The 288,358-nt window shown below is 43.8% G+C and overlaps 1 protein-coding gene and 1 long non-coding RNA gene across 6 annotated transcripts; one reads left to right on the top strand and one right to left on the bottom strand.

Annotated features, from left to right (window-relative positions):
• Window positions 1-65,681: 65,681 nt before the first annotated feature.
• ZNF236 (zinc finger protein 236) lies at window positions 65,682-220,382 on the bottom strand. Of its 5 annotated transcripts, none has more exons than XM_040432600.1 (33): window positions 219,895-220,382; window positions 213,472-213,611; window positions 211,723-211,887; window positions 208,306-208,484; window positions 207,143-207,267; window positions 199,656-199,828; window positions 193,030-193,170; window positions 190,308-190,379; window positions 179,957-180,163; window positions 178,127-178,340; window positions 175,340-175,618; window positions 165,274-165,477; window positions 160,178-160,322; window positions 159,748-160,008; window positions 152,439-152,680; window positions 145,648-145,749; window positions 145,407-145,558; window positions 142,916-143,019; window positions 142,584-142,735; window positions 139,090-139,308; window positions 135,965-136,250; window positions 131,581-131,684; window positions 127,537-127,944; window positions 125,698-125,843; window positions 125,365-125,608; window positions 119,953-120,132; window positions 118,840-118,998; window positions 113,767-113,948; window positions 91,349-91,504; window positions 89,885-90,079; window positions 89,076-89,205; window positions 75,508-75,684; window positions 65,682-67,365 (listed from the first exon to the last, which is right to left on the bottom strand). In XM_040432600.1, exons 1-33 carry the CDS (start codon window positions 219,944-219,946, stop codon window positions 67,229-67,231), a joined length of 5,832 nt encoding a protein of 1,943 aa, XP_040288534.1. In that variant the 5' UTR covers window positions 219,947-220,382; the 3' UTR covers window positions 65,682-67,228. The 5 variants fall into 5 exon arrangements, 4 of the variants coding, with proteins under 4 accessions (XP_040288534.1, XP_040288536.1, XP_040288535.1 ...); XM_040432602.1 differs by having other exon boundaries at window positions 91,376-91,504; XM_040432601.1 differs by having other exon boundaries at window positions 179,957-180,160.
• A 20,739-nt stretch (window positions 220,383-241,121) lies between these two features.
• On the top strand, window positions 241,122-250,413 carry LOC121001391. The gene is made up of 4 exons (XR_005779044.1): window positions 241,122-241,135; window positions 243,876-243,880; window positions 247,496-247,501; window positions 250,225-250,413. It is a non-coding gene; the product is annotated as an uncharacterized LOC121001391 (long non-coding RNA).
• The last annotated feature ends 37,945 nt before the right edge of the window (window positions 250,414-288,358 follow it).

Here is a 288,358-nt window from a genome sequence, read left to right as displayed (position 1 = left end):
CCATTTTCGAAAGAAGACACCCCAAGGTATTCAATGAGGGGCATGGCGAGTTCATAGAAATTTTTTTTTTTGGCACAAGTTAGCGGAAATTGATTTTATTTATTTTTTTCTCACAAAGTCTCCCTTTCCGCTAACTTGGGACAAAAATTTCAATCTTTCATGGACTCAATATGCCCCTCACGGAATACCTGGGGGTGTCTTATTTCCGAAATGGGGTCACATGTAGGGTATTTATACTGCCCTGGCATTCTAGGGGCCCTAAAGCGTGAGAAGAAGTCTGGAATATAAATGTCTAAAAAATTTTACGCATTTGGATTCCGTGAGGGGTATGGTGAGTTCATGTGAGATTTAATTTTTTGACATAAGTTAGTGGAATATGAGTAGTGTTGAGCGAACAGTTCGAGCATAGTTCGGGTCCGTACCGAATTTTGGGGTGTTCGTGACACGGACCCGAACCCGAACTTTTTCGTAAAAGTTCGGGTTCGGGTTCGTCGTTCGGCATGTATTTTGGCGCATTTTGAAAGGCTGCAAAGCAGCCAATCAACATGCATCATACTACTTGCCCTAAGATGCCATCGCAGCCATGCCTACTATTGGCAAGGCTGTGATTGGCCAAGTGCAGCATGTGACTCAGCCTCTTTATAAGCTTGTGCGCACGTCGGGACGTGCTCACTCCCGATGTGAATAGAACAGGGATAGACGCAGCTGATGCTAGGGCGAGAATAGGCAGGGATAATTGAATAACTGGAAGCAAATTTCTCTCCTCCACCTGTGATTCATCTGAACAACTGCAGCTGAGCTGCTTTTTTCATAGGGATTGGCTATTTTTAGAGTGGCCAGAGTGATTTTTCCATCCACATGTACCTGGGCTGACCGCCGGCCGCCATTTTGCGACTTGTAGTGCTGCAGCAGAAGCTGCCACAGTGTGCATTCCAAAGCTCCAAACAAGTCAGACATCTACACCTGGGATTCAGACCAATAGCGATTTAGCAGCACAGTCCAAGGCTATTTTTTTTAAAGGTTGTGCAGACCATTTTGTGGCACATGTTACTGGGCTGATAGGCGGCGGCCATCTTGGGACTAGTGCTGCAGCACAATCTCTCCCAACGTCCATTAATCACTTGTAATAGTGGTCTGTGCCATAGAAATCCTACATCCGGGACTTGGGTGTGCTTGTGTCACCCCTACTAATACCAGTCCACCTGTAATCCATACAGTGAAAAGCCATAAAGTATTCCAGTGAGGGAATTTTTTTTTTATTTAAAAAAGGCCAAGTTAGTTTATCTGGCGTTCAATATACTAGATACAGTTAGGCCTGCGTTTCATACATCTGGAATTAGCAAACTAATGTGCTGGGGTTGGGAAAACATATATGTACCCATACTAGAATCTGTCAAAGAAAGCGGTACTCACATATAACAGTCATTCCATCTGTAATCCATACAGTCAAAAGACTGAAAGTATTCCAGTGAGGGAATTTTTTTTATTTAAAAAAGGCCAAGTTAGTTTATCTGGCGTTCAATATACTAGATACAGTTAGGCCTGCGTTTCATACATCTGGAATTAGCAAACTAATGTGCTGGGGTTGGGAAAACATATATGTACCCATACTAGAATCTGTCAAAGAAAGCGGTACTCACATATAACAGTCATTCCATCTGTAATCCATACAGTCAAAAGACTGAAAGTATTCCAGTGAGGGAATTTTTTTTATTTAAAAAAGGCCAAGTTAGTTTATCTGGCGTTCAATATACTAGATACAGTTAGGCCTGCGTTTCATACATCTGGAATTAGCAAACTAATGTGCTGGGGTTGGGAAAACATATATGTACCCATACTAGAATCTGTCAAAGAAAGCGGTACTCACATATAACAGTCATTCCATCTGTAATCCATACAGTCAAAAGACTGAAAGTATTCCAGTGAGGGAATTTTTTTTATTTAAAAAAGGCCAAGTTAGTTTATCTGGCGTTCAATATACTAGATACAGTTAGGCCTGCGTTTCATACATCTGGAATTAGCAAACTAATGTGCTGGGGTTGGGAAAACATATATGTACCCATACTAGAATCTGTCAAAGAAAGCGGTACTCACATATAACAGTCATTCCATCTGTAATCCATACAGTCAAAAGACTGAAAGTATTCCAGTGAGGGAATTTTTTTTTTATTTAAAAAAGGCCAAGTTAGTTTATCTGGCGTTCAATATACTAGATACAGTTAGGCCTGCGTTTCATACATCTGGAATTAGCAAACTAATGTGCTGGGGTTGGGAAAACATATATGTACCCATACTAGAATCTGTCAAAGAAAGCGGTACTCACATATAACAGTCATTCCATCTGTAATCCATACAGTCAAAAGACTGAAAGTATTCCAGTGAGGGGATTTTTTTTATTTAAAAAAGGCCAAGTTAGTTTATCTGGCGTTCAATATACTAGATACAGTTAGGCCTGCGTTTCATACATCTGGAATTAGCAAACTAATGTGCTGGGGTTGGGAAAACATATATGTACCCATACTAGAATCTGTCAAAGAAAGCGGTACTCACATATAACAGTCATTCCATCTGTAATCCATACAGTCAAAAGACTGAAAGTATTCCAGTGAGGGGATTTTGCTTATAAAAAATAATATATTTCATTGTGGTGCGAGTTGAATCGCAACAATGAAGAAAAATACTATTAAGGGACGAGGACGCGGTCGTGGTGGTGTCCGTGGAGCCTCTGTTGCTAGTAGAGGACGTGGCCGTTCGGCCCCAGGCGCACACAGTAGGGAACGAACTCCCTCAACTAGCCGGCAGAATGTACCGCAATATCTCGTGGGGCCCAATGCCGCTCTTAGGATGGTAAGGCCTGAGCAGGTACAGGCATTAATCGATTGGGTGGCCGACAGTGCTTCCAGCACGTTCACCACATGGTCTTCCACCCAGTCTTCTGCGGAAAGCGCACAGGTGGCACCTGAAAACCAAGCCCATCAGTCTGTCACATCACCCCCAAGCATATCAGGGAAACGGTCTGAGCCACAAGTTATGCAGCAGTCTCTTCTTCTGTTTGAAGACTCTGCTTCCAGGGTTTCCCAGGGGCGTCCACCTAGCCCTTCCCCAGTGGAGGAAGACATACCATGCACTGACGCACAACCACTTATGTCTCCAGATGAAGAGGACATGGGAATACCACCACAGCAGAGTCACCGACTCTCTGATGATGACGAAACACAGGTGCCCACTGCCGCGTCTTTTTGCAGTGTGCAGACTGAACAGGAGGAGGTCAGGGAGGGAGACTGGGTGGAAGACGATGCAGAGGACGATGAGGTCTTAGACCCCACATGGACTGAAGGTCGTGGCGATGACTTTCACAGTTCAGAGGAAGAGGTAGTGGTGAGACCGAGACAACAGCGAAGCCAAAGAGGGAGCAGGGGGCCAAAGCAGACGAGCCGCCGCCCCCAGAGTTCGCCTGCTACTGGACATCGCCAACAGGGACCCAGCCCCACAAAGGCAGCTTCAAAGAGTTCCCTGGCATGGCACTTCTTTAAACAATGTCCTACCGACAAGACCCGAGTGACTTGCACGCTCTGCCATCAGAGCCTGAGGCGAGGCATTAACGTTCTGAACCTCAGCACAACCTGCATGACCAGGCATCTACATGCAAAGCATGAACTGCAGTGGGGTACACACCTTAAAAACCAGGCACTCGCTGAGGCTCCCCCTGCTCCCTCTACCGCTGCTGCCTCGGCTTCCGCCTCGAGAGGAATGTTGCCACCTGCCGAGCAGCAAACAGAGGATGTGCCACCGACACCACCACCACCGCCACCGTCAACTAGCGTCTCCACTATATCACACAGCAGCGTTCAGCTCTCAATATCTCAAACCTTAGAGAGGAAGCGCAAATTCCCCCCGAGTCACCCTCGAGCCCTTGGCCTGAACGCCAGCATTTCTAAACTGCTGGCCTTTGAAATGCTGTCATTCCGGCTGGTGGACACAGACAGCTTCAAACAGCTGATGGCCATGGCTGTCCCGCAGTATGTGGTTCCCAGCCGCCACTACTTCTCCAAGACAGCCGTGCCTTCCCTGCACATGCAAGTGTCCGATAAAATCAAGTGTGCACTGCGCAACGCCATTTGTGGCAAGGTCCACCTAACCACAGATACGTGGACCAGTAAGCACGGCCAGGGACGCTATATCTCACTAACTGCACACTGGATGAATGTAGTGGCGGCTGGGCCCCCGGCGGACAGTTCCTTGGCGCACGTCCTTCCGCCCCCTAGGATCGCAGGGCATCATTCTCTGCCTCCTGTAGCCTCCTCCTCCTACTCGGCTTCCTCCTCCACTGCTTCCACCAGCTCATCCGGTCAGCCACACACCTTCACCACCAACTTCAGCACAGCCCGGGGTAAACGTCAGCAGGCCATTCTGAAACACAGCGCAAAGGAGTTGTGGCGGGGTATTGAACAACAGACCGACGAGTGGTTTCTGCCGGTGGGCCTCAAGCCAGGCCTGGTGGTATGCGATAATGGGCGAAATCTCGTGGCAGCTCTGGGACAAGCGGTTTGCCTGGCGCATGTGCTGAACTTGGTGGTGCAGGTTCATTCACCACTACCCCAACATGTCAGAGCTGCTGCATAAAGTGCGGGCCGTCTGTGCGCGCTTCCGCCGTTCACATCCTGCCGCTGCTCGCCTGTCTGCGCTACAGCGGAACTTCGGCCTTCCCGCTCACCGCCTCATATGCGACGTGCCCACCCGGTGGAACTCCACCTTGCACATGCTGGAGAGACTGTGCGAGCAGCAGCAGGCCATAGTGGAGTTTCAGCTGCAGCACGCTCGCGTCAGTCGTACTGCCGAACAGCACCACTTCACCACCAATGATTGGGCCTCCATGCGAGACCTGTGTGCCCTGCTGCGCTGTTTCGAGTACTCCACCAACATGGCCAGTGGCGATGACACTGTTATCAGCGTTACAATACCACTTCTATGTCTCCTTGAGAAAACACTTAGGGCAATGATGTTAGAGGAGGTGGCCCAGGTGGAGGAGGAGGAGGAGGATGAGGGCTCGTTTCTAACACTTTCGGGCCAGTCTGTTCGAAGTGGCTCAGAGGGAGGTTTGTTTAAGCAGCAGAGGACAGGTTCACAAGTCGCCAGCCAAGGCACTGTACTGGAGGACGAGGAGGATGAGGAGGAGGAGGTGGAGGGGGACGAGGATGACGCAAGTTCACAGCGGGGTGGCAGCCCAGGCCCATCACTGGTGCGTGGCTGGGGGGATACGGTGGACGATGACGATACGCCTCCCACAGAGGACAGCTTGTCCTTACCCATGGGTAGCCTGGCCCACATGAGCGAATATATGCTCCAATGCCTGCGCAACGACAGCAGAGTTGCCCACGTTTTAACGTGTGCAGACTACTGGGTGGCCACCCTGCTGGATCCCCGGTATAAAGACAATGTGCCCACTTTAATTCCTGAACTGGAGCGCGACCGTAAGATGCGCGAGTACAAGCGCACGCTGATAGAGGCGCTCTTGAGAGCATTCCCACATGTCACAGGGGAACAGGTGGAAGGTGAAGGCAGAGGAGTGGCAAGAGGTCGCCAACGCAGCTGTGTCACGGCCAGCTCATCTGAGGGCAGGGTTAGCATGGCAGAAATGTGGAAAAGTTTTGTCTCCACGCCACAGCTATCTGCACCGACACCTGATACGGAACGTGTTAGCAGGAGGCAGCATTTCACTAACATGGTTGAACAGTATGTCTGCACACCCCTCCACATCCTGACGGATGGTTCGGCCCCATTCAACTACTGGGTTTCGAAATTGTCCACGTGGCCAGAGTTAGCATGTTATGCCTTGGAGGTGCTTTCCTGCCCGGCGGCCAGCGTTTTATCTGAACGCGTATTCAGCACGGCAGGGGGCGTCATTACTGACAAGCGCAGCCGCCTGTCCACAGCCAACGTGGACAAGCTGACCTTCATAAAGATGAACCAGGCATGGATCCCACAGGACCTGTCCCTCCCTTGTGCAGAGTAGTCCTTATTAACTGCCTAAAACATGTCTTGTTGTGCTACGGGCCACTTCTTTATTTGATACAAATTTTATGAAACCCACAGTTGAATGAAACTCTTCTCTGTCTGGGCGCCGGGGCCTAACCAGATGAAAGTGGCCGGTTAAACTAACGGGTGACATGAAGCCATAACCTCTGCCATGCTACCTCTGTCTTCTGTCTGGGTGCTGAGGCCTAAGTCAAATAAAGCGGTCTTCTGCTGTGCTGGGGGATATGAAGCTAATCTCTGACCTCTCTCCTCTGTCTGGGTCCAAAGGCCTAAATCACTGAAAGAGGCCTTCTCCTGTGGTGTGTGATATGATGCCAGAATATGTGCTGTGGGGCCTCTCTCCTCTTCCTGGGTGCAGGGGTCAAATAAACTAAATTGTGGCCTACTCCTGTGGTGGTTGATATGATGCCTGATTCTCTGATGTGGAACCTCTCTCCTCTGTTTGGGTGAAGGGGTCAAAGTAACTAAATGGTGGCTTCTCCTGTGGTGGCTGATATGATGCCAGAATATGTGCTGTGGTGCCTCTCTCCTCTTCCTGGGTGCAGGGGTCAAAGTAACTAAATGGTGGCTTCTCCTGTGGTGGCTGATATGATGCCAGAATATGTGCTGTGGGGCCTCTCTCCTCTTCCTGGGTGCAGGGGTCAAAGTAACTCAATGGTGGCTTCTCCTGTGGTGGCTGATATGATGCCAGAATATGTGCTGTGGTGCCTCTCTCCTCTGTCTGGGTCCAAAGGCCTAAATCACTGAAAGAGGCCTTCTCCTGTGGTGTGTGATATGATGCCTGAATATGTGCTGTGGTGCCTCTCTCCTCTTCCTGGGTGCGGGGGTCAAAGTAACTCAATGGTGGCTTCTCCTGTGGTGGCTGATATGATGCCAGAATATGTGCTGTGGTGCCTCTCTCCTCTTCCTGGGTGCGGGGGTCAAAGTAACTCAATGGTGGCTTCTCCTGTGGTGGCTGATATGATGCCAGAATATGTGCTGTGGGGCCTCTCTCCTCTTCCTGGGTGCAGGGGTCAAAGTAACTCAATGGTGGCTTCTCCTGTGGTGGCTGATATGATGCCAGAATATGTGCTGTGGTGCCTCTCTCCTCTTCCTGGGTGCGGGGGTCAAAGTAACTCAATGGTGGCTTCTCCTGTGGTGGCTGATATGATGCCAGAATATGTGCTGTGGGGCCTCTCTCCTCTTCCTGGGTGCAGGGGTCAAAGTAACTCAATGGTGGCTTCTCCTGTGCTGATTGATATAAAGCTGATGGTTGTGCCATCTGACATGGTTGCCAGGGTCTGATTCAATGGGGGCCTACTCCTGTGGTGGGTGATCTAAATGCCTGATTCTCTGCTGTGAAACCTCTCTCCTCCGTCTGGGTGTAGGGGTCAAAGTCTTTCAAAGTCGCCTTCTCCTGTGCTGATTGATATGAAGCTGATGGTTGTGCCATTTGACATGGTTGCCGGGGTCCCATTAAATTGTGGCCTACTCCTGTGGTGGTTGATATGATGCCTGATTCTCTGATGTGGAACCTCTCTCCTCTGTTTGGGTGAAGGGGTCAAAGTAACTAAATGGTGGCTTCTGCTGTGGTGGCTGATATGATGCCAGAATATGTGCTGTGGGGCCTCTCTCCTCTTCCTGGGTGCAGGGGTCAAAGTAACTCAATGGTGGCTTCTCCTGTGGTGGCTGATATGATGCCAGAATATGTGCTGTGGTGCCTCTCTCCTCTTCCTGGGTGCGGGGGTCAAAGTAACTCAATGGTGGCTTCTCCTGTGGTGGCTGATATGATGCCAGAATATGTGCTGTGGTGCCTCTCTCCTCTTCCTGGGTGCGGGGGTCAAAGTAACTCAATGGTGGCTTCTCCTGTGGTGGCTGATATGATGCCAGAATATGTGCTGTGGTGCCTCTCTCCTCTTCCTGGGTGCAGGGGTCAAAGTAACTAAATGGTGGCTTCTCCTGTGGTGGTTGATATGATGCCTGATTCTCTGCTGTGAAACCTCTCTCCTCCATCTGGGTGTAGGGGTCAAAGTCTTTCAAAGTCGCCTTCTCCTGTGCTGATTGATATAAAGCTGATGGTTGTGCCATCTGACATGGTTGCCAGGGTCTGATTCAATGGGGGCCTACTCCTGTGGTGGGTGATCTAAATGCCTGATTCTCTGCTGTGAAACCTCTCTCCTCCGTCTGGGTGTAGGGGTCAAAGTCTTTCAAAGTCGCCTTCTCCTGTGCTGATTGATATGAAGCTGATGGTTGTGCCATCTGACATGGTTGCCGGGGTCCCATTAAATTGGGGCCTACTCCTGTGGTGGGTGATCTAAATGCCTGATTCTCTGCTTTGAAACCTCTCTCCTCCGTCCGGGTGTAGGGGTCAAAGTCTGTCAAAGTCGCCTTCTCCTGTGCTGATTGATATAAAGCTTATGCTTGTGCCATCTGACATGGTTGCCGGGGTCTGATTCAATGGTGGCCTACTCCTGTGGTGGGTGATCTAAATGCCTGATTCTCTGCTGTGTAACCTCTCTCCTCCGTCTGGGTGTAGGGGTCAAAGTAACTAAATGGTGGCCTACTCCTGTGGTGGGTGATATGATGCCTGGTTCTCTGCTGTGGGACCTCTCTCCTTTGTCTGGGTGCTGTGGTCAAAATAATAGTAAGTGACCTTCTCCATTGGTGGGTGACTTGAAGCCTGATTCTGTGCTATGGGACCTCACTCCAATTAATATTGTTTAATTTTTATTTATTTTATGTTAACTCATCATTTCCCTATCTACATTTGTTTGCAGGGGATTTAACTACATTTTGCTGCCTTTTGCAGCCCTCTAGCCCTTTCCGGGTGTGTTTTACAGCCTTTTTAGTGCCCAAAAGTTCGGGTCCCCATTGACTTCTATGGGGTTCGGGTTCGGGATGAAGTTCGGGTCGAGTTCGGATCCCGAACCCGAACATTTTTCGAAAGTTCGGCCGAACTCGTCGAACCCGAACATCCAGGTGTTCGCTCAACTCTAAATATGAGACTTTGTAAGAAAAAAAAAATTTTACGCTAACTTGGGCCAAAAAAATGTCTGAATGGAGCCTTACAGAGGGGTGATCAATGACAGGGGGGTGATCAATGACAGGGGGGTGATCAGGGAGTCTATATGGGGTGATCACCCCCCTGTCATTGATCACCCCCCTATAAGGCTCCATTCAGATGTCCGTATGTGTTTTGCGGATCCGATCCATGTATCCGTGGATCTGTAAAAATCATGCGGACGTCTGAATGGAGCTTTACAGGGGGGTGATCAATGACAGGGGGGTAATCAATGACAGGGGGGTGATCAGCAGGGGCGTAACGATCGCGGTCGCAGGGAGTGCGACTGCGACCGGGCCCGGCGGGGGGAGGGGGCCCGCTGTACTAACATGTAATGAAGCGCTGTGAAGGGGCCCGGCATGAAGTATAGTGACAATGCCGGGCCCCGTCAGGGCGCTCCATTCAGAGGCGTAGCGTGGGGGGGGGGGGGGCCGGGGGGGCCGTCGCCCCGGGCGCCACTCTGCAGGGGGCGCCGTCTGCGGGGCTGGCACAAATTAAATCGCCGACGCTGTGTTTTTTTTTCTTCACACAGCGTTCGGCTGCAGAGCAGAGTGAGGAGGCGAGAGGGGGCGGGGCATGCACGGCAGTTCCCGATAGGCTCCGCCCACCTTCCAGGCGGGAAGTACAGTGCAGACTGCAGAGCCAGGAGCCGGAGGCAGCAAGAAGAAGCAGAAGATCATGGCTGCAGCTGAATCAGTAGGAGACTGTAGTCCAGCTATGAGCCTAGAGACAGTGATTCAACTTGAATTACTTAGTGGGGGCATTGTGCACTGTCTGTGGGGACAGTATTACTTTGTTGGGGCCCTGGGGCGCAAATTACGTAATGGGCAGTGCCCATTACGTAATTTGCCCGCCAGTGCCCCCACTAAGTAATACTAACTGCCCCCACAGACAGTGCACAACTCACTGCACACTGCCCATTACGTAATTTGCCCCCCAGTGCCCCCACTAAGTAATAGTGCCCCACAGACAGTGCACAGTTGTGGCAGTATTACTTAGTGGGCCACTGGGGGGCAAATTACGTAATGGGCAGTGCGCAGTGAGTTGTGCACTGTCTGTGGGGGCAGTATTACTTTGTTGGGGCACTGGGGGGCAAATTACTTAATGGGCAGTGCCCATTACGTAATTTTCCCCCCAGTGCCCCCACTAAGTAATACTAAGTGGCTGAACAAATGCATGCCCTCGCAGGGGCAGCAGTGCAGCACAATCCACCATTATCCGGCCGGCCAGCAAGTACAGGAACAGCCAAACAGGAGGAGTCAGATCGATGACAGCCAGGTAGGAATCAGGAGAAGATGTTAGAACTTAGATGGATGGATCACAAGTAGGGGGCGTGGAGCGGGCGGCGGCTAGTTGGGATTCGGACTCGAGAGCACCGGCGCTCCCAGGCAGAGTGCGCTCTGCGCGGTGGCCTACTCTGCTTATAGGTGGCGCCGGCCCTGGATTCAAGCGACCCTGAGACAGAGTGAGTGACAGTCAGTGTCACTGTCCCAGAGTCCCAAAGTCCCACCCTGAGTGTGTAATTAGGTCAGTAGTTTACTTTGTTGGCATTGGCTGAGGGCAGGCAGGCTTTAGGGGTAATATATGATTATATGAGTTAAGTGCCAGTAAGTGTCATGAGAGCCAGGCCAAGGCTGCCAAGCAGATGGCACCATGGCACTGCAGTCAGAGTGCTGGTGAAGGATGACCAGGGACACTGAGACAGTACTGCCTCTCTGGGATGCCATCTGCCCATCTCTGCTGTCCATATACCAGGCCTACCCTGGTATATGGACAGCAGAGATGGGCAGATGGCATCCTCTGGGCAGTACTGTCTCTCTGGTCATCCTTCACCAGCACCCTGACTGCCACGGTCCTGCTTGGCCTGGCTCTCATGGCACTTCACTGCCTCGTGCTTGGCTATCAGCGCTGAGTGACTCAGTCACACTGCAACATTGACTGAGTCACTCAGTGCTGATAGCCAAGCATGAGGCAGTGAAGTGCCATGAGAGCCAGGCCAAGCAGGACCGTGGCAGTCCGGGTGCTGGTGAAGGAAGACCAGAGAGACAGTACTGCCCAGAGGATGCCATCTGCCCATCTCTGCTGTCCATATACCAGGTCTACCAGCATTAGCCATTGATATACCACCTGCCTGCCTGGTCACCCCACCTAACACTCACGGAGACAAGTGACTCAGACTGTTAGGTGTGGGGGGACCAGGCGGTATATGAAGGGGTAATACTGGTAGGCCTGGTATATGGACAGGAGAGATGGGCAGATAGCATCCTCTGGGGGTTGTATCTTACATGGGACTGTATGCTGGAGGAGCTGAAGGGAGAGTGATGTGTTTTACATGGGACTGTTTGCAAGAAGGACTAAAGGCAGGGGGAGTGTTGTATCTTACACAGGACTGTATGCTGGAGGGGCTGAAGGGGGCCATAATTATTACTATAATACTACAGAGGTGGTCATTATAATAATAATACAGAGGGGGCCATTATATATTATAATTATACAGAGAGCATTATACTTATGGGCACTACAGGGGAAGGGGACTTCTGTTATCTGAGGATGATAGTAAAGTGAGGAATCTAAAACATTTTCTGCAAAACTTTGCAGAGATGAGACATGGCTGAAAGAAGGTGTCATGATGGTCCTATCTCCGAATGAGGACGTTGATGAAAGTCTACATCACAGGAGATGTCACTGGATGTAATAGGTATGGTGCGGTATTCTCCTGTATATTTCATAGCAATGTATGTTATGTCCATCCAAATATCTGTTTCACGGTAGGGGGGAGGGGGTATATAGAATTTGTCCCACACTGCCTCAGCCTGGCCCCAGACTTGAGGTCACACTGTGTGTGTTCTGAATTCTGGGGCCTCACACCCATCTACTACATTATCTGTACTCAGAGTTATCACCGTGTTATCTGTGGTGTTACATAGGACTGCAGGTGACATCTATTACATTATTTGTTTAAAAAAGGGGCGTGGTCACAGGTTGGGGGGGGGGGGGGGGCAATACTTGGCTTGCCCCGGGTGCTTGTTACCCACGCTACGCCACTGGCTCCATTACATGTTTAATATGAGGCAAGGTGGGGGAGGTTTGCGCAGAGGGGGTGGGAGGAAGAGGGAGGACGCGCGCACTCACTCACATACACTCGGCCCGGCAGTTCTTGTCACTGCCGGGCTGTCTCCAGATCATCAGTGAAGCAGGAGCTCTAGCGCTCCCTCTGCTGGCCGCACATCGGGCTGCTGGCTGTGGGAGGAGCTCTGAAGGCCCGGGAAACTGCCTTTAGTACAGCCAGCAGTGCGATGTCAGTGTGGCAGCGCAACATCAGGGAAGAGGGTAAGTATGTGTTTTATTTTTATTTTCCTAACACTGCAGACTGGGGGCAAAGGGGAAGGGGGGGGGGGGGGGTTGATGGGCACAACTAGAGTGAGGGGGCACAAAAGTGGGCATCTCTACTGAGGGGGCACCTAATCTGCCATAACTACTGTGAGGGGGGCACATAATCTGGCATAACCACTGTGAGGGGCACATATGTGGGCATATCTAATGTGAGGGGCACATAATCTGGCATAACCACTGTAGGGGGGCACATATCTGGCATAACTACTGTGAGGGGGGCACATATAAAGGCATAACTATGAGATGGCACATATAAAGGCATAACTACTGTGAGGGGGGCACATAATCTGGCATAACCACTGTGAGGGGCACATATGTGGGCATATTTAATGTGAGGGGCACATAATATGGCATAACCACTGTAGGGGGCACATATCTGGTCATAACTACTGTGAGGGGCACATAGTCTGGCATAACTACTGTGAGGGGGAACATATCTGGCCATATCCACTGTGAGGGGCACATATCTGGGCATAACTACTGTGAGTGGGCACATATCTGGGCATAACCACTGTGAGCGGGCACATATCTGGGCATATCCACTGTGAGGGGCACATATCTGGCATAAATACCGTGAGGGGGCATATATTTGGCATAACTACTGTTAGGGGGCACATATTTGGCATAACTACTGTGAGGGGCACATATCTGGGCATAACTACTGTGACAGGAACAAAGGTGGGCATAACTGCTGTGAGGGGCCACAAGAAGGACATAACTTTTGTGAAGGGACCACAAGGTGGGCTTAATTACTGTGAAAGGCCACAAGATGGGTATTACTACTGTGAGGGGCCACAATGTGGACATTAGTACTGTGTGGTAGCACTTAGGGGAAATGTCCTAAATTACCCTGCTATACATTGGCATAGCTCAGTCTACCAGGCCAGCAGAGCTCCCCCAGCTGGTAGTTTCACAGGGGTAGTCACCATCCCTTCCTTATGTGATTATTCTTTTTTTTTCTATCACCACAGGGACCTTGTTCTGGATCCAGCGGACATCACACCGACGCCAGCGACACCCTGGATGAGGTAGGACCAGATTTTATTAGGATTGGGTGAGTGTAGCCATGCATTGGGCTCTTTCACACGAGCGGATCCCGTGTGGCTAATCTGCTGTGTGAAAGAGAGCCAAGCCCCGCTCCGGACAGCAGAGACACCGAGCAGTAACATGATTGATAATGCTCCATGCCTCTCTATGATCGTTTTGCTACAAAATCACGGTGACCACTTTATCTCCCTGTGATTTTTTAGTAAAAAGGTCACAGAGAGGCACGGAGCATTATCAATTATGTTACTGCTCCGTGTCTCTGCTGTCCGGAATGGAGCTTGGCCCTCATTCACGCAGCGGACTAGCCACACGGGAAAGCCATTAGTAAGAAAATCTGCCGCTTCTTTATAAAAATCGGGGGGTAGGGGGGCCCCGATACAAAGTTTGCACTGGGGCCCATAACACTCTAGTTACGCCACTGGTGATCAGGGAGTCTATATGGGGTGATCACCACAGTCATTGATCACGCCCCTGTAAGGCTCCATTCAGACGTCCGTATGCGTTTTGCGGATCCGATCCATCTATCAGTGGATCCGTAAAAATCATGCGGACATCTGAATGGAGCTTTACAGGGGGGTGATCAATGACAGGGGGGTAATCAATGACAGGGGGGTGATCAGGGAGTCTATATGGGGTGATCACCACAGTCATTGATCACGCCCCTGTAAGGCTCCATTCAGACGTCCGTATGCGTTTTGCGGATCCGATCCATCTATCAGTGGATCCGTAAAAATCATGCGGACATCTGAATGGAGCTTTACAGGGGGGTGATCAATGACAGGGGGGTAATCAATGACAGGGGGGTGATCAGGGAGTCTATATGGGGTGATCACCACAGTCATTGATCACGCCCCTGTAAGGCTCCATTCAGACGTCCGTATGCGTTTTGCGGATCCGATCCATCTATCAGTGGATCCGTAAAAATCATGCGGACATCTGAATGGAGCTTTACAGGGGGGTGATCAATGACAGGGGGGTAATCAATGACAGGGGGGTGATCAGGGAGTCTATATGGGGTGATCAGGGGTGATCAAGGGTGATCAAGGGTGAATAAGGGGTTAATAAGTGACAGAGGGGGGGTGTAGTGTAGTGGTGCTTGGTGCAACATATTACTGAGCTACCTGTGTCCTCTGGTGGTCGATCCAAACAAAGGGGACCACCAGAGGACCAGGTAGCAGGTATATTAGACGCTGTTATTAAAACAGCGTCTAATATACCTGTTAGGGGTTAAAAAAAATCACATCTCCAGCCTGCCAGCGAACGATCGCCGCTGGCAGGCTGGAGATCCACTCTCTTACCTTCCGTTCCTGTGAGCGTGCGCGCCTGTGTGCGCGCGTTCACAGGAAATCTCGGCTCACACGAGATGACGCCAATCGGCGTTAGCGTAGCCTGGGAGCGCCGCAGAGATGACGCCTTTCGGCGTTAGCTTAGCGGTAAGTGGTTAAAAAAACGTATTAAGCTTTGGTGGAAGTTAGAGGTATAGATAGGGTTCAAATGGATTGTAGATGAGGCGATATCAAAAAACGCCTCCTGCAGCGTGAAACAAAATGGATAGTATTACTCAAAAGTGAGATCCCAAGAGGTTTAAATGAGACAGTTAGCTTCAAGTCTTTTTTGTAAATCGTGTTTTTTTAATTTTGTGTCATCCTTACGTAATATATTTACCATATGTTTGTTTGTTTCTTTATAGTATACATAATTGTACTATGATTATGTGAGGTGCAATTGAAGACATAGGAGATTTGGACCCTGTGAAGAAACACCACAAGTGGAGCAACAGAAACTACATGTCACTTTTATTTGGTAATCTATATCACCCAAGCACCTGTATATGTATAGTATGTTGGATTTTGCTGTAATTTACACTGATTTGTGACTTTATGTGTGCACTCCTTATGAATGCACTTATAAATGGTCATGCATCTCAGCACTTTACATAGGCACGTTATACATTGGTTAGCATCACATATGGATATTTGGATTCTTCACGCATAATGCGTTTTGTATCCTATATTGCACTTTATCATATGAACTATGTGTAATATTTCTAATATTTCTATTTATTTTTCATTAATTTTTGTATTTTTTTAATATATATTTACACATTGTATTGGTTGCACATTGTGTATTGATTTATTTTAGCACTAATTGCACTTAGCACTTTATTATATGTATTATGTCTCACAGGGTAGCACCTACTGCATCTATCCTGATGCTTGCTCACATTCAATGTATAGTCTGGCGAGTATCAGATATCATGTATATTTTTAGATTTTTATTTTATATGGATATGATGTATATATTGTAGATTTTTTAATATGCATTATATTATATATGTGAGTAAGTATATGAATGCAATGGATGATGTATATAGAGTAAAATTTTTTATATAAAATTGCATAAATTATTTGCACTAGCTGCATGGTATACACCATTGTGCCCAATATCTGTGGGGTACCGAGATAACATTGTGACAGTTGCCCCTCACTTGTTTTGTTCTTAATATCTCCACCAGGTACTAGTGCATCACATTGGTGCGCTGTGGTGCGATATCGTGGGGGCGCTCCTTTCTGCTAGTCTCCATGGGAGCCGGGTTATGCGCGATCCGTGGCTGTGAGATTGGGCTGGGGGGTGCTGTGCCGTGCATTGCTTGTGCGAAGCCTCGCCCCGCGGCTGAGTGTGCTGTGCGTGGTTCCCTGGCGGCGCGCTCCTATGATGTCGGATCCTCATTCACCATGCACATGCGCACTAACAATACCTGGCGTGGACCTCACTATATAAAATGGACACCTGTGTACATTCTCCACCTCCTGACGAAGCCTTTTCCTGGCGAAACGTGCGTCGAGGTACAGCTCTATCCAGATATCCGATGTTTCCACCCGTTATGGGTAATTGATGCATTCCTATGTTTGCTGATAGTGTCATTATGTATTAGTCATTTCTTTTATTATGCTACCGCTGCTGTGTCCTCGCTAAGTTTATATGTTATATTCGTGACCTAGCCTTGCTTTCTAACCACTGCAGGCTGGCCATCACTATTTTCATGGGCTTGTTTGACACGGGACTTGTGGCAGTTAATAATATGTACACTCTGGATATGCATCTAGCTATATGTTATTGAGGGTAATTTTATATTAGACCCACCAGATTGTAGTTTAGCATCCTTGGATTCTCTGGTTTGTTCCCGTCAGTACGGTGCATGTGAGGGTGGGGATTGTTCCCCCGATACACGGGGTATCCCTTCTTCCCATGACCTTGTGCCTTATGTTATTGTATATATATTTCATGTATTAATAAAACTACATATATTTTATATGACTGTTTTTCCTTATTCCTTTTGGGGCTATTGGTTTGTTTTTTTGGTCATAGTAAAGAAATCCTACCTGTATCCATGATCCCTTGCGTGCATGTTGTTTTAAGTAGTGATGAACGGCAGGGATCATATTCGAATTCGCGATATTTCGTGAATATTTTGTAGAATATTCGTCGAATATTTGTGAATTTGAATATTCGTTATATTAAAAAAATAAATTTATTCGAAAAATCGGCAATGTAATGATCGCGTAATATGTGAATATTACGCGATCAATACAGGCGTGGGTGAAAAAGGAATATATAGCACTTTAGAATATTCGTCATTTTTTTCCATCTGAAGTTATGATTCCTCCTGCTTAAGTTGCTTGCCAAGCATATTACACGATCATTACATTGCTGATTTTTCAAGTAAAAAAAAAAAAGGACGAATATAAAAAAAATGAATATATAGCACTATATTTGAAATATTCGCAAATTCTCGAAGTTCGCGATAAATATTCGTAATTCAAATATTCACGCTCAACACTAGTTTTAAGATCCCAAACACTAAAAATGTCAAAAAATAGATTTTTCAAAATTCAATACATAATGACACTTTTTACTAACTACTGCAATCTCAGAATTATTCAACCTCTCAATAGAATCCCTCATAAGACAACACATTTGCAAACCAGGTGTTGTCTCAAGCACACTTCATGCAACTATAAAGGGGTTCTTTTGTTTTACAAGGTGTACTTGAGATAAAACACATCAAATACCTGGACTAGCTAGAGGTTTGTTGACTGTGCTGTTTGATTGCATGTTATAAATACAGCTAAATGCCCCTTTACACAATCCAATGATCTTCGACAATTATCGAGGAAGAAATGCTCTTTGCCAAACTGCCCTGTGAAAAGGTGCCACTGAATACCTGATGAACAAAAAGTCTTGCCGCAAGATTTCGTGGCAGCGGGCACTAAGGCTTCAGTTTGCACAATAAGCCTAGGTGCCCAACTTCAAGATGTACTCCTCTACTGCCCGAAAAGCACAAGAAAAGTCAGCTTCAACATGCTCTAACCTAATGTAATATAAATGAGCCACAGAAGTTTTGAGATTCTGTTCTGTGGTGTGATGAAACAAAGCTGAAACTTTTCGGGTTTATGGATAATCGGTATGCGAGGAAGAATGAAGCATACACTGAAATAAATACAATGCTGAAACATGGTGGCGTTACAATGATGAACTAGGGCTACTTTGCTTCATTTGGCACTGGAAACTTGCAGCGTGTGAAGGGCAAGATGGATTCAATAAAATTATCAGGGAATCCTAGCAGAAAATATCATGCTTTCTGTGAGGAAGCTGAAGCCTGGGCATCGTTAGCCTTTAAAACAAGATAATGAACCCATACATCAAAATCCATCAAGGCTTGACTTTAGAAGAAGTCCTGGAAGATTCTGCAGTGGTCGTCACAGTCATCTGACTTAAACCCCATAGAAATCTTTTGTGGGATTTGAAGTGGGCGTTTGGAGCACGCAAATCCAAGAATATCATTGATGTGGAGGTCATTGCCAGTGAGGAATGGGCTAATATTCCTCCGGACTGCTGCCAAAAGCTGGTGTCTGGCTATGCATCACGTTTACAGCAGGTCATGACAGCAAAAGGGTGCTGTATTATGTACTAAAAACGCTTGTCATGAATGGGTTGAATAATTCTGAGACAGCAGCAGTCAGTAAAAAGTGATGTTTTGAGTTGAATTTGAAGAAACCGCTTGCTATATAATATTTGATTGATTTATTGCAAACAACTTAAAGTTTGTAACAAACCTAATTTACAATGGGGGTTGAATAATTTTGACTGCAACTGTAGGTGACCACATATTGACTTCAATACATAAAAATCATTATCACATACCATGTGAGACAACAGTTGAGTGTTCCCCTTTTAGGAAATAGTTGCAGACTATATTGTCTAAAATGTTTACTTTTCACACTTCATGGTTACAAGTTCTCATATGTAGCAAAGAAGAGGTTAGTACTTGCATTTCACTCTAGGCGGAGCTATAACTTGAATGTTCTAGCTTTAAGAATCCTTCTTAGAATACAACTGGAACTCTTGCACAGGCCACTGTTGATGTCACAGTGGTCTGAGTCTAGTGTAAACACAGACCTCAAGCCAGTTTTAATTTTTTTTTCCAGAACTTGTTGGCCTTAATGATTAAATCATATTTTTCAGCTGTACATTGACACTTTCTGTACCTAAACAAGAGGAGGGAAGCTACTTCTACTACATACCCCAAATTAGTGAAGACATCCAAGGAAGAGGCTAAGGAACATGTTGGCAGCCTGCAATCGTGGAAAAATCAATCTGACCTTTTCCATAGAAGACTAGCAGCATCTCCAGCCAATACCTCTAAGATGGTGTTAGATCCACCCATGGATCTCATGCAGGAAGACCACTCTGAGTTAGGGAGCACATGCATCCCTGAGATGATCGCCCATGAGGCACTGTCTAAAATAGTCCAATAAATATTCACAGCGCTTCTTGGTCATCCTGACAGCAGATGAGATGAAGATTGAGCACATATACTAACAAGAACGTCCATCTGAATCACTCAGGGATGTCCTATGTGGCATGACTAGCTATATACAGATGTAGCAGAGTTAACAATCATGTAGGTACTCGCAGTCTTGAAAAGAGTAAGAAAACCTGGTGAGTTACAATATGAAGGGTCCTGGGTGCTCATATTTCAGAATACAACTTTGGCTAACAGATGAGTGTTCAATGCTTTGCTGGATGCTCTCAGAGCTAATTGAATGTTGGCTTTTCCTGTTTGGTCTATTGATTAACAAAGATGGCAACCAAATTTACTGGCGGATCTGGAAGTTAGAAAAAAAAACGGAGAATCTGGAAGCTAGCTGGGACTTGTTGGAAATAGCTCTCATGAATATCCTAACCTGGCTTCCGACATCATCCAGTGCTGGACCTCTTTTGCCAGATCGAGGTCTGTGAAATGTGGTAGAAAAAGCATAATCACTGAAAAAGGCAAAAGTGCTGTTCAAAAATTACTCACCTGAAGAGAAACACACAACAGTAAAATTCAGCAATCTATTGATTCATTGCTGTTCCAACAGTGGGGCTTCTCACCAACCAGCTTCATGCAGCTGTTTTTTTTTTTTTTTAATAGCTCTACAAAGCCAGGCAACCATTAATATTAATGCAATCGCACTCTGCAACCAGCACTCTGCCCTGCCTCTATGCTGGATGTTGAATGAGGCATTGGTGTACATTTTGGCCAAAGCGTAATAAGCCACTCACCACGTCAAGGTCGCCTCATGAGTGGTCCCTAACACTAGTTCCTACCTGTATATGGGCCATGATAGCCACACAAAGTCCAGGGAGCGCAGGTACAGCATGCATACAGGGTTGTGCGGGCTGAACCCCCCACAACCATTAATATTACTTGAAGCAGAATCAGTTTCATGGGGACTCTAATTTACTATTCCACGTTTTTACAGTTATATGCATCTATTACAATTGTCTTCCCCTCCCACATTCTCTGACGTGGAGATGCATAATGGCAAACAGTTTTCACTACCTGTCATCTATATGAGAAACATTTACAAGAGCACTTTAATGCTGGTCAGGTTATTAGTTCATATGTTCGGTTATCCCATTGACACTGGTCCAAGACTCACTATACTGTATGTACTGGCACAGATGCATTTGAAATGATAACCCTGTTTTTAGTTTTCACTAAAAAGTTTTCAACAATTAAGGCTACTTTCACACTGGCGTTTTGGCTTTCCTATTGTGAGATCCGTTCAGGGCTCTCACAAGCGGTCAAAATGGATCAGTTTTGCCCTAATGCATAGTGAATTGAAAAGGATCCGCTCAGAATGCTTTGGAGGCAGACACCAAAACGCTGCTTGCAGCATTTTGGTGTCCTTCTGACGAAACTGAGCCAAACGGATCCGTTCTGACACACAATGTAAGTTAATGGGGACGGATTTTTATGACTTTCAATGGTGTTCAAGACGGATACGTCTTGGCTATGTTAAAGATAATACAAACGGATCCCTTCTGAATGGATCCGTCTGTGCAGATCCATGACGGAGCCGCACCAAACGCGAGTGTGAAAGTAGCCTAAGACAAAATACAGTAAGTCCAGAATAGTCATTGTGGGAAACACATTTCAAACACTGTAGAGTTCCACATTTCACAATAAGGGAGCACAATTTTTGGTACCATGAGACTGTCACGTGCCGGAGTCCAAGGCAGACCTCCGGGATGTCTTGCAAACAGGACACAGGCAAGATTCAGACCAGGGACAGAATACTTTATTATGCATGTGCAGGTTAGGCAATAGTGGTAGAACTACCACAGAACCAAGTGCACCGGCAGACCAGAGGCATTTCAAGTCTAACTGTTGTTTTGGGTTCTTTTTAATACTGTGTAGGGACAGTCGTGTTAAACATTTTTGCAATATACTTTATTAGGGAAAGATGTTTCTTTGTGCTAAAATAGTTTTTGTATTTCAGCCATGATATGCATTTGTGTCGTGGGATGTGCTGTTTTTGAGTTATGGCTGTCTCAATTTTGGTCGTGCACTCCTGACTAACCTGTCTCTCCCACAGCCTGATTTTAATTAATGCAAGTATAAAGCTGAAGCCTGCTCTACCTGTATTCAATGGAGGCCATTTGGGAAAGGTAAAATAAAGAATGAGTTCAGGATATATATGGAACCTGCCTTCCCTGAATTTATTGGAGGCCACTTGGTAACAAGAGAGGTAGCATTTAGAGTAGGTTCCCGTCCAAAAGAGATGCTTTACCGTGGTGGACAGGCACAAATCATTTTGTACAAAATGTCTTTGCCTAGAATCTCATATTTATATAATGAGTATAGCATTAGCACTTGTGTATTTTGTATATTGAGTATGGCACTATTTTATATATTTAGTTTTTTTTTGTGCTTGCAGAGTGCTGGTGCATTGTGTTTGTCTTTTTACCAGTAAAGTGGATGTAAAGAGTCTCCTTAGCATCCCTCTAATGGAGCATTGCTAAGGAGATCCTCCTGAGCACTGAAGACAACTAGATGGAACATACAGAGGAGGCTTCCATCATGACTCTTAGCTCATTACCCCAGCCCCTGTCTCCCTACATGTGGCCTTTCTCAGCTGTGTCCCTGCCTATGTGATTTGCTGCCAGCACTAACCATTGACAGCTTTGTACAAGTCTCTTTTCCCTGCACTTCCCTCTTAGTTAGCAAGGACAGGCAAGAGATTGGGGATCAGTACTGCCAGCACTAACCATTGACAGCTTTGTACAAGTCTCTTTTCCCTCTTATTAGCAAGGACAGGCAAGAGATTGGGGATCAGTACTGCCAGTGCTTAGCAATGACCGTAAGTGTGCAGTAACACAGCACACTTACTGCCAAAGAAGGATGCTGCAGCCCTGCTCCTCTACCTATCATCCAGCCCTAATAGACACACCGGGAAGATTTTCTTTGCTGGCAGTAAGAGTGCTATGTTACTTTACACTTACTATCAGTGCTAAGCGCTGGAAGTCCTGATCTCTACTCTATTCACTGAGCTTACTAAGAGAGAAGTGCAGGGAAGAGAGTTAAACTAGTTAGTGCTGGCAGCAAGTCAATTAGACAGGGACACAATAGAGACAGGTCAAATATAGGGAGGAAGCGGGTACTGACTAGAGACAGGCTGGAAGCCTTCTCTGTATGTTACACACAGACATCTTCTCCTTAGCAATGCCCAGTTTTGCTAAGGAGATTCTATACCCTGGTTTCTAGTACAAAAAAAACACATTTCCCTAATTAAGTATATTGCAAAAATTTCTAACATCCCTGTTCCTTCACTATATAAAAAAATATATTAAAAAATGAAATGACAGATACACTTCAAGGATATTCTCCTTCCTCACCTCACTTCCCTATGTAAAGCTCTGCTTTGAGGTGGAACACCTTCCACTGCAAGCCTTAGGGGCACATAATACTAGCTAGTTTGCCAAAACAGGAATAGCCTGAAACTATGTGGTAGTGTTAGAGCTATTTCTTTACTCAACTTGGACCTCAAATAGTGTTGCAAGGTGTTAGCATATCGGCTAAGTACTCCCTAGTTTACAGTATTAGCGCAGAGCAAACAGGTTGGTTATGGGTAGGTAGGAAAAGGACAACATCTCAAGGGTTATTAGATAGATTGAACATACTAGGTTCGGCCAAAATCTGAATAGCCATTCTTGGCATGAACGCCAAGATGGCATTTAATAGGGTCAGCTGGCTCTTTATATTAGCTACCCACAAAATCAAAAACAGGACATGACAAGTGTGGCCCCTCTCCCCAACCCTTCTAATAATTGTGATAGGAGATCTAATTCAGATCATCTGACAAGATCAAATCCCTCTCCAAAAAAAATTGTACAGCATTCGCTGATTATTATTATTATTATTTTTTCAGTTTGAACATGAACTCCTGCTCAGTTCCTCCCTCACCATACTCTTCTGTTTAATTCCTTTGGACAAGTTTCAAAGTTTAATATGAATTATAGCAAGAGATCTTAGAGAGGTTATCATAGGAAAAATATTACTATGGAATAAAAATGGCATTTCTAATGAAGTATTATTGCAATATACATGCAACTTCCTCTCTGGTAGTGCCCCCTGCTGTTTCTCCTGTGGCTGAAATTTTGGTTCAGGTCCTCCTTCATTCAGTGGTAGTCTAAAATGCTCACTGGATTCTCTGCTCCCTTGCTGCTCTCATTGTTGATTCATCCCTACTTCTACATTCATAGACACACAAATATACAGTTATAGATCTCTCATTAGACAGCAGAGACAAAAATTGGGGAAGGCATTGCATACCAAAGTGATATATATTAACTAGTGGAATTTCTGAGGCTATGTGTGAGGGACTATTTTTTTATGTAAGGGAGAAAGACCGGAGAAGAGGGCAATAAGAGCTGACTATAATGCTCTCCTGGAAGATGAAAGTGCTTGATGATCACATGTGAAGAGCTGCTGTTTACCGTCAGAAAGGGAGGAGACAAATCCTCCAAATAATGTCAGTAAACAAAGTGAAAATTACACTGGAATGCAGCATTTTTGCATTGATATACAGTCAGGTCCATAAATATTGGGACATCGACACAATTCTAACATTTTTGGCTCTATACACCACCACAATGGATTTGAAATGAAACAAACAAGATGTGCTTTACCTGCAGACTGTCAGCTTTAATTTGAGGGTATTTACATCCAAATCAGGTGAACGGTGTAGGAATTACAACAGTTTGCATATGCGCCTCCCACTTGTTAAGGGACCAAAAGTAATAGGACATAATAATAATCATAAATCAAACTTTCACTTTTTAATTCTTGGTTGCAAATCCTTTGCAGTCAATTACCGCCTGAAGTCTGGAACGCATAGACATCACCAGACGCTGGGTTTCATCCCTGGTGATGCTCTGCCAGGTCTCTACTGCAACTGTCCAGTTCCTGCTTGTTCTTGGGGCATTTTCCCTTCAGTTTTGTCTTCAGCAAGTGAAATGCATGCTCAATCGGATTCAGGTCAGGTGACTGACTTGGCCATTGCATAAAATTCCACTTATTTCACTTAAAAAACTCTTTGGTTGCTTTTGCAGTATGCTTTGGGTCATTGTCCATCTGCACTGTAAAGCACTGTCCAATGAGTTCTGAAGAATTTGGATGAATATGAGCAGATAATATTGCCGGAAACACTTCAGAATTCATCCTGCTGCTTTTGTTAGCAGTCACATCATCAATAAATACAAGAGAACCAGTTCCATTGGCAGCCATACATGCCCACGCCATGACACTACCACCACCATGCTTCACTGATGAGGTGGTATGCTTAGGATCATGAGCAGTTCCTTTCCTTCTCCATACTCTTCTAGTCCCATCACTCTGGTAGAAGTTGATTTTGGTCTCATCTGTCCATAGGGTGTTGTTCCAGAACTGTGAAGGCTTTTTTAGATGTCATTTGGCAAACTCTAATCTGGCCTTCCTGTTTTTGAGGCTCACCAATGGTTTACATCTCGTGGTAAACCCTCTGTATTCACTCTGGTGAAGTCATCTCTTGATTGTTGACTTTGACACACATATACCTACCTCCTGGAGAGTGTTCTTGATCTGGCCAACTGTTGTGAAGGGTTTTCTTCACCAGGGAAAGAATTCTTCGGTCATCCACCACAGTTGTTTTCCGTGGTCTTCCAGGTCTTTTGGTGTTGCTGAGCTCACTGGTGCGTTCCTTTTTTTAAAAAAATGTTCCAAACTGTTGTTTTGGCCATGCCTAATGTTTTTGCTATCTCTCTGATGGGTTTGTTTGTTTTTTCAGCCTAATGATGGCTTGCTTCACTGATAGTGACAGCTCTTTGGATCTCATCTTGAGAGTTGACAGCAACAGATTCCAAATGCAAATAGCACACTTGAAATGAACTCTGGACCTTTTTTCTGCTCATTGTAATTGGGATAATGAGGGAATAACACACACCTGACCATGGAACAGCTGAGAAGCCAATTGTCCATTACATTTGATAATTTAACAAGTGGGAGGCACAGATGCAAACTGTTGTAATTCCTACACCGTTCACCTGATTTGGATGTAAATACCCTCATATTAAAGCTGACAGTCTGCAGTTAAAGCACATCTTGTTTGTTTCATTTCAAATCCATTGTGGTGGTGTATAGAGCTAAAAATGTTAGAATTGTGTCGATGTCCCAATATTTATGGACCTGACTGTAGTTAACGTAATGTTATTTATTACTCCAGTTTTTTTTTTAATATATATATATAACGGCTTTATTTATGTATGCACCTGAAAAGAAAACTTATTTTCTTTAAAGAGAAATCCCCATACCTATGGCCTGAGACCTCCAATAAGTATCTTGGGATACTAGAGATCGCAGTTAGGGCTCATGCACACAAACATATTTTCTTTCCGTGTCTGTTCCGTTTTTTTTTTTGCGGACTGTGTACGGAACTATTCATTTTAATGGGTCCGCAAAAAAAAACTGAAGTTACTCCATGTGCATTCTGTTTCCATATGTCCGTATTTCCGTTCCGCCAAAAAATAGAACATGTCCTATTATTGTCCGCATTACAGACAAGGGTAGTACTGTTCTATTCGGGGCCAGCTGTTCCGTTCCTCAAAATACGGAATGCACATGGACGTCATCCGTATTTTTTGCGGACCGCAAAATACATACGGCCGTGTGCATGAGCCCTTACACTGACGAGCAAAAGGGTAACAATGTTTTGAACTTTTGACTTTCAGGCTCCATATCTCACCATCCACTACAGGTTTGAACGTGAGACTACCATCATTTTATAGACGATCATCTTGGCTATCTCATACATAAATTGGACTAGCATCAATTTAGCATATGATTAGTTATGCAGATTCTTGTCATGTACCTGGATTGTTACTGTTTTGCTCCTGGTGGTAGAACAATCTTTTTCTTCATGTATACTACAAATTACCTGTTCTCACATTACCTAATAGCTCAATGAGTTATTAGGTTGATTCCCAAGCGAAAGGTCACTGGTTAAATCCAGGAGAAGCCATGAAAAGCCAAGAAAAGCTCATCGATAGTGGTATCTCAGCCAAGAAAACTGCCAAACTGCATCATGTGAGTTCCACAACAGTTGGAAGAATACGAAAAGAAGTCCTTCCATCCATTCCAAAGCCAAAAGGTGGACATCCAGGCAAAATATCCCAGTCAACAAGTCGGATTATCACAAGGTCTATAAGTTCTGGCGCGACAAACAGGGCAGTGGAGGTGGCTCTTATGCTTCATAATCGTGACATCACAAACATCCATGCAAGCACTGTGCTATGCACATTACACAAGTCTGGAATGGTGGCCCAAACAAAAGTGAAGAAGCCAGACTTCAACAGTGTCATAAAAAGCGTCAGCTCAAGTTTGCAAAAAAGTATAAACAATAGACAGTAGAAGATTGAAAACAGGTGATTTGGAGTGATGAGACAAAAGTCAATAGACTGGGCTCTGGTGGGTGCAAATGGCTCTGGAAAAAACAAGGCAAAAGGGGGCTAACGGTTTGAGAAGTTCAAGGAACTGTCAAGTTTGGTGGAGGAAGCCTGATGATATGGGGTTGTTTCACAGCCAAAGGCGTTGGATACTTGACAAGGATCAGTGGTGGTCTCAATGCTAAACTATATGTGAGTATCCAAGATGAGTTACTTCGTACACTCGAGTACTATGGGAATGAAAAGGATGACATAGTGTTCCAGAAGGACAATGACCCGAACCATACGTCGAGATTGGCGAAGAAATGGTTCAATATCAATGAAGTAGAGGTGCTGGATTGGCCCCCCACAGTCCCCAGACCTCAACCCAATCTAACACTTGCATGTAGAGTCGAAAAAAAATACGTATTCGTACCGAAGTGAGTCGACCAGTATGCACCAACATTGGGAATGTGTAGAAGAGACCTGTGAACAGATTTGTGTCGAGACCAGATTGAATCTAATCTGGAGCATGTCCAGAAGGATTCAGGCAGTGTTGAAAGCCAAAGGTGGATTTACAAAATAATAAAAATTAAAATTTAGAATTTTAGGAGCAAAACAGTAGCAATGCAGTTACATGACAAAATTCTGCATAACTAATCTAATGGTAAATATTTGCAAGTACAATTTATGTATGAGATAGCCAAGATGATTGTCTATAAAATGAGGTAGTCTCATGTTTGAAGCTGTAGAGAATGGTGAGATATGGAGCCTGAAAGTCGGATTCAAAACATTGTTACCCTTTTGCGCGTCTGTGTATACCATTTGAACTATTTCGGCTTCTAGGATCTACTCTCTAAAATACAGTTTATTTTATGGACAGCACAGAAGAATCTACACTGCTCAAAAAAATAAAGGGAACACTTAAACAACACAATGTAACTCCAAGTCAATCACACTTCTGTGAAATCAAACTGTCCACTTGGGAAGCAACACTGAGTGACAATCAATTTCACATGCTGTTGTGCAAATGGGATAGACAACAGGTGGAAATTATAGGCAATTAGCAAGACACCCCCAATAAAGGAGTGGTTCTGCAGGTGGTGACCACAGACCACTTCTCAGTTCCTATGCTTCCTGGCTGATGTTTTGGTCACTTTTGAATGCTGGCGGTGCTTTCACTCTAGTGGTAGCATGAGACAGAGTCTACAACCTACACAAGTGGCTCAGGTAGTGCAGCTTATCCAGGATGGCACATCAATGCGAGCTGTGGCAAGAAGGTTTGCTGTGTCTGTCAGCGTAGTGTCCAGAGCATGGAGGCGCTACCAGGAGACAGGCCAGTAGATCAGGAGACGTGGAGGAGGCCGTAGAAGGGCAACAACCCAGCAGCAGGACCGCTACCTCCGCCTTTGTGCAAGGAGGAACAGGAGGAGCACTGCCAGAGCCCTGCAAAATGACCTCCAGCAGGCCACAAATGTGCATGTGTCTGCTCAAACGGTCAGAAACAGACTCCATGAGGGTGATATGAGGGCCCGACGTCTACAGGTGGGGGTTGTGCTTACAGCCCAACACCGTGCAGGACGTTTGGCATTTGCCAGAGAACACCAAGATTGGCAAATTCGCCACTGGCGCCCTGTGTTCTTCACAGATGAAAGCAGGTTCACACTGAGCACATGTGACAGACGTGACAGAGTCTTGAGACGGCGTGGAGAACGTTCTGCTGCCTGCAACATCCTCCAGCATGACCGGTTTGGCATTGGGTCAGTAATGGTGTGGGGTGGCATTTCTTTGGAGGGCCGCACAGCCCTTCATGTGCTCGCCAGAGGTAGCCTGACTGCCATTAGGTACCGACATGAGATCCTCAGACCCCTTGTGAGACCATATGCTGGTGCGGTTGGCCCTGGGTTCCTCCTAATGCAAGACAATGCTAGACCTTATGTGGCTGGAGTGTGTCAGCAGTTCCTGCAAGACGAAGGCATTGATGCTATGGACTGGCCCGCCCATTCCCCAGACCTGAATCCAATTGAGCACATCTGGGACATCATGTCTCGCTCTATCCACCAACGTCACGTTGCACCACAGACTGTCCAGGAGTTGGCAGATGCTTTAATCCAGGTCTGGGAGGAGATCCCTCAGGAGACCGTCCGCCACCTCATCAGGAGCAAGCACAGGCGTTGTAGGGAGATCATACAGGCACGTGGAGGCCACACACACTACTGAGCCTCATTTTTACTTGTTTTAAGGACATTACATCAAAGTTGGATCAGCCTGTAGTGTGTTTTTCCACTTTAATTTTGAGTGTGACTCCAAATCCAGACCTCCATGGGTTGAAAAATTTCCATTTTTTTATTTTTATGTGATTTTGTTGTCAGCACATTCAACTATGTAAAGAACAAAGTATTTCAGAAGAATATTTAATTAATTAATCTAGGATGTGTTATTTTTGTGTTCCCTTTATTTTTTTGAGCAGTGTATGACAAGCCTTTATCATCTGAAAAATTCTGTGTGACAGATGATACCTATATGTAGAGATGAGCGAATTTCTAAAAAATTTAATTCGGTCAGTTCGAATATTTCCGAAAAGATTCGGTTAGATCCATATTTATTTGTGGTGAATCGCGTTAAAAAACAGCTATTTCCTGGCTGCAGAGGTGTAGAACACTGTGCCTTGCAGTAACACACATAAGGAGTCTGCTGTGGTAGTGAAACAATACTGTGAGTCAGTATGACATGCACATGACAGGCGTCGCTCTTAGAATCACTGCACACTTCACTTATTTGGGAAGTTATGGGACCAAAACTGAACAAATAACTCAAGTGTGAAATCAGCCTTACAGGTCAATGTTAGCGCCTTGTATAATGAACCGTGCAGAGACCCAAGATCCTACTATAGCGTGAAAGAGCGCACTCCTTTTACACCGTTGTCAGCTGATTCCACAAAGATGTCTACAGAACCTGTTTTATTAAACGCTTATACAAGTAGAGCCCCCCTGACAGAGTGGAGAAGGTGTCAGCAGTAAGTTTGTGTTGAAGTCACAGATTATTTTGCTCTTCCTCTGATCTGTCAGAACAATAATCCCCAAAAAACGGACGCTGTCGGTTGAGCATCTGTCTTCCCTCGGTCAGCATTTGGTCAGTAATCCATCAGTATCGAAAAAGTCACACCAAAAAAAATAGGAGTGGATCCAAAACAGAGATGACATGTGAATGGAAAATTTGCATGTCTTCTGTGTTTTGTACCCACTCCTGCTTTTGGCTACCAAATCATAAGCCAATTATGATGCAAAATAGGGACCATGTCATACAGGCCTTACAGCAGATACATAGATGGGATCAGTTGTGTGTCTCATTTTTCCTTCCTTCTGACAGATCAAAAGAAGGGTCAAATAAATGGTGATGTTATCCAGGTCAAAAAGGCAAACTAGTGGCCCTGTCATGGAGTAGGGAGGATGGGAACAGCATGAGAAGTTCACAGAGTGGACCAGTGACTGAGTGATGAAGTTGCAGCAGCATGAGAAGTTCACAGAGTGGACCAGTGACTGAGTGTTGAGGTGGCAGCAGCATGAGGAGACTACAGAGTGGTGAGGTGACAGCAGCATGAAGAGACAACAGAGTGGCCCAGTGACATAGTGGTGAGGTGGCAGCAGCATGAGGATACCACAGAGTAGCCCAGTCACAGAGTGGTGAGCTTGCAGCAGTATGAGGAGACCACAGAGTGGCCCAGTGACATAGTGGTGAGCTGGCAGCAGCATGAGGAGACCACAGAGTGGCCCAGTTACATAGTGGTGTGCTGGCAGCAGCATGAGGAGACCAGAGAGTGGTGAGGTGGCAGCAGCAAGAGGAGACCACAGAGTGGCCCAGTGACATAGTGGTGAGCTGGCAGGAAGAGACTACAGAGTGGCCCAGTGACGTAGTGGTGAGGTAGGGGGCAATACGAGTACCAGCTAAAGATGGTGGGTGGCAGAAGGAGCACCTAGCAGTAGTGAAGAACGAACATGGGCCGGGACGATTCGTGAACGCGCGGTTCGCAATCAAATGTTTGCGGTCGCGGCGGGCCCCATTCACTTTAATGGCAGGCGAACCTGAAAAACCTTCAGGTCATATTTGCAGCCATCAAACACTTACTAAAAGTACACAAATAGTCCCACAACATGGACAGTGATATACCACAGGGGGATCATTGGGAAAAATTACCACAAAAAATATGTATCAGGGGCCATTTTTATGCGTCTTAAAGGGAAACTCTCAAAAATGTGCTCTGCTGGAGTCCATTAAAAAAATGGATACGTTAACGTAATTTTTTTTTCTACCATGAAACTGTATGGTGAACGGACGCCACTGTACGGCATCAGTGTGAGGCATCTGTTAACGCATAAATTTTTGGTTTCCATTAAATGGATAGCAAAAATAGGATGTGAACCCAGCCCTAGTGTCAGAATAAGCACCAGTACACATCGGAGCAGCGTATCGGAGAGGGGAGGCCACCATGTACTGACAGAGCGCTACCTGGTTCTGGTGGTCAGAGATGAGGACTGTGTTTCCCAAGGATCATTTTCTACTGGGAAATACAAAGCACAGTATAATACACTAGAATCTATATAATATAAAAATATTAGCCCTACCCCCGAATAATAATACAATTAGGTGGTCATTTATTATATAGCTGTCACGGAACCATGAACCAGACGTACAACAAGAGATAAGTGAAAATAAGAAGGCTTTATTGAAAATAAAGCTGTAAAGCAAAAGTCCAAACGGATGGTGAAACCGAGCAGAGTCTTTGCGAAGCCAGAGGTCAGGAACCAGAAGGGTAGTCAGACGAAGCCAGGATCAGGAACCAGCAGGGTAGTCAGACGAAGCCAGGATCAGGAACCAGAAGCAGCAGCAGTCTTAGAAGCATGTGAACACAAGAGGACCAAGCAAGGAACTGAAGCCACAGACCTCCTATATATATGAGCTAGGCATCCAGCTCCTCCCAGGGGAAGGAGGAGCCGCAGGGTGGAAGGCTACAAGACACCCAGAAACCAAGATGGCCGCCAGCACATGTCAAACGAAGGAGAGCAGCAAGCAGGTAAGACCATGACAGTACCTCCCCCTCAAGGGCCCCTCCTCCGCGGAGCACAAAACGGTTTCTGAGGGAAGCGTGCGTGGAAGGCTCGGAGCAAGGCAGGAGCATGGACATCTGCGGAGGGAACCCAGGAACGCTCCTCTGGACCATAACCACGCCAATGGACCAAAAACTGCAACCGACCGCGGACCAGGCGTGAGTCCAGGATATTGCTCACCTCATATTCCTCACGATTGCCCACTTGGACCGGACGAGGCCGAGGAACCGAGGAAGTGAAACGATTACACACCAGTGGCTTCAACAGGGAGACATGAAACACGTTGGAGATCCGCATGCCAGGAGGAAGCGCAAGGGCATAGGCTACCAGGTTTACCCTGCGAAGCACTCGGAAGGGACCAACAAAGCGAGGCGCCAGCTTGGGAGTGGGCACTCGAAGGTTGAGGTTGCGGGTGGACAACCATACACGGTCTCCGACCTGGTAGGAAGGAGCAGGCGCTCGTCTGCGATCAGCCTGGAGTCTCTGGCGCTGCGCAGAGACCTCAAGGGACTTCTGGATCTGTACCCAAGAAGCACGTAGGACAGAAAGGTGATCCTCCACAGCCGGAATATCCTGGGGAGAGAATACCTCTGGTAACACGGCAGGTTGGAACCCATAATTGGCCATGAAGGGAGACGTCCCAGAGGAAGAGTTCACCGCCGTGTTCCTGGCAAACTCAGCCCAAGGCAGGAGGTCAACCCAATTGTCTTGGTGATCGGAGACATAGCAACGAAGGAATTGCTCCAAGGCCTGATTGGATCGTTCTGCGGCCCCATTGGACTGAGGGTGGTAGGCCGAGGAGAAGGAGAGATGAATCCCCAACTGGGAGCAAAAGGCGTGCCAGAACTTGGACACAAACTGACTCCCCCGATCCGACACAATCTCCTTAGGCAAACCGTGCAACCGGAAGACCTCCCTGGCAAAAATCGTGGCCAACTCTTGTGCAGAGGGTAACTTCTTGAGAGGAACACAGTGGCACATTTTGGAAAACCGATCCACAATCATGAGAATGACCGTATGGCCTCGGGATGCAGGGAGGTCCACAATGAAATCCATCCCCAGGTGTGACCATGGGCGCTCCCCGGTGGCTATGGGTTGCAGAAGGCCCAACGGAAGGTGCCGAGGAGACTTACTCTGGGCACAAACGGAGCATGCCGCTACATATGCGGCGATGTCGGAACGTAGGGAAGGCCACCAGAACAGACGTGAAACAGCCCAGGACAGCTGATTCTTTCCAGGATGCCCCGCGGTCTTGGAGTTATGGTAGGTTCGCAACAACCGAGTGCGCAACTCCTCAGGCACAAAACATCTGCCGTTGGGTCTCCCAGAGGGAGCACCAGATTGAGCCGCCAAAATCTGCTCACCCAGGGGAGAGGTCAGGCTGGTGCGAATGGCGGCCAGGATCTGATTCGGAGGTATGACCGAAGTCGGAATCGACTCCTCCCTGGACAGCTCGGAGTACTGCCGTGATAAGGCATCCGCCCTGATGTTCTTGGAACCGGGTAGGTAGGAGACCACGTAATTAAAACGAGACAAGAAAAGAGCCCATCTGGCCTGACGTGGTGTCAATCTCTTGGCCTCAGAAAGGTAGGTCAGATTCTTGTGGTCCGTCAGGATGAGAACCGGAACCACCGAACCCTCGAGCAAGTGCCTCCATTCTTTAAGGGCCTGCACGATGGCCAATAACTCCCTGTCACCAATCTGATAGTTGCACTCCGCGGAAGACAGTTTCCGGGAGTAAAACCCACAAGGAAGCAGAGGACCCTCTGGTGTTCTACGCTGAGACAGAAGGGCGCCTACTCCCGTCTCAGACGCGTCCACCTCGAGGACAAAGGGCAACCCAGGGTTGGCATGTGACAGAATCGGAGCCGACACAAAGGCGGACTTTAGGGCCTCAAAAGCTCGGATGGCCTCGAGCGGCCAGACCTGGGAATTACTGCCCTTCCTGGTCAGATCCGTGAGAGGCTTGGCCAGCATGGAAAAGTCCCTGATGAACTTCCGATAATAATTGGCGAAGCCCAAAAAGCGCTGCAGGGAACGAAGACCACTGGGCTGGGACCACTGTAAGACAGCCGAAACCTTCTCAGGATCCATGGAGAACCCCTCAGCGGAAATGATGTAACCTAAGAAGGTTACCTGGGATCGGTGAAATTCGCATTTCTCAAGCTTACCGAACAGCTTGTTCTCTCGTAACCGTTGCAACACTCGTCTGACATCCAGAATGTGGGCCTCCATGGATTCAGAATATACCAAGATGTCATCCAAATAGACTACCACACACTGCTGCAACAGGTCACGGAAAACATCGTTGATGAATTCCTGAAAGACTGCGGGCGCATTGCACAACCCAAAGGGCATAACCAAGGATTCGTAATGACCGGTCCTGGTGTTAAACGCGGTCTTCCACTCATCGCCCGCCTTGATCCTTACCAGGTTATATGCCGCCCTCAGGTCGAGTTTGGTAAAGACCGTGGCCCCTTTAAGGCGATCGAACAGCTCGGAAATCAAGGGTATCGGGTAAGCGTTCTTGATCGTGATGCGATTGAGACCCCTGTAATCGATGCAAGGCCTCAACTCACCGCCCTTCTTTTTCACAAAGAAAAATCCAGCCCCTGCCGGGGACGAAGATTTGCGAATGTGTCCGCGTGAAAGCGCCTCCCTCACGTACTCCTCCATGGCCTCATTCTCCGCTACCGACAGTGGATAGACTTTGCCACGAGGAGGAACGGCACCAGATTGTAACTCTATGGCACAATCGTATGGGCGGTGCGGAGGTAGGGCAACCGCGCGCACCTTATCGAATACATCCCGGTACTCCTCGTATTCAGGAGGCAACAGAGAGTCCGAGGAAGTACACAGCAACTTGACAGACCCATGGATGCAACTAGCCCCACACTGCGGTGACCACGAGAGGATCTCGACCGATCTCCAATCGAAAGTCGGATTATGCTTCTGGAGCCAGGGGTACCCCAAGACCACCGAGTAGTGTGGAGACGAAATAACCTGGAGGCAGACCGACTCTCTGTGAACGGCACCAATGGCTATCCCCACTGGAAGGGTCTCATGAGTCACGTGTGGCGGCAGAAGGGGTCTGCCGTCTATCGCCTCAAGAGCCAGTGGGGAACCTCGAGCCTGCAGAGGAATGGAATTGGCGGCAGCGAACACACTATCAATGAACAAACCACCAGCACCAGAGTCCACCAACGCCTGGGTCGTCACCGACCCCCCGACCCAGGAGAGGACAACAGTGATCAGTGGTTTGTCAACACGGGAAACCGGGGACGAGGAGACTCCACCCAAGATCTGCCCCCGACAGGATCTCAGGGTACGAGCGTTTCCCGGACGGTTCGGACATGCCAACCGAAAATGCCCACCGAGACCACAGTACATGCATCGGCCCTCGCGTCTCCGGAGTGCCCTCTCCCCCTCGGACAGGCGAGCAAACCCCAGCTGCATGGGTTCACCCCCAGACAAGTCATCCCCAGGAGGCGTGGGAGGAGAGGGAGGCACGGGTGGGACAGCAAACGTAGGCACCAATCTGTTAGAAGACCTCCGCAGGTTCTCCTTAAAGGAAGGTCTCTCCCTGAGTCTGGTGTCAATCAAAATCAGGAAAGAAATAAGAGACTCGAGCTCAACTGGTAGGTCCTTAGCTGCAACCTCATCCTTCAAGGCATCCGAGAGACCATGAGAGAAAGCAGCGACCAGAGCCTCATTATTCCAGCCCACCTCTGCTGCCAGGGTACGAAACTCAATGGCGTATTCAGCTACGGATCGTGAACCCTGTCTGATGGACATAAGGAGCTTCGCAGCAGGGGCAGCACGAGCCGGCACATCGAATACCTTCCGAAGAGAAGCAACAAAACCGGAAAACTCGGCAACCACCGGATTGTTGTTCTCCCATAAAGGGCTGGCCCAGGCCAAGGCCTTGTCCGAGAGCAGCGAGATCAAGAAGCCCACCTTTGATCTCTCAGTAGGAAAGGCATGTGGCAGCAACTCGAAATAAATGCCCACCTGGTTAAGGAAACCTCGGCACTGAGTTGGCTCTCCCCCAAAGCGCTGTGGAAGAGGGGCAGAACCGGTCATACCCCGAAACACCGCAGGCGCAACAACAGGTGTCGGGGTAGACTCTGGCGCAACAACCGGAGCGGCAGTAGGAGCGAGCCCAGGAGCGACAACCGACCCATCGGCAATGGGAGCGAAATGAGCCGTGCGTTCAAGCAGGGTTTGCAACGCCACAGCGAACCGACCCAACAGGTGATCCTGCTGATCAAGTCTGGCAACCAGCGTGGGTAGCGAGGATGGCCCTGTACCGTCAGAATTCATGGCTTGGTCCTAATGTCACGGAACCATGAACCAGACGTACAACAAGAGATAAGTGAAAATAAGAAGGCTTTATTGAAAATAAAGCTGTAAAGCAAAAGTCCAAACGGATGGTGAAACCGAGCAGAGTCTTTGCGAAGCCAGAGGTCAGGAACCAGAAGGGTAGTCAGACGAAGCCAGGATCAGGAACCAGCAGGGTAGTCAGACGAAGCCAGGATCAGGAACCAGAAGCAGCAGCAGTCTTAGAAGCATGTGAACACAAGAGGACCAAGCAAGGAACTGAAGCCACAGACCTCCTATATATATGAGCTAGGCATCCAGCTCCTCCCAGGGGAAGGAGGAGCCGCAGGGTGGAAGGCTACAAGACACCCAGAAACCAAGATGGCCGCCAGCACATGTCAAACGAAGGAGAGCAGCAAGCAGGTAAGACCATGACAATAGCAATATGTCTATGTTGGCCATATTTCTGACACAGATTGGCGCAAAGGTCCTTAGCACCGCAATCTGCATATTTTTCCCGCTCATGCCAGGTCTAAAAAAGGATGGCGTGGGCAGGGAAAGGGATACGGTTATGGCCATCCAGTTATTGGATACCACCGCCATACATTGACTGGATAACACCTCTGTACAGTGACAGGATAACACCGCCATTCCATGACCGGATAAAAGGGTATAAAAGGGCACAGTACAGGGAATGACTAGGGGCACTGCACAGGGTGTGGTAAGAGGGCACAATGCAGGGTATGAGAGGGCACAGTACTGGGTAAGGGGCACAGTACGTCTTGGGGGGCACAGTCACATGACCCTGTAACATAAAAAAAAAAGGTCCTTCGGTTCATACGCCACCAGGATAAAAATGTAACTGTCGGCCAGTACAGACCCCAAAAATTAGGCATTCACCAGACATAAAAGGCCTTTTATGCTGCTGTATATAAATAAGGCAAGAACCATTCTTTGTTCTGGGTGGTGGCGGATATGTGTGAGCTGGTATGAGGAAATTCAATTACACGTGGTCATAACAGGTGTTGAATTCCTCCGAGATCCATGCCTCATTCATTTTTAAAAATGTGAGGTAGTCCACACTGTTGTGAGCTAGGCGAGTGCTCTTATCGGTCACGATCCCCCCTGCTGCGCTGAACGAGGGGCAAGCCAAGAGTTCCATGGCAAATTGTGCCAGCTCTGGCAACAGGTCAAGGCTGCACACCCAGTAGTCAAGGGGTTCATCGCTTCTCAGGGCGTCCACATCGGCCGTTAACCCGATGTAGTTGGGCACCTGTCGGTCTAGGGCAGTGTTTCCCAACAAGTATGCCTCCAGCTGTTGCAAAACTACAACTCCCAGCATGCCCGGACAGCCTTTGGCTGTGCGGGCATGCTGGGAGTTGTAGTTTTGCAACAGCTGGAGGCACACTGGTTGGGAAACACTGGTCTAGGGGTTCCCGGAGGCTGGATCCGGAGGGCGGCTGTCGATGGGTTGTTTGCAAGAATGATTCCATATCCTAGAGGAACCAAAGCATCTTCAAACCACCCTCTTTTTGCAGCCGCGGTAGGATTGCAGGGCTGGCTCTATAATAAGCCAGGCCAAGCGGCTGCCTGAGGGCGCAGAGAAGGGGGGCGGCGCCAGGGTGGAAATTATTATTATTATTTTTTATTTATTTATTTTAAATACATAACTTGCAGGTGTTCCGTGCGGCCCCGACCCTCACTTCTTCACAGAGCGGCACGCAGGCTCAGAAGCAGCACGGCATCGGCAACACAGACAGTCACAGGGTCAGGGGGGTGTGACTGCCGAGTGGCGCTGCGGCGGCAGCGGGCGGCATGCAGCAGCAACTGGTATAGACTGGGGAGCGGAGGTCTGGAGACTGGAGGCGGAGCTGTTGGTGGTGAGTAACTGTGTGGACAAATGTCTCTGAGTAGTCTGTCTGTGCGGCCCGCAGGGAGAAATGTATGTGGCATGGGGGGGATGAAATAGACATGATGGAGGGGGAAGAAATGTGACAACATGGATGGAGGGGGAGAAATATGACAACATGGATGAAGGGGGAGAAATGTGACAACATGGATGGAGGGGGAGAAATGTGACAACATGGATGGAGGGGGAGAAATGTGACAACATGGATGGAGGGGGAGAAATGTGAAAACATGGATGGAAAGAGAGAAATGTGAAAACATGGATGGAGGGGGAAAAATGTGGCAACATGAATGGAGGGGGAGAAATGTGACAATATGGATGGAGGGGGGAGAAATGTGACAGCATGGATAAAGGGGGAGAAATGAGGCAACATAGATGGAGGGGGGAGAAATGTGGCAACATGGTGTCACAAGGGTGTCAAGAACCACGCCTGACTCCGTTATACCCGGGGTCAGGAAGTCGCAGCTGTTGGCTGCGCGCTGTATGTAAGATAGGGCTGTTTCCTTATGGTAGCTTTCTGGGTTTGCTTTGCAAACCCTTTTGGCTCACTCAGGGATCCGTAGCTCCTTCTCCTCAGCTGTTCCTTGTCCAGCACTCCCAACCTCCTTATATTCCCCTCTCACACTTCTCTGGTTGCCAGATATAGAGCTTCCTGCCTGGACATCTATTCTGACCCTCTGGAGCTGTGTTGCTGCGTTCTCTGGTTGTTGGTCCAGAACGCTACCCTCCGGATCCCTGTTGGACCTTTGTGGTCTGCTGTGGTCGCCCACCTGGGTGTATGTGTTTGTCTGTATTGTCTGTCCTCTCCCTGGTGTTTCCCTCTTAGTGTCAGTGGTGCGGACTAGCGATCCCACCGGCCCGTTCACTATCTAGGGCTCATTTCAGGGAAAGCCAGGGTTTAGGCACGTGATCGCCGCACGGGTGAGGAACCCGTCTAGGGACATCAGGGCAGTCAGGTGCCATCTGCAAGGTGAGGTAGGGGTCACCACCTTTCCCTCTCCCTTGGGCAGGGCTTTCCCTTTTCCCTCCCTGTGCGTGATGCCGGTCATTACACATGGATGGAGGGGGAGAAATGTGACAACATGGATGGAGGGGGAGAAATGTGAGGGCTGATGTGACACAGGTGATTTGACATGGAGGGGGAGAAATGTGACATGGAGGGGGGAGAAATGTGACATGGAGACCTTGAGGGGGAGAAATTTGACATGGGGGCTGATGGCTGACATGGGGGCATGATGGCTGACATGGGGGCATGATGGCTGACATGGGGGCATGATGGCTGACATGGGGGGCTGATGACTGACATGGGGGGCTGATGACTGACATGGGGGGCTGATGACTGACATGGGGGGCTGATGACTGACATGGGGGGCTGATCTGAGGCATTGGGGGTTTGATCTGAGGTCTGATTAACATTGGGGGTCTGATTGCTGGTCTGACCTGAGGTGTAATGGAAAATATTTTTTTCTTATTATCCTCCTCTAAAACCTAGGTGCGTCTTATAAGGCAAAAAATACGGTCCTCAAACCAGCGATTGGGGTTTGGGGACGGGGGAGGGCTGGTCTTAGCGCCAAAATGTAGCTTCGCTTGTGTTGGCAAAAATCCTTGCATCGGCCCTGTAGGATTGGTACCCGCACCTGTTTCGCTGTGGGTGGAAATTCCTCTTCCAGTGCCTGCAACAGCAGAATGCAGCATCTCTTGCAGCAAGGTCTGGAAATGCTGCATTCTGCCAGCCCTATGTGATGCTGGTAACATGTCCGCCATTTTGTGTTTGTACCGGGGTCTAAGTACGTTGCCACTCAGTACAGGTCCTTGACCTTTATGCCTTTTATACGGGGGTCCCTCTTCAAACACTGGAGCATGAAGGCCCCCATTTGCACTTGGAAGCGGTGGAGCGCCCTGGCTCCTGCTCATCGCCCAGGAGAATGTCATCCTCGGTCTCTTACGCCCAGCCACGGAGAACACCAGGGATCCCTGAAAAGTTTATAGCCTGCTCTTCTTGCTCCTCCTCCTCCCCCCAGCCACCATCCTCTGACTCCTCTTCAGACTCCTGCTGACTTGTCTCAGATGGAGTAGCCCCCCAGGGAATTTATTCAGCATTGCGACTTCCTCATCTTCCAACTCCTGCTCCTCAACGGCTTGATCAATGACACGAAGCAATGCACGCTCCAGAAAGAAGGCATAAGATACAATGTCACTGATGGCGCCCTGGCTGCCTGTAATGACCGACGTCACGCACAGGGAGGATAAAAGGGAAAGCCCTGCCCAAGGGAGAGGGAAAGGTGGTGACCCCTACCTCACCTTGCGGCTGGCACCTGACTGCCCTGACGTCCCTAGACGGGTTCCTCACCCGTGCGGCGATCATGTGCCTAAACCCTGGCTTTCCCTAAAATGAGCCCTAGATAGTGAACGGGCCGGTGGGATCGCTAGTCTGCACCACTATCACTAAGAGGGAAACACCAGGGAGAGGACAGACAAAACAGACAAACACATACACCCAGGTGGGAGCGATCACAATAGACCACAAAGGTCCAACAGGGATCCGGAGGGTAGCGTTCTGGACCAACTACCAGAGAACGCAGCAACACAGCTCCAGAAGGTCAGAATAGATGTCCAGGCAGGAAGCTCTATCTCTGGCAACCAGAGAAGTGTGAGAGAGGAATATACAGTAAGGAGGTTTGGGAGTGCTGGACAAGGAACAGCTGAGGAGAAGGAGCTACGGATCCCTGAGTGAGCCAAAAGGGTTTGCAAAGCAAACCCAGAAAGCTACCATAAGGAAACAGCCCTATCTTAAATAGAGCGTGCAGCCAACCGCTGCGACTTCCTGACCCCGGGTATAACAGAGTCAGGCGTGGTTCTCGATACCCTCGTGACACTGCCACTGACCAGTTTGGTGATGTCATCAAATGGCCGCAGAAGTCTGCATGCGTCACGCATGAGCAGCCACTGGCGCATTGAAAAGAAACCAAGCTCCCCAGAACCTGTCCTGCCGCAGAGTTCATACAGGTAGTCATTAACGGCACGTTGCTGCTGGAGCAGCCTATCAAGCATATACATGGTGGAGTTCCAGCGCGTCGGGCAATCACAAATCAGACGTCTGACGGGCAAGTTGCGTCGCCGCTGAACGTCAGCAAGGCGAGCCATGGCCATGTAAAATGTTTTAAAATGGCCAGAGATTTTCCTGGCCTGCCGTAAGACGTCCTGCAACCCTGGGTATTTGGCAACGAATCGCTGCACGACTAAGTTCAGGACGTGTGCCATGCACGGCACGTGTGTCATTTTGCCCTGTTTCAGCACGCTCAGCAGACTGACACCGTTGTTGCACACCACTTTACCAACTGTCAAATTGAGCAGTGTTAGCCACTGATCGTCCTGTGACCGCAGAGCTGAAAGGAGTGCAGGAATGGTGTGGCTCTTGGCTTTCAGGCACAACAGCCACAGCACAGCATGGCAAAATCTCACCTGGCATGACGAATAGGTTCTGGGAGCTTGAGGAGTTCAGCGAAAGAGGCGGTAGCAGTGGAAAAGGAGGAGTCAGCCGAGGAGGCGACGGAGGATGGAGTAGGAGGAGGAGAAGAAGAGGCAGGCCTGCATGCAATCCGTGGCAGTAACACCAAATCCACACGGGTGCCATGGTTACATACTTGATGGCCATCAGAAGGTTCACCTAATGGGCAGTAAAAGTTATGTACCTTCCATGCTCGTGTTTGCCAGACCACGTGTCTATGGTCAGATGTATCTTGGCACCGACACTGTGTGCCAGAGATATAGTAACTTGCTGCTGAACGTGGCCATATAGTTCAGGGATGCCCTTCTGGGACCTTTAATTGCGGTGTGCCAATGGTCAAAAATTTTCTAAAGGCCATCGAGTCCACCAATTTATATGGCAGTAGTTGGTGGGCTAGCAGTTCCGACAACCCAGCGGTCAGCCGTTGGGCAAGAGGATTATCCGGCCTAATAATTTTTTTACTCTCAAACATTTGGGCCACGGAAGCCTGCCTTGTGCCAGATGAACGCAACGACAGCACGGTAGGTGGAGTGGAGAAGAAATGGGAGGAGAGAGGATAAGGAGAAGAGGCAGGACGTGGCGTGCCGGGAGTGTGGCTTTGTGGGTTCTGACGGCATTGCTCCCACTGGGCTCGGTGATGGGAGGCCAGGTGCCTTCTTAAGGCGGTCGTCCCTAGGTGAGTGTTGGACTTACCGTGACTTATGCTTTGACAGCACAGGCTCCAGATGGCAACACTATTGTTAGCAGCTGACACGTTAAAAAAAGCCCACACTGCGGAGCCATGAGCCAGCATCCTTGGAGCGCAAGATGTGACCGTGCATGGTGGATGGCTCGCTCCAGATACATTTGCAGTCTGCTTTTTGCCTCCTGTGCACTGCGAGTTCTGCCTGCTTCTCCTCCATCTCTCCCTCTGAACTCCCCTCCTCTTCCTCTCTTGTGGGCACCCAAGTGACGTCCATCGACACGTCATCATCGTCACCTTCACCACCACTGACATTAGAGATCTCGGAGTAAGCAGCAACAGCGGGGCTGACCTGGGTACTGTCAGACCGCTGAGTGGCGGCCGCTGCTACCTCCTCTTCCTCATCCGATGCCAAGAATGGCTGCACTTCGGTAAGGTCTGGAAATGGATGGGAAAATAAATCTCGAGGCTATGGTGGTGGTGGTGTCTTTGGGGGTGCACACAGCAGAGAGTGTGGAGGGTGCAGATACAGAGGATGGTGCAGAAGCGGAAGGCTGAGTGAACCACTCAACCAACTCTGGTGCGTCCTTTGACATCATCGCATGCACCTTCTCCAAAATCCCACTTAAACTCCAGCCTGGTGCACCTGCCCGATCCCTACCAACCCTGCGGAACGGCCTGCCTCTTCCTCTGCCTGTCATTTTCAAAATTACCCTGTGCCCTAGAGAAGAGCAGTATTTGTGGAAGCTGATATATGGCAGGCCTAAATCAGTTGTTAGTTGAAGCTGGTATATCACCCTCAAGCAGTAATTTTGTGAACGCAGGTATATGGAAAACCTCTATCACAATTTTGTGGAAGCTGATATATGGAAGGCCTCAATCAGTTGTTAGTTGAAGCAGGTATATCAAAACCCGCAATCTGTATTTTGTGGATGCAGGTATATGGAAAACCTCTATCACTATTTTGTGGAAGCTGATATATGGCAGGCCTCAATCAGTTGTTAGTTGAAGCTGGTATATCACCCTCAAGCAGTAATTTTGTGGACACAGGTATATGGAAAACCTCTATCACTATTTTGTGGAAGCTTATAGATCGCAGCCCTCAATCAGTATTTTCTGGAAGCATACAAATGCACTATAATATACTTTCTATGTTAGTAAGTATATTATAAGTATATCACACCCCTCTGTGTATCACACCAATCAATAGGACAACGTTACCAGTCCTTAAAAGGACTTTTGTGGCCCTATTAGTCAGCGTTTGGTGTCCCTAAGTTCCTAACAGCCTGTCCCTGCTCCAAAATGCAACCTCTCCCTACACTGGCAAAACAAATAATGTAAAATGGCTGCCAGATCAGGTTCTGTTATAGGGTTAGGGGTGTGTCCATGTGCTGAAATGTCTCAATTGGCTGTCCTGTTCAACCTGATGGATGTGTCATGGGTCAAAGTTCGGCGCAATGCAAAAGAATATGGCGCGCACGGACATCGCCATATGTTCACATGTTCGTCGGATCGCGAACGCGCAAAGTTCACCGTGAACCGGCCGCCGGGCGAACCGCAAGGCTATCACTACCTAGCAGCAGGTGTGTGGCATCAAGCGGGTGGCAGCATCAGAATAGTAGCTGAAGCAGGTAGCCAGAATAAACAGGTCTGACAAAGCTTAGGTGTGGCACCATGGATGATCTAGTCTGATCCATCAGGCACTGGTGTGTGGAAATCCTGGCTGATCCACGCCTGATTCATCTTCACAAAGGTCAGTTTCTCCGAATTTTGGGTGGACAGGTAAGTTCTCCTTGGGTTAACAATGGCCCCCACCGCACTAAACACCTGCTATGATGCCATACTGCTGGCCGGGGCAGGAAAGCTTGTCCAGGGCAAACTCGGCCAGTAGCAGCCACAAATCGAGTTTGGCTGTCCAGTAGCCATGGGGTACTTCGATGTGAGGTGGCAGGGTGCACTCCAAGTATGCCACAACCTGCTGGTTCTGCTCTATGTTCACCTACTGTTGCTGGTAAATAGTTTCTTCAGTAGGCGGTGAAGAAAACTGCTTATCAGCGACTCTAGGCTTAAGTTGCTGCAAGATGGAGCTGGTACTGCTCCTGCCCAGCCTAGCAGCCATGGCAGTGAAACGTGAGCGCAGAGGGCCGGTCAGACCTGCGAGCAGATGAGCGATGGCGCACATAGGCAATGGCCAACTGAATACATAGGATGTCTCGATAGTAGTTCAGTTTGTCCTCCCTCTCAGCGGGTATAAAAAAGGGCCCCATTTTGGAACAGTAGCGAGGGTCTAACATGGTGGAGAACCAGTAGTTATCCCTCTGCCCAATGGTGACAATTCAGCTGTCACTACGCAAGCAACTGAGCATGCATCGGGCCATTTGCGCAAGTGACTTGGAGGGACTCCCTGCCTCCAGCTCCACTGCATACTGCCACAGTGTGTCTGGGTCATCTGCCTCATCACCCTGTAGCTCCTTTGGCTGCTCATGCTCCTCCTCTCCTGTGAAGAAAAACCACCCATTTCTCTATGCATAGCTTGTGCTTGAATGTCCTCCTCCTCTAGTTCAGCCCCCACAAGGCTCATGTGGCCGTGAGATGTAGTCTCCACGTCTCCTGGCCAGCCAGATTTAGTAGCATCTGCTCCAGGACATGAATCAGTGGAATGACATTGTTCATCCCGTAGTCCTGGCGACTGACAAATAAAGTAGCCTCCTCAAAGGGCCCGAGCAAACGGCAGGTGTCACGCATCAGCTGGGCAACTTCAAAGTTACATAGGGGAGTACCTCTGTCTGCCTGTATCATCAAGAAATCGTTTATGGCCTTTCTCTATTCATATAATTGGTCCAACATATGAAGGGTGGAATTCCAACGGGTGGAAACATTACATATCACCCTATGTTGGGGACGCCATTCTGCCGCTGCAGCCCAAGGAGCGTGTGCTTTGCGGTTTACGAATGGCTGAAGTGCATGTGCAGGGTGCATGGCTCAGCCCTCCTTGACGCAGCGCCGACACCATGTTCTTCCCGTTGTCGGTCACCATGGTTACGATTTAGAGTTGTCGAGGGAAAAGCCAGGATTCGATTTCTTGAAGGAAGCGGAACAGTTCTTCCCCTGTGTGACTCAGTTCGCCCAGGCAAACTAGGTGCAGAACAGTGTGACACTGCCATGCCCTGCACAAGTGATATACTGGAGGAGCACTCTAAATTGTCCCTGCAGTGGAGGCTGAGAACACGGTGGAGGATGAGGAGGCAGAGGCGGACATTGTCGCAGGACCAACAGCGTGACAACGTGGAGGCGGAAACGGCGTCACCTGGCCAAGTTGCTGGTGTGGCTGGGCAGGAACCACATTTACCCAGTAAGCCATAAAGGACAGCTCCACACGTCGGCGCTGCCGTGCACTTTGGCAGACACCAACAGGCTCAAGGACTGGCCCACCTTCTGTTCTACATATGTGTGCACAGCTGGTACTGCCTTTTTTTTTGCAAAGAAATAACGGCTTGGGACTCTGCACCTAGGCTTTGCACAAGCCATCAGTTTTCTGAAAGGTGCAGAGTCCACCACTTGGAAAGGGAGGGACTGCAGCACCAGCAACTTGGCCAGGAGCACGTTCAGCTTCTGCGCCGTTGGATGAGTGCACACATGCTGTTGTCTCTTGGCAATCATTTCGGTGATCGATTGCTGAGGGAATGACTGACAAGGAGTAGGAGGACAAGGAGCAGGAGCATCAGGACCAGCAGATGATGGGAAGGCCAGACAGCTCCCTTCGGCTGAGGTGGTGGAGCCTTGACTGCATGAAATTGGGTGCGTGCCACTGGGTAATGCAGTGGTTGCTGCGGCAGAATGGACCACCACATCGGAGCCACGCTTCACCTTCTGCCCACAAATTCTGCAAATGGTCATGTTCACCTCCTCCGGCGGCCTAACAAAAAATTGCTACACCCCCGAGTATGGCATTTTCCCCCTCAACACTCTGCGCTGACTTCCTGCTACAACAGCCTCTATAAACCCCTGCCCCACTACTTTCCGGGCCAGTAGGCTCTGGCGAAGCTGATCGTCTACCCCGGCACGTTTGGCTCCTGACCTCCCCACTGCTGCTACCCTGTTGACTCTCAGCCGCGCTTCCACCCTCTTCATCTGATGACGATGCTCCTTCTTCACCCGGCTCCCAAGTGCGATCGGCTACATCATCATCATCCGCAACTGTCTGCAGATCACTGATATCCCCCTTAACGGTCTCAAGGCCAGGAGCCTGACCGCTCACAACACCTGCTCCCATGCGACTCTCATCATCACTACTTGCCAGCCTACCGGAGGAAGCAACGGATGTCTCCTACAGATCTTGGCTGGTCAGTAGCTGCTGACTGTCCACTAGTAGCTCGTCCTCGATGAAAAGTGGAGCCGAGCCTACGCCATACAATACTTCTCGCGCTGAGTGAACTGAAAAGGACAGAGGAAGGTTCAGGACAGGTGGGGGCACAGGGCCTGCTCCCGGGCCATGCCAACTAAGCATCGTGTCAGAGGAACCCACCGACTCTTAACTGGGGGTGTCTGATGTCACTTGCGACGAAGTCGAAGACCGGGTCAACCATTCAAGCACCGCTGGGTTGCTGGTCAAGACATGACCGCTAGATGATAACGGGAGCTCAGGCCTCTCTCTGTGACTACTGCTGCCACCCCCTTCCCCTTCTTCTGCTGCCTGCGACAGAAAATTTTTGCCCACTGCCCGTTCCCTTTGAAGAGCCTGTCACCTGGCTGTGTGACATACTGTATAACAAAAGAATCAAATTTAAATAATACCTCCCAAAAAAGGCTGTAGTACAATGTAACTTCACTGCGGAACGGCAATTAAGACATATATATTTTTTTTCTGATTAATAATTTCCCTCCCTCCAAAAAAAATATAACAATCACAATTCACCGCAGAACGGCAATTAAGACGTATTCTTTTTTCTATTACTACACCCCAAAAAAAGAAATATAACAATCACAATTCACCACAGAGCGACTAATGGGACGTATGTATATTTTCTTTTATTACACCACGTAAATGGCTGTAGTACAATGTAACTTCACCACTGAATGGCAATTTTTCTGATCAACCTTTTAAGGACCCTTAGGGTTTCTGCTATTTTAAATAGCAGAGACCCGCGGCACATGTATGCGATCAGCCATAAGGCTGATCGCATACATCTTACCCTTCAGATGCCGTGGTCAAATGTGACCACGGCATCTGCGCAGACCAGAACTGGAAGTTGAGCGCTTCGGTAACAGCTTTCCCCGGCTGAGATCGAGGAACCTGTTACCTTGCGCTAATTGACCAAAGCCTCAAGCAGGCTTCAGAGTCAATTAGATGTATATATCAATACAGGCCACTAGGTGGCAGCCTTGTATTGATATAGTGCAAATTAAGTCTTCAATGATGGCTATTTAGCCATCACTGAATACTATGGGAAATCGAATGATCATGGACATCGCCGCGTGCGACAATGCCTATACTATTAAAATATGACAATATTAATGGCATACGGCAAAGCGGAAAAAAAATTAAAAAAATGCCAATTTTCTATTTTTTGTCACTTCAACTACCCAATAATTTTTTTTAATAATAAAAGTGATTAAAAAGTTGCACAGACTTAAAATTGGTATCACTGCCCCGTACACATAGCTACAAAAAAGTTATACGGGTGGCAGCCAGTTATGAAAAAAAAAAAAATGAATTTTTTTTTTCAGTATTAAAACGCAAGAAAAATTATACAAGTGTGGTGCCATTAGAAAGTACAACTTGTCCCGCAAAAAATAAGCCCTCATAAGGCTATGTGAATGGAAAGATAAAAAAGTTAGGACTATGGGAAGACGGGGAGTGAAAAACGAAAACGCAAAAATGGAAAATCCCAGGGTCCTTAAGGGGTTAATAAACTCCCCCTCAAAAAAAAATTAACAATCGCAATTTACCACAGAACGGTTAATAGGACGTACATATCTCTCCAATTAAAACACCCCGTAAATGTCTGTAGTACAATGTAACTTCACCGCTGAACGGCAATTATAACATATATTTTTTCCTATTATGCACCATGTAAAACAATATAAAATCAATGCAGAACGGCTAATAGGACGTACGTATCTTTCCTATTAATACACCCCGTAAATGGCTGTATCACGGAACTTGCACCCCAATCACAAGCAAGGTTTGCTGGAATTACTAATGTATCATATAGTGCAAACAACCTAAAAGCAGCAGTATAACACCAATTTGGATCCCCAATTAGTACAGCAAGGTGTAATAGAATCGCTCCTATTACCCAGGCTTTACACTCTCTTATTGCACCTTATTCTCCTTTTATAGTGTAGATGATGCCTCCGTATCCTTTCCCCACAACTTGACTAATCTTTCCCTGAACTTGTAAATCGTTTTTTCAGCACAATGAAGTATTTTCTAGCACTATCCTTAGCACCTGCTGACGTCTCTCTCCCTGCACTAATCACACTGAAAAATGGCAGAATCCAAGATGGCTGAGGCTATTTATAGGGCTGTGACATTACAGGGGCTGGCTGCTGAATGGCCGCATGCAGGGCATTGTGGGTGATGCCTCGTTCCCAGAATTCTTTGCTCCATGTCCTAACACGTGCAGCAACCATTTTAGGGAAAAAAGCGATGAGGAAGCATGAGGAAATTCGGCTTCGGTACGAATAAAATTTTTCTTGAAATTCGGACCGAAAATGTCAGGTTTCTGTGAGACTAAGATAAAACATTTCATTTTTCCACCTTTAATAAGACCTATAAACTGTACAACTCAATTGAAAAACAAACTGAAATCTTTTAGGTAGAAGGAAGAAAAAATATAAAAAATAAAATAATATGGTTGCATAAGTCTGCACACCCTTAAACTAATACTTTGTTGAAGCACCTTTTGATTTTATTACTGCACTCAGTCTTTTTGAGTATGAGTCTATCAGCATGGCACATTCTGACTTGGCAAGATTTGCCCACTCTTCTTTGCAATAACACGCCAAATCTGTCAGATTGCGAGGGCATCTCCTGTGCACAGCCCTCTTCAGATCACCCCACAGATTTTCAATCGGATTCAGGTCTGGTCTCTGGCTGGGCCATTCAAAAACTTTAATCTTCTTCTGGTGAAGCCATTCCTTTGTTGATTTGGATGTAAGTTTTAGGTCGTTGTCATGCTGAAAGATGAAGTTCCTCTTCATGTTCAGCTTTCTAGCAGAAGCCTGAAGGTTTTGTGCCAATATTGACTGGTATTTGGAACTGTTCATAATTCCCTCTAGCTTAACTAAGGCCCCAGTTCCAGCTGAAGAAAAACAGCCCCAAAGCATGATGCTGCCACCACCATGCTTCACTGTGGGTATTGTGTTCTTTTGGTGATATGAATTGTTGTATTTGCGTCAAACATATCTTATGGAATTATGGCAAAAAAAGTTCAACCTTGGTTTCATCAGACCATAACACCGTTTCCCACATGCTTTTGGGGGACTTCAGATGTGTTTTTGCAAAATGTAGCCTGGCTTTGATGTTTTTCTTCGTTAGAAAAGGCTTTTGTCTTGCCACTCTAGCCCATAGCCCAGACATTCGAAGAATATGGGAGATTGTTGACACATGTACCACACAGCCAGTACTTGCCAGATATTCCTGCAGCTCCTTTAATGTTGCTGTAGGCCTCTTGGTAGCCTCCCAGACCAGTTTTCTTCTCGTCTTTTCATCAATTTTGGAGGGACGTCCAGTTCTTGGTAATGTCACTGTTGTGCCATATTTTCTCCACTTGATGGTGACTGTCTTCACTGTGTTCCATGGTATATCTAATGCCTTGGAAATTCTTTTGTACCCTTCTCCTGACTGATACCTTTTAACAATGAGATCCCTCTGATGCTTTGGAAGCTCTCTGTGGACCATGGCTTTTGCTGTGGGATGTGACTAAGAAAATTTAAGGAAAGACCAACTAGAGCAGCTTAACTTTATTTGAGGTTAATCAGAGACACTTTAAATAATGGCAGGTGTATGCTGACTCCTATTTAACATGATTTTGAACGTGGTTGCTTAATTCTGAACACAGCTACATCTTCAGTTATTAGAGGATGTGCATACTTATGCAACCACATTATTTTAGTTTTTTTTTGTTTTCTTCCCTCCAACTAAAAGATTTCAGTTTGTTTTTCAATGATTTATCTTTGTCATATTTTTTTACAGCACAGAAACCTGACATTTTAACAGGGGTGTGTATACTTTTTGTATCCACTGTATATGGCTCCCCACATCATTGTTTTTTAAAAGAAGCTTTTTTTCCATCTTTTCACTGGGATGAAAAAGGCTTAGGATATCACACCAGCTTCTGACCTGAACAAAACAAAACGTTTTGCAGGTTTTCAGTCTCCCAGACATTCACACTTATTATATGGGAAATCATATAAGCAGAGATCCTGTAACAGAACTAATCCCCGGACCTCTAGAAAATTACCTCAAGACATCAACAGAGAGGCTCGCCCTTTGGGATTTACACAAACAATATCTGTTTAAGAGGAACAATATATGAGTGGAACAAAATAAAGAAATCAAACTACTCTACGTTCTCTCTTGCTCCTACTTTCTTGCTACATTAATCCACAAAAATGGAACCCATTCAACTTATAGCTGATTCCTATAAATATAACATTTTCCACAATAATTTCTGACAAATAGAAGAGAGATGTGGAAGTTATTTTAAATTAAATAGGTTAACCATCTAGAGACTTTATAAAAAAAAACAAGACTCACATGTAAAAATTTCTGTTTCCAAAATTCCTGCCTGGTTAGAAACCTCACTTGCCAAAGTGCCCAAGCCCCTCAAAATCTTATCCATTGTGTGTGTGACCAACTTCTCTCACTAGCTGGTCTAGATGAACTTACATTACTAAGTGGGAGGAAGAACTTCAAATTACATCAGAGAAATACAGTATTTTCAATTAATTTTTCCCCTTTTTTAGAATTTATTTAAATGACTAAGGAGGTGGTATAAAAGTATTTCCATACAACAAACACATCCTAGATAGATACTGTAGATGTAATCAGGATGTGAGTATATTATCTCATATGTGGTGGAATTGTTCACGAACAAAGATATTTTGGCAACAGATTGAACACGGGATTAACAATATTTGTTCACATCATCACTGGAATCTTGTTCAGTTTCAGATGAGCATGTTCACTCTAATGATATGTACTGGCATAATGCTGTCAGTACAAATCATTACAGTTGAGAGGGGTCAGAGACACACAGAATTAGAAATCATTATAATGCTGTCCGGTCCGGTCAAAGGAGCAGAGTTCACTATGGCAATTCACTCTCCCACACAAAACATGTTTCACGCTCGTCTGAACCTGGCCTTCACTATGGAAACCAAGGCCTGGTTTTTGCCCACAATCTCCCAACCTTACTTGGTGTAGCGGCTAAGCTTTTAATACAACTCTTTGAAGAAACCATGAACCACCAATGGTTCCAAAGTGGAAAGAAGATGGTGCACAAATCCAGATTAGAGGAGATTTCCCATTGGGGGGCAATGACAAGAGGTGCCGGAAAAGGACAAAACCTCATAAATCCTTCTAATTTTGGAAGCTGAATGGGTTTTAGAAAAATTCTTCTCTTTATTAAAAGTCAAAACAAGTCTCAATTCACTCACATACAGTATTTTGGAATTTTCTTATTTTTGAAGTACTCTGTTACTACTTACTTTGTCTTCATGAGCCTTCACCCACCGATCCTTATGTTCAGGTCCCTTTAACTCATGTCTCTATGCATTTTTCTTTTGTTGTCAACATAAAAAGAAAACAATATAAATCTTTTCTTATGTAAGGGTCCTATTAGGGGCAGGACAAGTTCAAATGGACAATAAACCCGTCTGTAAACGTTCATTTGCATCATCCTATTACACAGTCTAGCGCATAGTGAAGGGCGAGGAATGATTGCTATTACAATCATTCCTACCTTGTTCAGTTCTGTTGATTATTGTTAGAACATCCCAAATTACACAGGGAGATGTGCTGCCAATAATCGTGCATCTTTCATTCTGATGGAATATGCAGATCAGCTGACAAATGAGCGTTTGCTCATCGGCTGATCAGCGGCACAATTCTACAAGTCAGGAATGAGTTTTCCTATGAATGCTTGTTCCTGAAAATTGCTCGGTCTAATAGGGCCCTAATGCTGCATTTACATATAGTAATCTAGCACACAATTGTCGGGCACGGAAGCGCTCCTTCCTGACAACTGCCTGCTCGTTAGTGAAGGTGAAGCGCTGACTTTACGCGCAGCGGTCTCTCCACAGTATGAGGACAAAGGATGGCTATTGCGGTCAATTGACCTCATACAGCTGAATTTTTCCTGGGCAGCAGAGTGCAGTTTAGACACAACAATCTGCTGCCCAAAAATGACAATTCAGGTGTCCACACAAACGATTGCTTTGCCTGAAGAATGAAAACGTTCATCCCCGATAATCTGCCTGGAAATTGGGCAGTACAAATGCGCCTTTAGCTGTGACATGTTTGGACTGCCTATTTTTGATCAGAGATTTGTATTGTATTTATTTTGCTCATGGACATTATGTGGATAATTTGTGGATAGGTCATGTTTACTAAATCACCACATTTCTTCTTGCTTAGCAGTACAGGCAAGAGAATCGGGATCCACTCCCAGTAATACATTTTAGTAAAATCAGCAAAGTCACTTAAAGGGGATGTCCCATCTGGAGCATTTATGACATATTGATACTGTATGTCTTATAGGTGTGGATTCCACCTCTGGTACCCATTCCTATCTTAAGAACAGGGCCATGAAGGGAATGCAAAACACACCATGGATGTGCGGCTTCTCCTCTATTCTCTGCCAGTCACTTGCTTATTTTCAGAAGTCCTAAAGCGGTGAATTGAGGGTGGCAACACATGCAAGGTTTGTTTTCCATTCGATTCAGGTTAAAATTACATTTATTATCTCGGTGATATGCTGTAAATGTAGTTTTCTCTTGTAGTCGGGAATAGCTGAAAAGACTGTAAGGAATAGGATGGTTGAGAACCCTGACAATGAACCTTTAACCCTTCCTATAATCTGGCCTTGGAGTAGATTTTTACACATTTGCTTTTAACCCCTTAGGGACGCATGACGTACAGGTACGGCATGTTTCCCGAGTCCTTAAGGACCCATGACGTACTGGTACGTCATGGGTTTAAACCGCGATTGCGGCGCGACGGGGGTTAATCGGAACAGGATGCCCGCTGAAATCATTCAGCGGGCATCCTATCACAACGCCGGGGGAGGTCATGTGACCCCCCCTGTATAGGCGATCGCCGCAAACCGCAGGTCAATTCAGACCTGCGATTTACGGCTTTACCTGTGGTTGCGGCGGCTGTGCCATCGGGTCCCCATGCGGCTGTGGGGGGGACCCGATGGCATGGAAGGCAGCGCGATGTCTAAGGAAGGCATCGCGCTGCCTTCCGGTGAAGAGACTGTGAGATCCAGCCCCCTGTATCTCACAGGCCCCGGAAGCTGTATGAGTAATACACACAATAGTATTACTCATACAGCCACTGCATTCCAATACAGAAGTATTGGAATGCATTGTAAAGGAATATACCCCCCAAAGTTCAAGTCCCAAAGAGGGACAAAAAATTAAGTGAAAAACAAAGTTAAAAAAATAAAGTTTTTCCCCCCAAAAATTAAAAGTTTCAAGTAAAAATAAACAAAAACGTCATTTTCCCCAAATAAAGAAAAAAAAAATGGTAAAAAATAGGGGGAAAAAAGTATACATATTAGGTATCGCCGCGTCCGTATTGACCGGCTCTATAAACCTATCACATGACCTAACCCCTCAGATGAACACCGTAAAAAATAAAAAATGTGCTAAATAAACCATTTTTTTGTCACCTTACATCACAAAAAGTACAACAGCAAGCGAACAAAAAGGCGTTTGCCCACCAAAATAGTACCAATCTAACCTTCACCTCATCCCGCAAAAAATTAGCCCCTACCTGAGACAATCGCCCAAAAAATAAAAAAACTATGGCTCAGAATATGGAGACACTAAAACATAATTTTTTTTTTTTGAAAAAAGCTGTTATTGTGTAAAACTTACATAAACAAAAAAAAAAGTATACATATTAGATATCGCCGCGTCCGTATCGACCGGCTCTAAAAAAATATCACATGACCTAACTCCTCAGATGAACACCGTAAAAAAAAATTAAAATAAAAACTGTGCTAAATAAACAATTTTTTGTCACCTTACATCACAAAAAGTGTATTAGCAAGCGATCAAAAAGTCACACGCACCCCAAAATAGTGCCAATAAAACAGTCATCTCATCCCGCAAAAATTATACCCTACCCAAGGTAATTGGCCAAAAACTGAAAAAATTATGTCTCTCAGACTTTTTTTGCTTCAAAAATGAAATCATTGTGTAAAACTTACATAAATAAAAAAAAGTATACATATTAGGTATCGCCGCATCCGTGACAACCTGGTCTATAAAAATATCACATGATCTAACCTGTCAGATGAATATTGTAAATAACAAAAAATAAAAACGGTGCCAAAACAGCTATTTCTTGTTACCTTGCCTCACAAAAAGTGTAATATACACTCGCCTAAAGAATTATTAGGAACACCTGTTCTATTTCTCATTAATGCAATTATCTAGTCAACCAATCACATGACAGTTGCTTCAAAGCATTTAGGGGTGTGGTCCTGGTCAAGACAATCTCCTGAACTCCAAACTGAATGTCAGAATGGGAAAGAAAGGTGATTTAACCACCTCCCATCTGCCCGTTGACTATAAACGTCCGGGAGGTGGTTCTCTATTTCTGAACGGATGTTCCAGAACGTCCGTTCAGAAAGTGCAGCTGCACGCTAATCGTGCAGCTGCTGATCGGGTTGCCCGCTGTCAGTGACAGCAGGGCAACCCAGAGAGAAGGCAGAGACAGTTCCCAGGTGTCCCTGCCTTCTAGATCGCTGCATACACAGCGCTCACCGAGCGCTGTGTATGCAGAGCAGGAAGCGCTATGCGCTTCCTGTTCCGGCCCGGCGGTCATGTGACCGCCGTGACCGGAGAGTGCAGGAGCTGTGTGAGGTCTTTCACAGACCTCGATCAGCCCTGCACTGAGGCTGTACAGCGCAGAATTATGCTGTACAGCCTCTCTGGGGGGTGTATTTCTCCTGTAACTGGGGCTACTATGTGAAGTGAAGTAAATGTCCCCCAGAGGTCTTGTATGACCTTATGGGGGACGAAAAGTGTAAAATAAAAAAATAAAGGGTTGAAAAAGTAAAATAGAAAAAAGGTTTCACATGTAAAAAAAAAAATTCACCAAGTAAGAAATAAAAAAAAATGTTCAAAAAATAACAAAAAAAAAATAAAATAGACATATTTGGTATTGCCGCGTCCGTAAAATCCAGCTCTATAAAAATATCACATGACCTAACCCCTCGGATGAACACCGTAAAAAAAAAAAAAAAAAAAAAAAAAGGAGTCAAAACAAGCAATTTTTGTCACCTTACATCACAAAAGGTGCAACACCAAGTGATCAAAAACGCGTATGTCCCACAAAATGGTACCAATAAAACCGTCGCCTCATCCCGCAAAAAATGAGCCCCTACATAAGAAAATCTCTTAAAAAATAAAAAAACTATAACTCTCAGAACATGGACACATTAAAACATAATTTATTTGTTTAAAAAATGCTATTATTGTGTAAAACTTTAATAAATAAGAAAAAGTATACATATTAGGTATCGCCACGTCCGTTACAATCTGCTCTATAAAAATGTCACTTGACTGAACCTTTCAGGTGAACGCTGTAAAAATAAATAAATAGAAACTGTGCTAAAACAACCAATTTTTTGGTCATCTTGCCCCATAAAGTGTTATAATAAATGATCAAAAAATCATATGTACCCAAAAATAGTAGCAATTAAACTGGCACCTTATCCCCTAGTTTCCAAAATGGGATCACTTCTTGGGAGTTTCTACTGTAAGGGTGCATCAGGGGGCTTCAAAATGGAAAATCTGCCAAAAAAGTGAAATTTAAAAATTTGATCTCCATTTTCCTTTAATTCTTGTGGAACGCCTAAAGGGTTAACAAAGTTTGTAAAATCGGTTTTGAATACCTTGAGGGGTGTAGTTTCTACAATGGGGTCATTTATGGGGGTATCCACTATGTAGGCCCCACAAAGTGACTACAGACCTGAACTGGTCCTTAAAAAGTGGGTTTTGGCAATTTTCTTAAAAATTTGAAGAATTGCTTCTAAACTTCTAAGCCTTCTAACGTCGTAAAAAAATAAAATGACATAAAGTAGACATATGGGGAATGTTAAGTAATAAATATTTTATGAGGTATCACTTTCTATTTTAAAAGCAGAGAAATAGAAATTTAGAAAATTGCGAATTTTTTAATTTTTTGGTAAATTTCAGATTTTTTCATAAATAAAGGTGAACTATTTTGAGTCAAATTTATGACTGCCATGAAGTACAATGTGTCACGAGAAAACAATCTCTGAATGACTTGGATAAGTAAAGGCGTTCCAAAGTTATTACCACATAAAGTGAGATATGTCAGTTTTGCAAAATTAGGCCTGGTCAGGAAGGGGGCAAATGGCCCAGATGGGAAGTGGTTAAGCAATTTTCAGCGTGGCATGGTTGTTGGTGCCAGACGGGCCAGTCTGAGTATTCCACAATCTGCTCAGTTACTGGAATTTTCACGCACAACCATTTCTAGGGTTTACAAAGAATGGTGTGAAAAGGGAAAAACATCCAGTATGCGGCAGTCCTGTGGGCAAAAATGCCTTGTGGATGCTAGAGGTCAGAGGAAAATGGGCCAACTGATTCAAGCTGATAGAAGAGCAACGTTGACTGAAATAACCACTCGTTACAACCGAGGTATGCAGCAAAGCATTTGTGAAGCCACAACACGCACAACCTTGAGGCGGATGGGCTACAACAGCAGAAGACCCCACCGGGTACCACTCATCTCCACTACAAATAGGAAAAAGAAGCTACAATTTGCACGAGCTCACCAAAATTGGACTGTTGAAGACTGGAAAAATGTTGTCTGGTCTGATGAGTCTCGATTTCTGTTGAGACATTGAAATGGTAGAGTCCGAATTTGGCGTAAACAGAATGAGAACATGTATCCATCCTCTGATGGCTACTTCCAGCAGGATAATGCACCATGTCACAAAGCTCGAATCATTTCAAATTGGTTTCTTGAACATGACAATGAGTTTACTGTACTAAAATGGCCCCCACAGTCACCAGATCTCAACCCAATAGAGAATCTTTGGGATGTGGTGGAACGGGAGCTTCGTGCCCTGGATGTGCATCCCTCAAATCTCCATCAACTGCAAGATGCTATCCTATCAATATGGGCCAACATTTCTAAAGAATGCTATCGGCACCTTGTTGAATCAATGCCACGTAGAATTAAGGCAGTTCTGAAGGCAAAAGGGGGTCCAACACTGTATTAGTATGGTGTTCCTAATAATTCTTTAGGTGAGTGTAGAGCAACCAAAAATCATATGTACCCTAAACTAGTACCAACAATACTGCCACCCTATCCCGTAGTTTCTAAAATGGGGCCACTTTTTTGGAGTTTCTACTCTAGGGGTGCATCAGGGGAACTTCAAATGGGACATGGTGTCAAAAAAAACAGTCCAGCAAAATCTAAATGGCTCTCCGACTATGGAAACACTAAAACATCATTATTTTTTTTAAAAAGCTGTTATTGTGTAAAACTTACTTAAATAAAAAAAAAGTATACATATTAGATATCGCCGCGTCCGTGACAACCTGCTCTATAAAAATACCACATGATCTAATCTGTCAGATGAATGTCAATGTTTGATGCCAATCAAATGGGACATGGTGTCAAAAAAACCAGTCCAGCAAAATCTGCCTTCCAAAAACCGTATGGCATTCCTTTCCTTCTGCGCCCTGCCGTGTGCCCGTACAGCTGTTTACGACCACATATGGGGTGTTTCTGTAAACTACAGAATCAGGGCCATAAATATTGAGTTTTGTTTGGCTGCTAACCCTTGCGTTGTTACTGGGAAAAATGGATTAAAATGGAAAATTTGCCAAAAAATTGAAATTCTGAAATTTCATCTCCATTTGCCAATAACTCTTGTGGAATACCTAAAGGGTTAACTACGTTTGTAAAATCTGTTTTGAATACCTTGAGGGGTGTAGTTTCTTAGATGGGGTCACTTTTATGGAGTTTCTACTCTAGGGTTGAATCAGGGGGGCTTCAAATGGGACATGGTGTCAAAAAAACCAGTCCAGCAAAACCTGCCTTCCAGAAACCGTATGGCATTCCTTTCCTTCTGCGCCCTGCCGTGTGCCCGTACAGCGGTTTACGACCACATATAGGGTGTTTCTGTAAACTAAAGAATCAGGGCCATAAATATTGAGTTTGGTTTGGCTGTTAACCCTTGCTTTGTAACTGGAAAAAAATTATTAAAATGTAAAATCTGCCAAATAAGTGAAATTTTTTAAATTGTATCTCTATTTTCCATTAATTCTTGTGAAACACCTAAAGGGTTAACAAATTTTGTAAAATCAGTTTTGAATACCTTGAGGGGTGTAGTTTATAGAATGGGGTCATTTTTGGGTGGTTTCTATTAACCACCTCAGCCCCCAGTGCTTAAACACCCTGAAAGACCAGGCCACTTTTTACACTTCTGACCTACACTACTTTCACCATTTATTGCTCGGTCATGCAACTTACCACCCAAATGAATTTTACCTCCTTTTCTTCTCACTAATAGAGCTTTCATTTGGTGGTATTTCATTGCTGCTGACATTTTTACTTTTTTTGTTATTAATCGAAATTTAACGATTTTTTTGCAAAAAAATGACATTTTTCACTTTCAGTTTTCACTTTTCAGATAAATATCTTGGTCAAATGCCAACTTTGTATAAAAAAATGGGAAAAGTTGTCTTTTGCCAAGATATTTCTCTCACCCAGCATGGGTATATGTAAAATGACACCCCAAAACACATTCCCCAACTTCTCCTGAATACGGAGATACCAGATGTGTGACACTTTTTTGCAGCCTAGGTGGGCAAAGGGGCCCATATTCCAAAGAGCACCTTTCGGATTTCACTCGTCATTTTTTACAGAATTTGATTTCAAACTCCTTACCACACATTTGGGCCCCTAGAATGCCAGGGCAGTATAACTACCCCACAAGTGACCCCATTTTGGAAAGAAGAGACCCCAAGGTATTCGCTGATGGGCATAGTGAGTTCATGGAAGTTTTTATTTTTTGTCACAAGTTAGTGGAATATGAGACTTTGTATGAAAAAAAAAAATATATAAAAAAAATCATCATTTTCCACTAACTTGTGACAAAAAATAAAAAATTCTAGGAACTCGCCATGCCCCTCACGGAATACCTTGGGGTGTCTTCTTTCCAAAATGGGGTCACTTGTGGGGTAGTTATACTGCCCTGGCATTTTCCAGGGGCCCTAATGTGTGGTAAGTAGGTAAATGACCAGTGAAATCCGAAAGGTGCTCTTTGGAATATGGGCCCCTTTGCCCACCTAGGCTGCAAAAAAGTGCCACACATGTGGTATCTCCGTACTCAGGAGAAGTTGGGGAATGTGTTTTGGGGTGTCTTTTTACATATACCCATGCTGGGTGAGAGAAATATCTTGGCAAAAGACAACTTTTCCCATTTTTTTATACAAAGTTGGCATTTGACCAAGATATTTATCTCACCCAGCATGGGTATATGTAAAATGACACCCCAAAACACATTCCCCACCTTCTCCTGAGTACGGAGATACCAGATGTGTGACACTTTTTTGCAGCCTAGGTGGGCAAAGGGGCCCATATTCCAAAGAGCACCTTTCGGATTTCACTCGTCATTTTTTACAGAATTTGATTTCAAACTCCTTACCACACATTTGGGCCCCTAAAATACCAGGGCATTATACCTACCCCACAAGTGACCCCATTTTGGAAAGAATAGACCCCAAGGTATTCGCTGATGGGCATAGTGAGTTCATGGAAGTTTTTATTTTTTGTCACAAGTTAGTGGAATATGAGACTTTGTATGAAAAAAAAAAATATATAAAAAAAATCATCATTTTCCACTAACTTGTGACAAAAAATAAAAAATTCTAGGAACTCGCCATGCCCCTCACGGAATACCTTGGGGTGTCTTCTTTCCAAAATGGGGTCACTTGTGGGGTAGTTATACTGCCCTGGCATTTTCCAGGGGCCCTAATGTGTGGTAAGTAGGTAAATGACCAGTGAAATCCAAAAGGTGCTCTTTGGAATATGGGCCCCTTTGCCCACCTAGGCTGCAAAAAAGTGCCACACATGTGGTATCTCCGTACTCAGGAGAAGTTGGGGAATGTGTTTTGGGGTGTCTTTGTACATATACCCATGCTGGGTGAGAGAAATATCTTGGCAAAAGACAACTTTTCCCATTTTTTTATACAAAGTTGGCATTTGACCAAGATATTTATCTCACCCAGCATGGGTATATGTAAAATGACACCCCAAAACACATTCCCCACCTTCTCCTGAGTACGGAGATACCAGATGTGTGACACTTTTTTGCAGCCTAGGTGGGCAAAGGGGCCCATATTCCAAAGAGCACCTTTCGGATTTCACTCGTCATTTTTTACAGAATTTGATTTCAAACTCCTTACCACACATTTGGGCCCCTAAAATACCAGGGCATTATACCTACCCCACAAGTGACCCCATTTTGGAAAGAATAGACCCCAAGGTATTCGCTGATGGGCATATTGAGTTCATGGAAGTTTTTATTTTTTGTCACAAGTTAGTGGAATATGAGACTTTGTATGAAAGAAAAAAAAAAAAAAATCATCATTTTCCACTAACTTGTGACAAAAAATAAAAAATTATAGGAACTCGCCATGCCCCTCACGGAATACCTTGGGGTGTCTTCTTTCCAAAATGGGGTCACTTGTGGGGTAGTTATACTGCCCTGGCATTTTCCAGGGGCCCTAATGTGTGGTAAGTAGGTAAATGACCAGTGAAATCCGAAAGGTGCTCTTTGGAATATGGGCCCCTTTGCCCACCTAGGCTGCAAAAAAGTGTCACACATCTGGTATCTCCGTACTCGGGAGAAGTTGGGGAATGTGTTTTGGGGTGTCTTTTTACATATACCCATGCTGGGTGAGAGAAATATCTTGGCAAAAGACAACTTTTCCCATTTTTTTATACAAAGTTGGCATTTGACCAAGATATTTATCTCACCCAGCATGGGTATATGTAAAATGACACCCCAAAACACATTCCCCAACTTCTCCTGAGTACGGCGATACCAGATGTGTGACACTTTTTTGCAGCCTAGATGCGCAAAGGGGCCCAAATTCCTTTTAGGAGGGCATTTTTAGACATTTGGATACCAGACTTCTTCTCACGCTTTGGGGCCCCTAGAATGCCAGGGCAGTATAAATACCCCACATGTGACCCCATTTTGGAAAGAAGACACCCCAAGGTATTCAATGAGGGGCATGGCGAGTTCATAGAAATTTTTTTTTTTTGGCACAAGTTAGCGGAAATTGATATTTTTTATTTTTTTCTCACAAAGTCTCCCGTTCCGCTAACTTGGGACAAAAATTTCAATCTTTCATGGACTCAATATGCCCCTCACGGAATACCTGGGGGTGTCTTCTTTCCGAAATGGGGTCACATGTGGGGTATTTATACTGCCCTGGCATTCTAGGGGCCCTAAAGCGTGAGAAGAAGTCTGGAATATAAATGTCTAAAAAATTTTACGCATTTGGATTCCGTGAGGGGTATGGTGAGTTCATGTGAGATTTAATTTTTTGTCACAAGTTAGTGGAATATGAGACTTTGTAAGAAAAAAAAATAATAATTCCGCTAACTTGGGCCAAAAAAATGTCTGAATGGAGCCTTACAGGGGGGTGATCAATGACAGGGGGGTGATCAATGACAGGGGGGTTGATCAATGACAGGGGGTTGATCAATGACAGGGGGGTGATCAATGACAGGGGGGTGATCAATGACAGGGGGGGTGATCAATGACAGGGGGGTGATCAGGGAGTCTATATGGGGTGATAACCACAGTCATTGATCACGCCCGTGTAAGGCTTCATTCAGACGTCCGGATGCGTTTTGCGGATCCGATCCATCTATCAGTGGATCCGTAAAAATCATGCGGACGTCTGAATGGAGCTTTACAGGGGGGTAATCAATGACAGGGGGGTGATCAGGGAGTCTATATGGGGTGATAACCACAGTCATTGATCATGCCCCTGTAAGGCTTCATTCAGACGTCCGGATGCGTTTTGCGGATCCGATCCATCTATCAGTGGATCCGTAAAAATCATGCGGACGTCTGAATGGAGCTTTACAGGGGGGTGATCAATGACAGGGGGGTAATCAATGACAGGGGGGTGATCAGGGAGTCTATATGGGGTGATCACCACAGTCATTGATCATGCCCCTGTAAGGCTTCATTCAGACGTCCGGATGCGTTTTGCGGATCCGATCCATCTATCAGTGGATCCGTAAAAATCATGCGGACGTCTGAATGGAGCTTTACAGGGGGGTAATCAATGACAGGGGGGTGATCAGGGAGTCTATATGGGGTGATAACCACAGTCATTGATCATGCCCCTGTAAGGCTTCATTCAGACGTCCGGATGCGTTTTGCGGATCCGATCCATCAGTGGATCCGTAAAAATCATGCGGACGTCTTAATGGAGCTTTACAGGGGGGTAATCAATGACAGGGGGGTGATCAATGACAGGGGGGTGATCAGGGAGTCTATATGGGGTGATAACCACAGTCATTGATCATGCCCCTGTAAGGCTTCATTCAGACGTCCGGATGCGTTTTGCGGATCCGATCCATCTATCAGTGGATCCGTAAAAATCATGCGGACATCTGAATGGAGCTTTACAGGGGGTTGATCAATGACAGGGGGGTAATCAATGACAGGGGGGTGATCAGGGAGTCTATATGGGGTGATCAGGGGTGATTAGGGGTGATCAGGGGCTAATAAGGGGTTAATAAGTGACGGGAGGGGGGGTGTAGTGTAGTGTAGTGGTGCTTGGTGGGACTTTACTGAGCTACCTGTGTCCTCTGGTGGTCGATCCAAACAAATGGGACCACCAGAGGACCAGGTAGCAGGTATATTAGACGCTGTTATCAAAACAGCGTCTAATATACCTGTTAGGGGTTAAAAAAAACACATCTCCAGCCTGCCAGCGAACGATCGCCGCTGGCAGGCTGGAGATCAACTCTCTTACCTTCCGTTCCTGTGAGCGCGCGCGCCTGTGTGCGCGCGTTCACAGGAAATCTCGCGTCTCGCGAGAGGACGCGCCGGCGCGTCCAGGAGGAATGAATCAACCACCTCCAGGACGCGTCTGTGCGTACAGCGGTCCGGAGGTGGTTAAGTAAGCCTCGCAAAGTGACCTGAACTGGTCCCTAAAAATTGGGTTTTTGAAATATTCTGAAAAATTTCAAGATTTGCTTCTAAACTTCTAAGCCTTGTAACATCCCCAAAAAATAAAATATCATTCCCAAAATGATCCAAACATGAAGTAGACATATGAGGAATGTAAAGTAATAACTATTTTAGGAGGTATTACTATGTATTATAGAAGTAGAGAAATTGAAACTTGGAAATTTGTATTTTATTTTTTTTTTGTAAATTTGGTATTTTTTTATAAATAAAAATAATTTTTTTTAACTTCATTTTACCAGTGTCATGAAGTACAATATGTGATGAAAAAACAATCTCAGAATGGCCTGGATAAGTCAAAGCGTTTTAAAGTTATCAGCACTTAAAGTGACACTGGTCAGATTTGCAAAAAATGGCCAAGTCCTTAAGGGGTTAAACAGTTAACTGGACCACACAGAAAGTTAACCTTTCCAACTGTTTACATGATTGCAGACCTGCTAGGCTAATTACTTTGGATTCTACATATAATTATACTAATAATTGTTAAGTAATTTCTATCTTTAATCAAAAGAAATTAAAAAAAATTAAAAAAATTAACTAAATCTGAAATTTACTGTGAATACTGAGAAACTCCGAAAGTGCAAATGCATAAATGCTGTATTGCATTCGATGGCTCTAAGAAGGGGTAGAACGCCCTCACTTCACAAACAGCTTGTTGTGTTGCCAAAGCAAGCTCTACAATCACCGCCTCTTGATTTAGATTTATTAAACTACACTAATACTAACAGGTCATCCTAACATTTTTCCTTATGTATTAACATTGAAACAAATAACCGACTTGTACTATTAAAGAAAAGAACAGACTTGGATCATTCAGAATTTTGCTACAAACGTTTCTTTAACTCTATCATGACTGGGCCTGAAAAGGCCTGACTGACCAGGTACTTTTTCGTGATTTAGCTCACATAGTCATTCAGCGATGTGACACCTAGGACTTTTATTAATGTTTTTTTAGAATATTTATTTTTCTTTTTTAGGTTTAATTTTAAAAAAATAAAGTCCTTTTTTCCTAACTATATCTTTTTATTTTTTAAGTACACAAACTGACACAAAAATAAATTATTGCAATGGGTTCCCTATTTTAGTGTCGATTGTTTTATTATATAATATGTATAGTTTTGCGTGAACGGGCGACTATGGCGATGGTTTTAATTGGCCTGGGTGTTATTTATTTTTAACTTTTTTTATTTATATTTAACTTTTTTTATTAGCTTTTTTATTATATTGTTTTACCTGCTACTGCTCCTGTATTCACTGTATAGTGCTTACGGAGCACTAAGCAATTGGCATGGGCGAAGATGCGGTAGAAAGCTGGGGAATCGACCTGCTCCTTCTGGATTGCAGAAGCCGGAGTTTTAATCCAAGCAATTTGCAAAGCCAGGATTAAAGACAGTCTGGCACATATATATACGTGCTAACTGCAAGAGGCATAGGCAGTTAGCATGTATATATACAGATGGCAATCATTAAGGGGTTAACAATTTGCCAGGCAGATAAATGTTGTCATTTGAGGACCGCTCATCAACACATCTGCTTAACTAAATTATTTTATTCCCCATGCAAAAATATCTCTGGGGCATCTTTCCATATAAATATGTTGCTCCGTTCCTCAGGTATTGCTAGTTACTTGAAATTTCAGAACTGGGTTTTTTGGGGAAGGGCAATGATGTCTGTGAACAGTCTGAGGACAACTATACCTGCTCACTTTTAGCTTTCATTTCTGGGTTTAGTGATCTTTCAAAGAATCTGCTAAAATCTTAGTGCCAGATACAGGTCACCTTCAGGAGGACTCGTGGGAATTCAACCTTCAACAGATAAGAGCTGCTTTGATGTCACAAGGTGGTTTTATTGTTAAGGCTGATCAATGTCAAAATTATTTAGGTGATAATTTAACATTCCCAACAAACTATACAAGTCACATTTTGTAGAAACATTAATTGTCAGAGGCACAAATAGAAATGTTAAATGAACGCATCATTTATTTATTAATATTTTAGAAGTAGGAGATGTCACAGACATTTAAAAATAGTATCTATCAAGGAACTAAGAGATGGAAATGGACCAGCCACTTTCCAAACATGTAGGTAACTCAATTATTACCGTATAATACAATAGAAAAGGCTGCAGTGCTCTCTACCACCAGAAGAGTTGTATCTATACAAATTGTGCATAAGTGAGCGCATATTTATAACAATATACATACACTCCCAAACACACAATTATATATAATACGTAAATAAGTAGACATATATACAAGCATATACATATATACAATAACTCAAAAACATACATATATTTAATGGCCAACTTGAGTGCAATCATTTTCACTACACAACATGAAATAATAATAATAGTATATATTGAGCGAACTTGGGGTTGAAGAGTCATTGAAATATATATATACAACTATCAAATAGTAACAAATAGGGAAGCTTTATCAAGACAAGAATAAATAAACCATAAAGGGATTGCGAATAGGGATGAGCAAACCGAACTTTACAGGTTCAGGTTTTTGTGGTGTAGGAATTCCGTTATGGATTCCGTTATAACAAGATTCGTAGAGGGAATGCAAAACGGAAGCCTTTAAGAATACCGTTATATTCCGTTACAACGAAATCCATAACGGAATTCCTACACCACCCAAACACTGAACCCAAACCTGTAAAGTTTGGGTTCACTCATGCCTGATTGCGAATAGAAGCCTATCAGGTTGGACGTTTATAGGTTACCGATACCTTTGTTTTTGGTTTTTTTATGAATTCTACTCATTTTGGGCTATAAATCATTTTTTCAAAAGGTCTTGATTAAAAATTTTCAACAGTTATTCTTCTGCTTCACACTGAATCTGTCAAAGAACTGCTCTGAAAGCTCAATCTCGAAAACAGTGGTTCTGAGCTGTCGGGAGTTTAGAGATAGGAGCTGCAGATCCATCCAACAGAGCAATTGTGTGATGAATTCTGTGGGAAGCAAAGAGCCTGCTGGTCTGCCAATACACTGAAACTGAAAGCTGTAGAAGAAAAATTGTTGAAAGTTGTGAATCAAGAAGAAATTATTTTAGCCTAAAATGAGTAGAATGCAATAATAAAAAAAATTGCCATCAAAAAGTGTCTATAGCCTATAATTGACAAAATTACAAATGGAAGCTCAAATCTGATAAGCTCCCATGGGAAAATCCACCATGTGGCCTTTGCAATAGTTTTGATAATGCTCCCCTAATGTTTTAGAGGTACCTGAGAAAATTCAGTATATACAACAAAGGCTCTGGTCAACAACTCAAACATATAGCACCTGAATAACAAAACGAAATATGTGAGAGGAATGACATCAGTCTACTTAGTGAATCCTGTGCGTATTTTCATGCTATACATCTGGAATAGCACACTATCAGTTGTAGATTATCGGAAAACATTTGTTATGCCACATTGCCAGTCTCCTGATGATTCCTGGACAACTTCTTCCAAATCAAGCGTTTGAGTTATGTCTTCCCCACCTTCGTCCTCTTCTTGGTGCATAGAAACTTCCTCTATAAGGTCTGTGACATAATATGACAGCAGATAAGGAAGATTAATTCATTCATTAGCCATAATCTACAGATAAGTAATGTGTTTGTATACTACAGATCTTTTTTATTCCCTTGAATGACTTGAGGTCAATTGGAATTTTAGGTTTAGGTTTCTGTTTTCTATTTCTTGATTGAGTTTATTCACAAGGTGGTGGAAAAGAACAATATAAAAGTGTGAATACTGTCTGAAAGGACATCTGTCAGCAGATTTGAACCTATGACACTGGCTGACCTGTTACATGTGCAGTTAGCAGCTGAAGGCACCTGTGTTGGCCCCATGTTCATATGTGCGCCCATTGCTGAGAAAAATATAGGGGGGTATTCTGCCGCACCCTCTCCACTTTGACATGGCCAGGCATGATCACATTTACACTGCCTGGCTCTATCAAAATGTAGAGGGCGCGGAAGTTGCAGAGAGAGCAGAGTCTCTAGGTGTAATGACAAAGTGCTGTTGCTCCTGAAGGCTCATTTGCATATATTAAAATTAATTTTTCTCAGCAATGCAGGCACATATTGAATCCAGGGGGAAAAAAAAAGCAAGCTGGTTTGAGAGCTGCATTTATACAAGCAGGCAAATAACACGAGTTTGTGAGCGTTCGCGTGTTTGATTTTGAAGTGTGTGTTTGTACTAAGTGTGTGACTTTAGATTAAGTGAGGGAGTATCTGTGAGAGCTAAATTATTTGTGTGCATCGCTGAGTGGCTGTGCCTGACTTTATTGTACACTGTGACTTGCATTTGCTGCCAGGTTTATTGCAGAGCAGCTGAGAGTATACTGTGATTACATTTTTTTTTCTCTTCCTTCTCCAGGGTGTTGAACAGGTGAGTAATTAGGGTGAGGCTGTCTAATTAGGAGAAGTTAAATAGCCAGCCTTGAGGGCAACTCAGTCATTTGAATCCAGAGGGAAAAAAATTAGGCTGGTTTGAGAGCTGCACTTATACAAGCAGACAGATAACGCGAGTGTGTGTTTGTATTAAGGGTGTGACTTTAGATTACGTAACTTGAGATTCAGGGACTTTAGGAGGGGACTACAATAAACTAGATTCTTATCACTGCACTATATTGTATCTTTTCTCTTTTCTTGCGTAATCCCCATTTAGTATGTGTTCCATTATTGACAGCGAAGTCCAGTGCACATCTTGTCTAATGTATGCAGTCTTGGAACAGACGTTTGAGGGTGCATAACTTTGTTCAAAATGTGAGCAAATTGCCCATTTGGAATCGCACATTGTGTATCTAAACGGGCGAATTTCAACACTGAGAGGCATTGACAATTTGGAAAAGAGTTTGTTGCTCACTCAGGAAGCAGTCTATGGGGTAGATGTGGGGGAGGGTGACAGAGAGGAGGCTCAGGAAAGTCAGGGAGCTAGCTGGTTAACAGTTAGAAAGCGGGGTAGAGGGAAGAGTGCCAGGGAGGCTAGCCCTGATCTGACACACCCCAACAAGTTTGCACGGTTGGCAGATGAGGGGGATGTCAGTTCAGGGACGGCACTGCTGCAGCCGGACACTTCCTCTGCCAGCCAGTGGAATGTCAGCTCCAGTAAGCAGTGGACCAGGAGAGCAGGGCAGGCTAGACAGGTGCTCGTAGTGGCAGACTCCATTATTAGGGGTACAGATACGGCGTTCTGTCACAAAGACCGGAATCGCAAACGGTGTGTTGTCTTCTTGCCGCTCGAGTTCAACACATCGCGGATCGAGTTGACAGAATACTGGGAGGGGCTGGAGAAGATCCAGTGGTCATGGTCCATATCGGAACCAATGACAAAGTTAGAGGTAGGTGGAGCGCCCTTAAAAATTATTTTAGGGATTTAGGTGAAAAGCTTAGGGCAAGGACCTCAAAGGTAGTATTTTCCAAAATACGACCTGTACCACGAGCAATACAAGAAAGGCAGCGGGAGATTAGAGAGGTTAACAAGTGGCTCAAGAACTGGTGTAGCAAAGAAGGGTTTGGGTTCCTGGAGAACTGGGCCGACTTCTCTCTCGGCTACAGGCTACATCGTAGGGATGGGCTGCATCTCAATGGGGAAGGCACAGCTGTGTTGGGGAGAAGATGGCTAGAAGGTTGGAGTAGTGTTTAAAGGGATTCTGTCATCTCTTTTTACCCTATAGAGATGCGGACATGCACGGCTAGATCGTCGCTAGCATGTCCACAATATACCAGTCCCATATCTCTGAGTGGTTTTATGGAATGTAAAAAATTATTTTATATATATGTAAATCAGCCTGGTAAGGAGCCCTAAGGGGCTGTACTAACTGTTCTGGAGTCCAGCCACGCCCCCCTGTGAAGGAGCCCAGCACCGCCTATATCCACGAATCTCCTCCTTGCTCACAAAGTCAGATCGCCGTAATCTCGCGATGAGCAAGCTCGTGCATGCACGAGCTCGCGCACCGTGAAATTACAGCGATCTGACTTTGTGAGCAAGGAGCAGATTCGTGGATACAGGCGGTGCTGGGCACCTTCACAGGTGGGCGTGGCTGGACTCCAGAACGGTTAGTACAGCCCCTTGGGCTCCTTACCAGGCTGATTTACATATATATATAAAATCATTTTTTACACTCAATAAAACCACTCAGATATGGGACAGGTATATTGCAGACATGCTAGCGACGATCTAGCCATGCATGTCTGCATCTCTATAGGGTAAAAAGAGGTTACAGAATCCCTTTAAACTAGGGACTGAGGGGAGGGTAATTGCATTATAGGATAGGAAGATAGTGCAGATTGAGACCGGGGGCAAGGTAATGGGACTAGGGGAGGAATGGAAGGAGGAACTAGAACAGCTCAGCAGGAAAAGTGTAGGGTAAAAATATACATAAACCTCTTAAATGTATGTATACTAATGACAGAAGTCTGACTAATAAAACTGGGGAACTAGAATTAGTGATGTGTGAGGAGGACTATGACATAGTGGGAATAACTGAGACATGGCTGGATGATCGCTATGACTGGGCAGTTAATGTACAGGGTTATAGTCCGTTTAGAAAGGATCGCCAAAACTGTAAAGTCTTGTCTAAAGGCCACACTCCAGGAAGATATAAGTGAGGGACATGAACATGTTGAGTCACTGTGGGTAGAAATACCCATCTGACCCAGGAAGAAGTACAGCGGCGTGTTAAAAATATTAAAATAGCCAAATCGCCAGGACCAGATGGCATACACCCCTGTATCCTAAGAGAATTAAGTAATGTCATAGCCAGACCCTTATTTCTGATATTTAAGGACTCTATACTGACACTGAAATTTAGTGCCAATATTCAAAAAGGGTCCAAAAACAGAGCCCGGAAACGATAGGCCGGTAAGTTTAACATCTGTTGTGGGTAAACTGTTTGAAGGTTTTCTAAGAGATGCTATCTTGGAGTACCTCATTGAAAATAAGCAAATAACGTCATATCAGCATGGCTGCATGAGGGATCGGTCATGTCAAACTAATTTAATCAGTTTCTATGAGGAGGTAAGTTCTAGACTTGACAGCTGCGAATCAATGGATGTCGTGTATCTGGACTTCTCCAAAGCATTTGACACTGTACTGCACAAAAGGTTAGTATATAAAATGAGAATGCTTGGACTGGGAGAAAATGTCTGTATGTGGGTAAGTAACTGGCTCAATGATAGAAAGCAGAGGGTGGTTATTAATGGTACACACTCAGATTGGGTCACTGTCACTAGTGGAGTACCTCAGGGGTCAGTATTGGGCCCTATTCTCTTCAATATATTAATGATCTTGTAGAAGGCTTGCACAGTAAAATATCAATTTTTGCAGATGACACTAAACTGTGTAAAGTAATTGACACGGAAGAGGACAGTATACTGCTACAGATGGATCTGGATAGACTGGAGGCTTGGGCAGATAAGTGGCAGATGAGGTTTAACACTGACAAATATAAGGTTATGCACATGGGAAGGAATAATGCAAGTCACCTGTACATACTAAATGGTAAAACACTGGGTAACACTGACATGGAAAAGGACCTAGGAATTTTAGTGAACAGCAAACTAAGCGGTAAAAACCAGTGTCAGGCAGCTGCTGCCAAGGGCAATAAGATAATGGGTTGCATCAAAAGGGGCATAGATGCCTGTGATGAGAACATAGTCCTACCACTTTACACATCACTAGTCAGACCACACATGGAGTACTGTGTACAGTTCTGGGCTCCTGTGAACAAGGCAGACATAGCAGAGCTGGAGAGGGTACAGAGGAGGGCAACTAAAGTAATAACTGGAATGGGGCAACTACAGTACCCTGAAAGATTATCAACATTAGGGTTATTCACTTTAGAAAAAAGATGACTGAGGAGAGATCTAATAACTATATATAAATATATCAAGGGTCAGTACAGAGATCTCTCCCATTATCTATTCATCCCCAGGACTGTGACTGTGACGAGGGGACATCCTCTGTGTCTGGAGGAAAGAAGGTTTGTACACAAACATAGAAGAGGATTCTTTACGGTAAGAGCAGTGAGAATATGGAACTCTCTGCCTGAGCAGGTGGTGATGGAGAGTAGTGGCGATTGTGAATATTCTATTCGTGAATTTTTATCGCGAATATTGGCACTTAATTCGCGAATATCTAGAATATAGTGCTATATCTTCATAATCGCGAATATTCTAGATTTTTTTTCCATCAGTACCCATGATCCCTCACTGCTTCTTGCTTATGGGCCAATGAGAAGGCTGCAATATCTTTGACTTTAGGAGTAGTGTTGATCGCAAATTTTCGTATCGCAAATTTTATGACGGCCGATTTTCGCAATCAAGAAAATAACTGGAGACTGGAGATCACGAATTCTCGAATATATGACGAATATTCGCCCAAATATTTGCGAAATATCGCAAATTCGAATATTGCCCATGCCGCTCATCACTGATGGTGAGTTCACTAAAAGAGTTCAAGAGGGGCCTGGATGTATTTCTGGAGCGTAATAATATTACAGGCTATAGCTACTAGAGATGGGTCGTTGATCCAGGGAGTTATTCTGATTGCCTGATTGGAGTCGGGAAGGAATTTTTTTCCCCCTTAAGTGGGGAAAATTGGCTTCTACCTCACAGTTTTTTTTTTTTGCCTTCCTCTGGATCAACTTTTAGGATAACAGGCCGCACTGGATGGACAAATGTCTTTTTTTGGCCTTATATACTATGTTACTATGTATATGAACATGGGACCAACACATATGCCTTCAGCTGCCAAGTGCACATGCTACAGGTCAACCAGGTTCATAGGTGCAAATCTTCTGACAGATGCCCTTTAAGAGGATCTTGGGGCCTCACTTATTGCCAAAAGTTTTAGGCTTACACCTGGTTCTGCACAATGCATAACCAATATATCCCTTAAAGAAAGCCTCTCATCTTTCCTGACAATTCTATTTTAATAAATTCTTCAGTATAAAAAATTAATTAATGCTGAAGCATCTTTTCTTACAACTTTACACAATTTCTGTTAATCTTACTGGAAACATATGAACAAACTCTTCCTATTCTCTGTCAATGGGGCATGTCACTTAAAGAAAACCGTCACCTCCTGCATGCACATATTGGAGAGGATGGCAGAATTGCAGGGACACAACAAGGTGCACAGGGGTGGCTGTGGATATACAAATGACTGATCCCGAGCCAGTGCCAGGTGTTCTATACATGTACTACTTACTGTACTTTATGGGGCTTCTGGGAGGTTGCAGACATGATTAGGCAGTGCTAGCACTACATAGTATAAGGACAAATCCAATGGATAAGGGGAATAAGTAAGACCCAACTGTCAATTTATTCATAGGTTTCAAGGAGGAATAACAGAAGAATGGAACAATGCAGGGTTTTAAAGCGCCTCTGTCACCATAATCAACCCTATTCAACCAGACATACTGCCTGGTAGGGCTCATCATGCTGATTAAACTATACCTTTCTTTTGTCTGTATGCTAAACAGCTGCAGAGAAATCAAAGTTTTTATTCATATGCAAATGAGAATTTCAAGCACTCAGAGGCGGGGCTGAATATTCTGAGCACTTCTATGTAACACCCCCTGTGCTCTGCACACGCCCCCTCCCATTGACTGACAGGGCTAGACATGAGGCTGAGGGCAGAGCTGTGTCCTAGCATCTACATATCATATAGTCTATGTACTATAGCTTCACCACACTGAGAAAGCTAATCTACATACCACTGCTTTATTCACAAGCACAATATATTATACAGACACCGGTAATATGTGTTAGCTTATAAGCATAGAAAAAGCATACATCTCAACAGGCTCGGACTGGCCCACAGGGGTACAGGGGAATCCACCGGTGGGCCCCTGAGCAAGGTGGGCCCCTAGTCTCCCACCCCCTGCACAAGTGGCACATAACACATTATATTTAGTACACTACATACATATATTCAATGTACAGCACCTCAACCAGCTTATGTTTATATAAAAAAAAATGTTAGATTATTTATTATATTATAATGTATCCGTACGGTGGGCCCCCAAAATAAATTTTACTGGTGGTCCCTATGTACCCAAGTCCGACACTGCATCTCAATGCGATAATGCTATAGCTTGGTGGTTAAGTGGTTGGTTTTGTATGTAGAGATCCCAGGTTTGAATCTTGAAAGAGACATCAAAAATGTTTTCTTCATATATTTTTTCTTCCATATTTATCCCATAAGAAAAGTCTATGTCCTTATTATATCGAGAATAATGTTGTTTTTAGAATGCTGATAAATATTACTGGCTTCTTTATAATCATATATTGTGTGTGTGAATAAACCAGTAATAGGTTTTAGCAAAAAACAAACAAACACTTTTCTCAATATAGTAAGGCCTTATTATTATAGGATTATATATTTTTCTATTATAGTGTAGCCTTTTAATATGCTTTTAAATAAGAGAAAAAACATAAAACATATATCTCTTCTGGGTCTGGGATTTGAAGCAGGGATCTCTATATGCAAACTACTATACCACTAAGGCTACTTTCACACTTGCGGCAGAGAGATCCGGCAAGCAGTTCCGTCGCCGGAACTGCCTGCCGGATCAGGCAAAATGTATGCTAACTGATGGCATTAGTAAGACTGATCAGGATCCTGATCAGTCTTAAAAATGCCTGATCAGTCGAAAAAATGCATTGAAATGCCGGATCCGTCTTTCCGGTGTCATCCGGCAAAAACGGATCCGGCATTTATTTTTTCACCTTTTTTTCAGTCTGCGCATGCGCATACCGGAAGGACGGATCCGGCATTCCGGTATTCTGAATGCCGGATCCGGCACTAATACATTCCTATGGGAAAAAATGCCTGATCCGGCATTCAGGCAAGTCTTCAGTTTTTTTAGCCGGAGATAAAACCGTAGCATGCTACGGTTTTCTCTTTTGCCTGATCAGTCAAAACGACTGAACTGAAGACATCCTGATGCAAACTGAACGGATTACTCTCCATTCAGAATGCATGGGGACATACCTGATCAGTTCTTTTCCGGTATAGAGCCCCTGTGACGGAACTCTATGCCGGAAAAGAACAACGCAAGTGTGAAAGTAGCCTAAGCTATAGCATTACTTCATACAGAAGCATGGAGTGTCTATGCTTATAAGCTAACATATATTACTGGTGTCTGTATAATCATATATTGTGCCTGTGAATTCAGTAATATGAGAATTAGCTTTCTGAGCAGATCTCAGTGTTGGTAAAGCTATAGTACATAGACTATATGATATGTTTTTATGCTAAGACACAGCTCTGCCCTCAGCCTCATGTCTAGCCCTGTCAATCAAGGGGAGGGGGCGTGTGCAGAGCACAGGGGGTGTTATATAGCAGTGGTTAGACCTTTCAGCCCCGCCTCTGAGTGCTCGAATTGCTCATTTGCATATGAAGAAAAACACATATTTCTCTGCAGCTATTTATCATACAGACAAAAGATAGGTGTAGTTTTAATCGGCATGATGAGCCTTACCAGGCAGTATGTCTGGTTTAATAGGGTTGATCCTGGTGACAGAGCCTCTTTAAGAAAAAAGCTCCAAAATTTGTATTTTATGGGGAATAGAAGTTAGAACGGACATATGAGAAGAGATAAGTCCCTTTTAAACCACTGGACTGCTGAAAATAAGCACAATAATAAAGTCCAGGAAACAGGGTGGACGTACCAGGATAGGCATGGGTTCGTTTCATATGAAGTTTCATATTGCATTTCTGGGAGAAGGTCATTGAGCAGTAATCACATTTGTAAGGCTTTTCTCCAGTATGCTTCTTCATATGCACCTGCAGTGCACTCTTCTGGTTGAACGCTTTCTCACACAACGAGCATTGAAAAGGACGCTCTCCTGCAAGCACATACAATGGTTTAGGTTTTTACAATGCATCAATGCATATTCCAAACTTCATGGTTAAAATAGACATGACGTAGCTGTGTGGCTTAGTAAATACTTTTTCTACATGCATTGTGATTTGTAAATGATATACTTTTTTGCCACGCTAAGTAAAAATGCAACAGAGTGGTCATATCTCAGATGGCCCTGCATCATTTCCACTTATTTACAAGCCATGTCATTTATCCATAGTTATATGTTTATGAAATAGTTTTTTAGACTAATATTGGAATATTTTCCCATCAGTTTTCTAGATAGAATACTGAAGCCTAATGGAAAAAGATCTAACACAAGTGAGAACCCTAAATAGGATATCCAGGATTTTTATAATGGTGGCTCATCTGCAGCCGATTACTGTTTCAGAGTAGCTCTGGCGTCAGAAGTGGGCGCCGGAACTACACAGCCCATTGTGTAGTGGACGGAGCTGGTTACTGTGCCAGACAGGAGCCAGAACTAGAGCTCAATGGAGACCCGGACATCTTCAGAACTTCAGTGGGGGATGATCGGTGACGGAAAGTATTGCTTCTTTGATTTTTTTACTCTTTTTTTGAGACACTCTGACGCTGACTCTCTATCACATCAAAACAAAAATAAACACATGCACAATTTCCAGACCTTTACAGAAAAGTGATTTTGCCTGGAATAAATCTTCAGAGCGACATGCTTTGAGACTAAAGGATTTCTTATTAATTGAAATTGAGGTCAGCGTCTAATTATTCTACAGACGCAAATGATTACAGACAAGCTATTTGAAGACATGTCAAAGAAGCTGAAAGCTCGTTTTGCTGTCTGATCTCCTCTGTTATCAGTTTTACAAATCCATGAACATTTTCTGCATAGCTTTTTGTAACGTATTGATAACGGGTCACATAGAAATTATCTTCTACCATCATGGAGATGCAGTTGATTTTCTCCTCTTAGTAAATATTTTCATCTATGGTTTTTCAGATAATTTATGCTGAAGATAATTAACCAACGACAATGACAATTTATTGCTTATGAGAAGGAAACCATAAAAGAACATCACTCTCCCGAGGCTGGTTGAAGGACTGATCTAAGTGTTCACAATGCTAGAAAGTGGCATCAAAAAGAAAGGACTGAAATATACAATCACTAACATATTCTGAATGTCTGAGAAGGAGAAGCACCTTTATCCCTTATATGCATTTTGGTCAGAAGCAATTACATAAGCTAAATGGAGTGGCAGTTGAGCAAGGGCCCTGCCAATCTATTTGAAAAACTAAGGTGCTGACATAGGTGACAAAGCACTCAGCTATTTTTGTCTGTGCCATAGACCTTGCTGCTTACTGATTTGCAGGTACTGTTCTGTGAGCTCAGAGTTCTTGCAACAGCCCAAACAGAATGGCTGAGACACCTTGAAGACTCTCAGCACTGGTTCTTTTGCTACAGTTCAGGCTCACAGGTCTCACTGCTGCTTTTGCTTATTTATCTTTAGATGAGTGGCCTATAAAAGTGGTTTTCCGGTATTAAAAAAAAAGTCTACTTTCTCCCGGAAAGAATGTTACACCTGTCCATGGTTTGTATCAGTTAATGCAGCTTGGCTCTACTGAAATGAATGGGGCTGAGCTGCAACCCCATGCACAATTTATGGACAGTGTTTTTCAAAGAAAGCATACTTTTTCCTAATCCTGGACAACACCTTTAAAAATAATTTCAAAACTAACAAACTTTTAAATAGTTTGTAAGGAATAGAAAAGATTAATCTCAAGAAGTGCCAAAGTCATTCTAAGGGTCCATTCACACGTCCGTTGTTTCTTTCCTGATCTGTTCCGTTTTTTGCGGAACAGATCTGGACCCAATTATTTTCAATGGGTCCTGAAAAAAAATCTGACATTGAGCTGTCCGTTTTTTTTTCAGGACCCATTGAAAATGAATGGGTCCAGATCTGGTCCAGATCTGTTCCGCAAAAAACTGAACAGATCAGGAAAGAAACAACGGACGTGTGAATGGACCCTAACAAACATAGGACTAATGATAAATAATTCAAGGGGTTCTGCAGTTCCTCTGGACCTCAGTGGGGGTCCCGATCAGCTGCCTGAAAAGGCAGTGGAGCTCCAGGAGCGCCACACCCTTTTCTCTGCTTCCCTCAGGCTAAGTGACTTCACGATTAGTATCACTGGTCCTTCACTTGAATGGAGCTTAGCCGTGCCCAGGCCAGTGATACTAGTCGTGACATCACTGGGCCTGAGGGGAAAAGAGAGGAGGCTGTGGCGCTTCTGGAGCACCACTGCCTTCTCAAACAGCTGATCGGGGTCCTGGGTGTCGGACCCACGCTGATCAAGTGCTGATGATCTATCCAGAGGATAGATCATCAGTTTAAAAGAACTGCAGAACCCCTTTAGAGGCTAATGTAAAAGCCAGATCCAGCAGTAGATAATCAATATCAGACAAACAAAATCATCTCTAAAGAGATTACTTAGGAATTCGGCCAGTCCTAATCGTTCTGTAGTACATCAGGTCTTACGTTGCTTATTATTGAGGACATAGTTGGAGAAAACATCTATTTTCTTGTAACGGCACAGCTTGAATTTTAGGTTCATCCGGTTGTAAACAGGACATAACAGGTAATGCTAAGCTGTAATATACTTATAAAGAATGCAATCTGCCAATTCTCTGACTTCTTGACATTTGGAGAAAATAGACTTAATGAAAACTCTTGGAAGCTCCTAAAAGCAAATTGTCACTTTCTTAGTAAATATATGCAACTCAGTCCAAAGTTGCAATTTAAGTATGACATAGTTGCATGGTTAATTGGCTTCAACAACTACTGTGCCATTGTCTTAAAGTACATACTCATTACCTTGTAATACACTACTTTCCTCCCTTGCCTTCTCAATTTCAAGCCCATTTAAAGTTATTGCCTGGATCTTTAAATGTAGAAATGTATGCATGCATAAAGTAACACAGGCATAAAGACTTGGAAAATTGGAGCAATTATGGTAGAATAGGTTAGATCGCACAAAACGCATCATGCATAAACTCTCCTTCTGACGACGCTGAAAACATTATTTTTTTCTTCTACTTAATGACATTTATTAAGAAGATGAAAGCTCGGGGGAATTGTTAGGCTATGAAGCTTGCACATTTATCCAGACAATGAAATGATACTCAGGGCTTTTTAGAGGTTCTTCAGAAACGACAGAATAAAGTTACATAACATCATCATTTTGGAAATGAACACACAGGTTATCCTTCCTTCACCCCAAGAACCATCACAGTACTAATGTTCTGCTCAGGCTTAGAACATTGTCTTTTACAAAAAAAAAAAAAAGATACCTGAGTTTTACAAGCAACTAGAGGAAGAAGTGTCACATGCAGTACACGTGGAAAAAATGTGAGCTCAATGTAGCGATCTTATTAAACCAAGCAGACACATTTAATACTAATGGATACCCTCTTAGAACTGAAGAATGTATTAGTGAATTATTTTGCCATAAGGGTTGATTATAGAAGACGGTTGTGTTGACAAGCATCAGCCTACACATTAAAAGCCCTGTAATTCATTGAAAACATTTTTAAGTAAAAGTCATTTTCCTTCTACCTATAAAATGTATTACTGTTATTTCCTATATATTTAAAGCAATAAAATATCCAGAAGCATTGTGCACAAATTATCAACTGAACAATATCACATATCACTTTTCCCACACATGGGCTAGTATCACAGGAAACTAGTTAAAGGCATTCTCAGAATTAATGTACAGGGTGGGCCATTTATATGGATACACCTTAATAAAATGGGAATGGTTGGTGATATTAACTTCCTGTTTGTGGCACATTAGTATATGTGAGGGGGGAAACTTTTCAAGATGGGTGGTGACCATGGCGGCCATTTTGAAGTCAGCCATTTTGAATCCAACTTTTGTTTTTTCAATAGGAAGAGGGTCATGTGGCACATCAAACTTATTGTGAATTTCACACGAAAAACAATGGTGTGCTTGGTTTTAACGTAACTTTATTCTTTCATGAGTTATTTACAAGTTTCTCTTTGTTTACAGCCATTGACATGTCGCCGAGGTTAACACGTGAGGAGCGGATAGAAATTGTGTTGATGTCTGGTGAACGCAGTAACCGGGTCATTGCAGCAGATTTCAATGCAAGACAGCCTACGAGACCACCCATCTCCCATGCTACAGTTAGCAAACTGCTTGCTAAGTTTCTGAAACTGGTTCAGTGTTGGATTTGCCAAAATGTGGACGCATGAAATCTGTCTCTAATGAAGAAACATCAGTGGCTGTCCTAGCTTCATTCAGCAAGAGCCCACAGCGTAGCACTCGCCGCATGTCACTGGAGAGTGGCATTAGTCGAACATCCCTTCGGCGGATATTAGCTACTCACAAATGGCACCCTTACAAACTCCAGCTACTGCAGCATCTCAACGAGGATGACCCAGATCGGCGCACTGAATTTGCAGAATGGGCAAAACAAAAATTGGCACAGGACCCTCAGTTTACGCAGAAGATTTTGTTCAGTGATGAGGCAAACTTTTATGTGAATGGTGAAGTTAACAAACAAAACCACCACTATTGGTCTGACACTAACCCACATTGGATAGATCCCTCCAAGACTGTTGGAACAAAAAAATTTATGGTATGGTGTGGTATATGGGGTACAAAGATAGTGGGGCCATTCTTCATCAATGGAAACCTCAAGGCCACTAGATATGCGAAATTGCTACATGATGATGTGTTTACAATTAAGGTGTGGTGGCTCACTCTGTACACAGCTGTGGAAATGGGTGCTGCTAAGTCTGCTATGACTCACCCAGTCATAAAGGGGATTAAAGTATATGTAGGTAGAAAGACTGAGCACTCGCCAGCTGGACCAAGTGAAGACCAAGAACAATATATGTAATGTAAGAATGATTTATTAGTGGAATATTAATAAATAGCCCTGAACTTATATAGCAATAAAATATAAAATACAATGCTAGTATAAAATGATGTAGTACCCAAATAACGAATTAGAATGTAATAATAGCACATACATAAATACAATAATATAACATAGACAATGCTAAAAAGAGATAAAAAAAAGGGCAATTATGGTAATATAAATGATATAAAAAACAGTATAAAATGTAGAAGTGGTTTATATATTCGATATGTATTCGGTATATATTCGATGATGTATTCGGTATATATTCGATGAACCACTACACAGTCCAGTGAAGAAATATGCCAGGTATAATGTCCGATGATAAAAGCGGATAAATGTCCCTGTATTTAAAGAGATAAATTCGCTTGTATAGGAACAAATCAACGTACAGTCTAGGAATAGGAATGCACCTGTTATATGCCGTCTGTTGTGAGTGTAACCGTGGCGTCCCACGAGGCTCACTGAATCAGATTAGGCAATACCTGGGTCTAGTCGCTTGCTCAAGGTGGTCATGTAGCTCTCAGCGTGAGAGATCTCTTGGTAGCTTTTCACTGATCTTGCAAGCCTGGACCTAGTTGGTAATTATCAAGGCGTCTTACTTTGTTCGTATTTGCGCGGTGTCACTGTTCCGGCAAAGTTAAGATCCAATTGTCGGGATGTTGGGGTCTCATAAATGTTCATCAGCTGATGTCCAAAGTATACAGAAACCAAACGCGTTTCGGGGTCCTTTCCTGGCCCCTTCCTCAGTGGACCACTGAGGAAGGGGCCAGGAAAGGACCCCGAAACGCGTTTGGTTTCTGTATACTTTGGACATCAGCTGATGAACATTTATGAGACCCCAACATCCCGACAATTGGATCCTAACTTTGCCGGAAAAAATGACACCGCGCAAATACGAACAAAGTAAGACGCCTTGATAATTACCAACTAGGTCCAGGCTTGCAAGATCGGTGAAAAGCTACCAAGAGATCTCTCACGCTGAGAGCTACATGACCACCTTGAGCAAGCGACTAGACCCAGGTATTGCCTAATCTGATTCAGTGAGCCTCGTGGGACGCCACGGTTACACTCACAACAGACGGCATATAACAGGTGCATTCCTATTCCTAGACTGTACGTTGATTTGTTCCTATACAAGCGAATTTATCTCTTTAAATACAGGGACATTTATCCGCTTTTATCATCGGACATTATACCTGGCATATTTCTTCACTGGACTGTGTAGTGGTTCATCGAATATATACCGAATACATCATCGAATATATACCGAATACATATCGAATATATAAACCACTTCTACATTTTATACTGTTTTTTATATCATTTATATTACCATAATTGCCCTTTTTTTATCTCTTTTTAGCATTGTCTATGTTATATTATTGTATTTATGTATGTGCTATTATTACATTCTAATTCGTTATTTGGGTACTACATCATTTTATACTAGCATTGTATTTTATATTTTATTGCTATATAAGTTCAGGGCTATTTATTAATATTCCACTAATAAATCATTCTTACATTACATATATTGTTCTTGGTCTTCACTTGGTCCAGCTGGCGAGTGCTCAGTCTTTCTACCTACATATGATGATGTGTTTCCCTCTTTATGCACTGAAGCTGGCACGTTCCCTGAGTTTTTCCAGCAAGATGGTGCACCACCACATTATGGGTGTCAGGTCCGAGCATTCCTAGATGAACAGTTTCCTGGAAAGTGGATTGGTCGTCGTGGGCCAGTTAAATGGCCCCCAAGGTCTCCCGATCTGACCCCCTTAGACATTTATCTTTGGGGTCATCTGAAGGCAATTGTCTATGCTGTGAAGATACGAGATGTGCAGCACCTGAAACTACGGATACTGGAAGCCTGTGCTAGCATTTCTCCTGTGGTGTTGCTATCAGTGTGTGAAGAGTGGGAGAAGAGGATTGCATTGACAATCCAACACAATGGGCAGCACATTGAACACATTTTATAAGTGGTCAGAAACTTGTAAATAACTCATGAAAGAATAAAGTTACATTAAAACCAAGCACACCATTGTTTTTCTTGTGAAATTCCCAATAAGTTTGATGTGTCACATGACCCTCTTCCTATTAAAAAAACAAAAGTTGGATTCAAAATGGCCGACTTCAAAATGGCCACCATGGTCACCACCCATCTTGAAAAGTTTCCCCCCTCACATATACTAATGTGCCACAAACAGGAAGTTAATATCACCAACCATTCCCATTTTATTAAGGTGTATCCATATAAATGGCCCACCCTGTATTTCTACATTGGCGTTATGAGTTCCAGCAGCCTGCTGTAGCTCTCTGGATCTAGCATTGTGTTTTTTGTCCAGCCGAATCTTAACATATTTGCTGGGTAGCGGCCGGATCTCCGCCGGACCCCATGTTAGTCAATCGGGCCAGCAGGCATTGTGTTAACATCCGACAATACTGGACACAGAAAGCTCCAGCAGGCTAACAATGTGAAAAAAGACCTACTGCTGGGATTTGTTTGTCTGGCTACAGCAAAGATGATTCTAAGACTAAGACCACATAGGTCGAAACGCGTCAGAAGGGAATCACATGGAAAACTGTGCTATATCCCAATTTTAAATGAAGAAATAAATCATTATTTGGATTTTCCCTGCTGGATCCATCTTTTTGATTCTGTTGTTGTTAAGGAGCTTGGACTAACTCCGGACCAGTGCAGGACTCTCCACTTGACGAGACATTCACACATTCAGGGGCTGATTGGCCATATACCTTACAGGGAAATTTCCCAGTGGGCCAATGCCCAGAGGGCCGCCTGGGCCCTCCTCACGGCTGGCCAGTGGAAGTTTTTGGGGATGTATTTTGTGCTGCTGGCAGTATTTTGTGATGGACCGTTGTATTTGGCTCTGGTGGGGTGGTATAATGTGCCACTTTTAGTATATTTTCCAGGGCCCTTTCCGCCTCTGCACACATTAGTAAGCTACAGCACAGCTATGCCTGCATAACCCACATGACCACCGGAGCCAATCAATGGCCTCAGCAGTCATATTTTATTTTTACCCCTAAGGCCAATGATTGGCTACAGTGGTGCAGCCAAGAAGGTGACGTCATGCCTGCAGCAGCGGGGAGGATCGGAGTGGCAGTGTTGGAAGCGGCAAGAGATAAAATAGGTAAAAATATATTCTTTTTCTTTTAATGTGTCACAATTGCTGGCTGTGGAGAATTTTTGAAATAAGTTGACAACCCCTTTAAAATATCAACATATTTCTGAAGTCTGGAAGGAAGCCACAGCATCCAGAAAAAAGTAAGCTTTGGGTGAAAATACAAACTCCATACAGATGGTACCCTGATTAAATTTGAACCCAGGGGCCCAGTTCTACAAGAAAACAGGTATAGCCTCTATACTGCTCAAAATGAAGCCATCTCAATCATGTTTTCAGGGATTTATATTATTTTATTTCTGCATTGATAATGGGGGCATTTGTTTAAAAATTAAATATACTGTAATTTATTTTGATTAGGTAATTAAGTGCCCCGCAACCTTTTCTCTAAGCCTCTCAGTCATGTAGCAGAATGAGTGATTACAGATTTTAGAGGAAAAGGTCATATTTCTTGAAGTAAAGGCATACATAGATAATCTGGCTATCCGATCTAGGTATTTAGCTTGAGAGCTGTAGTTTTAAAGCTGTCAGACGATAACCTTACACAGAGCTTGATGGAGGCTATTTAAGGTCATCTCAAAATAGGTTTTCCTTCATTCCCTGAAATGATCCTGTCAATTTCTAAAGAATCATTACCAGACACAAAAATAATTTTCCAGTCACTTGGTGGTGATTCACAACAGGAATGATACCGCAATGGATAATAATGTGGTATTGGGATAACAATATCTCCAGGGTCAGCATAAAAAACACCCAATACACCAGAATCTTACAAATGACTTTTACATAACTGCAACAGTTTGTCATAATATAAAAATGTGTTATATACATTATATGGTCAAATGTAGAGAAGAGATAATCGATTCTAAAATATGGAAATTTGACCCGAATCCTGATTCTAACAAATCCAAATTTAATGCGATTAGATTTGAGAGAGATAGAGTGGAGAGTGGGAGCTTCTCCAGGCAATCGAGACACTTTTGATTTTATTCAGAATTTATTCAGAGCCAAATCGAATTGGTTGGTTGTCTCAGACCAGAATCAAAATACTGTATTTGGACAGCTGAAAAACATACCTAAATGAGCTTGTTTGAAATCTCACAGGTGTTTGTATGGGGTTGATCCACCGTTTGCAGCAATAATGTCCTTCAATCCTCTGAGAAGGCTTTCTACAACATTTTGTGTCTGAGATAACTGGAAAAAATTATTTTTGGATCACTGTAGGCGCTGCCAGGATATGGATGAAGGAAACATCAGGGGTGATGTAGTAGATACACGAAAATCTTTTTTCACAGGTAGTCTAGGTGTTTCTGGGGCAGGATTGCCCCCTTCGTCAGGACTTTGTCCCCCCAGAAACGCGTAGACTACCTGTGAATAAAGATTTTTGTGTATCTACTACATCGCCCCTGATGTTTCCTTCACTTTACAGCTCTATACCACATGACAGGGACTGTAACGCCGTCAGGACATTTCTGCAGGAGAGGGGATCACATTTGGCAGCTCACAATGAACTTGGAATGGAACTACTTGAGTTCGTACTGAATCATAATGTGTTCCTCTTCAACTGTAGATTTTACCACCAGCTCAGGGGAGTGGCCATGGGAAGTCCATGTGCCCCAACTTTTGCCAATCTATACCTGGGCTGGTGGGAAAGAGAACATGTCTTCGGTGACAAAATGGATCAATGGACATCGTCTATTGTTCTCTGGTTGAGATTCATAGACAATGTCTTTATCCTGTGGAAGGGCACGTGCTTGGCCTTTCAGGATTTTGTATCACAGCTGAACAATAATGATCTTGGCCTGTTTTTTACTAGTGACATTGATGATACCCATTTGACATTCCTAGATTTGTCAATTATTATTGATAAATCGAGAAAAATCACCACTAAAATGTACCGCAAACCCACGGCCACTAATAACCTACTCAGATGGGAAAGTGCGCATTCCAGCAGGCTCAAACATGGCATACCAAAATGCCAATACTTAAGAGCTAGGCAAAACTGTTCTGAGTGGGTGGACTTCAAACGGACTGCTGGTGATTTGCAACAAAGATTCTTTCAAAGAGGATACCTCAGGTCATGTCTTACTGAGGCATATACACATGTCAGTTAGCAACAGGGAGGATCTCCTTCTTCCCAAAAACAGAGATGCGAGCGACGGTACGGATCATAGGGACCTACGATGTGGCACAGAGGGAAATCCGGGACCAATTGCATGAATACTAGGGACACCTAAAATGGACCCAGTGATAGGTCACCTGGTGGGAGACTGTCCCCTGATAACCTACAAAAGGGGATGTAATTTGAGGGACAAGCTGGTACATAGTCTGCACAATCCTCCCCTTGACTCTACTTGGTTAAACACCAAACCTTTGGGCACCTTCAAAAGAGGAAATTGCATAGCATGCAAAGCGATTAAAAAAGGTGATACTGTAAAATGCACTGCAACAGGCCGCATTTACAAGATCAGGTCCTTCATCAACTGTAGGACAATTGGTGTAGTATTTGTGGCCACATGCACTTGCCTTAATCAATACGTGGGCAAAACCAAGTCAGAGTTTCGGAGGCGTATAGGAGAACATCTCTCCGATATCTCTAAACCGAATGATACACCGATTGCACAACATGTCAAGGAATGTCACCTGGGAGAAAGGAATTGCATCACGTTTCAGGGTATCGAGCATGTGAGGGGCTCCCCTAGAGGAGGTGATGTGGATAATTTATTGTTGCGTAAAGAAGCACAATGGACTTTCACACTACAAACATTAAAACCAAGCGGCCTAAGCGACTTTATTTCATATGCGTGTTTTATCTAATCATTTTAAGTCTGCCGCTACACTTTAGTGAGTAGTCCGTATATATACCCCATCACAATACCTCTCCACGCAATTTTGAGCATATGAAATTACCTCACTTTATCAACTTTTTGATGTGACTGATGTCTCACCCTGATCATGATGCGGTCAGACTCTTCAGTCACTAACTTAATGTCTGTAAATTGCCCATCCATAGTCTATTTTAACTTGATCCATACATTCTCTCACGAGATCCCTACCTTTGAAGACTGCTTTCAGCTATTAATTTGGATTAATCTTTCCTGTGTTACTTGATAGCTAGTTATGCCAGTTAACTGTATAGCCCACTTTAAGCGCTGCGCTTGTTATCATGGGTGGCATAAGGGGGAGGTCTTACCATACCTTGTAGCTTGTCCTGGCCGCCTGTAGCTCCTCCTAGTGGGCGTGGCCCCACCTATGTAAGGAGCGCTCTCAGCGGCCGCCTTAGAGCCGGAGGCTGCGTCACTTGGTGCTGCACGTGTGGCGTCTTCAGCGTGCAGCACGATTCCCTGTTTCTCCCAGGCTGCAGGAAACGCTAAATGTATGGGCGACCTGTAGCTGGGAGATGATATACTCTGCTCCTGATGAAAGGCTGCCCTATTAGGGTAGCATAGAAACGCATCGAGTAGATGCTACATTAGGCAGGGATTAATTACTATACTCAGGTCATTGAGCTAAAAAACAATATTGGGGCATGATCAGTGGCTACAATTGCATATCAGACTAATCAAACCCCCTTCTTGTCAGAATACATTGCAGTTAGCTCTGAATGACCTGCGGAGTAACCAGATACACATTAAGTGAACACTGTGTATCTGATTGGTGACAATGGGGCTAGTGGTTGGATATTTATGCTAACAATCTACTACCCTACAGCACCTAGCCTGAATTGAACTGTTGGCGGGTAGCCACTATATTTTAATATCTATATAATAAATGTATCATTTTAAGCATCCTTCTCAGGCAGTTAATCAGTCCCAATCTGGAGACCAGCACGTACGTGACATTAATGGAATATCTTAATTATATTCCATCAATGTCCCAGATGGGAATACCCCTTTAATAAATGTAGCACATGGCATGTGTGGCAGAAATCTGGCTCAATTTGATCCAAAGTGTATTAGCAAATCTTAGTGTAATCATAGTGTATGGCTTTCTACTGAGTTTGGGTAAACTGTAACCAAGAAAAATGGGGGTTCCAGAGTACATTCCTCAAGGCCTTATGAACACTTTACTCCCATGCCACAGTTTAAGCTGCTTTCTTCTTCTCCGTCCCCCATTACTATAGGACAACGCACTCGGCAGGGCTGTGAAACCAAACCCGTGATCTCTCTCCCCAATTTGAGTGTTAGCCTGAACTAATTCTCTAGAGCCTCGGGATTACAACATCACACCTGGCCCTGTCTATTAAAGTTGCACAGAAATCAGAGCCTCTAGGTGTAACGGCAACACTCGCGTTGCTCCTGGAGACTCCTTTGCAAATATTTTAAACATCATTTTTATTTGCAATGTGGGCACATATGACCATGGGACCAACACAGATGCCTTCAACTGCCAAACGCACATGCAACAGGTCAGCCAGTTTCATAGGTACAAATCTGCTTACGGATGCCCTTTAAGTCCCTGTTACATTTTAAAAATATCCACCTTCCCTCCGTTATTGTCAAAACCCTCCTTTCACTCTGGGCATGACTGTAAGGATATTCACATGGTGGCCCATGAACCAACTGACCCGATTACATGATTTTCTTAGAGATGGGACACTATTCACATCCTCAAAATTACGGTCTAAATACTCTCTTCCTCTTGCTGAGGAATTCAGAATGACAAAGATTTGCTCATTTTGGCTGACTAAGACCCAATTAGTTCTGCTGATTATAGACCCCCTTTGAGAGATTTCTTTTATACTCATTTGAACGGGATGATTTGTCGTATATATGGATGGCTGAACAACCCACTAACGGATAGCAAATTACACTACATAACCAAACGGGAGGAGGACATTCATTCTTCAATGCCTATCTCTAGGTGGCACAGTTCCTGTGATACCATTAGCACAGGCAGTTGACTTGTTGAAACATCTCTTAAAAGGTTTACATAGAACATATCTAGTCAATGAAAGTTTGCACCACATTTATCCGCCACTCTGTTTTCAGGGAAGTCATGTAATAGAATCAATGTAACACATCTGGTGGACATCATGTCCCCTTGGTTAGTTCGTTTTGGTTTCAACTATGTGCAATTATCTTCCCCACTGTGGATTAGTTCTGGTTCTTTGCTATCGTTTGACTGTACCTACATAGGTCATTATTTTCTATCACCTCCTGTGTGAGGCTTTCTTGTTGTTGTTACAGTCATGCAATTTGTTGGATTATTTCTTTCTCCCAATAATGCCTTTAAAACATAAACTGTAACAGAAGCTTTACTAGTTCAAAAATATTAGCTTTCTCTATATTTTGTATCTTACCGTACCTGTATGAATGCGGCTGTGCCTTTCAAGCTGACTTGGCTTAGCAAATGCCTTATCACAAATATCACACTTAAATAATTTTGGCATCTGAGAACTTCGAGAGGGTCCAGGCTGATGTGTCTGCATATGCTCCTGTTGGTAGTTATAGATATATTAGATTAACATACAATAGAGGCTATCATTATGGTTAAATGCTATTATCAACTCATATAGTCATATACTTTTTTAGTTTTTAGGAAAATGACCATATACATACATTGCATAAAAACAGATGCTGCAGTAGCATTCAAAGGGAAGAATTTAAAGGGGTTTTCTGGGATTTTAATATTGATGGCCTATCCTCAGGTTAGGTCATCAAAATCAAATTGGCGGGGGTCCGACACCCGCCGATCAACTGGTTGAAGAGAAGGCCAGGCTCCATGCCCGTGTTGCCTTCCCTTGTTTGTTTAACTGCTCACTGTCGACAGTACCGTGCGAGCAGGTGTAATTACAAGCCGTCACATTCTTTTCAATGGGATGGATCGCTCCTATTCAAGTGTATAAGAATGAGCCGTCGCATTAAAATGAAGTTACACTTGCTCACACTGAGCTGTCGATAGTGAGCAGGTAAACAAACAAGGGAAGGCAGTGCTCGCAGTCATCTCTTCAACCAACTGATCAGCGGGGGTGCCGGGTGTTGGGACCCCCGCCCATCTGATTTTGATGCCCTATCCTGCGGATAGGTCATCAATAATAAAACCCTTTAAGTTAAAGTGGTTTTAAAGTACAGATTTCATTTTGTGTAACTTGATTTCCAGAGCTAGAGACTTACTTTTAAATGGGATGCCCTCTTGAAGGCTTTATTGCATAGGTGGCACACATGAATCCTTTCCTTCCCATGAGCTTCTTTGTTGTGTTCTGCCAGCATGGCAGCCGAAGGAAAGTAATGGTTGCATTCAAAACACTGATTAATCCGTTCTTGCTTTTCGGCATCACTGTTCTTTTCTATATAAGTGTCATCTGTAACCTACGAAAATAAAAGTTCTAGCTCTAGAAAATGAAACGTCTCTGGTATCATAAAAATGTTCATTAAAAACGAGGTAGTATCTGCAGGAAATCAAATGTATTACCTTGGTCCTGAAGGCAGACCAACTTTAGAACCCCATTAGAGGGGTTATCCAATATCATAAACAGCCCCCATGTGCTGGGCCCCTCACAGGGAATATACTTACCTGGATCCCTCTCCCTGTGCCGTTCCTGGTCCCCGCACCGCCGCTGCCGCTTCTCCCCGTGTGCTGATGAAAACATCTAGTGTCGGGGAGTGCAGCCAATGGCAGGCGGGGACAAGTCTCCCTAGCGTCACCCGCTATGCTAGGGAGGCTCGTCCCCGTCCCTGCCTGCTCCCTCAGATACCGGATGTTTTCATCGGCATATGGAGAGAAGCAGTAGAGGCGGTGCAGAAACTAGGAGGGGTGCAGGGAGAGGGGACCCAGGTAAGTATATTCCCTGTGAGGGGCCCGGCACATGGGGGAAGTTTATGATATTAAATAACCCCTTTAAATATTTCTAAATAGGCTGTAAACTGTACAGTTGTGGCACATCAATCTGTAAATCGCATCATACTATATTCTTGCGCTGCACAGTAGAAGACCCTGACTGGCCATGTACAGGCTACTGTATGTAAGTACTGCAGAGCTGTGCCCCAGTGTCCATACAAGAGTACACTGTCTGTATCTGCATATGCGCTGAGTGCAGTCAGTTGCTGTTCAGTGCCTGTGCAGAAAGACATATGGGTAAATCACAGGACTTCTGCCATTCTGCATTATAATTGAGGAATCCATGACCATGCAGTGTTTACATAGCCCATACATGAGCAGTCGGAAGCACAGCAGAGGTAAAGCATGATTAATGTTTCACAACAAGACAGTTTAGGACCTTTTTGGAAATATATACTTAAAAAGTGGCCAACCCCTTTAAATGGCAATTTAATGTCCTAAAGACGTCTATGATAAGTTTTTCCTGTTGACTAAAGGTCTATGATTGTTTCATTCTAGATTTTGCTTCACTGCCTGGAGCAACAACTGGACTTGTTTTGAATGTTTCAAAATCATTACTGTTTAATCCTCCATCGGCATCAATTTTTCCATATGCTAAATATGCAGAAAGAAAATCACACAAATTTTACTTCCCTAGACAATCATTATCCGGTTTTTTATATGTTTATATAATTTTTAATAAGACACAGCCATTGCATAAACACATTTAAACAAGTAATAATATCCATTTTACGTAATACCTGGTAATTGAGGTCACTGGATAATACCTGGTAATTGAGGTCACTGGTATTGTTGGAGGGCTGTGCTGCATGGCTGACTAATATCACCTGCTGTGCACTAGCTCCATTTTGTCCGGATAAGCTGTTATCAGACAAAATACCAGGGAACTGCTGACTCTGCAGGAAAAGAAAGAAAAATAAAGTGGATTATGCCTCTGATTGGCAAAATTATGAAAGAAGGAAAATATGAAAATTTACAGGTACACATTAGATGATGTTCATAAATGGGTGACATATCACTGTAATAAACAGACCATTAATACAAACATGTAATTCCTCACATTTTCTCTTGGCTCAACATATTGTATGGCATGAGATGATTAGCTTTGAAATAAAACATTATTTGGCAATACTGTGTCATGGGGCATCTATGCTATATGTGGCCATCCAGTGGTTATGGTGTGCAATTCAGGCTGTTAAATATTGTATTGAATTCATTTTGTGAGAAATTGGAGTCCTTAAAGTATAACTGTCATATTTTCATGTATGTTGTTGCTGCTGTGGTGATAATCCATAATCACTAATTATTGTGTTCACATACCACTTGTTTAATAAGATTCTGTCCATAGCAACCGCTCCCCACAAGACTTCTTTCTGACTTGTCAAGATGGCTGCCGATGCCCTTACCCTGGGGCTAAGACCTCCCTCCCTAATTACCCAGAATTCATTCGGCTGATCTCGGGAACGCACAGCCTCCCCCCAACCAATCGGCTTTCTCCAGACTTAAACACGCCCTCTTCCTCCTGAGTAATCACAAATTTTTATGGCGAATATTGCCACTATCCCGGTCGGACGGTAGCTCACACGCAGCGTTCAGGACTGCCCACTACTATGTCCTCCGTCTTCTGTATATAGAAAATAGGAGACGGAGGACACCTAGCAACACTGTTTTAGCAGCACCACTGAAATGCCTGGGGGAGGAAAGAACATGCTGCAATTACTGGGTAATTTAATACATATACAAAAGTATTAACTAGGGAACTAAGGTAAACTTAGTCAGACCAATCCAATTACATTAAAAAATAAAATAAATGACAGTTATCCTTTAAAGTGTACTAAAGTTTTCAAGAAAAGTCTGGATAATGGCTGTTCTTCATTGTACAATCATTTGGGCTTTTTTGGGCTTTCCTAATATCTTCCTCAGTCAAGTTTTTCTCTGTTTCACCTGCACAGTTAGATGCCTTTCTCTCAGAAGTAGTGAGAATCTCCATTCTATGGAAGTCTGCCAGTACTATACTGGTAGTGACTTCCCTTTCTTCCCACTGTGTTCGTTTTCATCTAGGATCTGAACACAGCAGAGGAGGGGAGGGAGAAAACACTTATAAACAAGACGCTCCTCTGTTCTTGAAAAGCTGCAACAAGGCAGTGGATATAGTTGCTGGTACTGTTATGAATAAAGTATGGCATCTAAGCCATCAGCAAAAACTTTTAGAGTGTATCAAATATAGCAGTTATTTTATCCAGCCTCCATAACATGGGAGATACGCATCACCCAACATAAGATTGTAACAAATATGTTGCCAAGCTGTGTAAACTCAGAATGTACCCACTGTAATTCCGCCAAACATGTACGAAAGTGACATAATCATAATAATAATGCAATGTAACTATAATATACTGTTACATCTTTCATGTCATTGAAAGCATACTGAAACTTTCAGAAAACTTTTTAGAATAAACTGCCTGTGTGTAAATTAGTATGTGACTATTGTATGACATTTTTCAGTATTTTTCTTCTTTCCATGCTACATCCCTAATTCCCAGTTGTCCCTAACTTGGTGTTGGCAACTAGCTGCTTATCATGTCTGCCTAAAGACTACAAACACAGAGCAGATTGTGTCCCCTTATTGTTTCTCACTCACTCTGGATTACCCAGAAGACCCACACAGAGAGGTAGTGAGCAGTATAGATGCGGATAAAGCACTTAAAGGGGTTATCCGAGTTATGGGAAAAAAAATAAAACCTAACAAAATTAATCAGGATATACATATACATTAGTCAAGCTTGATTTTTTGAAAAAAGAACGATCCTTACACCTTTTCCAGGTTCTGTTATTGCTGTGTTTACATGCAGCGGTAACAACAATGACTCATCTCTCCCTCATGAACATTTGTGGGAGGGGTTGATCTGTTATATTTGTGGGAGGGGTTGAGCTATTAGCCGCAGTTAGAAAGTTGGAGGTAGCCGCGGCACAAGTGAGGATCGCGCATGCGCGATCAACTCACAGCCGCACGGACTGTAATGCAGAGAGGTGGGGGCGTGGCCAAGGCTGATGACGTTCCGTTGACATGGCTTAGTCACTCCGACAAGCAGAGAGCTCCATGTCAACGGAACGTCAAAGCTGATGACGTGGGCGGTCACATGACTGTTTAGTGTAGCAGAGAAACGGCACAAGATAAGTACAGTAAGTGATTTAGGAAAACTAAGGTATAGGAGAAATAAAGCCATAAAGATAAGGTTAAGTTAACTCGGATAACCCCTTTAAGGTGATATATGACACATACTATTAAAGGGGTTGTCCGGGATTGTTGACATTTTCTTAAGTGCACTGTAGTCACCTTAATTGTACATGCCTGCATTACATTTATTTTCCTTTTCTGATGCCCCGTTTTCTAATCTCCAAAATCTGAGCCGGAAATGCGGTTTCTCTACAAGTTAGTGACGTACCAGGCCCCTTTGTGGAGAGTGAAGCCTCTTCTTCCGCTTCGCAAGGAGCCCGTTGACGTCACCGGCACCCACAGAGATTATTCGGAGGGCGGGTAGTAGGCGGCAACAGCCTGCGCTAAGTAACACCCCTCTGGTCCGGTGACATCACCGGCAGACAAGTATATTATGCAGAGCGCAGGGAGGGAGGTTTGTAGGAGGTCACATCAGGGATATGTAACGCCCCTCTGGTCCAGTGAAGTCACCGGGCATGCGCAGCCTTATCTATGAAGATAGAGAGGAGGGATATGCGGGCAGGAGGCGGAATATCAATGGGGGGGGGGGGATAAACGGAGGAGTGGAGACTGATCTGAATGACAGCACTGATGCAGTGATGCTATGCTGCCTTGTGGAACCCACAAGGCAGTGCGACAGGAAGTTACCGTAGATATACACAAACAGGTCAATATTCAGTGTAGGAGCACTGGAGAAGTGCTAAAAATACAGGAACACAACAGGGGGACCTAGACATGGTAAAGGATGAGGGTGGCGCACACAGGGGCCAAGGGGGCACAGACAAGGGCCAGGGAGGCGCACACAGGTGCCAGGGGTGCAGACAAAGGCCACGGGGGGCACAGATAAGGGCCAGAGGTGCAGAAAAGGGTCAGGGAGGGGACACAGATAAGGGCCAGGGGCGCAGACAAGGGTCAGGGAGGGGGCACAGATAAGGGCTGGGGCCCAGGGGAGCAGACAGGGGCCAGGGAGGTGCAGACAGGGGCCAGGGGGGGAACAGAAAGGGCCAGGGTGGCGCACACAGGGGCCAAGGGGGCACAGACAAGGGCCAGAGAGGCGCTCACAGGGGCCAGGGTTAAAGGCCAGGGGGGCACAGATAAAGGGCCAGGGGTGCAGACAAGGGACAGCGGGGGCACTGATAAGGGCTAGGGGCGCAGACAAGGGTCAGGGAGGGGGCACAGATAAGGGCCAGGGAGGTGCAGACAGGGGCCAGGGGGGGAACAGAAAGGGCCAGGGTGGAGCACACAGGGGCCAAGGGGGCAGAGACAAGGGCCAGGGAGGGGCAGACAAAGATCATGGGGGGGCACAGATAAGGGCCCAGGGGTGCAGACAGGGGCCAGAGAGGTGCAACCAAGGGGGGCACACAGGCAGCGAGCACAGACATGGATGGACGATGGAGGGATGATGGACAGGCCGGGCCCCCACTGTATGTGAAGGGGCCTGGCCTCAAAAACTATATTAAAGAGGACCTTTCATGGGTCTGGACTTTGTTAACTAAGTAGCAGAACATGTAGAGCGGCGCCCAGGAATCTCCCTGCACTTACTATTATATCTGGGCACCGCTCCGTTCGCCCGCTGTGGCCCCCGTTACCGTCTCCCGCCCTGTATGATTACTATTATCGGAGCAGGGAGGAGGAGACTGCCCTTTTTCTCAATGGGCATTCCTTCTCCATGGCTGTAGCGCTGTCCAATCTCAGCGCAGAGCGTCACAGCCAGGGAGAAGGTGAGTTTTTTTTCTCCCTGGCTGTGACGCTCTGCACTGTGATTGGACAGTGCTACAGCCAGGGAGAAGGAACACCCATTGAGAAAAAGGGCAGTCTCCTCCTCCCTGCTCCGATAGTAGTAATTATCATACAGCATGGGAGACGGTAACGTGGGCCACAGCGGGCGAACGGAGCGGTGCCCAGATGTAATAGTAAGTGCAGGGAGATCCCTGGGCACCGCTCTACATGTCCTGCTACTTAATTAACAAAGTCCGGACCCCTGAAAGGTCCTAGTCTTTAAATAATCTGACTGACACGCTGCCGGGCCCCGAAGCAGCTGCTTCCCTTGTAGTTACGCCACTGCTTTTGAATGGTTGCTAACATTTTCACACTACTTTACAAAAATCAATAGTGCAGGTGAATATAAATATAAGAAACTTTGTAGAATATCTTCTGTGCCCCTCCCTGGCCCCTGTCTGCATCTCCCTGGCACCTGTCTGCACCCCTGGGCCCTGGCCCTTATCTGTGCCCCGTCCCTGGCTCTTGTCTGCACCTCTGGCCCTTATCTGCGCCCCCTGGCCTTGGCCTGTGCCCCCCCTGGCATCTGTATGCGCCTCCCTGGCCCTTATCTGTGCCCCCTCCCTGACCCTTGTCTGCACCCCTGGCCCTCATCTGTGCCCCCCCCCATGGCCTTTGTCTGCGCCCCTGGCCCCTGTGTGCGCCTCCCTGGCCCTTGTCTGTGCCCCCTTGGGCCCTGTCTGCACCCCCCTGCTTGATGCTTTTTTCTCAAAGGTTTTATTTTAACCCTTTCTATCTAGAGGCTTTTTTTCCTTTTGTATTTTAGTTTTGTGCTCTCCGCCTTCCCAGAGCCTTAACTTTTTTATTTTTCCATTCACATAGCTGTATGAGGGCTTGTTTTTAGCAGGACAAGTTGTACTTTTCAACGCAACCATGTAATATTGCATAAAATGTAGTGGGAAGTGGTAAAAAATTCCAAAGGTGGTGGAATTGGAAAAAAACTTTGCCACAGTTTTACATTTTTTTTTTTTCCCACTTGTGATATTGATTCTCCAGGATTTTTCCGCGCGAGTGCAAAACATTGTAATGCGTTTTGCACTCGCGTGAGAAAAATCACGCATGTTTGGTACCCAAACCCGAACTTCTTCACAGAAGTTCGGACTTGGGTTAGGTGTTCTGTAGATTGTATTATTTTCCCTTATAACATGGTTATAAGGGAAAATAATAGCATTCTGAATACAGAATGCTTAGTAGGTGATCAATTGAGGGTTAAAAAAAAAGAAAAAATTTAACTCACCTTCTCCTCTTGTTCGCGTAGTTCCCGGTCTCTTCTTTACTTCTTTAATGATGAGTTGTGGGCTAAAGGACCTTTGGTTACGTCAAATCACATGCTCCAATCACATGGTACATCAACACGGTGATGGACCATGTGATTGGAGCATGTGATCTGACGTCACCAAAGGTCCTTTAGCCCACAACTCATCATTAAAGAAGAGACCGGGAACTACGCGAACAAGAGGAGAAGGTGAGTTAATTTTTTTATTTTTTTTTAACCCTCAATTGATCCCCTACTAAGCATTCTGTATTCAGAATGCTATTATTTTCCCTTATAACCATGTTATAAGGGAAAATAATACAGTGAATAGACTGTCACCTAGCAACCATGCGTGAAAATCGCACCGCATCCGCACTTGCTTGCGGATGCTTGCGATTTTCATGCAACCCCATTCACTTCTATGGGGCCTGCGTTGCGTGAAAAACGCAGAATATAGAGCATGCTGCGATTTTCACGCAACGCATAAGTGATGCGTGAAAATCACCGCTCATCTGAACAGCCCCATAGAAATGAATGGGTTGGTATTCAGTGCGGGTGCAATGCGTTCACCTCACGCATCGCATCCGCGCGGAATACTCGCCCGTGTGAAAGGGGCCTTAGAGAATCTCCTTAAAGGCTTTGTCTGTTTTTTTTTGGTATTCATGACCTATCCAGATCGTGGGGGGAGGGGGCGACTCCCGACACCCCCACGATCAGCTGTTTGAAGAGAAGGCAGCACTCATACAAGCGCTGCCTTCTCCTCATTGTTAACCTGCTTACCGACTGCAGAAAAGAGCAGTGTAATTGCAACTATGGCATCCCCAAACACTGTAGCGTTTATAATCGGGGGAGCAATTCCTCCGCAAATGATCCTATGCTAACGGCAATCCCCAGCAAAAATGCATACAATGGAGGATGCCAGCAGCGGACCACATGCACCACAAAAACATCCTACACAAGATGAAATAATGTGTGGATATAAATATAAAAATACATAAATCCCTGTATTAGGGATCTTACTATGGAGGTATGTAGGAGCTTGGCTGTGAGTCGGTCCTTAGCACCTATCAGACTGTGTTCACACATGATGGGTAGTTTAGCGGTAAAACCCACCCCACACTGAGATACCTTAATGGGGTGCGCAGGGCTCCGATATGTTCCTGACTGGAAGATATTGGCTAAAGTTTCAGCTTTAAACATTAGCGTGAGGGTCTAGCCAGTTTGGTCAGTCGCATATTATTGTGGTGCATCTTTTTTCAGTGATTTATTAACTATGGCATCCCCATTCACTTCTATGGGACATTACCCTAATACTCACTTGGACAGGAAGGAGCTGTCCTATTGAAGTGAATGCAGTTGCGAGGGCAAGCAGGCAAACAATAAGGAGAAGGCAGTGCTTGTATGAGCGCTGCTTTCTCTTCAAACAGCTGATCGGCGGGGGGGGCTGGTGTCGGACCCACGCTGATCTGATATTGAGAATGGGTCATCAATAGAAAAAAAGCTGAAAACCCCTTTAAGGAAATGATCTGCTTTTGTGAAACTGATAACCGATCCGGATAGGACATCAACTAGAGTTGAGCAGACACCTGGAAGTTCGGATTTGACGGGTTTGGCCGAACTTCGCAAAAAAGTTAGAGTTCGGGACCCGAATTTGACCCCGAACCTGAACCCCATTGAAGTCAATGGGGACCCAAACTTTGGAGCACTAAAATGGCTCTAAAAAAAGTCATGAAAAGGGCTACAGGGCTGAAAAAGGCAGCAAAATGTGCTTAAGAGCATGGCAAGTGCACTACAAACACATGTGGAGAGGGAAACCTCTTAAGGACAAAGGGCGTACAGGTACGCCCTGATGTCCTGTGTATTTCCGATGACCGCCGCGCGGCGGGCAGTGGTCGGAACAAGGTGCCTGCTCAAATCATTGAGCAGGCACCTTGGGTCAATGCCGAGGGGGGTCCTGTGCAACACCAAGTGATCAAAAAGGCGCATGCCCCCCAAAATAGTACCAATCTAACCATCACCTCATCCCGCAAAAAATGACCCCCTACCTAAGCCAATCTCCCAAAAAATAAAAAATAAATATGGCTCAGAATATGGAGACACTAAAGCATCATTTTTTTTGTTTCAAAAATACTAATATTGTGTAAAACTTAAGTAAATAAAAAAAGTATACATATTAGGTATTGCCGTGTCCATAAGAAACTGCTATATAAAAATATCACATGACCTAACCCCTCAGGTGAACACCGTAAAAAAAAAAAAAAAAGGTGTCCCCTTATTTTGTCACCTTATATCAGAAAAAGTGTAATAGCAAGCGATCAAAAAGTCATAGGCACCCCAAAATAGTGCCAATCAAACCGTCATCTCATCCCGCAAAAATCATACCCTACCCAAAATAATCCCCCAAAAACTGAAAAAACTATGGCTCTCAGACTATGGAGACACTAAAACATGATTTTCTTAGTTTAAAAAATGAAATCATTGTGTAAAACTTACATAAATAAAAAAAAGTAGACATATTAGGTATCGCCGCATCTGTAATAACCTCCTCTATAAAATTATCACATGACCCCTCAGGTGAAAACTGTAAAAAAATAAAAAACGGTGTAAAAAAAGCCATTTTTTGCCACCTTACATCACAAAAAGTTTAATAGCAAGCGATCAAAAAATCATACGCACCCCAAAATAGTGCCAATCAAACCGTCATCTCATCCCGAAAAAAATCAGCCCCTACACAAGACAAAAAACAAAAACAAACTATGTCTTTTAGAATGTAGAGACACTAAAGAATCATTTTTTTATGCTTTGTTATGTAAAACAGAAACAAATAACCAACATATTTGGTATTGTTGTGTCCGTGACAACCTGTTCTATAAAAATACCACATGATATAACCTGTCAGATGAATGTTGTAAATAACAAAAAATAAAAACGGTGCCAAAACAGCTATTTCTTGTTACCTTGTCTCACAAAAAGTGTAATGTAGAGCAACCAAAAATCATATGTACCCTAAAATAGTACCAAAAAAACTGCCACCCTATCCCATAGTTTCCAAAATGGGGTCACTTTTTTGGAGTTTCTACTCTAGGGGTGCATCAGGGGAGCTTCAAATGAGACATGGTGTCAAAAAACCAGTCCAGCAAAATCTGCCTTCCAAAAACCGTACGGCATTCCTTTCCTTCTGCGCCCTACCGTGTGACCGTACAGCAGTTTACGACCATATATGGGGTGTTTCAGTAAACTACAGAATCAGGGCCATAAATATTGAGTTTTGTTTGGCTGTTAACCCTTGCTTTGTAACTAGAAAAAATGGATTCAAATGAAAAATCTGCCAAAAAAGTGAAATTTTGAAATTTTATCTCTATTATCCATTAATTCTTGTGGAACACCTAAAGGGTTAACAAAGTTTGTAAAATCAGTTTTGAATACCTTGAGGGGTGTAGTTTGTAAAATGGTGTCATTTTTGGGTGGTTTCTATTATATAAGCCTCAAAAAATGACTTCAGACCTGAACTGGTCCTGAAAAAGCGGGTTTTAGAAATTTTCGGAAAATTTTCAAGATTTGCTTCTAAACTTCTTTAAGCCTTGTAACGTCCCCAAAAAATAAAATGGCATTCCCTAAATGATCCAAACATGAAGTAGACATATGGGGAATGTAAAATAATAACTATTTTTGGAGATATTACTATCTATAAAAAAGTTGAGAAATTGAAATTTGCAAATGTTTAAAATTTTTTGGTAAATTTAGTATTTTTTTTAGAAATAAAAATGATATTTTTTTACTCCATTTTACCACTGTCATGAAGTACAATATGTGACGAAAAAACTATCTCAGAATGGCCTGGATAAGTGAAAGCGTTTTAAAGTTATTCACACCTAAAATGACACTGGTCAGATTTGAAAAAATGGCCTGGTCCTTTAGGTGAAATATGGCCGTGTCCATAAGGGGTTAAAATAACTTAAAATACATAAAAATAAAAAATAATAATCTTGATCTAGGAGGAGGAGGTCCATATGGAGTAGGAGGTTGACAACTCTGGTTTTTGGTTTTGTTTTTTATTTTATTATTATAATTTTTTGTTTCAATTTGGGTAGACCCCAAAACATTGGGAAATATAAAAAATAAAACAAAGAGAAAGTGCGCTGGAGTATAACAATGGCTGGGTGAGGCCGGTATACATGTCTATTCTGCATAAGGTATGGACAAGTCCTGTGGGATCTCTGCCTGGTTTATTTTAATGAACGTGAGCGTCTCCACATTGGCTGTGGACAGGCGGCTACGCTTGTCTGTGATAACGCCCCCTGCCGTGCAAAACACACGTTCAGACAATACACTGGCTGCAGGGCAGGCCAGCACCTCCAAGGCGTAAAGGGCAAGCTCAGGCCATGTGCCCAATTTGGAGACCCAGAAGTTGAAGGGGGAAGACCCGTCATTTAGTACGTGTAGGCGTGTGCACACATACTGCTCCACCATGTTGTTGAAATGCTGCCTCCTGCTAAGAAGTTCCATATCAGCTGGTGGTGCTGGTTGTTGTGGCATGCTGACAAAACATTTCCACATTTCGGCCATGCTAACCCTGCCTTCTGAGGTTCTGGTGGTGCCCCAGCTGCGTTGGCGACCTCTTCCTCCTCCTCAGCCTTCGCCTTGTGCTTCCACTGAACCCCCACTGTCAGGTGGGAATGCCATCAGCAGCGTGTCTACCAGCGTGCGCTGATAGTCGCGTATCTTCCAATCAGTAACAGACGTTTTTACTAAATTTAGTTTCCTGTCAGCAATGCAGAGCAGGTTTTTTTTGACGGCCAAAATGGTTTAATGTCACCCAACAATGGAACAGACGAATTTTGGAAATTTAGGTCCCTGTCACCTAGGCAGAGCAGGGTTTTTTTGACGGAAGAAATGGGTTAATGTCACCTAACAATGGAACAGATGAATTTTTTTTACTTATTGCCCTGTCTGCTATGCAGTGCAGGCAGCAAAGGTACTTTATTGCCAGAAAAAAGTTTTTGACACACAATGAAACAGATGGATTTAACTGTATTTCTTTAACTACCAGGATTGCAGCACAGAGCAAAAAGATACCCTTTTTTTGGGCAATAAAGTTTCTTTAACCATAAATGAAACATATGGATTTAACTGAGATTATATTTCAATCCCACAAATTAAGCACAGGGTTTTTTTACATAAAAAATTGTGGATATGTCACCCCTACAATGGAACAGATAGATTTGCTGAATTTATGTTCCTGCCTGTCACATGTGCAGGCCTCAGAGGTACTTTACACCCAAAAATGGGAATTTGAAGGCCAAAAATGTAACAGTTGTATTTACTGGTTTTATTTGACGGACAGGAATGCAGCGCAGGCCGCAAATGTACTTCCTAGCAACAAAAATTTGAATTTTTCAACAAAAAATTTAACTGCAGTATTTGGCGGTTTTATTGGACTGTCAGAAATGCAGTACAGGGCAAAAAGATACTTTATTGCCCCAAAAAGGATTTAACATAATATTTAAACATATTAAACATAAATTAAACAGATGGATTTAACAGAGATTATATTTTAATCTCACAAATTAAGCACAGGGTTTTTTTTACATAAAAAAATGTGGATGTCACCCCTACAATGGAACAGATGGATTTCCTGAATTTATATGCCTGCCTGTCACATATGCAGTGCAGGCCTCAGAGGTACTTTACAACAAAAAATGTAAATATGTCACCCCACAATGGAACAGATGGATTTAACTGATTATATTTCACTCTTAGAAATGCAGCACAGGGGTACTTTACAGAAAAAAAATGGGGATGTCACCCCCTGGGTCCCTGAACTTACAGACTATTATTTTCCCTTCCCCTGGCACATATGCAGTGCAGGTGCACTTTAAAAATGGATATATGTCGGCCACTGAACTACAAGAACAGGATTGAATGATTGTCCCTGGCACATATGCAGTGCTGGTGCACTGCTGATGCACAAAATGGCCACCGACGCCCACCTAACAGATGGATTAAAACTTTTTTTTCAGTCTCACTGGGCTCAGGGCAGGGTACAAAAATGTAGTATTGCACCCCCAAACAAAAAACGCTGTAGATCGCAGACTTCACACCAAGTGCAGATTTCAGAGTCTTTCCTATTCTCTCCCTCACAGCAGCATCCTATCCCTACACTAGTAAGAGCAGAGTGACTTGTGGCGCTACGCGACTCCAGATTATATAGAGGCTGGTTCACATGCTGCACTTGGCCAATTACAGCCATGCCATTAGTAGGCATGGTTGTGATGGCTTCTAAGGGCGCACGAGTTAAACGCTTGTTGTTGGCTGCCCTGCAGCCTTTCAACAAGCGCCATTAAATCGCCGAACACCGAACTCGAACCCAAACTTTTCCGAAAATGTTCGGGTCTGGATGCAAAAAAACCCTAAAGTTCGGTATGAACCCGAACTTTACAGTTCGGTTTCGCTCAACCCTAACATCAACATTAGAGCTCATGCACACAATAGAATTTTTCCCCATGTCCATTAGTTTTTTTTTAGGCCTGTATGTATAACCATTCACTACAATGGGGCTGGCAAAAAATGGAAATGACACAAAGTGCATTACATGCCTGTATGTCCGGATGGCGGTTCCACGGGCAAGGATAGGAAATTTCTGCAGGAGTCAAAAATAAAGGACGGCACGCCCTAAGGCACAATCTGTGTTTTGCTTTTTTTTAAAACCGATTTTAAAATGGGTATCAGAAGTCGACTTCAGGACTGACTGGTACCTTGGTTCTGACGCTGACTTCAGATACCGGTTTAAAATCTGTTTTAAGTTAAATAATCAAATACCGAAGTTATTGACCGAAGTCTCCCAAGACTTCGGCAATAACGGAGTTTAAAGCAAATTGACTTTGGATCTTGGCTTCGAAGATCAGTACGCTCAACCCTAGTGAGAATGCTTGTTACTGATAATCTGAGCATGTAAGGGGTCTTTCACACGAGCGGATCCTGTGTGTGGAATCCGCTGCGTGAAAGAGTGTCAAGCCCCGCTCCGGACAGCAGAGACACGGAGCATTAACATGATTGATAATGCTCTGTGCCTCTCTGTCACCTTCTTACTACAAAATCACAGGACAACTTTATCTCACTGTGATTTTGTAATAAAAATGTCACAGAGAGGCACAGAGCATTATCAATCATGTTACATGACAGACAGTGTATATATATTATATAGGAAAAGGATGGCGTGGTAGATCGTGACTAGCCAAAGGAGTGGGGTTTACACAGGAGGAGGGAGTTGTAAAGTGTGCGGGAGGGCCCATACAAAAATTTGCTGTGGGGCCTAGTCACTTCTAGCTACGCCCCTGTTCAAAAGTATAACTTTGTAATTCACCTTTTTTTTTTTTTTTTTTTTTTTAGAAAACTCGATCGAGAACCACTGTTTTAGGTCGAATGTGATCATGGCAATGTTGACAAGATTGTGTCATGACCTCTCTTTTTCTCTAGGTTTGCCTATTTCTCATAATTTGTGGACACATTTACTTTGGATCTTTAGAATAGTTAAGCCACTATCAAAGTCATTGTATTCCTGCCCTCAATCCTCCTCTATTAAGATGACTCTGGTGCCAAATTCTAAAATACGTCGACACACTTGGATTTTTACTTGTGCATCTGTTCCTTGCTCAATTAAAACTGCAAACTTAAAGTTACCACTTTTATTAAAGAATTGGCTCTGCAACCAACATTCAGTTCATTTAATATATACTCATATAGCCGATTTAGTATATACTCAAATAGCCAGTGTTTTTCTATATAGTGTAACTTCTGTACAATAATTTTTCCAGGTATTTTTGAAATTCTATTGAGAAACCTATGGGAGAAACACCTGAAAAAACACCATGTTTGGAGAATTTAGTTTTTTGATAAAACCAAAACACTAAAAACCACAAAATGTTGCAAATCATGAGCCAAAAATGCATAAAAAACATGTTTCACTTGCCAAAATTTGGAAGTTACGTTAACAAGTGGCCATGGTCTCTAAGGATATGCTCGCATGACAGATTATTTTTTTTTTTTTTTTGGGGGGGGGGGGGAAAGTGTCTGCCCAATTTTTGCACTTTGAATAAATGTGGATTCGCTTGTGGCTTTAGCCTCATTCAATAGGGCTAATCCGCCGCTGCGTCCGGCAGTGTCTGCTTGGACAGAGCCAAGAAAACACATATCCTTTCTTAGCAAGGTCTGGAAAACCACAAAGAAATAGTCCACGGCTGCATAAACAGCCGCTCAGACTCAGCTGTTTCGTGGGTTTTAGCGTGCAATCCGCACTAGAAAAATCCACTCGGTGAACAAAGCTTAAGGAGTGGGTGTGGTGTCCACGTTTAAGCCAGGAAATAACATGGACTTTGGCACAAGTCTTCATTTTCCAGACCCTCTTTCTTCTCTTCTAAACAATCTTCCAAGCTGATCTATCACCAAATCAGTTCTAAAAGAGTTTACAAGATCATTCAAGATACGGAGGAGCTGTGTATTGTGTCGTCAGACAGCCAGTGCGGCGGGATTACTAGTGAACTGCATTCTGTAGCCTACTTTGTACTGCAGTCTACTTTGTATTTTACAAATAGCAATGGGTATGCACCCCTAGTAAGTACCGGTGATCAAATAATAGAAAGATGGTTGGGGATGCTAAAAACACAAGACAAAAAAGGTTTATTTTAATCAAAGTAGAAAGTGAAGTAAGTGATACAAAATCCACTATATTATGGCAACAGGTTCAATTGCTTAAATGGCAACTACCCGCCAGAGGTCTATTAGCAAATGGGCGCCGAGAAACCAAAACAGCGGTTTCCAGAGCAAGTGTACCTCAGGTAGGTGAAGGCAATTGGACATGTGTCAATATTGGGTGTGCAGCTGATCAAACACTCAATAAGACTTAGAATGGCAAATGTACTAGAGAACACTGCAAAAAACACACATACTGCTTAATTGCCTCTAACTTCTCAAGAGAGCATAGGGGAAGTCACCACTGCATGCAGCAAAACTTCCGCTGGTGACGAACCCCAACAGTGTTTCTATGAACAATTGCCCTACACGCCCTAATGGAACTACCTAGCTGACTATCTTATAGGCTCAACGCGTTTCTGCATCCACTAATGATGCCTCATCAGGAGCCGTTGTTTGTAGCAGAATAACAGAGCAAATAAATTTTATGTAGGTGCTAGTGGCACGCCAACCCTCTCAAACAGGGGCAGCGCTCCGGCTCTATGGTGGCCGTGAAACAACCGCCACAATCCAAGCCATTTAAAGGAATATCTCCACCTACCACACTCAGAAAGCGGTTCGCCCTCTTCAGCGTCTGGGACCGACATGCAGTGGATACGGAGAATCACGTGCTACGTCCGGAAGCCGTGCTGTCAGCACAAGAGGGAGGTTCCACAGGAGCATTAGCTTCAGTGTACAATAGAGACCTCTAGCGGCTGCTTAGCGGAAAAAAACTGTGGTATAAATGAAAAGACGAAAGGGCCAGGCAGAGATGCCGGATGCATATGCCATACACAATTACCTAAAGAAATGTATGTACCAAGTGTATAAGATCCTCGCAGAATTAACCGGAAAGGTGATATGGCGCATAAATTGTGAAAAGGGTGTATCACCATAATTTTTGAGTAAAGGTAAAAAATGGAATAATGGGTGATATGCAACCTCTTAATACTTTCATCATAGTGATAAAAAATAAATAAAAAAATAAATGTGTTAAATTCTCACCATTAATAATAGTGATGCCTCCCATAAGAGCGGTCAATAAAGATGAGTGACACAAGAGGTAGATGTCATCAATGCCCTAGGGAGAGCTATAAAAAGCATGAATAAGAGACATGATCATTTAATCCCTTAGGGCGCACAGTGCCAAGGTGGAAAATCCACTGTGTTTCTTTCTGCAACACTCTAAAAATGTCCTCCTCTAGGAGATGGCCTGATTACTTCAATACCCTGAAAGCGGATGACATTAGGGTCATTCGCATGATAGTCTGCGACATGTCTCGCCACTGGGGTGTCCTCTTACTTTCGGATGTCGTTGAGGTGTTCCCCAATACGGCTCCTGGCAATTGTTCATAGAAACACTGTTGGGGTTCGTCACCAGCGGAGATTTTGCTGCATACAGTGGTGACTTCCCCTATGCTCTCTTGAGAAGTTAGAGGCAATTGAGCAGTATGTGTGTTTTTTGCAGTGTTCTCTAGTACATTTGCCATTCTAAGTCTTATTGAGTGTTTGATCAGCTGCGTGCATGACAGCTGCACACCCAATATTGGCACACGTCCAATTGCCTTCACCTTCCTGAGGTGCACTTGCTCTGGAAACCGCTGTTTGGGTTTCTCGGCGTCCATTTGCTAATAGACCTCTGGCGAGTAGTTGCCATTTAAGCAATTGGACCTGTTGCCATAATATAGTGGATTTTGTATCACTTACTTCACTTTCTACTTTGATTAAAATAAACCTTTTTTGTTTTGTGTGTCTTTAGCATCCCCAACCATCTTTATACTACTTTGTTTTTTAGCCTATAATACATGAAATTAAATACAAAAAATGATCTATGATCACCTATAGCCTTCAAGCTACAACAAAGGTAACACTGTAAGGCCCCTTTCACACGGGCGAGTATTCCGCGCGGATGCGATGCGTGAGTTGAACGCATTGCACCCGCACTGAATCATGACCCATTCATTTCTATGGGGCTGTGCAGATGAGCGGTGATTTTCACGAATCACTTGTGCGTTTCGTCAAAATCGCAGCATGCTCCTCTTTGTGCGTTTTCCACGCAACGCAGGCCCCATAGAAGTGAATGGGGTTGCGTGAAAATCGCAAGCATCCGCAAGCAAGTGCGGATGCGGTGCAATTTTCATGCACGGTTGCTAGTAGACGATCGGGATGGAGATGCGATCATTATTATTTTCCCTTATAACATGGTTATAAGGGAAAATTAAAGCATTCTGAATACAGAATGCATAGTAAAATAGTGCTGGAGGGGTTAAAAAAATTTTTTTATAATTAAACTCACCTTAGTCCACTTGATCGCGCAGCCCAGCTTCTCTTCTGTCTCCTTCTTTGCTGATTGCAGGAAAAGGACCTGTGGTGACGTCACTCCAGTCATCACATGATCCATCACATGATCTTTTACCATGGTGATGGATCATGTGATGACCGGAGTGACGTCACCACAGGTCCTTTTCCTGCAATCAGCAAAGAAGGAGACAGAAGAGATGCCGGCTGCGCAATCAAGTGGATTAAGGTGAGTTTAATTTTATTTTATTAACCGCTGCAGCGCTATTTTACTATGCATTCTGTATTCAGATTGCTATTATTTTCCCTTATAACCATGTTATAAGGGAAAATAATACAATCTACAGAACACCGATCCCAAGCCCGAACTTCTGTGAAGAAGTTTGGAGTTGGGTACCAAACATGTGCAATTTTTCTCACGAGAGTGCAAAACGCATTACAATGTTTTACACTCGCGCGGAAAAATCGCGCATGTTCCCGCAACGCACCCGCACCTTTTCCCGCAACGCCCGTGTTAAAGAGGCCTTAGGGTGGATTCACATTACGGTTTTCCCATTCATTTAACCTATACAAAAAACGTATACATTAGGCTCCATTCACACATCCGCTAATGGGTCCGCATCTGTTCCGCAATATCGGGAACGGGTGCGGACCCATTCATTCTCAATGGGACAGGAATGGATGTGGAGAGCACACTATGTGCTTTCCGCATCCGCATATCCAGAGCGTGGCCCCGAACTTCCGGGCTGCAGCTCCGCAATTGCGGACAAGAATAGGCAGTTCTATGGGGGGTGCCGGCCGGGTGTATTGAGGATCCGCAATACACTAAGGTGCTCATTGCAATATATTTTCACCAGACTAGTGCAGACAAGAATCCATCATAACTGAAAACGTGACATACTGGAACTCTGATTCTGGTACCTTCAGCATTGTGATTTTACAATTCAATCGGTTCATATTTATATGTATTTTAGCTTTAAGCGTTTCATAGTGTTGGAAAGCTATTAAAGTTGTGGGAGTTACATTCAGTTATAGACAAACAACAAAAATAATATGCATGCAAAGCAGCTCGGGGAAATACATTAAGACAAGTATTAGTACACAGAACCGAGTGAGCATGATTGGGGTTATTCCTTTAGATGCAATAATCTGCCTGCAATTATCAGTGAACGTTTCAATCTACTTTGAGAAAGGCAGTGGTTGCATCAATAGGCATGCAGACTTAAGTATACAGATTATATGTTTAAAGTACAGAAAAATATGGTGAATACAAATAAAATGGAGTTGTAAAATGATGAAGACACTGGTGGATAATGCACCCATGTTCTATGCTTATTTTTCTGGTGTAGAAAAGTGGCATATTTTGTCGCAATGGCTGTTTTGCGACTTTTTCGCTAATTATGACAACCTCATCCTTTTTCCTTAAAGTGGGCAGGGTGTGGGTAGAGGGAGGCAGCCCACAGGTGGGAGTCTTCTTCTGCTCCTTAGCAGCAAGTCCAGCCACCAGAATCCCGTGTGCTGTTCTCCTGGCAGGCTGCAGCCTGCTCCTTGTCAGCAAAGGCCTCTTGTTACTCTCTATAGGGCATATGCCCGCTCTCCCTCTGGCTCTTAAAGGGCAGGCATTCATGCACCCTAGTCCTCCCCAGCCTTTTGCTAGCCACTTCAGGGTACTTAAGGCACCTTCCCCTAGGGCAAGGTGCCTGAGCTATAGATTATTCCAGTTTGCTAGCTCCTGCAAGGCATGCTGTTATGTTTGTCTGCCCTTGTACTGACTTCTGGCTGATTCCTGACCCGAACTGAGCCTGATTACTGTATTCACACCCTCTGCTGCCTATCCTGACCGTGCACTGCTCTCCAGATTGCCTGTATTTAGCCTGCCCTGACATCAACCTGACTATCAGACTGTTTCTGATCCACACGAGTGGCTTGAGTGGTTCCCTTGCAGAGTAGGCCAGATCCCTGTATAGGAGCTAAACTGTGAAGACCAGGATACTGCCAGGATAACACCCTTAGGTTTAGCCCAAAGTTAAAACTATTGGTTGGAGCAGTGGTTACACACCCACTGCCCTAACACTGGTGCATATTACACCAGACATCTACTCCAGCTCCTGACTGAAGTAGATTTCTGTTCTGGAGTTTTTCCCTGGCAAGAGAAAAAAAAAAACACAAGGACTAGTGTATTAGATTTGGGGAAAGTAAAGTCATTCAGTGGGTGCTCTATTGCTAAAGAGGGTCATACACGTTTTAAGTCCTGCAATTGGCTATTTAGGGCAGTTCAATAGAGAATGAATGGAGTCTCACAGTGCATGCTTGACCAGCTCCGATTCACGTGATCGGTGGGCGTCCGACCACATCCTGTGAATATAGGATAACTTGTTAGAACTAGAACACCCCTTTAACCCTGACTTCTGCTACACTGTTTTAGTTTTGAAATTACTAATTCAGCCACCACTTCTCAGACATAATACAGCTATAGCATCAGATGTGAAATCATGTGCTAATTATTTATAATACATTTATTTCAATAGCAGTTGTAAAGTACCAATCACGGTAGCTTTCCAGGGCTCTTACAATGAACATTAACTTTTCTCAGCCAGCCGAGAATGCAGTATGGCCCTCACACAAACAGGTTAACGTCCCCAGGTTTTCAGCCAATCATTCTCTGTCAATCTGAATTATAGGCTCTATGAGCAGAACGGACAGATGGCTTTTTATAGAGCATTGTTTTGTGCTTCTCAGTTCAAAAATGTATCAATAATGAAATGTGAAGTGCATTGCTCATGGTTTATTTTCCTGATAAAAAAAATAATAATCTTTAAAGATATAGCACTACAAGATGTCTGTCATTCCAAGTCATCCTTCAATCTGTTATTTTTAGGAAATCTAGTTGATAAGGTTAGTTGTTTACTTAGGCTGTGAGCACCAGGTGCTGTTTGTCAAAGTCATCCACCCAATAGAATTTTCTCAAACCTCAAATTGCATTTCCTACGTACGAGACAAAATGACAACTTGATTAAGTGTCCTTACCCAGAAGCCTCTTTGAATTAGCGCTAATGTTCTCAGCAGCTCGGAGACTTGGTTTCTACTTAAGACAACTTACTAGAAATGAATCCCTGCAAGCTGCGTCAATTAACATTTCCTCTTGACTGTTATTTTCGGGGCCATATTGAGCAATTAATTTATGTTCAGTCAGTGTTTTACTATAATCTCTTTTCATTAATTTATTTTTACACCAATAATATTCAGAGAGAACCCAGGCTTGGCATAACGCTGCAGGGTAAATGAAACCCAGCTGAGGGTATATTAATTAGATTTTTATGAGCCAGCAATTTCTATTTTATGTAGCATTTGCATAAAATATTACGGGATCTTTACAGTCTATGATGAAGATGGAGTTCACTAAAGCGCCAACCACTTTACGCAGCTACTGGCACATACGCATTACAAGTATATATGCGCATATATTTCTGCTAAATCCAGTACATGACTGTTCTATAATCAAGGCTGTAAAACTACTTAAGTAAAATGTGTAAGTGTGTGTTGGTTTTATGTAAGCTGCTATACAGCTGCCAACTTATAGAACAACGAGTAGGACAGACATACGTGTGCTACAATGTGGCATTATTATTGAGCTAAGGATTACTGATCTCTATGGTCAATGTAAAGGTTGGTACTTGATACACATTGGCACTTATTACTGTAAGTATATACCACATTAAAGAGAAGGTATATATGAAAATAACCTCTTTTTATAAAGTGTTTACTTTCTTCTTCTCTTCCATAGCAGAGTCACCATGGTAAAGTAGTAAGGCTAGTTTCACACTGCCGGCAAGAGATCCAGAAGGCTCTTCTGGCAGAGAATCCAGCATTGCCAGGCGATACTGCAGCATTATTTGTCGGGCCCCCATATATTTGCCGGGTAGCAGTCGGATCTCTGACGGACGACATTGTAGTCAATGGGCCAGAGGGCATTCTGGTTCCACCAGGCAATGCCAGATTCAGAGAGCTCCAGCAGGCTGTTCTCTGCCGGAACAGCCTGCTGGATCTCTTGCTAGCATTGTGAAACCTAAGTGGAGTTCCATCAGTTTTTTTTTTTTTTTTTTGTCTTGCAGCACTGGAGTCCTGGGTTTGCATTTGAACAAGGGCAACATCTGCATGGAGATTGTATGTTCTCGCCATAAAGTAACTGCCCAGAAAATTTCCCCTAGTTTCTATGTGTCTGATATGGGGAAACTACATTATGAGCCCCATAAGAGACTCAGACTGCAGTCCCAACTAGTGGAACACCTTTTTATTTTGGTAACCAAAATAGGACAACAATAGGAGTGTTCTATAAGGGTACACTCACACACACACACCAGAGTTTCTGCAAAACTTTCTATGACTTAAGCTCCATTCATCTGCATAAGGTTTAGGAAAGCTCTATTAAGATGAATCAGATTGTTGCAAAGATTTTGGTAACAAATCTGCCACATGTGGACATAGCAGAAAACTGCAGAATGAGACTACAGAAAAAAAAAGAAAAAAAAAGAGAATACATTGTTTTATTGCCCTAATACTGTGATGGCTAACCTCCGGCATTCCAGCTGTGGTAAAACTACGTCTCCCAAGATACACACTTGCTTGGTTATTCTCAGATCTCCATAGAAATGAATTGAGCATGCTGTGGTTTCACCACAGCTGGAGTGCCGAGGGTTAGCCATCACTGCTCTGATTGATGCTGCTTAACTACCTCAAAGTGGGTTTACCTTTCTCATAAACTATTTGAAGACAATCTAGAACTTTACTCAACTTATTAGCAATGATCTGTTTGGTAATTAAAGCTAAGGTGGTTAGCTGCCTAGTTTGAGGGTTTGTCTCTTCTTATAAGATGGCCCCTTCCATTATGGAGGGTGGTCTGAGTGAGGGACATTCTGTGGTGTCCTAACAGGAGAATCAGCATTTACTGATTTAACAGATTTGCCCCATAAACCTGTGACAAACCATGTTTGCGCACATATCTACACATGAGAATCCTATATTATCCCACAAAGATATTGTAGGTTACGGCAGAAAAATGTAAATGTTATGATTGATCCCACAAAAACTGTACATATTATATACTTTTGTGGTTAACGACTTTACCCACCCTTCCTTCCTTTATTATATCCAGATCTTCATTGTCCGCGGTGGAATATTATCATATTTCCAGTTCACAAAGTACTTGTCCTCCCCTTAGTGTTGTTTGTTCATCCCATACAGCCTAAAATGTAAGGAGTTAACCAGCTCAGACTGTCCACCATCACTTAGTCATATTTTTCATGTTCCTGTCCACTTCTAAGGTTTTGAATCATGCCATCTGTAAAACTCATGTAATGAAATATTGAGGCACTCAGGTTGAAAATTTTGCAATTCAAGTATAGTTTTATTTCATATTTTCTGCATCATCCATTTGCCCGTGGTATATATAAATGACAGAATATTTCTGACCGGACGTTTCGGTCACGATGGACCTTCATCAGCTGGATTCCAGCGCCCCAGGAATACCTCTACCCACCCTACAGATAATATGACCGCTGATGAAGGTCCATCGTGACCGAAACGTCCGGTCAGAAATATTCTGTAATTTATGTATACCACGGGCAAATGGATGATGCAGAAAATATGAAATAAAACTATACTTGAATTGCTAAATTTTCAAACTGAGTGCCTCAATATTTCATTACTTGGATAACGGCCTAACAGCCCTTGACTGGCACCGGTGACACCTTTTGAACTGAGTGCGGTTCCTCACTTTACTACAGATCTGTAAAACTCATGGACTTGACCATCCCGTGATGGCCCTTTATAGCATATTACTAAAATAACCATACTTTATAATGAATTTTAAATTCAGCCAATACCTGTGTGATATTAAGTGTCACAGCATCGAGCCCGCCAGTTAGCATGCTCTCTGTATCTGCCAATGTCAGGGTTACACTCCCGTCTCCTCCTACTCCAGATGACATAACCAGATTTTGTGTAGACACAGGGGACTGAGTGATTGATGTTGTGCAAGGCAGACTGCCAGTCGATGTGGTCAGTTCTGAGAAGGTAAAAACACTGGTTCAGTATAGGTAAAAACTATGCACACCTTTGAGATGTGATAAAACATACATGTGTAATTGCACAACTTGCCACCAAGCGTGGATGATTCAGAATCTTTAAAAAATCTGCATACTGGGGGATGTAGTCTTTCCAGGCATTGTAATCATATACAAACTCACAAAAAAAGCACTGCATTATATGTATTAACCCCTTAGTGACCAGCCTGTTTTAGGCCTTACTGACCAAGCGTTTTTCTTCCTTTTTCATCATTGCGTTCCAAGAGCTATAACTTTTTTATTTTTTCCATCTATAAAGCTGTATGAGGGCTTGTTTTTTGCGGGACAAGTTGTCGTTTTTAACGGTGTAGTTTTGCAGCACACATAACTTTCTGATTAACTTTTATAAACTCTTTCTGAGAGGGAGATGGGAAATACAGCAATTTTTACGTTATAAATTTTACAGCGTTCATTTTTCAGTATAAATAACATATCTTTATTCTCTGGGTCAGTACGATTACAGCAATACCGAATACATCTAGTTTTTTTTTTTTTGCTTTACTACTTTTGTTCAATAAAAAAAGGAAGATCTTTTTGCATTGGCGCTTCCCAAGACCCATAACTTTTTTATTTTTCTTTCTATGGAGTTGTGTGGAGGCTTGATTTTTGCAGGACAAATTGTAGTTTTTATTGGTATCATTTTTGAGTAAATTACGCTTTTTGATCACTTGTTATTACGTTTTTTAGGGGCAACTAAGTATAAATTAGCAATTCTGTCAAATTTTTTTTCTTTTAAAAAAATCTTTATTAGAAAATTCCTTTTTCAGTTACAAAAACAAACAACAATACCATACATCTCAACCAGGAATGACTCCAGACAGGTATTATATTTTTACCCCCAACACCGCCCCGCCCTCCCTCGACCCCACCCCCTGTCCCAGATGCTGAGGAAAGGTCAGAAAAAAAAAAAAGAGGTACCCAATCCTTCCAAATTGCTTCCCATAACCTTTTCTGCCGCCGCCCTTGCATAGCAAGTCTCTCATATTCTTTTACCTTGTTGATTAAATGAACCCATACTATTATCTCAGGTTGCTTAATCGCCCCCCAGTTCCTAGCTATACTCAGGGTGGGATTATATGATGTTCTGAGTTCTACAAATATCTTACTCCAGAAAGACTGAATTTCCAAACAGGACCAGATCAAATGCAGGAAGTCCGCTTGTTCACTATCACATTTCCGACACCTATGCGTAGAGGTATTATAATACTTGCATAACATAGAGGGGGTATAGTACAATCAATGAAGTATATTAAACTGAATTAACCTGTGGTTACTAGACAGTGAAGATTTCATGACATTTTTATATACAGTTCCCCAATTGATAGTATTGTTCGTCCCTATGTCTTGTTTCCATTTTACTTCACTCTTAAATTTAACAATCGTGCTTAAATTATCCATAATTTTTCTGTGTATCTGTTAAATAGAAAACTTATTCTTATTAAACTTATAACAAAATTCTGTGAAATCGTGTGCTTTAACCAAGAAAAAAACCAAGAAAACATTTTTGTTCCTGGTACGTAAAAAAAGAGTTTAATCTGACTATATCTAAACCTAATGAGGGGATCACCTATATTATTCCCTATTAACTCTTCCATCTTTTTAATGTACCCCGAAGAGACAATGTGATCAACCAACGTGAAACCTATTTTTACCCAAAACCGGCTATACTCCGTTACTTGAAATTCTCTAAGATTTACATTGTACCATAGTGGAGTGAAGTTTAAAGTATACGATATACCTAACATCGATTAGATCTTATTCCATACCAATTGCATTGTTTTACTAATAAGGCAATGTTTTCCTCTCGTCCCCATAAATCCAGTTTCTAAGATGTAAAATATATTCTGTTTGGGGCCTGGGTATTCCCGGGTAAAATGACCGTGGATATTGCCAAGACCACTCATAAACAACTGAGTCTGGGCAGCTAGGTAGTAACCCTGGAGAAAAGGCAGGGATAAACCTCTGTCCTCAACAGAGAGCCATAGAAATTTTTGTTTAATCCGCACTCTATTTCTGCCCGAGATGAGGTCATTAAAGAGACGTTCCAATCGATTAAAAAAATGTCCTCGATCCAAATTGGGCAAGCAGTGATCCTGTATAGTATCTGCGGTAAGAGGATCATTTTAATCAATGCTATTCTATCTGCTTTAGTAAGAGAGAGTTTTTGCCATACGCTGATTTTATCTTTAAATTTCTCAATAGTAGGGAGAATATTCAATTTACTATACTCTTGTATCACCGGACTAATTCTAATTCCTAAATACTCCAAAGAGCCTGTTAATGGAAGAATCCTAACCGCTGCTTCTTGGTTATGAGGGAATCAGTGTCCTTACACTGGTTTTGATGAACTAAAAGAAAGTCTGCATTAGCGACTATTTGGATCGGGTGAGCAGAAGTCCACCTCTCGCGAGCGTCAGCTACGGTCACGTGATCAGATCCAAGATTACGACACATCAACCGAGGAAGAGCGGCAGCGTATGAACGAGGTGAGACGCTGAACATCAAAACCATAAACAGTGTGAGGACACTGTAAGTAAAATCAGACTTTTCTCTTCTATTCTTGCTGAAGTATAATAATCCAGTGGTATCTGATGTAACGAAATACCGGACACTTGTTACTTATACTAAAGGAACAAGTGTGCCATATAATCAAGAGATCGATGCAGATATATCGGATATGTGTTGCTCATACCAAAGGAATGAGGTTGCCATATAAACAAGAGACTGACATAGATATATGGAATACGGTATATAGATTGAGAATATCGCATTATAGTGTGGGCGACGTGCATTCCATTTTATTTAAGGATCCATTTCCCCTCTTTTTTTGGATATCTTCTGGACATTTTTATTGGACATTTTATTGAATTTTTTTATTGATTTCTTATATTTTAATCATTTATACATTTGCTGCAGCATTATTTACATTTCCTGTTTTATGTAATATAATAAATATTGCTAATATTGTTAATAATCCAGAGACTCCTACGTGGGAGTGCCAGTCTCATACTATATACTAATTTGCTTTCATGTCCCTGTAACACAAGATTTATAACATTTTTATGTTTCCAACAGCATATGTTTTTTGTGCGGGATTATCTGTCATTCTCATTGGCTCCAGTTTTTGTTGTTATATGGTTTTCAGTAGGGAAGATGAAAAGAAGGGAGCCATTTTTTTTTTTTGTGACCCATAAATATTGTATTAAGTTTACAGTACGATTGTTACAGTTGGAGCGTACTTTCCACAAATAAAAAGCTGGCCAGGTTTACATGGGTATAAAGGGCATGTGGTTTCAAGGGAGATATTTGACACCAATGAATTGTTCAAACCTTTGCGGCATTTCTTCCTGTAATTTGAAAATAAAATGCAGCCAAAAATGATGCAAAGGACTCATGTGTGAACAGGTGTTACTGAATGAACTCTTACATACCAGCAAATAACCACAAAGCCAGGAAAAATACATTACACCTATTTCAGTGCTGCGTCTGAACTGTGCAGCCCTGTACAGGAGCCAACTTTGCTCTGGTTTTCATAATGGCTTTGTAAAACTAATTTAAAAGAATTGTCTCTGGCGACAGGCAGTGAGAGAAAACAAGGGGAATTTATCAAAATTGGTGCAAAGAAAAACTGGCTTAGTGGCCCATAGCCACCAATCAGATTTATCAGTACATTTCCAAAGAGCTCTGAAAAATTAAATGTGGAATCAGTTTGGTTGCTATTGACAACTAATAATTGATAACTCTCCCCCACTATATTTTCTGACTGATGGAAACCTCTTCCATCTCTCAGAAATACATTACATATTCATCTCTAGTGATAGTTGCTCTTACTGCAGTGTGTAACAGATGTCGCTAGACAAGCGGCCTGATATTATGCACTAAAGGTCAGGTATGTACAGGATAAGGACAGTGTAAAATGAAAACTTTATTGATGTTTGTGGGCTGTTTGGTGGGACTTATCTGATGCCGTGATCCAAAAAACTGGTAAAAGTCTGGGCCGTGGAGTTAATGAACAGCTTCATTAAATACAGAGTGGTGATTAGATGAGCATCTTCTCATTCTTTTTCTGGAAAAAAAAGTCCCCATATGCAAGCATGCTCACTGATTAATGGGGGTGGGGGGATTGATAACATGCACAGAAATCCATGTTATCCTCCCCTTGGACCATGTACAGTTATACAGGGAGAGAGCAAGATCTGTGTCTCTCCTCCTGGGCTGGCTGAGATCAAAGCCAGCTGAAAGGGGAGGGCTAGTATAACCCTTGATATCTCAGGCTGTGTAGCAGCTAGATATGTGATCCTTGTACTCTAAAGGATTTGTTTGAAAGGTGACAATCTAAGACGAAGAAGGCGGTGCTAGTTGAGCAACTGAGAGATACAGCCTTTAGAAACTGGGTCAGAGTGAGAACTGCAGGTATATGCAGCTTTCACTGGGACCCATTTTGTAATGGCTATGGTTAGTTGTCCTTTCTACCTTAGCAAACACTGTGTGGGATGATCAGTGGGTGGGGTAGGAGGTGGGCTTAATGAAAAATGTTTTACACCAAATCTAAAGTTAATATACTTCATTATATGTTCTGAGGCACAGCTTCGAGTGATCTGGATAATGTCCAAATTAATCACTGTTTTGAGAGATCTTCTGAGATGGCAAGTTAAGCATTCTCCCTTCCTCAGTATTTTGTGCTTCAGTTTCTCCAATATATTTACACAAACTTGTGCATTATGTGAACATAGTAGTTTCTTAACACGTACAGAGAAAGCAACTTACCCATTACCTCTGATTGACTTTTATACTTTAAAAATGTAAGAAAAAGACTAAAGTATATGGCGATACCTGAAGTAGTAGTTAGTGTAGTGGCCTGTGATAACATGTGATCATTGCTTAATGACAGGGAGCTTTCTGGAGCCTGGCTGGTAATTGCAGGTGTATGCAGTCTCATGTTTCCATTTAGTTCATTGCTTCCTGAAGGGCCCAGCTGCATGATATCTTGTCCTAAATTAGCAAAATTGACAGAATCACGGTTTGGAAAAATATGGTCTTAACAAAGTACTACTCTCAATATACATGCATATATAGTCAAAGGAAATTATATTGGCCCATCTCTAGGATATGCCACTAATGTCCAATAGCTGAGTGACGAAAGCTGTTCAATGTTTTTTGCGGGGCTGCGGAACGGACGTGCGGATGTGAACAGCACGCGGTGTGCTGTGCAGATATTTTGCGGCCCCATTTAAATGAATGGGTCCGCATCTGATCCGCAGAAAGCGCAGAACAGAAACGGACAGAAACTGTGGTCATGTGACAAGATTTTAGAAATTTGCATGGATTATATAACTGTTTTACATGGATTGTTGGAAGCAGAAAATGCACCAGACCCCTAAGACTGAGCTGTAATAAACACAAAGGTTAGACACACAAAATAATGAAATACAGGTTGGCCCTCAAAAAAGTAGGCTGCCTCCAGCGATAGTATGACAAGATGAATGAGCAAGTGGATTGGTTTTTTTTTTTTTAATTATCCACAAACCCACTGGGAAATTTCCGTATAGGCTCTATGGCAAGCCCCCTGTCTGGCTTACACTTTATGCAGAGTGTTGAATAAAGTACCATAAGTATAAAAAAAAAAAAGTACAATAAGCATTATCTGCTCTCATAGTTTCCCTTAGCAGTAGGTAGTGTGCCACAAAAAAAAGTTGATAACTTGCAGTGGCAGCATTCATAAATGCCATTAGTTTGTATCATGAAGTAATTTTTCCTTGAACAGCCATATTGGAAACAGTCCACGATAATGATAATTTCCAAGTATTTTAGGTAAATCTTCAATCTAATTGTCTAGTACAGTGGATGGCTGAGAATTCACCAGCCATTGAGTGAAAAGAAGCAAATAGCTATGCATCAACTACATACAAAGAAGAAAGGAACAAGACGTGGAAATCTTAAACTAACCAGATATAGTGAGAGTGATCTCCTGTGGGGAACCCGATGAGGTAGTAGGAGTGGTGCCAGTTGCATGTGCCAGAACCTGACTTAAACTGGAATTATTAATGGTTAATGTTATCTCATGCTGTCCATTAGATGAGGACACTAGGCCTTGAGACGTCATAACCTGGGAAAGGTCTTGTCCAGCTGCAGAGGAAGAAAACATTCTGTAAAACACATGCTATAGCCTTTATAAGACTGTAAAACTGTAATTCACATTTAGCTATGTCAAGATCACATCTGCATGCAGAAGCATAGTCAATATCAACGCTGAATATAAATGACTCCCCGGGGATCGCATAGATTTTCAGGACAATTATGCAGTTTGATTAACTTTTCAAGGCTTCTTGACTGCAAAATAGAAAAAGTCATTTCTGTACGCTATCATGCTACAGGTTTATAAAGACATGGCTGACTAAGCGTCAAATCAATGGCAGGAGTATTCTTTCTGTTCCCTTTCCACAAAAAATTGACTATACCATCACGAGAAAGACCATGACTTCTCAGGGTTTAGAAAGAGGTCACAATTAGGCCTCATTCCCATGACCATAAGCATTTTCATGATCCGCAAACTGCGGATCCGCAAAATAGAGAAGCTGTCCATGAGCTGTCCGCATTTTTTGCAGACCTATTGAATTCAACTGGTCTGCGTTTGGCAGGACAAGTATAGGACATGTTCTAACTTTTGCAGGTTTGACCTATAGATGCAGAAAGCACAAGAAACTCATCCTCAAAAGATATAACATGTCCTATACTTATCCATGAAATGCAGACCTTTTGAAGTCAATAGGTATGCAAAAAAATGCGGACGGGACATGGACCACTTGTAGATCTGCAGTTTGCGGACTGCAAAATGGTTACGGTTATGTGCATGAGGCCTAAAGTAGATAAACAATCTTATCCAGGAGGACAGCAGGGAACTGTAGGAAATGTATAGGAGGTAAAAACTGGTTCAAGATGAAAATTGATTCCTTTATAAAATATGTTAACCTGTTGCTTCATAAGAAGAGGTGATTTAAAAGTTTTACGGCAAAGAATAAGAAATTGAATTATTTTAAGTTTACTTAAAAGGGTTCTCCGGGAATTATGAAAATACCTAAATATTACTTTATTATAAATATATTCCTAAATACCTTTTATTAGTTATGGCTTGTTTTGTCTAGGGACCAATCATTAGGAGAAATGAAATGGCCGCCGTCCTATTAGTATACACAGAACCTGTCCTAATCACACAGGAGGACAAGATACTTCACAACACTGAGCTAAAGAGCTGCCTCATCCTCCTCTCTGTTCTACTTGTCAGGGATTATGATCCTGAATACAGATGATAACTCTTCAGCTGAATCTCTGTAGCAATGGAGTTCATGAGGTGACATGAGGTAGAGAAAGGAGGGTGGGGATGTGGCTGATGAGCAGCAGAACTTGTATGCAGCCTCATATCACCACAGTCTGTCTTGTCCATCCTCTCTGTACTTCAAGTCTCCTCATGAATTCCATTCCTACAGAGATTCAGCTGAAGAGTTATCACCTGTATTCAGGATCATAATCCCTGACAAGCAGAGCAGAGAGGAGGATAAGGCAGCTTTTTAGCTCACTGCTCTGAAGTAACTTGCCCTGCTGTGTGATCAGGACAGGTTTTGTGTGTACTAATAGGACGGTGGCCATTTTATTTCTCCTAATGATTGCTTCCGGGGCAAAACAAACCATTTTAACTAATGAAAGGTATTCAGGAATATATTTTAAAATAAAGCAATATTTAAGTATTTTCATTTTGTTAATTCCCGGAGAACCCCTTTAAACGTGTTGTCTGCTTTTTTTAATTTTATTAATGACCTATCCTCAGGAGAGATTATCAATATCAGCTCGGCGAGGGCTGAATCCAGACATCCCCGCTGATCAACTGTTTGAAGGAAAACCAGCATTTATACGAGCACTGCCTTCTCTTTTCCGTTTAGCAGCTCACTGTCGCAACCGCAGTGGCAAGCAGTGTAATTACAAGTATTGCATCCCCCTTCACTTCTATGGGACGGCTCCGTCCTATTCACTTGAAAGGATGTGAGCTGTCCTATAGAAGTGAATGGGGACGCCATAGCTCAATTTACACTGCTCACCTCTGCAATGTCAACAGCAAGCAGGTAAATAATGAAGAGAAGGTGTGCTCGTATGAGCGCTGCTTTCTCTTCAAACAGCTGATCAGCAGGCGTGCTGGAAGTTGGCTTCCCAGCACCCCCGCTGATAGGTGAACAATAGAATAAAGTGGACAACCCCTTTAAATTTTTAACTATAAAGGAGTTTCCAGGGATATAAAAAGTTCTTCAGATGTTATGGAAATATAAATTAATAAAACTTACTAATACAATTTGTGAAAACTGCAATGATGACCTAATTTCTGTGCCGGTCTGTGGTAGCAGAAGTGGAGCCCCCCCCTCCCCCCCCCCCCTCCCGTTTTCGGTGAAGTTTTGGATTGTAAGGCTAATGAACTGAGCCAGACTGCCAGGCCTATCAAGCATGACACCAATGTAAAGAGCTGAAGGAAGCTCCGTGACTGTCAGAACAACAGCTACACTTCTGGGATCATGGGGCTGGCACTGAAATTAGGTAATTAGCTCAGATGTCACAATTAAAATTAGTAAGTTTTATTAGTTTAATTACTAAAAACAACCAAATTAAATTGTATCTCCCTGGACAACCTTCCTAATGATGAAAAGAAAGCTGTGAGACATAGACCAATGCCTTAGGAATTTGATCTCCATACAGATGTACCTTAGGAATTTCATCTACTTTGGATGTGCAGTTAGACTTAAAGGAAATGTGTCACTGAAATTGTTTTCCACCAGTTGAAACCAAATAGCAACACACATCCTTTTTTTCTAATCTGTTTTTATTTTCTGCAGTTTTTTTATTCTACTTTCAGAACATGATTATGTGGGGCTGCCATCTTGCCTGAGCTGTTTTGAATAGCATTTAGAGAATTGCTTTACAGCAACCACATGGATCATAGACACAAAGGCCAGGATGGGACCTCATTGACTTCTACAGGAGAGTTTTCTAGGCATGCTCTGTGACCTGTGCAGAGGTCAGGAGGTAGCAGATAAGCTGTGATATAACCTATTGTGAATGGTAAATCCTGTGTTATCTGTGTATGTAGGTGATATGCGTCATTCCAAATCCTGCCTGTAATGATAAGCAGATACATGCAGTAAAGTGATCTTTACAGACCAAGAAGTGGTATTAGGCTTAGTGGCCAATGCGAAAATAAAAATAAAAATGTGCAACATAAAAAGTTATTTAAACAATAGGTCAATTCCTGATGAAACATTCCCTTTAAGGCCCTATTAGGCAGGAAGAAATTCTTATGGCTTAGCCACATCATTCAAAAGTGTGGATGGGAAAAGGGACAGGTAAACATGGTGTACACAGGCATAAATCCTGTCACTCCACATCCTGGCCAAACCTCTTCAAGATAAGGCTATACATCCACCTAGATGCCCTGGTCTAGTGGTGCCCATGAATTGTGCCAAACAGTGGTGCTCACTAACCGTGCCAGACAAAGCTGTGCCCACAAATAATACAAAATACAGCACTGACAATTAATGAGGTATGGACACCAAGCTCAGCTGTTTCTGTAAACGTGGTGTCACGGTCCCTCCTGTGACAGAGGTTAGAAGATCTGAGAGACTGGCTGCACGTTAGGTTATCTGACAGCCTATCTCTTTTCACTTGTTGCAGTGTTGTTATTGGTAATGACCACACCTCTTGTCCCAGGTGTAGCTTGTGGTCATTACTGCTCCTCTATTTAGTCTGGACTCACACTTCATACCATGCGGTTGATATTAAATGCCTGGAGTTGGAAGAGCTGGTGTGTTCCTGCTCATCCATTTTCTATTGAAGATAAGTGTACTTCCCATTTTCTCGTTGTTTACTAGGCTCAGGGAGACGCTGGTTCATTCATCTGGGAAGGAACCAGTGGTCTCAGACCCGGTCACTACTCCTAGGGATATTCAGGGTTACTAGGTCCATTCATACTGACAGGAGTCAGGGCTAGGTTTAGGGTTTCCCTTTCCCTAGCCGTAAGTCCTATTTTCTGGTCATTCTATGTACCTGCCCTCCCCCCTACATTGTGACACCTGGCCAACCTTGTATTTAACATCTTCAGGATGCAGAGATTTTACAAGTCTTCCCAGAGCCATACATTTGTTTTTCGGTCCACATAGCCGTATAATGGCTTTTTTTTTTTTTTTGAGGGACCGTTGGTACTTTCTAATGGCACCATTTAATATTGCATACGATGTAGTGGGAAGCTGGAAAAAATTCCAATTAGGGTAAAACTGAAAAAACCGACACAATTTTATGGATTTTGTTTTTACTGCGTTTCCTATGAGGTAAAAATGACCTGTGCCCTTAATTTTCTGGGTCAGTAAGATTACAACGATACCACATTTGTATAGTGTTTCTTGTGTTTTCATACTGAAAAAAAAAATTAAAACCTTAGAAAAAATATTTATCTTTTTTCCCATCAAATTCTGACCCCCATACCTTTCTTTATATTTAAGTTTACGGAGCTGTGGCATGGCTCACTTTTCGTGGGGCAATCTTTACTTTTCATTGATAACCTTTTTGGGGCGTGTATGACTTTGTTAAATTTTTTGGAGTTCAAGTGACGAATAAATCAATTATTTAGATTTTTTTTCCATTCCGCCACATTTCCATTTGCCACATAGGATAAATATTTTTATATTTTAATAGTACAGTACAGTATTCGGACGTGGTGATGCCTATGATTTATTTTATTTTTTAAAGGGGTTTTAAGGATTTTTATACTGATGTCCTATCCTCTGAATAAGTCATCAGTTTCTACTCCTGTGGGTGCCAGTACCTTCACAAACAGCTGATCGGCGGGGGTCCCGGGTGTCTGACTCCCACCAATCAGATACTGATGACCTATCCTGAGGATAGGTCATCAGTATAAAAATCTTGGCTGATGTCCTAAAGGGGTTAATCTAGCCTGGTTGCAGCAGGCAATGGGTTGGGGCAGCTCTGTTCTCTAGACAGGTATGGATCCCAGAAGTGACAGTAGTGTATGTGCAACTCTCTCTATTGACTTCTATGTGAGTTCCGGGGACCACTGAGCAACGGAGCTCTCAAGAAGCGGGACCCACAACTGTGGATATGCCATAAATGTCATATCAAGGGAATAACCCTTAAGTGTCTGTAAAAACAAATTAATATTGAGGAGGTTGTAACAACTAAATTAGTAAATTCCATTGTATAGTTACTGGTTCTTTCATGGTAAGCAATGCAATGCTGGTCAGTTTAAGCAAACGTCATAATGCCACAACAAGAAAATGCCCAGATGTTCAGGCCAATGCAAAAACTTACCTGCAGTGCTTGAAGAAAGTACCGATTCTTGCTCAGTGATGGGGGCAATAGTCAGGTTGGATGACGCTGTTGTGGCAGGTTGAAGAGACAAGCTTGCTATGGGTTGTAGTACAACATTCGCAGGTACAGCATTCTCACTGGTCTGTAGACTGCTGCTGGCTTGTACTGCACTGGGGTCGCCAGAAAGTGGCTGAGGTATAATGCTGCCATGTTGTAGTGTTTGTTGTAAAATACTGGGGTCAATCTAACAGAAAAAAAAAGCACACTTCGGGTCAATGAGAACAAAAGCTACACCTCATCCCCCGCTGACAGTTACATGACAATTACGGTTACCTGTAGTGTGATATTGTTAATGCCTGTGGCATCTATTCCAGAAATCTGCACATTCTGTCCAGCAAAGTTAGCAGCGAGCTGTAACTGAATCCCCTCCAGAGTGGCCAGGCTGCAGTCTGATAGTGATACGGTTAAATCCCCACCAGCTGCACAAAAACATATATGTATTATAACAATAAATTACATTATATATATATATATATATAATAAAGACAAAATGGGAGGCAGCACCGATCAAGATTTGAAATGGCCGGGTGCACGCTCAACGGAATAAAGCTTACCAGAAATATAATGTGCAAAAAGGAGCAGCACTCCAACTCAGGATAAAATGAAATACAAAAAGTTCATTCACCCATGGTGTAGCGACGTTTCGGCTCCACAATTGAGCCTTTCTCAAACCTTGAGAAAGGCTCAATTGTGGAGCTGAAACGTCGCTACACCATGGGTGAATAAACTTTTTGTATTTCAATTTATCCTGAGTTGGAGTGCTGCTCCTTTTTGCACATATATATATATATATATGGAAAACAAATAATTCAGTTTAATACTAAAGCGGTATGATTGTAAAATAATACGTTTTATGTTACACTACTCAGGCTTTGTTTATACTCAGTGCCGCTTTAAAGAGCGCTCGTCCACTCTCCTTGCAACTCTTTTGGCATATTATTGTATTCGCCATGAAATATCAATGCTTTTTTTTTTTTAGAACTCTGCAATCTGCCGTTCCTCTGTTATTCCTTCATCAAAGTTATTAATAAATTGACAACTGGGCATTACCGAAAAACAGCATAGGAACAGGCCCCTTTGACAACCAGCACTGATTGGACACAGTCAGACCAGGTAGGTATACATCCCCAGTAATTTTTATTTTTTATTTCTAGTACGAATAACAGGAACAGCACAGCATAAAGATATTAAAAAGCATGAATTAGAATTGCTATTTCATGCAGGCCCGGTGCCAAGCGGCTGCCTTAGGGCGCTGAGAAGGGTGGGGGGGACGGAAAAATGAAACTTTTTTTTCCCCCATTAATTACTTGCATGCCACCAGCCTCCTGCGGCTGTTCTCCTCTGTGTGGTGGTCCTCATATCTTCTCTCTGGGCTCCCGAGTCCCGACAAGTTGTTTGAGGACCTTTCCCACTCTGCCAGTCAGTGGCCGCAGCTGTGTCACGTGTCAGGGCAGTGATTTCCCGCTGAGCCAATCACTGGTCTGACACGTGACACAGCTGCGGCCACTCATTTGCTGAGTGGTAAAGGTCCTCAAAGTCTTGTCGGGAGCACAGAGAGAAGATACCAGGACCACACAGAGGAGAAGGGGAGCTGCTGCAGACGGGACCAGGGCCAGGTGAGCATAATGTTTATTTTTACACAACATTAATAGAGGGGGGGTGACATGATAGGGGGGAAATATGCCATGGAGGGGGAGAAATGTGACATGGAGGGGGAGAAATATCACATTTCCCCACCTCCATGTCACATCACCCCCCTATGTCACATTTGAACCCCCTCCATGTCACATTTCTCCCCCCTCCATGTCACATTTCAACCCCCTCCATGTCACATTTCAACCCCCTCCATGTCACATTTCTCATCCCCCTCCATGTCACATCACGCCCTCCTTTTTACATCACCCCCACCAAGTTGTGGGGGATGGGGCGGCAAAATTTAGCTTCGCTTGTGTGTGCAATAATCCTTGCACGGCCCTGATTTCATGAGAATACAGGCATTTACTAAAACAGACATGTCAGGAGAACGGACACGTCCTTACTAATACTGGCAAATTAACGGTCTTGACATACTTCAAGGCAAGGGTCAGTGGTATCTGCTAATTATGTACTCACCCGATACTGAAGCAGGAAGGATTGCCTGTCCGACAAGCCCTTGTTGGAGTAAACTTTGGTCAAACTGACCAGACAGAACAGAACCATTTGTGATATAGACACTTGGGTCTGTTGAGGAGTTCAGTAGATTTATCGGCTGGAGCGACTCCACTGTGCTGGAAGTTGTACTAGAAACTGGAAGTGCATTTTGGGAAAGATGCCTCCGCACAACAGGCTTCCTGACCTTTTTAGAATCAGCTTTATAATGACACTGTATGTGTGTCTTCCTTCGCCCAGATGTCCGAAAGCGCATATCACAGTGAGGGCACTTAAATGGCTTTGCACCAGTGTGCAGTCTCATGTGCACTTTAAGACTGCCTTTGGTAGAGAAGGAATTACTGCAGACATGGCAGCTAAACAGCTTTTGACCTGCAAAGACATGAAACATAGTAAATATACAGTAAGTATCTAAATGAAGGAGCAAATATTTTCACTGGTAGTGGTCTCCCCCATGGATATCCTCAATAGCAAAGACTACATGACAACTTGTATTTTTAAGGCAACAAAAACATAAGGCTGCCTATATGCCTTATATAGCCGTTGGCTGCCTGCTCCACACTTCCCCATACACATGCTTGCTCGGTTTGGCCAAGCATGCATGTGCTTTTAGTGGCAAGAGAGAGGAAAGTCGCTACCAGACATCTCCTGCTAGAAAAAAAGGAAATTCAACTTGCCTGAACCTTCTTTCCCTGACCTGATCTGTTACGGGAGAGTCCATACACATTAGAAAGCTCAGTGCAGAGCAGTTCACAGTGAAACTCCGCCTCCAGGGCATTTGCAGTAGCCAAAAACTTCATATTCACACTACTCCTGATGATATAAGCTCCACAAAAGGTATATTTGTCCAGTATACCCAGAGTCCTACCTAGCACAGTCAGCAGTTTTGTATTGTGAAAACTGCTGATAGACTCACTTTGAATTCCATTTATTTTAATATTAGAGCTAAGTTATGACAGAAAAGTGTCATGTTCAGCATAGATAGTGATGTGTTGGGGTCTCAGGCTGCAAACATTTACCATCTCAGTAACATCTCAACACATGGCTAAGCAGGAACCTTCATTTGTCAAGCAATTTTTTCGAATTTTGATACAAGAATATTTTTTAAGCAGTGCATTTTTATTCTCATTTCTAACCTAGCATTAACCTATATTCTAAACTGAGGTTTAAACGAACAGTGGCATAACCATCTTATGAAAATCTAGTCCTCTAATCTGGAGAAATGCTCCTTTATATTGTTATACAAAAGACATTTTTGGTGCACTATGGGTGGAGCAGCTCCATTTGGTGAACCTGGGTTCCCCTCCATCATCGCTACTGGCTCTAAAATCGTAGCAACTGTCAAACAAGAAGCGGATACACTGGGTGGCGTTATGGTGGAGTGATGGTGCAACAATCTGAGAGGCCCCGCCTATGATACACTGGAAAACCTTATTTGCACAACAATAAAAAGAAGTCTTTCTCAGAGGCCCAGATTTTCATAAGAAAGCATACAGTATGCTTACTTTGAAATCGACTTTTGGAGGTGACTATCCTGAAATCTAGGAGCCTCAATTAGGATCTCTTGATGTCTTGATTCTGTTCCTATCAATGGCAACTCCTCTCGGTAATGCTGTATTGTTGCGATAATGTCTTTATCACAGCAGAAACCGCCTGATATGATCTTCAATTATTGTTCCACTTCACTGACCCCAATTCCAATGTGTGTATCCACATTAAGCAGAGTTTGCTCCAGGCTTTGCGGAGAAAATCTCAGAAGTGATATTACAGAAACCATTTTTTGGTTTCAACTTCATTAAAGCTGCTGTTCGTTTCATCCCCCAGTGACACCCAATTTGTCTTACACAAAAGCTCTTAGCAAGCTAATGAAATGAAAGTCAATATTGCTTTTTATTATAATGCTGTTCCACAATCCTCTTCCTTTTTACTCTAAACCCATAATGTTCTCTACTGCCTGTATTAAATCCAGCCATGTATTCAAATGACACACAAAAAGATTGATAGGGAAAAAGTTATTTTTTCAGAATAAAAAAATAAACCTACGAAAAGCTGTTTCCATATATCATTCAATTAATGACATACCAGCATTGCACTATGTAGTATGGTGTCTGAACAATTAGCATTATATCACATTATTAGGGTTCTACCGCTCAACCCTATACAGAGTGATAGTGTTAATGAAGCCACGGGACCTAGCTCACTAATGAGATTTTCCTAGGAGGTTGACATCATTTGTAGTTACACATTACTCCGAGCCACTTTTCGAGGTCTCTATCCCTCCATTCAAACAATGACCGCATAGTCCTAGAATAACCCATTTTAACCCATTTTGAATTTCTTTCCAGATTCCCACTACATCGTATGCAACATAAAACTGTATTAGTAGAACATTATGGCTGTTTACTTGAAGGTAGGGTGGTGTGTTGGGTAGCAGTAATCCTTTAGGAGAGCAAATGTTACAATGCTGACGTGTTGATAATTTCTTCATAGCCAGTGGCAAAGAAAGGGAGAGATGGCAGGTTAAATATTAGAGACTACTGTCCAGGGTAGCCTCTGTTATGTACATGGCACTGGTGGGTGATGAAAATGGAGAAGCCATCTTTGGGTAGTGCAGGTTCCTGTGGGCCCCTATCTCTGGCTGTGGCACTGTTCAGAAGCCAGAAAAAGAGACTGGAAGAAGGTGCTTTGTCTGACAACTGATTAGTGGTTCAGATTAAGACAAAATGGGAAGTGATACGTGTTGCTGGGGAGTTAGTTTCATTTTCAGTCAGAGGGTAACTGAGGAGAGTGACTGAGAGGACACGCTCCACAACTGTTACAGAGGACCTTTCACCGCTCCTGACATGCCTGTTTTAGTAGCTACATAAATTCTCCATGTAATAACGATTCTGCAGCATCTGTTCTTATAGCTCTATGTTGTGCCATTCCTGTGTTATTTCAACAAGAAGTTATGAATAATTTGCTAGCAGTCTGCAGTAAGGGTACAGAGGGGTAGTAACAAGTTGAGGTGTGTACCTGTACAGTCTAAAAATGGCAGCACTGATTGGAAAGAGTGAGTCTGTACAGGTACACACCCAAACTGGTTACGGGGTGGTAAAAAGTTGACCTGTACAGACTCACTCTATCCAATGTACCCTTACTGCAGACTGCTAGCAATTAATTCATAACTTCTAGTAGAAATAATAAAGTAATGGCACAACATAGAGTTTTAAGAATAGATGTTCCAGAATGGTTATTACATGGAGATATTAAAATAGGCATGCCAGGAGTGGTGGCAGGTCCTCTTTAAGTAAAATTAGCAGCTGAAGAAAATAAATAATTAGCTAAAAAGGAAAACCAGTGACTGGGAGCTGAGGAGAAGGACGGGGAGTAAGACACATTCAGCAAAGTTGATGTGAGTATATGAAAACTACCTCAGCTCTGATGTTTATAACCAAATCGAACTTTAGATAAAAGTTCCACAAAAATTCCACAAAGTTGCCCTGCTTTAATAAAGATTCCAGGTTTATCTTTATTCTTACATTTATTTACAAGTACAACTTGTCCTGCAAAAAAACAAGCCCTCACACGACGATGTGAATGAAAAATAAAAAAAAGTTATGGCTCCTGGAAGGTAAGTACTGAAAAACATAAATGCAAAAAACGGAAATTTGCTCTATCCTTAAGGGGTTAGGAATTTTTTATAAAACCTTCCTTATGCCTATTTCCTTTCTCTTCTGACACTCAGATTTTGCTCCTAATTTTAGTTATACATTCTCAGAGCCTTACACATCGGAAAATGTATTTTAAAATATAGCTAAACCTTTTCCAGAATTGTCTTTTATTTTATTTTTCAGAAACCTCTCTTCACCTCATCAGGGACCTGTTTTGTCACCTATTTTCCCTACTCTTTACAGAATCTAAGAGAAAAGAAAGTGTCACAGCTTGACAAAGTAAAGGGTTTTTATCATGGGAAGACATCCTGCTGTGGATCAAGTACAGAACCTTCTGTGATGTGTATTCACTAACCTGCATGGGTTTTCACATGGGAATCCAGTGTTGATTTCACTGTAAAACTCTTCCCACATTCATCGCATTTAAAAGGTTTTTCTCCAGTATGAATACGTATGTGCCTGAAAGGAAGAAGAATACTTATTTGATGTTTTATACATCTTTTTCATACGTAAATGTATATTAGCCATGAATTACATCTTATATTAAAAGATAGTTATGGAACTGTATACTCATTTACCAGAATTCTCAATCAGTCAGGCCCCATTCACACCACCGTATTTTTGATCCACATTGTTTGTGGATAGGTCGCGGACCCATTCATTTCAATGGGTCAGCAAAAATTGTGCTGTCCGCATCCGTATGTCCATTCTGTAGCCCCGAAAAAAAGATAGAACTTGTCCTATTCTTGTCTCTTTTGTGGACAAGGATAGGCATTGTTACAATGTATCCACAAAAACGAATGCAACATGGATGTCATCCATATTTTTTGTGAATCCGCGTTGTGCGGACAGCAAAATACACACGGTCGTGTGAATGCACTGGGATTAAATCACATCGCACTAGCCCTCGAAAATTATTGTTGAGGGAAAGCGCTATATAGTGTTTGCTATTCGTTTTTGAATATTTCACCCTTTTGTGACCAAAAGAATATGAGATAGCCAAACCGTAGTGGCTAATAAATAAAAACGCAGAGGTTGGCACAGCGAAGACAATTAATGGGGTAGATTTAGCAAAACTGGGATAAAGGAAAGCTGGCTTAGTTGCCCATAGTAACCAATCAGCTTCCACTTTTCATTTCATTTTGGAAAATGAAAGATGAAATTTGATTGGTTGCTAAAGGCAGAAGAGAGAGTCCGCTGTGAGCACATTAGTGGGATCCCAAAACACTTAACGTAATAAATATAAACCATTATCCAACATGCTGCCATGTTCATTCCAAGGGAAAACTTTCTGATAGCAGCCTACTTATGTCATTAGCTGAACATTAGTTTGTTCCCTCATTACAAATAATCTCTGGAAAACATTTCCCAAGCAAGTGTTCATTTCCAACATTGAAATTCTAAATTCACTTTATCAGGAGCATCATCAGCAGTAACAGGCGACGTATTTATTTGGAGAGTGGCGGTGATCAGATCAGAAAGCGATGTAATCTTCAAAGCCTGCGTGTGGGGAAGCTCTGAAAATGATGTCGGATAAATATCAGAGAATACATTTGCCTCCTTGTAATGCAAAGTACAAGCTCAGAAAAAAAGCAAATTCAGTCCTCTGTTTTCTGGCATATCATGTTGTGACCCAGAAAGATGAAGAACCCCACTGGTCGATTACTTTTAACATATGACAAAAGTTTGGTTCAAGATGGCGAAATCTTCAAAGGCGCATAACATGTCATACAGGAATGGCATCAATTCACCCAGACAGTCTTCAAGGGGTTGTTCACAATTTATTTTTAAACCAATCCCCCTTCTCCCCACTCAGCAGAACCTTTGAAGGGAACTACAGTGCCTTGCAAAAGTATTCACCACCTTGACTTTTTTCGTATTTTGTTACATTACAGCGTTATGTTCAATGTTTTGTTAATCTGAATTTTATGTGATGGATCAGAACACAATAGTCTTAGTTGATGAAGTAAAATGAGAAAAATATATAAATAAAACTATTGTTTAGAAATAGAAAACAGAAAATTGGCATGTGCGTATGTATTCACCCCCTTTCTTAGGAAGCCCATAAAAAGCTCTGGTGCAACCAATTACCTTCAGAAGTCACATAATTAGTGAAATGACGTCGACCTGTGTGCAATCTAAGTGTCACATGATCTGTCATTACATATACACACCTTTTTTGAAATGCCCCAGAGACTGCAACACCTAAGCAAGAGGCATCATTAACCAAACACTGCCATGAAGACCAAGGAACTCTCCAAACAAGTAAGGGACAAGGTTGTTGAGAAGCACAAGTCAGGGTTAGGTTATAAAAAAATATCCAAATCTTTGATGATCCCCAGGAGCACCATCAAATCTATCAAAACCAAATGGAAAGAACATGGCACAACAGCAAACCTGCCAAGAGTCAGCCGCCCACCAAAACTCATGGACCGGGCAAGGAGGGCATTAATCAGAGAGGCAGCACAGAGACCTAAGGTAACCCTGGAGGAGCCGCAAAGTTCCACAGCAGAGACTTGAATATCTGTAAATAGGACGACAATAAGCCGTACGCTCCATAGAGTTGGGCTTTATGGCAGAGTGGGCAGAAGAAAACCATTACTTTCAGCTAAAAACAAAAAGGGACGTTGTGAGTTTGCGAAAAGGCACATGGGAGACTCCCAAAATGTATGGAGGAAGGTGCTCTGGTCTGATGAGACTAAAATTTTACTTTTCGGCCATCAAAGAAAACGCTATGTCTGGCGCAAACCAAAAACATCACATCACCCAAAGAACACCATCCCCACAGTTAAACATGGTGGTGGCAGCATCATGCTGCGGAGATGTTTTTCAGCAGCCGGGACTGGGAAACTGGTCAGAGTTGAGGGAAAGATGGATGGTGCTAAATACAGGGATATTCTTGAGAAAAACCTGTACCACTCTGTGCGTGATTTGAGGCTAGGACGGAGGTTCACCTTCCAGCAGGACAATGACTTCTAACACACTGCTAAAGCAACACTTGAGGGGGTTTAAGAGGAAACATGTAAATGTATTGGAATGGCCTAGTCAAAGCCCAGATCTCAATCCAATAGAAAATCAGTGGTCATGGTCAGACTTAAAGATTGCTGTTCACAAGCGCAAACCATCCAACTTGAAGGAGCTGGAGCAGTTTTGCAAGGAGTAATGGGCAAAAATCCCAATGATAAGATGTGGCAAGTTCATAGAGACTTATCCAAAGTGACTTGGAGCTGTGATTGCCGCAAAAGGTGGCTCTACAAAGTATTGACTTTAGGGGGGTGAATAGTTATGCACATTGACTTTTTCTGTTATTTTGTCCTATTTGTTGTTTGCTTAACAATAAAAAAAATAAAAAAAGTTGTGGGCATGTTCTGTAAATTAAATGATGAAAATCCTCAAACAATCCATGTTAATTCTAGGTTGTGAGGCATCAAAATACGAAAAAAGTCATGGGAGTGAATACTTTTGCAAGGCACTGTATACTTACCTGCTTCCCAATGCTTCATTCTGGCTCTGTGGGTTCCGTGCTGTCTTCACTGCACTTATGGTCACTGTATGTAAACTTCCTGCAAAGACTGGTAAATGTGTGCCACTGCAGCCAATGAATTGCCTTTAGACGTGACGTGTCCCCAAGTAGCATTTAAACCATATTCTTATCAGTTTGATAAGAGTTTTGCTATAATGAGTGCCTATGAGGTCAGGAGATCTGAGATAAGGCTTCACATGAGCAGTCAGCTGACAGAACTCAGGAGCAAGAGTCTGCAATTAGAAGGCTTCACATGAGCAGTCAGCTGACAGAACTCAGGAGCAAGAGTCTGCAAATAGACTGATTTTTAACACCCTGTATCACAAAAACTGCTAAACATTTTTAACAGACCAATTGAAAAAAAATAATCTTTTTTAGCCCCAAATGAGTAAAATGCAGTAATTAAAAAATTGCACCGAACATGTCCATAACCTTTAAAATGCATCAAATTTCTGAGAATGCCTATTGCTTTGCAAGACATAGAAGGACGATCTCATCACACTACACTTTATCTGCTGTGAGTTCTATATAAGGACAGCAAGTAATAGGTCAGTGACACAGGATTGCTGTCTCCATGCTCACACTGCCATGTCTCTGTGTATTGTATGTGATATAGCTGCAGCCCATCTCTAAGGCCTCTTGCTTGTATCCTCACATCAACTCTAACAAGCAGAAGGCAGGGAGGGCAGTATGGGGCTGCAGCTTATAGAAATACACTGGAGATTCTGCACACAGCATACAGATAGTACAAAAAAGCAGAGCTAGTCAGAGGGAATTTTCTTTAACTCCGCAGCTATTCATTTTATTGACTCACTTACCATATCTCTGTACACCTGGCCTCTAAGATAAGGAAGAAATTATATCTTCAGCGGCACTCTACAGAGAAACCAGGAGAATAAAGGCTAGTGCACAGGAAGAGAGATGCTCATGTAACTCTGTCGTTTACAGGAAGTCAGCTACACAGCAGAGACTGACTTCTTATCTACAGAGGAGAGCAAGCTCTAGACTGGTGATCAGACTGGGATCACATGACAATGCCGGCCATAAGGAAAGGGTTCAAACTGTATGCACATGAGTTGGGGGTGAAACAAATTACAATTAGCAAATAGAAATATATGTCTCAAAAAGAACATTTACATTTCCATTATCAGTATTTTTTACACCAAGAAAGTCAAGCACTGGTTAAGAGATGAAAAGATAAAAGTAGATGTTATACCTGATTAGGTCACTGGGCTTTTTAAAGCTTTTAGGGCAAAACGTGCAGCAATTGGGAAACTTGGGCTCAGTTTCCAGTTCAGCCTGTTTATCTTTAATTTCACTTATACGATCTTTTTCTGCTGCAGACTGGACCAGCACCTTCTCCGAGATGGTGGCTCCTTCTCTTGGCCGAATCTTTGCCAACTCAGCCGTTTCCTCTTCAGTGAAAGTGATGACTCCATGACGAGACTTCCGTGATCCGGTTCTTTCACTATTCTCATCATCATCTTCAAGGCACATATCTCCTATTCAAAGTAGTGTTTTAATGTATGTTCACAGCATGTAGTACCCCACAACATTTGATTATTTATGTTAACCTCATAATCACTGCAGTACAGAATTCATAACATTAGCCAATATTACCAGACCAAGCACATTAACCCATTAAGGACCTCCACCGTATATGAACGATGGAAGTCTGGTCCCTAAACATGGCGCCATAGCTGCCAGGATTCTGCTATTTATCGTTCCCTGACTGAGAACGGGGAACTTGTTACATTGCTGAAATAGCCCGAAGCCTCAAGCAGAGTTCGGTGTCTATTTCAGGAATATACCAACACAGGCCACTAGGTGGTGGTGGTATTGTTATATTGCAAATTAATTGTTCAATGATGGCTATATTGCCATCAATGAACACAATGGGCAATCTAATAATTGCCAGTTATTGTCACCCAAGGTGACTTAAAAAAAGTAAAAAAAAAACAAAAAAACATGAAAGTTCAAATAACCCCCCTTTCCTTAAAATAAAAATAAAAATACTTAGCTAATGATAAAAAATAAACATCATGGGCATCGCCGTGTGCGAAAATGCCCATACAATTAAAATATAACAATATTAATGGCATACGGCAAATGGCTTAAAACGGGAAATAAAATAAAAACAGCCAATTTGCCATTTTTTGTCACTTCAACTACCCAATAATTTTTTTATAAAAAGTGATCAAAAAGTTGCACACACTTCAAATTGGTATCACTGAAAAGAACAGATCGTCCCGCAAAAAATGAGCCCTCACACAGCCCTGTACACATAACTACAAAAAAAGTTATAGGGGTCAGAATATGGTTATAAACCTTTTTTTTTTTTCAGTATTACCGTAATTTTCGCCCTATAAGACACACCTAGGTTTTTGAGGAGGAAAATAAGAAAAAAAATATTTTTAACCAAAAGGTGTGCTTTTGGTGGGTTTTGAACTAATGGTGGTCTGTGCATGACACTACTATGGGGATCTGTGGATGGCACTGTTATGGGGGGGATCTGTGGGTGGCACTGTTATGGGGATCTGTGGATGGCACTCTTATGGGGGGAATCTGTGGATGGCACTGTTATGGGGGGATCTGTGGATGGCACTGTTATGGGGGGATCTGTGGATGGCACTGTTATGGGGGGGATCTGAGGGGGGCACTGTTATGGGGGGGATCTGAGGGGGGCGCTATCTGTGGATGGCACTTTTATGGGGGGTGATCTGTCGATGGAACTGTTATGGGGGGGTGATCTGTGGATGGCACTGTTATGGGGGGGTGATCTGTGGATGGCACGGTTATGGGGGGGGGGGGGTGATCTGTGGATGGCACTGTTATGGGGGGTGATCTGTGGATGGCACTATTATGGGGGGGGGGGTGATCTGTGGATGGCACTGTTATGGGGGGGGTGATCTGTGGATGGCACTGTTATGGAGGGGGATCTGTGGATGGCACTGTTATAGGGGGTGGATCTGTGGATGGCACTGCTATATATGTGTCACCCACAGATCCCCCACCCCATAACAGTGCCATCCACAGATCACCCCCCATACCAGTGCCATCCACATATCCCCCATCCCATAATAGTGGCATCCACAGATGCCCTAATATACCGGAGCTACGGTAAACCTGTGGGAGGGGCCGGTGTCATGCAAATGCGGCGGGGCCGGTGCGGTCACTGTACTACGGCCCCACTGCTCACTCACTTCCTTAATGCCTAAACATTTTATAATAATAGCTTTCATTGAAGTTCCGATCCCCAGCCCCATCTGTACTACTTACTAAATGTCCTGTAGCAAGCAGAGCAGGGCGGGCGGCCAGCCGAAACTCACTTATGTCACGTGCCTGCGCCGCCTACTTTATAAATGAAGTAGGCGGCGCAGGAACATGACGTCAGTGAGTTACGGACGGCCGCCCGCCCTGCTCTGCCTGCTACAGAACATTTAGTAAGTAGTACAGATGGGGCTGGGGATCGGAACTTCAATGAAAGCTATCAATGAAAGCTATTATTATAAAATGTTTAGGCAATAAGGAAGTGAGTGAGCGGTGGGGCCGGAGTACAGTGACCGCACCGCCCCGCAGCATTTGCATGACATCCTGGCCCCTCCTCCCTCCCCCGTGAAAAATACGGTAAAACGCATGAAAAATTATACAAGTGTGGTATCGTTGTAACCGTACTAACCTGGAGAATGAAGATAACAGGTAAATTTTACCGCATAGTGTACGGTGTAAAATTTTTTAAATAAAAACATTTATCAGAATTGCGTTTTTTTCCCAATTCTACCCCATTTGGAATTTTTTTTTCTGCTTCCTACTACATGGTATGCAACCGTAAATGGTGCCATTAGAAAGTACAACTTGTCCTGCAAAAAATAAGCCCTCATAAGGGGGCTTGTGAAATATTCTCTTCATTACAATGGTACCCCTTGGTGTTTAATCTTTAAAGTCATGTGCACGTCCGCCTACTGAGGTGGTCGCACATGCACAGTTCCATTCCAACTGCCACCAGCACTATCTACTGTTAGAAGCAGTAACCGTAACAGTGAGAGAGCTGCAGCAGAAAGGACACAAACTGTGAGAAAGAACAACCCCCCTTAACTTAAGGGAGAGAGCAGCAACAGCTTGAAATCTAGCAGAGCAATAGGAGCAGTGAACGGGAGGATCTCCAGATCCATTTGAGGTACAGGGCTGGTTCTAGATATGTTAAAAAAAAAAAAGACTGTAATGTACTATATTATGTCAGATTTTTTTTTTTTTTAACATCAATCATGGCAAAACCTGTTTAAGTCACTAAAATATAAAGACACAAGCCACTTTACTAAATCACCCTATATAGAGCCCTACCTTCCTCTCTTGTGGTCCCATCATTTTCTGGAACAAGACCTGGAGGAATATTCTGATGCTTCTTCATGTGTTTTTTACAGTGCACAGTCGTTCTGAATGTCTCTTCACAGAAAGGGCACTTGTAGGGCTTCATGCTCATGTGTGAGGACATATGCCTGGTCAGACTACCATTCGTAGTGAAGGACGCATTACAGATGGTGCAGCTGTAAGCCTTAACCCCTGGAAAACCAGAAACAAAATATCAATATATGCAAAAGGGTCTATATTATATGTTAGGAGCTATGCAAATAATGCAGTTAGCACTGTTGCTAAATGTAATATCCCATTAAAAAAAAGAGACTTAAAGGGGTTGTCCCACAAAAACTATTCTATAGTTATCAAACCAGCAACTGGATTTCAATACTTTTGGAATTGCAAGTAATTAAAAATTTTGCATAGCCACTGAGTTATTCAGTCAAATGTATCTGTATAGCGCCAACTACTGTTTGTTTTTTTCTTATTGCTTTAACATTCTCACTGAGAAGGCCGCACATGCTCAGTTTCATCTTTCAACTGCCTACTGAGCTGTGATAGGCAGAGAATGAGACACGCCCCCTGAGCTGTGATAGGGAGAGAACTGCAGAAGAATGGACACACCTCCTGAGCTGCAGCAGAAAAAAGACACTCCCCTTGAGCTGCCAGCTTGATATAAATCTAGCAGAGCAATGAACGGGGAGATCTCTGGATCCATGTAAGATACTGGGCTGGTTCTAGCTTTGTTAGACAGAAATTGTAATGTACTGTATGATTTTTACATTAATCATGGGGTAACCCCTTAAAAAATTACCAATATATATATCAATGTAAAACCAAAAAATGGGCCAACTACCCAACATTCCTAGATTCCTGAATGTCTGTCTTGTTATGCAGAAATACTCTCTCTTGTCTTGTCACATAATTATCAATGAAGGGGTCAACTACTCTAACCCCGAAACGCGTATGGTAAACGGACTACACATTTGGAATAGAGACTAAGATTTTCGGTCGATTTTGGAGGCGAGTGTTTTCAACTACAAACCGATCCTGTGAACGCCCGCTGTAGGAGGTCTTTGCTTGATAAGGAATATTCACCTTCAGCGAGACTACGCGAACTTCCGGCAGGAGCGTGGGGATCCTCTTGAGAAACAAACAGCGCTCGTGAACAAGGCCCTGATACAGCCAAAAAGGTGCAACGAGACGAAGGTAGGAGACCCCTACTAAGAACCCTCCGGGTAAGACCGAACAATCTTTGAAGTAAGCCATCGCTTTAAATATTAATATTACAGCGGGACGCCGCTGTTGCAGCTCTATGCACAGCTGTTAATCATTTGAGACTCGAATATTGGAGTGTTATCAATCGAAAATTGGGACTTAAAAATTTGAGACTGTATTACCATTACCAATGTGGACCTCCAGAGTTGTTTAAAGGAATTTTTGCTATAATCGAACAAGTTTTTATCGATATTTATCGAATATTGTTTTATATCGAATATTACTGATTCTTTTTATGTGGATTGTTGATCTTACTTATATTGCTTGAATTAGTCTACAATGGTATTTACTATATTAATATTATTGTGAATTTTACTGTTGAGCCACATATTTTAAAGATATCAATAAATTTGCATGTATTAATATCCACTGTTCCCATTTACTTTAGAGAGTGCCCTTCTATTTTTACTACATAATTATCAAAATAACTTGAATTTTAGAGGAAAATATAAAGTACAGTCGTGGCCAAATGTTGTGAGAATTACATAAATATTGGAAATTGGAAAAGTTGCTGCTTAAGTTTTTATAATAGCAATTTTCATATACTCCAGAATGTTATGAAGAGTGATCAGATGAATTGCATAGTCCTTCTTTGCCATGAAAATTAACTTAATGCCAAAAAAACATTTCCACTGCATTTCATTGCTGTCATTAAAGGACCTGCTGAGATCATTTCAGTAATCGTCTTGTTAACTCAGGTGAGAATGTTGACGAGCACAAGGCTGGAGATCATTATGTCAGGCTGATTGGGTTAAAATGGCAGACTTGACATGTTAAAAGGATGATGCTTGAAATCATTGTTCTTCCATTGTTAACCATGGTGACCTGCAAAGAAACGCGTGCAGCCATCATTGCGTTGCATAAAAATGGCTTCACAGGCAAGGATATTGTGGCTACTAAGATTGCTCCTCAATCAACAATTTATAGGATCATCAAGAACTTCAAGGAAAGAGGTTCAATTCTTGTTAAGAAGGCTTCAGGGCATCCAAGAAAGTCCAGCAAGCGCCAGGATCGTCTCCTAAAGAGGATTCAGCTGCGGGATCGGAGTGCCACCAGTGCAGAGCTTGCTCAGGAATGGCAGCAGGCAGGTGTGAGCGCATCTGCACGCACAGTGAGGCGAAGACTTTTGGAAGATATCCTGGTGTCAAGAAGGGCAGCAAAGAAGCCACTTCTCTCCAAAAAAAACATCAGGGACAGATTGATCTTCTGCAGAAAGTATGGTGAATGGACTGCTGAGGACTGGGGCAAAGTCATATTCTCCAATGAAGCCTCTTTCCGATTGTTTGGGGCATCTGGAAAAAGGCTTGTCCGGAGAAGAAAAGGTGAGCGCTACCATCAGTCCTGTGTCATGCCAACAGTAAAGCATCCTGAGACCATTCATGTGTGGGGTTGCTTCTCATCCAAGGGAGTGGGCTCACTCACAATTTTGCCCAAAAACACAGCCATGAATAAAGAATGGTACCAAAACACCCTCCAACAGCAACTTCTTCCAACAATCCAACAACAGTTTGGTGAAGAACAATGCATTTTCCAGCACGATGGAGAACCGTGCCATAAGGCAAAAGTAATAACTAAGTGGCTCGGGGACCAAAACGTTGACATTTTGGGTCCATGGCCTGGAAACTCCCCAGATCTTAATCCCATTGAGAACTTGTGGTCAATCCTCAAGAGGCGGGTGGACAAACAAAAACCCACGAATTCTGACAAACTCCAAGAAGTGAATATGAAAGAATGGGTTGCTATCAGTCAGGAATTGGCCCAGAAGTTGATTGAGAGCATGCCCAGTCGAATTGCAGAGGTCCTGAAAAAGAAGGGCCAACACTGCAAATACTGACTCTTTGCATAAATGTCATGTAATTGTCGATAAAAGCCTTTGAAACGTATGAAGTGCGTGTAATTATATTTCACTACATCACAGAAACAACTGAAACAAAGATCTAAAAGCAGTTTAGCAGCAAACTTTGTGAAAACTAATATTTGTGTCATTCTCAAAACTTTTGGCCACGACTGTACATAAAAACCCAAACAATATGTTTATTCCATGTGTATTGCAATAACCCTTTATTTGAAATAACATATTCATTGCATATTAATACTTTTCATGGGGTACTCCTTTAAGCATAACACGTTTACACACCCTTGGTGGACAGAGAATGTAAAATGAACCCTGGAAACATTAGTGCATGTCCACTAGGACACTTTACCTGTATGAGTCTTTTCATGTGACTTAAGTACTCCAGATGAAACAAAACCACGGCCACATATAGAACACTTATATGGCTTTTCTCCGGTATGTGATCGAACATGTTGCTTCAAATGGCTGGACTTCTTGAAACCTTTATTACAATACTCACATCTGTATTAGAAAAGTATGTATTGTGAATATTTACAGTTACATTTTAGTTTTAGTAATGTTACACTGGAATTCTATAATAATAGTTTATTTTATATATAGGGCATGCATAAATACTGTGTATCTTCCTCTCTATAGACAGACATCTATATCTGTCTGTCTATCTATATATGTAATACTGGCCTGTAGGCACGCCTGCCCTGATCTTCTGTAGATTCCAAAAATTGAGTACGTTGAGTCTGAAGTTCAATTTCTTCCTGTGTATCCTCCTGAATTAAGTGGGCAGTCTAAAATAAGAAGAAGAATACATACTTGGTAAAGGGATTCCATCAGTCATCAGTATCAGATCAGTGGTGGTCCAATACCCAGGACCCCCGCTGATCAGCTGTTTGAGAAGGCACCAGTACTCCTGTGAGCGCCACTGCCTTCTCGCAGCTTAGCCTAGGTCAGTGATGTCACGTTCATCGGTCACGTGCCCTAGCCACAGCTCAGTCGCATTGACGCTGCGATAAGAAGCACAACGGCTGTACAATGTACGGCGCTCTGCTTGGTAAGCTGTAAGAAAAAAGGGTGGTGCTCACAGAAGCGCCAGCGCCTTCTCAAACAGCTAATTGGGGGGGGGGGGTCCCGGGTGTCAGACCCCCACCTATCAGATACTGATGACCTATAAAGAGGATAGGTCATCAGTTAAAAAGTCTTGGAAACCCCCTTAAAGAGGACCTCTGGGCCATATTTACAACAAGGCACATGAGGGCATGTGTCTATGGTGTCAGGAAGGAGAGGACCACAGTTTGCAGAGAAAATGCAAGATCTACGTTGATACTTTGACCTTAGTGCTACTGCAAGATATCTGCTTGAAGATCTGGCAGCATTGGAAAAAGAGGGGGCAGGGCCTTAGTACACAACTAGAGTACATCCAGTACTGCCACAGGGTGGCTGAAGAAGTGTTCTGAAGTACGCTTTAAACAACGTCCTGATGCTTTCTCGTCCCGAGTCGAGACTTTAGTGGAGTAGCAGAAGAGCACCACAGCCCTGGACACCATCAAAGTGAAGAAGCAGAAGGTTCCCATCTAGATGCAGTCTGTATCCCTGGGCTAATCTACCTATCACCCCAGAAATGTCCTACAAACAGGCAGAACTTTTAGCAGTACACATCCCCATGTGCCTCTTCAATGTAAAAGTACAGTCAATAACTGGTATTTTTGACCTGACCCTAGAAGTATGGTGTTGTCATTCAGTCACTGTATGGTGGTGTTATTCAGTCAGTGTATGGTGGTATTATCCAGTCACTGTATGGTAGTGTTATTTAGTCATTGCATTTATTGTAATTTGGGGGTATGGCTAACGTTTGTATACTTATGTAAATGTCACTATGAACAGTATTAACATTTTTTGATCGTGGTACCAATAAATTAATTTTTACGGCGTCACGATGATAGGCAAGTGTTATTGCTGATCTTCTCCTTTGCTAACATGGACCACGACCATTTATCATTACGATTGCTCAAAAGTGAAGAAATCATGATGACAGTTGTTAAGAGTAAATTGGCTTTTATCTGGAGCATATTCAGGCTTAGCGCTTAGGACAATGTGAACTGTGAATACAGCCCTGGAGGACCTGTCACCTCTCCTGACGTGTTTTAATAACTGCCTGCATTCCCCACATAATACCAATTATGGAGAATCTTTTTTATATAACGTATAGCTTGCAATCTATAATAAAGGTCTAAATGAGACTCACTAGTTGGGGGTGTATCCCTGCATATTCTGACACTGGCTGGATAGTATTAGACTGTGAAGGGACACCCCCCCATCTGGACCATTACTGCAGACTGCTGGCAATTCAGTCATAAAGTTCTAGCACGAATAACCGATGAATGGTACAATATAGTGATATGAAAAGATTGCCCAGAATTGTTATTACATGGGGAATGCAATTAGTTAATAAAACGACATGTCTGACAGGTCTTCTCTAAAGTCAAGTACAAATTTAAAAACCTGGTAGCTAAACCATCTCAAATGAAAAATGGTATTGCACCTGACTGAACATAGCAGTTAAAATACATAGAGCAGCCTATTAAGCTGACAGATCTGCTTTAAAGGCTATGTATACCTTAGGGGGAATCATTTTTTTGTTATTGCACTGTACTTATTTTCAGGTGAAAAAAAATATATATATTGGGCTTTATTAAAAATCTTGACTCTTTCTCTGTTCAGCCTTGAGATTCTCTAGTAGTGTGCTCTGCATTTTTACTCTTTCCGTCAGGCAGCTCAGCTGAGGGCTTTTTATCTCTGACCATATAAACACTCATTATAGCTCATGATAAGAAGGTGGCTTAGATAAGTGGTTATGACCGTTCAGTAATTTACAGATAAGGTTTTTTAGAGTGACAGAGTGAAAGTGAACATACCATTCGCACAGCTAGACAGTTATCCCTTTGTGACAGAACGGCTGAATATTTTTAATAAAGACCAATTGAAAAAATGATTTTTAGCCAAAAAGGCAATCATAAAAAAGTAGCCCCTGAACGTGCATTTAACTTCAACTTGTCAAATTAACAAAAAAATCTATATTTCAGCCATAATTTGAATAATCTAAACTGAGAGAAAAGAATCAAAAACATAAAAGTCGGAAAGCCACAAGTGTAGGAAATCTGGTGGCTGGCAGACTCACCATGTTAATAGCATCCGTAGTGGGCACCTCCATAAGCGCTGGTTGTTGGTAACTTGTTGAGAGGGCTTGTGACTCCAGGGTACTTGAATCTTGCAGCTGTTGGACAGTTGAGAATGCTGATGGCTGACTAAATCCATCAGTCACAGTAAAACCTAGGAAAATTACATTTTCTCAACATACATAAGAAAATCACAATCTAGATAACAGCATCTTATTATTTCTGTACTGCAGAACAAAGTACCTTGAGAAAGCCCCTGCTGGTCAAAATGCTGTGGCGGCAAAACCGGAGGTTCATACTGGCCAATGTTCTCTGGCAGAGCATGCTGAGAAGTAACAAATCTGTCTGCAAAATGTATCAAACGTTGTTGAGAAAAACATGCAGAGAGTGAAATTTCAATTTCAGCCTGATGCTTGACATATCTTCTACACTTGTGTATTTTTTTTTACTTTTGAGCATCATGCTTAGTTAGTGTCAAGCTTCGTTAAATTTCTACTATTTTGGTGGAAGAAAAACTCCTGTCTACAGAACTTTTCTGTACAAAAATAACATACACGTTTTATGTTTTTTTTTAAATTTTATTTACAGTATACTTTCACTAATAATTTAATCCACACTTTCTTTCTATGATGGGCAATGCAAATGTTTAGCAGGAAATGCTTACAAAATTCTTATAACAACATGATAGAATACAGTGAGGAACAGAAGTATTTAAACACCCTGCGATTTTGCAAGTTCTCCCACTTAGGAATCATGGAGGGGTCTGAAATTCACATTGTCGGTGCATTCCCACTCTGAGAGACAGAATAAAAAAATAATAAATCACATTGTATGATTTTTAAAGAATTTATTTGTCTTGCACTGCTGAACATACGTATTTGAACACCTGAAAAAAATTGGTGTTAATATTTAGTACAGAAGCCTTTGTTTGCAATTACAGAGGTCAAATGTTTCCTGTAGTTCTTGACCAGGTTTGCACACACTGCAACCGGGATTTTGGCCAACTCCTCCACACAGATCTCCTCTAGATATGTCAGGTTTAGGGGCTGTCGCTGAGAAACATGGAGTTTCAGCTCCCTCCAAAGATGTTCTATTGGATTTAGGTCTGGAGACTGGCTAGGCGACTCCAGAACCTTGAAATGCTTCTTACGGAGCCACTCCTTGGTTATCCTGGCTGTGTGCTTTGGGTCGTTGTCATGTTGGAAGACCCAGCCACGACCCATCTTCAATGCTCTGAGTGAAGGAGGTTGTTGCTCAAAATCTCACAATAAATGGCCCCATTCATACTCTCCTTAATACAGTGCAGTCGTCCTGTCCCCTTCGCAGAAAAGCACCCCCAAAGCATGATGTTACCACCCGCATGCTTCATAATTGGGGGCGATGTTCTTGGGGTGCAACTCATCCTTCTCCAAACACAAGTGAAATTTAGACCAAAAAGTTCTACTTTGGTCTCATCTGACCACATAACTTTCTCCCATGCCTCCTCTGGATCATCCAGATGGTCATTGGCAAATTTCAGACGGGCCTGGACATCTGATGACTTGAGCAGGGGAACCTTCCGTGCAATGCATGATTTGAAACCATGATGGCGTAGTGTTCTACTGACAGTGACCTTTGAAACTGTGGTCCCAGCTCTCTTCATGTCATTGACCAGCTCCTCCCTTGTAGTTCTGGGCCTTTTCCTCACCTTTCTTATCATCAGTGATACCCCACGAGGTGAGATCTTGCATGGAGCCCCAGTCCGAGGGAGACTGACAGTCGTCTTTAGCCTCTTCCATTTTCTAACAATTGCTCCAACAGTTTATCTATTTTCACCAAGCTGCTTGGCAATTGCCCCGTAGCCCTTTCCAGCCTTGTGGAGGTCCCCAATTTTGTCTCTGGTGTCTTTTGACAGCTCTTTGGTCTTGCCCATGGTAGTATTTGGCGTCTGATTGACTGTTGGGTGGACAGGTGTCTTTAAAGAGCTCAGACAGGTGCTACTAAGTTAGATTAATGAGTGGAGTAGAGGTGGACTTTTTAAAAGGCACAGTAACAGGTCTTTGAGAGCCAGAATTCTTGCTGTTTCTCAGGTGTTTAAATACTTATGTTCAGCAGTGCAAGACAAATACATTCTTTAAAAATCATACAACGTGATTTCCTGATTTATTTATTTGTATTCTGTCTCTCAGAGTGGGAATGCACCTACAATGTGAATTTCAGACCCCTCCATGATTTCTAAGTGAGAGAACTTGCAAAATTGCAGGGTGTTCAAATACTTCTGTTCCTCACGGTATGTTTGGCCATACACATTAGATAGTACTCTCTGAATTCCCACACACATGTATGTGTCTCCCAAACAGGGAAAGGGGAGAACACCTCTGGTAGCGGAACATCTTCCCAAGAAGAAAAGGATCATTGAAATCCAACAGTCTTTTTCCACTACACTTGGAGCTCGGTGTAGCACCACACCTCAGGATGCATTTCCGATCCTTCCAACAAGGTGGACACCTCTGCTGAGGTTCTGCAAGCAGTGGCTGCATACAGATCTGACAACTCAGAGAGTCGATGTACTTTCACACAATTTATATTAACTAAATTGAGAATGGTGTAACTAGACAATTTCTAAATCACTCCATTTAAAAATATGCTTCTGAAGAGCACAGAAACTTCTGTGTATCTGTAAGTCTGATGTCTCCTTGCTTAGCAGCTTTCTGAGCTCACTAGAAGAAAACAAATATAGTGGGAAATAAAGGAAAGGATGTCACAGCAGTACAGTGCTGGCAGACTTGGATTGAATGGATACGCCCCCTGCTTCTGAGTGAAATGCATCTAGCTATGCAGCTGAAACTAGGGATAATATGGCTGAAAAAATCATTAGGGAAGCCCAAATTTAACTGTTCCTTCACAGTTGTGATGGCACAAAGAAGCACAGCCATTATGCAAACTTTTTTTGAAAACTCAGGTACACTTTAAGGGCATCATTTATCAAACTGGTGTAAAGTATTATAGCAACCAATCAGATTTAACCTTTAATTTTTGACAGCTTCTTTGGATAAAGAAAGGTGGGATTTGATATCTGATTGGTTGTTATGGGCAACTAAGCCAGTTCTACCTTACATCACTTTGATACATCTTCCCCTAAATTTCCACACCCCTATACTACATAGGGTTGTCACGATACAAAAATTTTGATTTGATTTCAATACCATAAAAAAGTATTGCAATACTCCATACCAGGGATGCTTAACCTGCGGCCCTCCAGCTGTTGCAAAACTATAACTCCCAGCATGCCCTAATAGCTATAGGCTGTCCAAGCATGCTGGGAGTTATAGTTTTTCAACAACTGGAGGGCCGCAGGTTGGGCTCTATACCATTCGATACCACGTGAAAAAAATTGACCACAAAAAAACCTGAGTAATTTTCGCATTTTATGGAACGTCCGGTCCATAATAGAACAGTCCTATCCTATTTTTGGGGGGGACAAGGTGAATAAAAATAGAAAAATCGCGCGGTTTTGATTTTTTTTTTCTGTTACGGCGTTTACCGCATAGGAAATATGGTTTAATATTTTAATAGTTCGCATTTTTTCAGGCATGGCGATATGCAATATGTTTATTTTTTTATTGTTTGCAAATTTTATATGTAAAATTGGGAAACTATTACTATTTTTTTTTTTTTTTTTTACTTTTTATTTACTATTAGCACCCTTGGGGGCTAGAACCCTTGTCCTATTCACCCTTATAGAGCTCTATTAGGGTGAATAGGACTTTACACTGTCCCTGCTGCCCTGTGCTTTGTGCACATGGCAGCAGGGAGCTTACCATGTCAGCCATGGAAGGCTTCAGTAGCGTCCTGGCTGCCATGGTAACCGATCGGAGCCCCACGATTACACTGCTGGGGCTCCGATCGGAACTGCCACTGCTCCACCAATGAAGAGGAGGGGGCCACTGCCACCAATGAATATAACAGTGAGGGGGGGGGGTGCCTGTGGCCACTGCGCCACCAATGATTCTAATACTGGGTGGGTTGGGGGGGGGGGCGCAGTAGCGCAGCCTAGTATTGTTAAATAGTAAGACCCAGTATCGTATCAATCCGGGTCTAAAAGTATTGATTGGGTATCGATACTTCGATACCTGGTGCAACTCTAGTACTACATATGTGTCTAAGTTAGTAGTGTTGGGTGAATCGGGTTTGGATTACTCTATCCAAGCTCGATTTGTTTGAAAACGTCGTTTACAATACCTCCTTCGTAGCGTGCTAAAATATATGGGCTCCACTGAGGCTTTTGAAAATCTTGCTGTAAATAATGCAAAACTTGCTTTACCTCGCGTCTATGACGTTACACTTCGTTTATGTGCATTACCCTTTCAAAATCCAAAGCTGAACTTAATGAGATTTTGTCACAATACCAAAATTTTGATTTGATTTACATACCATAAAGAAATTACCATTCAATACTACACGTAAGAACAATAAAACAAAAAAGCCGTGTGCAATCCACATTTTTCCGAATGTTGGCACATAATAGAACATAATATTTTTTGGGGGGACAAGGCGACAAACAAAATTGGGAATTAGGTGTTTTTCATTTTTTTTTTACCATTACAGGGTTTATCGCATAGGAGATATTTTTAAATATTTTAATAGTTCGGACTTTTTCGGACGCGACAATACCTAATATGCTTAATTTTTGTAAATTTTTTAAATATAAAATTGGAAAAACGAAATATTTTTTTATTTATTTATTTTTACTTTTTTTTAAATTTACTATTAGCCCCTTGGGGGATAGAACCTGGGATCGATCCCTTATCCTAGTCACCGTAATAAAGATCTATTAGGGTGAATAGGATTTTACACTCTCCCTGCTGCTGTGTTTTGTGCACACAGCAGCAGGGAGCTTACCATGGCAGCCATGGAAGGCCTCAGTAGCGTCCTGGCTGCCATGGTAACCGATCGGACCCCCACGATTTCACTGCGGGGGGTCTGATCAGAAGTTGCCACTAATGAAAATACTGAGAGGGAGTGGAGGTGGGAGGCTGTAGCCGCTGGACACTGCACCACTAATGAAAATAATTAACCCCTAATCACAAATGCATTGAGAGGGCTGCTGCGATGAGTCTTCTCCATATGGGGAGGGTGCCGGCTGTATCATACAGCCTGCATCTGTTTCGAAATGAAAAGGAATGGATAAAACTTTTTATCCTAATGCATTCTGAATGGAGAGCAACCCATTCAGTATGCATCAGGATGTCTTCAGTTCAGTCACTCTTACGGTATTTGGCCGGAGAAAATACCGCAGCATGCTGCGGTATTTTCTCCGTCCAAAATCCCAGAACACTTGCATTATTTTACATTGAAATGCATTAGTGCCGGATCTGGCACCAAGTGTATCGGCAATACCGGATCCGTTTTTCCGGATGACACCAGAGAGACGGATTTGGTGTTTCAATGCATTTGTTAGACTGATCCGCATCCGGATCCGTCTACAAATGCTATTTGTTTGCACATGGATTTCTGGATCCAGCAGGCAGTTCCGGCCTGCCGGATCTTCACAACGCAAGTGAGAAAGTACCCTTACACAATTCCCAATTATCCTATAGTGTTGAAAGGGAATTTAGCACCTGCGGCGACCTCCCTAGTTTGCATAGCTATAGTTCACCTGAATAAAATATTGTTTTTATTTTGTTGATCTGGGTCTCCTTTCCCAAGTTATGATACTTTTTTATAATATTCAAAATAGGCATTGTTTTGGTGCAACGAGTGCGTCGTCATTGCTCTTGTTGCACCCAAGCTCCACTCATTTCTGTGGTCAGTCCCCTAATGGCTGCTTTGATTGACAGGGCTAGGCAGTGGCAAAGTAGCCAGGGAGGGGCTGGCCACAGAAATAAGTGGAGCTTGGGTGCAAAAAGAGCAATGGTGACACCCTCATTGCACCAAAATGCCAAATTAGCATATTAGGAAAAACATAACTCGGGAACAAAGACTTGGATCACCAAAAGAATAAGGCCTCATGCACACGGCCGTGTTCCGCGGCCGAGAGCGGTCCGTGGTAACCCGGCCGGGATTCCTTCTGACAGCATCTATACCAGTGTATCACTGTACAGCAGCGGCGGCATGAAGCGCACGGCGTCATAGCAACTAATGACGCCGTGCGCTCCTGCTGTCAGAAGGAATCCCGGCCGGGTTACCATGGACCACTCTTGGCCGCGGGACACGGCCGTGTGCATGAGGCCTAACAGTGTTTTAACCCCTTGCTGATGGAGCGATTTTCTGTTTTTAGCGTTTTCATTTTTCACTCCCTGCCTTCTTGGAGCCATACATTTTTTATTTTTTCATTCACATGGCCGAAGACTTGTTTTTTGCGAGACAATTTTTATTTTTTAATGACACCATTTAAAAGTACAGGTGTTTTTGGACATGGCGATGCCCATGACGTTCATTTTTTATTTTTATATTAGGGAAAGGGGGGCGATTTATTTATTTTTCACTTTTTTTTTTAAACCTTTTTTTTTAATGGCCCCCAAGTGGACCCCAACTTGCAATCATTAGACTGCAATTGGTATACAGTAATGGTATTATATCGATTACCATATATAAAGATTGGTATAGCACAATTCAGTGCTGTCACCTGCTGGCCTGAATTGTAATATACAAGTTATAAACCTAGAAGTCTAATACAGACTTATTACTGCAAGGGAAGGCGTTCCTGAATTCTTGGCTCCTCAGATGCTGTGGTCAAATTTGACCATGGCATCTGAGGGGTTAAATGTCCGCGAACGGCATTACCGCCAGTCGCAGACATTTGGCCCAGGTGTCTGCTGTGTTAAACAGCAGGTACCCGGGTTCTATGGCGTCCGCTACACTCCGGACTTTTAAAGTTTAAAGACTCGACATGTGACGTAAAAGTACATGTCGTGAAGGGGTAATCAGGTGAACTACACCTATGTTTCTATGCAAACAGTTGGAAAGGAAGTCACTGCTGTTAGACTCTCTTTAACTTGGAGTTACCGTACATTTTAAGAAAAAAATATAAAAGAAAATATATCCTGGGTTACCTTCATCAGTTTCCAATGGCTGATCAGCAAGTGTCTGCTCCAGGGCAGGTGAGACGGTGCCCATATCTGGCTGTGGGCTTAGTTGTAAAATGGTTTCTTGTTGGGCAGCTACGCTGTTTGTCTGGTGAAGGCCAGCTCCTTCTATTTCTACTTGTATTTGATTAGCTACATGGATTTGGTCTACCGGGGTCTCCTCTGGAGCTGCTGGTTGATGCTGCTGGAGTTGATGTGCAACTTCGTACCTAAAAGAAATAGAAAAGCTTGTAAATAGACCCTGGGTTGCAAGCTGTGTTTTTACCTGAATTTTATGTCTGTCTGTTTTCTTGAATGTTCTGACTTTTTACCAATTAAAAAGGTGGATTGAAACAGAATTTGGGAATAACAAGCAGAATTTTTATTGAAGTCTGTATTAAAGGCAAGCTTAAAAATGCTCATAACTGGAGAAAAGTTACTAGCAAAAGTCAGCTGCTCTACCTGCATAAACCAATGCACGGATGCTGATAAATTATGTATATTGCGTAGTAATATCTGACATGCTGTCAACAACAATGCTGATGCAGGTGCTCTTCCCATCTGATCTTCAGGTGATTAAGGGTTAGTTAATATACAATGAATACAAGGCCACATGTACATGTGTTAAAAGCACTGCAATCAACAGCAAAAATGCACAATAAATCTGCAACACATAGTTGATAATCCACAGCCCTCAAACCTAAGTTTTTTTTTTCCCCACAGCGTTTTGTAAAACTTCATTACAATACAGTATACTATACTTTATTGAGGTTTTTCAGCATGGAATTTTGTTACAAATTTCCCAAAAGGTTATAATTTCGGTGAACCCTGAAAATTTATGATTTGTCCCCCACAAGGTACTATTGCTGCCCTGGCATTAAATAACTAGGGCGATGCCCTAGCCCCCTGATGTCACCGGCCCTAGCCATTAGCGCCAGTGATGTAACCGGACACACTGCTAGGCGGAAGCCTTCACCTAGCTTACCCATGGACAGCCCTGTATGTCACTGGATCTTACCCATGGACAGCCCTGGGAAAGCATCGGAGCGTAAAATGATCCAATGCTTATGTCAGAAGGACTGCCTGGGTGAAGAGGTGGATATGTCAGAGCTAAACCCGGACAACCCCTCTAAAGCCTGTCTACACAATCCTTATAGGGGAATTGCTGTTGGGAAAGGGAACCTAGCACATGTAAATATCATCTTCATAAGGTTCCCTCAGTAGCCAAAGGCGGCGCTTCTACACTATGTACACCAGTGAGTCATGGAGGAAATGGTCACTGTCGCTGGACACCTATAAAATGCCTCATCAAACCAACCATCCAGAGTACAACTGCATCTCCCCATGCCATATCAGAGACAGTATGCCTGGACAAATATACTAAGCACCAAACAGGGGAATTATGATGCACAAAATTACAAGCTGTGTGATATCACCATCTTAGATCTCAGCCACTGCAAATCTGTATGCATTTGCTTGCTTTTGAAATAATTACAAAGTGCTATGTTTCTATGGTTTTTGTAAAAGAGGCAAATTCCCAATCGGCAGTTCCCTATCTATTACTTCAACCCTGAACGGCTTTTAGATGATCCCTTGTAATAACAAGTGGCTCTAACAGCCCTTCAATCAACAAGACCAAGGAATTTTGATCCAAAAGTAGGACTACTGGAAGGTGCCACTTACGGAAAAGGAGGTCATTTTTGTACTTCACTCATTTTAATTAATAACTACATTCTGCAATTTTCTAATCTGCAATCATTCCAAAATCTTCTTGAATCCAGTATTTGAATAAAGAAGAACATTAGGCAGAACAATTGCTTGAAATCATACTGCCAAAGAGACATGACATCTTAATGCAGATACTTCTGTCTGAAAGAAAGAAGCCGAGTAGTAATCTAAATGGTTCAGATGATATGAGAACAACACTTGTTCTGGGCTCCCATGTCAACATTTCATACCCAAGTACCATTTTCCCATTTTAGGTGTTTGCAATAGTGGTTCACATTACCCTGCTCTCTCTGTCAAGCTAGATGTACTCATCACCATATGACAGTAATTATTTTGGGAGAAGTGCATGGGAATAAAAGCAACATGTTGTTCCAAGCTATCACTGAAGGTCTGAATATGACAAAACACACAAACATCTTAATAACCTTCATGTACTATATAGAGTAAATGGACGCCAAGTACAATAGTGGCTGTGGCTCGGTTTAGTAATTACAGAGACTGCAATTAGACCAGAAAGAAATAGCAGAAAAGGCCTCACAATGAAAGCTTTTATGAAATCGGGGGGAAAAAAACAAACTCTCCAACGTAATTTTGCATTAGTACAGCATCGCATTTAGATTCTAGTTATGCTCGAGTGGGTATAAGTGTACTGTTCTGATAATACATCAAGAATAGCTACATAGACATATACATAGATCCAGAGCTGAACCTATTACCCTGAATCATAGTATGCCAAGTATAGATTTTCTCCAATACTCTGTATTTCTAGGAAGACATCCAGAACGCAAAGTTCCACAAATGAAAGAAATCCTTTCTAAGGCAGTAGATGCCCCCTGGTTATGGTTACAGCCCCTATATATAAAATTAGACCGCTCTCTGTCCTGACCATTTATATATTAGCACACAGTAATTAGGTCACCGCTAAGCTGTCTTTTCTCCAAACTGAAGTCTTAATTTTGCTAATCTTTCTGGGTGCTGTAATCCACCCATTTCCTTAATTACATTTTATACCAGATTTATCAAATCACAAAAGCCCAAGATTAAAGAACCATCCCTAGAAAAACATGAAAACCGACCTTTTAGTAGAAATCTTAATAATCCTGCACCCCCAGTTTTAATTCACCCAGGATACCTGTGGGTGAGATTGGTAGGGGGGTTTCTCAACCACTGTTTGTATACGCCTTGAAGTCAGTGGAGATGCAGTCAGGTCCATAAATATTGGGACATCTACACAATCCTAACATTTTTGGCTCTATACACCACCACAATGAATTTGAAATGAAAGGAACAAGGTGTGCTTTAACTGCAGACTGTCAGCTTTAATTTGAGGGTATTTACATCCAAATCAGGTGAACGGTGTAGGAATTACAACAGTTTGCATATGTGCCTCCCACTTGTTACGGGACTAAAAGTAATGGGACAATTGGCTTCTCACCTGTTCCATGGCCAGGTGTGTGTTATTCCCTCATTATCCCAATTACAGTGAGCAGATAAAAGGTCCAGAGTTCATATCAAGTGTGCTATTTGCATTTGTAATCCGTTGCTGTCAACTCTCAAGATGAGATCCAAAGAGCTGTCACTATTAGTGAAGCAAGCCATCATTAGGCTGAAAAAAAACAAAACAAACCCATCAGAGAGATAGCAAAAACATTAGGCGTGGCCAAAACAACTGTTTGGAACATTCTTAAAAAGAAGGAACGCACCAGTGAGCTCAGCAACACCAAAAGACCCGGAAGACCACGGAAAACAACTGTGGTGGATGACCGAAGAATTCTTTCCCTGGTGAAGAAAACACCCTTCACAACAGTTGGCCAGATCAAGAACACTCTCCAGGAGGTAGGTGTATGTGTGTCAAAGTCAACAATCAAGAGAAAACTTCACCAGAGTGAATACAAAGGGTTCACCACAAGATGTAAACCATTGGTGAGCCTCAAAAACAGGAAGGCCAGATTAGAGTTTGCCAAACGACATCTAAAAAAGCCTTCACAGTTCTGGAACAACATTCCATGGACAGATGAGACCAAGATCAACTTGTACCAGAGTGATGGGAAGAGAAGAGTATGGAGTAGGAAAGGAACTGCTCATGATTCTAAGCATACCACCTCATCAGTGAAGCATGGTGGTTGTAGTGTCATGGCGTGGGCATGTGTATAGAGCCAAAAATGTTAGAATTGTGTCGATGTCCCAATATTTATGGACCTGACTGTAGATTTGTGACACCTTGGATCATGTCCCTGTAATCTATGGTCCCTGTGTCCATGGTTCTACAAAATCCAGGAAAGTTCACTAAGCAGAACCTGTGATCAACCTGAGACCTTATATCAGCCAGGACAGGAGAGAGGTCTAAGGTCTCATTCCATATTTCTTCAGGTACACAGGGATAACTCTCAGTCTTGGACGGGTGAATAAAATAAAGAGGGTAAAGGATTATTGCAGACACAGCTCAAAATTCAACTTTTAGCTTTTTTCTACTTTTAAAGTTAAAGGGGTTGTCCCACGAAAAAAATATCCCACGGTTTTTAAACCAGCACCTGGATCTGAATACTTTTATAATTGCATGTAATAAAAAAAAGTAGTATAGCCACTGAGTTATTCAATACAATGTATCTGTATAGCGCCTCCTGCTGTTTTTTTTTTTTCTTCTTTGACCTGCTCACTGAGAAGGCCGCACATGCTCAGTTTCATCCTTCAACTGCCTCCTAAACTGTGATAGGGAGAGCGCTGCAGCAGAAATGACAAAGGCTCCTGAGCTAGCAGAGCAATGAATGGAGAGATCTCTGGATCCACGTGAGGTATCTGGCTGGTTCTAACTTTGTAGCAGCTCATTGACACTGCATTCTGCTATTTAGTCTATGATCTACAAGTACATCCAAATCCTTCTTTGTAAAGTGCTGCCCCCTTGCTTAGTACAGTTTTCTTCATTCAGTGCATGGTGCTCTAGTCCTCAACATAGCTGCTCATGTCCATCAGCAGGTGCTATTGAAAACCACGACATAAGGGAAACCATTGCATGCGTGGTGTTGTGTTGAGCGTATTTCATTGGAGGCTGCTATTGGACATGTTGGGTCACATGTTCCTCCATCAGCAACCAAGTTTATCAAAAGAACGCTGTGCTGCCCATGAAGACGACTGTAGGTTACAATCGGGCGGCACTTTACCCAGAAAGAAGTTGATGGAGAACTGCTATAATGCTGGCTTACAATGCTGTTTCCAGCATTTTTGTAAAAGTAACTTCTTTCTGATTGCTTTCATATCTGGCTGGCAGAAATCAGAGAGGTAGAGATTAACAAAAGGTGACAGGGCTCAACATTCTGTCTTCAAGGAATAGGGAAAGCTCCCTCGATAGCTAATAGTCTCACTTCCAAGCACAGAATTGTACCTGTCTCATGGTACATCTATAGATGATTCTATATATACGTGTGCAGTGGACCGAAACGTTGCTGTCTGGTGATTTGAAATAGACTTTTTGATCCACATTTGGGAAGTGCTGTGAAATTTTTTTGTTGCACTTTTTTTTGTGTGTATATATATATATATATATATATATATATATATATATATATATATTTTATATATACATATATATATATATATACACACACACATATATACACTTAGGATCGGTCATCAATATCTGCTCGGTGGGGCCTGACTTCTGACACTCCAGCCAATCAGCAGTTTAAAGAAACCATGGCGCTCAGTTCTGCAGCCTTTTCCTAGGTCAGTGATGTCATATTCATTGGTCACATGGCCTAGGCGCAGCTCAGTCCCACTCAAGCAAATGTGCCTGAGCTGCGATACCAAGCACAGCCGCATTGCTATGGACGGTACTGTGTCTGGTACGCTGCGAGAAGGTTGTGGTGCTCACCGGAGCTCCACTGCCTCTTCAAATAGCTGATCGGCAGGGTTGCCAGGTGTCAGACCCCTTCAGATTACATATTGATGACCTATCCTGAGGATAGGTCATCAATAATAAACACTGGTAAAATCCCTTTTAGCATTGTCACAGGCAGGTCTTAACATGCAGTTTGGAATGGCAGGCCAGGGAGCCTTCACAAGGTTGGCACCCCACGATTTTGCCATGGGGAGCCATCAGAGATCAGAGGGAGTCATCTCTGACTAACTGCTCAGATGCTATGGTTGCTACTGATCACTGTTTCTGAGGAGTTAAATGACTAGGATAGGAGTTACCTCTGATCCTGTCACCGAGGACAAGAGTAAGCTGTATTACACAGCCGACACCCGCCACATATGGAATGGGCTCAACTTGTGGGCAAGCTCCATACACCCCTTGTGTACTTCAGACGTACAGGTATGTCAGAGCGCGCCGAGGGGTTAAAATCACACATACAAAACTTTTATACTGAAAATAGACATATCAATTCAACAATAAGAAAACAGCAAAAATACTTCCTGTCCACCTGACTGATGTTTCACCAGAAACTAGCCTTCAGGTAAGTGTCTGCCAGTCCTAGGTCTATGGGAGAATATGTTGCGAGATCTACGCTAGAATAAAGAGAACTGCTTGATAAACCGGGCTATAGTAAAAACAGAAGAGCAACGTCTACACAAGCTTGGTTTGTAATCAGTAACCCAGAATACACATAGGTCTCTGGGTATACACAAAACAGTAAGGTACTGTTTATCCCAACTATTTGCCAAGTTACTTTATTTTGGATTGGATAGAAAAGATCTATCCTCTAGTTCCTCAATCCATTGACAATTTTTATTTATTTCCCCCTTTCGCTCCTGTAATTTTCCCCTCGTTGGCAGCAGAGGGTTGGGGGAGGGGTAGTAGGTATTATAAATGTGATTGCCAAATGGCTTTTCTATTTTTTTTATTTTTATTTATAATAAAATGCATATAAAAAAAAAAGTACATAAATGGAGTGTGATCTTGGAAACAGTGGAGAGAGATTGAAAGAGGAGTGGCGAGAGTAATGTGAGTCAGCAGGCTTACGACCAGGTCCGGGCTGAAGCTCCACTGTTTTTGTAACCTGGCAAACAATTATAACCTCCTGTTGGGGTCCATTCACACGTCCGCAAATGGGTCCGCATCTGTTCCGCAATACCGGGAACGGGTGCGGACCCATTCATTCTCAATGGGGCAGGAATGGATGTGTAGAGCACACTATGTTCTCTCCGCATCCGCATTTCCGGAGCGCGGTCCCGATCTTCCGGTCCGCAGCTCTGGAAAAAAATAGAACATGTCCTATTCTTGTCCGCAATTGCAGACAAAAATAGGCAGTTCTATGGGGGTGCCGGCCGGGTGTATTGCGGATCCGCAATACACCACGGACATGTGAATGGACACTTAGTGAATGAGGAGGAAGGAAAGGTCTGCAGTACAAACAGCGGATCTTTGATGGAGAAGGTTTCACATAGCAACTGTACTTGAGGATCAAAGAGTACATTGGAACAGCTTAATTAAACACGGATTACTAAAGACGACCAAAGCTGTAGCAACACCAAACATCTGGCACAAAATAGCAGAACGTACATGAAGAAACTGTACAAAATTGCAAAAATAAATCAACCAAGATTTACAAATCACTTGGATGCCATTTACCTGTGAGTTTTCATGTGCTTTTTGCAATTTAGAGAGGTTTTAAATGTTTTCTGACAATAAGGGCACATATATGGTCGTAAGTCATTATGAATACCCATATGACGCCGGAGGCTGCCGCTGGTTGTAAAAGCTCCATTGCATATAGGACACTTATGGGATCTTAATCCTGTGTGAGTCCTAACGTGAGCTTTCAAAACGCCAGATGATGCAAAGCCTCTTCCACACTGAGAACACTTAAAGGGCTTTTCACCGGTATGAGACCTAAAAGGCGAAAAAGAAATCTGTTATTTTCATGCAATGTTTAAAAAAGCATATAATAAAGCAGATTTCTCTCGCCACCAACTCTGTCCCTGCATAGAAAATCTAGGGGCACAGTCGGGTTTCCTATTTGTCTGGAGATTAGTTTTAATAAAATTGATTTGGTTTTTACCGGATATGCTGTTTGAGGTGGCAGGACTTCTTATAAGCTCGATGACAGTAGTAGCACTTGTAGGGTCGATCAGCTTCATGCGTATAGCTATTAATAAAGTAACTCTGGATAAACTGACTGTTCCGTGAAATGGGCTGGATGAGGCCTAGATGAGCAAGAAAAGGAACATTTTGAACGATTAGCATACAAATGAGCGGGAGAATTTCTAGATGATATATACACCAATCAGTCAGAACATTAAAACCACTGGCAGATGAAGTGAATGACATTTTCCCGTAACAATGGCACCTGTCGAGGGGTGGGATATATTAGGCAGGAACTGAATATTCTGTTACTGCTTTGAAAACGGAAAAAATGAGCAAGCGTAAGGATCGGAGCAAAAGATCAGTTTTATGATAGACTCGGCATAGCTATGTGGCTACGGAATGGAAGCCATGATGCAGATTCACATTCCAGTACTGGTGGCTGGCAACCATCTTCCTGGCCTGAAATACAGTTATGTATTAAATGAAGCCTGGATATAAATTGAACTGTATAATTACAGAACTGCATTTATATTACTTAGCCCCCTGAGGATGCAGCCTAGTTTGCTACTTAAAGTACAGCAATACTTAGCATTTTAAAAGCCATAACTTTTTTATTTTTCCGTCAGCATAGCCATATGAGGGCCACCAGCCCAGATGTCTATAACGTAGAGATCCAGTTGCGTTAGTTACACTCAGACAGTAAGGGTTTGTTCACATCATGATATAGCGCTCGGGAAAAGCTCCCAGCATATATACTAAGTGTATCCATGGGGCTCCATTCAGCTACCTAAAGGTCAAAACAGTGTTCTTTTGACTTTTGTTGGCTTATCCTTTATCTTTTTACTGTACAGCGAATCGCAGTCAACTATATTTTTCAATGAAAAACCATTCCGCCCAAAAAATTATATGCAAAGTGGAATTTTTTTAATTTTTATTTACAATGAAAGCCTATGAACAACATATCACACTGTATGCCGATACAAAGGGATATGTTGCTAATATACAATACATTGGAAATTTTTCCTGTGGTATACGTCAAACGAAGGCTGAAAACATTTCACTGATGAGCAAAATCTATTGGCTAATACTTGGCAAACAGCGGGGACAAAAGAAATTAAATGGGGATCCTGGACAACTCCTAATAATTCCAATGGAAAATCCAATGTTGTCAGTATCCCATCCAGTGAAAATTACAATATCTCAGTATTGGAAGAAAGAAAAAAAAAAAGATTCACAGTATTTGTTCAGGATAAAAGGTAAAATGTCATTTGGGACATCAAGCTGATAATGCTACGGTTTACAGCACCATCTGTTTCAATCCATGTATATTTAAAGATCTCTATTACATATAAAAAGGATAGTAAATTTTGCCAATAAACTTCTCACTGTTTTAATTTTCTCCTCTCAGATCCCCCACTGCTGATGTTCTGATGCAGCACCAGGGTCTTGGGTATGTCAAAAAATGACTTGGACTGCCCCTTTAGCCAATAAGTGGCTGAGGAAGGTCCCTACTGCAGCCAGTGATTGGCTGAGTGTGAAGTCCAAGCCATTTCCGGTGTATTGACCAGGAAGCAGAGAGCAGTGGGGACTACCGCAAGGACTAGAGCAGTGTTGGAACAGAAGCAACTGGGGATTGGTGAGGCGAGTAATGTTTTTTGTTTTTTTTATTTGTCAGAATATGCCAACAGAACTTTTTTCATTTTTTAGGCTAGTTTCACATATGTGTTAAACCTATCCGGAAGGCTGTTCCAATAGAACGGCCTACCTAAATTCATTGTTTCCAGCATAGCATGGCGTTCACTGCCGGGCCCACTGACCACAATGGGAACGAACAGGGATCCGGATGGTTTCTGGCATGAGTGCCTAGATTCGGCCAGACAAAAACTGGATCCAATTATAGTTAATGAGGTTTGGTGGTGCTCTGGCCCTTTCCGGCTATGTGGAAAACTATGAACTTTGTCAGGCTTTCCTCTGCTAGATAGTTTAAAAGGGGTTGACTCACTTCAGCAAGAGAGTTTTAATACAAGCCACTTACTAAAGTATTGTGATTGTCCATATTGCCTCCTTTGGTGGCTTGATTCATTTTTCCATCACATTATACACTGCTCGTATCCATGGTTATGACCACCCTGCAGTACATCAGTGGTGGTCGTGCCTGCACACTATAGGAAAAATTGCCAACCTCTCTGGTGGCCAGGACTCTGGGAGCACACATAGTTTTGTACTTTTTCCCATAGTCTGCAAAAACGACCACCACTGATGGATAGCAGGGTGGTCGTACCCATGGAAACGAGCTGCGTATAATGTGAAGGAAAAATGAATCAAGCCAACAAAGAAGGCAATATGGACAATCACAATACATTAGTAAGTGGCTTGTATTAACTTTCTCTACATGATAAACGCCAAGTGACACAACCCATTTAAAACTATCCAGCAGAGGAACATCCTGCCAAATTTATAGTTTTCCACATATGTGAAAAGTAGCCTTAAAAGTAGTAAAACATAAAAAAAAAAACAATATGGTATTTCCCTGATTGTACTGACCTAAAATTTAATTTTTACCATGCAGTAAACACTGAAAAAAACAAAACCCTATATGCCATGGCGGAATTGCATTGCTTTTTCACACCATCACCCCCAAAATATTTTAGTTAGGCAATATCTTAGATGCACCCCAAAATGTTGCCATTCCAAAATACAACTCATCCGCATAAAACAAGCCCTCATATGGCTATGCTGATGGAAAAATAAAAAAGTTATGGCTTTTGAAATGCTAAGTATTGCTGTGCTTTAAAGTACTAAACTAGGCTGCATCCTCAGGGGGTTAAGTAATATAATTGCAGTTCTGTAATTATACAGTTCAATTTATATCCAGGCTTCATTTAATACATAACTGTATTTTCCTTTATGAATGTTTTTTTTTTTTTTTTAAGAAGGCCTATGTTTGGTTCATTATGGCTATCTGTTCTAAGATCCAGAATTTCATTCACTGGGTCTGTTGTTAGGTCTAATCCTACATAATGATCTGTATTATTCAGTCTTTCTTCTGTGTCATATTTCTAATGCTGGTTACCTAGTAACACTATGAGATGCCTGCTATTTTTTTTTTAACCATCATCTTTACATTTTCGTAAATATAGGTCAATGGAGACTCAGTTTACAGGGAACCTGTCAGTAGCGTTTGAGTGATTAAACCACTGGCATGATGCTTGTGAATAACACTGTAGCCATGCCCTGGTTTAAAATGGCAGTTTCAAGTTTAAAGGGAATTGGTCACTTTGATTTTGAACCATTAGCTATATTATATTAATACATGAGTAGTACTGCATATACGGAGTGCTGATCACTATTTTTTATTTTCCTTCTGCCCCCTGTTCCCATGCTGTCAGCACTCAGAGCTGCGTTGAAATACATTGTCAGTACTGCTGTGCATGCGCACATAAGTCCTCTCTATTCTGTTAGAACAGCACAGCTGTGTATTACAGACTGTGGATTTCAGTGCAGCTTTGATTGCTGACAGCAGGAAAGCAGTTTTAAAATAAAAATAGTGATCTCTACTCCTTATCTGCAATATTACTCATGTATTACTGTAGATAATAGTCCAAATCGGGGGGACAAATTCCCTTTAAAGGGGTTGTCCGGGTTCAGAGCTGAACCCGGACATACCTCAATTTTCACCCCGGCAGCCCCCCTGACTTGAGCATCGGAGCAGTTCATGCTCTGATGCTCTCCTTTGCCCTGTGCTAAATCGCGCAGGGCAAAGGCATTTTTAGGAGATCCAGTGACCTACCGGGGCTCTCCATGGGGCTGATGGGTGAGATTTAGAGCTGCCCTAGCCAGTAAAACGGCTAGGGCAGCACTAAAGCCCGCCCATCAGAGCCGGTGATCTAGCGCAGGGCAAGGGAGCGTATCGGAGCATGAGATGCTCTGATGCTAGCCTCAGGGGGGCTGTCTGGGTGAAAATAAGGGTGTGTCCGGGTTCAGCTCTGAACCCGGACAACCCCTTTAAGGCAGAAAAAAAGTTATAATACCGTAAGATGCTGCTCACCAACAGTCATCTAGGCTCTGCTCACAAGTAACCATGGCCTCTCTGTAAGTATGCCCACTCTTCCGTGATTGACATTCTGCTCAGCTACAGCTATCTTGTCTATCAGGGAACAGTGGGCGTTCTAACAGCAAGGACATTGCGACAAGTCACCACTGCAGCACCATCCAGATGACTACTGGTGAACAACGTGCGATGGTTTTAGAACTTCCTTTTTCTACCAAATAGTAATTACTGCCAATTTTTATTCACAAGCACTGCAATTTGATGGTTTAATCACTGAAACGCTACGGAGAGGTTCCCTTCAACCTCGTATCCTGTCATTTCTGTTTTACAACAGGGGGTGCTAAAGACAAACTATTTTATTTGCGACTCAATCTACAAGAAGTCTAAAATGTTTATCCATGTAAGACGGCATAACAATCTGGAAACTGTCACAGAAGGTACAGCAACAATATATGCTAAGAAATGCATAGTCAATGGTCTCTGCCCCAGTGCAAACGCTACATCGTTCTTCCCCGTCTGCTCACCCACCATTAGGTGATGGCTGCATTTCCCAGACCGAACATTGCTGCTCTGACCCCAACTCAAAGTTATGATACTGTCAGTTCCTGGCTGACGGCGGCTCTACTGTGCCGTCATTATATGAGTACACTACAGTAGGCCGGGCAGAAAGCAAAGCATCATCAGTCATGATGATGCTGTGAGATTGGGTCAGAGGAGCAGAGTTCGCTCTGGGAAATGCAGCCATCACAACAGCATGTTTCCTGGACCTAACAGTGAAATCCCATGCCTAGTTCCCAACAGTCCCGAATTTGCTAGGACTGCTCAGAATTTTCACAGACAATCCTGGCAAATCTGTCTTGCCCCATCTCCAAAAGAGGTGTGGCTTGTGTAAACCCCACCCACAAGTGGGCATTGCCAGGTTGGAGGTAAGGCTTAAATGTAGGTATGCATGCACTTGGAACAACAGTGTCTTATACCCATCTTTGTTACATTCTGCTGAAAATGAAATGACAATTTACCGAGATCAGTGATGAGGATCGGTTCCTGCAGTGGGACTTCTGACACAGAGATATTACTCTTCCCAGCACGCACTTTGCCAGGCTTGCGCTGTTGTCGTAATTTTCTTAACTCGCACTGTTTAAAATGTGAAGCAATATGCGTTTTCCTGTGGCCTGAAGTGCGAAACTTCTTATCACAATGAGGACAAGCAAAAGGTCGGACACCTAAAGTTTAATATAAAAAGATAAAAGAAGGTAAAAATAAAGTCCTCCTTACTCTAATAAAGCAAATATAAAACAGATATGAAGCATTAACAAAATCTTCACCATGAAGAAGTAAACAAGAAGAATGAAGATCACACAGGATTAAGTAACTTTACGGTACATGGGTCGTATGACATTTCATGTAATGTTTGTCAACCGTGTCGCAATGTAACACATGACATTGCGTGATGTGCAGGGGCGTTGCTAGGGTCTCAAAAGATCCAGGCCTCAAGCCCCAATAAATATGGCCCAGTTCTCTAAGTCGCACCCCCCCCCCCCCCCCCCACACGCACCTCATTTCGCTGTACTTGCTAAACAGCAGCACATACCCGTGAAATCCAGTACCTCAAGGTGACGTCTCCTCTGATGAAAATCTTCTCCATTTGATCCGGACAACTTCTTTCAGCCGACTCGTCTCTGCAGAGTGTGACACACAGACATCTTAGCTTCCTCACATTTCTATCATCATCTCCCGACCCGGAGTCCCCACAGTGTTCTCTTGCTGCTTGCTGTGCCCCCCAATAACCCCAAATACTATCCTGAAAAAAAACTAGTGCCCCCCTATTGATCCCCCAGTGGTAATAAAGCTCTCTACAGACCCCTCAGTAGTAACAATGCCCCCCCCCATAGTGCTCTTAGTAGAAATAAGGCGGATCTATAAGTCCCTCCTATAGAGCCCCAGTAGTATTAAGAACACCTAATGTCCCCTGGATTTATAATACCCCTACAGTGCCCCCAATATTTATACTGCTCCCTACTGTTATAATGCTCACCCTGAAATTCACCCAGTATTTATAATGCCCCCTACAGTGCCCCATGTAGTTATATTCCTCCACCCACACTATCTCTCCAGCCCCCTCCAATATAAAGTCCCATGTAAATAACATTCCTCTCTGTGTACAGCCCCCTCCAAAATACAGTCCCATGTAAATAACATCACCTCCTCCCTTGCCGCCTCCAATATGCATTCTCATTTAAACATCACCCCCTCAACATTCAGTCCCATGTAAATAACATCATTCCCCCCCACCAGCCACCTTCAACATACAGTCCCATGTAAATAACATAAGCCCCTCCCACAGCCGCCTCCAACACACAGTTCCATGTAAACAACATCACTGCCTCCTCAAGCCCCCTCTGACACACAGTCTCCTGTAAATAACATCACTCCCTCCCACAGCCACCTCCAACATTCAGTCCCATGTAAATAACATAATCCCCTCCCACAGCCGCCTTCAACATACAGTCCCATGTAAATAACATCACCCTGCCCCAGCCCCCTCCAACATTCAGTCCCATGTAACATCACTCCCACAGCCGCCATCAACATACAGTCCCATGTAAATAACATCATCCTGCCTCAGCCCCCTCCAACATTCAGTCCCCTGTAAGTAACATCACTTCCTCCCACAGCCGCTATCAATACAGTCCCATGTAAATAACATCACTCCCTCCCCAGCCCCTTCAACATACAGTCCCATGTAAATAACAATCCCCTCCCACAGCCGCCTCCAACATACAGTCCCATTTAAATAAAATCACCTTGCCCCAGCCACCTCCAACACACAGTTCCATGTAAATAACATCCCTCCCTTCAGCCCTAACATACAGTCCCAGTTAAATAACCACAACTCCCAGCATTGCTCTGCCTCTCCCTTCACTTACCTCTCCTCATGTAACAGAAATCACTACAGCTTCTTACCCAGGACTTCTCCTCTTCACTGCCGTCCTCTCCTGCACTGGTCACATGATGGTGACATCATCGCAGGTCCTTCTCAACCACTGTTTTACTGGTCACATGACCTGTGATATCATCACAGGTCCTTCAGATCTTCCAGTGCATTAGATTTACCACAGGTCCTTCAGCATTTCCAGTGCATTAGATTCAATTGTATTGCGGACCTGAGGACACCACTACAGTTGTATCTAGCTGGCAGGCGGTACATTCGGGGCCTGGGACAAAACATCAGGGGCCCAGGCCCCGAATGTTTTAACCTAGCAACGCCCCCAGTGATGTGACAGTAGCAAAAAATCCAGATGAGTCGGATTTTGTGTTGGGTGCGACTTTGACTCTATTGACTTTAATGTAAGTCACGCTAGACACATGACTAGCTTGTGACTTGGCTGTGTTATTACAGCAAATCACAGCTGTAAAATAGTCACACATATTATCAAAACTATCAAAGGAACCGGTCACAAAGAATTCACCATCAAATCCTTTATATATTGCTAGTTAACAGAATTCTAGGCAAGCTAGTATGTAGTATATCGAGTCGCAAAAAAACAAGTTTTAATAGTGCATGGCTTATGCAAATGACATGGACTAGTCAGTCATCTGCTTCAGGGAACAGTCATGACTCTGGGCTGTAAACCAGAGTGGATGGCTACAGACCCTACAGGGAAAATTCCTAGTGGGCCAATCCATAGCGGTTACTGATACTCTCCCTTGTTCCTTCCCATTAGTAATACAGCAATAGGCGTTCCCGGCAATCGGACGAGTACACATGGAATTTATAATCCACACCTCACGTCAAGTTATCTGCAGACCTGATTCGGAAACCTCTGCACAGTGTGTGGATGAGATCTGTTTAAAATCTCCTCCGTCCTGCTGCTACTGCGGATTTAACCTTTACCCTCAGTTCAGACCTGAGCGTTTTACAGCGCGTTCCTATGCGCTGTAAAACGCTCGACAAGGAGAAACCAATGCTTCCCTATGGGAATGGTTCTCACCTGGGCGTTTTACAGCGCGTACGATCGCGCTGTAAAACGCCCGACGCTCAAACAAGTACATGAGCGTTTTTTTGGGCGTTTGTCGCGCGTTCCCGTACATAGACTTTCGGGAACGCGCGACAATGTGTGTTCACTTGTCTCTGTATGCGCGCTTGTAAACGCCCGTACAATCGCGCATACAGAGCGCTCCTTTCAGAACGCTCTGGTGTGAACCCAGCGTTAGGCATTAGACCTGCCTACTGAACAGGCTCTACCCACCATTGCATATTTGCAATGGACTCGCCTACCAGCATCATGACCAGGACTAATGGATTGCTGAAACCCTCATACTTGTGTTGGTCTCAACTTCCGCCAGTTTGGATCCACATACAACGAGACCATTTTTCACATTTTTTTCAGAGATACTTTATGATTTCATTCTGCACCTGGCTTTAATCACGCCCATTGTGGTGGGACTGACCTGGCGAGCAGAGCCCGGCATCAATACATTTGCCACTGAACTCTAGCTCCTGCGCTGCTTCTTCCGGCTCACCAGGCATGAGCTGGGAGAGTTATGCCTCATTCACACGTCAGCGATTCACGGACATGTGCTGTGCGTGTTCTCCACGGACAGCACACGTACCCATTCATTTTAATGTGTGTATTCACACATCTGTGTTTGAGCACAGTCCGTGGTTTGAGCACGGAAGCATGTTCTATTTTGTACTTGTTCACTAATCCTTCACGCCCACTATAGTCTATAGGTCTGTGAAAAAAAAAACTGCAGCATGGATGCCATCCGTGTTTCATGGACCATTAGGGAGAGATACTATGAAAATTAATTTTCAGCATCACAGTGTCCGTGAAACATGGAGGACACACAGAGCACAAAACGGACACACAGACCAAACACTGATCCCTCATGGATATCTTTATGGATGAATCAGTAACCATCTTATCACAGATTTTATCACGGACATGGACGTGTGAATGAGGCATTTGTTTAGGTAGCAGGAAGAAAGAGCGCAGGCATGAGACTTCAGGAGCTAATGCAATGACAACAAACCATGCTTTGCACGTCAATCACTCCACAATGGGCGCGATTACAGCACAAACTGTGTGACTATTACCCGAAGCAGATGACTAGACAGGCTTATTTGCATAAGTCACATTTAATTTTCAGCTTACAACAAGATGCATATTTAGTCTATAAACTGGTAGTGCCCATTTTGTAATGTTTCTCAGTATGAACAGAATGGCAGGCGCTGTGGCTGTCTACTGAGGTAGGTGGGGATGTAGATCTGGTGTGATTATAGGGTAAGTGAAGAGGTCTGCTGTGAGTACTAGGGAAGTATATGCTATAACTTCTGGAAAAGTGATGCGGAAGCGGATTCGAGTGTCTACTGGAAGTGGAGAAGAGAGTGAAAAACACATTTTTCACAAATAGAAGGGAAGACACTTCTTAAAAAATAATCATTCAGAAGTGTTGCCCATGCTAAACTGTTCACAGGACTAACTAGGGGATGTGGAGAACAATACAAATATACCTTTTGTGGAGCTTTTCACATCAGGAGTAGTGTGAATAATATGTTTTATACTGCCAGATTCTTCTCCTGCAAGTGGCCAGGGCGGGGCTTTACTATGAAGTGTTCTTTGCAAAATTAGCTACTTCACAGCCCCTCCCCTTTATTCTGGGTGACACTGGTAGAATCCAACCAGGAGACCACTACAGCGGTCAGCAAAAAAAGGGTGTGGCTGTCAAGCAGTTCAATGCAGAAAGCACTTCAGAGTGAAGCCCTATGTCAAGTGCAGTTTCAGGTATATTTATACTACTCTCCTCAGCCCCTGCTTAACACTGTCAGCTGTTTAGCATGGTCCAAACTGGATCTAAGTCGACGCCTGAGTTTTCTTTTTTTTAATGATACAGACAGCCCTGTGAAAACTGGTGAAATGATCCACGTTCAGTGTAAAAGGTTGAAGCCATTGACACATAACAATTAAGTTTTATCAAACAAGAGTAGGATAGATTTACTTTGTGAAGCTATTCATATTACACTCTCCAGCCCGATTTTGTACATGACACTTTAATACTAGGGTCCGTTGAAAGATCTGTGCTATTTTGCTTTCGTGTGCCTTCTGACAGATTTATAGGATACTTTTAAGGCAAATTAAATAATGTATTTTCTCTATAGCCATTGACATTATCATTCCATCAATCCTGCGTTCTATGGCCAAGAGCAAGGTTTTGAGAGCTTCACGGCAATTTGTAGTAGTCATTTTCTTCTTCAACTCTACATCATATATATCAATCCATCTTTTTTATGCGAGCTGGAATTTTGTTAAAAAAGGTGTGTGCGCTGGTGGAAGTCAAGCTTATCCAATGCTATAGTGTGTCACTGACAGGAATAAAGTGGTTAGCTGATGGCGGTAGTAACACAGCTTATACCAGGGCAAATAACCTTTCTTAGACTGAGGGCCACATCAGTCATTTTACTGGAGTGTATGTACAAACAGCACACGTAGTGTTCGCTTAAATATGCTTCATTTATATTATTAGGTCTATAAAGGAGGTGTGAGCAAGATGGTAATATCGGAAGCAATATTATCACTTGTGCGACTGTACACTTTTTTTTTGTTTTGTTTTTTAATACAAGTGCAGGGCAAGCAATTTTATGAAAGGGAACCTGTCAGTACCGCCTCGACTGCCTTAAAGGGGTTCTCCAGAAATTATTTTAAATAGCTGCCAGCAACCTAGAATGTAAGAAGAAATGGTTGCTACCACTTGCAAAGCTGCCTAGGAGGTTTAGGGGATGGGGCCTCACTACACACTAACCTCTGTCACTTGCAAACACTACACATTGGCCAGGGTTCCTGTCAGGCTGCTCAGCTATGATCACATATCATAGGCAGGATCACATCATTGCCATCTTTTGTAGAGCAGTGTAGTGTATAGCGAGTGTACATCTCCCCCCCCCCCCTCCCCCTAGATGTCTCTGAAAGAGGTGGCAACCAGTCCTGCTCACATTCTAGGAAATATTGTGGGCAGGCATTATAAATCATTCCTGGAAAACCCCTTTACCATTCGGACCATGGTGTCCCTGATGGTGTTCTTATATTGTTCTTCCATCTTCATCTTTATTCACTGCTCCCGCTGTATGCTAATCAGCTGTTTGAAGTCAAGGAGACTGGCACCTTCTTGCCTGAAGTCATAGTTGCCACACCCAAATCTTGCCCCTTCTCCTTTGATTGACGTTACCTAGCACCTCCTAGGGAACGTCAATTAAAAGAGAAGGAGCAGGATAGGATTTGGATGTGGCAACCTTGACTTCAGCCAAGAAGGTACTGACTTCTTTCAAACTGCTGATTAGCATACACCGGTGAATAGATGATTTTCACTGCATTTGGAAGACAGAAGAACCATATGAGAACACCATCATGGACACCATGGGCCAATTGGGGAGGTTTGGAGACTGACTTTGTGCTGACAGGTTCTCTGACTTTTCTAGAACACTTAAAGGGGTTGTCGGGGTTCAGAGCTGAACCCGGACATATCCCTATTTTCACCCAGGCAACCCCCTGACTTGAGCATCGGAGCAGTTCATGCTCCGATGCTCTCCTTTGCTCTGCGCTAAATCATGCAGGGCAAAGGCATTTTTTGAAGTTCCGGTGATGTATCGGGCTCTCCATGGGGCTGCCAGGCGGAGGCTTCCACCCAGCAGTGAACCTGGTGACGTCACCGGCACTGATGGGTGGGCTTTAGTGCTGCCCTAGCCTCTAAGAGCCGGTGACGTTACCAAACACACTGCTTGGCGGAAGCCTTCGCCCGGCAGTGTGTTATTGTAAATGAAAGAGCCCTTGCCCTGCGCGATCCAGCGCAGGGCAAAGGAGAGCATCGAAGCATGAAATGCTCCGATGCCAACATCAGGGGGGTGCCTGGGTGAAATTATGCGTATGTCCGGGTTCAGAGAAACCCCTTTTATTAGGAAATGCAGCATACTTATGTGCCTCTATGCCAACAGCAACTGGCTCTTGCAAGGGAAAATCCACATGCAGCAGCTATCAGTGCTCAGTAGACGTTGCATACAGGTTTCATGCAGGCTAGAAGAACAGCTTGTCCTCAGCCTGACTGCTGCTGCTAAAAAACCTGATGTACGCGATGTTTGAGTTTTTCTATCACATATTCTTCTGCTCCCAAGTATGATTATTATATTAAGCACTGCCACCTCTGATCTCCCCCTTTTTCGTCTCGCTCACTAACGAGCTAGCCATCCAGGAGATAGGGAGAGTGGAGGGTGTCTGAGCAGTCTTATAATAATTTCACACTGGCCTATGTCTGATTATAAAAGCAAGAACTATCACCTCTATTCTGCCTCCTTCCTGGTTCGCTCACTAACTAGCCAGCCAGGAAGGGAGAAGAGACAATGTGTCAGTGATCGGTATATATTCTTTTATTATTTTATCACACTTTTTTTTAAACAAATAGCGTGTTTTAGAAAACCATGAGTTTTTCTACAGAAAGTATGCAATCTCCTCTGAAAATCAACATGAAAAAAAGGCATGGTAAAAAAAATAATGTAAAAATACCATAAAAACATATAACATTTACATTTTTCACAACAGGGCCAAAAAACAATGGATGGCTATGGGACAAAAACTTTATAAAATTAGCCCAAAAAATTCTATATCCAGGGCAAGCTGTATTCTACATGAGAAATTAACATAACATTAAAGGGGTTTTCCAAAGAGATTTAAAAAAAAAAAAAAGCACATGGACTCTGCACTTCCTGGTCCCAGCTCAACGTATAGGAAAGGCCCGCTCAATCAATCACTGGCTGAGACAGGTTACCACTAAGTAGTAAAAAATAGTTGTAGAGCAGCACAAAATGGATGTTTTGACCTGTCCGAAATGCATCAGCCGTGGTGGAACCGCCAATCCAACGCCATCCCATAAGTACAAGTAGATAAGGAGAGAGTTTCACAGCAGCATATCCAGTGTGACTTTTTATTTGGGGACCAAGAGTGCACACACAAATAAACGACGTTTCGGCTACACAGTAGCCTTTCTCAAGTATACGTTGTCTATTGGTTCACATGCGGCGCTTGCTTGGAGAGGAGAGCGGCCTCTTGGCTGACAGTGGCGACGGCGTCCCTCCCACTCACAGACGGGATGACATCACGGACATGCGCGGTAGGACCATAGAGACGCCGACAGGTATGGCCAGTGTGGAGGTGCAGCTGGAGGCTGCCTAATGAATAACAGATACTTTCGACCTTTGAAGCAACATTTCTATTGGCAGCAACGATGGTTTTAATTAGCACACAGGTGATATTAAGCAGTATGTCTTCCTTACTGGTTATATTTTGTCACATGGGGGGCTCATTATAGTATTTATATGTTCAATGAATTTTGTACCAGTATACTTGAGAAAGGCTACTGTGTAGCCGAAACGTCGTTTATTTGTGTGTGCACTCTTGGTCCCCAAATAAAAAGTCACACTGGATATGCTGCTGTGAAACTCTCTCCTTATCTACAGGTTACCACTAAGGTCAGTGATTGGCTGATTGGTACTCGGAAGCGGAGAGCAGCAAGGAGCAGACCAGAATCGGCAACGCACTGGCAGGGATCGATTAGGGTAAGATTTTAGGTTTCCAATCCTTGTGGCCCTTTTTAAAAACATGTATGTCCCTGGAAAATGATTTTAGAGGCATTTTATTTTCCCAAAAAATAAATGTATGGCTTATCCAAATGGTAGGTGATAAATTGCGTGTGGGTCAATGACTGGGACCTTCAGCAAACACTAGTCAGCAGTACTGATTAAGAGGTCCTCCTATATTCTACAGTGAAATAAACAGCGACACTTAGAACAGTGATTTCCAAGTGATTAGTGGGAATCCCTTACATTATTTTTACTCAGTGGTAACCGTGAGACCCATTACTACCTTAAAGATGCTTGGTGTAGGGGAGGGCAAAGCATTCTGTAATTGTACTAAATGGCCAACATTTGTTGGCTGTTTGCCTATACCTCTGGCAAGCATTTTGAACAGGATGAGTTTGTCATCCCTACTGTAAAGGAGACATCTGTAGCTGCTGCCGTCTTCTAAGGAACCCCAGACCAGAACTAGGATTCTTAACAAATCTGTAAAGTTCCTTTTAAAGGGGAATGAGAAGAAAAAATGCAAAAAATAGAGATAACTAAAATATCCCACCAGCTTACTTTTAAAGGGGTTGTCTCGGCTCATAAAGTCATATTTATTGTGTGTTTATTGTATTTACAATCACTTATTAATATATTTCTATTTTCAATAATGCTTCTCTTCCCTATTTTAGACCCTGCTCGTCTCTAGGGGTTACATCCACCTCTGTAATGCACATACGGTGGCGCACATACAGGCCAGTACATGTTTTCCCGTCCCCGGCCACCGCTCTATGTATTATAGTCGGAGATTGGATATGCTCCTCTCCCGGCCACCTCGTTCCTCCTATAGAACAGCTCCAGAGCATACACTCCCGCCCTGAAGCTGTGCTATACAGTTATGAAAACAGGGAAAAGTATAACAGGTTCGGGGCTTGCACAAATAACCCCGGACCTGTAATATGACAGCAGGTACTTCGGATCTGTGTCTGTAGGAACCTTCAGGTCTGACCTGAAAGTTTCCTACAGTACGTGGCAGAGGGATCCCATCTGTCTCCTGGTAACCTTATCAGCAGACAGACATCGCTCTTGCTGTATCTCTGTATGGAAGTCAGCAAATGGCAGTTATCATGTAACAAAGTTAAAGGGGTAGTGCACTAATTTATATTGATGACCTATCCTCAGGATAGGTCATCAATATCTGATTGTCGGGAGTCCGACACCGGGGGCCCCGCCGATCAGTTGTTTGACAAGGAAGCAGTGCTTGACCCTCCCTTTGCTAAACCCTGCCCCACAGTCATTCCCCATCTGAAAATGGAGGAGATTAACCCTGTGTTCTCTGCAGGGCTTCTACAAGCCTGTTTCAGGAACATATCGAAAATTTTGCCGGCTGACCAAAAGTGGGAGCAAGATTACTCGTTTACCATGCGTTTCTCAGATGCAGCGTTCCTTTAAGCGGACATATAAGTCTGGCTACTTACCAGTGTGCAGGCGGATGTGAACCTTTAAACTTCCAGAGGTAGAAAAGCACTTCATGCAGAATTCGCACTTAAAAGCCTTGATGCCCGTGTGCGTCTTTATGTGAGCAGTGAGGGTGCTCTTCACAGCAAACGCCCTAAAGCACTGCATACACTTAAATGGCTTCTCATGAGTGTGTATTCGAATGTGTCGAACCAAGTCACTGGGCTTCTTAAACTCCTTTTCACAGTAGGTGCAAACATGCCATCGGACGCCACTCTCCTCTCGAACTGAACCTGAAACTAATGATTGTTGAAAAAAAGATGGTTAGTTATTTAGGAAATGCCAGAGAAGTCTATGTACCAGTGATACGAATTTGGGATTCATAATTGTTAGTCCAGAACAAGTGTTATAAAGCATGTGGTCAGGGTAGGCGTCAATGCAAATGAAGAGGTAATGTGTCACATATTTGTATAACTCAGTTATACTGTATATATTACTCTTAAAGGGGTTATGAAAGAATAGGGGATGGTTTTGGCAACTCTGTAATGGGTTGTTCAATTTTTTGTATGGTTGCATTTTACTCATTTGGGGCTAAAAATGACTTTTTCAATTGGTCTTTATTAAAAAATTTCAGCAGTTTTTGTCATAAAGAGGCTCTTTCAGATGAGCGTGTCCAGTGCGGAAATCACATAATGCTGTCAGTGTAATTCTTTAGGAGTTAGGTCATGCAGAGACACACAGCATTATAAATCAGTATCATGCCATGCGCTCCTGTGAAAAGAGCAGTGTCCATAAAAGAGAAACGCACTCACACACACAGATCGTGATTTGCACTGGACACACCCGTCTGAAACAGCCCTTAGGTTTTTTCAGCCAAGCTGCACAGTTATCTTAGTTTCCATTTTAAGCTGCTACGAGACCGCACGATAATCAGCCAAATTATTAGGAACAAGCGTTCATAGAAATCGATGAGCCGTTAAACGAGCAGAGGATCATTCATCAGCTCATGGGCATCTTACATCAGGATGAAAGATGCCCAGCTACTGCCAGCACATCTATAATCAGGAATGAGCTACCGATAATGAATAGAACAGAATGAGGGAGGGCTACTATGTATAGACTCTATTTCTGAACTCCTGACACTTATTGAAAGGGGTATTGTGATCGTCCATATTGCCTCCTTTGCTGGCTGGATTCATTTTTCCATCACATTATACACTGCTCGTTTCCATGGTTACAACCACCCTGTAATCCACCAGTGGTGGTCGTGCTTGCACACTACAGGAAAAACGGCTGGCCTCTCTGGTGGCCAGGACCGTGGGAGCGCATATAGGCTGGTGCTTTTTCCTATAGTGTGCAAGCACGGCCACCGTTGCAGGGTGGTCTGTAACCATGGAAACAAGCAGTGTATAATGTGATAGAAAAATGAATCCAGCCAGTAAAAGAAGCAATATGAATAATAACAATACACTAGTAAGTGCCTTGTATTAACTTTCTCTACGTGATAAATGCCATTTGCCTATTCTTGTCCGTTTTGCTGACGGAAGTGAAAAAGAAAATGGCAGCATGCACATGGCCGCGATCTATGTTTTGTGGATCCGCGATTTGCGGACTGCAAAAACACATACGGTCGTGTGCATGATAATAGTAGCATAGCTCCACCTGCTGTTTCTATTGAACAGCTTTTCTGTGTCCACCTCAGCAATTACAGTAACGCTGTCTCACTCTCTTATCACTGGCTCAGTATTTCCTCTGAGAAGCAGAGAATACGCTGAAGCCTCTGAAGCAGACGGCTCATCATGCCAGGAATCCCGGCTCATACTTGAAGAAGCATAGGGAGAGGCAAGACTAATCATGTGTGTCAATCTTGGCTCAAATACACAAAAAATTTGATGAGCGATATTATTTATTACAACCCCTTTAAACGGAATCAGCCAGTAAAAGAATAGACAATTCCGTACCGGACAGTTCCGCAACACCGCTCCACTTCTCCCGCCAAGGCTCTGTTTTCCCAGCTGCAGGGGTGATATCATATCTACAACATGTGATCAATCACATAATTGGCTGCAACAGTCACATCTTCTCAATGTGACGTCACCACTGCAGCCGGGAACACAGAGCCCCGCTGGGAGAACCAAGGATCTGTTAGGTAAGTAATAATCTATTATTTATTACAAATGGATCTCCTGAGTTGTACAGTTTGCTCCTAAAACCTGACAACCCCTTTAACACTAGGTATACTTTTCATAAAACTCTGTATTGGGCGGTTCCTTTGTTATTCCTCCTAAAAATCTCTAAATAAACTGACAACTGAGTGTTACCGGTTGGAAGTGTGTCCTTGCGCACTCTCACACTGTCCAAACTGTTCTGACAGTGCCAGACCGTGTAGCGACACACCCCTTCGACAAGGAGAAATGGCAACCCCCAGTTGTCAACTTCTTCATAAATATCTAAGAGGAATAACAGAGGAACATTATGATGCAGAGCTCTAAAAATATGCTCCATAATGATTTCCAGGGGAATGTCTACTTTTACTAAAGAGGCATGTCCGGCATGATGACAGATCCTCTTTTATGGAAGTTAGTAAGTAAATGTGTGTCTCTCCAGGTTACAGAAGCGAGAACTAGAAAGAACAAACGCGCAGATCCTGCAGACAACTACCATCTTTGAAATACAATTCATCACAATTAAAAAGACAGTAATTGCTCAAGTGTGAGCCAATTACGACATTTTAATTGAGTCGTGCAATAACTGCGCAGACAAGCTGCCCTTCTGAAACATGACGCGCAGGTCTGTCAATGCTTTACCTTGTGCAAATGCAGATTTCTTTTTAAAGATTCTTTTTTCATGTTTCTCGGCTTTATTCTGATCTTCTGGTTCTAGTGCAGGCCCTTGGTCGCTGCAGTCCATCTGCTGACTTGATATACATTCAATTTCTTGAATGGTTGTCTTTCCTTGGCTGGGATCGCTAGGAAGTGGAGCAACCGGTATGGATGACAGTCCACTGTTTTCTAAAGCTTGCTAACAGGACGGTATCAAAAAGACAAAGTTCTGTAATCAATTAATTCGCTCCTATCATAAAGGAATATAATTAACAAAATTCTTTAACTGACGTTCAGAATTAAAGGGGTTTTCAGAGTTTACCAAATATACAGAAAAATACCCCTGTGTGTCTGATAATATCACTAGATAATGTCACTAGAGATCAGCAGTAGTTATTTTTCAATATCTTGTGTAGCTCTCTACAGCACCTTTGTTTCACTGCTGCTAGGGCTTGCCGTGTATAGGATTACCAATGTAAAGACCTTCAGTTCCCATGACTCCTCTCTCTTCTTATAGGCATTGGGGGAGATTTATCAAACTGGTGTAAAGTAGAACTGGCTTAGTTGCCCATAGAAACCAAACAGATTCCACCTTTCATTTTTCACGGCTCCTTTGGAAAATGAAAGGTGGAATCTGATTGGTCGCTATGGGCAACTAAACCAGCTCTACTTTACATCATGCTCCACTATTACATATTGCAAAAGTAGTGCTGTAATTATTCCCGGTGTGCTCAGCTATTCTTTTACTCATTGACCTGCATTATTTGCTGCCCAGCATGTGAAACACCATCACTCCAGAGACAAAAAAGTAGGGTAGAATAGTGGAGCACTGGAGATAAGAGGAATGCTCCAGACTGTACATTAGAAATAGACGATTTTTAATGCATTAAAGGGATTTTCTGAGATTTTTTTTTAGCTGATGGGCTACACTGTATAGCAGTTGTGCTTGGTATGGCAGTTGCACCTAGGCCATGTGACCGATGAATGTGAGGTCACACTACCTAGGCAAAGCTGCAAGTGCCAGTGCTTTCTCAAACAGCTGATTGTGAGGGCCCAGGGTGAAGACCCCATTAAAACCATTTGAACATAACCTTTGAAAGGGATATGCCACCTCTCCTGACAGATCTGTGTTAATAACTACTTGCATTCTCTGTGAAATAACAATTCTGGACCGCCTTCTGAAATCAAGGCAGATCAGTACATCATGCAACTTATTTTAATAAGTTCACTGAAAACTGTGAAACCGTTGCATATATAAATTACCCAGCTGTAAATTACCAAGTAAATATTACCAAATGTCTAGCATTAAAGCATAACTTTCATTAGTCACTTAATAGGTCAGTATAAACTAGCTAATCTAGCCACTGCATATTCAATTCAACAGAAAAGAATACTTAAAGGCTATATACACTTTTCTATGATTGCATTTTACTCATCTTGGGCCAAAAATCATTTTTTTCAATTGGTGCTTATTAAAAAATGTTCTGAGATACATGGGTTAAAAATCAGTCTGCAAGCTGTCACATTCTTTTCAGTTGGACACGAATTGAGCTATAATGAGTGTTTAGGAGGTCAGGAGATAAGAGCTACACATAAGCCGTCAGATGAAGGGATTCAAAGCAAACACATGCAAACAGACAGATTTTTAACGGCTGAACGAATGTTCTAGTGAGATATAATGGGTATATAGCATTACACATATGGCATCTTGCACTTGGAATACGTGGGCTTGGGAATCATTTGTTCCTGGGTATATAAGCATGCAGATACATTTACATTCTAATAGAGAAAACCTATTATGCCTTTTATACACACCTGTAAAATGTCTTGATTAATCCCCACTGTAATGTTCAATGGTTGTCCCGATGGTTGATTTTGATGACTTTCTATAGAAACTGGCTCGTCCAGCTCTAAAATCTGCTCGATAACATCTGTCACAACCGGCTGCTGTCCTTGTTGCCCAGAAGCAGATACGCCTGCTGTGTCTGTCTGAGCTGGCACAGGGCGAAAAACTACTGCCTGCTGGAAAAAATATATAACTAATTAAAGTCAACTCCTGTTTTATCAGAAAAAGAGCAAAACAATATAGAAGATGTACACAACAGGCTACAATTGTAAATTCTAAAAAGGACGAATAGTAACAAATGTTTCAAGACACTCATGAACAAGCCTGGCAAATGTGTTGCCTTGACTAGCCTGTGATGCCCATTGCCTTTCTGTAATAGTTTAATTTGATCTCTGTGCGACTTTTTGTCTTTCAACTACATTTAATCCTTTTTTGTTAGGCTGAAAGGGAAGCTGTTCCGCGCTCCGCCAACTGTGTTAGATGGAGTAATTTACTCTGCTTCCAACTTCAGTCTACCAGGTTTAATCTTTATATACAGAGGAGACTAGAAGATGTAATTAACACATGGAAAAATAACTAGCACAATATACAGTGCCTTGCAAAAGTATTCACCCCCCTTGAATTTTTTCGTATTTTGTTACATTACAGCGTTAAGTTCAATGTTTTGTTAATCTGAACTTTATGTGATGGATCAGAACACAATAGTCTAAGTTGATGAAGTGAAATGAGAAAAATACATAAATAAAACTATTGTTTAGAAATAGAAAGCAGAAAATTGGCATGTGCGTATGTATTCACCCCCTTTGTTAGGAAGCCCAGAAAAAGCTCTGGCGCAACCAATTACCTTCACAAAGCACATAATTAGTGAAATGATGTCCACCTGTGTGCAATCTAAGTGTCACATGATCTGTCATTACATATACACACCTTTTGTGAAAGGCCCCAAAGGCTGCAACACCTAAGCAAGAGGCATCACTAACCAAACACTGCCATGAAGACCAAGGAACTCTCCAAACAAGTAAGGGACAATGTTGTTGAGAAGTACAAGATAGGATTGGGTTATAAAAAAAATATCCAAATCTTTGATGATCCCTAGGAGCACCATCAAATCTATCAAAACCAAATGGAAAGAACATGGCACAACAGCAAACCTGCCAAGAGACGGCCGCCCACCAAAACTCACGGACCGTGCAAGGAGGGCATTAATCAGAGAGGCAGCATAGAGACCTAAGGTAACCCTGGAGGAGCTGCAGAGTTCCACAGCAGAGACTGGAGTGTCTGTACTTAGGACGACAATAAGCCGTACGCTCCATAGAGTTGGGCTTTATGGCAGAGTGGCCAGAAGAAAGCCATTACTTTCAGCAAAAAACAAAAAGATACGTTGCGAGTTTGCGAAAAGGCCTGTGGGGGACTCCCAAAATGTATGGAGCAAGTTGCTCTGGTCTGATGAGACTAAAATTGAACTTTTCAGCCACCAAAGAAAACACTATGTCTGGCGCAAACCTAACACATCACATCACCCAAAGAACACCATCCCCACAGTGAAACATGGTGGTGGCAGCATCATGCTGTGGGGATGTTCTTCAGCAGCCGGAACTGGGAAAGATGGATGATGCTAAATACAGGGATATTCTTGAGTAAAACCTGTACCACTCTGTGCGTGATTTGAGGCTAGGACAGAGATTCATCTTCCAGCAGGACAATGACCCCAAACACACTGCTAAAGCAACACTTGAGTGGTTTATGGGGAAATACGTAAATGTGTTGGAATGGCCTAGTCAAAGCCCAGATCTCAGTCCAATAGAAAATCTGTGGTCAGACTTAAAGATTGCTGTTCACAAGTACAAACCATCCAACTTGAAGGAGCTGGACCAGTTTTGCAAGGAGGAATGGGCAAAAATCCCAGTGGTAAGATGTGGCAAGTTCATAGAGACTTATCCAAAGTGACTTGGAGCTGTGATTGCCGCAAAAGGTGGCTCTACAAAGTATTGACGTTAGGGGAGTGAATAGTAATGCATTTTAACTTTTTCTGTTTTTGTCCTATTTGTTGTTCGCTTCACAATAAAAAAACAAGTTGTGGGCATGTTCTGTTAATTAAATTATGCAAATCCTTAAACAATCCATGTCAACTTTTGCAAGGCACTGTATGTATTACATCATTACTCCTTAAAATGCTTCTCCCAATACATTTTTTCATTTAAATGCTCCAGCTAAAGATACCTCCATAATTTAATGCCTATTAATATTGCAAACTGGCAAATTTTGTATAGACGTTTTTTCATTGGAAAGACGAGAAGTCACAGAAACCTTCAAGTGCTTTAAAGGTTATGAACACCTTTGGGAGAATTTAAAAAAAAAATCATTGCATTCCATTCATTTTGGGATAAAAATATTTTTTTCAATTGATGTTTATTACAAACTTTCAACTGTTTTTCCCCTACAGTTTTCACTTTCCATGTACATGTATTCTGCTCCATAGTGAAACCATAAGAGAACTGCTGTATCCCTTATCTGTACTTTCCTAACAGCTCATAAACCGCTTGATAAGAATTTAGCGTAAATGAGTGTTTATGAGATGTCAGGAGTTCATAGATAAGGGCTACAGATTCATTCACTGAGAAGGGGGAAGCAAAAGTCTGCAGATACGCTGAAAGTGAAAGCTGAAGATGAAAAACTGTTTAAAATTAATTAAAAGACCTATTAAAAAATTATTTTAAACCTAAAATAAGTAGGATGGCAATAATAAAAAAAAAAGTGCTGCCAATGGTGTTCATAGCCTTTAATTACTGAAGTCCCAGATGTATAAAGGGCCAGTGAGTGTCCAAGAGTTTAATAGATTAAAGGGATTATCTTGGAGTAAAATTATGGTGACCTATCCTCAGAATAGTTCTTCAATATCAGATCAGTGGGAGGTGCGACTCCCGGGACCCCTGCCAATCGGCTGTTTGAAGAGGCTGTGGAACTCCATAGAGTGATGTGCCCTCTTTCTAGGCCAGTGATATCATATTTATTGGCCACAAGACCTATGAGCAGCTCAGTCCCACTCAAGTGAATGGGCCTCAGCTGCAATACCAAGCACAGCCACTAAGCAATATATTGCATGGTCTGTCCTGAGACCCCCGGCTATCAGCTGTTTGAAGAGGCCGTGGCCTTGTCTGAGTGCTTATCTGATATTGACGATCTATCCTATGGAAACCCTTAAATCCAGCAGCCAGAAATAAAATACAAACATTACTCACCCATTAAATCTAGAGTTCCAGCACCAGCGCTCCCCAGCATCTTTGGCTGCAACGGTCATGTGGATGTATTGCACATCATTGCAGCAAAAATTGCAGGGATCATCGAAGCAGTGGAGGATTTAAAAAGTGAGCACTGTTTGATTTTTATAACATTTCCAGCTACCTGATTCATTCCTTAGGGTATAGCTACACGGAAATTAGGGTGTGACACGTGTCGCGCGCCCAAGTATCGCAGTGTCACGCTGCCATGGAAATGATGTTCAGCACTGCTGGATTTTTTACTATTCTGGGTTCGTGGTCAACGTGCAAGTTGTGCTTCGACACATGGACGCAACCAAAATCTGTAGCTGTATCCTTACATTTGCAGACAAATCATTTCAGAATTCAACAGGCTGCCTTCCTCTTACATTTGCAGAATACAGACTACCATAAGTCTGGCTACTTCTGTAGCCTGAGAAGGTGGGCAGACAAGGGATTTTTTAGCAGCATCGTGATCAGGATGTCATTCTGCTCCACTATAATGTGGAGTAACACGTTAAAGATGCTGTGAAAGTAGTAGTTGTTATGAAGCAAAACCAAAAATACACAACATAAGCAATTACCAAATACGGTAAGTATCAATATTTTAATTTTCAAAGGTGTATTCCAGTTGTATAAAGTTATCCCTAACACGGGATAGGGGATAACAATTAGATTGATGGGGCTGAACCGCTGGGACCCCTACTGATCAACAGAATGTACCCTCCGGGGCCCTCCAAAATGAATGAAAGAGCAGGTCGGGCATATGCAATGCTACTTTTCTGGGGCCCAGTGGGGTATGGGGTCCCCATTCTCGTGATTGGTGGGGTTATGCAAATTATAGAATGTGTCCCATTGTGGTCCACATTGTGGACGAGAATAGTCATTTCTAATGTAGGGAATTAAACAAAAAAAGGCCAAGTGCATAAGGAACGTATCTGTATTTTTTGGATCCATGGTTTATGGACCGACATACAGACATGGCTGTGTACATAAGGCCAAAATTGGTAAAAAGTTGAGAATTTTCAATTTAAAGAGGTGGCTCCCCTGACTGTATATAACTAAATTTGTGCTGAAATAACAATTCAGGAGCACTTCTTCTATTAACTCTACATTGTACTGCTTCTCTGTTATTGCTCCTATAAATGTATGACTAAGGCCTCTTTCACACTACCGTTTTTTTTTGCTGTTTTGCGGGCCGTTTTTTGCGTTCCATATACGGAACCATTCATTTCAATGGTTCCACAAAAAAAACTGAATGTACTCCGTATGCATTCCGTTTCCGTATTTCCGTTCCGTTGAAAGATAGAAGATGTCCTATTAGTGCCCACAAATCACGTTCCGTGGCTCCATTCAAGTCAATGGGTCCGCAAAAAAAACTAAACACATACGGATATGCATCCGTATGTCTTCCGTATCCGTTCAGTTTTTGCGGAACCATCTATTGAAGATTTTATGCCCAGCCCAATTCCGTGAAAAAAAAAACGGACCGCAAAACACTGTAATAGCCATACGGTAGTGTGAAAGAGGCCTAAATGGGTGCTACCAGAGGCAGACTGAGCGGGGACATTTCGCTTTAACAAAGAAAATAGCAACATCCCTTTGTCAATGCAATAAAAAAAATTCGAGGAGAAACAACAGAGCAACGACAACACAGAATTATGAGGAAAGATGCTCCAGATTTGTTATTTTATTGGGGGGGGGTTAAAGGTAGACATGGCAGGAGAGTGAACGGTGCTCCGCAAACAAAAGACAATCAGTAATTGTTTTCCTGACCATCTTATTGTTGGGCACTGAGGCATTTTATCTATAATTGGCTTCTAAATTGAACGTCAGATGTGCCAGTGCTGTCGATTTTAAATTTAGCAGATATTAACCAGAACTAAGATCAAGTAGAAGCAATCTATCTCCTAAAGTGGCATTCTGCCAGAATATGTGCCCATTATATTACTCCTGCATTCTGTTTTCATACTAATAAGCAATCTGCCTTGGGCACAGAGATCCAGAAGCCTGGCTCAGCAACGTGCCATTTAATGTAGCTAATGATCGGAAAACACTACTTCCAAAAACAGCAGGGCTTTATTCTGGCTTTAAGTGTTTTTTACCAATTACCTAACATAAAAGCCAAGAAGACTGGTGTGAGGACTATAGGCCTGTGTGTTAAACAGAAAGTCAACTTAAAGCGGTATTTCCATCTGAGACAATAGGGGCATATCGCTAGGATATGTCCCCATTGTCTGATAGGTTTGGGTACCACCGCTGGGACCAGCACCCATATCGAGAACGGAGCGGGGAAGATGGTGGCTGGAGGACCCCACCACCAAGCGCTATCCCCATAGTAGTGAATGGGAGCGCACTGCACTTGCGCGGCCACCACTCCCATTCATTTCGATAGGGCTGACGGAAATAGCCAAGCCAGCGCTAGGCTATTTTCGGCGGCCCCATAGAAATGAATAGAGGGCAGATGCACATGCACAGTGCGCCCTCCACCACTTTCAGGGCTCTGTTCTCTGTCTATGTGTGGGCCCAGCACCTATCAGACAATGGGGGCATATCCTAGCGATATGCCCCCATTGTTTGAGATGGGAAAACCCCTTTAATCCTATAGTTACAGCAGGTAACAGTACCCCTCATGAAAGTTTGGTAAAAAAGTGTAACACCGCTTACAGGCAAGGTTGGGTGTAATGAAGAAGCACCTGCTCCCATCCACATGCAATGCCAAGGGGGCACATGTATCCTCACGTCTCTATATTCCCATTTCCCAACTCTAACTCTACTTTCAATGGCGCAGAATGCATGCAACCCCCAATCCATAGCTTCTCCCTACTCTCTAGCAGACACACAGCCAGTGAGGGTGCACTCAGAGTGCCCACTTTCCCCATGTACAGTATATCTGTTCTAGTGCCAAACACCATTTCAATAGCATTCTAAAAGCCACCTTCTTCAGAGCCAGTAAGTGGTCACTGGCTCTGGGATTATTCAGTAAGCTACTGGTTTTGGGAGTCCAGACAAATAAAACTTGATAGGACATTAGACAAACACACATTAAAAAAGGATCCTTTAGGCCAGGGATCAGCAACCTCCAGCACTCCAGAAACTGCAACTCCCAGAATCCTCCTTTCACTTCTGTAGAAGTCACAAGAACAGCCGAGAAAGTTTGCATGCTGAGAGTTGTAGTTTCACAGCAGCTGGAGTGCCGAAGGTTGCTAATTCCTGCTTTAGGCTCTGTTCACATCATGTATAGTCATGGCCATATACTCAAAACATATCTATAGGATCTCCATTTACTTGGCAAGGCCAAAACAGAGCTTCTTGTCTGTTAGTATACCTGCCTTTTACAGTATGGATTACCACATTAGACTGCACTATGCCATACAAAGATATACAGTAAAAAAATAAAAGGTAGACCATGTGGTATACTTTCTTCACAACGTATGGGCAACATGTCCCATTGAATGCCTATGTAGTGAAATAGGTCACAGATTTCTTTCTGAGGTATACAGTGGGACATCCTTCTGATTTATAGCACTGATGCAGACTACGCATTACATGAACAGAGCCTTAGCTCCCTCCGCCTATCAGGAGTTCGTGGGACCATTGCAGGATCTGCTGCAGTACTGGCTGTCACTTTAGAATTAGGTTCTCAGCAATTGATGATACACTCCTCAACATTGAAATTGCAACATCAAAAAGAAAAAGCTGTGGAATTATGGAAATCACAGAATTGATGGACAAGTTATTGATATGCAAATTAAAAAGAAACAAAATATTGAAAACCTCTCGATTTATTCAGTATTGAGTATGAGCGCCATGCACAAAAATACAAGCACTTACACGCCTTGGCATGCTATTTTAATGGCTGTCTGAGGAATCTTCTGCCACACTAAATGCACTTGGGCACGCAAATCATCAAGATCTGCTGCTAACAGCTTCCTTTGCAATTGCCAATCAATGGTGCCCAGATATGCTCAATGGGAGAGAAGTCCGGAGATGCTAAAGTCCATGGCAGCACGCTTAGGACACACAGGCTGCTCACAGTACAATGAGCAACATGCGGCCTGGTGTTGTCCTGCGGAGAAATGGCCACTTTGGAGAAATGGCCGAAACACTGGTTCCACAACAAAATCAATGTAACGGAGAGCTGTTAGTGTACCTGAAATAAAGACTAGGTGCTCCAGCTACCGTAAATTATGTCACCCCACACCATAATCCTAAGAGTAGGACCAGTGTGACATTTCTTTGTGAAGGCCTCTTCATCGCATGGCCCAAGTGGCCTCCAGATCAATCTCCGGCTATCATTGCATCCGATACAAAAAACGGAACTCAGTGCTAAACAGCTTCCATTGCAGTCTTGTTGTGCACCATAATAGTGGTGGTGTGAGTTTAACACCTGCAGCTAGATGTCTCGCTCACAGCCCAATGTTGTGCAAACACTGTTTGCCGCTCTAGGCTTCAGATGTGACATCTAATTTCACTTGCAGTACAGAATGGATCACTACGCACCATTCTTCTAATCAGATAATTGGTCCATGCAAAGGTTTCGATCTGTGAACCTCTTGCTGTCATTCCAGTTTGTTGTTCTACCAACCACTGGTACACGCAATGTTAAACAGTCCTGACATCTTGACCTAGGCGCATAGCGATCTGCCAGAGTGATAAATCAATGTCTGTGTAAAATATATGAAAAAGAAGTGGATCGCACATCCTCAATACTATGCTTTTTTCTAACTGCTTCTCAAAGAGGCAACCGTGTCGTGGCGAGTCAGTGGCGGATCCAGAGCTTGGTCTCGGGAGGGGCACTTCCCCGGAAAATAGGAGATTATGGGGTCCCTGTGTCCCCGCCCACCTACAAGCCACACCCACACACAGCAGCTCCACCCATATATCACGCTTATACCTCTTACATCCAGTGACGTCTCCTTTGATGTAGATGTTCTCTTTCTTCATCTTCCACCAGACCACCATGATTATTTCTTTCAGCCATCTCTCATCTCTGAAGAGTTTGACAGACATCTCAGTTTCCTACTTTTCCTCCCACCTTCTCAACATCCCATTATGCATCCCCAATACTGAGACGCTGTGCCCCCCAAAACTACACTGTAGAAACAGATAGCGCCCCCTTCAATAATTATTGAAACACAATGCTCTAAAAAATAACTGCACCGAGCAAATAGTGCCCCTGACACTAATAGTGTAACCATAATGTCCCCCAAAAATAACTGTGCTAAGCTGATACTGTGCCAGGGTGCCCCCACAGTAATAGTGCTCCCCAAAATCCCAACAATAGTAATAATTCTGTGCCAGAGTGCTCCTACAGTGCCCCCAACAGTAATTGTTTCCAGAAGTAATAATGCTACCATAATCCCCCAGTTGTAATAAAGCTCCCTTATAATGTGCGCCAGTACAAAAAAATGCTCCGTTGTGTGGCAGTAAAAAGATAAATAAAAATACCTCCTCTTAGTGCCCCCAGTCAATGTCCCTAGAATGCCCTCATGTGTTCCAATGACCCGTACTGTGTGCCACTACAAAAACACTTAGTGCCCCCAGTTGAGCTAAGGTGCCCATAGTGCCCCTATAATTTGTGCCAGTATAAAATACTCCTATATAGTGCCCCCAGAAGATGCCCCCAAAGTGCTCCTCCCCCGTCCCCATAGTGCCCTTCATAATGTGGCAGTATGAAATGCCCCTATAGACTGGCCCACATAGATGCCCCCATAATGCTTCTCTCTCCCCTTCCCATAGTGGCACCAAAATGGGTGCCAGTATTAAATTCCCCTATATAATGCCCCATAGTGCTTTCCCCCCCCTTCTCCATAGTGCCCCCCCATAATGTGCCAGTAAATAGGGCCCCCATTAGATGCCCCCATAGTGCTCCCCCCCCTCTCCATAGTGCTCCCCCCATAATGGGACGGTATATAGGGCCTCCATTAGATGCCCCCATAGTGCTTCTTCCTCCCCCCTCCATGGTGCTCCCCCCCATAATGTGCCATTATATCGGGCGCCACCCCCCTTCTTGCTATACTGTACAAAAAATTATTAAAACAATAAACACTTATACTAACCTCCATGACACTGCGATGCAGGCCTCTTCCGGCCTGTGTCCCGCTCTATACGGCTCAGGCGGCACGATGACGTCATCGCGCCGCCTGCACCGGCCGCAGATAGGTTCCTATCAGAGGAACGGGCAAGGGAGACGCCTCTCCCCTGCTCCTCTGCATCATTCAGATGTATCGCTGTCCTGACGGTGATACAAATGAATATGGAGATGAGCGCTTCCACAATGGACCGCCGCCGGGCCCGGAATGTTTCACTACATCTTCGGTATGTATGCAGTAAAGTTTGTTCCCAATAATCAGCCTAACAATTGGCACATGTAAAACCATCATAAGAAACTGTGTAATATATTTTATCTTAAAATGCTTTATTTTCCCCTCTCCTCTCCATAAACTAACAGTGTGCACTAAGCCCATTTTGATAGACAACATGAGCTCATTGAATGATCAGATAACACGATGTTCTTAAAGGGAAAATAAAAGCACATTTAACCGACAAGGTATATTACAAAATTTCTCATATTCACTTGTACTATTGATTTATGCAAAGTCTTTAGAAAGTATATTGACAGTTTAAAAGAATACATTAGGCAAGTTGATCAATGTAAAGTAACTCAGAATACCAAGTTATTTTATTTTACATTTTCTTCTTTAAATTGTGCCCATTTTCAGAATATCAGGTTTCAAGTCATAAAATGTCTAGCAAATGGTATGTATTGAATAAAAGTAGTCAAGAGAAATAAGACTACAAAGAAACTTGATAAGGAACCATTTCATTTCCCTCGTTTGCATGATGGCAAGCAGATAGTACTGCTCCTAGAAAGAATGGAAGATGTGATTGATTGTAACAGCAGTAAAACTTTAAATCGCACAAGAATTCATTTTTTTCCCTAAGACCTTCTAAAATGTAAAGCCACACATTTATAAAACATTCATTTAATGCAGGCAGTCAATAATGCATAAAAAGAGAAATAGCTAAAACTATTCCTTTTAAAATTTATTGTACTTACATTTTTCCATTTTTCATCAGGAGACTGCTGCATTAGATTTGTATCAGATATCGCGGATGGCTGTGATGTATCCTTAAAAGAAAGAGATATTAAATTAATAATAATCGAAATCTATTCTACAAGTATCTAAGGTTTAGAGTAACTAAACTTTGATAAAACGTGACACAGAGAGAAGTCAGAAGTTTTATTCTTATGAGGGTCCAAGTTCAGGAACCTCGTTAAATTGCAGGGCAGAAGCGCTCCTCAGAGCTGTGACCCTTCATTGGCTCTGCTTGGCCTTCGTCTTAGGTGCTGTTCACATCTGGTTTTTGTTACATTAAGTGGATACATTTTTAAACAGAAAAAACGTATAGAAACGTATTCCTTAACATACCTATAGACTATAATTGGGAAAACGTAGTTCGAAAGTTTATACTTTTGACTCTGTATAAACAGAAAATAATATGTTTCCATCCCTGAAAGGGGTTGTCTCACTTCCGCAAATAGCATTTATCATGTAGACAAAGTTAATACAAGGCATTTACTAATGTATTGTTATTATTCATATTGCCTCCTTTGCTGTCTAGATTCATTTTCCATCACATTATACACTGCTTGTTTCCAGGGGTTATGACAGCACTGTAATCCAGCAGCAGTGACCGTGCTTGCACACTGTAGGAAGGAAAGAGCACCAGCCTCTGTGAGCTCCCAAGGTCCCGTTCACCAGAGAGGCCAGTGCTTTTTCCTATAGTGGATGGAATACAGGGTGGTCGTAACCATGGAAACAAGCAGTCTCTAATGTAATGGAAAAATTTATCCAGCCAGCAAAGGAGGCAATATGGACAATCACAATACATTAGTAACTGCCTTGTATTAACTTTCTCTACATGATAAATGTCAGTTGCAGAAGTGAAACAACCCTCTTAAACATATCTGTTTTTACTGGGGAAAAAAGCAAATCCCTCCTACTTCTTTCAATACACTTCAAAACTTTAAATTTAAAAAACTAAGGTTTAAAGAGTCACTGTACTTTCACATAACTATATTTCATTTAATAGAGGATGGTGTGACTATCACATTTCTAAACCACTTTATTTAAAGAGGACCTTTCTTTGGTTTGTAGTAAGTGAGATAAATATCTGTACCTGCGGGGTACCTCCCGCTGTGCTGCCACCCTGCCTGTTTTATTAAAATAGTGCTCCTGTGCCCCGTTATGGCCCCCCGCAAATTTCACACTCAGTATACTAATGCTGGTATACTCAGGTACGTTTTCAAAAAAACATAGGGGCTCATTTATCAAGCTGAAATACACCTAAATCTGCAACTTTTCCTGGCTCACGCCAGGTCCTAATAAGTGGGTGTGGGCGAGAGAGGGGATACAGGCCAGCAGGCCCTTCTCATTTACCATTTTCTACGTCCGTTTTGGGATCTGTCTTATATTTAGAAGCGGCGGAGGATCCGCCGAAGTTATGAAGAGGCTGGCGCCTCTTCATAACTTTGGTGATCCAACGCCAGCTATAGGGCTTTATTAAGACCCGCATCCAAATAGCCAGTCTTAATAAATCATCCCCATATACTTTATTTTTAAAAACGGACACAAACGTATAGAAACGTATGCACATCTATCAAACACATATGTTAACAAAAAGTTTAGTAAACCACAAAATTGCATAATTTGTATACTTTTTTTTTTACTGTACATCTAAACATATCTGAACAGTGAACAGCCCCTGAGAGCTGAGCGTAGAGTGTACGGGTCCACAGAAAGTATACAAAGTCTGTACACCAGACACGTGGCTCTGGGAGGAAAGTCAAGCAGAGCTGAGCGTATAGTGTACGGGTCCACAGAAAGTATACAGTCTATACACCAGACACGTGGCTCTGGGAGGAAAGTCAAGCAGAGCTGAGCGTATAGTGTACGGGTCCACAGAAAGTATACAGAGTCTATACTCCAGACACGTGGCTCTGGGAGGAAAGTCAAGCAGAGCTGAGCGTATAGTGTACGGGTCCACAGAAAGTATACAGAGTCTATACACCAGACACGTGGCTCTGGGAGGAAAGTCAAGCAGAGCTGAGCGTAGAGTGTACGGGTCCACAGAAAGTATACAGAGTCTATACACCAGACACGTGGCTCTGGGAGGAAAGTCAAGCAGAGCTGAGCGTATAGTGTACGGGTCCACAGAAAGTATACAGTCTATACACCAGACACGTGGCTCTGGGAGGAAAGTCAAGCAGAGCTGTAGAAAGCTGAAGGGGCACAGCGCTTACAGGAATGCTTCAGCCTATTTGTTTTATGTTTGTTTCTCAGCATCTGGATAAAAGTTTTATAAAAGTATAATTTAATTCATTTGGCTGTTTTTTTTAAATCCGCAATACGAAAATTAACTACAAATGAATTATTGCTTGTGTAGCAGTAATCTCAGAGAGAGAAATGCTCTTAGCGGGAGAGCAAAGTAATCTCAGTTTGTGACTATCCTGCACAGAGAATCATTTATCTGCAAGGTTCTCATTGGTAAAGTAGCCCTATTAGGAAGGCTCTATTACACTGCCTTTTTACAAAAGAATTTACAAAGATGCGGCAGTATAATCGTACCACATGCCAGGTCGCCATGGCTTGCTCACCTCGCCCAAATCCCCAGAAAAGAATTAAAAGAGTTAAAGGAGTTATAAAATACATATATAGAACTGTACAAAAGGAAGCACCCATGAAGAATACATGAACAATATAAAAACATGACTTTACCACGTGTGAAGCTGCTCCGGCGGAAGAAGGTGTAGTCTGGGATCCCAATACATGCATTTTACTAATGTGAGTATTGAGACTGCCCAGGCTCTTGAATACACAGCTACACTCTGTGCAGTGATATGTAACGCCATTCTTCACCTACAATATGAATGAAAAACATCAAGACATTGGGACACAGATAGATTTCCACAGACAGATTTCCAAGTTTTCTAATTTTATTGAACATGTGCAAATTCTGTACTGGTGTACAGTGTACAAAAGTCAGGAAAATGCTCAGCAAGGCCTGGAAAGTCATTATGGCTGTACAAACCATAAAAATTGGTTTTATTAATGCATGTAATCACATAATATATTTTTACAATTCTTCTGGTTGCCTTAAAGGCTATGGGCACTTTTGGGGACATTTTTTTTGGTAATTGCAGATCACTCATTTAGGCAAAAAAATCCTTTATTTCATTTTATTAAAAAATTTTTACGTTTCAGTCTATATGCAAAGTTGCTGCTCTCGCAGCTTCAAATATAGCCCCTATCTCCGAACTCCTAACAGCTCATAAACACTCATTTAAAGGCTATGTACACCTTCGGAGGCAATTTTTTTCATGATTGCATTTTACTCATTTTTGGCTACATAACATTTTTTCAATTGGCCTTTATTAAAAAAATATTGTGCTGTTCTGTCACAAAGGGTTAAAGGGATTCTGTCACCAGGTTTGACCCCTGTCAGCTAAACATATGCTGATGTTCAGGGCATCTTCACGATTCCTAATGTGGGCTTATAAATGTCATCTGTGGGCTTATTTAGCTAATAAACAGCTATTACTAACCTGTCAGTCAAACAAATAAGGTGCCCAAGGGGATGTTAATGGGTGCAAGATGCCCGCCGCACCCACCGCCGTTCGTGCCCAGCGCCGCATTTCCGGACTTCTGTGCCGCCTCCTAATCCTCTGTGCCGCCTTCTAGCTCTCCCTCCCCCTCCTTCTGCTGTAAGATCTCGCGCTTGCACACAGGGCTCTGCCTGATGCTCCCGTGTGGACTTCTCCATTTGGCTTCTTACAGCGAAGTGCGCATGCGCCGGCACTTCGCTCAACCCCTGTATGCGCCAGATCTTACAGCAGGAGGAGGGGGAGGGAGGGAGAGCGAGAGGCGGCACAGAGGATTAGGAGGCGGCGCAGGGCACGAACTGCGGTGGGTGCGGAGGGCATCTTGCACCCATTAACATCCCCTTGGGCACCTTATTTGTTTGACTGACAGGTTAGTAATAGCTGTTTTTTAGGAATCGTGAAGACGCCCTGAACATCAGCATATGTTTAGCTGACAGGGGTGAAACCTGGTGACAGAATCCCTTTAACTGTGTTTCTAGCTGTGTGACTGGTACTTTCGCTTTGTGCCGGTCATCTAATAAACCTTACCTCTAAACTACTGAGAGGTCAAAAACACTTATTTAAGCTACATTCTTATCAGTAAGATAAGAATTAAGCTATAATGAGTGTTTATAATGTCAGAGCAGAGATAAGGAGTCAGTCTGCTCCTGGTTTGAAGGAAAAGACAGAAAATCCAAAGGGTGCTTCTAGAGCATGTCAGCTATGTACAGAAAAAAGGACACCATATTTTTAATAAAGACCAAATTTAAAAGAAATGTTTTAGCTCAAAATAAGTACAATGTAGCCTTTAACCTCTTCAGGACACATGACGTACCGGTACGGCATGTTGTCCTGGTACTTAAGGACACATGACGTACCAGTACAGGCGGCGGTGATCGGAACCCGGTGCCTGCTCAAATCATTGAGCAGGCACTTTGGCTAAATGTGCGGGGGGGTCCCGTGACCCCCCTGTGTCGGCGATCGCCGCAAACCGCAGGTCAAATCAGACCTGCGGTTTGCAGCTTTTACCTGCGGTTGTGGCGGCAGGCGGCGGTGCCATGTGGCTGTAGGGGGGACCCGATGGCATGGAAGGCAGCGCGATGCCTAAGGAAGGAATTGCGCTGCCTTCCGGTGACGAGTCTGTGAGATCCAGCCCCCTGGATCTCACAGGCAGGAAGCTGTATGAGTAATACTCACTGTATTACTCATACAGCCAATGCACTCCAATACAGAAGTATTGGAATGCATTGTTAGGCTACTTTCACACTAGCGTTCGGAGCGGATCCGTCTGATGTTTCATCAGACGGATCCGCTCCGATAATGCAGACGTTCGCATCCGTTCAGAACGGATGCGTCTGCATTAAAACTTTGAAAATTTTCTAAGTGTGAAAGTTGTCTGAGCGGATCCGTTCAGACTTTACATTGAAAGTCAATGGGGAACGGATCCGCTTGAAGATTGAGCCATATTGTGTCATCTTCAAGCGGATCCGTCCCCATTGACTTACATTGTAAGTGTGGACGGATCCGCTCGCCTCCGCACGGCCAGGCGGACACCCGAACGCTGCAAGCAGCGTTCAGGTGTCCGCACACTGAGCAGAGCGGAGGCTGAACGCTGGCAGGCGGATGCATTCTCAGTGGATCCGCCTCCACTGAGAATGCATTGGGGCCAGACGGATGCGTTCGGGGCCGCTCGTGAGCCCCTTCAAACGGTGCGCACGAGCGGACACCCGAACGCTAGTGTGAAAGTAGCCTAAAGGATTAGACCACCAAAAGTTGAAGTCCCAAAGTGGGACAAAAAAAAAGTGAAAAAAAAAGTTGAAAAAATAAAGTCCCGTCCCCCCCCAAAATTAAAAGTTTTAAGTAAAAATAAACAAAATTAGTAAAAAATAGGGGGGGGGGGGGAAGAGTATACTTATTAGGCATTGCCGCTTCTGTATTGACCGGCTCTATAAACATATCACATGATCTAACCCCTCAGAAGAACACCGTAAAAAATAAAAACTGTGCTAAATAAACCATTTTTTTTGTCACCTTATATCACAAAAAGTACAACAACAAGCGATCAAAAAGGCGTTGGCCCACCAAAATAGTACCAATCTAACCGTCACCTCATCCCGCAAAAAATGAGCCCCTACGTGAGACAATCGCCCAAAAAATAAAAAAAACTATGGCTCAGAATATGGAGACACTAAAACATCATTTATTTTATTTATTTTTTTAAAGAGCTGTTATTGTGTAAAACTTACATAAATAAAAAAAAAGGTATACATATTAGGTAACGCCGCGTCCGTATCGACCGGCTCTATAAAAATATCACATGACCTAACCCCTGTGCTAAATAAACAATTTTTGGTCACCTTACATCACAAAAAGTGTAATAGCAAGCGATTTAAAAAGTCACACGAACCCCAAAATAGTGGCAATAAATCATCTCATCCCGCAAAAATCATACCCTACCCAAGATAATCGCCCAAAAACTGAAAAAATTATGGCTCTCAGACTATGGAAACACTAAAACATCATTATTTTTTTTTAAAAGCTGCTATTGTGTAAAACTTACATAAATAAAAAAAAGTATACATATTAGGTATCGCCGCGTCTGTGACAACCTGCTCTATAAAAATACCACATGATCTAATCTGTCAGATGAATGTTGTAAATAACAAAAAATCGGTGCCAAAACAGCTATTTCTTGTTACTTTGCCTCACAAAAAGTGTAATATAGAGCAACCAAAAATCATATGTACCCTCAAATAGTACCAACAAAACTTCCACCCTATCCCGTAGTTTCTAAAATGGGGTCACTTTTTTGGAGTTTCTACTCTAGGGGTGCATCAGGGGGGCTTCAAATGGGACATGGTGTCAAAAAAACCAGTCCAGCAAAATCTGCCTTCCGAAAACCGTATGGCATTCCTTTCCTTCTGCGCCCTGCCGTGTGCCCGTACAACAGTTTACGACCACATATGGAGTGTTTCTGTAAAGTACAGAATCAGGGCCATAAATATTGAGTTTGTTTGGCTGTTAACCCTTGCTTTGTTACTGGAAAAAATTTATTAAAATGGAAAAAAAATTAAAAAAATTAAATTCGGAAATTTCATCTCCATTTGCCAATAACTCTTGTGGAATACCTAAAGGGTTAACGACATTTGTAAAATCAGTTTTAAATACCGTGAGGGGTGTAGTTTCTTAGATGGGGTCACTTTTATGGAGTTTCTACTCTAGGGGTGCATCAGGGGGGCTTCAAATGGGACAGAGTTGTTATGGACACGGCAATACCAAACATGTTTAGCGTTTTTTATTTTTTACATTTTAACCAATTATATGTGCGGATATAGGAAGAAGTTATTTATTTATTTATTTTTCACTTTTTTTTTTTATTCAGACCCACTTGGGTCTTGAAGATCCAGTGGGTCTGATTCCACACTGTATAGTCTACTGCAGTGTATTTGCATGTACACAGCCTGATCAGGCTCCTGCCTTTAGCAGGAGCCTGATTAGGCTCAGCTATACCATGGCAAGCCGCATGCCTGTGAAGATGTCCGGTTGCCATGGTAACCATCAGGACGCTGCCACAGCAGCGCAGCGGCTCAATGGGGGGGGGGGGAGCTCCATCAGTTTATCCTTCAAGCATCGGGTGCTACCACAGCAGAGCAGCAGCCCGATGGTTAGCCCCTCCATACAGGGCTTGTTGCCACCCCGGGCATCCTTAAGGGGAGGGGGGGTGACGGCTTGTATAGAGGTGATTGTTTGTTAGGGGGGGGGGGGGGGAGGACAGCTTGTATTGGTGTGAAGACGGCTTGTATGGGGGTGAAATAGGCCATCCTTCATGGCGGGGGGACGGCAGCAACCCAATGGTTATCCCCTTCCATACAGCGGTAACTAAGGACCTTGGCATGGCAGGGGTTATGTCTGCTCTTTCAAGCAGAATGTCAGCTGTATGTTACAGATGACACTCTGCACGCTCTGCCAGTGAGGAGGAGTTACAGAGAATCCGTCAGATGACGGATTCTCTGTAAACTCACTGAGAGCAGCCTGCTGTGCATAGGAAGCACAGCAGGCTGCAGAACAAAAATGAAAAAAAAAATTGATAAATAGAACCAATTGGAGAAATCATTTTTTTCCGCAAAATAGATAAAATTAGTGTAAAATGTTTGTATTTTTTATTTTTTTTTTACAAAAGGTGTCCATATCCTTTAAAAGTAATCATAAAAAATTAGCCCGAAGGTGTTCATAGTCTTTAAAAGTGTTAAGGCATTAATATTATTGTCTGGACTGGACAACTCACAACACAAATGAATACTGGACAGGCAATTTTACATGCAACGTAGAATAAATGAGTAACCATGTACTACACTGTGGCACCAAGTTTGTCTGAGTAAAAGCAGCTCAATCTAGTGGCTCTACATTCTGCCAAATTGAGAGGAGTCCGCTTGTGTAGTACAGCGTATTATACTGTCAGTACTATACTGACAGGTCACACCAAAAAGGCACAACCTAACAGGGCATACACTGCAGGCAGACTAGGGGGCCTTCTTTAGGACGCAGTTTGCCATGCAAAGACATTGGAACCTGCAATCTAACTCGCAGGGTGCCGAACCTGACAAAGGGAGCTACGATCACTATTGACTGCAGCAGGTAAGAGGTTAAATGGCCCGAAGAACGCTTCTTCTGATCCAGGCAGTTAGAGCAGGAACTCGGCTTACACTCGGCCGGGTTTCTGCTCTCTGCTACACAGGAAACCATGCTGTGCATATGCTAGGCCGCCATAAAAAGGCGGCAGCCTAGATCAAGGCCCTTTAATGACCTCTGTAAAAATATGTATCATCAACCATTAAGGGGTCAAAGGGGTTGGCCCATCTGGGACTTTGATGGCATATAATTAGGATATGCCATCAATGTCAGGCAGATGCGGGTCCCACCTCTGGTACCCGCTTCTATGTAGAGAACAGGCCCCCCCCAAGTGGAGAGCACACCACATCTGCTCCATTCATTGCTATGGGAGTTTCGAAAATAGCCATTCAGTGCTATGCCAGTTCTCATCTATGTTCTGAATAGTGTTGATCACGAATATTCGAATTGCGTATTTTAATCGCGAATATCGGCACTTCGAGAATCCGTGAATATTTAGAATATCGCTAAATATATTCGGAATCACGAATATTCGATTTTTTTTAAATACCAGTTCATGCGAATTTTTATGCGAAAATGTTTATGCAAATTTTGTGCACATTTTTCGCAATCAAGAAAACAATGCCTGGAGATCACGAATTCGCGAATTCTCGAATATATGGCGAATATTCGCGAAATATCGCAAATTCGAATATTGCCCCTGCCGCTCATCACTAGTTCTGATCTTTAATAGCGGTAAACAGATGTTAGCTGCGCATGAGCGACTGCTCTCTGTTCACTTTGGGGGTCCCATTCGCATGTACTTCCAATGAACATCTTATATGGATTGTAAATCTCTGAAACAGTCCCTGTAATGTGCATATGGAACTCAATTATCACCTTTATCATCAGTGTCTATTATATTTTACTTTGTAGAATCCTGGCACCCAAATGTGCTCCAAAGCTCCCTGTACCACGAGTCACATTAGCTATATGATATATATATATATGTGAACTGCTACAGCGGTGTAGAGAAGAGAAAAGCCCTGCGGAATGACCGACGTCTCACCATGCACACGGCATTGTTCTCATTTCCTGCTGCCACTCTTGTCAGATCACAGTCTGAAAATACTAACTGGACGGCTGTGTACTTACCTCTGAATGAACTCGCTGAATGTGAGACTGGAGGTTGCCTTTCTGGGAAAAGGCGGCTGGACAAAAAGAACAGGTATGGGGCTTCTCCCCCGTGTGCTTAACCATGTGTGTGGCTAGCGCCCCCTTCTGGTTAAAAGCTTTTCCACACAGGTTACATTTGAAGGGTCTTTCACCTGAAAAAAAATAAAAATAAGACAATTCTCTCATGAACCGTGAATGGTTGCCGAAGGGGTTTACGACATCTAATGGGTGACACGGCCAGGCACCCACTGTCGAGCGCACTGGCGCCCCCGTGAAATCGCCGTGTCGGACACTTACTGCATGGTGCCTTAACCCATTTCACAACATACATGTACATCATGGTATACCAAGGGGTTAATGGAAAGTTCTACAACTTTCTGACATACCTTGCGTTTCAATGACTCACCATTTTCAAAATCTCTATTTGCTGTCAGTGAATGTGAAAACTCATACAGACCCCTATTTTCACACTCCAATTCCATTTCTACAAGACCTGTACCAGACTGATAAGATCCGCTTTTACGGCGTACCAGGTCAGTGTGAACAAAGCCTTGTACGCCCTGAGGGTTCTCTACAATCTAGTGAGCTAGACATATATGCAGCAGGACTGAACTGTTCTGTTACAGTGTACCAGTGTAGGTACAAGAATATTCTTCAGCCCAATCTGTTTAGCTTACAGAGGATTGCCTACACAGGATGCAGATAAAACCCTGGGCTTTCAGCTTGTGAATGTCAACAAGAATGTTCCCTGTTCACTGACAGCAAGCAGAAATCTAGATAACAGTGAGGAATTGATACATAAACTAGATTTAAAAAAAAAACTTTCCATCTCTGGGATATATTTTCAGCTACAGCACAACTGATGGAGAGCGAGATGTGCGGATCCAGCCTTCAAGGTTTTCATTTTCACTACTATTTGCTTTGGAGGATTAGAAAAAGAACATACAAATAATAATAATAATATTTCTGCTTCCCTGGATTCTTTTTGGCTTCATCTTCACAAACTGACAGAAGATTATACAACATCCAGTGACTTGTAAGACCCATCAATTATGCAAAAGAGATATAAATGTGTGGTGCACAGAAATGGTTGAAAAAAAACCAAAAAACTAATATATAATGATGAGCAACCAGAACACCGTAAAACAAGGCAAAACTTTATTTTTTTCATGGGTGAAGGGCGACCTCTAGTGGCTAAACTGCAACTGCAGGAAAAATGTCTTCATGACAAAAAGGCAAAGCAATATACTGCTGCAGAATGCCAAATTGATAGATAGTGAGATTGTAGTATAGCATTTCTGTCACAGTAATCATCCGCATCACGTTTACCTGGCTTGGCTTTGTGCGCAGCGTGCGATCTCTGCGTACAGAATACTAAGTCGCATGAAATGACTAGATTTCAAGAATCACTCAATAAAAATAATCACTGCCCGTGTTGAACTAGGAATAATTTTCACTAGAGCCTGAAAAACGATGGCGGTAGATAAGTTTACATTTATAACAGTAGGACATTATACCCAGCTATATCTTACAACAAGTTGGTAAGAAATGGAATGGACCTTTTTATGGCCTTAGTAAGGAATAAAACCCTAGGTCCATGACTTTAGGCATCAATTTATCCACAAGCTATCTGATGTCACAGTATACTTGAAGAAAGTGACAAGCGTTGATGGCTTTCTATTAGTGACACAGCTCCGGGAATGGATGCTAGATATCTGAAATGTTGAGAGAACTATTTAAAACTCCAGGAAAGTAGCTTTAAAGGGGTTGTCTCACTTCAGGAAATGACATTTATCATGTAGAGAAAGTTATTACAAGGAGTAACGTTATATTTCCCTACCTCGTGAGATTTCCCTACCCTCGTCACTTCCAGTCGCACCGGACATGACGTGAGGAGGTGTGCCGCGCCGCGCAGGCGCACAACGACGGGGTAGGGAAATTTCACAGCAGAGTGTGCATGCGCCGGTTAGGGTAGGGAAAAATTACGGGCCAGTGCACAGGCGCGGTGATCGGATGGATGTTCTCAGCTGGAGACCGGCCGACACTGCGCATGCGCCGGGAGCCTCACCAGCGGTTAGGGTAGGGAAAAAGCACTGGCCCGTAATTTTCCCCTTCCCTAACCGCTGGTGAGGCTCCCGGCGCATGCGCAGTGTCGGTCGGTGTCCAGCTGAGAACATCCATCTGATCACTGCGCCTGCGCACTGGCCCGTAATTTTTCCCTACCCTAACCGCTGGCGAGGCTCCCGGCGCATGCGCACTCTGCTGTGAAATTTCCTTACCCCGTCGTTGTGCGCCTGCGCGGCGCGGCACATCTCCTCAGGTCATGTCCGGTGCGACCGGAAGTGACGAGGGTAGGGAAATCTCACGAGGTAGCGAAATATAACGTTACACAAGGCACTTACTAGTGTACAGTCATTGTCCATATTGCTTCCTGGCTTGATTAATTTTTCCATAGCATTATACACTGTTCATATCCAAGGGTCACGACCACCCTGCAATCCAGCAGTGACCCTACTTGCACACTATAGGAAAACGCGGCCTATGCACACTCCCACAGTCCCGATCACCAGAGAAGCTAATGCCTTTTACCACAGTTTGCAAAGCAAGGTCACTGCTGCTGGATTACTGGGTGGTCGTAACCCCTGGAAATAAGCAGAGGATAATGTGATGGAAAAATGAATCCAGCCAACAAAAGGAGGCAATATGGAAAACCCCTTTAAGTGTTTAATCTCATTTGGAGCTTTAAATAGCTGAAATAACTGACCTACGGCAGTCCTCAAATTTCCTAAATATGGGGGGAGGGGGACTTTATCAAAGCTTTAAAGGCTATAAACAACTTTTTATCATTGCATTTTACTCATTTTGGGCTAAGTAACATTTCAATTGGTCTTTATTAAAAATTTCAAAAGTTTTTCTTCAACAGCCTTTAGTTTCCACTTATCTGCAGACTGGCTTGCTTTCTGTTTTACACGGAATCCATCAGACAGCAGCTCTGACAGCTTATGCGCAGCCTTATCTCTAATCTACTGATAGCTCCTAAACATTCGTTTAAGCCATATTCGTATCAAAGTAATAAGAATTTAGCTATGAGGAGTGTTTATGAGCTGTCAGGAGTTCAGAGATCCCAGGAACGACTGATGGGAGGTGGTATGAATATTACATGGAGACCACTTATATTATGGATTATAATCTACACAGCTCGACCTACTAGAGAATTCCTAACTTGGAATACATTTCTTTAGATTGGCACAAAGGAACAGGATTTTAGGCTCCCATATATATTATTATTATTTAGTTGACAATCTACTGAGTATGGGGAGCTGATGACTCTCCCCCAACAGATGATGTCAGAGATGAGGAGCATCAAGCAAACTACATTTTTCGCCCAATGCTTTTGTTCTCCCAAGAGAGAAGCCACCACCCGAAGTGTCTGGCAACGGCTCTCTACTCTCTCCCCATTGACAACACAAAGCTCTGCTGAACTGAACATGTGGAAGTTGGGAAAGATAGTAGTCAGCTGAACTATTGATTGTCTTACAGCTTTTGAATGTGTATAGCCAGCTTAAAGCTGGCCATACACGTTGGATAGAAGCTGGTTGATGGCTGAACAGCAGTTGAACCTCTGGTGAACATTCATTTCGCAGACACAATCATACATATTTCAGTCCATATTGGCCATTACAGTTGTTCAAACTGTCTATACACGCTCAATGAAAGCAGGCAATGGACGAAAGAGCTTTCCGAGAATGCTCTTTCAAGAAAGATCTTGCGTCCACAAATGATCTTTCTTTGACCAAAAGATCTTTCATCACAGGTGATAATGGTCTGTCATCAGTCAGCTAAAACGATCGTTCGTTGTTAAATTTCACCCAACGAAAGTTTGTTTTGGTTGAAATCAACCAGTTCGATCAACTTTAGTCTAATGTCTATGGCCACCTTTGGAATGACCTTCTAAAGAAACACTCAGTTATCAAATCGTATTGTAAGACCCAATGGAGACGGGCACTAATGTGAATAATGGCCATCCTCAGTGGGGAGTAAATATGGCAATGTTGCGTCAGAGATTTCCAGTCACGGAAATACCTGAGTGGAAGAGAACAGTTTTAAAGCATATTACGGTAGCAGCAAAGTAGAAGACATTTAGCCAAATCTCATCCACATGCTGCGGACATATATCCATACATAAATAGACATGGGCTGTAGATATCAAATCCTCAGCATGTCAATTATTTCTGGGGATTTCACCTTTTGCAATGCACATGGTGAATTCTGTGGCAAATCCACAGTTTGAAAAATTTTAAAAAGCTAAAGTTGGAGATCATGAACTCCAGTGAAGTGTCCGTCACTGTACTTTTAAGAATATTATCGTATTTTTCGCCCCATAAGATGCATTCCCCCCCCCCCCCAAAAAAAAAAGTGGGGGGAAAATGTCCATGCGTTTTATGGGGTGAATACTAATGAACACTTCCATTATGGAAGCGCCCATTAGTACCAGAGGACCGGGAAGCGGTGAAAGCTCTGTACTCACCGCTTCCTGGTCCTCGGCTGTCGGCCGTGCTGTGGCTGCGCACAGCATGAGGGCGCTCTGTGACCTCACGCTGTGTGCGTTGGTTCACAGCACAGCCGGCAGCAGGAAGAGTAGGAGGAGTGTTGGAGGTGAGGATTGGCGGTGTCCGGAGCAGGAGAGCTAAGTGTTTTTTATTTTATGTGCTCTGTGGCATGGGGGCTCATGAGAGGCATATGGGGGGCAATGAGAGGCATTTGGAGGATGATGAGAGGCATATGAGGGCTGATAAGAAGCATGGGGCTCTTATCCGAGGTCAAATTGGGGGTCATTCACATTGGGGTCCGATTGGTGGTCTGACCTGAGGTCTAAAGAAAAATATTTTTTCTTATTGTCCTCCTCTTAAACCTAGGTGCGTCTTATAGGGGGGGAAAAAAAGGGACTTTCTGGAGATTTCCCTTCAGTGCATTTTCATTAGCTACAGTAAGACAGTTTTTATGTTCACCTCTGGACAACACTTTACAGTTTACCGAGAGATATATAAAAGTGGAGTAACGACCTGCATTCTGATCCTTAGTCACAGCATGTATTACAGGCCAGAGCAGCCTACACCAGGGATGCCCAACCTGCGGCCCCCCAGCTGTTGCAAAACTACAACTCCCAGCATGCCAAGACAGCCTACAGCTATCAGCCTACAGCAGGGCATGATGGGAGTTGTAGTTTTACAACAGCAGGTTGAGCATCCCTGGCATACACGATTCTGCAACCTGTTCTGCTGTTTCTCTATGGAGCATGTCCTGGTAATCTGCATTCTCAAATGCATCATCTTTACACAAGCTAACACAATCCACGTTCAAAGTTCTCAACTTTTTACATAAGTAGATTCGTTATCTACAATGGTGTTTAAAGGGAACCTGTGACCAGGAAAATACAATGCAATCTGCCAGCAGCATTTTATAGAGCGGGAGGAGCTGGGCAGATTAAATATTTCATGAGAAAAGATTCAGTAAAACTTGGAGTTTAATCATTTATATCCATAGGAGTCACGTAGGCAATGCTATAAAGTATGACAGCTCAGGGTACTTTCACACTAGCGTTTTTCTTTTCCGGCATTGAGTTCCGTCCTAGGGGCTCAAATTCGGAAAAGAACTGATCAGTTTTATCCTAATGCATTCTGAATGGAGAGTAATCCGTTCAGGATGCATCAGGATGTCTTCAGTTCAGTCTTTTTGACTGATCAGGCTTTTCAGAAAACCGTAGCATGTTGTATTTTTACCTCCGGCCAAAAATCCTGAACACTTTGACTGAACACCGGATCCGGTCTTTTTCCCATTGACTTGCATTAACGCCGGATCCGGCGCCGTGTGTTCAGTCAAACTGGATCCGGCTTTTGCATGTTAAACCCGAAAAATGTGAAAAAAAGTTAAAGTCCATAAATGGCGGATCCGTTTTTTCCAATGCATTTTTTCATTGTGATCAAAATCCTGATCAGGATTCAAATGTAATCCGTTTTCACACGTTTTTCCGGATCCGGCGGGCAGTTCCGGTGTCGGAATTGAACGCGGGATTCAAACAACGCTAGTGTGAAAGTAGCCTTACTCTGCATGTCTAAGCATACACGGAAGGCTGTCAATCACTGATAGGACCGCCCATATGACTCCTAAGCATAAAAGAGAGGTTTAAATGACTATATTACAAGTGTTACTGAATCTTTTCCTGTTAACCTGTATATCAAACTGCTCACATCTTGCTGCTGTAGAAAACACTGCCTGCAGATTGTACTGTATTTCATGACAGGTTCCCTTTAATGGCGGTCAAATGCTTTAAAGAGGAATTTCCACCCAAACTTTTACGGCATATCCACAGGATATGCTCAGCTTATTTCGGAACTCCTATAGAGGTGACCTGAATCTATTGGAAAAACATATGCGCAGAATAAGCCATAAAAGTCTGAGATGGGAATAACTCTTTAAAGGCTATGGACACCTTTGAGGCCATTATTTTGTTTATGATTGCATTTTACTCATTTTGAGATAAAAAAATAATTTTTTCAATTGGTTTTTGTTAAAAACGTTCAACCATTTTGGAGATACAAGGATAAAAAAAATAAAAATAAAAATCTGTCTGTTTGCAGACTATCATTTCTCAGTCCCATCAGCTGATGGCTCAGTGAAGCCTTATCTTTGATCTCCTGACCTCATAAACACCTCATTTAAGCCATATTCTTATCAGTTTGAAAGAGTGTTTATGAGATCAGGAGATCAGAGACAAGGCTTCATATGAGCCGTCAGCTGCCAGAATTCAAGAGCGATTGTGCAAACTGACTGATTTTTTTAACCACTGTATCTCAAAAACGGCTGAACATTTTTAATAAAGACCAATTTAAAAAAAAATATTTAGGAGTAAAATGCAATCATTAAAAAAATTGCTTCAGTTTCATGCTGCCCAAACCACGGGTAGCATGAAATTATGACTCATTATAAAAATCTATGTTTTACCGCAGCATTTCAATGTTAAAGAAGTGCTGGGCACGGGGATCGACAGTTTTCTCTCTATACACAAATGGCCAGGCTGGACAGAGAGCAGCCATAGGGGCGCAGTTCTCCGGACACTTCTCTGCACTCCGCTCTTTAAAAAGCAGGGTTTCAGCATGAAATACTGTTTGTTGTACAGAGGAAAGATGGCAGGACGTCATGATGCCCGTGGTTAGGTGGCATGAATCTACCAACAGATTTTCTTTTAGTTTGGATCTAAATTCTATCTAGTTACATGAAAGCAGGCCTCAGCAAATAACTATATAAATCCCTCATGCACCCTAAAAACCACTAAGGGGGCTATGAATGCACCAGACAATGCTAACAACAAGCTGGCACTCTCTAATACCTGTATTCTCATGATACGACCACCATAGAAAATCCTACAGCAACTAACAGACCGCAGCATATGAATTCAAGGTGCTTACCTGTGTGTATTCTAATGTGGCGAGTTAACTGACTTGGCTTTTGAAACGTTTTACCGCAGTGTGGACAGGAGTAGGAGAATCCACTTCTATCTATGTTCCTATTGTAAGATCTAGTACTGGTGACCCTGCAAATCCACAAGGGCAAAACGTGAACAAGGCTGCAGGCAAAGTTCCCAAAATGACACAGATGCATAGCAATGAAAGAACGGCCTCTCTAGTGCTGACATCCAAGTTCTCCAAGAATTCTGCAAGTGCTGTATTTTGTGTTCTTCAAAGGGATGTTCTGAATACATTATTGATAAAGAAACTGATACGGCTCTAGATGGCCTCTGCCGGAGATATGAATACTGCTGGTATAGCAAGAATGGGACGAGCAAATGACTTAGGGAAAACCGAGACAACAATTCCAATTGGGTTTTGCTCTTTGCTCAATGGTGAGCTGTATGAACTGGAAATCTATGAACAGCTCATGTATATAGGCTCTTCTGGACACTATCAACACCCAGTGGTCATTTCATTTGTTATCAGTGCATACAATCATGCAGAAATGCCAAGTTCAGTTGTTTTTTGGACAAAATGCCAGAATGGGAAAGAAATATGATGTGAGTGATGTAGCCCCTTGCTGTTCTGAGGGCATTAGGAGTTTCCAACCCAGTAGATAAAAGGTACAAGGAAGTAAGTGACCACTGTGTTCTCTGACCTCAGGGACCATGAGTGTAAGTGCTGCTGTCTCCTGAGACTGTCCTCATTCCTCCTCTGAAGACCGGTTGTATGTAAACTAAATACAACAGTGTTCCCAAAGGTTAGAACCAAAATTTCCTTTGCATATTTCCTACAGGCATACGCTATGAATGGTAAAAGTTGAATAACCCTATTTTGCTGGCCACAAGCCCAGAACCCCCCATGGACATCATCATGTGGCTTGGCTGATCCATCTTATTTCAGTGGGTTGTGGAAATGTTGCTCATATCCAATGAAACTAATGTGATTGCACAGGTACACTATCCATCTGACCCTTGAGCTGAGATTGGAGAACTGTCTGTATGTCAGCTTTGGGTATCTCCCCATTTTCACACTTGACGCTGGCATTATGCCATTATGGATGGCCTACATCCTCAGTTTCCATGCCGAGAGCAAAGAAACTCCAGGAACATGTTTAATACCTTATTTTAAAATGTGTTTTCATGTGATCTTTGAGCTGTGGAGCAGATTCAAACATCTTCCTGCAGGACTTGCAGCTGTAGGTCTTGTTTCCAGCCAGCTCTTGTCGGTGCTCCTCCATGTGCAGCGACAGATGGCTTTGTAGTGTGAACTCATCACCGCATTCAGAACAGATGAGAATCTAGGAGGACAAAAAAAGATTTAAGTCCATAAGTCTAGTCTAGGTCCTCAATAAATCACTGGCTTCAAGAAAAGTAGTAAGGACTGTTAGGGTATAGTCACACAGTTCTGTTTCTGCATGGATCTCTGCCAGCAAAAAACTACCCCTAAAGTTTTTGGGCTAGATTCGTGAATTTAAGGCTAATGCTGCATGGGGTAACTTTGGATGAACGTTAAAGGGCGTCTGTCGGCAGATTTGTACCTATGACACTGGCTGACCTGTTGCATGGACACTTGACAGCTGAAGACATCGGTGTTGGTCCCATGTTCATATGTGCCTGCACTTCTGAAAACAAACAGTCTCTAGGAGCAACAACGAGACACTAAGCTCTCTCTGAAACTGCCGCGTCCTCTGCACTAAGACTGACAGGGCCAGGCAGTGTAAAAGTGTTCAGTTGCGGAGAGAGCAGAGCCTCTAGGAGTAACGGCAACGCCCCTGTTGCTCCTACAGGCTTATTTGCTTACGTTAAAACTTCATTTTTCTCAGCAATGTGGGCACATATGAATATGGGATCAACACAGATGCCTTCAGCTGCCAAGTGCATATGTAACAGGTCAGACAGTTTTATAGGTACAAATCTGCTGACAGATATCCTGGTTACATTGGGACTCACAAGGTACTTAGATTGCAACATGTAAGCCGCCAGAAATCTAAACCTCCTGGATTTCAACTTGCCTGTTGTGATGTAGCATCATTCTTCTGCGATCTATGGCTGGGCAACATGTTGCAAGGTCAAAGTGGTTGTGTAGCCCTAGCTGGCACATAATATTATATAAAAGGGGCCTCTGGAAAAATTAGGATGCAAGTAAAATGCCTCCTTTCTCCTATTATCTGTCTGGTTTTGCCATGGCCATTGTATAACTATTGTAGGAAGGCGCAAGGGTCAGTCGTTGACGGAAGGTATGTGTCACCGAGGTTCCTGGGCTCGGTGGAGTAAGAGCCAATTTTCATGTGTCAGCAGCAGTTGCTGTTTGACACCTAGCCATTTAGTATAGCTTTATAGCTGATCCGGGACAGTTCTTACTGGGAGTAGTCAAAGTGCTGGGTGGGTGACTACTCCCCACGTTCAAGGCCGGGTCTTGACAGGCCTATATAAAACCCAGCCGGCAGTGTCAGCTGGGTGTGATTATCTCTCTCTGACAGAGGAGCTCTGGCAATCGCTGGATTGGGATCTGAGCCGTGTGCTAGGCTGAAGGCCTGAGTTTGGGAGGTCTGCTCTGTTCTGAGTAATGCCGATCGGGTGTGAACTAACACCTAGGATAACAGGTGACTGTGTTGCTGTATGAACTGTCTAGGTGTGAACGAACACCAAAACTGCAAATGGACTGTTGTACTGTTTTGTTGCCATAAGTGTGAATAAAACACAGAAGTTTTTTTTTATTACAAACTGGTCTTTGCCTCTATACTGCGTCTGCTTGTCCTGTCTATCAGAGCGAATCCCCACACTATTCAGAAATGTATATTTCTATCAGGAAACTATTTCATATCATAAGGATCAATAAAACATAATATTTGTTCTATTTTCCAGTCATTTCTTTCTTCATGATATAAGCACAGGTACAATAACATGTCATGCATGCTGCGGATAATTGATGTGCAGATTTCTGCAGGTAAAATCTGCCATGGAGCGCAGTACATGTACAATGCTAATGAATGTAATTGTACAAAGCCTCATCCACAACCTGCAGCAATTATCTGCAAGCATTTTGACCTACGAATAGAATTTTCACATTTGGAGATGGGAAAGAAAAATCAGCAATTGAACCCGAAAGTAATCCAATGTTGCAGATTTTGCTGTGGATTTACCATTACCCGGTGAAATCCGCAGGAAAATACCCAATGTCTTCCACGCTGAAAAGCAAAATCCTGAGTGGATCTTCCTTGTAGATTCTCCTGAGTGTTCCTGATAATTTGCTGCACAAATAATCTGCAGCAAATCTGACAAGTAGATTCACCCTAAAGGGCCTCTCAAAAAATAGCAAAGAAAAATTTAAAATGTCAAAGTTTATTCAGCTGGTCTGTGATTAAACCTGTTTCTATACAATGCAGCAGACAACCAATATGGTTCATGGAACTAGAGCTTATAGGCAAAGTGACTACAAAAGTAAGGAAACTTTATATCCATATATTCAAAGTTTGCATATACCTTAGGCTACTTTCACACTTGCGGCAGAGTGATCCGGCAAGCAGTTCCGTCGCTGGAACTGCCTGCCGGATCCGGCAAAATGTATGCAAAATGATGGCATTTGTAAGACTGATCAGGATCCTACAAATGCCTGATCAGTCTTTCCAGTGTCATCCGGCAAAACGGATCCGGCATTTTCACCTTTTTTTCGGTCTGTGCAGAAGGACGGATCCGGCATTTCGGTATTTTGAATATACATTCCTATGGAAAAAAAATGCCGGATTCGGCATTCAGGCAAGTCTTCAGTTTTTTGGGCCGGAGATAAAACCGTAGCATGCTGCGGTTTTTATCTTTTGCCTGATCAGTCAAAATGACTGAACTGAAGACATCCTGAACGGATTTCTCTCCATTCAGAATGCATGGGGATATACCTGATCAGTTCTTTTCCGGCATTGAGCCCTTTTCACAGAACTCAATGCCGGAAAAGAAAAACGCTAGTGTGAAAGTACCCTTAGTGATCATTAAGTGCTGTTCCATCTTTTCCATTTGTCTCCTAAAAGACAGTAACCTCTCCTGACAAGTCTGTTATAACTACTACTTGCACCCCCCTTGTAATAACACTTCTGGAGCATCTATTCTTATGACCTGTATGTTGAGCCATTCCTTTATTATTCCTGCTAGAAGTTAGGAATAAATTGCAAACATTTTGAAATGAAGATCCAACTGGGTGTGTGTCCCTGCACAGTCTGGCATCATCCAATCAGTGCGGCCAGTGTCAGATTCTGCAAGGATACACCCTTAAATGTTAACACCCATCTGGTCCTTCACTGCAAACTTCTAGCAATTCATAACTTCTAGCAGAAATAATAAAGGAATGGTACAACGTACAAGGGGGATGCTAGTGGTTGCTCAAACACATGTCAGGAGAAGTTCCAGGGCCTCTTTAACCAATATGGCTGCTGCTACTAGCCCATTCCATACTTTTGAAGAGAGCGTATTTTTGCGTGATCAGGTATGCTTGGACCAATGTCTGCGTGAAAAGAATACACATTAAGACATAACATTTGTAGTCACCTCTTCCTTCTCATGGAGCATGATGTGAGCTTTGAGACTGGCCACTCGGGAGAACTTCTTGTTGCATGCTGGACACATGGGATCGTCCATGTTATGTGTGGACTTATGAAGCGTAAGGTTAAACTCGATATTAAAAGACAGCGGGCACTGATCACACCGATGAGGCTGCAGAACACAGAGACACGCATGTGGTTAACGCATATTAAAATATATGGACTAATAAGGTTGTTTATAGGGCTGAAGTTGTTAGCACGCAGAAAGAGCCCCAATGGTAGAAGGAAAATGCAGGGTGACAAATATCCTCAGCGCATGCTCTCTAGTAAACTGGTATAAGGCTGCATCGGGGAGCAGGTAGTGCAGATCTCCAGTGTGCTTCCCAGTAGAACAAAACTACTCAGCTCTATGTTGTCCACCCGCTCTGCAAAGGAACTGCGGCACAGCTCCATTTAAGTGAATGGGGCTTTAGGACATAGAAATGCCCCTTTAAATGTCTCATCAACAGGGATTCAACAGTGGGGATACCCACCAAGGAATGTCCTAGGACTAAAGGGGCTTCTTACAATTTCTGCAATACAGTTGGAAATGCTTTTTGGAAAAATAATAATAATAATTGGCCCCTTTCAAGAATTGATAGCATATTGAATCAACATGCAATCAATGTATGTACCACTACAGATAAAACTGTGGATTATAGGTGCAGTTTTCAATGATGCAGTTTTCCCTTTAAAGACAGAAAAGTAAAGCCCCTGAAAAATGTGAAGCTCTCAAGTGCAAATTTTGAATGATATTTTTCTATTTCACATTTATGGAGCATCTGGTGGACTGTGGTTTTCATACTGCAAAGTGCGAAACCAGCCTTAAAACACAGAAACTAATTCTACATTGTCCACTACACAGGTAAGTGCTCCTTGTATAGGGAGGGTCAGTGCAATTAAAGTAGCAATCCCATAAATATGTTTATTCTCCGAGCTGTTAGAAAGGTACATGATATCAATCGTACTGAGGTACTCTTCTTATCAGTGACTGTATTTGTGAGTTATAACCTCCCTTCTGATCCTCAGCTATGTCATGTGACCAGCATTCTGATCTCCACCTATTCTTATGAGACTGCCATTGAGGCTCCGATAGGAATACATGGAGAAGCACATAGGATGCAGTCTTATTTGGACAGTCACAAGTACAGTCATTAGTAAGATTACCTTCACAACAGTTTACATCATGTACTTTTCAAACAGGTCACAGAATAAACATTTTTGTGGGAGAGCTTCTTTAAAGGGGTCAGCTCTGAACCCGGAGACACAACCCGATCTGCACTCATTCACCATGAATAAGTGGAGCATCAGGGCTTTTTACGCTCCATTGCTCCCCCTTGCCCTACATTGAAACGGGCAGGGCAAGGACTATTTGTTTACATTTCGACACTGCTAGGCGGAGGCTTCCACCTAGCAGTATTCCTGGTGACGTTACCGGCTCTAGTGGGCGGTCTTTAGCGCTATCCTGGCCTTAGTGCCAGTGACGTCACCAGGCACGTTGCTAGGCAGAAGTCTCCGCCTAGCTTACCCAAGGACAGCCCGGTACATCACCAGATCTCAAGAAAATGTCCTTGCCCTGCACGATGCAGCGCAGGGCAAGGGGGAGCATCGAAGCGTAAAAAACTCCAATGCTCAACTCATTCATGGTGAATGAGTGCAGATCGGGTTGTGCAACCCCTTTAAGAACATATGTAAGAGCAGGTAACTGTCTCCTTACCTTATCATTCCGCTCATGATCTCGCATATGTTTCCGATATTGGGTTTCCTTACTGAAAGTCAACATGCAAACATTGCATTTATAGGATGACCCATGGTAAGGGTAGCCGGTATTCTCTGCATTTGCTGGCAAAACACCATCTGCAAAAGTTGGAAAAGGAAATAGAGAGTCAAATTATTAACAAGCATTTTTAGTAAGCATGCGCCACACTTCGGATAGGATCCCATTTGCATTAAACGGATGCGACAGGCTGTTCTCTGCCAGAACAGCCTACTAGATCTCACTGGGTCCGGCCTAGCCAAATGAACATGATTGGAGCTCTATTTATACCACATTCCTGAACATGACTGGAGTAGAGGGTTTCAACTCCACTGGTCCTGGAAATGAATGGCCCAAGGTTCTTTCAGCATTTCTCCTACAATGTGGCCCCCTCCTCCACCTTCTATGTAGGCATCCATAACACAGCTCCAGTCAAGTGAATATGGCTCCTACAGCTCCCTGCACCCTGAAAGGGTGAAAGTGCTACTGTGCAGGGTAATAGGTTTGTCGGCCCTTTCATTCTGAGGACCACTAGTGGTCAGCCCCCACGATTAATGAGTGATGACATATTTTAGTGATGCCATCGCTAGTAAAAGTCTGAAAACCTCTTTAAGGGGGCAGTGTGTGAATAGGGAATTGCAAAATTCACTAGTTTTTGAAGATTTTGTGGTCTTTAAAAATATGCGAAAAAATGATAAGTTTGGGTCCCAGAAGATGGACACGTATGTCCAAGGTGCTTGCTGTGACTCCCATGGAACTTAATAGAGAGTGGTGCATATTCGGGCACCTCGCCATTCATTCCCTGCCTGGTAACCACAGGTGGTGGTAGGATGAAGGTTGGGGGGACCACCACTCTGTATAAAGCTGAGGGTCCCATTGGTGAATATGCCATAAATGTCTACAATGGGAATACTCCTTTAATAATACTTCCATGTAACACTTCAATGTTCACACATGACGGAAATGCAGCGGTTTGCCATTGCGGACTTTTGTGTAGCAAATCAAAAGCATTGTACAGCCACACACTTATACTGTGGATCTCTCGCTTATGGATTTCACTCAAATCCACAGTAAAATCCTCCACTGTGTTTTATGTCCTGTATGGATATACCCTTAAAGGGGTTGTGCAGGGGTTATCCTCAGGATAGATAATCAATACCTGATCGACAGGGATGCCGGGTTTCGGCAGCTGTTTGAAGATGAAGCAGTGCTCCATGTGAGCGCTGCTTCCTGTTCATTACCCTACACGTCGCCTCCGCTGTAGCGGCGACATTCAAGTGAATAGAGCGAGTTCTCGTCATTACACTGCACTTCCGAGACGACAGGCAGTGTAATGGAGTGCCGCCCCCTCTTCAAACAGCTGATCAGCAGGGGTGCTGGGTGTCTAACCCCCACCGATCAGATGTTGATGACCTATCTAGAAGGTAGGTCACCAGTAGTACTTTCACACAAAAAAAAAAACTTTAAAGGGAAGAGTTCCATATTGTAATCATTTATCATGAATTCTTTTAGGGTGTCTTCACAAGCGACAGATTTTGTTTAATACATTTCTCCAGCTGAAGAATCTGTTCCGTTTATCTAAATAAGACTTTCAGAAATCCATTCGCTTGCACCTAAATCAGCCCCAGTCCCAAGGTTGGATTCACACAGTTTTTTGCACTTATGTTTTTATATATATATGTGTGGACTTACTCTAGGGGTAGATTCACACTATCGTGGTCAGCCCGGTAAATGTAGTCCGTGTCTCTGCTGCATTTCCCAGGTCGACGGCAGCTCCCCTGACTGGAATTGACTGCATCAGTGTCTTATGATACGGTAAGTTCATATGTGATCGCGGATCTACATGATGATGTGAGTACACTTCAATAGCAGAGTCCCAGCAGCTTACTAAGCATAGTGCCATACATTGTATAGCAATTGTGCTTGGGGCTGAGCTGCTCCTAGGCCATGTGACCGATGACATCACATGACCTAGGAAGAGCCCAAGCACTCATGAAGCGCCGGTCTCTTCTAACAGCTGATCGGCAGGGGTCCCAGGTTTCGGACCCCCGCTGATCTGATATTGATAGTATATAACCTGAAGAGAGGTCATCAATATAATTTACCGGAAAACCTCTTCACTCATTATCACGTACATGTACAGCATTATGCGCAAGGGCTTGTATGGAGTGAGCTGCTGCGGTGAACGGGTGCCGGCTGTATAATACGCTGGCACCCGTCTGCAATGACGGGGAATAGCAATCACGACGAACCGATCATTTAACTCCTCAGATGCCGCAATCAATAGAGATTGCGGCATCTGTGAGGTAAGGCCCCCACAGTGAACGCAGGTCTACAATTTGTTACCATGACAGCCTGGGGCCTGCTGAGGCTTTTCAGGGCTATCACAGTAACCTGCCTGCTGAGCTGTACAAGAAGCACAGCTCAGCAGGGAGCACGTCAGAATGTCTAATAGATCTCTATTAGGGTGAATGGGCCAAGGGATCAAACAATTCCAGGTTTTAGCCCCTTATAAAGGCTAACAGCTGTTAAAGAGGACCTTTCATACCTGTACTTGCACCCATTGCCCCCCACCCCCCGCTTGATTTTTTAAAATATGCCTCCTATGCCCCGCCGGATTTCTCCCGCTCAGTATGCTAATACTAACCATCGGAGCAATGAGGAGGAGACTGAGTCTTTCTCCATGGGCGTCTCCTTCTCCCTGTTTTTTTCTCCCTGGCTGTGACGCTCTGCGCAGCGATTACAGCCAGGGAGAAGGAGACACCCATTGAGAAACCCTGGCGTCTCCTCCTCCGTGTTCCGATGCTCAGCATTAGCATACTGAGCGAGAGAAATCCGGCTGGTCACAGCGGGGCATATTTTTAAAAATCAAGCAGGGTGGCAGCATCAGCACGGGCTACCCTGCAAGTACCGGTATATATCTCCCTTAATAAAATCGCATGAAAGGTCCTCTTTAAGGGCTCTTTCACACGGGCGTTGCGGGAAAATGTGCGGGTGCGTTGGGTTAGGTGTTCTGTAGATTGTATTATTTTCCCTTATAACATGGTTATAAGGGAAAATAATAGCATTCTGAATACAGAATGCATAGTAAAATAGCGCTGGAGGGGTTAAAAAAAATAATTTAACTCACCTTAGTCCACTTGATCGCGCAGCCCGGCATCTCCTTCTGTCTCCTTTGCTGAACAGGACCTGTGGTGACGTCACTCCGGTCATCACATGATACATCACCATGGTAAAAGATCATGTGATGGATCATGTGATGACCGGAGTGACGTCACCACAGGTCCTGTTCAGCAAAGGAGACAGAAGGAGATGCCGGCAGCGCTATCAAGTGTGGACTAAGGTGAGTTAAATTTTTTTTTATTTTTTTTTTTAACCCCTCCAGCGCTATTTTACTATGCATTCTGTATTCAGAATGCTATTATTTTCCCTTATAACCATGTTATAATGGAAAATAATAATGATCGGGTCTCCATCCCGATAGTCTCCTAGCAACCGTGTGTGAAATTCACTTCTATGGGGCCTGCGTTGCGTGAAAAACGCAGAATATAGAGCATGCTGCGATTTTCACGCAACGCACAAGTGATACGTGAAAATCACCGCTCATGTGAACAGCCCCATAGCAATGAATGGGTCGGTATTCAGTGCGGGTGCAAAGTGTTCACCTCACGCATCGCATCCGCGCGGAATACTCGCCCGTGTGAAAGGGGCCTAAGGGCTATGTACACCTTCAGAGGCAATTTTTATTTATTATTGCATTTTACTTGTTTTTGGCTAAAAATCATATTTTCATATTTGGCCTTTATTAAAAATGTTGGGCCATTCTGTCATAAAAGGTTAACTGTTTTTGTAACTGTATGACTGTTACTTTCACTTTGCCCCGGTCATCTAATAAAACTTCTCTCTAAACTACTGAGAAGTCCTAAACACTTATTTAAGCTACATTCCTTTCAGTAAGATAAGAACTGCACTTTAATGAGTGTTTATAAGGTCAGAGAGCAGAGATAAGGAGTCTGTCTGCTCCCCAGATGACAGAAAAGAGAGAAAATCCAGTGGCTACTATATCATCTCAGTTCTGTACAGAAAAAAAAAACTCCATATTTTTAATAAAGACCAATTGAAAAAATGATTTTTAGCTCAAAATGAGTACAATGCAATAATTAAAAAAAAAAATACCCCCAAAGTTGTACATGGCCTTTAAGACAAAAGTAAAAAAATAAATAAAAATGCAAAATTATTAAGTTAAAATCACTCCCTTTTCCCAATTTTACATATAATTTTTTTTAAAATAAACATATCAGGTATCGTCACGTCCAAAATTTTCATGTGCAGTGTACACCATAACGGAAAAAAAAATTAAAAACACACGATTCGTCAAAAAAATTTAATATGAGTTCATGCACATGAGTGTGTGTGCCCTGTGCCCGTATTGCGGATCGCAAACAGCCATGGTCTTAAAATGGGTCCACAATCCTCAAGATACGGAGCAGCGGAGATTGGAAGCCCAAGAAAGCACTACGAATCGCTTCCGTGGGATTTCAGTCCGTGCCTCTGCACCAAACATGTAGGATTTTTTTTACAGTGCAGAACGTTTATTGCGGATTGTGAACCCATTCAAGTCAATGGGTCCGCATCCGCAAACGGCTTGCGCCCATGCATTGCAGACTACTATTTGCAGTCCATAGCAAGGGGCACACACGCTCGTGTGCATGAGCCCCAACAATGATCAAAAAGTCGGACCTTTCACATAAATGGTACAAATAAATACTACAGTTCATTCCGCAAAAAAAACTATGTTTGGATGAAAATGTTAAAAAGTTATGGCTATCAGAAAATGGTGATGCAAAGAAATTTGATTTTTTAAAAGGTTTTTATTTTTAAAGTAGTAAAACCAAATAAAAACTATACAAATCAGGTATCGCTGTAATGGTATTCACCCACAGAATAAGGATGTCATTCTTGGTGCACAGTGAACGCTATAATGTCAAAACCCAAAAAATACTTTTTTTTTTCATGTTTTCCAATACAAGACATGATAAATTTACAAATACAAGTTGTCTCACAAAAAAATAAGCCCTAATATGGCTATGTGAACAGAAAATTGGAATGTGGGGAGGAAAGAACTAAAACAGGCTTTGTCTTAAAAGGGCTAAAAGGGCTGTCCAGGGCTTTTCTTTTCTTTCATTAATTTCCCGCCCAGCAGAACCTATGAAGAGAGCTATACTTAACTACTCGCTGCTGCTCCATGGCTTCTGGTTCCTTCCGGTAAGCTTCCAGCATGGACAGGGTCACATGCACCACTGCAGCCAATGACTGGTCTCAGTGGTGACACGTGAGCCATAAACAGTGTGGGAAATTCTAATGACAGATCTGCTGAAAACCTGACACAGGACGGAGGGTGCTGTCCATCAGTGGCCTCCATTTATTTACACCTGGATGGACTGCGCATGCGCTAGTTCCCCTGTCCATCCTCAGTATAAGACTACTTTCACACTAGCGCCGTTTTCAATACTGATCTCGATACCGGTCATAAAAACGGAAAACAATGTAAGTCAATTTGACGGATCTGGGTTTTTAGGAGCCTAAAAAACCCTATCTGTCACCCATTGACTTTCAATGTATTTACTGACGGATGATCGTTTTATTCAGTTTTGATTTCACACAACCGCATCCTAACGGAACGGATGCATCCTGATGTGCAAAATCAAAAGGGATCCGTTTAATTCCGGTAATGAATTAACAACGCAAGCGTGAAAGTAGCCTAAATGAGTTGGGGGCCGCTGAGGGATGGGACCCTCCATCGGCAGCCATTTTTGGAGCACATGTAAACCTGGGCGCCCAGGGTTTATGTCTATTACTAGTTCCAAGCACACGTGCAGCTAGTAATAGTGTGACCAGCCCCTTTAATAACACGCCATACAGGCCTCATCTGTGGAGGGACTACTGCAGAGCCCTTCTGAGCTTCACCCTGGAGACACATTAATAACCAGTAATAACATAGTGCAACAATGTGATTTATTACAGGCCTATATACACAATGCAGCAGTGCCCGTGTAGCACCGGGGTGTAGTGTACAGTAACTTGCTAGCCAGTGACGTCACACAGCAGTACATAAAGTACGGGCGCATACATAATAAACATAGGAAGCGCCGGGCACTACTCCGCTCTCCTCTGCCGCAGCCTGTAGTCCGGGTGCTGCGTCCCCTCCCGTATCATTCCGCCCTGTCTCCGGGTGAAGACGTCTCACACTTCCAGCGCGGCCTCTCTCTCATATCCGGGGACTATATACGCTCCTATACACACAAGTAATGGGATGTACAGCCAGCCTCTGCCTCCCAGCCGCCGCCGTTCTCCGTGTACCCGCACTGTATATTTTTTTTTTACCTGAGCCTGATCCATCCCCGGCCCGTAGTTTCGGGGGTCGGCCCCGCGGCATTTGTCCCGGATTATTTTTCCTTTCAGGTTAATGTCGCTTCTTCCTCTTTTTTCACAACGGCGGCGGAAGCAGCAGCATACACAGGAGGGAGGAGAAGGAAGAAGACGCGTCCGCGGCGGAGGAAGCAGAGTGGGGCGGGGTTATGGCTGCTGATGTCACCGGCGGCACTAGTGTCTGAGGCCGTGACCGCTGGCTGCTCGGTGTGGCGGCCGTGACTTGGGAGGTCAGCCGAGCGTTCATGTGTCATGGGCTGTAAATGTTTTCTGAACGGGCTGATGCTGGGAATTGTAGTCCTTCCAGTAACAGGTGGAACAGGATGTCTTGTACCGCTCAGCGGCCATGTTAACTTCTGGCATAACAACCAGAGTTTATGGGGTTAAAGGGATCCTGAGCACTCTGGGCCCTGGTACAATGTTTTCTCAGACAGTATATATACCAAGAGGAGCCTCTTTTTGAAGTGGATAATTCGAATTTTTTTTTATTATATATTTTTTTAATGTCCTGTTTAGTCGGCAGTATGAATGACGTTACCTTTATTCTGCGGGTTGGTAGGATCTCAGACATACCATATTTATATATATATATATATATATATGAGGCAGCGCACTCTAAAGCCAATTGTGGGTGCACGGCCCGCTGGTAAAAAGCCAATCTCACAGTAAGGCCTCTTTCACACTACCGTTGTTTGCTTCCGCGGCCGTTCCGGCGATTTTAGCGTTTCAGGTGCGGACCCATTCATTTCTATGGAGCCGTTGAAAATGCGGATAGTGCACCGCTTGCCGTCCGTGGTTCCAGTCCGTCAAAAAAATATAACCTGTCCTATTATTTCCGCGGAAAACGGTTCGCGGACTAATTCAAGTCAATGGGACCACTAAAAAACGCGGAGGCACACAAGATTGTCATCCGCGTCTGTTTTTTTCCTATCATTTGCATGGCAAACCTGTCTTAGACTTTTTTTTTACATTCCTTTATGTCTGGTGGTCCTCCAAAAATAAAGGAAGACACACAGAAACGGAACCCCATTTTGTGGAACGGAACACAACGGTCGTGTGCATGAGGCCTAATACGTAGGAAAAAGGCAGCACTCCAAGGAGATAAAATTAAAAAACCTCTTTATTCACCTCAGTGAATGGCGATGTTTGGGCTCGTAGACTAGAGCCTTTCTCAAGCTCTATGAGCCGAAACGTCGCCATTGCCACTGAGGTGAATAAAGAGTTTTTTAATTGTATTTCTTTGGAGTGCTGCCTTTTTCCTATATATATATTATATATAATTTGTGCAATAAAAAAATCTTTTAACATTTTTGTTTTGTCTCACCATATTGAACTATATATTTTTTCCATCGGTCATTTATAGGGATGTGCTGTACTTTTCATTGGTGTTAGGGCTCATGCACACGAACATATTTTTTTGACTTTGTCCTTTCCGTTTTTTTGAATGTCGAACCATTCATTTCAATGGGGCCTCCGTGTGCATTCCATTTGCGTAAGTCCGTTCCGCCCCAAAAATCGAACATGTTCTATTCTTGTCCGTTTTGTGGACAAGGACAGGCATTGTTACAATGGATCCGCAAAAAAAAATAGATACAACATGGGCGTCACATGGATTTAATAAATTTTTCTTTTGCGGATTGCGAAACACATACGGTCATGTGCATGAGACCCATTGAAGTGAATAGTTCCGAATACGGTAAACAAAAAAAACGGAACGGACACGGAAAGAAAATACGTTTGTGTGCAAGAGGCCTTATACTGGGGTTTCATACATAGACTTTTATTGCTCTGTATTCCATAATAACTTGGTGGCCAGTCATTCTGGCATGGTTTATGGTGTTCACCTTAGGGAACACGACCGTACCAATTCTGAATATTTTTGGTTTTTTTCCCTCTTTTACATAAAGCTTATTTGAAGAGGCTTTTTTTGTGTGGATTTTTTTTAATTACGCTTGTTTCTCAGTAGGCGACTAGATCATTCAGACTGATTGCCGATAAAACTCCTTCTGTATAATTCTGACAGCCATCCTATTAGGCCCTGCCTCCGTTTACCTGCTCGCCGTCGACTAGGTGTAATTACGAGCCGTCCCATTCACTTCTATGGGGTGGCTCGTTTCATTCAGAGCCATCCCATTGAAGTGAACGGCTTCTTGTAATTACACCTGCTCGCCGCTGCTATTATGATGGCAAGCAGGTAAACAAAGAAAGGCAGCGCTCGCGGCCTTCTCTAAAATCAGCTGAATGACGGGGGTGCTAGGTGTTTGACCCCCACCATTCTGATATTGACCTATCCTAAAGAAAACCCCTTTAAGGGTTATAATTAGGGATGAGCGAGTCGACTTCGGATGAAACATCCAAAGTCGATTCGCATAGAACTTCGTTCTTATACTGTACGAAGCAGTATTAGAATGTATTGGCTCCGATGAGTTTTGGAAATGTTTTACAGTACAAATTAATTTATAAAGTTATTGCGTGAAGTCTCGCAAGACTTCGCGAAGCAATAACTTCAGCTCATCGGAGCCAATACATTCTAATAATGTACGGAGCTCCTGTTCCGTATAGTATTAGAGCAAAGTTTTATGCGAATCGACTTTGGATGTATTGGCTGTGGACCAAACATATAGCCATGTGCATGAGCCCTTACACTGAAACCGAAGCGCAAAGCCTTTAGAACATGGGAGGCAGGTCAATGGGAGCCTGTTTGTCGCAAAATCGCTATTAAAGAGGACCTGTCACCTCTCCTGACATGTCTGTTTTAGTAACTACTTGATTCCCCATGTAATAACAAGTTATTCTATGTTGTATTGTTCTCTTATTTCTGCTAGAAGTTTATGGATGAAATTACAGATGGGTGTTACCAGTTTGGGGGGGGGGGCACACTATCCAACCAGTGCTGCCAGTATCAGACTGTGCAGGGAAACACCTCCAACTGGTAACTCCCATCTATACTTTTATCCATAAACTTCGAGCAGGAATATTAGAAGAACAGTACAACATAGAATAATAAGAAGACATGCTCCAGAGTTATCACATGAGGAATGCAAGTAGCTACTAAAGCAGGAGAGGTGACAGGTCCTCTGTAAAGAGTGCAGTGCACTCTGCAGGTTATAGAGCAGGAGGAGCTGAGCAGATTGATACTTTACACTATATACTTTATGGGAAATGTATGCCTTTTATTAATTTTATTGGGGTGGATAAGGTGACCAAAAATTGTAAATTGTTGATTTTTAATTTTTTTTCCTGTTTCAATGTTCACCCTGCAGGAAAAATATAGTTTTATGGGAAACTGAGATTTATTTAACTCTGCTTTTTCTGACCTCAGTTGTACACAGGCGAGGTCTTAGTGGTGGTGGTGACTACATCTACCTCTAGGAGGACAGGTTACATGTCTCGTCGAAGGAAGGATTCGGTGTATGGATGCACACCCTGGGATGGTGATAGCATGGCTTCCAGATCCATGCAGAGGATGGTGAGAGAGTTGAGTGCAGTGGGCTTAGGGGGCACTTCAGTGTGTGGAAGAAGATAGTACTGGGGTATCTGTAATACCAGGGGCTCAGCTTCATGTGCCCGCACTGTGCTGAATAGATATTCACATGCCTGTGTGGTCATATTATTTTCCTGCTATATGCAGTGTGTTATGTACACTGACGGTGAGAAGAGCTTTTTCTCCCAGGGTGTTATTATGTCTGTATTAATAATTACGTGCTGATAATCTGCAGTTATGGAAACCTCACCGGTGAATATAAGGCTAGGGCTACACCTGACGCAACAGCTGGTCTCAAAAGTCATGCGACCAAAACCTTTGTATGACTTGTCTGCATCTTGCTGTCATGTTGTTTTAAAACCGCCTTTTGGTTCTCAAAAAAACCCACCACATCACAGAAAAGTTACAAGCAAGTTGCCACAGCAAATGGAAAGGTCGCATGCGACCTGCAACCAACGACCCAACACGTTTGGATTTACTGACAATTGTGATGGGGTCGCAGGAGGACACATGTCCAGCAAACTGTATCCTTGAGCTGTGCCAGTGAAGCCAATGGTAACTGCTGTTGTATTTTGTCATTTTATGCTATGTATATGGTCATCTGCCATGTTAGGTTATGGTGCGCTGGACAAAGGAACGTGTGTGGACTTGTACTTTATTGCAGGTATTGTATTGTAGTGGTGGGCGCACAGGTTGGCTTAGGTCAGGGGTCACATTTTCGAGTGCTGTAGCCTTGCCCCGCATGGGGTGCATCCTAGGTGGGACCAGGTTATATACAGTTGCAAGAAAACATATGTGAACCCTTTGGAATGATATGGATTTCTGCACAAAGTGGTCAAAAAATGTGATCTGATCTTCATCTAAGTCACAACAATAGACAATCACAGTCTTCTTAAACTAATAACACACACAGAATTAAATGTTACCATGTTTTTATTGAAAACACCATGTAAACATTCACAGTGCAGGTGGAAAAAGTATGTGAACCCCTAGACTAATGACATCTCCAAGAGCTAATTGGAGTGAGGTGTCAGCCAACTGGAGTCCAATCAATGAGATGAGATTGGAGGTGTTGGTTACAGCTGCCCTGCCCTATAAAAAACACACACCAGTTCTGGGTTTGCTTTTCACAAGAAGCATTGCCTGATGTGAATGATGCCTCGCACAAAAGAGCTCTCAGAAGACCTACGATTAAGAATTGTTGACTTGCATAAAGCTGGAAAGGGTTATGAAAGTATCTCCAAAAGCCTTGCTCTTCATCAGTCCACGGTAAGACAAATTGTCTATAAATGAAGAAAGTTCAGCACTGCTGCTACTCTCCCTAGGAGTGGCCGTCCTGTAAAGATGACTGCAAGAGCACAGCGCAGACTGCTCAATGAGGTGAAGAAGAATCCTAGAGTGTCAGCTAAAGACTTACAAAAGTCTCTGGCATATGCTAACATCCCTGTTAGCGAATCTACGATACGTAAAACACTAAACAAGAATGGATTTCATGGGACGATACCACAGAGGAAGCCACTGCTGTCCAAAAAAAAACATTGCTGCACGTTTACAGTTTGCACAATAGCACCTGGATGTTCCACAGCAGTACTGGCAAAATATTCTGTGGACAGATGAAACCAAAGTTGAGTTGTGCACGAACGGCCTATAGGGAAATATGATGCCACAGGGCTGGCCTGAGCTTACTGAGGGGCGGAGTGAGGCGGGGGAACTTAGGCACTTCCAGCAAACTCTCCGCCCCTGGGCACTTGCGACGGCTCATTAGAATATCATAAAAACGATTTGGATGATCTGAAAAACGAAACAAAGGTACCATCTGTGTCATGTCTTTGTGTCCCACTGAACTATGTGATTGGTTTAAAACCGGTCAGGTTGGTGACAGACTCCCTTTAAGGCCATCTATCCACCAGCTGAAGCTCAACAGAAGATGGATGTTGCAACAGGACAATGACCCAAAGCATAGAAGTAAATCAACAACAGAATGGCTTAAACAGAAGAAAATACACCTTCTGGAATGGCCCAGTCAGAGTTCTGACCTCAACCCCATTGAGATGCTGTGGCATGACCTCAAGAAAGCGATTCACACCAGACATCCCAAGAATATTGCTGAACTGAAACAGTTCTGTAAAGCGGAATGGTCAAGAATTACTCCTGACCGTTGTGCACGTGTGATCTGCAACTACAGGAAACGTTTGGTTGAAGTTATTGCTGGCAAAGGAGGTTCAACCAGTTATTAAATCCAATGGTTCACATACTTTTTCCACCTGCACTGTGAATGTTTACATGGTGTGTTCCATAAAAACATGGTAACATTTAATTCTTTGTGTGTTATTATTTTAAGCAGACTGTGATTGTCTATTGTTGTGACTTAGATCAAGATCAGATAACATTTTTTGACCAATTTGTGCAGAAATCCATATAATTCCAAAGGGTTCACATACTTTTTCTTGTATAGGAGGAGCAGAGAGCACCTCGAGGTCAGTCAGAGAGTGTATGACAGTTCTGAGCTAAGGTGCACCTGCCATGAGTACAGGTATCTTTACACGAGCTGATTATCAAGTAAATTATCGTTAAATTGAGCGAATCTGCACGATTATCGAGCACTGTAAAAGCAATGAATGATAGAGCGACAATTGGTAGATCGTTGGTTCAAACGTTTGGGCACAAGAATAATCATTGGACGTTAACAATTTCATACGTGTAAACTGGAATCGTTCACTGCACGCCACTCGAGTTACAACTGCTTTACAAAGGATGGAATATGCAATGGAAGTTACGATTTTGTGAACGATAATCTGCGCGTCTAAAGGGTCATTGTTGAAACGTTCCCTACACCAAGAAATGACTCGCCCGCTGCTCAATCGTACCAATCATCTACTCGTGTAAAAGTACCTTTAGTTAGTTAACGGTGAGTAGGACCTGTGTTTGGAGTTGGGCCTGCTGAGAGAATAAGGACCGCCGCCTCTGCTGGACACCTGCTCCGGGCTGCTGTTGCTGATTAGGCCTTTTGAGATTAAGCTCTCCCTTCGGTACATGAGTACACCCTGCATATTGCAAGTGATTCCAGACCACTTCTGGCTTAGTGTAACGTAGGGTTGGGCGATATCAAAAACATTCCCTCGATAATGATATTAAGAAAATTATCGCGATAACGATATATATCGCTATAAATACCCATCCAACAAGAAGACATTATACTGTACGAGGTGGCAGTCCACAAGGAGACATAATAGTGTATGGGGGCCACAAGAAGATATACATATGGGGTGGCTGGGGCCAAGGTGACATTATACTGTATGGGGCCACAAGGACTTACTATACTGTATGGGGCGGGGCACAAGGAGGCTTTATACTGTATGGGGCCACAAGGTGACTTTATACTGTATGGGGCGGGGCACAAGGAGGCGTTATACTGTATGGGGGCCACAAGGTGACATTATACTGTATAGGTTCCAAGGAGACATTACACTGTATGGGGGCCACAAGGTAACATTATACTGTATGGGGGCAACAAGAAGACATAATACATATGGGCTGGCTGGGGCCAAGATGAAATTATACTGTATGGGGCCACAAGGACACATTATACTGTATATGGCGGGGCACAAGGAGGCGTTATACTGTATGGGGGCCACAAGGTGACATTATACTGTATGGGGCGGGGCACATGCAGGCTTTATACTGTATGGGGGCAAAAAGTTGACATTATACTGTATGGGTGCCAAAGAGACATTACACTGTATGGGGGCCGCAAGGTGACATTATACTGTATGGGGGCCAAGGAGACATTACACTGTATAAGGGCCACAAGGTGACATTATACTGTATGGGGGCCACAAGAAGACATTATGCATATGGGGTGGCTGGGGCCAAGGTGACATTATACTGTATGGGGCCATAAGGACACATACTGTATGGGGCGGGGCACAAGGAGGCGTTATACTGTATGGGGCCACAAGGTGACATTATACTGTATGGGGGCCACAAGAAGACATTATGCATATGGGGTGGCTGGGCCAAGGTGACATTATACTGTATGGGGCCACAAGGACACATTATACTGTATGGGGCGGGGCACAAGGTGACATTATACTGCAAGTACTAGGATTAGCTGCAAGTACTAGCTTCAAGTACTACATTAAGTACAGTAAAGAGATATTGCAGGAGGTAGGCTGGAAGGTGGAAACAATACAAAAAAAAAAGGTAAGATTTGTTTGATTTAAATTTTACAAATTTTTTTTTTTTTTTTTTTTTTTTTTTCCTCTTTAAAATGGCAGACTTGGTTCAGTGCAGGAATTGTTGTGCATTTATTTCATGTTCCACTCTTTGGAGATTCGGATGCTGTCAGATCTGTAGACAGTTCTTCTTACTGCAGCAGGAAATTGCATTTTTGAAATCTGAAATATTTAAATTATCTGTTAAACAAACTCCAGCTAGGACTGCTGCAATGCCACTGCCACAGAGGACCCCCAGAAATGGCAGATGGGTTAATGTAGGTTCTGGAAGACTTAGGGTGGTGGATAGAAGACATGTCCCACAGTCGGTGGTTCTCCATAATTCATTTGCAGCACTCTCAGAATGTAAGGACAATATGGATATGGACTCAAGCACAGAGGGTGAGAAACCATCGACTCCTATGTCTAATGTATGCAACAAAAAAGATAAAGTGAAGTCTCAAAGGAAGCAGCTGTTGCTGGGTGATTCAATCATAAGAAGTGTGGAGCTTAAAGAAAATGGTTTTGTGAGATGTCTCCCTGGGGCTACTGCTAGAAGAGATAGAAGACGTATTATTAATATTGTTAAGCAAGCAAAGCAGGAAGGGGACGTGGATGTTCTTGTCCATCTAGGGACAAATGACCTGGCTTGCAATGAAGTGTCAGAGGTGAAAAAATCTTTTATCACACTTGGTAATGACGTACAGGATTTTGCATCCACCATTTCATTTTCTGAAGTTCTGCCTGTGCATAATGTTCAGAATGATAGGCAGAGGCGCATAAAGGAGTTCAACATATGGCGTGGTAAATGGTGTCAAGAGCAAGGATTTGGCTTTGTTTCTCATGATAGCTCTACTTGGAATAGAAAGGAACTGTACAAAAAAGATGGTTTGCATCTTTCTCTCAAAGGAACAAATGTACTTAGTGAACAACTCCAAGAATTTGCGGAAGAGTATTTAATCTAGGAAAGGGGGGCAAAAGAGTGAAAATAAAAGAGTCCAATTGCCCCCCGAAACAATGCCAGAACAGGTCAGAAGCACAGAGGTTAAGAAATGATAAGCTCAGAGTCCTGTCTACAAATGCTCGCAGTTTAGGTAAAAAAATCAATGAACTTGGGTCAATAATGGCATCTGAGAATGTAGATTTAGTGGCTGTTACGGAGACATGGTTTAATGAAAGAAATGACTGGGACATAACCATACCAGGGTACTCTTTATACAGAAGAGACAGAGAAGGCAAGAAAGGAGGAGGAGTGGCCCTGTATGTGAAAGATAGCATTAAATCTAACCTAATACAAGTTGGTGAGGCCAACATAGAGTCAGTTTGGGTTACGTTGCAGTTTGCTAACCATGCAGTAACTCGTGTAGGTGTGATATATAGACCACCTGGTCAAGTTAAAGAACTAGATGATCTACTAGTTGAAGAAATAGCTAAAATGACAATGAAAGGAGAAGTTATCATTATGGGAGATTTCAATCTTCCAGATATAAACTGGAAAACCAAAATAGCAAGTTCTACCAGGAGTACAGATATTCTAAATTCCCTACTGGGGTTATCTCTACAACAAGTGGTTGAGGAGCCAACCCGGAGGGAGGCCATTTTGGATTTGGTATTCACAAATGGGGATTCGGTATATGATGTCATTGTAGGCGAAACCTTGGGATCTAGTGATCACCAGTCAGTGTGGTTTAATATAAGAACTGTGAAAGAGTCCCACCACACAAAAACAAAAGTTTTAGATTTTAGAAAAACAGACTTTTCAAAAATGAAATTAGTCATAAATGAGTCCTTATCAGACTGGAACGGATTACATGGAGTCCAGGAGAAATGGGACTACTTAAAAGGTGCATTATTGAAGGCAACAGAAAATTGCATTAGACTTGTCAGTAAAAGCAAAAAAAGGAAGAGACCACTGTGGTACTCAGCAGAAGTGGCCCAAATCATTAAAAATAAAAAGCTAGCATTTTGAAATTATAAAAAAACCCAGAGCAATGAAGATAAGGAAATCTACAAGATTAGGCAGAGAGAGGCCAAGCAAGTTATAAGAACTTCTAAAGCGCAGGCAGAAGAAAAACTAGCTCAGTCTATGAAAAAAGGGGATAAGACATTCTTCAGATATATAAATAAAAAAAGGAAATTAAAACAAGGAATAACTAAATTAAAAACAAAGGACGGAAGGTATGTAGAAGAGAATAAAGGGCTAGCCGACTGCCTTAATGAATACTTCTGTTCAGTTTTTACAAAAGAAAAAGGAGAAGGACCTCCACTAGAAAGGATGACTAATAAATCATTTGATGCATGTATCTTTACAGAGGAAGATGTTCTAAGTTTGCTGTCTAAGGTGAAGACAAATAAGTCACAGGGGCCTGATGAGATACACCCAAAATTATTAAAAGAGCTTAGTGGTGAGCTGGCAAAACCGCTAACAGATTTATTTAACCAATCATTAGTAACAGGAGTCGTCCCGGAAGATTGGAAATTGGCAAATGTCGTGCCCATTCACAAGAAAGGTAGTAGGGAGGAATCGAGCAACTATAGACCAGTGAGTCTGACATCAATAGTAGGCAAATTAATGGAAACCCTATTAAAGGATAGGATTGTGGAACATCTAAAATCCCATGGATTGCAAGATGAAAAACAACATGGGTTTACTTCAGGGAGATCATGTCAAACAAATCTTATAGATTTTTTTGACTGGGTGACTAAAATAATAGACGGTGGAGGTGCAGTAGACATCGCATATCTAGATTTTAGTAAGGCTTTTGACACTGTCCCACATAGAAGACTTATCAATAAACTGCAGTCATTGAGCATGGACTCCCATATTGTTGAGTGGATTAGGCAGTGGCTGAGTGACAGACAACAGAGGGTTGTAGTCAATGGAGAACATTCAAAACAAGGTCATGTTACCAGTGGGGTTCCACAGAGATCTGTACTGGGACCAATTTTGTTTAATATCTTCATAAGTGATATTGCAAAAGGCCTCGATGGGAAGGTGTGTCTTTTTGCTGATGACACAAAGATATGTAACAGGGTTGATGTTCCTGGAGAGAAACGCCAAATGGAAAAGGATTTAGGAAAACTAGAAGAATGGTCAGAACTCTGGCAACTGAAATTTAATGTGGATAAGTGCAAGATAATGCACCTACGGCGTAAAAACCCAAGGGCAGAATATAGAATATTCGACACAGTCCTGACCTCAGTATCTGAGGAATGGGATTTAGGAGTAATTATTTCAGAAGACTTAAAGGTGGGAAGACAATGTAATAGGGCAGCACGAAATGCCAGCAAAATGCTTGGATGTATAGGGAGAGGTATAAGCAGTAGAAAGAGTGAAGTGCTTATGCCGCTGTACAGAACACTGGTGAGACCTCACTTGGAGTATTGTGCGCAGTACTGGAGGCCATATCTCCAGAAGGATATAGATACTCTAGAGAGAGTTCAGAGAAGAGCTACTAAACTAGTACATGGATTGCAGGATAAAACTTACCAGGAAAGGTTAAAGGACCTTAACATGTATAGCTTGGAAGAAAGAAGAGACAGAGGGGATATGATAGAAACTTTTAAATACATAAAGGGAATCAACTCGGTAAAGGAGGAGAGCATATTTAAAAGAAGAAAAACTACCACAAGAGGACACAGTTTTAAATTAGAGGGGCAAAGGTTTAAAAGTAATATAAGGAAGTATTACTTTACTGAGAGAGTAGTGGATGCATGGAATAGCCTTCCTGCAGAAGTGGTAGCTGCAAATACAGTGAAGGGGTTTAAGCGTGCATGGGATAGGCATATGGCTATCCTTCATATAAGATAGGGCCAGGGGCTATCCATAGTATTCAGATATATTGGGCAGACTAGATGGGCCAAATGGTTCTTATCTGCCGACACATTCTATGTTTCTATAGAGCAGTGGTGGCGAACCTATGGCACGGGTGCCAGAGGCGGCACTCAGAGCCCTCTCTATGGGCACTCACGCCCTGGAAAAAGTCTATGGTGTACCAATATGGCTTAGACTTTTCCTGCCATTCATCAGCACAGGGCACACTATGAACGGCATAAGCAGCGCACTGAATATAGGCAGGCTATTATAGCTAAATGATAAAGTACATGGAAGATATAATACATTGGACTGTAGTGTTCAGGGTAAATTACTGTGTTGGCACTTTGCGATAATTATGTGAGTTCTGGGTTACAGTTTGGGCACTCGGTCTGTAAAAGGTCCGTCATCACTGGTATAGAGGATCACAAGGAGACAGTAAACTGTATGGGGCAACAATTTTTACCCCCCCCCATCAGTATAATGTATCCTTGTTGCCCCATACAGTATACAGTAGTGTCTCCTTGTTGCTCCTGTATGGGGGCAACAAGGAAACATTATACTGTATGCGGCTTATACTGTTGGGACTTGGACAATCGCAGGCAAGGACCAGGTAAACTCCCTGAGAGAGACTGGCTCACTGTTTTCACCTCTCACTGGCTGCTGACGCATGCGGCTGTTTCCTGACATCCAACGTCAGACGTCGGTGGGCGGGTTCATGGAGAAACAGGAGCGAGGAGGGGTAGGCCTAAGCCAGATACTCGGGACTTAGTTGGTTACCACAGACTGACTTTGCATACCTGCTAAACTGCAACAACTGAAGTCGTTTTTAGACCAACCTCCCAGGTACAGGAGTGAGAGTAGTAATAAAAGTGATCAATGTGTGCAACCCCTAAATATTATCCAATCTTCTTGAAATTTGGGATATATATCTTTTACATCACAGAGAAGTACTTATGCACCTGGCTGGGCTCCTGAATTCAACTGTATTGCCATCCTCAGGCTGGTGATACAGTTGAATGCTGCAGAGAGAACGGCAGTGTTTTGTGCCGCACTGTGGCATTTGGTTTTGCCGGGGTGGTATTTTGATGACCCTGCCTACCTGTGTTGCCCCTGGCTACTTATGTAGCCTTGCATTCTGTGAATTTAAACCTGCCTACAATATGGGGCCACTTTTAGGTTTTTTCCAGGGTCACTTTTTATTTTTTTATTTTATTAATACAAAATACACTTAAAAATCCATTAATAAAAAGTAATTTTCACTTTAAACAATTCAGACATGATAAACTAATTTTCCATTTTATCCTTTTTTTTTTTTTTTTTTAACCCCTATTCCTCCTTTCCAGGGTCACTTTAAGTTCCCAGCCCTTCCCTGACTTGTACTGATGTTTCGGGCAGTTATCGGGAACAAACCAAACATATCCGATAATTGCTTGATCGTCAGCGGAGATGAGGCCTGCATTTACATGCCACTATCGCCTGTATGGGAACTAGATCGCTTGTTCCCATAGAAAATCATTATTCCTGGGCAGCAAATCCTGGTTTAGACAGAACGGTCTGCTGAACAGAATCAGTGATTTTAGGTGCCATCTGAAAGACACGATCACCTTATGAACAAGCGTCTGCTCCTTCATCGAGTGATCGCTAGCACCTTTTGCACAGTCCAATTTCGGGAATGAGCATTTCTACAAAAGCTCATCCCTAATAATTGGCCTGATTACTGGTCCCTGTAAAAGGACCTTAACCCGTAGGATACATGTACGGCGCTAGTATCAGGGTCACAAATCTCAGCTCCGTACAGCAGGAGCTGCGCCCGCCCAATTAGCTGCAGGGGTCCGGCAGTCACAGATAGCCGGACCCCTGCGGTATGCGGCAGCATCGGTGAAAACGATGCCGGCGCATTAACCCTTGCACTGCCGTGGTCAACTCTGACCGCGGCACTTGCGGTATCCTGCGGGGTGGCCACCGGGTCCCCACGCTGCTATGACGGGGAGCCGATGGCAGGGAAGGCAGCCAGATGCCCTAGCTGATGCCCATGAGCATAAGCGCTCAGTGCCCGTGCTGCGTACCGCAATTTGCAGTCTGCAATGCATGGGCATGACCGTGGCGCAGCTGCATGCGGATCGTGGACACATTCACTTCACTCCAACGGTCCCACCGCAAAAAAATAGTGCATGCACTACTTTTTTGCGGAACGGAAGCACAGAACGGAACCCCACGGAAGCACTCCGTAGTGCTTCCGTTCCGCAACGCATCTCCAGATTTGCGGACCCATCCAAGTGAATGGGTCCGCATCCGTGATGCGGAATGCACATGACCGGAGCCCCATGTATTGCGGACCCGCCCTATGCGGGGCAATGGCCGTGGGCATGAGCCTTTAAAAGTTGAGAAATTCAAATTTAGAAAATTGTCAATTTTTCAAAATTTTGGGTACATTTTGGATAATTTTATAAATAAAGGTGAAATATATGGACTCAAATTTACCACTGTCATAAAGTACAATGTGTCACGAGAAAACAATCTCAGAATGGCTTGGAAAAGTAAAAGCGTTCCAAAGTTATTATCACATAAAGTGACACATGTCAGATTTGCAAAAAATCGGACTGGAATTTAAGGTGAAAAGTGGCCTGGTACTGAAAGGGTTAACAATCGAATTACTGCTACTGTATGTAATATTATTACTACTGCTATTTTTAATAACCATTCATTAAGGAGAGCGCGGCTGCTTTATGTGGTCATACTTGATCGGTAGATGTTATTTATCAGAACACTGCAGTGATCTTTATTTTAGCTAGCTAATTAGGAAAGCAATGACCTGAGTACATGGAGCGTTCTACGCTCCTTTATTATTGTTACATCAATGTAATTTAACTAAGCACCATGGCAATGTACCAGATACAATCTAACAAACAGGGAAGTACAGTGCTAAGTAGCGGGGGTTGTGAGATCACCACTATTTATCATGACTACGTCTGTTGTACATTAGCAAATATTACCCAGAAAGGCTCAAAGGCAACAATAACCATATAGAAGGAAACCCTTTTACACGGGCGAGTATTCCGCGCGGATGCGATGCGTGAGTTGAATGCATTGCACCCGCACTGAATACCGACCCATTCATTTCTATGGGGCTGTTCACATGAGCGGTGATTTTCACGCATCACTTGTGCGTTGCGTGAAAATCGCAGCATGCTTTATATTCTGCGTTTTTCACGCAACGCAGGCCCCATAGAAGTGAATGGGGTTGCATGAAAATCGCAAGCAAGTGCGGATGCGGTGCGATTTTCACGCACGGTTGCTAGGAGACGATCGGGATGGAGACCCGATCATTATTATTTTCCCTTATAACATGGTTATAAGGGAAAATAATAGCATTCTGAATACAGAATGGTGATGGATCATGTGATGACCGGAGTGACGTCACCACAGGTCCTGTTCAGCAAAGGAGACAGAAGGAGATGCCGGGCTCCGCGATCAAGTGGACTAAGGTGAGTTAAATTATTATTATTATTTTTTTAACCCCTCCAGCGCTGTTTTACTATGCATTCTGTATTCAGAATGCTATTATTTTCCCTTCTAACCATGTTTTAAGGGAAAATAATACAATCTACAGAACACCGATCCCAAGCCTGAACTTCTGTGAAGAAGTTCGGGTTTGAGTACCAAACATGCGTGATTTTTCTCACGCGAGTGCAAAACGCATTACAATGTTTTGCACTCGCGCGGAAAAAACGCGGGTGTTCCCGTAACGCACCCGCACATTTTCCCGCAACGCCCTTCTGAAAGATGCCTTATTCCATGTGTCTGTAATTGTGCCGTTAGCTAATGCTGGGGGGGGTTATACATCGAAAAATGTTCTAGCTGGATTGGTAATGGCTGACAGGTCGCACTGTATAGGCTATCCATACTACGGCGATATCACAAATTCATTATCACTTTTTAGCGTATGTTATTACCATATGTTAAAAAATAGGTCAAACAAATCTCTAAAAGTCTCAAATTAAACTGACTTTTTGCCAATTGTCGAGCGGAAGCATTATATATATATTTACTGCATCTATTTTCCAATCAATAAAATTGACATGTCATATTGGGGAATTCCACTGCTCAGATAGGCTCCATTCACACGTCCGGAAATGGGTCCGCATCCGTTCCGCAATTTTGCGGAACGGGTGCGGACCCATTCATTTTGTATGGGGACGGAATATATGCGGACAGCACACAGTGTGCTGTCAGCATCCGCATTTGCGGAGCGCGGCCCCGATCTTCAGGTCCGCAGCTCCGCAAAAGATAGAACATGTCATATTCTTGTCCGCAGCTTGCGGACAAGAATAGGCATTTCTATAGGCGTGCCAGGCGGGTGTGTTGCGGATCCGCAATTTGCGGGTCCGCAACACACCACGGACGTGTGAATGGAGCCAAACTCAGATCCCGGTAGGTAAACCTCTCAAATGACCCAGTGAACAGCGACTGAGTGTTTAGGCAGAGGGAGCTCTTTCTGTCCTCTGATCAGCATCTTGCGAATGCAATCACGGGGTACCAGGGGCGGACTGAGAACCCTCAGGGCCCCCGGGCAAAATAAATCAAGGGCCCCCTTACAGGCCCCACTCATGTTCTGCTGCAAGCCCCACCCTTGTCCCGCCTCCATGTCCCGCCTCCAGCCACACCCTACACAATCTTTAATAAGATTTCAAAGTTAAAGCAACACCCAGACCACTTCAGCTCATTGAAGTGGTCTGGGTACAGTGTCCCTTTTGCAAATCGAGCTGCAATGTTCTAGAGAAACTGCAATGTTTACTTTCCAGCAATAAGTCAGCCTCTAGTCGCTGGCAGCCACCTGAGGGCTTCCTGGAGTAAAACAGACCTTTGGTCCGGTATCTGACGCTGGACATCCTCACACTTTGCATGATGACCTCCAGGGTCAGATTTTTCCCCATAGGAAAGCATTGATTCAATGCTTTTGTATGGGGTGATCTAATCTCAGCGTCCATTAGTGAGCCTCTGTTAGAAGCAGTGTCGGCATAACTACTGTGAAGGGGGCACATATCTGGGCATAACTACTGTGAAGGGGGCACATATCTGGGCATAACTACTGTGAAAGGGGGGAGGCCCTTCACAGTAGTTATTAATCCCTTCACAGTAGTTATTAATCCCTTTCAGCAGTCTCCCCTTCAGTGTATGGGGGACTGCTGAAAGGGGTTAACAACTACTGTGAAGGGCCTAGCCATCTGAGCAACCCCACAGATCATCCCCCCACCCACCTTGTACTTGTTCCACTGATCCGCTACTTGCGGGCTACATGGGCATGAGTTTAGTCACTTCGGTGCGCAATCCCATCCTGCGGCGCGTGATCCCGCGAGACCCGTGACCTACAGCGGCGGGTCTTGCGGGATCACGCGCTGCAGGACGGGATTGCGCACCGAAGTGACTGAACTCATTCCTGCGCAGCCCACAAGTAGCGGAACAATTACAAGAGGGGTGGGGAATAGCCAAATTAAAAAATATTTTGAACCAAAAGGTGTTATGGGGGCTCTGTGGATGGCACTGTTATGGGGGCTCTGTGGATGGCACTGTTATGAGGGCTCTGTGGATGGCACTGTTATGGGGGCTCTGTGGATGGCACTGTTATGGGGGCTCTGTGGATGGCACTGTTATGGGGGCTCTGTGGATGGCACTGTTATGGGGGCTCTGTGGATGGCACTGTTATGGGGGCTCTGTGGATGGCACTGTTATGGGGGCTCTGTGGATGGCACTGTTATGGGGGCTCTGTGGATGCATGAAAATCACAGCTCATGTGCACAGCCCCATAGAAATGAATGGGTCCAGATTCATTGCGGGTGCAATGCGTTCACCTCCCGCATTGCACCCGCGCGGAAATCTCGCCCGTGTGAACTTAGCCTAAGGTCCCTTTCACACGGGCGAGATTTCCGCGCGGGTGCAATGCGTGAGGTGAACGCATTGCACCAGCACTGAATCCGGACCCATTCACTTCAATGGGACTGTGCAGATGAGTGGTGATTTTCACGCATCACTTGTGCGTTGCGTGAAAATTGCAGCATGTTCTATATTATGCATTTTTCACGCAATGCAGGCCTCATAGAAATTAATGGGTCTGCGTGAAAATCGCAAGCAAGTGCAGATGCGGTGCGATATTCATGCATGGTTGCTAGGAGATGATAGTGATGAGCAACCCCGGACCCCATTAAAGTAAATTCACTGTATTATTTTCCCTTATAACATGGTTATAAGGGAAAATAATAGCATTCTTAATACAGAATGCTTACTAAAATGTCCATTGAGGGGTTAAAAAAAATAAATAAATAACTCACCTTATCCACTTATGTCTTCTTTCTTCTTCTTTCAGGACCTGCAAAAGGACCTTTGATGATGTAATCACATGTGGTGAGCACGGTGACGTCAGCGCAGATCCTGCTGAATGAAGATAGAAGGATTACGTCATCAAAGGTCCTTTTGCAGGTCCTGAAAGAAGAAGGGTACTTTCACACTAGCGGCAAGACGGATCGGACAGGCTGTTCACCCTGTCGGATCCGTCCTGCCGCTATTTTGCCGTGTTATAAGGGAAAAAATTAAAATCTACAGAACACCTAACCCGAACTTCAGTGAAGAAGTCCGGGTTTGGGTCTGGGTACCACATTAGTTTTTTTGTCAAAACTGACTGAAATTGCGTGCGCACTCGTGCGGGTTTCACACAATGCACACACAGCCCATCCAGAGCAAATCTGGGACGCCCATGTGAAAGAGGCCTTAGTCTTGCTATGTGCACATATGTGCCCACTTCACAGTAGTAATGCTCACATGTTCCCTCTTCACAGTAGTAATGCTCACATGTGCTCCCTTCACAGTAATAATGCTCACATGTGACCTCTTCACTGTCGTAATGCTCAGATATGTGTCCTCTTCACAGTAGTAATGCTCACATGTTCCCTCTTCACAGTAGAATTGCTCACATGTTCCCTCTTCACAGTAGTAATGCTCACATGTTCCCTCTTCACAGTAGTAATGCTCACATGTGACCTCTTCACTGTCATAATGCTCAGATATGTGTCCTCTTCACAGTAGTAATGCTCACACGTGCCCCCTTCATGGTAAAAATGTCCAGATGTGCCCCATCACAGAAAAAATGCCCAGATATTTGCCTCTTCACGGTAGTAATGCTCGCACGTGCCCCTTCACAGTAGTAATGCTCACATGTTCCCTCTTCACAGTAGTAATGCTCACATGTGACCTCTTCACTGTCGTAACGCTCAGATATGTGTCCTCTTCACAGTAGTAATGCTCACACGTGCCCCCTTCATGGTAAAAATGTCCAGATGTGCCCCATCACAGAAAAAATGCCCAGATATTTGCCTCTTCACGGTAGTAATGCTCGCACGTGCCCCTTCACAGTAGTAATGCTCACATGTTCCCTCTTCACAGTAGTAATGCTCACATGTGACCGCTTCACTGTCGTAATGCTCAGATATGTGTCCTCTTCACAGTAGTAATGCTCACATGTTCCCTCTTCACAGTAGTAATGCTCACATGTTCCCTCTTCACAGTAGTAATGCTCACATGTTCCCTCTTCACAGTAGTAATGCTCACATGTGACCTCTTCACTGTCATAATGCTCAGATATGTGTCCTCTTCACAGTAGTAATGCTCACATGTTCCCTCTTCACAGTAGAATTGCTCACATGTTCCCTCTTCACAGTAGTAATGCTCACATGTTCCCTCTTCACAGTAGTAATGCTCACATGTGACCTCTTCACTGTCATAATGCTCAGATATGTGTCCTCTTCACAGTAGTAATGCTCACACGTGCCCCCTTCATGGTAAAAATGTCCAGATGTGCCCCATCACAGAAAAAATGCCCAGATATTTGCCTCTTCACGGTAGTAATGCTCGCACGTGCCCCTTCACAGTAGTAATGCTCACATGTTCCCTCTTCACAGTAGTAATGCTCACATGTGACCTCTTCACTGTCGTAACGCTCAGATATGTGTCCTCTTCACAGTAGTAATGCTCACACGTGCCCCCTTCATGGTAAAAATGTCCAGATGTGCTCCATCACAGAAAAAATGCCCAGATATTTGCCTCTTCACGGTAGTAATGCTCGCACGTGCCCCTTCACAGTAGTAATGCTCACATGTTCCCTCTTCACAGTAGTAATGCTCACATGTGACCTCTTCACTGTCGTAATGCTCAGATATGTGTCCTCTTCACAGTAGTAATGCTCACATGTTCCCTCTTCACAGTAGTAATGCTCACATGTTCCCTCTTCACAGTAGTAATGCTCACATGTTCCCTCTTCACAGTAGTAATGCTCACATGTGACCTCTTCACTGTCATAATGCTCAGATATGTGTCCTCTTCACAGTAGTAATGCTCACACGTGCCCCCTTCATGGTAAAAATGTCCAGATGTGCCCCATCACAGAAAAAATGCCCAGATATTTGCCTCTTCACGGTAGTAATGCTCGCACGTGCCCCTTCACAGTAGTAATGCTCACATGTTCCCTCTTCACAGTAGTAATGCTCACATGTGACCTCTTCACTGTCGTAACGCTCAGATATGTGTCCTCTTCACAGTAGTAATGCTCACACGTGCCCCCTTCATGGTAAAAATGTCCAGATGTGCCCCATCACAGAAAAAATGCCCAGATATTTGCCTCTTCACGGTAGTAATGCTCGCACGTGCCCCTTCACGGTAGTAATGCTCACATGTTCCCTCTTCACAGTAGTAATGCTCACATGTTCCCTCTTCACAGTAGTAATGCTCACATGTTCCCTCTTCACGGTAGTAATGCTCACATGTGCTCCCTTCACAGTAGTAATGCTCACATGTTCCCTCTTCACAGTAGTAATGCTCACATGTTCCCTCTTCACAGTAGTAATGCTCACATGTTCCCTCTTCACAGTAGTAATGCTCACATGTTCCCTCTTCACGGTAGTAATGCTCACATGTGCTCCCTTCACAGTAGTAATGCTCACATGTTCCCTCTTCACAGTAGTAATGCTCACATGTTCCCTCTTCACAGTAGTAATGCTCACATGTTCCCTCTTCACGGTAGTAATGCTCATATGTGCTCCCTTCACAGTAATAATGCTCACATGTGACCTCTTCACTGTCGTAATGCTCAGATATGTGTCCTCTTCACAGTAGTAATGCTCACACGTGCCCCCTTCATGGTAAAAATGTCCAGATGTGCCTCTTCACAGAAAAAATGCCAAGATATTTGCATCTTCACGGTAGTAATGCTCGCACGTGCCCCTTCACAGTGTTTGCATTTCTTTCTGGCAAAGCTACCTGGTTCTGGCCCGCAAAATTTGTACCATGTCTAGTGCGGCCCCCCAGACAAAAAATGGTTGGGCACCACTGATGTAGGAAAAAGCCTTTTGCACAAGACTGGGCTTCCTCTGGCCTCTGTGACTTTTTTTGTTGCAACTGGCATTTTTACTTTACCCTTGCCAGGTTTCCAAAAAGGGGGCGTGGTGAGGGCACATTTTCATTATTTACTCCAGAAACTTGGGTAAATAATGGCTGCAGTCTACTTCAGCCCCGAGCTCCTGTAGATTTCAGTCTGGCACAGAGACCACCGGAGGAGACATTTAATTTATGACAAAGCATTTCCTCCATCATAAAGAAGCACACTCTGGTCTTGATAAATAGGTGTGGACCTAATGTGTTGATCAGATGCAGTAACCAAATAAAAAATATTACATATTACTGTATATATCACATCCATGATATACAAGGGTGCAGTGTTTCATTGATTATAGTTTTCTGGGCTGGGGTCTTTTCCCCTCTTTTATAATGTACAGGGGGTAAGCACTGAACACGTAAATAACCAAAGGTGCCAGTTTCACTTTTTCAACAATAGTAACCATGGTTACCAAGTCACTGACCTATTTCCTATTATATCTCAGTACCGTAAACAATGCGGTCTCCAGTTTTCATCCATACATTTCATAGTATGTTCCATTTACCTTATAGAGTTACTGTCTACAGTGCACAGTTCGTCCCTTCAGGCATATGCATCTAAGGTCATTATTTCAATGGCTTTCCAAGTCAATAATATCTTTAAAAAGGGAGATCTACAGCAGGGAACATCATTAGGTAACAGGATATGCCTTTTATTTTCTACTATTCTGTCTGTGGATTTTCAATACATGAAAGAAATCCAATACCACTTGGAATTGCCCAGTAACATGTCAGCAGGATTATGTGCAGTCATGCCTGACTGAGCAAAATGACATCTGACAGTGACTCCGACTAATTGATCTCTTTTTTTTCTTTCCAAAATATTGCACCCCCGATGACACATATTCCAAATCATCTGTTCTGTGCCAATGAAAACTGACATCAGCTATGTCCAGACCTGCTATATGGATCACATGTACTCAGAAAGAAACGTATCTGATTATAAAGTAAAGCATGTAAAATCATTCAGGATCAAGGCAGGAAGATGAGACATTAGCCTGATTTTTATTACACATGTATTAACCACACTAGCTTTGCCTCACATGATTTTCAATATATATTTATAAGATGTGTCACCTAAAAATATTGTATTGTTATCCACTGCACAATCGTCACATGTCAATACTGCTCATCACTGCTGCCCACTGCCACCTTTAGGGGGGGCGTCACTGCTTCACTAGTCTGTACATAGTAATCTCCCCCTAGAGGTGGCTGTGGGTAACCAAAAATGTTAACTCTATGACTAGTAAATAAAGAAGATTTGCTGTGTCACAAAAGGGGCAAGTTAATTGGCACAAAATTTACGACTTTAATTTAGGGTCGGAGGGCCTCTAATTTATCAAATATTTATGGTACATCCTGCGATAAATGTTTGTGATGGGAATATCCCTAGGCTATGTACAGTCGTGGCCAAAAGTTTTGAGAATGACACAAATATTAGTTTTCACAAAGTTTGCTGCTAAACTGCTTTTAGATCTTTGTTTCAGTTGTTTCTGTGATGTAGTGAAATATAATTACACGCACTTCATACGCTTCAAAGGCTTTTATCGACAATTACATGACATTTATGCAAAGAGTCAGTATTTGCAGTGTTGGCCCTTCTTTTTCAGGACCTCTGCAATTCGACTGGGCATGCTCTCAATCAACTTCTGGGCCAATTCCTGACTGATAGCAACCCATTCTTTCATAATCACTTCTTGGAGTTTGTCAGAATTAGTGGGTTTTTGTTTGTCCACCCGCCTCTTGAGGATTGACCACAAGTTCTCAATGGGATTAAGATCTGGGGAGTTTCCAGGCCATGGACCTAAAATGTCAACGTTTTGGTCCCCGAGCCACTTAGTTATCACGTTTGCCTTATGGCACGGTGCTCCATCGTGCTGGAAAATGCATTGTTCTTCACCAAACTGTTGTTGGACACACATACACTCACTGACAGACACTCACTGACATACACCTACCCACTGAAACACACACACACGGAAACTCACTGACAGACACTCACTCAAAAACTGTGTGTTTATACTCACTGATAAACACACAGACACTGACCGACAGACATCCACACTCACTGACATACACTCACTCACTGACATACACACACAGACACTCAATGACAGACACACATACATTTACTGACAGAAAGACAGACATACATACACTCACTCACTGACATAAATACACAGGCAGACACTCACTCAGTCAAACACTTACCTCCCTGGAATCCAGTGTGGTGCAGCTCCTCAGTCCTCCAGCGCTGGGAGGACTGAGGAGGATATATTTCTCTCTTCAGTATCTGTACTCTCACTTTAAGTTATTTAAGCACTTTATGATCTCTCTGAGAGGTATATCTAAGGTCTAACTAATAGTTCTACTTGCTGAATTTGGTCGCAGTTTGCAGTAACTATTTGCAGATAGGTTGAATATGATCTGATATGGTTGTATGCAATTTGGATTGTAATATGGAATTTGGATTGTGAACTTTGTAGTTTGCAATTGTATTTGCAATTGGTGGAACTGTAAGTAAACACACATATCTCTAGTTCAGTATACAGTTCCAATCACAATACTAACAACAGGAACATTATATAACTGTTTTAAATACCTATTTTTGCCTCTCTTGCTTCCATAAAAACACAGCTCTCAGTGGAGTGAATGTCTCTTCAGCTCCTGTCTCTGGTGAATAATGATTCTAGCAGCTCCTGCTAGTGGAATTCCCTGACAGGCTGTGTGTGAGGCTGGCTGTGATTGGTGAAAACTCCTGCTGTGTGAGAAGCTGGCTGTGATTGGTCTAGACTTTTGCCCAGCAACAACAGATTAACACTATGCTTTCTGTTTTTTCTGCTGTGTCACACAGTGAGTATGTCTGTGTGTGTATGTCAGTGAGTGAGTGTATGTCAGTGAGTGTGGATGTCTGTCGGTCAGTGTCTGTGTGTTTATCAGTGAGTATGTGTGTGTGTTTGTCTGCCAGTGAGTGAGTGTCTGTCAGTGAGTTTCCGTGTGTGTGTGTTTCAGTGGGTAGGTGTATGTCTGTCAGTAAGTGAGTGTCTGTCTGTCAGTGAGTGTATGTGTGTGTCTGTCAGTGAGTGTATGTGTGTCTGTCAGTGTCACGACTGTGACTGATCCAGACAGGTCTGGGAGGAGAAGGTCGCAGCGACTTGCTACTCGCGATAGCTTGTGAGTTTGCTCCGTGGTTCAGGGTATGTCATCTGGGTTTTGCCTTGTGAACCTTTTTGTCCTGACTGGGAGTTTGTAGGCATCCTTCTCAGGTGAGTCCTGTCTGCCACTCCCAGCTACTATATTAGTTTCACTTTCACTTGCAGTCATTGCCAGATATAGTCCTTACTTCCAGTTCTATTCTGACCCTCGAAGGAGATCGTTTGATGGTGTTGCTGTGGAGCTCTTGTCCGGAGTGGACTGTCGTGATTGGGATCGCCTTCTCTGCTCGTGACTGGATAAGTCGATCTCTGATATAGTTTGTTTATTGCTGTCTTCCCCTGCTGTTCTCCTAGACATGAGTGATGGTGACTAGTGCTCCCATCGGCCTTTCCCCACTCTAGGCTTGTTAGGGTGACTGAAGGTTTTAGGCATCCTGCTCGCCGCACGGGTTCACACCCCGTCTAGGGTATCAGGGCAGACAGGTGCCAGCTTAGGGTTAGTCAGGGGTGGCCATACTATTCCCATCCGTAGATAAGGGTCCCCCTTCCCCTCCGTCTGGTGCGACACGACTGCTGCTGGGGTAGCGGTCGTGACAGTATATCTGGCCTTTTAAAAAAGAAAAAAAAAAAAAGTGACATTTCTTTTTTTTTTTTTTGCTTGCTGTTTTGCTTTGTATTTTTCTGTTCCACTATGGATCCGGTTACGGTTTTGGCGAAACAATTACAGGGATTATCCCTTGAAGTGGCAGGATTAAAAGCAACAGCGCTGCAGCAGCAGCAGCCATCCTTGGGTTCCACCGTTGCTACGGGAAACCAAGGTACTCCTGAGCCAAAAGTGGCTTTACCTGATAGGTTCTCAGGAGGGAGAGACCAATTTGTAACCTTCAGAGAAGCTTGCAAATTGTTCTTCAGGTTACGCCCTAGATCCTCCGGCGGTGAGGAACAACGGGTGGGTATTGTAATTTCTCTCCTGCAAGGAGATCCGCAGGCTTGGGCTTTCTCCCTACCATCAGACTCTCTGGCCTTACGATCAGTGGAGGAGTTTTTTGAAGCCCTGGGTCTCGTATATGATGACCCGGACAGGGTCTCACTGGCTGAGTCTAAGCTACGTAGACTTCGGCAAGAGAACCGGTCTGCTGAACTATATTGTTCCGAATTCCGTAGGTGGGCTACTGATACGTTATGGAACGACTCGGCCCTTAGGAGTCAGTTCTGCCAGGGGTTGTCTGAAAAATTAAAAGACGCGCTGGCGGTATACGAGGTCCCTGGGTCTCTGGAGGCTGCTATGTCTCTGTCCATAAGAATCGACAGACGACTCAGGGAGAGACTATTAAATTTTACGGAGGCCTCTATAGGGCAGGGATCGGTTTGTTATGATCCAGTCGAACCAATGCAAATAGGGGGCGCCACTAGACGGGTGAATCCTCCTAAGTTCCGCTGTAGGTCAGAGGTTTGTTTTCGTTGTGGGGAACCCAAGAGACCACAAACAAAGGAGCCGCCGGGAAAACTAGAGTCCCCAGATTGTGCGGAGGATAACAGTCTGGGCGTATTCGTTTCCTCCATACGCATGTCTCAGTTTTTGTTGTCCGCTACCGTTGAGGCGGGCAATAAGACTGAGATCTGTTCCGTCTTTTTGGACAGTGGGGCGGGGGTCAACTTGGTGGATTCACGGTTTGCTCAGGCTCTGGGTTTTACTCCAGAACTGATACGCAGAACTATTCCTGTTTTTGCCATCGACTCCTCCCCTCTTACTCAGAAAGAGTTAACTCAGATCATTCATAATATCCATCTGCAGGTAGGGGACCTCCATAAAGAACATATCTCGTGTTATGTCCTGGACGGTCTTCCGGCTCCTATGGTATTGGGGCTTCCCTGGCTGGTGACTCACAATCCAGTGGTGGATTGGCAGGCCGGGGAGATTGTGGAGTGGAGTGAACATTGTAAGGACAACTGCTTGAGTAGTAGGTGCTCTACACTCTCTGTAACATCTTTACCTGCCTTTCTGTCAGATTTTATGGATGTGTTCTCTGAGAAGGGTTGTCAGGGGTTACCACCTCATCGTCCATATGATTGCCCGATTAATCTACTACCTGGGGCCAAACTACCTAAAACCCGGTTATACAATCTTTCCGGCCCGGAGAGGAAGGCTATGAAAGATTATATTTCTGAGAGTTTGGCTAAGGGACACATCAGACCCTCTTCTTCACCTGTGGCTGCAGGATTCTTTTTCGTTAAAAAGAAAGATGGGGGCCTACGTCCTTGCCTGGATTTCCGGGAATTAAACCGGATAACTATCCGAGATCCCTATCCTCTTCCTCTCATTCCCGACCTCTTTAATCAGGTTGCTGGTGCTAAATGGTTCTCCAAAATGGATCTCAGAGGAGCCTATAACCTGGTTCGCATCAAAGAGGGGGATGAGTGGAAGACGGCTTTTAATACTCCGGAAGGGCATTATGAAAATCTGGTCATGCCATTTGGTCTTACTAATGCGCCTGCGGTATTCCAACATTTTGTCAACGATATTTTTAGTCACCTTATCGGGAGATTTGTTGTGATATATCTTGATGACATCCTGGTCTATTCCCCGGATCTGGATACACATAAGATCCATGTGAGACAAGTGCTGCAGATATTAAGGGCCAACAAATTGTTTGCTAAGTTAGAAAAATGTGTGTTCGCCGTAAAAGAACTGCCATTTCTGGGGTATGTGTTGTCAGATTCAGGTTTCCGCATGGATCCAGAGAAAGTCTGGGCGATTATAGACTGGGATCTGCCTGAGAACCTGAAGGCATTGCAACGCTTCCTGGGGTTTGCCAATTTTTATAGAAAGTTTATAAAAAACTATTCCTTGGTGGTCAAACCACTGACGGACATGACCCGAAAGGGATCCGATTTTTCCAAATGGTCACATGCAGCCAAAACTGCCTTTGCATCTCTGAAGGAGAGATTCACCTCGGCCCCTATTCTCGTACAGCCAGATGTCTTGCTTCCTTTTATTGTAGAGGTTGACGCATCAGAGGTGGGGGTGGGAGCGGTACTATCTCAGGGCCCGTCCCCTGGCGAATGGCGTCCGTGTGCTTTCTTTTCCAAGAAATTGTCTACTGCAGAAAGGAACTATGATATTGGCAACAGGGAACTTTTGGCTATTAAGTTGGCTTTTGAGGAGTGGCGTCATTTTTTGGAGGGGGCGGTTCATCCCGTCACGGTGATTACTGATCACAAAAACGTATTATATCTGGAGTCTGCTAAACGTCTCACCCCTAGACAGGATCGGTTGTCGTTATTTTTTACTAGGTTTAATTTTGTAATAACCTATCGCCCGGGGGCAAAAAATACTAAGGCAGATGCATTGTCTCGAAGTTTTCCTGGAGGGGGTGATGTTGAGGTACCAGAGCCCATTTTGCAAAAGGGGGTGGTGGTCTCTGCATTACACTCAGGTTTGGAGGGGAGGGTGTTGGAAGCTCAGGGGGACGCCCCGGCCTCCTGCCCCTCGGGTAAACTGTTTGTGGCAGAAAATTTACACCTGGAGATACTAAAAGAACACCATAACTCCACACTGGCAGGACACCCAGGTAGTAGGGCAACCTCTGAATTAGTGTCTCGTCGGTTCTGGTGGCCTAAGTGGCGCCAGGAGGTGTTGAATTTTGTGTCTGCATGTGCTACCTGTGCTCGTTCTAAGGTAGATCATACTCGTCCGGCAGGGCGTCTTTTACCTCTGGCCATCCCCAACAGGCCTTGGACGCACCTGTCAATGGATTTCATTACGGATCTACCAGTATCAGCGGGGAAGACTGTTATTCTTGTAGTTGTTGACAGATTCAGTAAAATGGTGCACTTTATTGCTCTTGCCGCATTGCGTAATGCTAACACACTGGCTCAGGTTTTTATTGACCACATCGTGAAGCTTCACGGGGTCCCTTCCGATATTGTTTCGGATCGTGGTACCCAATTCGTTTCTAAATTTTGGAAAGCTTTTTGTTCTCGTTTAGGGGTTCATCTGTCGTTTTCTTCATCTTTCCATCCACAGTCCAACGGTCAGACTGAACGTACCAATCAAAACCTAGAGACATATTTGAGATGCTTTGTTTCCGAAAATCAGGAAGAATGGTCATTTTATTTACCGTTAGCCGAGTTTGCCATTAATAATCGTCGTCAAGAACGTGCGGCTGATAGGAAGCGCTCTGAAGGTCCGGACCTTGGGGTGAATGACTTGGTGTGGTTGTCTACCAGAAATATCAAGTTGAAGGTTCCCTCGTGGAAATTAGGTCCGAGATTTATTGGTCCTTATAGGGTAATTAAGATCATTAACCCGGTGGCTTTTCGTCTGGAGCTACCTCAGACTCTAAGGATCCATAATGTCTTCCACAGATCTCTGCTTAAGAGATATGTAGAACCTCCTGAACCATTGCCACTACCGCCTCCACCGGTGGTTGTTGATGGCAGTCTTGAGTTTCAGGTAGAAAAGATTGTTGATTCACGATATGTTCGCCGCTCTCTTCAGTACCTGGTGCACTGGAAAGGTTATGGTTCCGAAGAGAGAATGTGGGTTCCAGCATCAGAGATAAAAGCGGACAGACTCATTCGGGCTTTTCATAGCTCCCATCCGGAGAGGCCTGGTCTTGAGGGTCCAGGGGCCCCTCGTAGAAAGGGGGGTACTGTCACGACTGTGACTGATCCAGACAGGTCTGGGAGGAGAAGGTCGCAGCGACTTGCTACTCGCGATAGCTTGTGAGTTTGCTCCGTGGTTCAGGGTATGTCATCTGGGTTTTGCCTTGTGAACCTTTTTGTCCTGACTGGGAGTTTGTAGGCATCCTTCTCAGGTGAGTCCTGTCTGCCACTCCCAGCTACTATATTAGTTTCACTTTCACTTGCAGTCATTGCCAGATATAGTCCTTACTTCCAGTTCTATTCTGACCTTTGAAGGAGATCGTTTGATGGTGTTGCTGTGGAGCTCTTGTCCGGCGTGGACTGTCGTGATTGGGATCGCCTTCTCTGCTCGTGACTGGATAAGTCTATCTCTGATATAGTTTGTTTGTTGCTGTCTTCCCCTGCTGTTCTCCTAGACATGAGTGATGGTGACTAGTGCTCCCATCGGCCTTTCCCCACTCTAGGCTTGTTAGGGTGACTGAAGGTTTTAGGCATCCTGCTCGCCGCACGGGTTCACACCCCGTCTAGGGTATCAGGGCAGACAGGTGCCAGCTTAGGGTTAGTCAGGGGTGGCCATACTATTCCCATCCGTAGATAAGGGTCCCCCTTCCCCTCCGTCTGGTGCGACACGACTGCTGCTGGGGTAGCGGTCGTGACAGTCAGTGAGTTTTTGTGTACGTCATTCAGTGAGTGCATGTCTGTCTGTCAGTGTGTGTGTGTGTGTGTGTGTCTGTCAGTGAGTGAGTGACATGAGGGGGCGGCAAAAATCCTTGCACCGGCCCTGGTTATACTGTATGTGAAGAAAAGTTGAAGTTAATAAAGAAGTTATTTGAAGAATTTGGTGTGCTCTTTAAACTTACTGTTAACTCCATAGAATGGCGCTAGAGGAATTACACAGTAATAGACAGTCTGGTTAGACTAAGGCCTCATGCACACGACCGTATTTTGTTTCCGTGTCCGATCCGTTTTTTCTGGGTCATTTCAATGCAAAAAACGCGGACAGCACACCGCGTGCTGTCCGCATCAGTATGTCCGTTCCGTTGCTCCACAAAAAAAATTGTGCATGTCCTATTTTTTTCTATTTTGCGGACAAGGATAGGCATTATTACAATGGATCCGCAAAAAAAACGGATGCCATACGGAACGTCATCCGTTGTTTTTTGCGGATCCGCAATTTGTGGACCGCAAAACACATACGGTCGTGTGCATGTAGCCTAAAAGTCAGAGATATCAGCGCAAAAGGCACTTCATAGTGCTGCGCCTGTCACAGGGGGGCTGTTTGAGTGGGGGACAGATCTTTGTTGCACAAGAACTCTGATGAATAAATTTGTACAAATCGATCTGCTCACATAGAGAGGAGCATCCTGTCTATCATCACACAACTAAGGCTCCATTCACACGTCCGCAATTGTGGTCCGCATCCGTTCCGCAATTGTGCGGAATGGGTGTGGACCCATTCATTCTCTATGAGGACAGAATGGATGCGGACAGCACACAGCGTGCTGTCCGCATCCGCATTTCCGGAGGGTGACGGCGATCTTCCGGTCCACGGCTCCTGAAAAAAATACATGTCCTATTCTTGTCCGCAATTGCGGACAAGAATAGGCATTTCTATGGGGGTGCCGGCCAGGTGTATTGCGGATCCGCAATACACTACGGACGTGTGAATGGACCCTAAGGCTACTTTCACACTAGCGTTAGCAGGGTCTGGTAGGCTGTTCCCCTGCCGGATCCGTACTAATGCTAGCCCACGAGTGCCGTTGGAAGTCCGCTCCGGCCCAATTCACATTCACTGATGCCAAGCACGCTGCGTTTTTTGTCCGGCCGCCTCTTGGCATGTTTGCCGTGCTGCGGCTGCATCTCCGATCTGTCCCCATTAAAGTGAATGGGGCCGGAGCGGACTTCCGGTGGCACTCGTGGGCTACTGTTAGGACGGATCACTGTGTACAGGGGGTCACGGATCTCTATATGCAGTGGTGGGGGTCACATATCACTATATACAGAGTGCAGGAAGGAGAGGTCACACAATTATAGATGGTGAGACCAGTGACTGCTGCTATCACTGACCTCAGCCATACTGACAGCTCACAAGGGGTTAAAGCTCCTGAACTGATGATCTGGCTGTAATATCATGTCTGTGATAAGAACACAGTGCATAGGGGCCATAAACAGGACAGACACTGGGATTGCTCACAGTTTGTGGTCCACAGCGCTTCCCTGGCTCTGCTACATCCTCACATGTTGCAGGATCCTCTCAGTGCAGGGGAAACAGAGGGGGCAGAGCCCGCAGTCAGATCAGCCATCACAGCTTTCCCTCAGTCTTCCTTCCTCCTGCAAAAGTGTCTTTAATTTAGCTAAGCCACTGCCAGTCCTGCACAGCCAGGAGTGCCAGTCACAGAAGGATAGCACCTCTGATACAAGCAGGGTGCTTTAGGACCCAGACAGCAGAACGGCTTCAGGCATGGACGAGGCAGCTCCTCCATGGCAGGTGCAGGGATGGACGAGACAGGCAGCTGTGAGAGCAGGACAGGAGGGGGCGAGGCTGCCAATAGCAGGAAAACCAGGTAGATCTTCTTAACCACCTCAGCCCCCAGTGCTTAAACACCCTGAAAGACCAGGCCACTTTTTACACTTCTGACCTACACTACTTTCACCGTTTATTGCTCGGTCATGCAACTTACCACCCAAATGAATTTTACCTCCTTTTCTTCTCACTAATAGAGCTTTTATTTGGTGGTATTTCATTGCTGCTGACATTTTTACTTTTTTTGTTATTAATCGAAATTTAAAGATTTTTTTGCAAAAAAATGACATTTTTCACTTTCAGTTGTAAAATTTTGCAAAAAAAACGAGATCCATATATAAATTTTGCTCTAAATCTATTGTTCTACATGTCTTTGATAAAAAAAAAATGTTTGGGTAAAAAAAAAATGGTTTGGGTAAAAGTTATAGCGTTTACAAACTATGGTACAAAAATGTGAATTTCCGCTTTTTGAAGCAGCTCTGACTTTCTGAGCACCTGTCATGTTTCCTGAGGTTCTACAATGGCCAGACAGTACAAACACCCCACAAATGACCCCATTTCGGAAAGTAGACACCCTAAGGTATTCGCTGATGGGCATAGTGAGTTCATAGAACTTTTTATTTTTTGTCACAAGTTAGCGGAAAATGATGATTTTTTTTTTTTCTTACAAAGTCTCATATTCCACTAACTTGTGACAAAAAATAAAAACTTCCATGAACTCACTATGCCCATCAGCGAATACCTTGGGGTGTCTTCTTTCCAAAATGGGGTCACTTGTGGGGTAGTTATACTGCCCTGGCATTCTAGGGGCCCAAATGTGTGGTAAGGAGTTTAAAATCAAATTCTGTAAAAAATGACCAGTGAAATCCGAAAGGTGCTCTTTGGAATATGGGCCCCTTTGCCCACCTAGGCTGCAAAAAAGTGTCACACATCTGGTATCTCCGTATTCAGGAGAAGTTGGGGAATGTGTTTTGGGGTGTCATTTTACATATACCCATGCTGGGGGAGATAAATATCTTGGTCAAATGCCAACTTTGTATAAAAAAAATGGGAAAAGTTGTCTTTTGCCAAGATATTTCTCTCACCCAGCATTGGTATATGTAAAATGACACCCCAAAACACATTCACCAACTTCTCCTGAATACGGAGATACCAGATGTGTGACACTTTTTTGCAGCCTAGGTGGGCAAAGGGGCCCATATTCCAAAGAGCACCTTTCGGATTTCACTGGTCATTTTTTACAGAATTTGATTTCAAACTCCTTACCACACATTTGGGCCCCTAGAATGCCAGGGCAGTGTAACTACCCCACAAGAGACCCCATTTTGGAAAGAAGACACCCCAAGGTATTCCGTGAGGGGCATGGCGAGTTCCTAGAATTTTTTATTTTTTGTCACAAGTTAGTGGAAAATTATGATTTTTTTTTTATTTATTTTTTTCTTACAAAGTCTCATATTCCACTAACTTGTGACAAAAAATAAATACTTCCATGAACTCACTATGCCCATCAGCGAATACCTTGGGGTGTCTTCTTTCCAAAATGGGGTCACTTGTGGGGTAGTTATACTGCCCTGGCATTCTAGGGGCCCAAATGTGTGGTAAGGAGTTTGAAATGAAATTCTGTAAAACATGACCAGTGAAATCCGAAAGGTGCTCTTTGGAATGTGGGCCCCTTTGCCCACCTAGGCTGCAAAAAAGTGCCACACATGTGGTATCTCCGTATTCAGGAGAAGTTGGTGAATGTGTTTTGGGGTGTCATTTTACATATACCCATGCTGGGTGAGAGAAATATCTTGGCAAAAGACAACTTTTCCCATTTTTTTATACAAAGTTGGCATTTGACCAAGATATTTATCTCACCCAGCATGGGTATATGTAAAATGACACCCCAAAACACATTCCCCAACTTCTCCTGAATACGGAGATACCACATGTGTGACACTTTTTTGCAGCCTAGGTGGGCAAAGGGGCCCACATTCCAAAGAGCACCTTTCGGATTTCACTGGTCATTTTTTACAGAATTTGATTTCAAACTCCTTACCACACATTTGGGCCCCTAGAATGCCAGGGCAGTATAACTACCCCACAAGTGACCCCATTTTGGAAAGAAGACACCCCAAGGTATTCGCTGATGGGCATAGTGAGTTCATGGAAGTTTTTATTTTTTGTCACAAGTTAGTGGAATATGAGACTTTGTAAGAAAAAAAAAAAAAAAAAGAAATCATCATTTTCCACTAACTTGTGACAAAAAATAAAAAATTCTAGGAACTTGCCATGCCCCTCACGGAGTACCTTGGGGTGTCTTCTTTCCAAAATGGGGTCACTTGTGGGGTAGTTATACTGCCCTGGCATTTTCCAGGGGCCCTAATGTGTTGTAAGTAGGTAAATGACCTGTGAAATCCGAAAGGTGCTCTTTGGAATGTGGGCCCCTTTGCCCACCTAGGCTGCAAAAAAGTGCCACACATGTGGTATCGCCGTATTCAGGAGAAGTTGGGGAATGTGTTTTGGGGTGTCATTTTACATATACCCATGCTGGGTGAGATAAATATCTTGGTCAAATACCAACTTTGTATAAAAAAATGGGAAAAGTTGTCTTTTGCCAAGATATTTCTCTCACCCAGCATGGGTATATGTAAAATGACACCCCAAAACACATTCCCCAACTTCTCCTGAGTACGGCGATACCAGATGTGTGACACTTTTTTGCAGCCTAGATGCGCAAAGGGGCCCACATTCCTTTTATGAGGGCATTTTTAGACATTTGGATCCCAGACTTCTTCTCACGCTTTAGGGCCCCTAGAATGCCAGGGCAGTATAAATACCCCACATGTGACCCCATTTTGGAAAGAAGACACCCCAAGGTATTCAATGAGGGGCATGGCGAGTTCATAGAAATTTTTTTTTTTTTTGGCACAAGTTAGCGGAAATTGATTTTATTTATTTTTTTCTCACAAAGTCTCCCTTTCCGCTAACTTGGGACAAAAATTTCAATCTTTCATGGACTCAATATGCCCCTCACGGAATACCTGGGGGTGTCTTCTTTCCGAAATGGGGTCACATGTGGGGTATTTATACTGCCCTGGCATTCTAGGGGCCCTAAAGCGTGAGAAGAAGTCTGGAATATAAATGTCTAAAAAATTTTACACATTTGGATTCCGTGAGGGGTATGGTGAGTTCATGTGAGATTTTATTTTTTGACACAAGTTAGTGGAATATGAGACTTTGTAAGAAAAAAAAAATAATTTCCGCTAACTTGGGCCAAAAAAATGTCTGAATGGAGCCTTACAGAGGGGTGATCAATGACAGGGGGGTGATCAATGACAGGGGGGTGATCAGGGAGTCTATATGGGGTGATCACCCCCCTGTCATTGATCACCCCCTATAAGGCTCCATTCAGATGTCCGTATGTGTTTTGCGGATCCGATCCATCTATCAGTGGATCCGTAAAAATCATGCGGACATCTGAATGGAGCTTTACAGGGGTGTGATCAATGACAAGGGGGTAATCAATGACAGGGGGGTGATCAGGGAGTCTATATGGGGTGATCACCCCCCTGTCATTGATCACCCCCCTATAAGGCTCCATTCAGATGTCCGTATGTGTTTTGCGGATCCGATCCATCTATCAGTGGATCCGTAAAAATCATACGGACATCTGAATGCAGCCTGACAGGGGGGGTGATCAATGACAGGGGGGGTAATCAATGACAGGGGGGTGATCAGGGAGTCTATATGGGGTGATCACCACAGTCATTGATCACGCCCCTGTAAGGCTCCATTCAGACGTCCGTATGCGTTTTGCGGATCCGATCCATCTATCAGTGGATCCGTAAAAATCATGCGGACATCTGAATGGATCTTACAGGGGGGTAATCAATGACAGGGGGGTGATCAGGAGTCTAGGAGTCTATATGGGGTGATCACCACAGTCATTGATCACGCCCCTGTAAGGCTTTATTCAGACGTCCGTATGCGTTTTGCGGATCCGATCCATCTATCAGTGGATCCGTAAAAATCATGCGGACATCTGAATGGATCTTACAGGGGGGTAATCAATGACAGGGGGGGTGATCAGGGAGTCTATATGGGGTGATCACCACAGTCATTGATCACGCCCCTGTAAGGCTTTATTCAGACGTCCGTATGCGTTTTGCGGATCCGATCCATCTATCAGTGGATCCGTAAAAATCATGCGGACATCTGAATGGATCTTACAGGGGGGTAATCAATGACAGGGGGGTGATCAGGGAGTCTATATGGGGTGATCACCACAGTCATTGATCACGCCCCTGTAAGGCTTTATTCAGACGTCCGTATGCGTTTTGCGGATCCGATCCATCTATCAGTGGATCCGTAAAAATCATACGGACATCTGAATGGAGCTTTACAGGGGTGTGATCAATGACAGGGGGGTAATCAATGACAGGGGGGTGATCAGGGAGTCTATATGGGGTGATCACCACAGTCATTGATCACGCCCCTGTAAGGCTTTATTCAGACGTCCGTATGCGTTTTGCGGATCCGATCCATCTATCAGTGGATCCGTAAAAATCATGCGGACATCTGAATGGATCTTACAGGGGGGTAATCAATGACAGGGGGGTGATCAGGGAGTCTATATGGGGTGATCACCACAGTCATTGATCACGCCCCTGTAAGGCTTTATTCAGACGTCTGTATGCGTTTTGCGGATCCGATCCATCTATCAGTGGATCCGTAAAAATCATGCGGACATCTGAATGGATCTTACAGGGGGGTAATCAATGACAGGGGGGTGATCAGGGAGTCTATATGGGGTGATCACCACAGTCATTGATCACTCCCCTGTAAGGCTCCATTCAGATGTCCGTATGCGTTTTGCGGATCCGATCCATCTATCAGTGGATCCGTAAAAATCATGCGGACATCTGAATGGAGCTTTACAGGGGGGTGATCAATGACAGGGGGGTGATCAGGGAGTCTATATGGGGTGATCACCACAGTCATTGATCACGCCCCTGTAAGGCTTTATTCAGACGTCCGTATGCGTTTTGCGGATCCGATCCATCTATCAGTGGATCCGTAAAAATCATGCGGACATCTGAATGGAGCTTTACAGGGGGGTGATCAATGACAGGGGGGTAATCAATGACAGGGGGTGATCAGGGAGTCTATATGGGGTGATCAGGGGTGATCAAGGGTGAATAAGGGGTTAATAAGTGACAGGGGGGGGGGGTGTAGTGTAGTGGTGCTTGGTGCAACATATTACTGAGCTGCCTGTGTCCTCTGGTGGTCGATCCAAACAAAGGGGACCACCAGAGGACCAGGTAGCAGGTATATTAGACGCTGTTATCAAAACAGCGTCTAATATACCTGTTAGGGGTTAAAAAAAATCACATCTCCAGCCTGCCAGCGAACGATCGCCGCTGGCAGGCTGGAGATCCACTCGCTTACCTTCCGTTCCTGTGAGCGTGCGCGCGTTCACAGGAAATCTCGGCCATCGCGAGATGACGCATATATGCGTGACTCTGCGCAGGGCTGCCACCTCTGGAACGCGAATCTGCGTTAGGCGGTCCGGAGGTGGTTAAGAAGATATATTAGTAATTGTAATATCTCCCTACTTTCTTTACAGTTTAATAAGTGCTAACAGAGTGGCCAACCCCTTTAATAAAAGAATATTTGAGAGGGAGAGTGCAGGGAGACTTATTTTTTTTCGGTTTTATTTATTTCTTCCTACATTGACTTATTCCTACATCAGCCGTAAACTAAGATATGGAATTCAATACTAATAATATGGAAGCCTTTATTATTCCATTGCCAGCGTGCCAACCAATACCTTCCAGTCTGCCCCCCTTAGGGAGGTCAGGTCTTAATGATGACCATCCTCATCTTTTGCTGGCTTTACTTCTTCCAAATCATCCTTCCAAGTCTCCATGTCTTAGAAAAGTCAGCAAGATGCGGAGAGAAGATGAGCTGGATGTTCCTAATGATATATTCTCATCGATATCAGATGATGTGGAAAAGCAGATGGCAGAAGGGCTCCCACCTGTAGGGCAAGAGGGCGCTGGGGATGGAGAAATGGGTATGTCATAGCTGATTAATATTCTGTGTTTCCTGTAAAATAACCTGCAGGAGATTATAGGCAAGAACAGCAATAATATGCATATTGTCCCCCCAACCTAACCAGCCAAACCACATACCAGCAACAGCCCCTGTTTAAAGGTGACGCACGGCCATTAACAATGAAGACTGACTATACAGTGCGGTCTTCATTATTAAATGAAAGGCAGCTGCGGGTAATTGGCCGTGAGGTTCTTCGCCGCAGCATGGCCGCAACCCGCCTGCAGCAAGTCCGCTCCATGTCCAGTGGCCTGGGTATACCTGATTCATAGCGATTCGTGACAAATTCAAAATGAATCTAATTTCTTTGTGAACTTCGGCGAAGTTGCCAAATCACAACACCACAGGAGAAATGCTAGCACAGGCTTCCAGTATCCGTAGTTTCAGGTGCTGCACCATTGATGGTATGGTGTGGTATATGGGGTACAAAGATAGTGGGGCCATTCTTCATCAATGGAAACCTCAAGGCCACTGGATATGCAAAATTGCTACATGATGATGTGTTTCCCTCTTCATGCACTGAAGCTGGCACGTTCCCTGAGTTTTTCCAGCAAGATGGTGCACCACCACATTATGGGTGTGAGGTCCGAGCATTCCTAGATGAACAGTTTCCTGGAAAGTGGATTGGTCGTCGTGGGCCAGTTGAATGGCCCCCAAGGTCTCCCGATCTGACCCCCTTAGACTTTTATCTTTGGGGTCATCTGAAGGAAATTGTCTATGCTGGGAAGATACGAGATGTGAAGCACCTGAAACTACGGATACTGGAAGCCTGTGCTAGCATTTCTCCTGCGGTGTTGCTATCAGTGTGTGAAGAATGGGAGAAGAGGGTTGCATTGACAATCCAACACAATGGGCAGCACATTGAACACATTTTATAAGTGGTAAGAAACTTGTAAATAACTCATGAAAGAATAAAGTTACATTAAAACCAACCACACCATTTTTCTTGTGAAATTCCCAATAAGTTTGATGTGTCACATGACCCTCTTCCTATTGAAAAAACAAAAGTTGGATTCAAAATGGCTGACTTCAAAATGGCCGCCATGGTCACCACCCATCTTGAAAAGTTTCCCCCCTCACATATACTAATGTGCCACAAACAGGAAGTTAATATCACCAACCATTCCCATTTTATTAAGGTGTATCCATATAAATGGCCCACCCTGTACAATATATGACAAAGCATAGTAGTCACTGGCCACAGGGGTGACGAGAGGGCCAGAAAGCATTGCAGGGGTGTTAGACCAGATGAGTATGACTTATTTCACCATCCAGCAGAGCAAGCTTTTAAAGGTCTGTTCACATTCTCAGGATTTCATGCAGGTTCCGCACCGAAATCTGTACACATTCCGCATCTAATGCATGTAAATGGGGTTTTCACAATTCGATTTTTGTCCGTACTCCAGAGAAGAAAAAAAAAGTAGCATGGAAAAGTCAGCAGAATAACCCCCTTTAAGGCCTCATGCACACGACCGTTGTGTGCATCCGCGTCCGTGGTTCCGTTTTTTTTCGCGGACCCATTGACTTTCAATGGGTCCGTGGAAAAATCGGAAAATGCACCGTTTGGCAGCCGCATCCGTGAGCCGTGTTTCCTGGCCATGAAAAAAATAGGACCTGTCCTATTTCTTTCACGGTCAACAGATCGCAGACCCATTAAAGTCAATGGGTCCGTGAAAAATCACGGATGCACACAAGATTGTCATCCGCGTCCGTGGTCCGTATCCGTTTTTTCCTATCATTTCAATGGCAAACTTGACTTAGATTTTTTTTTTCATTTTTTATGTCCGTGGATCCTCCAAAAATCAAGGAAGACCCACGGACGAAAAAAAGGTCACGGATCTACGGACCCCGTTTTTGCGGACCTTAAAAAAAAACGGTCGTGTGCATGAGGCCTAAATGCGACTAATCCTACTGCAGGTTTGCAGCACCTCAAACTGCAAGTGTCAGACTTGGAAATTCTGCTATGGATCCCGGAGCAAAACATGTCAGATTTTCAGTGTGCAAATCCTACATGTATGAACATGATCCACTCTGCATTCACGCACATTAGTTGCCACGTTGCCGGTGAAATACAGTAAAGTGGCCTCCCAATGGGTACACTCATTCGGGGATTCTAGAACTGCTCTTGTATGCAGCTATTGAGCTGTGGTGGTGTTCAATAGATTTGCAGGCTGATAATTTAATAAAAAGACCTTTATTAAGGTGAAGGTACGAGAGGAAAGTATTTGTTACTCATACAGTCTTGGGTTTTCACAGAACGAAGATACAAAGCCTCCAAACTGTCTGTTGACAGCCTTCTTTGTATGCACATACCACAGGAGTCAGACATGTACACCATGCGCCAGTAAAAGTCTGCATACCAGCTTCCTTTCAAAAACAACTGTACAGAGGGAGGAAAGTGTTTCCCAATTTACTGGCTCTGTCTTGGTTGACAGGTCTCTGCTGTGAGATGTAACAAAGCTCCTTTGGCAGAAAATGAATGGAAATAAAGGGGGGACACAAGGACAGTGTTTAAGATTTTTTTGAACAAGCAACTTCTTTACATTTGTATTAGGAACTCTACATGAAAAACAGTATTACGCGTAATCCGAAACCATCAAGACCAATGTTTTCATTGCAATTTATGTTCTTTACTAGTAGAGTTTGTTAGTACATGAGGAACATTTAAAGGGGATGACTGGTTTGTACAACTCAGAGCACATAGGTCCTAATCTATTTATTGTGACATACCTTTGTATGTCAAACAATAACTTAGAGCATAAGAAAGCCCCTGGATATGCATTTGTGCAGTATAAGTAATTACCGTATTTTTTCCAGATGACACCAGAGAGACGGATCCGGCATTTCAATGCATTTGTCATACGGATCAGGATTCTGATCGGTCTGACAAATGCCATCAGTTTGCATGAGTCGCCGGAACTGCCTGGCGGAATCCTCTGCCGCAAGTGTTAAAGTACCTTTCTCCAGGTACTGAGACATCACATTACTTTACTTATATAACCCCTGTACCTTTTGTTATCATTGTATTCATCACATTGTGTTTGCCATCCTTCTGCTGTGACATCATAGTATTTATTGTAGTGTTAACAACTTAGTTATTATTTCTGTGACATCATTGTATTTATTATCTATATGGTAGCATTTCATTGCGTATAGTCCTGGTTCTGTGACACCACTTCAGGAAGTATTCCTGTGCCGTGACATCGCTGTAGGTATTTTCAGGTAGGTATATGAGCTGTAGAGATTACATTTGTAAACCGTGATGGGCCTCTTGAAACACAGTTCAATGCTTGCAGTAGAAGTAACTTTTCCTGAAATATTTTTGTCAGTGGTTGAACAGACTGTTGTAATGCAGCAGCAAGAAAGTCTCCGTAAGTGGTATCTAAACAGCAGCACATTCCTTGTATATTATAATCCAGAAGGCAATAGAGTGAGTGCACCTAGACCTTGTCACAAATTGCACCAAAATTTGGCAAATTGGCAAATTAGAAAAATTCTCTGCATCTACTGTCAAGTCAATGGGGAAGTGGTTTAGAGGGAAAGGGGGCATGGACTAAGACAGGCATCCTCAAACTGCGGCCCTCCAGCTGTTGTATCACTACAACTCCCACAATGCCTTGCTGTAGGCTGATACCTGTAGGCTGTTCGGGCATGCTGGGAGTTGTAGTTTTGCAACAGCTGGAGGGCCGCAGTTTGAGGATGCCTGGACTAAGAGGACACATATTCCTTCAAAATAGTGCCACAATTCTGGCCTACAATTCTGTTGCAAAGTAAGCTGATAAGTAGTTGGTATAAAATTAGACCAACATGTCCAACCATGCACCAAATTTATTACCCAGCCTCAACCACTGTGCTAAATTTGCTGCATATTTAGAAAGGATGTGTAAGATTATGGTGTCTACGTGATTAGTAAATCTGCCCCATTGTCAGTCTCTGTTCTATTTAATCAGGTGCTTCTTTTGCCTGACTTGGTTTCCAGTTGCACCATACTATTTACCTTGCTGGTTCATCTGCTGGCCCTGGGCTGGGGCCAATATCTCTTAGGCACTACTACTCCTAGGGAAGTTGCTGAACAAAAAGCCACCACTGCCTTCGCACACGTCAATGGTTCCCTCTGTCACCTCTGGGTACTCCAGTTCTCTGACTGCCTTTCCTGAAAGCTCTGCACACAGCGATCTGGTCCTGAGCTGCACTTATTGCCAATTACACACACACACAACCAGCTTGTTGTTGGCTCTGCTGCATTGACTTCCTGCCCGTTCCTTTCAGTTCTCTTCCCCTGGGAACTAGTAACTCCTTTTTTGTGTCCTCCTATGTACGCTACGTAATCACAACTGGAAACTGGTGCCTGAGGTGCCCAGGGATTCCTCTACCAAATATAGATTTTTCATTGGGACGTCTCTGGATGATATGACCCTGGATTCAATGTTATTATTATTATTACACAATAGTTATCCACCACTATATGACCATATACAGCGCTCACAATGTCCTGTAGCACACCTATACATGAATGTAATGGTACCTTTGTTATTTTCTTTTGACTTGCAGAAGCAGGAAAAACACAGTTTAAGGCTACATGCACACGACAGTTGTCTTTTGCGGTCCGCAAATAGCGGATTCGTGTTCCTGTTTTTTTTACATCCACATCCGTTCCATTTGTCCGCAAATTTTGTAGGTTGTGTTTCCGTGTGTCTTCAGTTTTTTTTTGCGGTCCGCAAAAAAATCCTGAAGGCTGTAATTCTTGAAATTTAATATACACAGGTTTCCCAGCAACCATCCGCAAAAAAAATAAAAAATGGATGCGGATGATATACGGATGGCTTACGTTGGTCATCCGAATTTTTTTTGCGGACCCATTGAGTTCAATGCGTCCTCAAAACGTTTATTGCGGACAAGAATAGGATATGCAATACTTTTTTTGCGGACTACACCACAATTTTAACGTCTCCATAGAAATGCATGGGTAACCATCCGATCAGCCAAAAAAACTGAACGGACGCAGAGAAAAACAACTGTCGTGTGCATGTAGCCTTATCCATATGCAAATGAGCACTTGCAAGTGCCCAGGGGCGGCGTTCCCTGTGTAGAAGCCCAGGCTGCTCTGCCTTATTTTTACTCTACTCCTCCCCAGCCTCTTCCTTTGCCCGCCCTCCAAGTCCCTTGTGCCATCGCTAGGTACAGCTACTGTGGCCGGACAGTCCGGTTTTCTGGCTCCCTGTTCTCTGTCCGGCGCAGGGCCTGGACGGACACAGGGATGTCCACCCTTGCAGTAGCTCACGCTCAGACAGCAGCACTGCGCTGTCTGAGCGTGAGCTGCAGCAACGGACTGAGGCTTCTCTCACCCCAGTCAGTTACTAGAGCCGCAGACATGGCTCCCTGTGGCTGACTGAGGGGGAGAAAAGCACCCCGGCTGCCCCCAGCTCACCTTCCCCCAGAAATTTCTTCCCTCTCCCTCCCCCATTTTTCCCCCCGGCCGGCGATGGCGGCGTGGCTTCATGGAGGTGAGGGCGTGCCTTCACAGAGGTGGGCGTGGTCAGTGAGGTCCGGCTTTCTGGTGTGAAGCCAGTGGCCACCCTAGGTACGGCCGAGATCCCGCGCCTGCGCACTGCTCCGCGCGGGATCTCGGCCGGACCTAGGGATGACACAAGGGAATAGGAGGGCGGGCAAAGGAAGAGGCTGGGGAGGAGTAAAGTAAAAAGAAGGCAGAGCAGTCTGGGCTCCTACACAGGGAACGCCGCCCCTGGGCACTTGCGAGTGCTCATTTGCACATGGATTAATAGTCGCACTTGTTTTTTTAATGTACAGGAAGAGGAGGGAGATAAAATCACTTCCCCTCCTTCGTGATATTGTGATTCTATCTTATAAAAAAAAGTATAGATTCCACAAAGTCTTGATTTAAATCTCATAGAGCTTTCATTAGAGGACCTTGATTGAGGGTTACTTTACTGCCTCCCATCACAGCACTGACTACTTATGTCCTAATGTGTCACTGTCCGCAAGAACTTGAACAACCATCATCCTGTCGGAATCAGCCTTGGCACTTGCCTATAAATGGCCTAGCCGATAGATTTACCGGCTTCTGATCACCACAATTAACCCCTTTAATGCTGAATACACTGCTGACAAATGGAGGGTGCTTGTATTGTTACTTGCCTGCTTGCTTTTATAGATTGGCCTAATGCAAAGACCGTACGTATTTTACAGTCAGCAAAATGCGGATCTGCAAAATACATATGATGTCCGTGTTGCAACCGTTTTTTTTTTTTTGTGAACCCATTGACTTTAACGGGTCCATGTTCCAGATTTTGTGGCCAAGAATATGGCATATTCTATCTTTTGCGTAATGGACATACAAATGCAGAAAGTACACGGATCATCCATGTGCTTTCCGCATCCGTATGTCAGTTCCACAAAATAGATAGAACATGTCCTATACTTGGCTGCAAAATGCAGACCATGAACCCTATGAAGTCAATGAGTCCACAAAAAACACATGCAACACAGATGTCACATGGATGTCATCTGTATTCTACTGATCTGCATTTTGCATTACATACTGTAGATCTCTATATTGATAAATTAATACTTGGATACACACATAGAGTAATTTTACACCCCAGACAAATCTGCTGAAAAATGTACATGACTTTGTTTCACATATGCGTTAAAACAGATCTCGCAAGATGTTTCGGACACGATCCGTGAATATCAGGCACAACCATGCTCTGCCAAAATACTGTCCAGCCCCATTCACTATATTGGGGATCGGCAGAGATTCAGCCTCTACCAAGAGGCGGTAGGACGAAAACTGCTGCGTGCAGTGGTATTTGTCTGGCCGCTCCTCTGCATATTTGCTGGGTTGCGGCCGGATCTCCGCCGGTCCCCATTATAGTGAATGGAGTCGGATGGTATCTCAGTAGTGCATGATATTCCCAGATCCAGAAGCCTGTTCCCGACCTGAACAGCCTGCCGGATCTATTTAATGCAAGTGTGAAACAACCCTTACATGTGGAGGTTGATATGGATTTGGATGCAGATTTGCTGTGGATCACTCCTTTTGCAATGCAAAGGTTCCAGTCTGCAGCAAATCTGCATGTGGATTTTCTGGTGTGTTTGACTATAGGGTAAAATTATGATACATGTGAAATCACCCTAAGGCTCTGTTCACATTTATACTGTGGTTTCTGTTATAAACAAAAACCATAATGCTGATGAACCCATTACATGACAGTCATACGAAAAACCTGATGGACTCCAGTGACTTGTAATGAGGTCCATTGGAATCCACCGGGTTATCAGTTTGATAGGAAAAATAGCATTATTTTGCCAGTCAAAAACAATGGAGTTTGCACAGATGTAAGCATAACCTAAGCCAACTACTTGCTCTGTTTCGACATGCATGTTGGCAAGGCTTCTCTTCCTCTGCCGATAGGACATGTATGCATGCTCCCTCTGGTTCTTATAGGGCTGGCGCACATGCACCCTAATCTTTATCTGCCAATGGCTGGTAACCCTGAGGTATTTAAAACAGCTCCCCTGTAGGAAGGGGCCTCAGCAATAGGTTTCATGGCATGATAAGTTCCTGCATGTGTTGTCTCTTTTGTCTGCCCATGTACAGACTTTCTGCTTGTTTACTGACTCTAACCATTCGCTGCCTGACCTGTGCCTTCACACCTTTCTGCCTGCCAGGACCTCAGACTGTTTATCATATAGCTCGTACTTAGCCTTCCCTGACCTCGGCCTGTCCCTGACTACACCTTTGCCTATTCAGTTGGTGCTCTGCACTTGTGTCTTTGAAACCCCATGGGTCAGCTGTCAATCATACAGCGACTACTCTAGTCGGTAGGGGCTTGGTGGTTCCCCTGCAGTAAAGTGATCAGTCGGTGCTCTGCACTGGTGTCTTTGAAACCCCATGGGTCAGCAGTCAGTCATGCAGAGACTACTCCAGGGAGGTGGTGGCGTGGATGCTCCCCTGCAGGGAATCCCTGTACAGGGGTTAAATGGTGAAAATCATGGGTCTGCCAGGATAACGCCCTTAGGAGTAGCCCAAAGTCAAATCTGTTGGTTGACACCGTGGTTCCACACCCACTGTCGTAACAGTACTGCAGTCCACCATTTCATATATTACTTTGGTTGGCTCTATTTGAACCCATTCAAGCTCTACTATGTCTTTCTTGTCCACAATAACCACCTTCTGTTTTATATCACTGATATCAGTTCTGTTCAAACTCCTCTCAAAGGAGTTACCCTAAAAATAAAAAAAATAAAAAAATCTGGAGTAATGCACATCATTATTTTTATTATAACAATACATTTTCAGCTTTCTTTCTCCTTTCTCATTTTTACTCACATTATCTAGAGGACTTCACTGTTCCTTTTCTGGGAGTTGGTAGCAAGTGAAATCAGCTCTAACACCTTCCGCTTCTGCATGGAAAAGAATTAATCCCTCAGCACCAGATAATCCCTCACAGACATACCAATACTAGAGCTATGGTATTGTCACAGCCTATGGTGTACACTGTGACACTGTTGCCACGCTTGCTGTTGCCGGTGGCAACATGTTACTGTTTTGGCATGTTGTGGCAGTGTCACGAGTTTTGCTGTGTGCGCCGTGACTTGCTGGCCACACATGCTGTTGTCTGCGGCAAACTGTTGCCTTTTGCTTGTGTGTGCAATTCCCCTTTAAGTAGTGTCTCCCGGCTGTGTGGTGTGTGTGGGGTTAATACACTGGCTGGAGCAAATTGGTGAGTTGGGTGTGGTCTCAGGTCTTCTTATATACTCTGGCTTGGAAACTAAGATCAGTTTGGTTTGTCTGCCTTGCATGTGAGATGCTTGCTCTGTGCATGGAGGAGATCTGAGGGCCATCCAAGTTTGACATCGATGTTCTTAGCAATATCATCTGCGATGTCATACTGTGTGTTTCCTCCTTGTCTTCCTTCCCCTCCTGGTGTGTTGTTTATGGTGTGGGTTTGAGTTGGAGGTTTGTTGTATGTTTCCGAAAGGGGCTGGTTTCCCGGAGGGGTGAACCATAAGCCTGAATGCAGCGCTGCCTGGAGCTTCCATGCATCTGGTGTTCACATGGAGGTCCGGGTAGATTTTGGTGCCGTCTTTCCATCTCTGCTGCGGCAGGTAAGTGTTGGTTGTTGCTATTGTTCTGTTGTTACACTGTGTTCTTACCTGCTGTGCAGTTGCTGCATTGTCTTTCTCTCTGTCAGCTACTGGGCCTCTGGAGACGCCTTTCATCCGTGGTGTTGGATGAACAGGAGGTCTCTGCCCTGTCACAATGTTGAGGATGATGCAGGGTGTCACTACCAGAGCTTTGAGACGTTCTCACAGCTCTGTTTCTCCACCCCTGTGATGAAGTCTTTACTTTCTGTTTCCTTCCTCCCAGCTGTTCCTCCTGCGTTTGATTTCCCTGCCTTTAAATCACCCCTCCTCCTATTGTAGGGCGTGGATTATATTTCTCATTTCAGTTGTAGCTCTTGCTTGAGTATCTTCACTTGTAGCTATCAGTTCACTGGACCTGTGTTCTGCTGCAGCAAGCACTCCGGATATTGCCAGCTGTCCTTGGATCCGTCTTCTCTGCGGCTGCAGCTCCTTCAGCTAAGTGTGCAGACATTGTTGTGTACCTGGTTATTTTCTGACTGGATCTGAGGTGGCCACGGTTCCCTCCATATACTGAGCAGGGCACCGGTGGCCGTGCCTCTTCCACTATTGTAGGAGTTACAGTGGTCATCAGTCTTAGGTACGCGGGCATGCCTCGTTCCGCCATTTGGATCCGGGCATGTGCTTTAGCAGCATAGGGAGAGCTTTGAGGGTCTGACAGGGGTCACCCTTTATCCTCCCTAGTTTGGGTCCGGTCAGTAGCTCTTTTTACTGTGTATATTCTTGTTGCTCACATACAGCCGTGACATAGGGATTCCTAGACTTCTAGGTTTGTGGGTATGAGCCCCCTTACCATTGAAGGCGGCTTCATACAGCCAGGAGACTAGGGCTATTTGAGGGAAGCTTTAGGAGGTGACCAGCTCCCTTTTCGCTGCCCATGGCCTAGTATTTGGTGACATTGTACGGTGGGGGTTTTTCCCCACTCTCCACCGTGACAGGTATGTAATGCAATTTCCTTCTCCTATATATGTGTGTGTGTATATATATATATATATATATATATATATATATATATATATACACAGTACAGACCAAAAGTTTGGACACACCTTCTCATTCAAAGAGTTTTCTTTATTTTCATGACTATGAAAATTGTAGATTCACACTGAAGGCATCAAAACTATGAATTAACACATGTGGAATTATATACATAACAAACAAGTGTGAAACAACTGAAAATGTCATATTCTAGGTTCTTCAAAGTAGCCACCTTTTGCTTTCATTACTGCCTTGCACACTCTTGGCATTCTCTTGATGAGCTTCAAGAGGTAGTCCCCTGAAATGGTTTTCACTTCACAGGTGTGCCCTGTCAGGTTTAATAAGTGGGATTTCTTGCCTTATAAATGGGGTTGGGACCATCAGTGGCGTTGAGGAGAAGTCAGGTGGATACACAGCTGATAGTCCTACTGAATAGACTGTTAGAATTTGTATTAGGCCTCATGCACACGACCGTATTTTTTTGCGGTCCGCAAAAACGGGTTCCGTTTTTCCGTGACCGTTTTTTCGTCCGTGGGTCTTCCTTGATTTTTGGAGGATCCACGGACATGAAAAAAGTCGTTTTTGGTGTCCGCCTGGCCGTGCGGAGCCAAACGGATCCGTTCTGAATTACAATGCAAGTCAATGGGGACGGATCCGTTTGACGTTGACACAATATGGTGCAATTTCAAACGGATCCGTCCCCCATTGACTTTCAATGTAAAGTCAGGAGTTAATATACCATAGGATCAGAGTTTTCTCCAATCCGATGGTATATTTTAACTTGAAGCGTCCCCATCACCATGGGAACGCCTCTATGTTAGAATATACCGTCGGATTTGAGTTACATCGTGAAACTCAAATCCGACAGTATATTCTAACACAGAGGCGTTCCCATGGTGATGGGGACGCTTCAGGTTAGAATATACTAAAAGAACTGTGTACATGACTGCTGCCTGGCAGGTGCTGCCAGGCAGCAGGGGGCAGCCCCCCCCTGTAGTTAACACATTGGTGGCCAGTGGGCCCCCCCTCCCTCCCCTGTAGTTAACTCATTGGTGGCCAGTGGGCCCCCCTCCCTCCCCTGTAGTTAACTCGTTGGTGGCCAGTGGGCCCCCCTCCCTCCCCTGTAGTTAACTCGTTGGTGGCCAGTGGGACCCCACTCCCTCCCCTCTAGTTAACTCGTTGGTGACCAGTGGGCCCCCCCTCCCTCCCCTGTAGTTAACTCGTTGGTGGCCAGTGCGGCCGGCCCCCCTCCCTCCCCTCTAGTTAACTCGTTGGTGGCCAGTGGGCCCCCCCTCCCTCCCCTGTAGTTAACTCGTTGGTGGCCAGTGGGCCTTCTCCCCTCCCTCCCCCTCCTAATTAAAATCTCCCCCCCTATCATTGGTGGCAGCGGAGAGTACCGATCGGAGTCCCAGTTTAATCGCTGGGGCTCCGATCGGTAACCATGGCAATCAGGACGCTACTGCTGTCTCGGTTGCCATGGTTACTTAGCAATTTGTAGAACCATTATACTTACCTGCGAGCTGCGATGTCTGCGTCCGGCCGGGAGCTCCTCCTACTGGTAAGTGACAGGTCATTAAGCAATGCGCCGCACAGACCTGTCACTTACCAGTAGGAGGAGCTCCCGGCCGGATGCAGACATCGCAGCTCGCAGGTAAGTATAATGGTTCTACAAATTGCTAAGTAATCATGGCAACTGGGACAGCAGTAGCGTCCTGGTTGCCATGGTTACCGATCGGAGCCCCAGCGATTAAACTGGGACTCCGATCGGTACTCTCCGCTGCCACCAATGATAGGGGGGGAGATTTTAATTAGGAGGGGGAGGGAGGGGAGAAGGCCCACTGGCCACCAACGAGTTAACTACAGGGGAGGGAGGGGGGGCCCACTGGCCACCAACGAGTTAACTACAGGGGAGGGAGGGGGGCCCACTGGCCACCAACGAGTTAACTACAGGGGAGGGAGGGGGGCCCACTGGCCACCAACGAGTTAACTACAAGGGAGGGAGGGGGGCCCACTGGCCACCAACGAGTTAACTACAAGGGAGGGAGGGGGGCCCACTGGCCACCAATGAGTTAACTACAGGGGAGGGAGGGGGGGGCAGCCACACTGGCCACCAATGTGTTAACTACAGGGGGGAGGGCTGAAAAAGCTTTTATGCAGACGGATCTTCGGATCCGTCTGTATTAAAGTAACCTACGGCCAATGATCACGGTCACGGACCCATTGACTTGAATGGGTCCGTGAACCGTTGTCCGTCAAAAAAATAGGACAGGTCATATTTTTTTGACGGACAGGATACACGGATCACGGTCTCGGTGGCAAAACGGTGCATTTTACGATTTTTCCACGGACCCAGTCCGCGAAAAAAAAAACGGAAAACGGCACAACTGCCACGGATGCACACAATGGTCGTGTGCATGAGGCCTTATGGCAAGAAAAAAGCAGCTAAGTAAAGAAAAACGAGTGGCCATCATTACTTTAAGAAATTAAGGTCAGTCAGTCAGCCGAAAAATTGGGAAAACTTTGAAAGTAAGGGCTATTTGACCATGAAGGAGAGTGATGGGGTGCTGCGCCAGATGACCTGGCCTCCACAGTCACCGGACCTGAACCCAATCGAGATGGTTTGGGGTGAGCTGGACCGCAGAGTGAAGGCAAAAGGGCCAACAAGTGCTAAGCATCTCTGGGAACTCCTTCAAGACTGTTGGAAGACAATTTCAGGGGACTACCTCTTGAAGCTCAAGAGAATGCCAAGAGTGTGCAAAGCAGTAATCAAAGCAAAAGGTGGCTACTTTGAAGAACCTAGAATATGACATATTTTCTGTTGTTTCACACTTGTTTGTTATGTATATAATTCCACATGTGTTAATTCATAGTTTTGATGCCTTCATAGTCATGAAAATAAAGAAAACTCTTTGAATGAGAAGGTGTGTCCAAACTTTTGGTCTGTACCAGTGGCGTTGCGAGGGGGGTGCGGGGGGTGCGGGCCGCACCGGGTGACACCAGTCTGATGGGGTGTCACCCGCCGGCCGCCGGAGTTCTCCTTACTTCTCGCAAGCACTTCTGCCCGGCCGTCACGTGGTGAAGGGGGTGTGACTGCCTGGTGAGTGGCGCCGCGGCGGATGCACTGCAGGAGCAGCTAGCAGGCCTAGGATTAGAGTCTGGAGCTAATGGATTGGGTGGTGAGTCACGTGACAGCAGTGACTCACTCACACAGTCAGCCAGACCTGCCACTGCCGCGCCTGAAGGAGGAGGAGGTGTGGTAAGTAGATGATTTCATAATACCCCATTATAGTATCCAGCCAGGTTAAAGCTTGAACAAAAAGGTGGAAATGCACTTTAATGCTCTATGACTCATGGAGCATTAAAGTGCATTTCCTGGAAATGCAGCAAACTACATAATGGAGGGCAGTGTGGGGGCAAATTACTTAGTGGGGGGAGGGGAAATTACATAATGGAGGGCAGTGTGGGGGCAAATTACTTAGTGGGGGGAGGGGAAATTACATAATGGAGGGCAGTGTGGGGGCAAATTACTTAGTGGGGGGGGGCAAATTACATAATGGAGGGCAGTGTGGGGGCAAATTACTTAGTGGGGGGAGCAAATTACATAATGGAGGGCAGTGTGGGGGGCAAATTACTTAATGTGAGGCAGTGTGCGGGGGCATATTACTTAAAGGGATTCTGCACTTTTTTTTAACTGATGATCTATCCTCTGGATAGATCATGAGCATCTGATCAGCGAGTGTCCGACGCCCGGGAACCCCGCTGTTCAGCTGTTTGAGGAGGCAGCGGCGCTATAGCAGCGCCGCGGATTTCTCACTGTTTACCGCTGGTCCAGTGACATCACGACTAGTATCAACTGGCCTGGGCAGGGCTAAGCTCTATTCAAGTGAAGAGAGCTTAGCCCCATCCAGGCCAGTGATACTAGTCATGACGTCACTGGACCAGCGGTAAACAGTGAGAAATCCGCGGCGCTGCTATAGTGCCGCTGCTATAGCGCCGCTGCCTTCTCAAACAGCTGAACAGCGGGGGTCCCGGGCGTCGGACACTCGCTGATCAGATGCTCATGATCTATCCAGAGGATAGATCATCAGTTAAAAAAAAGTGCAGAACCCCTTTAATGTGGGGCAGTGTGGGGGGGCATATTACTTAATGTGGGGCAGTGTAGGGGGCAGTATTACTAATTATGGAACTCTAGAAGGGAATTACTATGGGTGGGACTATGAGGAGCACAATTACTATGGGGGCACTATTATTTCTTTAGGATAGTTTTTGGGGGTATTGGGGAGCACAGCGAGCCGCAGGATAACACTGTGGGGACTCCAGGTTGGGGGATGATGATAGAAAAGTGAGGACACTAAGATGTCCGTGTTTCACACTCTGCAGAGACAAGACGTGGCTGAAAGAAGTGTCTGGACCAAACGGAGAAGATGATGACAGAGAAGATCTACATCGGAGGAGACGTCACCTGGGAGGCCCGGGATGTGAGAGGTATGTACTGCTGTATAGTATAGTGTATTTATGTATGTGTACCATGTATATGGTGTATTTATATGTATGTGTGTTGGATATATATGGTGTACGTGTCCGACCCCCCCCCCCCCAGTTGTCGATCTGCCTGCTAGCACCCCCAACCCCCCTTCCTGTTGGCAATCTGTCTGCTTAGCCCCCCCCCTCCCACGTCAGCGGTCTGTTTACTATCCAAACCCTCCCCCCCATTACGGCTTGGGTCAGTCGGCAGGCTCAGTGAAGGACGTAAGGGGTGTCAGCGGGACCGCGGCAGAGCTTGAAGGACGTCCCCTACGTGACTCATCCTGGGGGGGGTGACACCATTTTCTACCGCACCGGGTGACACCAGTCTTAGCAACGCCACTGGTCTGTACTATATATAGATAGATAGATATAGAGATATAGATAGAGATATAGAGATATAGATATAGAGATATAGATAGAGATATAGAGATATAGATAGAGATATAGATAGAGATATAGATAGAGATATATATATCTCTAAGATCCGCAGCACTCCTTGAAAGATAAAATGTGCTCTTTATTCACACATATCAAATATTGACTATATATATTGTGGGGGTTTTAACTCCGTCACTGTGCACACATACACGCGTGTCAGTTCAGTCTTCACCACAGGCAGTGTTTATTTCAGCAAACAAAGGTAAACATGTCCAAGCTTTAGCTTTAAGCTTTCTTCAGCCCACAAACATTGCATAACATAAAGTCCCACATTCTGTGTTCAGTCCAAATCAGGTAACAACAATATGGTCTCACCACTCTCTGGGGTCTTTCAGAAACCAAGTCCTCCCTCTTAGCTTGTTCAGCTTTCCTTTAGCCTGTGCACACTTGATCTCCTCAGCTGAGATTCCCACACCCTTTTTAACCACACAGTAGGAAAACCCGGGATGGAGTACGGGAGTGACCTGTCCCACCCAAGCTCTCTGGTCACTCCTAAAACCCGGACCCAAAATCCACTTTAACGAAAACCTCCCAGCAACCTAATGTTACTGGTATACTTATTTCCGGGAATTATATCACTGAGGCATACATTCTCAGTGAGACGTACTGACCATCCACGATTCTCCCCTCTAGGTTACTACAATATATATATATATATATATATATATATATATATATATATATATATATATAGTTATATACATCTGTGAATTTAAAAGCAGGGTCGAATGAATGAAAGTTGTCTTGGCCGCTTCACTATGAGATCACAACATCAGCAGGGATGGACTGGGACAATAAAGTGGCCCTGGACTTCAGCCAGACCGGCCCACTTTATTTTTCCCAAACACACTCAAAAAAAAACATGTGAATGGCGCTGTTATGGAGGGGATCTGTGAATGGCACTGTTATGGAGGGGATCTGTGAATGGCACTGTTATGGAGGGGATCTGTGAATGGCACTGTTATGGAGGGGATCTGTGAATGGCACTTTTATGGAGGGGATCTGTGGATGGCACTGTTATGGAGGGGATCTGTGGATGGCACTGTTATGGAGGGGATCTGTGGATGGCACTGTTATGGAGGGGATCTGTGGATGGCACTGTTATGGAGGGGATCTGTGGATGGCACTGTTATGGAGAGGATCTGTGGATGGCACTGTTATGGAGGGGATCTGTGGATGGCACTGTTATGGGGGGATCTGTGGATGGCACTGTTATAGAGGGGGATCTGTGGATGACACATACCGTATATAGCATCTTATGCTATGTGTCATCCACAGATCCCCCTCCATAAGTGTCATCCACAGATCCCCCTCCATAACAGTGTCATCCACAGATCCCCCCCATAAGTGTCATCCACAGACCCCCCCCCCATAAGTGTCATCCACATGACAGACCCCCCCCCCATAACAGTGCCATCCACGGATCCCCCTCCCTATAACAGTGCCGTCATCCATAGATCCCCCTCCCCGCCACTCACATCTCACAGTAGTATACATTAATAAATCGGTATCCGATCCGGCTGCAGTGCAGGCTGCAGACAGTAACTTTAATTTTAACACAGGCAGCGCTCATCTCATCTCTTTAGTCTTTACTACAGTACCTTACAGGCTTACATTCATTCAGCTCCCGCCTCCAGCCTGAGCCTCCAGTAACAAGTGCGGGCGGCAGCGCTCACTCACTGACGTCACGCGCCTGCGCCGCCTAGTGGGAGGAGCAGGCGTGTGACGTCAGTGAGTGAGCGCCGCGCCGCCGCCCCCACACTGCCCTGCTGTTACTGGAGCTTTACCCCCCTGCCCCTGATGGCGGCCCTGGCCGGCCCATAATTCGATCGGCCCACCGGGATTCTCCCGGTACTCCCGATGGCCAGTCCATCGCTGAACATCAGCACTGAGAGGAGGAAGTGAGCAGGAAAGTTACTGAACATGTGGGTGCATGGCTAGATGTAGACAGTAGACCAGAATTTCAGATACACGAGAAACAGCAGGGTGCACATCAGAAGGGAAAATGTAATGTACATTAGAAACCTAACAATATTGTTATTGCATGCACAGTATAGTGCTATTCACACTATGCTTCATTTGAAATGCTCTATAGATTGCATAGTAATACTTTAAATAGGATAACCCTTTTAAGAAGTGGAAAATTATGGGCTCTGATAATATTAAGCCACAGTCATATAGACCAAGAAAGATTTCAGATAGGAACATTTTTCGGGATGCAAGGACCAAACTGCAAGCAATGTCTATTGAAATCCAGGCTGTTTCAATATCTACAATACAAAGATACTTGAACAAATATGGGTTGCATCGTACAGGTCACAGGAAAAAGCCATTTATACACCAATGCCACTACATAGTTTTCTTATAATACACCAAATAGCACCTAGAAAAGCCTCAAAACTTCTGGAACAGATGTGTGCAATCTACAGCAGCACAAAATTAATGGTGGGAAATATTAGATAAGTGTAAGTATTCAGCGGCCCAGAAGCTATACATGGAGCTCAAAGTGGACTTTTCAGTGTGACAATGATGTGAAACATAACGCTAAGTCAGCCTTTCAATGGCTGCAGCAGAAGAAAGTGAAGGGTCTACACAGTCTCCTGACCTTAAAGGGGTTCTGCAGTGTTCTCCGGGAATTCAGAAAATGAACATACTTAAATATTACTTTATTATAAATATATTCCCAAATAAATCAGTGGGGAAAAAATGGCCGCTGTCCTATTAGTACATACAAAACCTGTCCTAATCACACAGGAGGACAAGTTACTTCACAACACTGAGCTAACGAGCTGCCTCATCTGCTTCATCTTCCTATGATCCTGAATACATTTTAATATGATCTTCAGATAAATCTCAGTAGGAATGAAGCTCATGAGGAGACATGAAGTACAGAGAGGAGGGTGTGAGTAATGAGCAGCAGCTCCTATATGAAGTCTCCATTACCACAGCCCCACATTACCACAGTCTGTCCTGTCCATCCTCTATGTACTTCATGTCTCTTTATGAACGCCATTCCTATATCGATTCAGCTGAAGTTTTTATCAGCTGTATTCATGATCATAATCCCTGACAAGTAGAGCAGAGAGGAGGATAAGGCAGCTCTTTAGCTCAGTGCTCTGAAGTAACTTGTCCTGCTGTGTGATTAGGACAGGCTCTGTGTGTACTAATAGAACGGTGGCCATTTTATTTCTGCTAATGATTTCTCCTTAGACAAAACAAGCCATTATACCTAATGAAAGGTATTTGGGAATATATTTAAAATAAAGTAATATTTAAGTATTTTCATTTTCTTAATTCCCAGAGAACCCCTTTAACATCTTTGAACAACTGAGTGGAAAACTTAAACAAGCAGTTCATAATAGAGAATCAAATAATTTACAAGCTCTGTTGGCTTTTATTTAAGAGAAATTGACAACTTTACCATATTAGATGATAATTAAAAACTATTGTAAAAACTGCAAACCAAGAACCAGGAGAAGAGTATATAAATATTTGAACATATGACTCTGCTCATGCTGTCCCAGTCTATATATCAAAGCTGACCAATGAGTTGCATGCAGAAAATAAGTCTTCTGCCTATAAGGTCATTTTGCATTTAATACAACACTCCCAAAGGGAGAACAAAGAAGAACAATTCTTCCATGACACATGCACTCACATTAGCAAGTCCAACATTAACATATATCTTGACCATAAAAGACATATATGTGACTTTAATACAAGGTATCACTGTCATCACTAAGTTGCTTCTAGAACTCACTCAAATCGCATACACACTCACATGCATACATTGGGTGATACAGTCGCCATCGCCGATGACTTCAAGTCGTACCCTCAGCCTGGACCCAAAGGCCCCAGATATTATCAAATCGATCAGGCAATCCCCTTGCCTCATATGTGTCACGGATGGTGTACAGGAAACAAGACAATACCATATAAACAATGTCTCTCTGGATCCACAACTAAGGAACAAAGGGAGACCCCTGCAATAGACCTGCCGCTCTCCCTCACTGCTCAGCCTATGCGAACACCCCAAAGGTGGATGGCCGCATATCCACGTTCCTCGGCTATCTATTACCTGAAGACCCTACAATAGTGAAGGGACACGACCACCGGCTCCCTACACTGACACGGAGGGAGTCAGGGTCACCTGGATCCAGAAAAGACAAAATCATAAATACATAAACAGCACTTATCTTGCAGACGAATGACGACTGGGAACTGGGAACAGCATGCACACACACTCCAGGAAGTTGTATCAGCCGCACACTACTGCATTATGGGGAGGAACTTAAAGGGTAGCGATCAGTCTAACTGCATGACAGCTGAGATAGACTAACGAGATGAGAAACTAAACCAAAACAAAGAAATTCAAGGAGGAGGATCTGAGAAGCTCCTATGAGAGCTTCTCAGCTGTCTGGCTGTGACAGTACCCCTCCCTCTAGGAGTGGACTCCGGACACTCAGGGCCCACCTTCTCAGAATAGGACCTATGGAAAGCCCTGATGAGACGAGAGGCCTTAATGTCCGTCACTGGGACCCACATCCTCTCCTCAGGGCCATAACCCTCCCAATGAACGAGGTACTGGAGGGAACCGCGGACAAGACGAGAATCCACAATCCTAGAGACCTGAAATTCAAGATTTCCATCAACCATAATCGGAGGAGGAGGCAAAGGCGAGGGTACAATAGGTTGAACATAAGGTTTCAATAAGGACTTATGAAAAACATTATGGATCTTCCAAGTCTGAGGAAGATCAAGACGGTAGGCAACAGGATTGATGACAGACAGGATCTTGTAAGGCCCAATAAACCTAGGACCCAACTTCCAGGAGGGAACCTTCAATTTGATATTCTTTGTAGACAACCACACCAGATCACCAACATTCAGGTCCGGACCAGGCACATGTCTCTTATCCGCCACACGCTTATATCTCTCACTCATGCTCTTTAGATTATCCTGAATCTTTTGCCAAATAGATGACAAAGACGAGGAGAATCTGTCCTCATCAGGCAAACCAGAAGAGCCCTCTCCCGAGAAAGTCCCAAACTGCGGATGGAACCCATATGCACCAAAAAATGGTGACTTATCAGAGGACTCCTGACGACGGTTATTTAAAGCAAACTCAGCAAGGGACAAAAAAGAACACCAATCCTCCTGATTCTCCGCCACAAAACAGCGCAGATATGTCTCCAGATTCTGATTGACGCGCTCAGTCTGGCCATTCGACTGCGGATGGAAAGCAGAAGAGAATGACAACCGAACCCCCAAGCGAGAACAGAAAGCCTTCCAGAATCTGGAAACAAACTGCGTACCCCTATCAGAGACTATGTCTGAAGGAATCCCATGCAATTTGACAATGTGGTCAATAAATGCCTGCGCCAGCGTCTTAGCATTGGGCAAACCAGGAAAAGGGATAAAATGCACCATTTTGCTAAAACGGTCCACCACCACCAGAATCACAGACTTCCCCGAGGAACGAGGCAAGTCCGTTATGAAGTCCATGGACAGATGTGTCCAAGGACGGGAAGGAATGGGCAAAGGAAGGAGAGGACCTGATGGCCGTGTATGAGGGACCTTGGCACGAGCGCAAGTCTCGCAAGCTGCCACAAAACCCTCAACCGACTTACGAAGCGCAGGCCACCAGAATCTCCGAGCGATGAGATCCAGTGTGGCTCTTGCCCCCGGGTGCCCAGCAAGGACCGTGTCGTGGTGTTCTTTAAAAATCTTGTGTCTCAAAGCGAGAGGCACAAACAACCTCCCAGGAGGACAAAGATCAGGAGCTTCTGACTGGGCTGCCTGCACCTCTGCCTCCAATTCAGGAAAAAGAGCAGAGACCACCACACCTTCAGCCAAAATGGGACCCGGGTCTTCAAAATTCCCACCTCCCGGAAAACAACGTGACAGGGCATCTGCCTTCACATTCTTAACCCCAGGGCGGAACGTAACAACAAAATTAAACCTTGAAAAGAACAAAGACCATCTGGCCTGTCTCGGGTTCAGACGCTTGGCTGACTCCAAGTAGGCCAGATTTTTATGGTCAGTAAACACGGTAATAGGGTGTCTGGCTCCCTCTAGCCAATGGCGCCATTCCTCAAAAGCCAACCTGATGGCCAACAATTCCCTATCTCCCACATCATAATTTCTCTCTGCGGAGGAGAGTTTCTTTGAGAAAAAGGCACACGGTTGCCATTTGGCAGGAGAGGAACCCTGAGACAAGACCGCACCCACCCCTACCTCAGAAGCATCAACCTCAACTATGAAGGGTAACGAAATATCAGGTTGTACTAGGATGGGAGCGGAAGCAAAACTCTCCTTGATATTAGAAAAGGCCTTACTCGCCTCTACCGACCAGGAAGAAAAATCTACCCCCTTTCTGGTCATATCAGTGAGTGGTTTAACAACAGAGGAATAATTCAAAATAAATTTCCTGTAATAATTGGCAAAGCCCAAAAAACGCATCAGCGCCTTCTGATTCTCAGGAAGCTCCCACTCAAGCACAGCGCGGACCTTCTCGGGGTCCATGCGAAAACCAGAAGCGGAGACAAGAAACCCCAGAAATTGGATTTCTGGAACCGCAAACACACATTTTTCCAGTTTCGCGTATAATTTATTCTCCCGCAGGATGAGCAAGACCTGACGTAAGTGTTCCTTATGAGTCTTGAAATCAGGAGAAAAAATCAAAATGTCATCCAAATACACTAATACAAATTTTCCCATTAAATGATAAAAAATGCTGTTGACGAAATGCTGAAAAACGGCTGGGGCATTCATCAAACCAAAAGGCATAACCAAATTCTCAAAATGGCCCTCAGGGGTATTGAAAGCCGTCTTCCATTCGTCTCCTTCTCTGACCCTAACCAGGTTGTATGCCCCTCTTAGGTCTAATTTGGAAAAGACTTTAGCCCCAACAACCTGATTAAACAGGTCCGGGATCAGAGGAAGCGGATAAGGATCACGAATAGTGATACTGTTCAGCTCCCTGAAATCCAGACAAGGTCTTAAAGAACCATCTTTTTTCTTAACAAAGAAAAAACCAGAGGCAACAGGTGACTTTGAGGGTCGTATGTGTCCTTTTCTCAGACTCTCAGAGATATAAGCCCGCATAGCGACCCTCTCAGGTTGGGAGAGATTGTATAAACGAGATTTAGGCAGCTTGGCGCCTGGGATGAGATTAATAGGGCAATCATACTCCCTGTGCGGAGGCAAACCCTGAACTCCACTCTCAGAGAAGACATCCAAAAATTCAGAGAGGAAAGGTGGTACAGTCTTAGTATAAACCTCAGAAACAGATGTTATGAGGCAATTCTCTCTGCAAAAGTTACTCCAACCATTTATTTGCCTCGCTTGCCAATCAATGGTGGGGTTATGTTTAGTGAGCCAGGGTAGCCCCAACACTAGAGGAGTAGGCAAACCGCTAAGGACGAAACATGACACATCCTCAACATGAGCATCACTCACAATTAAACGGATATTGTGAACTATGCCCTTTAATGATTTCTGAGAAAGTGGAGCTGAATCAATAGCAAAAACAGGAATATCCTTTCCCAAGGTGCATACCTGGAAACCATGAGTTATTGCAAATTGATTATCAATGAGGTTGACAGCTGCTCCACTATCCACAAAAATCTCACAAAAAATGCTCTTGCTCTCTAGCGCCACCCTAGCAGGCAGGACAAAACGGGAACTACAAGCAAACGGAAAACCTTCAATTTCCGCCTCAACCCTGCCAATAGTAACAGACGGAACATTTTTAAAAGATTTTTTCCTTTTTGTCTCTTTATTACTCCCAGAAAACTGCCTGAATCTCCTAGAGGGACAAACATTTGCCAGATGATTTATACCTCCACAACAAAAACAAACCCTCACCTGCGGGCTGAATCTTCTATTGTCAGAGGCAATCAACCCCAGCTGCATGGACTCCTGCTCAGAAGGGGCTGACAGCGACTGAGACCCCTGTGCACAGAATGAGACCGCTGCACTGTCCCGGGACTGAGTATGACAGGAAGGAGAGATCTCTCCTCTCTCTCTAAGACGCCTGTCAATACGAACAGCCTGAGACATAGCAGAATCCAAGGAGGTAGGTCTTTCATGAAAGGCAAATGCATCTTTCAATCCCTCTGAAAGACCATAGCAAAATTGACTTCGGAGTGCAGCATCATTCCAACCCGTATCTGCTGCCCATCTCCGAAATTCTGAACAGTAAATCTCTGCGGATTGTTTACCCTGGCATAACAGACGTAGTCTAGACTCAGCCAGAGCAATACGATCCGGATCATCATAAATCTGACCCAGGGCTAAAAAGAATTCATCCACTGAACGAAGGACTGAGCGTTACCCCTGAGCAGCGATATAATGATCCTCACCCTCCGTTCTTCATCACCAGAAGAATGGGGAAGAAGGCGAAAATGGAGTTTGCAAGCCTCTCTAAAACGCACAAAATTCTCACTACCCCCGGAGAACGTATCTGGGAGCGAGATCTTAGACTCAGCACAAACTCCATGAACGCAAGCTGAACCGGTCACTTGAAACTGAGAAAAAGTCTTACGGAGATCAGCTACCTCCAAAGAAAGACCCTGAAAGCGTTCAGCCAAAAGTGAAACCGGATCCATGCTTGAGACGGTTTAGGCGGCTGATAATGTCACGGATGGTGTACAGGAAACAAGACAATACCATATAAACAATGTCTCTCTGGATCCACAACTAAGGAACAAAGGGAGACCCCTGCAATAGACCTGCCGCTCTCCCTCACTGCTCAGCCTATGCGAACACCCCAAAGGTGGATGGCCGCATATCCACGTTCCTCGGCTATCTATTACCTGAAGACCCTACAATAGTGAAGGGACACGACCACCGGCTCCCTACACTGACACGGAGGGAGTCAGGGTCACCTGGATCCAGAAAAGACAAAATCATAAATACATAAACAGCACTTATCTTGCAGACGAATGACGACTGACGACTGGGAACTGGGAACAGCATGCACACACACTCCAGGAAGTTGTATCAGCCGCACACTACTGCATTATGGGGAGGAACTTAAAGGGTAGCGATCAGGGTAGACTGATCGCTACCCTTTAAGTTCCTCCCCATAATGCAGTAGTGTGCGGCTGATACAACTTCCTGGAGTGTGTGTGCATGCTGTTCCCAGTTCCCAGTCGTCAGTCGTCATTCGTCTGCAAGATAAGTGCTGTTTATGTATTTATGATTTTGTCTTTTCTGGATCCAGGTGACCCTGACTCCCTCCGTGTCAGTGTAGGGAGCCGGTGGTCGTGTCCCTTCACTATTGTAGGGTCTTCAGGTAATAGATAGCCGAGGAACGTGGATATGCGGCCATCCACCTTTGGGGTGTTCGCATAGGCTGAGCAGTGAGGGAGAGCGGCAGGTCTATTGCAGGGGTCTCCCTTTGTTCCTTAGTTGTGGATCCAGAGAGACATTGTCATAAACAGCACTTATCTTGCAGACGAATGACGACTGACGACTGGGAACTGGGAACAGCATGCACACACACTCCAGGAAGTTGTATCAGCCGCACACTACTGCATTATGGGGAGGAACTTAAAGGGTAGCGATCAGTCTAAATGCATGACAGCTGAGATAGACTAACGAGATGAGAAACTAAACCAAAACAAAGAAATTCAAGGAGGAGGATCTGAGAAGCTCCTATGAGAGCTTCTCAGCTGTCTGGCTGTGACAATATGTCAATTTATACATCTGAAGGTCTTTATTTATAAGGAGTACCCATTGGCTCACTGTAGGACACTTGGGCGGTTTCCAGTTCAAAAGTATATTCTTCCTCCCATAGAACATCAACAATCTTAACAGTATTCTATTATATTTGGAAGGAGTAGCTTCAGAAACTAACCCTAGCAAACAAATTACCGGATTGCAAATCCCTGGGAGCCCCAACTTAACATTAATAAAGTTACATATTCCCTTCCAATATGTCTTCATCACCGGGCAGAGCCACACCATATGGAAGAAAGAGCCCCTCACCTCTCCACATCTATCACATCCTGGATTCGGTATTTGCCGCATCTGATAAAGACGCAGTGGGGTCAAGTACACTCTATGCATCCACTTAGCTTGAATGAGCTGATCTCTAGCACTTATAACCGACGTCTTCCACCTCAGACGCCACTCCTCCAAATGAGAATCTTCCAACTCCGGGATATCCTCAGCCCATTTAACAAAGGAACGCCTAATAGGAGATTCTTGCATTTTGACAATTTCAGCATAAAAGGAAGAAATAGGTTTGTATGGGAGTTTCCTTCTGGCTACTGACTCTAGTGGGCCACACTCTAAATTTAGGGACAGGGATTTAAATTGTTTCTCACAGGCATGTCTCAATTGGAGGAAGCGGTAAAAGCTCGTCTGGGGCAGCAGGAACTCAGCCCATAGGCTCTCAAAGGAACGGAAGATCCCTTCATGGAACAATTGTGTTAGATATTTAAGGCCCTTCCTAGGCCAGAATTCAAAATCGGAAAGATGCAAGAGCTCTGGAAGAAGCTTGTTACGCCATAATGGAGTATAAGGGGACCAGGTGCCACCTGCCTGATTTTCAGTATGTATCTCCACAAATCTCACCCAAGCCTCGATAACTGTCACCATAGTATCCGTATACATCCCAGGACCTGTGGCCTTGCCCCCCCTATACACCAGATTAGTTAGAGCTTCATAGGATCCAGCCAGCGCCGCCTCTAATACCACCGCTGGGTTATTGGCATCCGCCCTAATCCACCAAGATGCAAACATTAGGCGCGTTGCTATATAATAAATATACATATCCGGCAGCTGCAAACCACCCTGTGCGTAGGAAGCCTTCAGTGTCTTTCTCGCTAGTCTGGGGGACTGATGGTGCCACAAGAAACGGGACAAGGTTCTATCCAAGATGTCAAAATGGGACTTAGGGATCCTTACCGGAGCTGCTCTATATATATACAGAAGTTTGGGTAGCAACACCATCTTAACAATGTTGATTCTTCCCACCAGGGTCAAAGGAAGGTTTTCCCAGGCCTCCAGCTTACGCGTGACATATTCCATGGTGGGCCTCAGGTTCAATTGACAGAACTGTCTAGGGTCCCTATGAATATAAATCCCTAGGTAAAGAAAGCTTTCCACCACCCTCAGGGGGGCTACCGGGGAAATGTCCACAGCTTCATCTACGTCTACTATACATAAACTAGACTTGGCCCAGTTTACCCATAATCCCGAGTACCCCCCATAACCATTTACCACGTCTAGCAGGGTTTCTAAGGAAGGGCCAGGGTCTGCCAAGTAGACTAACAGGTCATCCGCGTACAGTGACACCTTCTCCTGAATCCCCGCTATCGTCCACCCCTCTATCAGAGAACTGTAGTGTACGGGGACTGTAATGCCCGTCACTACAGAAGGGTCACTTGTGTGCTGTCGTCCCCCTTATTTATGGGGAAGTTGGTATAAGTCGTCTTTACAAAATGTAATGTAATGTAATGCTATGTACTTCCCTGTTACTGTAAAATTTGCATGTGCAGGCCTGCTAGGGGTGTCATTCCAGCTCTTAGTCACAAGAGGGAGCTAGGGAGCCCTAGTTTATATAAGGCCCAGTCAGGGAAGAAGAGGTCAGTCTGGAGTTGGAGTCTAGAGTTGGAGTTGTAGTTGAAGTCTGTAGTCTAGTCCAACCATGGATTAGGCTATGTCAGAGTCAAGTCCAGGCCTGAAGCCTGCGGACCAGGAGAGGGTAATGCAGTCCCTGTAACCGGGTTCCAGATCCAAGGAAAAGGTTCCCCTCCTGAATATATATATGCAGAAGCAGGAACACCACAGCTAATCAGCCTGAGGACACTGAGAGAGACAGAGGCAAGTCAAGAAAAGCAAGAGGTACTCAAGACAATAGAGGAGGTACTTGATAGAGATAAAACCAAGGATATACGCCAGAGCTAGGGCATTGGGCCTTGGAGAAGAGTTTCTATGTTCCAGGATCAGTCAGGAATAGAGTGCAAGCTGCCTGTACTGCAAGTCCTGTGTTTAACACTCTAAAGTCACCTTGCTATATACATATATATTGCCTGCATCAACTGTATTGAAAATCAACTGTCTTCAAAGGAACTGCGCTTCCGTCAATGTCCCTATATGATGACTACTAAAGTTTGAATTCTGTTTTAACATCACGTGGTTCCTCAGTTATTCCTGCTGTCAGCAAACGGCGTGCCACCGTTTAATTGGCACTGGCGTCACGAACATTTCTCATCATCACCTGCCCTTGCAGAGAGTCAGCCGTCTCAGGTTAGTGTCTATTGCACTACAACACCCAGGAACATTTCTAAACCTAACTTGAGTACGCTGCAGAACTATTGTTGATCAGTTGTGTCAAAGGTTCCATTATCAGGGCGAATAACAATGGGGACAGAGGACACCCTTGTCTAGTGCCTCTATACAACCTGAAGGGCCGGGACATGACTCCATTCACTCTAATCCGTGCTATAGGTGCCTGATATAACAATTGGACCCACTTGATAAAGGAGGAAGGGAAACCAAGGCGAAACATTGTCTCCCAAATAAAGTGCCACTCTACCGAGTCGAAGGCCTTCTCGTTATCCAGGGATGCCAAGACTCTTGAACCCGCATTATCGTGCCTGACCTGCAAGTTTGTAAATAATCTCCTAAGGTTTATATCAGTTGTCTTCCCGGGCATAAAACCAGATTGATCTGGGTCAATGATGGACAGTATCACCCCGCCAAGACGCCTAGCTAGGACTTTGGCTAAGATTTTTGCGTCCGTATTTAGAAGGGAAATTGGCCTGTATGATGCACACTGATCCGGAGGCTTCCCGATTTTTTGAACCACCACGACAGTCGCCTCCCCAAAGGAAGAAGGCAACTTCCCGGACTCACATGCATAGTCAAAAAGCCTGAGCAAACGTGCAGATTGCAAAGTGACGTCTAACCTGTACCATTCAATCGGGAAGCCGTCCGGACCAGGTGACTTCCCAGGCGCCATGTCCTCAATTGCTGCCTTGATTTCCCCTTCATCGATAGGCCTCCCCAAATATTTACTATCAGCCGCAGCCAAAGGTGTAAGTGGGATGGATTGAAGGAATGAACGGATCTCATCCGGAGAGGAAGTGGATTTAGAACTGTATAGGTCAGTATAGAACTGAACAAACTGTTCACAAATATCCGCCGGCCGATATACCTTCAAGCCATCCCCGCAGGTAATGTGCGGAACTACCGTCTGTGGCACCTCAGTTCTAGCCAGGAAAGCTAAGGCACTCCCATTTTTGTCTCCATCTGCAAAGACTAGGCGCCTCTGGAACAGCAACTTCTTCTGGGTGTACTCTGTGAGATGCAAGTTAAGTTTCCTCTGTGCCTCGTCCCATAGACTACGGTTCACAACATTTGGGTCTGTGATATAAGCCTGCTCTTTCCCTATTACCTCGTCTTCTAGTTTAACTCTAGTGGCGCTCAGCTCTTTCCTGTATGATGCAATTGCCTGAATCAACGTACCACGCAGCACAACTTTAAAGGCCTCCCACTCCACCAGAGGATTAGTAGAGCCCTCATTAAGTTCCCAATAATCTTTCATCCCTTGCTGCGCAGCCCAAACCACCGGCAGTACCTCAAGCCATTTACTATTAAGTCTCCATAACCTTTTGGCAGGTGCAAGCGGCTGTCTCAGAATCACCAATAGTGGGGCATGGTCAGAAATGCCTCTCGGTAAATATTCCGTGGCTACTAGCGAGGGCAACAATTCCTTACTGAGAAATACTAAATCAATCCGGGAGAGCGCTGCATAAGAAGCCGAATAACAAGAATATTGCCGAAGATCAGGGTGCATATATCTCCAGCCCTCTGTTAGAGCAAATACCTCTGCCCAGGAATTCAACGCGTCAGTATGCGACCCCCCCAGGGCGAAGCCTATCCAACGACCGGTCTAATACCGCATTATAATCCCCAAGCACAATCAGAGGCACCGGAGGCAACGCCGCTACTCGTTTCATAATTTCGTCCAACACATCCCTCTGAAAAGGGGGGGGGGACATACACCCCTATCACGAAATAATCAATGCCTCTGATTGCAGCGTGAAGGATCACAAAACGCCCCATCATGTCAGTTTGAACAGAGTAAGATCGGAAGGGAAGGGACTTTGCCACCAGAATTGACACACCTCTCGCTCTGGAATTATACACCGCATGGTAAGCTGCTCCCACCCAGGGTCTCTTCAATGCCAGGAATTTCCGCCCCTTCAGATGTGTCTCCTGCAATATCAATATATCAGGGTTATGTTTCTTTACGAAATTGAAGACAAGGGATCTTTTAATTTTATCATTTAGTCCCCTGACATTCCAGGAGACAAACCGACAGATTGCCATTACGGTGGAGTGTCAAAGCTATAACCCACGAGGAAAATGCACCACCCAAGCCATACATACACACAGTCACACCAATACTTCAAGAATACAGTAAAAACATCCCAATATGCCCAGAACTGCAGGCAAATCCCCCCACCCTGCCCAGATAACCCCAACCTATCCAAGCCTAAATACCCCATGATCAGTCTCCTCTCTAGTAGATCAGGACGGGGAGGCCCGTGCTGCCGCCCACCACTCTAGGTAAACCCAAGAACTGAACCTAGGCAGTAGGACAACTAATTTTGGCACACTCAGCTCCCACTTATAAAGTGACCATCCTGAACATGAAATAAGACTCTCAGTACACAAGTCCCAATATACTCAGCCCCTGCGGTCGAGCCAGTCAGACGCCTCCTCTGGGGTGGCGAAAAATTTCACCAGTTCTCCATCCTGGACTCTGAGACGTGCTGGATACATCATGGCGTAGACAAGTCCTTTCTCCCGCAACCGAACTCTCACGGCTGTGAATTGCCTACGTTGTTTCTGCACCTCTGTAGAGAAGTCCGGGTAGAAGGAAATCCGGACGTTGTCAAAATGAATGTCCTTCATACGACGGGCCGCCGCCAGTATAGCATCCCGATCTCTATAATTTAGCACTTTAAAGATGAAAGGACGTGGCGGGGCTCCAGGAGGCAGAGGACGAGTAGGAATCCTGTGTGCCCGTTCCACTGCAAAGGTCACCGAGAGGCTAATTGGGTTCAGGATTTGCTTGATAAGGCGCTCCGTAAATTCCTCAGGGGAAGGACCCTCTGCCCTCTCCGGTAAACCCATAATCCGAATATAATTCTCCTATTTCGATTTTCGGCATCCTCCACTTTTGCCGCCAGGGTTTTAACTTGATTTTGCAGAGCACGGACCGCCGAATCCTCCCGTTGAACGCTATCTTCTACCTCTCCCAGCCTTCTCTCCACCTCAGTTGTTCTCTCCCGGATCTTATCGATATCATGCCTGAGGAAAGTTAGGTCGACCTGTACTTGGTCAATTTTGACCGTGAGCGCCGTTTGGCAGTTAGTAATGGCCGCCATAACTTTTGCAAGGTCCACCTCTGGACGTTCAGAAGAAGCCCCAGCTTTCTGGCCATCAGTTTGGCTCATATTGTCCAGCAACAACTTAGGAGGGATAGCAGGCCCTGAGGTGCCCGTTTTGCGGCCCATAAAACCTCCAGCAAACACCTCACTATGAGGTTAAAAAGAGCACTCCAGCAAAAGCGCTTGTGGCCTAATACATGCGCCAGGCCTCTCAGTACTGAGGGAAACGGAGTCGCAGTGTCCCCAAACTGGCGTCACACCACACCAGGAATGCCTCTTTAGCAATGCAGGAGAAGATAGGATTCTTTACCTGGAGCGCGGGCTACAGAGGGAGAGGCGCGGTCGTCTTCAGTGCTGCGGCCAAGATGGCGCCCGCGGCAACCAATCGTGCAGGAATCACAAGACCGCCGTCCGGCCGGGAAAGAAGACAAGGGGACCCACCGATTCAGACCTCCAGGCTCCGCACAGCCTC

The sequence above is a fragment of the Bufo bufo genome, chromosome 5 (genome assembly GCF_905171765.1).
Source record: "Bufo bufo chromosome 5, aBufBuf1.1, whole genome shotgun sequence".
NCBI classification, from domain to species: domain Eukaryota; kingdom Metazoa; phylum Chordata; class Amphibia; order Anura; family Bufonidae; genus Bufo; species Bufo bufo.
This window is presented reverse-complemented; position numbering and strand designations above follow the sequence as displayed.

What these genes read in the sequence shown, in the direction of transcription:
- ZNF236 (XM_040432600.1), bottom strand. Translation starts at nt 219,946, where the DNA reads ATGCCGCGGGGCCGACCCCCGAAACTACGGGCCGGGGATGGATCAGGC. An exon ending in GCCATTGGAAACTGATGAAG is followed by an intron (nt 145,750 to 152,438) that starts GTAACCCAGGAT and finishes TACATTTTGCAG; the next exon opens with ACAGATTTGTTACTTCTCAG. An exon ending in TGACACTTAATATCACACAG is followed by an intron (nt 91,505 to 113,766) that starts GTATTGGCTGAA and finishes CTTTTCCTGCAG; the next exon opens with AGTCAGCAGTTCCCTGGTAT.